At 44.4% G+C, this 267,642-nt stretch overlaps 1 protein-coding gene across 1 annotated transcript; it reads right to left on the bottom strand.

Moving 5' to 3' along the window:
• Nucleotides 1-68,405: 68,405 nt before the first annotated feature.
• KPNA1 (karyopherin subunit alpha 1) lies at nt 68,406-250,335 on the bottom strand. Its single transcript, XM_069202718.1, has 14 exons — nt 250,161-250,335; nt 210,380-210,516; nt 204,074-204,178; nt 197,014-197,113; nt 164,222-164,316; nt 160,998-161,129; nt 138,023-138,111; nt 116,989-117,088; nt 116,451-116,614; nt 111,763-111,841; nt 97,598-97,723; nt 87,142-87,269; nt 86,869-87,047; nt 68,406-76,499 (listed from the first exon to the last, which is right to left on the bottom strand). The coding sequence occupies exons 2-14, from the start codon at nt 210,506-210,508 to the stop codon at nt 76,312-76,314; spliced, it is 1,614 nt and encodes a 537-aa protein (XP_069058819.1). The 5' UTR covers nt 210,509-210,516; nt 250,161-250,335; the 3' UTR covers nt 68,406-76,311.
• Nucleotides 250,336-267,642: the final 17,307 nt, after the last annotated feature.

Here is a 267,642-nt window from a genome sequence, read left to right as displayed (position 1 = left end):
CAGGCATTTCCTGGGGGTGTGGGATGAGTTTGTGCTATATTGAGCAGACCTGTGGAGCTAGCCTGTTTCTGTTCCAGAAAAGTCTTTACACCAAAATTGTAAGGACCAGATGGACAAAATGCAGTACTTTTCCTCGCCTGTTCTCTTTCAGAATGGACTGCAACGCTGTCAGGTTGGGACTATTGCAGTATCACAACTCTCAGCCAATCCTGGCTACCATCCAACCGCACCTAGTATTTTGGACTTGTTCACCATTTTGGATGTTTGCCTACATATTGCATAAGCCAGCAGTCGCTGAGTGTCTCCCTTTTGACATGGAGGCTAGTCCCCACGCCATGTGTTGGTAATCTGACTGTGCACAGAGGAGTTCAGATTGCTTCACTTACTCCATCCATCACCTCTGGGTGGTTCTGTCAGGCAGACTTTGCTAGAAGGAAAGGTCTGCTGACATATTTGGACAGCCAAAGACTGGGAGCTCACCCCCGACTGAAAGAGCTCAGTAAAATCTGCTGTTTAATCCTTGCACCTCTAGTCCTCAGTTGACTGTTTGCATAAAAAGGTCTGAGCTTTTTCTAATAACTCTTCTGCTGATTCCCACTGCTGTCTGGTCTGAATGTTTAGAGCTCCAGTGTCCTGGGAGCTGTACATGGATTATGTACAGTTCGACTCTTGTGATAAAATGTCGGACTGGCCAAGCCCATGGGATGCTGATGTGATCACATGTGAAATCCATTTGGAAAAAGTTTGAAACCCTTGAGATGGTAATCATTCTACCAGGGCTTGCCAGAAAAGGGAACGTCCCAAAAACATTTTTATGTTCGGGAAAGGGGAGAAATACACGAACAATCAATAATACAACTTCCTGCTTAACATATCTAACTTTATATACGTAGAATTTAGTCCAGGGTGAAGTGAACCAATGAGATTCATTACTGTTTTTATTTCATTGCAACATAGTTACAATTTTAACAGCTTTTACAGTTTCATTCAGTGCATTTTGATATAAACCTTTTTCTAGAACAATTATTTAAAAAAAAAAAAAAATCATACAAAACATTCATAAATTAATACACACTACTAGGTGGTTAAACAATTTGTATTCCACCGAAAGGTACGTTGTCCGAATTCTGGACATACCCAGTTAGAGAAGCATCAATGGAAAGCAAAAAGAATAATAGTCTCCTTGGTTGAATGTGCAACGATTTTTTGATCTGGGATTTTTAAATAAATGTATATAGGGAATTCATAGGTGTGATATGAGTGAGTGGTAGTGGCTGATGTGTGGGGTGATTTTGTGCTACATTGTCTAGTATTGATTTTTATTGTTTTTTTCTAGAAAAAAGTTTAAATTATGTACTATATGAAAATTGTTAAAAGGTGTTAAAAAATAAAGTATGTTGCAATGAAGTGACGCAGTAATGAATCTCATTGGGTTGATTCACAGTGGATGAATTCTACATACAAAGGTAGGCGGGTTAAATGGTAAGTTGTATTATTGATTGTTCTACCGGTGACCTTACCCTACAGGCTGGAATCACCCACTTACGTGGGCATGACTGTGCCAGCCAGTGGTGTAGAACAGTCAGTTGGTACACCCTGCTGCGTAGAGTGAATGGTTTCTACTTATTTTGAAATGACACACAGTGCTGCTTGCTGGGGCACAAGTACCCGAGGAGGAGAGTGGATTGAGCGGCTAAGCCCCACACAATGGCACTAGACTGATGATGCGTGCATTTGTCACCTGTTGGCTGCGTTCCTCCCACGTGGTGTTTTCGCCATCAGGCATACTTTAAAAGCACAATAATGCAGCGGTGCATAGGGTTCTTCTATACTCCAGCAACAACTTGGGAATCTGAGCTATGCAGTATATACTGGATAAGAAAGCCTCACCCACACATTTGTGGCATGCTTCATCACAGACAACCTCATCCCACCCTGAGACGACGATGCTACCAGAATGGACTCGATCTCCGAACTAGGAAGTTCTTGACAAGAAATACTGGATCGTGGCAATATCTAGCTTATTATATAAAATATCTCAAGGGAAACCCAAAGAAAATACCTTTCACAAAATAAATAATTTAAAAAAAGAAAACGAGAAGTTTGATGAAATCTGGTATAATTGCTCGTTCGTCTTTACTGGTGCCAACATGTTTCAGCCAGTTTAAGTGCCAGTGAAGAGTCTGGGGTTTTGTTAGGGCAAGATGGACGGCTCTACCTAAAAATTCAGTCATGGGAAAAGGAATTTTCAACCTCCTCAAAAAGTACTAATCCACCTAAAAAAGTTATTTTAAATACATTTCATGCTACATAATGTTATCCAGTTATAAGGCATGCACCCTGAACTAGCGTCAACACAGGTTTTTGCAATATGTTTGTGAGACACTGTGAACTGCACAGCCAAAAACAGTGTGCGTGTGCTTGGCGTGAGAAAAGTGAATACGATTGCACACCACCACTACTACTTACCATAACACGAGGGTTGCTAAGGCGCCGTTGTCTGGGGCTGCCTTACTAGTGAGCACGACTTATCATTTGTTCCCTAGCTATTTTCAAACATCACACCGGTTTCGTGTGAGCCTAGTAACCTAGAAGTGTCATCCCATGTGGGGGGGAAAAAAAGGTTTTTAACATGCAATTTTTAAAATAACAAGGGAAACAAAATAATGTGATATGGCCAACCCGTGTCTTCTTTTACCGACTCTGCAAGAGCACTCCCGCAGCAGGATGTGTCGTTTTTATCGTTCAGGTAGCCTGGATATCAGAAAAAATGAGTTCCATTGGATTAAGGAGGAGTAAAATGAAACCTCGCACAATTACGAGATTGGGGCCCATAAACCCACAGTTTTTTTTTTGTTTTTTTTTTTTTAATTTAGTTAAAGAACAAAAACTGTCAGGGCACGAAATGATACTGCCCCCCCTGTGATAGCTTTAACAACAAGATAAGTCTCTGGTTCTCATTATCCATCTGCTGCGGCTGCAGTACATTGAACATTGAATGGTCGGGTAGGGAACGCCTCCCACCCCCGCATCCTAGCCCACCCATTGCATTTCTGCTCCGTACTGCAGTACACTGTTCCATTTCCGCAATTGCCGGCCCGCAGTGCTATGGAGCTTTACTGCTTTCCAGTACCACGCTGCATTTCTGCTTTGTACTGCACTATGATTTTTTCCTTTCCGCATTGCTATGTAGCTTCACTGCTTTACATTGTAATTCTGTTCTGTACTGAAGTGTGATTTTGCATCGCGGTGCTATTCAGTTCTACTGCTTAATAGTACCACGTTGCATTTCTGTAGTGCAGTACAATTTAGCATTTACACATTGCAGTACTAAGTACCACGTTGCATTTCTGTTCTGTACTGAAGTGTGGTTTTGCATTGCGGTGCTATTCAGTTTTACTGCTTTACTGTACCACGTTGCATTTCTGTAGTGCAGTACAATTTTGCATTTCCGCATTTCAGTACTATGTAGCTTTACTGCACCACGCTGCATTTCTGTTCTGTACTGAAGTGTGGTTTTGCATTGCGGTGCTATGTAGCTTTACTGCTTTACTGCTTTACTGCATCACGTTGCATTTCTGTTCTGTGCTGAAGTGTGGTTTGGCATCGCGGTGCTATTCAGTTTTACTGCTTTACTGTACCACGTTGCATTTCTGTAGTGCAGTACAATTTAGCATTTCTGCATTTCAGTACTATGTAGCTTTACTGCACCACGCTGCATTTCTGTTCTGTACTGAAGTGTGGTTTTGCATTGCGGTGCTATGTAGCTTTACTGCTTTACTGCATCACGTTGCATTTCTGTTCTGTGCTGAAGTGTGGTTTTGCATTGCGGTGCTATGTAGCTTTACTGCTTTACTGTACCACGTTGCATTTCTATTCAGCACTGCAGTATTATTTTGCATTTCCGCAGTGCAGTCCTGCAGTGTTAAGTGCTGTTTCTGCTCTGCAGTACCATGTTTTTGTGCTGCATTTCTTCTCTGTGCTGGAGAGGCATGCTGTTTATCTGCTCTGCATCTTCACCGGTGTGTGCTGCCATTCACAATTTCAAGCTGTTTGGTTGCTTTACTAGTTCCATCTCACTTTGTGGTTTGTCATGCACAGGAGCCTCTGTGCAAACATGATTTCGTCACATCTCATGTGCTGCATTTGATTAGTTTGTTCTGGGAAGTTCGCACAAGTTTCCTGTGTTTTGCTTTTATGGAGAGTTGATTTGAGACACTGAAAGTTGGTGTTTGGTAAAAGTGGAAGATTCATCAGTGAATTCTGAGCTGTCCAATTCTTTAATTATTATAGTTTAACATTTTTGTGCATAAATCATTTAAAAGATTTTCAAATGCAAGGTGTGGGGATAAATATACCACGTGCAGCTGAGCGGACCTGACACAGCATCGCAGGAAAACAGTTATCCTGTGAAATAGAAAAATTGAAAGTTTTGTCTGATTTGTCGTGGATTGTTTTGATGTTGGTCCGAAATGTGCTCTTCTTCGTGTTTGGCCAATTAAAAAACTGCCTTTGCGTGTTCAGAGTCTCACCCCAATGCTTATTTCATGGAGAGTTAGTTGGTCAAATACCTGTATTATGTTTCACCTGGGGACATTTCAACAAGCTTTCCACTTAGATAAATGATCCCTGGACTCCATACGCGATGCCTTCCTGAAACAGGAAGTGGGGAGTCGCGTGACAAATTTATATTTGGTGCAATGGAGAAAAATAACTTTTATTTGCCTAAAATAGTCCAATTTACATTTCTCATATCCTGTTAACACAGACGTGCTCCGCCCGTCCAGGTAAGAATCTGAGGTGCAAGTACTGCTCACCGCCGGGTACATTTCAGCCAGAGAGGACCATGTGCCAGGCTTACTTGCAAACTCTTTGTTTATTTTGTAGACTGCACTGTCTTTTTCCGATAAACCTTCCCCTATTTGTGATTACCGTGTTAGCATGGGTGTAATATACTTGCCTTCCCAAATACACGTCAGTGTAATCCTTTTGATGCTGTAGGGCGCCTTCTTTGCCTGCTGTATTGTGTAAAAGATTCCCCCCTCGTCTGCATCTGATATCTGTAGTTTCCTCACTGCCTTTTGTAATGATCACTGTGCCCTCTCTGTTGTGCAGTTTGGATAAACCCAGTCAAGGGACAGAAAGAGCTGCCTGTAATTTGTGTTTACGATTTCAAAGTGTTGCTTCTTGTGTGATTAAAATCACTTGTTAAAATGTTATGAACCGTTTTTAAAAACAGTTGGATTAGCTGTAATGGAGCGAAATAAAGCACGTTGTTTGATCAAGGTTTCCTGCGAAATGTCCATTCACTGGTGAAGTGACCGGTTGTGACATCACACAGCCTTTAGCCTACAAGGATAAAACATTTAGGGCCAGATGTATAAAAAAAAGTTTTGCACTCTCAAACGGTGCGAATCGGTAAATTCGGCCGTTTGCGAGTGCAAAACCGTGGTCTGCGATGCATGAAAGGCATTCGCAGACCACAAAAAAGAAATCGCTAAAATTGCGATTTCTTGCGTTGCCCCCCCCCCCCTGCTGAATCTACGGATTTTGCCGTGATTTAAAAAACATACAAAAAAAAGAAAGCAGTCTCCTGCATTTCTAAATTCTTTGGCCACTGGGTGGTCCAGGTCTCGGGGGCATTGTGGGCTAATAATAGGAGGGGGCGAGGGGGGCTTCCTCCTAGGGCTTTTGGTAGCCCTGTGGACAACCACCTCCCCAGACAGAGCTATGTAACTAAAGTATGTAGCGGGCCACCTCCTCCCCATGGCCATATATATATATGTAAAAAAAAAAAAAAAAAAAGGACCCTGACAGCCACCTCTCCGGGACTATAAAATGATTTACAGAGGGGGTCCATGCGGGGACCACCACCTCCACAGGTCAAAATAGAAAACACTGAGGGAGGGGGGCTGCACAAACCCCCCACCCCCCCCCCTTTGTTGAGCCATACATGGCCCTGGGGACACCCACCCCACGGTGCTGGCTCCTGCTACCTCCAGAGGTGCCTACCCTGTGCGGTTTTCCTCCCTGCAAACATGCAGGCAGTGAAAGAGATGAAAACATAGCTCCCACTCTGTCAACAGCTATTTGTAGCACCTCCCTGCGTGCGGGAGACAGGAACCTGTGTGACTGCGGGGGCCTTGAGGCTCCTCCAGCAGTCCCAATAACTTTAGACTAGCGTGGCCGGGCCCCAGGGGATTGGGGTCCCCAGGGCTGAAATTGGCCCACGCACGGGGGGTGGTATTCCCAGGGCAGTAGGGGTGTCTGTGTGGCCCCCTCCACCACAACCCCACCCCCTCCCTAGCACCCCCTCCCCAGACACCCCCTTTCCCCCCAGTCTCCAACATATTTTTTACATGTTGTCCTAGGGAGGAGGTGGTCCCTGGGGCCCCAAGGGGTGCTTGCGTCGCCCAACAATTTTTTAATTTTTTTATAAGGTAGCCCTGGGGGAGGTGGTACTCCCCTGGGCCCATGAGTGCGTATGCTGGCCCCCTAAATATATAGTAAATGTTGCCCCCTTTAAGCTCAAAACTCCTTTAGCTGTGCATGGTGTGCGGTTTGGAGCTTAGCGGCCAGGCCCTGCAGCCATCCCCCGCTATGCACGGCCTAAAGCAATGCACGACACAGGGTTCGTGTGGTTATAGGGGATTGGCCGCAGGGCCCGGCCTGTGGCCAACCCCTGCTACGCTCGCCATTGGATGGTTACAGGGGGTTGGCTGCAAACCAGGCCTTGCAGCTAACCCAGAGGGCAGTGCGTGGTGCAGGGTTGTTGTGGTTATAGGGGGTTGGCTGCAGGGCCTGGCCTGCAGCCAACCCCTGCCATGCACAGCCAAAGGCCATGCATGGCACAGGGTTTGGTGGTTACAGGGGGTTGGCCACAGGCCAGGCCATGCAGGCAACATCCACCGTAGACGGCCTAAGGCAGTGTGTGGTGCAGGGGTTGGAGTTGTTAAAGAGGGCTGGCTGCAGGGCCTGTCCACAGGTCAGACCTTGTGGCCAACCCCCGCTGCAGCGCGGGGTTGAGTGGGTATAGAGGGTTGGCTGCAGGGCCTGGCCCGGCAGAGGTTGGATAAACGCATAGTAATTAAAATTACTTTATGTTTTAAAAAAACAGAGAAATTTACTTAAAAAAAAAAAAAAAGGTTACAGGGACGTTATAGTTAGGTTCTGAATGTACTTGCACAAAACCACAGAAATTCAGCAGTTATGGTTATCTCAAGTAACTATAACTCGTGCCCTAAGGTAACTATAAATCACAACCTCGCCATGCTGCTAATTACCCCACATTACATTAGTAATGATATCTTTTATGACGACATTGATATCACCCCAACATGTGCATTAAAAGTATTGCTAAGAAAAATATACATGGCGGAGACTAGAGTTACAGTTACAATAGAGCGCTGGTTATACTTACTTGAGACAACCATAACTATGCCTGCTGAATTTCCATGGTTTTGTGCGAGTAAATTCGCATCCTAACTATAACTTCCCTGTAACCTTTGTTTTTTTTAAGTGAATATATGTGTATAAATATGTTCTATGGAATGTGTTACTGCAGATACACATGCTATGCATAGTCTGCCATCTAGTGTTGGGCTCGGAGTGTTACAAGTTTTTCTTAGAAGAAGTGTTTTTTTTTTTTTTTTTTTTTTGAGTCACGGGATCAAGTGACTCCTCCTTTTCGGCTCCATTGCGCCTGGGCATCGACTCCATGTTAGATTGTTTTCTTTCCGCCATCGGGTTCGGACGCGTTTCCTTTCACTCTGATAGTTCGAGTCAAAAAGCTTAAAAACTCTGTAATTCTCGTCGGTATTGTTTCGATCGCGTACCATCCTCTGTCAACACTTTGGTGCCGTTGGGTTAAACATCTCTACTCGCCCTTTGGGGCGCGTGCGCACAACTCGGGCTTGGTCGGACTGACCGCGTGGAAGCCTCATGGACCGGACCCCATTCCGCGTTTGTCCTCTGTGCCACGCAAAATTTCCCTACACAGACCCACATCTTGTCTGTAATCTCTGCCTTTCCCCGGACCATCAGGAAGAAAATTGCGAGGCCTGCAGATCCTTCCGTTCCAAGAAAACGCTCCGAGACAGAAGAGCCCGGAGACTCGCGATGGCATCCGAGAGCACCGAACGTCTCGATGTCTCAGAGGAGGAGATCCTGCAGACAGCTGTCTCCGTTCGAGGGTCCAACTCCAAGCAGGAGTCTGAGGAGGACAGACTGGTCACGGAAGGACAGCACGTGAGTATGCCTGCCCCTGCCCAAGCCAAGCCCAAACATAAGGCCTTGGGAACGCCACTACCGGAAGGCCATGGCTCAACCCGTAAAAAGACCTTCGGTGACCAACCCACAACTTCGGCACCGAAAAAAGGCCACGCCACCCAAGCCATCGGACTCGAGCCAAGTCCACCAAGCATCGATCCTTCGAGCCGAAACCTCAAAAATTGTTTTCGGAGCCGAGGCCATCATCCACCCCAAGTCTTTCGATACCGAAAAAAAACAGCTTCGGAGACAAAAAGGCCAATTTATACGGAGGAACATGGACTTTCACAAGCACTCAAAGAAAGCCATAAGCTGAGGAACACTCGCAAATGGAGGCAATAGATTAAAGGCAAGCCAGGATTCACATCCATAAAGACACTGGCAGAATTATAACAGCACCTCTAAAGCATAAGAGGAAATTAGCCTTTTAAGAAGAATTGGACACTGCTCAGCCACCAAGTAAAGTGCCAAAAACCAAAGAGAAACCTCCACCTCCTCAATGTTCTCCTCCTCGTTCTCCTCCTCACTCTCCTCATTTGCTTATCTCTCCCCCTACTAGTCTCACACCTGTGCAATCACCAGCACATTCAATTGATTCACAGCAGGACAATGTGGCTCCATGGGATTCCATTCCAGATAACAACCCAGACTGCTATCCCTCTAAGCCATCACCACCAGAGGATAGTACAGGCTACACTCATGTCATAGCTAGGGTGGCATCCTAATACAATGTTGCCATGCACACTGAGCCGTTAGAGGATGACTTCCTTTTTAATACACTCCCCTCTACATATGCAACTTATCAGTCGCTTCCCATGCTCCCCGGCATGTTAAAGCATGCTGACCAAATATTCAAGGAGCCAGTTAAGACTAGAATAATTACTCCTAGGGTGGAGAAAAAATATAAGCCACCTCCCTCTGATCCTGCCTTTATCACACAACAATTGCCTCTGGACTCTGTAGTGTTAAGCGCAGCCAGAAAAAGAGCAAACTCTCAGTCATCAGGGGATGCACCCCCACCAGACAAGGTAAGTAGAAAGTTTGATGCTGCGGGCAAAAGGGTGGCATCTCAGGCAGCCAACCAGTGGAGGAAAGCCAACTCTCAGGCATTGTTGGATAGATACGATAGGGCCAACTGGGATGAGATGAAGGACATAATACAACATCTCCCCAAGGAACAACAGAAAAGGGCATAACAAATAGTTGAGGAAGGGCAAGCTATCACCAACAATCAGATCAGATCAGGTCAGCCCTAGACTATGCAGATACAGCAGCTAGAACAATCAACACTGCTGTGACCATAAGAAGACACGCATGGTGTAGGTCTTCAGGATTTAAGCCTGAAATACAACCAGCTGTCCACGATATGCCGTTTAACCAAAATCAGCTTTTTGGCCCAGAGGTGGACACGGCTATTGAAAAAATGAAAAAGGATTCGGACACAGCTAAAGCCATGGGTGCTCTGTATACTGCACAATACAGGGGATCCTTTCATAAGCCCCAGTGCAGAGGTGGATTTAGAACCCAAACACCTGAGGCATCCACTTCACAAACAAAGTCGGCCTACCAACCTCAATATCAAAGAGGTGGTTTCAGAAGCACTTTCAGAGGCCAGTACCCCAGAGGCAGGGGAAAATATCAGACAGCAAAACAAGACTCACAACAAGCAAAGCAGTGACTTGATCCATCCCTTCCCAATTCACACCTCACTTTTGGGGGAAGACTGCAAAGGTTCCACAACAATTGGCTACCCATTACCACAGACAGCTGGGTATTATCAATTATCCGCAATGGCTGTGCATAGAATTGGCACAAAATCCACACAACATATCACCCTGTTGCAAGAGGAAGTAAAATCTCTATTACTCAAACAAGCAATAGAGCCACTGCCACAAAATCAACTAGGAACAGGAGTTTACTCACTGTATTTCCTCATTCCCAAAAAGGACGGAACATTAAGGCCAATATTAGATCTCAGAACCCTCAATCATTACATCCTGTCAGAACACTTTCACATGGGAACACTACAGGATGTTGTCCCACTACTTCAACAGCACGATTTCATGGCAACATTAAACGTTAAAGATGTGTATTTTCACATACCCATCCATCCAGCGCACAGGAAATATCTCAGGTTTGTGATTCAAGACAAGCATTATCAGTTCAAAGTGTTACCCTTCGGAATAACAACAGCTCCCAGAGTATTCACAAAATGCCTGGCGGTAGTTGCAGCCTACCTAAGAAGGCAACTTATTCATGTCTTCCCATATCTGGACGATTGGCTAATAAAATCCAACAGTCATACACAGTATTAAAACCATACGCATTATATAATACAAACCCTACACAACCTAGGATTCTCCATAATCTACCAAAAATCACACTTACAACCTGCGCAAATTCAACAGTATTTAGGGGCAACACTAAATACGCAAACAGCGCTTGCAAGCCCAAGTCCACAAAGAATACAAGCATTTCGCAATATAGTGCCACAAATACAGCCAGCCCAACAGCACTCTGTCAAATTCGTCATGAAACTATTGGGCATGATGGCATCCTGTATCGCCATTGTCCCACATGCAAGACTAAACATGCGGCCTTTACACCAGTGCCTTGCACAGCAATGGTCACAGGCGCAGGGTCAACTTCACGATCTAGTGTTGATGGACTGCCAAACATGCATGTTCCTAAACAAAGGGCGGCCATTTCAAGACCCCGGGCCTCAGACCATACTTACAACAGATGCATCAATGATTGGCTGGGGGGGAGGGGGAGGTGCATACCTCAACAATCACAACATTCAAGGACAATGGGATGCCAAACACAAACAGTTACACATAAATCACTTAGAGTTGCTAGCTGTATTCCTAGCACTCAAAGCTTTTTAGCCTCTTCTCACTCACAGGAATATCCTTATCAAAACAGACAACATGACAACAATGTATGACCTAAACAAACAAGGAGGGACCCATTCATCTAAACTCTCCCTCATAGGCCAAACAAATTGGCAATGGGCAATCCACAACAAAATTCACCTGGTAGCACAATACATTCCAGGGATACACAACCAATTGGCAGATGTTCTCAGCAGAGATCATCAACAAACACATGAATGGGAGATTCACCCTCAAATGCTTCAACTATACTTTCAACAATGGGGAACACCAGACTTAGATCTGTTTGCCCCCAGCGAAAACGCAAAATGCCAAAACTTTGCATCCAGGTACCTACATCCCCCTATCCAAGGGCAATGCTTTATGGATGAACTGGTCAGGGATATTTGCTTACGCTTTTCCCCCCTCTCCCGCTCATTCCATTTCTAGTCAACAAACTGCATCAAAACAAGCTGAAACTGATACTCATATCGCCAGCGTGGGCACGTCAACCCTGGTACACAACACTATTCGACCTGTCGGTAGTACCACATATCAAACTCTCAAACAGACCAGATCTGTTAACACAAAACAAACAACAGATCAGGCATCCAAATCCCAACATACTCAAACTAGCGATTTGGCTTCTGAAGTCATAGAATTTGGGTATCTACAACTACCAACTGAATGTATGGAAGTAATTAAACAAGCAAGAAAACCCACTACCAGGCAATGCTAAGCCAACAAATGGAAAAGATTTGTGTATTACTGTCAATCTAAACAAATTACCCCTCTTTCAGCATCAATACAAGACATTGTATGTTATTTGCTTCATTTGAAAAAGCAAACTTAGCTTCTTCATCCATAAAAATACATCTCACTGCAATCTCCGCATACTTGCAAAATACACAACACAGCTCTTTATGTAGAGTTCCTGTTATCAAAACCTTCATGGAAGGGTTAAAACGCATCATCCCACCTAGAACGCCTCCAGTGCCTTCGTGGAATTTAAACATAGTGCTCACACGACTTATGGGCCCACCATTTGAACCTATGCATTCATGTCAGATTCAATACCTAACATGGAAAGTTGCCTTCCCAGTCGCAATGACTTCATTGAGAAGAGTCAGTGAAATCCAAGCTTTCACAATTCAAGAACCGTTCATACAAGTACACAAACATAAAGTCGTACTTTGAACTAACCCTAAATTTCTCCCAAAGGTTGTATCACCCTTTCATATCAATCAAACAGTGGACCTACCAGTCTTCTTCCCACAGCCAGATTCTGTGGCAGAAAGAGCCCTGCATACATTATATATTAAAAGAGTCTTGGGGCCAGATGTAGTAAGCATTTTTGCCCATTCTGTGTCTATGGGAAAATGTGTTCGTACATATGGCCCGCAATGTATTACATAGATGGAACAAAATCATTTACAAAAACAAAACGGTTATTTGTAGCGTTCCACAAACCACATACTGGTAACCCCATTTCAAAACAAGGTTTAGCAAGATGGATAGTAAAATGCATCCAAACATGTTATCTAAAAGCTAAAAGGCAGCTCTTAAGTTACACCTAAAGCACATTCCACAAGGAAAAAGGGGCTACAATGGCTTTCTTAGGAAATATACCAATGGCTGAAATTTGTAAAGCAGCTACTTGGTCAACACCACATACATTTACCAAACATTACTGTGTAGATGTGTTAGCAGCGCAGCAAGCCCAATAGGCCAGACTGTACTAAGAACATTATTTCAAACAACTTCATCTCCTACAGGCTAACCACCGCTTTTATGGGAGGAAAAACTGCTTTGTAGTCTATGCATAGTATCTGCAGCTACACATGCCATTGAACGGAAAATGTCACTTACCCAGTGTACATCTGTTCCTGGCATGTTCTGCTGCAGATTCACATGCCCCTCCCATCTCCCCGGGAGCCTGTAGCCATTTAAGTTCAACATTCACTTGTACATATGTATGTATGTGTGTGTGTGTGTGTGTGTGTGTATGTATGTATGTATGTATGTATATATATATATATATATATATATATATATAATATGTTCGATGGCATGTGTAGCTGCAGATACACATGCTGTGCACATCCTGCCATCTGGTGTTGGGCTCGGAGTGTTACAAGTTGTTTTTCTTCGAAGAAGTCTTTTTTCGAGTCACGAGACCGAGGGACTCCTCCCATTTCGACTCCATTGCGCATGGGCGTCGACTCCATGTTAGATTGTTTTTTTTCCGCCATCGGGTTCGGACGTGTTCCTTTTCGCTCCGTGTTTCGGGTCGGAAAGTTAGTTAGAATCTCGGAAAAATCGTCGGTATTGTTTGCGTTCGGTATCGGGTTAGTTACAACAGATCGACACCGAATTAAGAAGAGCTCCGGTGGCCCTTTGGGTTTTTTTTCCATCCCCGTCGGGGCCTGGTCGGCCCAGCCACGTGTCTCTTCAAGGCTGATGGAACGGACCCCATTCCGCTTCTGTCCAAAATGCCATAACAAGTATCCATATACAGATCAACATCTGGTCTGTAACTTGTGTTTGTCACCAGAACACAAGGAGGATACTTGTGAGGCCTGTCGAGCGTTTCGGTCCAGGAAGACACTCAGGGACCGAAGAGCAAGAAGACTGCAAATGGCGTCGGCGCCGACAGGACAAGAGCGTTTCGAGGAGGAGGAAGAAACATTCTCCACCCAGGAGTCGGACTCTGAGGAGATCGATCCCGAGGAAACGCCTAAAACCGTGAGTAAGACGTCGAAACCCAGAACTCACGAGAAAAGCGCTAAAGCCCAGGGGACGCCACCGCCAACAGGCCATGGCTTAACCCAAAAAGTAGGTGACCGTTCATCAGCACCGAAAAAGGGCGAGCTGGTGTCTAAGTCATCCGACTCCGGCCGAGATACCGGCACACAGCAATCTCGGGCCCGAGATAGTGGCTCAGAGAAGATTCGGCACCGAGACAGCGGCACCGAAACGGGTCGGCACCGAGAGAGCACGACGCCGAAAGTAAAAAAGGTTTCGTCTGAGCCGAAAAAAGCAGCCGAAAAGGTTTCGGTACCGAAATATCCGGCCTCGGAACCGAAAACAAGTTCCTACACTGAGGAACAAGGACTGTCCACACAAATGAAAACACATAGATTTGGACAGGAATTACAGGCAATAGAGCCAGATCACACACAAAGACGGCTCTTTATTCAAAAAGATACAGGGAAGATCACCACTCTTCCTCCAGTCAAAATAAAACGCAAGCTTGCCTTCCAAGACAAGGACAAACAGCCACACGCAAAGGTGGCTAAACAAGTAACACCGCCACCATCCCCACATCACTCTCCGCAACCATCACCGGTAGCCACTCCACCAATGATGCAATCCCCAACTCATACAGGAATGAGTGAAGATGACCCTGACGCATGGGACCTTTATGACGCACCAGTGTCACATAGTCCGGAATGCTATCCAGCTAAACCATCGCCACCAGAGGATAGTACAGGCTACGCACAGGTGGTGTCAAGAGCAGCGGCATTTCATAATGTCAGCCTTCATTCAGAGCCCATTGAAGACGACTTTCTTTTTAATACACTGTCGTCCACACACAGCCAATATCAGAGTCTTCCTATGCTACCCGGAATGCTAAAACACTCCAAACAAGTTTTTGAGGAGCCTGTTAAAGGGAGAGCCATTACTCCAAGAGTAGATAAAAAATATAAACCGCCACCAACAGACCCAGTGTACATTACACAACAGCTAACACCAGACTCTGTTGTAGTGGGAGCAGCGCGCAAAAGAGCCAACTCTCATACTTCAGGAGATGCACCACCTCCAAATAAAGAAAGTCGAAAATTCGATGCTGCAGGCAAAAGGGTGGCGGCACAGGCAGCAAACCAGTGGCGTATTGCAAATTCACAAGCTTTGCTACCCAGATATGATAGGGCCCATTGGGATGAGATGCAACACCTTATTGAACATTTACCCAAGGAGTTCCAAAAAAGAGCGCAGCAAGTAGTAGAAGAAGGACAGGGTATCTCCAATAATCAGATATGGTCAGCAATGGATGCTGCAGACACAGCTGCTAGAACTGTCAACACAGCAGTAACAATAAGGAGACATGCATGGCTGCGTACATCAGGATTTAAACCAGAGATACAGCAAGCTGTGCTGAATATGCCATTCAACGGACAGCAGTTGTTTGGGCCGGAGGTGGACACTGCGATCGAAAAACTTAAGAAAGACACTGACACGGCCAAAGCCATGGGCGCACTCTACTCCCCACAGAGCGGAGGCACATTTCGAAAGACACAATTTCGAGGGGGGTTTAGAGGGCAAACCACAGAAGCCACAACCTCACAAACAAAGCCCACTTACCAGAGCCAGTATCAGTGGGGAGGTTTTCGGGGACAATATAGAGGGGGACTATTTCAAAGGAATAGAGGAAAGTTCCAAAGTCCCAAAACTCCTCCAAACAAGCAGTGACTTCAAGGTCACAAATCCCCAACACATAACACCTGTGGGGGGGAGACTAACCAAGTTTTACAAACATTGGGAGGAAATAACAACAGACACTTGGGTCTTAGCAATTATCCAGCATGGTTATTGCATAGAATTTCTCAAATTCCCTCCAAACATCCCACCGAAAACACACAATATGTCAAAACAACATATAGATCTTCTAGGACTAGAAGTTCAGGCATTGCTACAAAAAGAAGCAATAGAGTTAGTACCAAAACAACAAATAAACACAGGAGTTTACTCCCTGTACTTTCTGATACCCAAAAAAGACAAGAGTCTGACACCTATACTAGATCTCAGAACATTAAATACCTACATCAAATCAGATCACTTTCACATGGTTACATTACAAGACGTAATCCCACTGCTCAAACAACAAGACTACATGACAACACTAGACCTAAAGGATGCATATTTCCATATACCAATACATCCTTCACACAGAAAGTACCTAAGGTTTGTATTCCAAGGGATACATTACCAATTCAAAGTGTTGCCATTCGGAATAACAACTGCACCAAGAGTTTTTACAAAATGCTTAGCAGTAGTAGCTGCACATATCAGAAGGCAGCAAATACATGTGTTCCCGTACCTAGACGATTGGTTAATCAAAACCAACACGCTAAGACGGTGTTCACAACACACAAAATATGTCATAGAAATCCTCCACAAACTAGGTTTCTCAATCAACTACACAAAGTCACACCTTCTGCTGTGTCAAACACAGCAATACTTAGGAGCAACAATCAACACAGCAAAAGGGATTGCCACTCCAAGTCCACAAAGAGGTCACACATTTCACAATGTGATACAGATCATGTATCCAAATCAAAAGATACAAGTCAAACTGGTGATGAAACTACTAGGCATGATGTCTTCATGCATAGCCATTGTCCCAAACGCAAGGTTGCACATGCGGCCCTTACAACAGTGCCTAGCATCACAATGGTCACAAGCACAGGGTCAGCTTCTAGATCTGGTGTTGATAGACCGCCAAACATACATCTCGCTTCAATGGTGGAACAGTATAAATTTAAACCAAGGGCGGCCTTTCCAAGACCCAGTGCCACAATACGTAATAACAACAGATGCTTCCATGATAGGGCGGGGAGCACACCTCAATCAACACAGCATCCAAGGACAATGGGACATACAGCAAAAACAGTTTCACATAAATCACTTAGAACTGTTAGCGGTATTTCTAGCGCTCAAAGCATTTCAACCCATAATAAGCCACAAACACATTCTTGTCAAAACAGACAACATGACAACAATGTATTACCTAAACAAACAGGGAGGCACACACTCGACACAGTTGTGTCTCCTAACACAGAAAATATGGCATTGGGCGATTCACAACCACATTCGCCTAATAGCACAATTTATTCCAGGAATTCAGAACCAGTTAGCAGACAATCTCTCTCGGGATCACCAACAGATCCACGAATGGGAGATTCACCCCCAAATACTAAACACTTACTTCCAAATGTGGGGAACACCACAAATAGATCTATTTGCAACAAAGGAAAACTCAAAATGCCAAAACTTCGCATCCAGGTACCCACAGGATCAGTCTCAGGGCAATGCGTTATGGATGAGCTGGTCAAGGATATTTGCTTACGCTTTTCCCCCTCTCCCACTCCTTCCATATCTAGTAAACAAATTGAGTCAAAACAAACTCAAACTCATACTAATAGCACCAACATGGGCAAGACAACCTTGGTACACAACACTACTAGACCTCTCAGTAGTACCTCATGTCAAACTACCAAACAGACCAGATCTGTTAACACAACACAATCAACAGATCAGACGTCCAAATCCAGCATCGCTGAATCTAGCAATTTGGCTCCTGAAATCCTAGAATTCGGACACTTAGACCTCACACAAGAATGTATGGAGGTCATAAGACAAGCTAGGAAACCTACCACTAGACACTGCTATGCAAATAAGTGGAAAAGATTTGTTTATTACTGCCATAATAATCAAATTCAACCCTTACACGCATCTGCCAAAGATATAGTAGGATACTTACTACAATTGCAAAAGTCAAAGCTAGCTTTCTCTTCAATAAAGATACATCTGACCGCAATTTCAGCCTACCTGCAAATTACGCAATCAACTTCATTATTTAGGATACCAGTCCTAAAGCATTTATGGAAGGCCTAAAGAGAATTATACCACCACCAGTTCCTTCATGGAACCTCAACATTGTCTTAACACGACTCATGGGTCCACCTTTTGAGCCCATGCACTCTTGTGAAATGCAATACTTAACATGGAAAGTGGCATTTTTGATTGCCATCACATCTCTAAGAAGAGTGAGTGAAATTCAAGCATTTACCATACAAGAACCATTTATTCAAATACGCAAGCATAAAGTAGTTCTACGGACAAATCCAAAAATTTTACCAAAAGTGATCTCACCATTCCACTTGAATCAAACGGTAGAATTACCAGTGTTCTTCCCACAGCCAGATTCTGTAGCTGAAAGAGCACTGCATACATTAGACATCAAAAGAGCACTAATGTACTACATTGACAGAACAAAACTAATTTGAAAAACAAAACAACTATTTATTGCTTTCCAAAAACCTCATACAGGGAATCCAATTTCTAAACAAGGCATTGCTAGATGGATAGTTAAGTGTATTCAAACCTGCTATCTTAAAGCAAAGAGAGAGCTGCCTATTACACCAAAGGCACACTCAACCAGAAAAAAAGGTGCCACCATGGCCTTTCTAGGAAATATTCCAATGAACGAAATATGTAAGGCAGCAACATGGTCTACTCCTCATACATTTACCAAACACTACTGTGTAGATGTGTTAACGGCACAACAAGCCACAGTAGGTCAAGCTGTACTACGAACATTATTTCAAACAATTTCAACTCCTACAGGCTGAACCACCGCTTTTGGGGAGATGACTGCTTACTAGTCTATGCACAGCATGTGTATCTGCAGCTACACATGCCATCGAACGGGAAATGTCACTTACCCAGTGTACATCTGTTCGTGGCATTAGTCGCTGCAGATTCACATGCGCCCACCCGCCTCCCCGGGAGCCTGTAGCCGTTTAGAAGTTGATCTTGAAGATTTGTAAATTTGTAAATATATTACTTTAAACTTCATTATGTACATACGTATTCACTCCATTGCATGGGCACTATTACTAGCATACACAACTCCTACCTCACCCTCTGCGGGGAAAACAATCTAACATGGAGTCGACGCCCATGCGCAATGGAGTCGAAATGGGAGGAGTCCCTCGGTCTTGTGACTCGAAAAAAGTCTTCTTCGAAGAAAAACAACTTGTAACACTCCGAGCCCAACACCAGATGGCGGGATGTGCACAGCATGTGAATCTGCAGCGACTAATGCCACGAACAGATGTACACTGGGTAAGTGACATTTTCCATATATTCCATTTGATTGGACATATCTTTTCTTTATACTCTATCACTCCTACCTTACCCTCTGCGGGAAAACAATCTAACATGGAGTTGATGCCCATGTGCAATGGAGCCAAAAAGAAAGAGTCACTCGATCCTGTGACTCAAAAAAAAAAAAACGTATTCGAATGAAAACAACTTTTAACACTCCGAGCCCAACAGTAGATGGCAGACTATGCATAGCATGTGAATCTTCAGCGGAACATACCACGAACAGATGTATACTGGGTAAGTGACATTATATATATATATATATATATCATTTTTTTGTTTTTGTTGATGCTGTGCAGTCCAAACAAAGCTAGAAGAAAGAGCAGAGTCCTTTACAAAGAGTGCAAAGATGTAATTCCAACAGTACTAAAACTTGCAGTAGGTTTCGACATGTTTACATACACATAATGAATTAAGTGCTGGGTGTAACCATGATTTCCTGAGCGTTGTACAAGTTTTACAGGCAAGTGCTTAAGTCAGGGTTACAACCTATTTATACATATCAACTACCCAAACTTTTAGGCATCCAGTTAAAAAATGCAACTACCAAGTCAACTTAAATTTTCCTGAAAGATGACCAAAGAGTACAGATAACATTATGGAAGTTTGCATCAAAAAACATAGAAACTGCATATTCACGATGGATTCCTGACTAGCCAATCAGCGTGATGGAGATGTACCAACTAGTGAAAGAATCCTTAGGATGTTTAGATGTAAAAAAAGTATGTGGTATTTTACCCTGAAGTGCTGGGGTAAAGCCTGCCACGCTTCCAAGGCTGTCAGGAGGCATCATTCTGAGAAGGGGGGAGACCACGGACTTTGTGCGCAACTAGGCATTTTGGGAATCGTGCCATTCAAGTGACCTAGGGGAAAGAATCTAGAGGAAGAAAGCTACATAGAACTGCTTGTTTGTTGATGTTGGCCAAAATCTTAGAAAACAATTACTCGATGCAGACTCGTGGCCAGCCTGTTGAGGAGACTGAACTCAGTGACGTAAACCTTAGAATGCGTTGATCCTGTCATGCTGTCCTGGCAGTAGGCATCTTGAGACCCCAGGATAGTGAACTTGTCTTTCAGATAGTCAGGGGTCTCTGATGCGCTGCAGATGATGCATCTGGTTTTGAAGATGTTGAGGACCAGTAAGGTGGAGTCTCTAGAGTTCTATGATGTAGTCCAATTTTTTTTTTCCATACCCTTGATGAGGTGTCCTTCCCCATGTATGGTGCTCTTGAAGGGAGGGGGGCGGTGTAGAGTCTTGGAGGTTGTGTAAAAGGCATACTGGCCAGGAATGATACCTGATACCATACCGAAAGACAGGTACCCCAAGCCACCATGTCCATTTCAGTTGCTTTCAAAATGTCCCTAATGGCAGTGCACCCAGGTTATCAAAAGTGGGGATCAACAAGACATTGAGAACCCGTATATGTATGGTACCCCGATTGCCTGTCTTGGTTGATTGATTTGGGCACCAATTTGTCACTTCTTCCAAGTAAGTCCCACGATGGTATCATTGCTTCCCCAAATTAAACTCTGAAAAGTTGTTCAAGTTAGGGGGTTACAAGTTATTGGTCGGAACACAGTTCTGTTTCTGGCTGAGGGTTCGTTGTGGGGCTGAAAGGGGTTCAAAGATCTGGGTGCGTGAACGCCAAATGTAGGAAAGGAATACCTCAATTTCCTACATTTGTACCAACACTTAAAACTGATTGTGTTGGAAAAAAAATAAGCGACAGCTTGCATGGGTGCACAACGAGACTACAGAGGGCACATGTCTGACCCACCTAACTGTTTTTTGTAAATCTGTGTCGCAGGAGTGCGCACACCCAATAGTGGTGATTTCGGAAGTGTCTATTTGTTCTAAAATGAGAAAATACAGTTTGACTTGTCCATCGTATCCACTACCTATTTAATGATGAATATGTGTAGTGTTTATAGGTACTTTTTTTTTGTCCTCTGTCATGTTCATCACAACATGTTATCACTTATTACATTTTGTATCTGTGTACAGGTTTTGTGTATTTAAATGTTTCACTGTTGTCCATGCTGATTGTTAAAATAAGATTACTTTTGGAGCGATGCGATATATATATATATATATATATATATGAGTCCCATACCCATTCACTTTCCTGAACAGACTTTTCCAAATGTTATTTAGTGGAGCTGTGTCACCCAAAGGCTACCAGAGAGTTGGAAAGAAGTTGTGCATTTCTAAGCACAAGAGAAGGTTGCATTCGAAGCATTAGGCCTGTCCCCGCTGTAGATTGTGGGGCTGCTCTCAACCCAAATCTCGGTCCTGCTCAAAATCATCAGGTAAGTCAAAGACCGTCACAAGAGCAAGAAAACCAAGTGGGGTTTGACCCGCTTCTCATCACTCATAGTCGCACGAGAAGCTCTGCAGCAGACACTCCCAAGGGCCTGACTCCCTTGGTGTCCTCTAACCAATTTTGAAGCGGGTCCTGGCGCTCCTCTGAATTTCTGGAGCCACCAGTTGCACTTGCCCGCAACTCCCTCCCGATTTTACCAAATGACCCATCCCAGCCTGGTCTGGACTTTACTGCAGTCTCGTGGTCAATGGAAGTCTTGCCCAAGCTGGTGTCATTGTAGGTTCTAACGGGGCCCAGGCTGGATCTGATGTTGGCCAACCACAGGCCTATGTTGCAGTAAGTGATCACTAAGGCGCAACCAACCAGACTAGGATGTGATCTCCAGCCTCTTCCATGATGCCAGTATTATCAGAGACTGGAGGCCCTATTCAGCTCTAATTCTGATGCAGTCCAGAGGCTCCATAATGCTCCCCACAATGACAACTTGCTTCCCCTCATTACACGGAGGCAGGACTCTGTCGGGACCAACACAATGCCTGTGGGTTGGATACCACTCCTAAAACTGAGCTGGAATCCCCACCTGGGACTCCCATGGAGGAAAGGGCTTCTCTTACAGTGATAATGTGCAGAGCAACACATGTCCTTCGCTTAAAAATCTCCTTTGTGGAGACAAATTCTAATCTGTTGACCGAAATCCAGAAATATCAAACTATGCAGAATGCCACAGCCTATTTCATTTTTACATTATTACAGCGTGACTGTTCACCAACCCTTGAACCTCTTCATTGAATTCCTGTTTGTAACCGCCTTTTCTAGGCCTTATGTCTTACAAGGAGAACTTTTTTTATAATTTAGGTCCCATTTACCTCAGAAAAAAGATATTCCACTATAAACCCGTCCACAGCATTCCATTAGTTGTCTTTGTTGTCACTCTTGTTTGCAATCTTTCGATTGCTTGGCTCCTGTAGGGTTCCCTTCCACTGTACCCTATACCACCCCACTTCTCTCCACGCCACTCCTTTGTAGGCCACTGTGCTATACATTACTCAACTTTATGCCTCTCCACTCTACATGTGCCACTTTGCTCTATGCCGCTATACTCCACACCACTCTTTTCTGCTATACTCTCCGCCCCTCATGTCACTTTATTCACCCCCTCTCTCTACACCATTCAACTCAGTCTCACTCTACACCACTCTACTATATGCCACTCCACTTTATCCCACTCCACGTCAATCAAGTCTATGCCACTCTACTGCACACACCACCCTACACGCCACTCTGCTTTATTCCATGACACACTGCGCCCCTCTACTTCATGCTCCTCTATTTCACCCCACTCTACTCAATGTCACTTTATGCCCTTCTACTCCACCCTACTCTACTCCACTCCTCACAAGGCCACTGTACGCCACACCACTTCACACTGCTCAATACCACTCTGCTCCCCACCCCTTCACGCCACGCTACTCCACCCGCCACGCTCCTCCACCCTCACTCTCCTCCACCCTCACTCTATTGTATGCCCCTCCTCTCTGCCATTCCCACTTTACGCCACCCCATTCTTTCACTCTTTTCCATGCTATATCACTCTTCCCCACACCATCCTACTCCTGTCTGCTACTATCGAATATATACCCTTTGTTTTATATTTAGGCTTATATATTAGATGATTAAAAAACAAACCAAGAATAAAGCATCCCTGCTTAACTTGAATGAACACTTTGACCAGAATTTTTTTTTTTTTGTGTGCAAGGCAGCTGGTGCTCCTTATTGCCTGTTTCAGACTCAGTAACATCATTAAAGCAGCAGAGCGTCACTGCAGTTGAAAATAGTTCCCTCTACCATGCACAGCATCTCAGCTGTAGTTACAGATTGACTGTATCACCCAAATAAGCTTGTTTTGTTCTCATTCTGTTTCGCTGTCCTGTCCCATAATGGCCTCCTCCATCTAGGGGCAATCAAGTCTCAAGAACACCTTCTTTAGCATGGAAAAGGAGCAGGAGCTTAACGAATGCTCATCTCTAGGTCCAGGTATCTACACGCAAGGACATCCTCACTAGGGCCTTGGCAACCAATGCTGAAAGAACGGCTTTGGCCTGAAACATCAGGATCATAGCCTGAATGTCCACACTCACTGTGGGACATGTCCAGAATGGCTCCAATAAAAGGGACTTCTGTGTGGGATTTGGACTTGTGGATTGAGATCCCTTCGCCACATCCCAGTTGAACTGCAGTGGTACTGTAATACAGGTGGCCTGAGAGTAGCTAAAGCAAGGATGCCTTCAACAGCCAGTGAACGAGGATCTCCTGCGAAGACTGGCTTCAACCACTGATATGAACTCCATGAATACCTGGTATCTGATATAAGGTTAATTGAAAGTTTGTTGATCCCACTACAGAAAGGTAGATGTTTTTTGTGAGACTGGTGTGCCAGTATATGGAACACACATCCTGTAAGTCCAGGAACATCGTCCAGGACTTTAGGCACAAGGCCAGCAGAACCCGCAAGACTGTCAAAGAAATGAGTTTGACATACTGTGGATTGGCGCGTGGGCTCTCATTATCCTAAATGAGACTACTGGATTTCTAGGTAGCAGGATCGATCACGGTGTGGGGGACTGAGTCGGACCCACGTGTAAGGAACTCTGTCACCCTGAATTCGGTTTTTGCTCCGGCTAACTAGCAGTGCCTCATTTCTCCCAAGGGGAAGAGATGATTGGGCATCCGAGCACATGACATCTTTGGAACTTCTCAGGGAAGTCGTGGTCACTCCGATCCAAACCAACTCGCTCATTTACAGTATGATCTCATATACAAATGACAAAGGCAGTATAAGTTTTATATAATGTTTTAATAAAACGACTGCATTTTAGATAAGGCGTGAGCCACAATAACCAGAACCATACAACACAGTAGGATTGAAATAGTCACCAGGAGAGTAAAACATAAGAACAAAGCTATCATGGTGTCTAATAGTTTCTACTCTCCCTCTGCTTGGTCTATTTCGAGCACAGCATGTTAAGCTTCTAACTTGCCTTTCTGAATCCCTGGGGAGACATCAGCCCTCATACCTGAGCAAAGGCCTGTGATCTTGGTTCAGCATCTGCAACAAGGCAGTCAGCGTCTAGTTGTGGTTCCCTGGTCGGAATCTCCCTCTCTCGTGTATTGGGACAAGGAAGTGATTTTATAACCAACATGTCAGCGTGATCACAAAATGTCCCTACGCAGGAATGCCAAAGACTAAACTCCTACCACGTCTATCGGCAATGTACCAGACTGTATCCTTGACTGAAGCACAGAGTGAACAGGAATGTGTTATGGAGAACTCCAGTGCTGAAGTAGGCTAAACAGTGTGATATGAATAAAAAACAAGACCGTAGAACTGGCTATTTGAAAAATAACAGTACGAAGCCTAATAAAAAGCATTTAGAGCAAAGTGCACAGAGGCTCTAAGCTGCCAGCAAATGAATAAAATACATCCAGGGCAAAGTGCACAAAGTCCTAAAGCCTGAAGCTAATGCGCAAAGGATACGTAAAACTAACCACACTACAGTATCTGTGACAAGCTCATGTCCCTCTTGGGAACCAGGGGATCACAGAAGTAACATCAAGACCCCAGTTTGCTTTGGACAGTAATTTGAACACACCCTTGGTGGATATGATCCGCCTCTCTCTGCAGAGCGCCAGTGATCTGCTGACACTGGCACTGGCACTGGTGGCAGAGGAGGAGGAGCATTGCCAACCTGGGCACAGGAAGTCCTGAAGTTTATTCCTCCACTGTCACATATGTCCCCCAAGGATGAACTAAAGGCCACGCTGGGAGAGTCCTTCCGCAGCCGCCGTTGTTGTTTTGTATAACCTGTCTCTCTGCTAAAGAGAACAGTGAACTGCTTCTAAGATGGTGAGTTTCGATGTATGGAGCCCCCGTAGCCCCCTTTGTCTTTCCTGCCTTGTCCCTTGTTTAAGGATGAACTTCACTTGGATAAAATTGATAGAAGGTGAAACAGTAGCATTTTTGGCATCTACTTAGACGAATCCTGGTTTGCTAGCTTAGTCAGTGACCATGAGGACACTTCAACGTACGGGGGCTGGTTCAACAACTGAGCCAGGGCAATCTACTTCTCAGCAGAAGCTAAAGCGCAGAGGGAGCCCCGCAAAGCCAGTCAGTCCCCCAGTCAGCCGTGGCTTGCAGCAGGGGATGGAGTTGGGAGTCAGAACTACTTGAAGCGGAGCAGAAGGGAGCAAGCAGAAACTCCGCAGGGGGCGAGATAAAGCACAATGATGAGAATGGGAGTGGAGGGCTTGGAATCTCAGATGCTCAAAGTCAGTCATTATTGATGCCGAGACAGGGAGGGAAAGCGCTCCCATTGCGAGGGACGGCCTTGCTATGACTGTTCCATTAGGACAGTACCCCTTATTTTCTAAACCACCTAGGGGCTCTACACAGACTGAGGACCTAACTTTCTCCATAGATGGAGAGAACTTCAACAGTAGTCTATCTATTTCACTTCTCAAAAAGATGCCCTCTGCAAGCATGACACCGGTGGTTGTACCTCAGAGTATGGAGGCAATTGATGAAAGCACGAAGCCCTCACCACAGTCAGGATCCGCCCCCAAAAGATAACTTAACTTTGGGTAATGCCTGTAACAAACTTGAGCAGGCCACCAGGAAGATGTTTGAGGTTATCTCAGCTGAAATTAAAGACTTGAAAGCTATGCAGGCACAGGAAATTGCAGCTCTCCATAATTGCTTGACAAAAATCGAGGAAGTGATGGGCCAGGTTCCCAGCAGGCTAAAGGATGCAGAAGTTGGAGGACAAGGTTCAGACTATGCAACGGGAAGTCACCCAGCTGAGAAGGAGTGAACACCTACGAGAGGATAAGTTACAGGATTTAGAAAACTGTGATAGGCGCTCTAATGTCAGGATCATTTGGGTGCCAGAAGGGGTTGAACGACAAAAGATGCCTAATTGGGTGGACATTCAACTGTAAAAAGCTAATCTTGAGTTAACAGGTGATCTGACAATAACTCGGGGGCATCGTTGCCTGCTCAACACCTTCCAAATTCTAAATATCCGGGTACAATAGTGGTAAATTTTGCCGACTTTCGAGTTAAACATCATGTTCTATCTTGTGCTATAGAGAAAAGAACATTGTCCACCCCAGAGGTACCCCAGTTTAAGATTTCTCTCATATGTCAGAAATGGCCGTACGCAGACGCAGAGATTTCTTCCAAATGATTGATCTGTTTAGGACTACGTCCTCACGAGCATCAATCTTTCAGTAGTCCAAACAAGTTCTGGTGAAGGGCCAGTTCCACCTTTTTATAGATACTGGAGAGGCACAGGCCCTTTTGCAGAACCTATTTAGTTAGGCCACCCCTTTAGTTTACTATCTTAGGCTGGCACTGAGATTTGTGATGTGGTACAAGACTGGCAGATGTATATATACAATCTATGGGTTCATGCTGCTGTGGCAGAAGGGTATAAACTGAGGTGCCACTGATGTAACTCGATATGTGCTCTAGGGGTTTGTTGGAATGGGGTTCCCAGGGAACTCTTGGGGTGTCAGAGTGCAGTGGGGTGCAGTGCCCTAAATGGGGGGGGTGTGGGAGGAGGTGCGGGTCAATACACTCTTCCCCAGGGGTGTGTGGGAAGGGATGGATGGTGGTGGGTTTGCATTGGGAAAAATGGGAGCGTTCAATACAGCCCGAGTTAAGACCACTGGATTTGAACAGGAAGCGATTTCAGATAACGACAGATGGAGTCAGACAAGTCAGACGCATATGCAACCATGGTTGAAATAGATATCTATATATCAGTGTCAAGAGGTGGAAAGTGGTTTGGCCCTGTACGGATGCAAGCAGGGCTTGTATCATTCCACCTGTGGTGGGAAAGTGGTGGGGTGTTCAGGAACATCCCACCAGTCTGCACTTTAAGGAACATTAGGTTAGCACAACACACTTTAGGGAGGGGGTGTTTCTGCTGCTATTGCACTGCACTTTAAGGAACAATATGTTAGTTCAGCACAATGCACTTTGTCAGATGCCTAATGAGTTTCTGCAACACATTAAGAGTGAGTAAGGATGCCTCTCTACACAGTTTGCACATTCAGTAGTTTTAAATTGCAAAGATAAGGAACTGTGTTGTTTGGGGGTGGCAGGTGTTCCTGCAGATATTTATTCTCAACTTTTTTTTTATCAAGGCATTTGCACTTTGTCGAGCAGGTTTAATATCTCCCCTATACTGCTATTCAACGGATGGTGGGGTATGGTGGAGAGGTTACATTTAAGAAATGCATTAGAAATAGTTTCTCCACAATAATTAGTAAGCATTAATGTGGCCTATCTTGCAAGGAAAATTGGAAATGTATCATGACAATCCATAAGGCGGGGCGTCGTATTATTACATTTAACGCTAACTGTTTAAACCATAAGCATAAATCCCAGGCGATTGAAGATTGGATAAAGTGTAACTCACTTGATCTAGTCCTTATACAGGAGACACACATTCAAGATAAAAAGGTACCAAAATATAAAATATTTGAGCGCTGGGCATCAATGCGTATCATCAGCGAATGTCTCTTAGAGGGGGGTGGCAATTTATGTGAATTCGTTTTTTTCCATTTCAAGTGGTCTTTTCTCAAATAGACATAGACGGGCAATGGGCTCTTATTAGTGGGTTGGTCAATAATTGTAGATTGACCGTAGTCATGATTTATGCCCCATTCCTGATGATCCTGCACCAGTCCTTGAACTTACTCAGGCATTATTAACTATTCCTGGATTTGTAATCATCGGGGGGATTTACATTTTCTACTAAACCCAGCCTTAGACTCTACTGATTTGTGGCACAAGAAGCACGCGCCAAAACGCGAGTAGTCTTGTGTCCCGGGTAAATATAACTCTGCTGCTAGACTAGATTATTTTTTGTCCTCGCATGAGTTGAAATTAAGTAACTGTATCCAGACTTAGAGTAGTTTTCCCTACCACTCCTTGGTGGAGATGGATATCCTTGGGATAAAGGTTGAGAGGCCGACTCTGAGATGGCATTTGATAACGTTAACCTAAAAAATGAAGAACGGTGCAAGGAAATAAACAGCGAGATAACTAGCTATTTTGCACCGAATGCGGGCTCCACTAGTGTTGATTTGTCTGGGAAGCATGAAGGCAACAATATGCAATCAAATAACTTCACAGAGTTTCAGGCAATACTAATAAAGCAGCACTTACACAGGCAAAAGCGAACATGCACGATTATTATTATATGCATGGCTATGTAGCAAACGCCGCCTATCTTCAAAAGGTGTACAAGGAGAGCGAGTGCGCCGGTAAATTGTTAGCCTGGCAGACGCGTGAGCATCAGATGCAGAATACGGTTACCTCCCTATTTAATAATGAAACTAAAACTAGGTTGGCCGAGCCTGCCCAGATTTACAAGTTTCTTAGGCACTACAAAGTACATTATGGTGTGCGACAACGGGTCGACATGGATCGACTCAAGAGTTTTCTATCTCAGCTTTCTCTTCCAAAGCTAGGAGTAAGCCTAGCACAGGCCCTGCTATCCACAGTTACCCTTGAGGAGATAGAGTTGGTGAGGTCATTGCCCAGTGGGAAAGCCCTCGGGCCGGAATGCGCTTTACAAATACACTACACATATATATATATATATACATACCTGTGGTGGGGACTGCCAGCAGAGGTTTTTTTTGTTTCTTTTTTTTTTTTTTTTTTTTTTAAAGAATTTCACACCAGCCTTACATCGAACTGGTGTGACCCACCAATCATATATTGGATGGGGGAAAAGGTCCCAACTTCATTCTGCGGTCGTGATAGATAAAGAAGACGTTAACTCCGACAGACCTATTAGTCTGCTAAATGCGGATTATAAAATTATTGAATTTTTGAAAAAGTGTTGGCTAACCCGATGGGTAAAACGCTAGGCTCTATTATTCATCCAGACCAGTGCAGTTTTATTCCAGGGAGGCAACTCTTTTCTAACATGAATTTCTTAATTGAAGCTCTGGATTATTTTTCACAAAACTAGATTTCCACCCAGGTTTTTTTTTATTGGATTCGGAAAAGGCATTTGCCCTTGTGTTCTGGGTCAGCCTTTTTGCCATTCTACGTGAGTTTGGGTTCCCTGAGAGGCTGATTGAGCATATCACACGTGTGTGTATGAGCTAGAGCTCAGATTGTCATTAATTCTCCCAATATAGGGATCTGTGCAATTGCTGGGGGCACGCGGCAAGGATACCCTTTGTCGCCTATTCTTTTTGAGCTATCTATAGAGCCTTTGACCATAGAAATATACACTGATAAAATGATCAGACCCCCTTTAAGTGGTATGACCCCTATTAAATTGTATGTAAATGACATAGCATTGTTGTTAAACCCAGAAATAGCAAATTTGAACCAGGAAATATTCCAAGACTTTTGAGAGGTGGGTGGGTATAAAATAAATAAGTTGAAACCAGAAATGTTATTAAGTAATTGCGCACCAGACATTTTATCGATAGAATTCCATCCCTTAGTGAATCACCGTCCTAAAAGATATATAGAGATATATGCTACAGAAAATGTGGATAATCTATGTGCACTGAACTGCTCCCCTCTGATTCACAAGATTAAGGCACTTTTTTCTACGTGGATTGATCTACTACTTTCAATATTGGGTTGGGTTGCTTTGATTAGAATGTCAGTGCTGCGGTTATGTATTTTCTCATTTTCAGGAGCACATGCGCTGTTCAGATGAAGTTTTTTTTAAGGAATTAGAGGGTATGCTTTTGACCTTTATATGGGCAAATAAGACACCTAGGCCCATATTTCTACTTTTTTAGCACCACATTTGCGTCAGTTTTTGATGCAAAAGCGGCGCAAACTCACAAAATTCAATTATATTTTGTAAGTTTTCGCCGCTTTTTCATTGAAAAATGACTCAAATGCAGCGCTAAAAAAGTATAAATATGGGCCCTAGACTGGCTATAGTATACAGGCTTTATAGTACTGTAAAAGAAGGTGGTCTTGCCTTGCCTGATTTGAAATTATATTATTTTGCTAATTTTGCACATGCTCATATGGAGTTTTCAAAGAAACTCGTAGTAGGGTGAGTGCAGACATTTTTTTTTTTTTTTAAATTAATCTGATTTTTCAAATGTATAATATTGTCAACTTTCTGGGCCTTACAAGATCTCCAAAAAAGTTGGATAAAAGACCTTAGGGTGGCTTCTTAAACGTAAAGATCAACTGTGTAAAGATTACAATATTCAGGTCATTATTGGTACAACCTGCCTGGCTGATATTTGGGTCAGGAATCGTCCTGTATTAGATAAGAACATCTTGGCCAGGTGGGATTCCAGTGGGTACAGTAAGGGTCTAGATTTTTTAAACTCAGCAAGCTGGAAACCTTGTGCAGAAATAGAGCACTCAATTCGACATTTTAAAATACTGATGCAAGGTTCTTTTAGTCATATAAGACAGTTTGTAAACAATTTAGACATAAACAAAATTTAGGACAGCGTAGAGTTGGCTGAAGTCTGAAAAGAAAGCACTACTTGCAGATCTATCAGTTCTTGGGTTGGTATTCTTAGGCATCAGAAGGTCAATACATTTTACGTAAAGGTCTGTAATAGGTGGCAGTCCAAGTAAGGTCTCGTAGTTACAGAAAAGACATGGAATAAGATAAAGATGCTTAATTTGACATTAATAAAAGGGGCTCATTTTCGTAGAATGCAGTTTCACGCAAAGTGGTTACTTTATAGAACTCTGGTATTTCTGCACGGAATCAATCCCCAAAACCCTGATAGATGCTTTAGGTGCTTAGCGGAGAACACAGCCAATTGGACTCATATTGTCTGGGGATGTCTTCGAATAACCTCTCTGGGCAGAAATGCAGATGCACTGCTCATGCACTTTAGGGTTAGATCATGATATAGATATTTACACTGTGGTCCTTCGGTACTCACCAGATATTAATATTCCACCTTTGTTGAAAAAAGAATTGTTCAGTATTGTCACTTTTGTATTGTTTCAAGAGTCCAGCCTTCTCAGCAGCAACAATCTCCAAGTTAGTTTATTCTACTGTTCCTTTCACAGGAACAGTTGACCTAAGGGCCAACAGAATCTGCAGCTGGTCAGGTATCTCCCCCATACTCTACTGGCCCTTGAGAGCTACTTTAATTTACCCTCCCTACACCTTGAACTTGCAGTCGGGGATGGGTTTCCTTTTATCCAGCCCAGTGGGAGTCCCTCACCACAAATCATCAAGTGCTCCTGTTGATCTTCAAGTGTTACACATTCCCTGTTTGGTCACTCCTCCAGAACCTCTGACAACTGCCAGGAAGTGTCCCACAGCCCACACCTCCATCTTGGAGGCAGAAGACTTGGCCTTGTTATGTTAAGGGCCAAAGAAGTGGAGTACAGGGGTGTGAGATTTTATTCCCCCTTCTTCCTGCACCTAAAAAATATGTATATATATATTTTTGGGCACTTAGTAGACAGATTTTAAAGTGTCTTCATGTTGACATTCATAATATTTGCTTATCTTGGTAGGTTCAAATGCAGAACTTCCTGTCTGATCTCATATTGTAACTGAGTGAGTGAATGTTTGTTTTATGCTCCAGTAGTGATACCCATGTTCACGTGAACATTTGGTTTGCTCTTGTAATGTATTAATCAAGCATTCTGCACATGAGGCTTATGAACATCCTTGTCTGCCAGGACAAGTTCAAGATGCCGTCACCGAGTCAGGTCCTTATGGCCTTGTAAGCACAAGACTGGATGGTGTCCCTAAATTTCCCGTGCACCTTTTTTCACATTCAAATCATTCCAGCACACAGGTTCTACCTCCACCTCACACTGCAGTCTCAACATTACCATTTGGTACGCATCTTTAACCTGCTGCTTTGCCTGTGGTTCTCCGTTAACCAGAGAAAGTTGACTTGGATCACCTTCAGTGGTGCAATCCTGGATACTACTTGAATGAAAGCTTTTCCTCCACCTCAGAGGATGTAAGGCCATAGAAATATGATTCAGGTGTTTCAGACTCCAGTGTGAGTCCTGTTTCTGGAGGTCCCCTGCTCTTTGGGCTTGATGGCCTAATATAGCCTACTGGTGCCACATGTCCACTAAATGATTAGTTCCCACCGGTGGTACCTCTGACAACACTGGCTCCAGGATCAGTAAAAGCCCTGTACTTGAGTGATCAGCTTAAGCTCAGTCCTTGCAGCTCTCGATTAGTGAATGTGCTCATCGCCTCACAATTGGTCGCCCCTTTTATTCTCCAAAATTGAAGGTGCCATTGTTATGGAGCTGCCTAGATAGGTGCTGATCCGGTGAAGGTGATGATGCTAAGCTTTTGGACCCAGACAGCACAATGCCACGGGTGCTTACAAGTAATTTTATTTACTCAGTCCTGGTATTCCTTGATGGAATGGATGGATTACTCTCCCCTCTAGCAGAACCAATTCCTTAGCTGAAGCAAAAGAAGTTCCTCCAAGATAGTCCCCATTACCGAGGAGCCACCATAAAAGGGAGGAACCGGTAACATACCTCGCAAAAGAAACATGGAACCCATAGACAAACTGGAAATAATCAACCTTCACCCCAGGGGTGGCGAGGGAGTGGGACTTAGGACTGCATCAAGGAAGACCAGTACTTAGAGTAATGAAGATTACCGGTAAGTAACTGGGGCATTACCTCCTCCGCTATCTTCCTGGATGCAGTCCTTCTGGTTTAGGCAGTACCCAAATACCCATTGATTATTTACATACATAACACCAAAAAACAAAGCACTGCAGAGATGCAAAACAAACTTTGTTTATTACATCATGCTCTTGACCAGTAGGATCATACAACATTAGGACAAGCTTCTACCACTGCTAAAAGAACATGATCCCCAAAGGAGGAGGAGGAGAAATTCCCACCCAGCTGCAAATGACAGTGGGAAAGAAAAGTGTGATGGGACATCCAAGTGCAAGCAGCACACACATCCATCAAGGAGGATCTCCCTAAAGGTAGCCCAAAAGGTAGAAACCCCGCTAGCAGAGTGACTTTGCACCTGAGGAGGAGCGAAAGAACCTGAAATCTGATATGCTCTCATGACTTAATACACCTAGATATACAGGGGTGGGGGGGTCTTTATTAGGAGGCCAAAAGTGACAAAGAGAGTCCATTTTCTAAAAGGAAGAATCATGTTCCAAATAAACAGAACCCTGCAAAGATCAAGCGAATGCAAAGCCACCTCTTCAGCAGAAGATCGGCTAGGAAAGAAAACTGGAAAAACAGTGTCCTACAACCAGTGAAACTGCAAAAGAATCTTGGGTACAAAATCAAGGCCTGATCGAAGCACAACCTTATCTGGGGAAAAAGCTGATATATGGGAAACAGTCAATCCCCAATATATCCCACCTGTCTGCCTGAACACCCAGCCAGAAGGAATACCACTTTCTCCGTCAGGAATTTAAAAGGAACAGAACCAAGTGGCTCAAAAGGATGACAAGTCAAAGTCTGGAGCACCAAAGGTAAATCTCAGGGGGAAACTGGAGAAGGGGAAACAGGCCCCTGAAGAAAGAAACTCTAAAGGAGACGGGACGTCAAAGGAGCAAAGTCAGAGAGATCGTTGCCCCAGAAATCACGAATAGCAGCCCATTGGGCTCTTATGGTAGAAACAGCCACCCCCAAAGGAAAACCATCTGTAAAAAATCAGAAATTCTCATTGGAGCACAAGGAACTGGATCAAACCCCTAGATTGACAGCACTTATCAAAGTAACCCCAGTGGTGATCACAAGACTTGGTAATTGAGGGCTTACAAGAACTGTATGGATTTCGCCACAGCCACAAAAAAAAGCCCTGTGCCAATGGTCACCTGTTGTTCAGCAGCCAAACCCCCAGATTGAAGCGCCTTAGGGAGTCTAGTGACAGAATCTTCTGATTAAAGGGAGAAGGATGAAGAGGGAACACACAGACAACTAAACGAGAAAGCAGAACCACGGACTTCATGACAACCTATGAACTACCAGAAGAATTTGAGCATGGTTGGCCATCATCTTTTGTAATACCCTGGGTATCAAGGAAAGGGGAGGAGAAACAATACAGGAGCCTCTGGCCAGGGGAATCGACAAAGCATCTGTTGCCCAGGCTCTCGGAGAGGGAACTAAGGGGCAGAAGTGGAGAAGCAGGGCATTTCTCTCTGTTATGAACTGGTCCAGCCACAGGATCCCAAATCTTTGTGATATGTCTTGAAACACCAGGGAGTGAGGCACAGAGAGACTGAAGAAGGAAACTTTAGACTGAGTTGGTTGGCAGGCCCCTTCCCCTTCTCTGGAAGATAAAAGATAAACTGCCATCAGATAGAAAAGATTCTGCTCAGACCACAATCCAATCTCACAGGAAAGGAAAAAGATTGAGGGAATCACCCCCTCACCCTCTTGATTACATAAGTAAGATCTTTCTACACAATTAGGGGGTAAGCCCCTATAACCCTTTGAAGCCTGGGTTTCTATCATAAACTAAAACATAAAGAAAGGTCTAGTGTTATACATTTGCCATTACAGACGTTAGAATACAATAACCTATCACTTGTTATTGAACATACAAAGCACAATTAATGACTTTTTACTTTCTAGACTGTATTCCTTTGGGAAAAAACATAATTAATCTCTCAGGACATTCATAATTATGCACAATGAAACACATACCTACGTTTTCAATTGACACATATCTACATTTTCAATTTTCTGTATGTACCCAACAAATTAGTATAGTTCAATTCAGACATACATATACAAAGACCAACAGAAAAGCATAAAGAGAATGCAATTATTTTGATAAATACAAGCAATTATAATTTCTGGGAAGGTACAATCCCTGCAATACATTTGTGAAAGAAAGAGGTTCTTGTTAAATTGCTTTAGAGAACCAAAAAGTCCAATCTCCAAGTCGAATGCCACAGACGAAAGGAAAAATATTGAAAGGTCTGCTCTTAAGAGACAATTATACCAGAAATGTCTCTCCACAGCTCAAGAAGAAGCCTATGCTGTAGTCATGATTTCTACTGTTCCAAATGTCTTTATGTGGCATCCTCCTGAGATGTAAAACAAAAGTTGACACGTGTCGGTCTTGTAATTCCAGACCCTTCAGGACTATGTGGAAAGGGCATGTCCCAAACAAATTGTCTCTGTCAACTATGCAGTCAAAATGTGTGTAAACAAGTGGTACATGGAAAAGTCCCTGCTACAGTCCTGAGAAACCCCGCCGCCTAAGGAAAAGTTACAGCTGGTCTGGGGCCGCCTTCACCAAGAAAGGTTGCCGGGTCTCACCGCAACCTTACTTGGTGAAGGCAACCCCAGACCTTACTTGGGGAAGGCAACCCTAGACCAGCTGTAACTGGTCCAGTGAGGTATCAAACTGGGGTGAATAATATACACCAAGATCAAATATGCAAGTTCCAAGCAGATATATGTACACCTTATGGTTCATCCAGAATGGTTGTATTTCTCCAGCTCAGCTCAAGATCAGAGCCCAGGCCTTTTGTCACCCTAGTGAGAGACATTAATTTAATTGTTCTCCAACAGAAGCTACAATAGTCTCCCCCCCTCAAAAAGAGCAGTAAACACTGCTTCTGTCAGCTACTGAGGAGGAAGGGGAGCACAAGAAAATCTGCATCTGTTAAATAGCTGCCACAATGTAACAGGGTTGAGCAGCCCACACGTCTGCAGCAAATACAGGATGGGGCTCCTCTTTGAAGTTTTGGTGGGGAAGGCCTGGCAGTGATGTCAGCAAGGGGGTGGAGCTGAGGCCCCCAGAGGAGATGTGAGCAGTGGCTCCTGGATGATGCCATTTTGATTTGTCCCAGCATGCTATGCAGGATGGTTGAGACAGGGGTGGAGAGGTGATGTGGCACCTTAGAATTGCCCCGGGGTGCCTGGCTTTTAAAACCTTCCATCCCCAATTACAATCTCTTGCACAAGGACAGAGTGGGCCTTTTGTTGGAGATGGACATTGGGACTGGATGGCAGCAGCCACGGGTCTGAGCAGTAGGGGCAGCCCAATCCATGATTGCCTGGATTATACCATGCAATGGCTGAATGTGGCCTCCACCTACCAGGTGGCCCAAACAAAAAACACTTTGCTTTGCCCTATTTGGCAGTCTGATGCCTTGATAGTGAGGGCTGCCTTTTCCAGGTCCTCAAGTACATTCCCAAGGTGGACCGGGTGATCTTCCCAGGTGGGGCTGAAGTCAGCTACATCATCTAGATATGCTGCACATAAGCTTTCCAGGCCTTGGAGAACTTTGTTCGCCAGCCTTTGGAATGTTGCAGGGGCATTCTTCAAACCAAAGGGAATCACTGTGAAGTGATAATGTCCACTAGGTGTGAAGAATGCTGTTTTTGGCTTGGCATCCTCAGACAACTTGATCTGCCAATATCCTGCAGTCAAGTCAAATGTGCTTAGATACTTAGCATACCCCAGAATATCTATTAGCTCCTCTGTCCTAGGGATTGAATGAGCATTAGTCCTGGTAACTGAATTGAGGCCTCTATAGTCAACACAGAACCATTTCTCTTTTTTTTCCTTCTTCCCCATTTTGAGAGTGATGTTTAAGTACTAGGACTACATGACTAGCCCAGGGGCTGTCTGAAGGCTCAATGACTCCTAAGTGAAGCATCTTTTGCACTTCTGCTTTGATGCATTCTCCGACATGATCAGGCTGTCTATATATTTTACTTTTCACAGGCAGACTGTCACCTGTGTCAATGGTGTGTTCATGCCATGTAGTTTGACCAGGGGATTTTTTACAGTCATCCTTCCGCTGGTCAGATAGGCAGTCAACGAGGACTACTCCCTTTAGTGAGCCATCAGCTGGGTTGTAGGAGAAGAGGTCAGGGAGAGGGTCACTCTCTTACTCCTGACCTTCATCAGTGGCCATAACTAGAGTCATATCAGCCCTGTCATAGTAAGGCTTTAGGCGATTCACATGAAGCACCCTGTGGGGGCTTCTGGGAGTGCCTAGGTCAACCAGGTAGGTGACCTCACCTTTTCTCTCCACAATTGTGTGGGGACCACTTCACGTATCTTGTAATGCCCTGGGAGCTACAGGCTCCAGGACCCACACTTTCTTTCCTGGCTGGTAAACAGTCAGTACAGCCTTCTGGTCATGCCACTGCTTCTGCAGTTCTTGGGTGGCCTGAACACTTTAAGATGCTATCTTCACGAGTTCAGTCATTCTGGACCTAAGGCCTACTATATAATCTACTATATCATGTTTGGGAGGCTTGAGAGGTTGCCACCAGCCTTCCTTCACCAGGGCATGTGGACCCCTAATAGGATGTCCAAACAATAGCTCAAAGGGGCTGTGGCTCACTCCTTTTTGAGGAACCTCCCTGTACGTGAAGAGGAGGCAAAGCAATAGGACATCCCATCTCCTTCTGAGAGTTCCATAAAAATGCCTTTGTTGAATCTCTCAACTAACCCATTTGTTTGTGGGTGATAAGGGGTGGTGAATTTGTATGTTACACCACAGTCCTTTCACATGGCTTTAAGGTATGCTGACATGAAGTCTGTATCTCTGTCTGATACCACCTCCTTAGGAAAACATACCATGGAAAAGATTCCCAGGAGGGCCTTGGCCACTGCAGGGGCTGTAGTGGTCCTAGGAGGAATTGCTCCTGGGTACCTGGTGGCATGGCCACCACCACCGTATAAACCTTTTCCCAAAGGCTGTTGGAGGGTCCAGGGATACCAAAAACACTGGTAGTGGAAATAAGGGGGCCTTAGGAGTGCCACCTGTCTTTCCACTGGCTTGACAGATGACACAGGAGCGACCAAACTCCTTGGAGTCTTCAGACATGTGGGGCCAGCGAAAGTGAGGGACAAGTCTGTCCCAAGTTTTGCTTTGCCCCAAATGGCCTGCTAGGGGAAAGCCATGGGCTAAAGTCAACAAGAATTCCCTATACTTCTGAGGAATGACAGACCTCCTGGTGGCACCAGGTTTGGGGTCCCTTGCCTCAGAATAAAGGAGGCTGTTGTCCTAGTAAACTCTATGGGTACCACTGACCTCTCCTGCTTCCTGAGCAGCAGCTTGCTGCCTCAGACTTTCTAGAGTGGGGCAGGTCTTCTGCTCTAGACTAATTTCTTCCCTGGTGGGTCCTCTTGCACCTAAGAGCTCAGATGTGTCAGCCTTAAGCTCCTCTGGTGTAAGTTCCACCCAAGGAGAGGGTTCTTCTTCCTCATGAGTGGGATCCTCATTGGAAGTCTGAGCAGGGGGCAACTTTTTACCATGCCTGCCTCTCTTTTTAGGAGCTTCCTGGCCATTGTTTCAGGTTCCGGTGCGCCCTTTGCTTTTTAGCCTGTGCCCTGGTTAAAGCAAAGATATGCCCAGGGATGCCCATCATGGCTGCATGGGCCTCCAACTGAAGTGTCCAGATCATTACCCAACAGACACTCTTCTGGTAGATCAGTGGACACCACAACTTTCTTTGGGCCAGTAACCCTCCCCACCCCCAGCTAAAGTCAACAACTGCCATGGGGTGGCATTAAGTTAAGTGTTGTTATGAGCATCAGTCACTTGGTACGTGTGACCAAGTAGGTTTCATTCAGGCGACACCAGTTTCTCAGTCATTGTGACACTGGCACCTGTGTCCCTGTAGGCCTTAGCTTCAACACCATTTATAAGGGGACGCTACCTGTACTTACCCATATTAAGGGGACAAGCAGCTAGGATGGCAAGGTCAATGCCACCTTCAGAGACCAGAACTGCCTCAGTGGTCTCTCTGACTAGCCCAGAACCCACTGCAGATACCAGGGTGAGCCCAGCTACACTCTTGGTCTGACTTCTACTACCTTTGCTATTACTCCTGCTAGGGGCACTAGGGGTAGAAGTGGAAGTAGCAGGTTTGGTGCTCTTCTTAGGACAGGTGCTGTCACCTGCCCTATGGCCTTTCTGTTTACAGATATAGCACCTGAGTTTCTTGTGGGAAGGAGACTCAGACCCACCCCCAGAAGAGTTGTGTGGGCCTGACAAAGACTCTTTTTCTTTAGATTTGTCCCCACCCTTGTCCTGATTACTGACAGAATCCTTCTTGTGATCACCCCCTGAGGGAGCTTTCTCACCCACCCTGGTGCAAACCCATTTGTCTGCCTTATTTCCCAATTCTTGGGGAGAGGTCAGATCTGAGTCCACCAGGTACTGATGCAGCTGATCAGAAATGTAAATGCAATTATTAAGAATGTGTTCTCTCAAAATAAGGTTATACAAGCCTTGGTAATCAACTATTTTGCTGCCAGGCAACCAGCCTTCCAGGGCCTTGACAGGGCTGTCCACAAAATCTACCCAATCCAGGGAAGACTCCTTTTTAGCCTTCCTGAATTTGATTCTGTATTGTAATGTGGTTAGCCCAAACCCATCCTAGAGTGCATTCTTTAAGACCTGACAGTCATGTGCATCTTCCTCCCTGACAGTGAGGAGTTTGTCTCTGCTTTTGTCAGATACGGAGAGCCAAAAGATTGCTGCCCACTGTCTTTGAGGGACCCTCTATACTTTAGAGGCCCTCTTCAAGGCAGTGAACCACTTGTGTATGGCATCTCCCACTGTGTAAGGTGGGACTATTTTACTCAGGTCCCTAGTCATAGGAGTCCTCCCTGACCATGGTGTCCCTAAAGTTGTTTCTGCCACCATGGGGAGATAGCCCCAAATTCTGTCTTTCCCTTTCCACTGCCAGGGCCTTCCTTTCTAGAGCTAACTGTTGCTGCTGCAGCCTCAGTTTGGCCTGCTCTAACTTCAGTCTGTGGGATTCCCTATCTAGGGACTCTTCACTGATCCCTCCTCCTCCCCCACTTTGTACCAACCACCTAGGATTAAAAGTGGGCCTAACTGAATGACTCTCCTTTTCACTAGTTACAGTGCTCCTAACAGGGCTAAGGTGTTCCCCCAGTTTCTTCCTCACCCCCCTAAGTGAAGCCTAAGTCTACCCTATCTAAGACTGGAGGGTCAGTCTCTACTTCATCCTCCTCCTTGCTGCCTGAGTTCTCCTGGGCAGCCTGGAGTAATAATCCCAGAAGTAGGCTCTTGTTGGGATTTCTCTCAGTCTTCAGCTTCCTGGAAGCACACATCTCCCTCAACTCCTGAATAGTACTGCTCTCATACTGAGAGTCTGGGGCCTGAGATGGGTTTTCCACTGAAGACATTCTCCCTAGACTAGTGTGGGTGCAGCTACCTACTCTAAGTAACTAGACGTCCTAAGAGTTGGGAGAAAGGGCTATGCCAGAACTCCAACTTACCCAAACTAGGAGGCTAGTGGTCCTAATCACGAAGTTAAGTGTACCAATAAGACTAGTAGTGGGCTGTCCTGTGGAAAAGCTACTAGTGACAGAGTGGTAAGGCAATTGCAAGTGTCTTATCCCACCGATGCACCACCAATGTAGGAAGCTGGCCTGGTGTGTGGTGGACACCTATGGTGTTGGCACCTTATACCAGCTCCAGGCAACCCCAATTAGTGAATGAATACAGTGTCTTGGAAGTAAGGGCTCTCTAGAGGTTGCTGTGGATGAGCAGCCAAGATTTATCTAGGAGGAGGGTAAAGCACTTGCAATATCACAACAGTAACCTATCACACCTGAAAGGAACCACACAGTGTTACAAAAATAAAGGTACTTTATTGCAGTAGCACTGAACTAGATTACTTACAGGCAGTCACCCAACAGGAGATATATATATATATATATATATATATATATATATATATATATATATATACACACACACACACACACACACACACACACACACACACACACACACACACACACACACACACACACACACACACACACACACACACACACACACACACACACACACACACACACACACACACACACACACACACACACACACACACACACACACACACACACACACACACACACACACACACACACACACACACACACACACACACACCCCCACACCCCCCCCCCCCCCCCCCCCCCCCCCAACAGTAATAGTTTGGAATTAGCATAAAAAACAACAAGCATTGGCAAGAAATTGTAGAAAATAGCTAGGGCCTTAAGAGGAGGGGCAAACCATATACTAAAATAGAGGAATGTAAATGAAGCCCTCCACCCAAGGATATGGAGTAGGTATAGGGAAGCTGTTTGAATGCGGGACCCCAAGAGGAGAATACCTAAGTGACCCGAACCCCGGCCCCCCACCCCCCCAAGCGACCAGAGGGCACAGCTAAGTGCCTGGTCTTCCCAGGGACTATCAAGAGCACTTAGAAAAGGAACTTTGCAAGAACAGGACCAGACCAGAGGAACCCAAAGGTGGAGTCTAGAAGAAGAGGCCCTGTAAAAGAAGCAGACAGAGTCCAGTCAATGGTGGAGTGTCCAGGCGCACCAGGAGCCACTACCCACCCTTCTGTGGATGAAGACTTGGTTCAACAAGGGGAAGAAGAAGATCAGCTGTGGAGCCCAGGACCTACAGAGAAGTTCTTGAAGCCATGCAGATGATGTCCCATGTTGGTCACCGAGTTGCAGTTGGTCAGTGGTCAGGAGGACCACCAACAAGCCTTGGCAAATGCAATTTGGAGCAAAAGAAGAGTGTCAAGGCTGACGAGGACCAAGGGGACCCGACCCTTAAAGGGGAGTCCGGGCTGACCATCAGCAGTCGGGAGAGCCAGCAGAAGCAGTCACAGCCCCACAGGCAACCCACTGGCAGCAGGCAGAGTAAGTTGCAGTGAGGCCCAATCAGCACACCTTGAGAAGAGTCCCACGTCGCTGGAGCAGTAGAGGAGAGACTGTCTATGCAAGGATGAAGTGCTGGATGCCAGGCCTGCTTGGAGCCTGAAGATCCCTTGGAGGAGGCGACAACAAGCCTTGGCTGCTGCAAGAGTCAGGGTGCACAGGGGTACTGTCCTGCAAGAAGAGGCAAGGGCTCAGCGTCTCCCATTGTGGAGAGAGGGCAGAGAGGACGACTCTGGACCACCACCTGTTTTGCAGGATCCACGCAGTTCCAAAGGAGGGCAGATCCCAGCAGCCGGACATTGTTGCTGTAAGTGCCTGCAGAAGCAGGGGAGTGACTCCTTCGCTCAAAGGGAGATTCCTTCTTGCTTCTTGGTGCAGCTGAAATCTTGCTGACCCCAGACGATGCACAGCATGGAAATTTTGCAGTTGCTGGAAGGAGCAGGGGAAACAATGTTGCAAGGCAACGTTGTCTTGGGAGTTGCAGTCTTGTTGGTTCCTGAAGTGTCCAGTTGCAGTTCCGGTGACCAGGAGCAGAAGAGGTCGATGCAGAAGAGTCCTGGTGGAGTCTTGCATGCCGAATCTGGTGACCCACCCGCAAAGAAGTCCCGAAATAGCACTAACAAGGGGCTTGGTCATTTTGCAAGGTAACCACCTATCAGAGGGGGTAAATGACATCAACTGCCTGACCTGGCTACTTAGATGTTCCCAGGGCCCTCTTCACAACTTGTTTTCAAGATGGCAGAACCAAGTGGCAACCTGGAGGAGCTCTGGGCATCACCCCTGGGGTGGTGATGGACAGGTAGTGGTCACTCCCCTTTCCTTTGTCCAGTTTCACGGCATAGCAGGGACTGGGGGTCCCTGGACTGGTGCAAACTGGTTTATGCAAGGAAGGCACCAAATGTGCCCTTCAGAGCAAACCTGTGGCTGGGGAGGCTATCCTTTTTCCAAGGGAGAGGGTGTTGCCTCCCTCTTCATCAGGAAATCCTTTGTTCTACCTTCCCCTGCCTGAGCTGGTCAAGCAGCAGGGCAGAAGCCTGTCTGAGGTGTGACAGCAGCGTGGGCCTGTCTGTAAACCCTGAAAGACTAGTAGGAGCAATATGGAGGGGGGTCCTCTAAGGACCTCTAAGGAATCATGCCACCAATACTGGCATTAGTATTAGGGTATGATTCCGACATGTTTGACACCAAACATGCCCAGGTTTGGCATTACCATTATATAGCTGGACTGCAGGTAGGGACCTGTGGCTAGTACATGGGTAAAATATGTTCCCCACACTTACGAAATCCAGGGCATTGGAACTGGAGTTAGTAGGGGCACCTCTGCTCATGCAGGGGTGTCCTCACACACAGGAACCTGCACCCTGCCCTTGGGTTGAAAGGGCCTACCATAGGAGTGACTTAGTGACCTGTAGCAAAAGGATGCTTGCACCTTTTCATGCAGACTGCAATGCAGGCCTGCAGACACATTTTGCATGGGCTCCCATGGGTGGCAAATACATGCTGCAGCCCATGGGGAACCCATGGTGCCCCAATGTCCTGGGTACCATATACTAGGGACTTACATGGAGATACATGTATTCCAAATATGGGGTGTGTAAAGTCAGTAACAACCACATTTAGGGGAGACACTGGGGTCCTGGTTAGCAGGATCCCAGTGAACAGTCAAAAACACTGACAGCAGGTAAAAATTAGGGGTAACCATGCCAAAAAGAGGGTACTTTCCTACAACGGTCACTTATGAAGGCACCACCCAGGAGCGTTTAAGTCAGTACTTTTTCACAAACTTCCATGCCAGAAGCGCAGAGCCATGGAAAGAACCAACAGTTTTGTCTGTGTGGAAAACTAGGGCCCTGAAAATGACAATCCTTAACCCTACTAAATGAGTGCAGAATGGGGAAGCATGGTTGGTGGGTGTAAGGAAGCTGCAGCTAGATAGAGTCTCCACCAGATAGTGCTTCACCGAAGGTAAGTAACTTGTTCATCTGATAGAGACTTCTAGCTGCAGAATTCCTTACCTTTAGAATAGATACCCAACCTATAACCTCCTGGCAGTAGGATGCGGCCAAATTCACTTCAAACTAAAAAGTCCTGCAGGACCGAACAGGCAAAATGTCTGTCTCTGCAGTCCTGATTGTCTGGGCAGTAGTGTTTAGCAAACGTGTCCAGTGACGCCCAGTTTGCAGCCTGACAGATATCCAAGAATGGTACATCTCGTGCTAACGCTGTGCTAGAAGCCTTGCTCCTGATGGAATTGGCCCTCAAGCCCATAGGAGACTGCTTGTTGGCCAGAGGGTAGCAGATTTTTATGCAGAGAACAATTCAGCGCAAAATAGTTAGTTTTTGCACTGCCCGACCTTTCTTTGCTCTCACATACCCTCACAAAGAGTTGCTCATCCACTCGGAAATCTTGTGCGGTCAAGGTAGAACGACAACACTCTTTAAGGGACCAGTCGATGGAGTCGCTCCTCTTCTTTAGAGGGATGCTAGAGAGCAAAGAAGGTGGGCAGGGTGATGTTCTGACCCAGGTGAAATGGGATTATCACCTTAGTGAGAAAAGAGGCACGAGTACGAATCACTACTTTGTCCAAAAACATGGTGAGATACGGAGGTTTAGATGAGAGCCTGCATTTCACTTACCCTCCTGGCAGATATTGTTGCCACGAGGAAGGCTGTCTTGATGGTGAGCAGCCAGAGGGGACAATTGTGCAAAGGCTCAAAAGTAGCACACATGAAAAAAGGGAGAACCAGATTTAAGTCCCACTGAGGCATGATAAAGGGCATAGGAGGAAACATATGTAGAAGCCCTTTAAGGAATATATTTACAATAGGAGATTTGAGTAAAGAAGGCTGATCGGGCAGCCGGAGAAAAGCCAATAAGGCAGAAAGATATCCCTTGAGTGTGCCCAATCCAGAGCCCGGATGGGCAAGGAACAAAATAAAGAAAAGGCTATCAGAGAGAGTAGCAGAAAGAGGATCAATAGATCTTTCTGTACAATAATATACAAAGCGTTTCCAACAGCAGGCGTATACCGTCTTGGTGGAGAGACGCCTGGTTACAAGAATAACTATACAGACTTCGGGAGGAAGGTCGAAGGCTGTCAACTGCTGCTGCTCAATCTCCACACATGACGGTGCAGAATTGACAGGTTCGGGTGGAAAATGTTCCCCTGATGCTGCAACAGAAGATCTTCCCAAAGAGGCAGCCTGATTGAGGATCGATGCTCATTTTCAGAAGCTCAGGGTACTAGACTATGCCCTGTCCGGAGCCACCAGTATTACTTGGGCCCGTCGTACCTAATCTTCTTGAGAGCTCTGGGCAAAAGTGGTATGGGCAGAAAGGCGTACAGGAGGCCTGAGCTCCACTCACAATGAAAAGCATCGCTGAGTGAGTTCCGCCTGAAAACTCCAACACACAATACAGCTGACACTGAGTGTTCTCTTTGGAGGCGAACAGATCTAGCCAAAGGCTCTTTTCACTGCTGAAAGAGTCCTTGTGCCACTTCCGGATGGAGATGCCACTTGTCCATGAACACCTGCACTATCTTTCCTTCTAGCTGGATCGGCCGGAGTTCCAGTAAGTTGATATGGAGTCCAGATTCCACCTGAGACCTCTGATCTTCATCTCTCCAGGATGGCCACCTCATCCCAGAAGTGATGCATCTGTCACTACTGTGAAATCTGGTGAGGAAAGGGACAGAAGTGGTCCCACTGCAGACCCCTCATATGCCATCTAGCATGTTTTACTAACAGGATGCAGGAGGCCATGAGGCCCAGCAGCCTCGGAGTCTGTCCCACTGAAATTCAGGATAGAGGCCGAAACATCAGAATCATAACCTGAATATCCTGGACTTGCAACTCAGGAGGGCACGCTCGAAATTGCAGTGTGTCCAGAACAGCTCTGTAGAAAGGGAGTGTCTAAGAGGGAGTCAGGTGTGACTTTGGCACGTTTACAATGAACCCCAGCGAATGCAGGAGGTTCACCGTACTCTGGAGATGGGAGACAACAGCCTGGGGTGAGCCTGCCTTCAACAGCCAGTTGTCGAGGTAGAGGGGAAACTAAAACCCCTGACCTGCGCAGATAAGCTGTGACAACCACCATTACTTTGGTGAACACCCAAGGGGCACTGGTAAGGCCGAAGGGGAGCAGGGTAAAGTGAAAGTGCTCGTGGCCTACCCTGAACCGCAGGTAACGCCTGTGGGCAAGCAGGATAGGGATACGGAAGTACACATCCTGCAGGTCCAACGCTACCTTCCAGTCTCCTTGGTCTAAGGCAGGCAAGATCTGAGCTACAGTGAGCATTTTGAATTTCTCCTTTTTGAGGATGAGATTGATATACCATAAATGCAGAATGGGGCGAAGACCCTTGTTCTTTTTGGGTATCAGAAAGTTACAGGAGTAACAGCCACTCCCTACTTTTGACATTGGGACCCTTTCTATGGCTCCCTTGGCCAAGAGAGCCACAAATTCCTTGCGGGCCAAAGCCAAGTGATCCTGCATCAGCAGTTCTTTTGAGGGAGGCGCTGGGAGAGGGAAAGACTGGAAGGGGAGGGAATAGCCCTTCTGTACGATCTGCAAGACCCATTTGTCCAATGTTATGGAACGCCAGTGAGAGGATGACATTCAATCCTCCCTCCAACTGGACGTACATGTTCTTGCAGAATCACACTAGGAGGGTTTGGACACTGTAGAGGCAGGGGGCTGGGTGGCGGACAACTTCTGGCCAGGTCCTGGGGGGTCTGAAAGCACCAAGGCCGCGTCCGCACACAGGTTGTGGGCCTGGGTGCTGGACGGTGGCTAACTTGTGAGTGCTGTGGCACTGTGCCCTTCCCGTAGCCACAGAAGGGACGAAAGGCAGACAGTGGACGAGGAGCCACTGAGAGGCAGAGGGACTTGGCCATGAACTGATAGTCCGTAAAGCGCTCCAGCGCAGTCTGCCTTTTTGCCAATTAAGCAGGACCCATTGAAGGGCATGTGCATAAGGTTTGCCTGGACATCCCCCGAAAAGCCAGATGTACGCAGCCAAGTGTGGTTTTGAAGGACCACTGTTGATGACATTTCCCTAACTAGCAAGTCAGTCGTGTCCAAACCACACCTTATGGTAAACTTTGCTGCATCTCCCCGTCCTTAACTGCTTGAGAGAGAATGGCCTGTCCATCTTCCAGGAACTGAGGCAGCACCTGTGCCACCATATCCCACAAAGTGTGGGAAAAACGGCCCAATAAGTGTGGCAGAGCCCTGCTGGGCAAGGGAAAAATAAAGAGAAGGATATGAAAGAGAGTAGCAGAAAGAGGATCAATAGATCTTTCTGTAGAATAATATACAAAGCGTTTCCAACAGCAGATGTATACCTTCTTGGTGGAGGGACGCCTGGCTGGCAGAATAACTTGACAGCATTCGACCTTCCTCCCCAAGTCTGTAAACTGCAGCTGCTCAATCTCCACGCATGAAGGCGCAGAGTTGACAGGTTCAAGTGGAAAACCTTTCCCTGTTGTTGCAACAGAAGATCTTCCCAAAGAGGCAGCCTGATTGGAGGATCGATCCTCATTTTCAGAAGCTCGGGATACCCGACTTTCTATGCCCGGTCCGGAACCACCAGTATTACCTGTGCCCGGTTGTTCCTGATCTTATTGAGAACTCTGGACAGAAGTGGTATGGGCGGATAGGAGAACAGGAGGCCTGAGCTCCACTTGCAATGGAAAGCATCGCTCAGCGAGTGCTGCCTTGAAAACTCCAACCTGCAATACTGCTGACGTGTGTTCTCTTCTGAGGCGAACAGATCTAACTAAGGCTCTTTTCACTGCTGAAAGAGTACTTGTGCTACCTCCGCGTGGAGACACCACTTGTGATCTGCTAGGCATCGACGGCTGAGTTTGTGTGCCCTGGCGTGCATGAGGTGTTTACCGACCTCAATGCCAGGCTGATGGAAGAAAGCATTTTCCTCCCAAGCTGGTCCAGCCTCTTGGACTCCCTATGCGGAGGTGCGGAAGGGAAGGCGCCCTGGGAAGTGGACGGTGGACTACCAAGCTCTCCGGAGTGGGGTATTGGGTGAGGAAACTAGGTTTGCATGAAGCCAGTCGATGGCCGGTGGCCAAATGTCCTATTTACAGGAGCCCGTGTGCTGGGTTTGGACCACGTCCCCATAAGAACATCAGTGAGGGCTTCATTAAAGGGCAACCTCAGTTCTGATGTGTAAGCCGCCGGCTGTAGCACCTCTGTCAGGATGTTAGTCCTCACCTGCACTGAGGGCAGTTTGAGCTCAAGGACCTCCACTCCCTATGCACTGCCATTGCATATGATGCATCCTCCTCTGTAGCCACAGAAGGAGGGGAGAGTAAGTCAGTATCTGGAGAGGTGTCTAATCCATTTGCCTCTCCTAGTTCCTCATACAAGTCCAAAGGTTCAATAGGGGTTTCTAGAGGGTACAAAGACCCCTCCCGTTCCTCACCAGTGCCTGGCTGATCGAGCAAATCCTCAGACAATGGATCTGGCACATGTGGGTGCCATCGGCGTCGTATGACGCCGTTCCGACTCCTGATCATCGTTGATGAGAATGGTTCTTGCACCACTGGTGGCACTGGGACCGTCGACATCGGGAGAGGCACCAGACAAGGTCTACTGTGTTAAGCTGCCGCCGTTTCGGATTCAGTTCCACAAGATCCCATCGAAGTTAAGGACAAAGCCGCTGGTGCAGAGCCTCGTGGGGCCAGCCATTCAAATACGAAACACATGGCCTCGTAAATTGAGCGGGGGTCGCTCTGGCTTCTGATAAGAGAGGAAGGCAGGGAATTGACCCTGGCAACGATTCTGCGGAACCATGCCTGGAAGGTCGACGTTCCCGAGTTGCCTAGTCAGCCAACAGGCAAGGCAAAGTCTGCTTGGACTTCTTCTTCTTGTGCCTCCTCCCCAAGTGCCCAGAGGACCTCGAGTGGGATAAAGAGGATTTGGGGCTCCTGGAGTGGTCCCGAGACCTTCTCCTCGACCAGGACCATCACATCTGAGGAGTTGTGCCCGCCAATGTCCACTGCCGGGCCGCCATTATCTTTAGGGACCTCTCCCTCAAAGCTTTCAGAGCCATGGCCCGGAGGTCTGAGCATGACTGAGTCGTGGTGGTGCTCGAGACACCAAAGGCATACCTGATGTGGAACAGTCACAGACATGGCACAGTGGCAGACGCCACACGGCTTAAATCCCATCTTCCTCGAAGGCATCCTTCGTACAGACCAAAAACACTTGACAAAAAGTTTTTAAAAAAAGACCTGTCAAAAAAGACAGTAGGGTAGCTCTATTCCAGATCATCGCTTAACTGGCGCAGAAGGAAAAGAACTGACACACGCGCACCTCGGTGGTGCCTTTAAAGGTGAGAGTGACATCACAGGCTGCGCCAACGATGCCACGCGGATCCAAACAACAGCACGTGCTGGGTTATTGCTCAGCAAAAGTTCTGGATTCCAAGCTGAAGCCTGGAAATTCAAAAGGTAAGGAATCTGCAGATAGAAGTCGCTATAAGATAAATGTACTTTTCCTTTTCCAAAGAAAAAGCACAGACAGAACAATCATTTATTAACGGGTTATTGTTCCGCACCAGTGAAAGGTGATAAGCCCTGAGAGAGCCAAGCACTACAATGAGGTGTTTTGTTCCCAGTGAGGAGGTAATTGTGGGACCATTAATTGTGGATGGCCACATTACTAATGTCTTGTTTGCTTAGAAGGAGAGAAGGATAATCATTCAGAGGATTTTTTTGGACCTCAGAGAGGCCTAGGAAGAAGAAGAAAGGAAATCTTTATCAAAGAAGGATGAAATCATCTCTAAAAAGAAAATTAAAAATGGGAGATCTTATTGCTCCATTAAAGAGAGGTGGCCTTAGCGCACCAATGGATTGTGGTTTAATTAGCAGCACAAAAGAGAAAGGTGAACTTCACGGCACAAAAAGAGGACAATTGTATCCTCTGGGTGGCGACACATTTAACCCAAATGCAATCAGAGACATTTGCAGCTCCGGGGAGTGGCCTATGGAGAATGTGGCAAAATCTATAAAGAAATGTCAATAAAACAATTTTACAGAGAGGCTTGGCATTAATTGAGAGAAGTATGGTCTAGACGAGAGGGATCATCAACCTTTCATATAATAAGGGCTACTTTTGTTAAATGAAAATCATCTCGAGCTGCTATTAAAAGTGTTGTAATAGTGACCAAATCAGACAAGATTACCTTAGTGGACATCCAATACAAGATTACTAGCAGTGATCACCTCTGCATCAGGAGGGCTGCCAGCAGTAATTTAAAAACAGGCTTTGCAAATTTGGAACACCTTTACATGGGTAATGCATAACAGTCATAGCTGTAATTTCAAGGTAATAATATGGGGGATTAGGTTCCCCTTCACCACATGTTTTATCATTGAAATAGGAGCTTTAATATGTTTTGGGAATTCAACCATTTTCCTCCAAACATCAGCTTATGAGTTCTGAAAATACAATCATTTACTCTGAAATACACCTTTTTATTTTTGATATCCCAATAATAATTCAACCAAGCAAAAGCTGATCACTTAGCAGGCTGGCCTGCACACAAAAGAGCTACTTACAAGTAGCTGGAGAGCTACCAGTAGCTCACGAGTTACTCGTTGGAGATGCCTGCTTATAGATGATGTCTGCAATACACCTGATTTAGACCCATAATTGATGACTTTCCTCTTTAAGGTGGAAAAAGACCCTCGCATGGGCACAGTACAGTCAATAAAGCACTTCTGGGATAAATTACTGGAAATTCTAGGACAGTGGTTCCCAACCTGTGGTCCCGGGACCCCTGGGGATCCGCAAAGCCTCTTCAGGGGGTCCGCGACCGCTTAGAAAATTAAATAATATTACCAGATTAGGTCCCCACCTTTCAATAATGACTCAGTGGTGGGGCCTTGGACTCCAAAAAAGATTCAGTGGGGGTCCCCGGGCTCCAGTAACAATAAAGTGGGGTCCACAGAAGTCAAAAGGTTGGGAACCACTGTTCTAGGACCTTCAACACACATAGTTCATATGGCTGAAGAAGCCCGTATAAACATAGAAGAAGATTTGTTAGGGGGTTGAAGCCAGTGTGCAATCTGTATGCTTTGTAATGCCCACCCTGGCTTGGCAGAATAAAGAAGAAAAGCTATCCTTATGACAATAAATCCAAAGTCAGCGGATATGGCCAATAAGGGAGCATCAGATGACCCAAATGGCCGTCCTTTTGGAGAAGGTCTTGTTAACCTTCGGGCAGATGTCTCCACTTTTACTGCCCTTAGTAAGGCAGAGGCTAATATGGGGTGTGTGTTTGGCAGAATGGCCACCAGGAGGTTCTCATTATTACTCCCAAACCTAGAGGTAATGGAAGAATCTTCCAATCCTCAATGGGTTCCTTTCCACAAAGAGGGAGAACAGGACGATCCTGTAGTAATAGACCCCAAGCCCAAAATGCAGGGAATCAAGGCGAATACGAACATTTCTATTGGCTTTTGCCAAAGAAAGACGGGTGGAAAACTACAGTATTTTACTCACAATTGGACAAACATGACAAGGTATCAATGGATCTTGGTAACCGTAAGAGGTTTCAAAACAGATTTTTTGTGAATTGCGTGTCTTTAATGAAATCTACATTCTCTTTTCATGCTAATTAGGAATTCATCATTTTCTGATGGGTTTTAACTGATGTATAACACTTGGCTAAGGATAACTTAGTTTGGAAGAGTGATAGACACCTTTGAGTTTCCACACTCCCCCCAGTAAGGTCAGTTTCCTTTTGGAGCATTTAGGGTGAACACACACACAGCAGCTTCTCATTGCCTTAGATTGTGAGAGGATGATTTGATAAGTTGATCTGTTGGAACTCAGTATTCAGCCTCCTCTTCCAGGTAGAGCAGATCTGTTTTGGCAAAAGGATGGTTGGCGCCTCCCCTCCAAACATTGAACACTTCCTAGGTGTGGATATTAAGCACTGGCAATTAGAGACTGGCAGTTTCCCACTCGAGTAAAATGTAATTCTGCCTGCCCAAACACCGGCCACCACGTCGGTCAATGCTGGGTGGTGGATCATGCTGTCAGGTTGCAGGCTTATATACTTCTGAAGTACATTTGTCATATAATCTGTGCTGTCCCGTGCTAAGCAGGATTTGGGGCCATATGTACCAAAGTATTTTCCCATTGACACAGAATGGGTAAAACCCATTGATACACCTGGCCCTTGGTGACTTCTGCTGTGGTAGGGTACTTGGCTGCATTGTCTGGGTTGTGTCTTCCTCACCAGCTTTCTTTATTCAAATCAAGTCACCTCCACTGCTCATTTCTTGAAAGGGTTCATATTTGTTTGCACACATACCAGTGGCCCTTAAAGGTTGCCCTGATTGCCCTCATGGCATCGCTGTTTAAACTGAAACACAGTTCTATTCAGCTTTAAACCCACAAAGTCTTTCTGGTGGCAATTACATTGACACATGATCAGAGTTTTTGGCCTTGTTGGTCCCACTGTCATTTACAGTAGTCTGCTTGGACAAGCTGCATACTTGCTCTGCTTGTCTGCCAAAGGTGGTGTCAACCTTTTACATGCTGTCCTTCCTCTTCTTCTAAAAGTATCCAACTTTTTACTTTCTGTTATATATTCCGCAGTCATTAAGCTCTTGTGGTTTGTGTTTGTAGAACTGGGATGGGGCAAAACCTGTCACCAGCTGGCCACAAAGTACCGATACAGACCCGTGTCATTACCTGCACAGGCCAACCCACGAATGGAGTCATATGGGACTATCATGCAGCACTGAGGAGCAGTTGCTAAAGAACATTTTTGAGGTACAGTAAAGTGCCTGGGAACATTCAGATAGTAACCATCAACAATATTGCCACCTAAAGTACTGTCAAGCTAACTTTCTTTGAAAACTAGAACACACCGGGCTAAAGCAGTAGTTGTAGCGTTTGCTTTAGTGAAATAAGCACAAAGGCCATCTAGAAGATGTTTTTGAGTCAGAGCGCAATACAGTTTGATGAAGGGGTAAATACATTGGGAAACAGGCTGGTACTGGACTGGCTTTCCTACCTTTGCAACAGCATCCTCAACAAAAAGCTGACCATCCAGCTGGTCCTCCTCAGTCCTACCAGTGTAGAAGCTAAGAGCACATTACGGATCAATCCGGTGAAGCCTCAGCTCCTTTTTAGACAGATAGGGCCAGATGTACCAAAGGTTTTCCCATAGACACAGAATGGGTCAAATCCTTTGGTACATCTGGCCCATAATGCACAAAAGAATGTGGAAAGTGCGACGGGAAGGTCAGGTGACACCACTTTCAGGAGAAAGGATTCACAGGTCCTAGCAAATTTGTCAGGAAAAAATGGAGCAGACAGAGGCTGATCTGATTGTGTCAGAGAGCTACAGGCCCTATGTTCGTATTTGGTGACGATTAGAAAAAAACCTTGGCCTTAAAGTAAAACTGTGAAGAGGCACAAATCAAGAACGCTAAAACCAAACTGAGGTCCCACTGCGGCAAGCAGAAGGAAACCAGGCCTAGCCATTCAGATCCCAGCCTCTGCACCCTACACAACATAATGTGAATCTGTGCAAATCACTTAATCTTAGTCTCTAAACATGTGAAATACAGTGTATGAAATGTATTTGTTGAACCTCACTTGATGCGTACGATATTGTAGATGGTCTTCCAACCCTTCACATAATGTACAATGTTTTGTTGCTTCCTAGCTAGGTTTGCGATATATAAATAGTGATACATATGTACATCCTTTCAGAAAACACTCACAATAGGTGATTTGAATAATGAGGGCTCATCAAGCAACATAAAAGGGGGCAAACGTTGATAAGCAACTCGTAACAATGCTCAAAGGAAATCTTTTTCAGACCAAATTTGACACAAACAAAAGAATCAGACTTCTGACCAAGAACCCAGAATAAGATGCCCTCCTAATCGGAGAAAGCATCTGTGAGATATATAACTGCTCAGTTATCCTGCTGGTGAGAGAGGAGGTTGTTTTATATTTGAGTATTAATGTCAGTCACCTAGAATTTAAATTAGGAGCCTTTTTTGAGTTTGGGCACCTTCTAGTTTTGGAGGCAGTACTGACGTTGTCCGTTTTCAACAGATTAGTTAACGCTAAGGTAATTGGAAGGCAGTTTATGGGTGTCATGTGGGAAAGGATGTGGCATAACAGCCTGAGCTACCAACTTCAGAGCCGATGGGCACCAGGTTCGACTCTTGGTGTCTGCTCAACATCCTATGATTCTAAGCAAATCACCTATTGGAGGATGGATTCCTTCGTCACAATGGTGACGGATATCCCGTCTGACGAAATCTAAATCCCATAATGATCTAAATCAGGCCCTTACTCTCCCTGTGGCTGCTATTCAGCGCCTGGAGACCCTCACGGATGATTTGCCACGCTTTACAAATCCTGGATTTATTCAAGCGGGCACATTTAATGCCTACAGAGAAGCTAGGAGGGTGTCCGCTATTAAAATATTAAATTCACTTAGAATTAATTTTATGATGATTTTTTAAGCAATAGCGATAAATCTGTCACTTATTGAGATACAATTGTGTTATGTTAGGATATCAAAAATGTATTCTTTCTTTTCTAGAGCCGAATTCTGAAATTATATCCATCATACTAATATGCTATAGGGCTACTGTGTCCTTTTTTACTTCTAAGGAAGATAATTTGACAGTAGCTATCTACCATGATATAATTGTTTTTAGTGTACTTTTGTATTTTTATTTTTTTTAATTTTACGGGAAAACCTCTGTATTGACAGTACGGTTGTTCATTTGGTTTGACTCAAATCTGTTCATGCCCTCACCCTGTGAGTAATACAGACAAATTGTAAATGAATTTCTGTTGGATTGTTTGTTGATCACACAATTGAATTAGTCATTAGGACATTTTAATTGGAATTCTGCTTTTTTTCCTTTTCTACCTTGTCATGCATGATTACGAATAAGACACTTATCTATCACACTTCGTATTGCTTACACGTGACAATCTGATAGAGACATCGAACACACAGATATCTTCGAATTCTCGCCCAGGCACCAGACTGGGCCTGTAAACCTTATTCTCTCGGTACGTCTGTGTGTTGGAGGAGGGTGTAGCCCGCCTCCATAATGACATCGTCCACTGGATGTGACATCGACAGAGTCCATATAATCCTCCCACTGACATCAGTTCCTTCTTTTCCATGCTTCCAACATAGATCCGGAGCGGTTAGCAGGCCATTTTTTGGCCTATTTCAAAATTCTTGTCAAGGAATAAGTGTGATTTTTCATTTATGTCTTTGGGATTTAGGCCCTGCGGTAGACTGTCAGTCACAGATCCACATACTATTTGTATGTAGAGCCTCGGGGAGCACAGTGCCATGGAATGTGCCTCCTACCGCCATCTTCAGCCAAAGGCGTTAAGAGAACATTGTATGTAAATGTTGGCAGAGCACTTGGCAGAGGCCCGCGTAGTTGTCGTTCTCCGTCATGGTCCCAGAAACAGGACCGATCCAGGAGCCGTTCCCACAAGGGTCCCTCAACTTCAGTGTTGAGGAAGAAGACCGCGAAACACAAAACGGCTCCCAGCCTTTGGTTGTGGAGTCATCAGAGTTCACCCCGCACCTTCCAGAATTTTCCAGGCCCGGGGAGACTATGGCCCAGATGAAGAATTATAATTCTCTTCTTGCTTTCTTTGGGCCCCCACCTCCCTCTGGTGCACTTTCCAGCTCCCAAGAGGGGAGAGGTGTCTTTACTGAATCCACGCTGGCGGGTTCTCCTTCAGCATCAGGTGGGCCCCCTGGATCAGACAACAGATCCGTGCTGGTGCACAGCCCTTTGGGGGGTTCCCACCTGCGGCACCAGAGTGTGATCAGCCACCGTCACCTGGGACATCGGTGGTGCCGAAAGGCACCAAACACGTCACCCTCTACAATGCTGATACGGAGCCAATGGTGCCGGCAAGCTCAGACACCTTCCCTCCTCTTCCTATACAACCCCTTGCTGTTTTTCGTGCTGGGGACCAGCACTTTGAAGGTGAAGATCTGGGGTTTAGAAACCCCAAGAAGCCACTCTTCAACCTACTCAGGAGGATAACTGGCTGACGGAGGTAAGTGAGGCTTGAGTCCTCACCAGCTTCTGACCTTTCCCCACCCAGTATTGCTACATAGGCGAGCTCCTCTTTTTCGGAGGTTTTGAGGGGGGTGGCTGTGGTACTAGGGTGGCAGCTCCCCTTAGTGGAGGTAACTTCAAACCCATTGATAAATGTGCTCCACCAGGGCCAAAGAGAAGTAGAGAGCCTCTGCATTCTATAGTGAAACGTATGTCCTTTTGTTAGTGACCTGGGCTTCACCTGTTACAGGTGCCCTGTGGAACGATCCATAGCTCACAGACAGCAGCCTAACCCCAGGGACACAGTCTATCTCATCCGACATCCAACTCCAAAAAGTTTTGGGGTGCAGGTCGCTACAGCTTCCTCTGAACCCAACAACCTACCTAATGTACCACCAGACAGGGAATCCAGGTGGCTGGAAAATTGCAGGATAAATATTTTCTCCTCCACCAGCTCTACTTTGTGGTCTGTAAATTGCTCTGGGTCATTTTTCTCATGCATTATGGGATTCAGTGGCACAAATGCTGCCTTCACTTCCAGAAGAGACCCAAAGCGCACTAGTACAGATAATTAAAAATGGGCAAGAAGCAGCTAAATATGTGATTAAATGTGGTATGGATACCACAAACTCAGTGGGTCAAGCTATGGCTCAGTCAGTAGCGCTGCGCGGCCATGCCTGAATATGCCAATCTGGTTTTTCATATGTTGTACAGACCACACTGGAGAACATGCTCTTTGATGGCACCACCTGTTTAGCATTAATGTTGATTCGGCATTACAGCGTTACCGTTAAGCTTCCTTACTTCTTACTTTTTCAAGTAGTAAAGGGGATGCATTTTATATTTTATGCCTGATTCCTTCTATTGAACTAAAGCCAGAATGGAGTTCTATAATTTCTGTAGAGTGTTACCTTTCACTTTCCAGTGGCACCCAGTGTGGTGTTTCTCCCTTGTGCAAGTATAACGTTCGACTTAAAGCCTATCAATGACAGCTTTTCCTTTAAAAAGCTGGGAACATTTTCAGAAGAGACCCATGTATAATGGAGGGAGTAGATGCGTTTGTTGTGTGATGTAATATCTCCTCTTGCTGTGTACCTTACTTCCTTCAGAAGATGGCCACATACATTAGTGTATATAATGAAGGAGGTAGGCATCCTTGGCTTATACCTTCCCGTGATTTTAATGTTTCCTGTAGGAATATTATTTCCTATGATCAGCAATTGTTCCTCTTCTATAGGTTGAGACTCCTTTTGTTGATCCAGCCTTTACTACGCTGTTTATAGTTTGCGTACTATCGCTTGTGGGCTTTTGTCCCTAGAGGACTATTTGTTGTACGTTTCATTCTGTACTTCAGCTAGATCCTCTTATGGGTGACATTACACAAGGTTGGGTTTTGATGCTGAATAACTTTTAAGGCCTTCAGTGTGTTGACCTGCTGTTTTCTTACAAGTTCATGATTTCCAGCACTGGCTGCACCTACGAGGGTGAAACACTTTTATATTTTTCTCTGCTGATGAAGGGATTGACCCAGAAACACGTGTCCAGAGATAATTTTATAACCTAAGGCCTGGAATAATGAAACTGCTTAAAGAATTCACTGGGAGTTGCTGGCTTTGCTTTTTCTTCCCGTTTATATAACCTGTTGGGAGTGCACTTTCACATGAGGACAACTGTTTTTGATGATTAACCGGCCTGTCCAGCCGGGAAAGCAGCACCACTGCACATCAAAGCAGGTCTGTGTGACTAAAAATGGATTGTCACATAAGAGCAATCAGGTTGGGATATTCACAGCAAATCTGCCAATTTTACTTTGGATTCGCCAACACAGGTTTTGCACTTTGTCTCATTATTTCGTTTGGCTCCAGCAACCCACTTGGGGCAGAATGAAAAAAAAACCTGCAGGACTACCACAACCAGCATGCTCTGTTACTCACTTGAGAGGCCCACTGGGGCAGATTGGTATTTAAAGAGACTAATCAGGTGCCTGTAATTAGACGAGCTGAAGCCATGCCAGTCTTTTCACTAAGAAAGAAATGCCTGGAACACTTCCAGCACTGGCTGCACCTACGAGGGTGAAACACTTTTATATTTTTCTCTGCTGATGAAGAGATTGACACATAAACTTGTGTCCATATATGATTTTATAACCTAAGGCCTGGAATAATGAAACTGCTTAAACAATTCACTGTGAGTTGCTGGCTTTGCTTTTTCTTCCCCTTTACATAACCTCTTGGGAGTGCACTTTCACATGAGGACAACTTAGTTTTTGATAAGTTCATGATTTAATCATCCTGACTGTAGGTCTCTCAGTCACTTGACATTGTTTTAAAGACTTTGGCAGCTTCTACTTTACTAGGTTGTGTTGTGTTGTGTCTTCCACACTTTCAATTCTAGTATCTTAGTAATATCTTGGTGATTACTATATTTGATCCTTATATATCTATGGTATCGTCGCAGTCATGACTTCTGGATATAGCCAATATATAATCATTATATTGTTTTGGGTCTTTGCTTAGACGATTGAATTTCCTTCCATGAGTGTTAATCATTATAGAGGATTTCAGGTGTCAGTGTATTCGGACAAGAGTTGGTTTTAAACAAATAGCTGCTGTTAATTTCCTCATATTTCTATCGGAGCATGGTACTATGCTCCTCCATAAGAGATGGGGTTACTGAATCCCACCTTTTCTCTGTTTTTGCACAGAGTATTTGACTATGGTCTCCTAAAGGCCTGCCGAACATGGTTCTGATCCCACTATGTAAGCAGGGAGTTTTCATGTTCATATTGTGGGTTCTTCTCCATCACAGTTTTGTACTACTACCATGAATAATGCTATTCCCATGCTTTTCAATGTCTTTATTTGCTGTGATTTTTGTTCCACAGTTCTTATGGTGAAGCGTATATTACTTTTTATGACTTTCCACACCAGAAATATGGAGCCATGAAGAACACTGACCACTGGTGCGTCAGAACTACGGCCCTGAAAGACAAAGTCCCTGTCCCTAGAAATCAGTTCGCAGAAGGTCAATAAGGAGTCTGTAACAAGAATGTCTCTACCAGATAAGGTTACCAAAGGTCAGTTACTTGTTCATCTGATGGAGACTTATAGTTGCAGATTCCTTAACTTTTGAGCAATACTATCTGTGGAGGTGGGTCTGCGGACCCAGATCATACCAGGAAGTTCTGCAATACCGAACTGGTCTTAGTGTCCAGGCAGTAGTATTTGGTGAACATGTGCAAGGATACCCACGTTGCTGCCTGACAGACATCCAGGACTAGAACTCGAAATGCTAACACAGTGGTTGCAGCTGTCAATCTGGTAAAGTGAGCGCACAAGCCCTCCAGGTGTTGCTTTTTAGCCAAGGCACAGCACATTTTAACACAGAAAACAGCCCATCTAGACAAGGTTCCCTTCTGCACTGCCTGACCTTTATTTGCACCCACATACTCAAGGAGTTGGTCATCTACCCGGAACTCTTTGGTACGAACAAGGTAGAACGCCAATGCTCTTTTTGGGTCCAGTCGGTGGAGTCTCTCCTCTTCTAAAGAAAGACGAGGGAGTGTGTAAAAAGCAGGCAAGGTGATGGATTGGCCTACATGGAAGGCCGCAACCACCTTCAGAAGAAAGGTGGCCCAAGTGCAAAGCACCACTTGATAAGGTAGCACGGATTGGATGACAAAGACTGCAGCTCGCTCACCCTACGAGCAGAGGCAATGGCCAAAAGGAAGACTGTCTTGAGTGTCAAAAACCTAAGAGGACAATTATGAAGTGACTCAAAAGGAGCACAGATAAGGAATGTTCAAACCAAATTTAAATCCCATTGGTGCATGATAACTGGTGAAGGAGGAAAGGTGAGTAAGACCCTTAAGAAACCTATCTGAGATTTAAACAAAGAGGGTTGATTTGGTAGTCTAGAGAAGGGATCTAGGCAAATAACCTTTCAGGGTGGCCAAGCAGAGCCCTGCTGGGCCAAAGAATGTATCAACAAGAGGACCGCAGAACGAGGGGCAGGAAGAGGGTCCACAGACTTGTCTGTGCATCATGCTACAAATTTGTTCCAACAACAGGTGTATACCGTTCTGGTGGATGGATGCCTGGTTGCCTAGATGATGTTACAGACTTCAGGCAGAAGGTCAAAAGCTGTAAACTGCTGATGCTGCTCAATCTCCATACAAGAAGGCTGAAACTGGACAGGTTCAGGTGAAGAACCTTCCCCTGCTGCTGCGCCAGAAGATCCTCCCGAAGGGGCATCTGATCAGATGATTGATGGTCATGCTCAAAAGCTTGGGATACAAGACTTCGCGCCGAGCCCGGAGTCACTTAGGCCCAGTCAGTCATGATCTTCTTGAGAACTCTGTGTGGAAGTCAGTATCAATGGAAGTGGTATGGGCGGAAGTGATATGGGCAGAAAGGCTCATAGGAGGCCAGAGCTCCGATCTCACCCCAACCCATAAGAATAAGGGTCTGAATCCGACCTAGGGAGCAAGGCCCCCACCGAAGTTAGAACTGTTGTCATGCCACACCAGTCTTGGTCCGTGTTTGAGAATGGGATCGACGCAGACCGTGGGCACAGGTGGCGTCAGAAGCGTTCATATCAGAACCAGCATTGGGAAAGGTCAAGGTGGCACGACCAACACTGGTTCGGATCAGGAAACTGAACCCTGGATGCCCTCCTGTGCAGAGGCCAAAGCTGCTGGAGTGGAACCCCTGCGGGGGGGGGGCCCTGCTAACCCCACAGGGCCCAAAGTCACTCCAGTGAGGTCAGACTGTCCAAAGATGAGGCACATGGCCTCTTTAGAACTCGTGTAGTTGGGCAGGGGTGGCTCCCAAGAACTTGGGGAGGTGCCAAGCCAACCCAGAAGAATGCTCCAAGGCCAGAGGCCTAGAGGGACAATGCTCCTTTTCCTGCATCATGTCCGCCGACCGACCGACGGGGGAGAAGACGAAGAACGCTTATTCTTCGACTTCTTATGCTTACCCAAATTTAGCATGGACTTACGCTGGGATGACGAAGAATGGGGGCTCCGTCAGTCTCTGAACCTTTCTCTCGACCGAGACTGACAGAGTTGAGCGCTGGGCCGCAAGTAGCTTTAGGGACTGCTTCCTCAAAGCTTTTGGATTCATGGTCCGGCTCTCGGAGCACGATGTCAGGTTGTGATCGCACTCCAAACACCAAAGACACACAAGATGCAGATCAGTCACAGACATCATTCGATGACAGGAGTTGCATGGCTTGAAGCCGGTCTTCCGTGACGACATCCTGACACACCAGAGTGTCAAAAAAGGCTTAGACAAAAGTCGAAAAGTCTAGTCAAAAAATGACTGTATGGGGTAGCTCTTCTTTGGATCTGCGCGAAGGCTGGTGCGGAAAGAAAAGAAAGTAACTGATGTCACCTCGCCGGGGTGGTGCCTTTATAGGTCCCGCAATGTCATTAAAGCTCACATGACAGACTACGGACCCATAGCCAACCAAAACCACTTGACCGCACGCAGGGCGACTGCTCAAGAAAAATCTCCAGATACAGACCGATACTTGGGAGAATTCAAAGGGTAAGGAATCTGCAACTAGAAGTCTCTAGCAGATTGTCGGTGTTAAAGGTCTTCCTGCTTTTGTGTGGTAGTTAGCAATGCATAGGGGCAATAGCCTTCTAGGGGAGGAGTCATACCATACCCTGACACTCAAAAGACTACTTCAGAGAAGACCAGGTTGCAAATATCCAACCTGGAGTATGTGGAGCATGTGCATTTACAGCCATACGTGATCCAAACATGCAAATGTTTCTTTATAATTTTGGGGAAAAGTAACATTCTGTTAAACTTTAATACAGGAGCAAGAGTCCTCTTTACATAAAATAAGTCTTTCAAAAGGGTCATATGTAGGAAGCTGGCTCTTTATGTAGTGGACCAAAAGAGGTGCACTGTGCAAAGAGTCCAGGCAAACCCTAAAGGTATCGCAGACGCACAAATGACACCAAACTCTCTCTCTTGTGGTAGTGTGGTCAAGCAGTTAGACATATCAGAGTGTAGTGCCAAATATGTAAGGCACACAAACATACAGTGAGACACACTCAAAGAAATCAAACACCAATTTATTTAAAAAAAAAACACATACTTTTATATAAATTTGGAAACCAAGATCACCAGAATCAAGTGAGTATTTTTCAAGATATTAATTTTTACAGTTTTTAAGAGTGGACACTGCAATTTCAGCGCGTAATGTTTTTCTATGGGTGAAATACATGTACTGCATTCAAACACTTCACAGCAATTTGCAGGACTGTTCTCCAGGACTTAAGGTGAGTACAGAGGCACGGTCCAAGGCCACACCAACCGGTCACCTCAGAACGTTCTGAGGCATCTAGGTGCAGAGGTGTGTTACGGCATCGGACGTCCTATTCACTTTAATGGGTTGGGAAATTGCTGCAAGCTGGGACTGGAAGGGCTCGACCCTGAAGGTCCATGGGCATGTGGGGACACTGTTGATCCACTTCTCCCCAGGCTGTGGGGCTCAAGGGCAGTGGCATCTTTTGGCATTGGGTCCACTGCTAGTTACTCATGGTTGGAAGGGGTCTGCAGAAACAGGCTGCAGATGCTGTTGAGAAGTCTACAGTGGGCTTCATCCATGGAGGTCCACGGGACCACACTGGCACTGCTGGCCCACTGCAGCTCAGACTAGGGGTCTTGAATGCAGTGGTGATGTCAGACGTCAGGTTTTTGGTGGTCTTGATCCTCATAGTTCTGTCTTTGGTTGCCTGCAGGTTTCTTGGAGGCTGCAGCGTCAGGACAGTTGATCCTCGAGGGTGAGGTGCACCAGGCAAGCTAGCAGGGTTGGTGTCAAGTCAGTCGTGATCCTCAGTTCTCGAGTCAGCAGTCCTCTTTGTCCACTCCTTATGTGTTCAGCGAAGATCTGTTTTCCTGGTACCATGGAGTCTCCTAAGTAATCTATTTAGAGGATGTTAAGGGGAATGAAGGGTAGTAGCCAATGGGATCCTTACTCTTGGGGTCACTACACCTTTGGGGAGTGGGCATCAACCTGTCCCATAATTCCCAATTCCAGCACACACAAGATGGTGGAATTTCTAAGGCTGTGTTCATTTCAGGCTGGTCCCACTAGGGATGTGTCCAGTCTGGAAATGCAACAAGCCTCCTACAGAACTAATTTTACCACCTGCCCAGGTGCCAGATGGGTCCGGGAGAGGTGGGAAGCGAGGGGTGGGTGGGTGGGTAGGGATGTCGGAGGTGGTATTTTCCTCTGAGGAAGGCCAGATCTGCATACCAAAGACAGTGGGCTTCTTTTAAGATTCCCGACTTGGAATGCAGTCCACCTTGTGAGGGATGTGCAACACCCCTGTCAGAGCAGGCTTTGTTTCTGACCTACAGAAAGCAAAGGCTCTCACTCTTGGGGGGTGGGGGGGTGTCAGAATCTCATCTGTTGGTGACACGGCTAGCTAGAACTAGCCAGTGAGCCCATCAGCAGTTGGTAGGTTTTTAGAGAGCACTTCTAAGGTGCCCTCTGGGTGCACGTGTTAACCCCTTCTTTGCCGTGGACGTAATGGTTACGTCCAACGGCATAGTGCTCATGTGCCAAGGACGTAACCATTACGCCCTCGGCACTGAACTCAGGGGGCGTGCTAGCGCTCCCTCTGTGGGCTTCCCTCCCACCGCCCCCAAGCCCTTCCCCCACCCCACCCCCATGACGTCAGCATGCAATCGCACGCTGACATCATTACAGGGTGCTGGTCACACTGAAAGCCATTTGCTTCCAGTGTGATCAAGGAGAAAGAGGTGAGTTTCTCCTCGGGTGGGTGGGGGGTTTCAAACAAAGAGGCACCGGGGGAAAGGAAAGGGTTTTCCTTTCCCCCGGTGTAAAGAAAGGGTTTTCCTTTCCCTCGGTGTCTCTTTGAACATTCCTGCTGCCCGATCACATTGCGATCGGGCAGCAGGAATGCCCACTAGACGCCAGGGATGTTTTTGTTTATATCTAATGTTTTTTGTGTTGGGGAGCGGCCCCTTGGGCAAGGGTTGGTCCCATTTGGGGGCCATGTTTGCTGTGGCCATTTCTGCCCCATTGGGGCCAGATGGGCCTATTTGTTTTAGGCCCATCTGTGAAGCCACTTAGACACCAGGGATAGTGTGTGTGTGTGTTTGTGGATGGGGAGGCGGCCCCTTGGGCAAGAGCACGTGTACCAAGGACATTTCTGCCCCCCTTGGGGACAGATCGGCCTATTATTTTTAGGCTGATTTTCCCCTAAGGGGGGCAGAAACCACTAGAACGCCAGGGATTTTTTTTTATATGCTTATTTACGTGGGGGGGAGGGGGTGATGCGTCCGCTTGGGCAAATGGGCCTAATTTGTTTTTAGGCCCATTGCCCCCAAAGGGGTGGGGGAGAAGCCACTTAGGCACCAGGGATAGTGTGTTTTTTTTTTTTTTTGGGGGGGTGGCCCCTTGAGCAAGGGTCACTCCCCATGTGGCACACTACTGAAGGTATTTGATGTGTTTTTGGAAGAGATTGTTGAGCAGACTAATTTGTATACGGAGCAGTATTTGAGGAACAAAGCTGCTAGACTTAGGCCACACTCTAGAGCTACCCAGTGGATTCCCACAAATTTGGAGGAGATGAAAAGGTTTTTGGGTTTGGCTCTTTTGATGGGGTTGATAAGGAAGCCGTCACTGGCTTCTTATTGGTCTACTAGTCCCTTGATGGCAACAGCTATTTTTCCTGCAACCTTGAGCCATAATCGGTATTTGCTTCTTCTTAGGATGCTGCATTTTGTTGACAATGCGTTAGCGTTGCTTCGAGATCACCCGGATTCTGACCGTCTTTTTGAGATTAGGCCTGTCCTTGATCATTTTCTAGATCGGTTTTCAGAAGTCTATGTCTCAGTCTCCCAAGTAAAATTATACTTCACTTGCAAGGTTTTGTGTTTCCTGTCGTGGGAGCTAGGCCTACCCATGCAAGTGAGTTACCGTTTTTATCAGAAGACTTGGGGTAACACAGAATAGAAGAACAAGTGTTATCGTCCCTTGTCTTTCGCAACATTTTTTCCTTCCAAATGTAAGGCAGTGTGTAACAAAGACGTCTATTTGAGCAATGCCCTGTGATTCACATGCTAGTATGGGCACCCCGGAATTCAGAGATGTGCAAATAACCACTGCTTCTCAACACCTTAACTTACGGCCATTTTGTAAATACAAAGATTTTTCACTTGTTATATTTCAGCAAACGAATTGCTGTATACCCGGTATAGAATGAAAACCTATTGCAAGGTGCAGCTCATTTATTGGCTCCGAGTACCTAGGGTTCTTGATGAACCCACAAGCCCTACATATCCCCGCAACCCGAAGAGTCCAGCTGATGTAACGGTCTATTGCTTTAAAAAAAAAATAGGACATCGCAGGAAAAAGTTACAGAGTAAGATGTGGAGAAAAATTGCAATTTCAATATTCTTTTATTTCAGCTGTTATTTTCTGTAGGAAACACTTGTAGGAAGGGCACAAGAAGTGGCTGCTTATGTTGCTGAAATATGGGGGTTCTCTAACAGTAAAAGAGAAACTGTGGGTGAAAACAATTTTGCCAGGGCCCTAATTGCGTGCCCTCGCAGTACACCCTTGATCCCAATGTTTCTGGACTTAGGGTTTAATCGTGTAGCTGATTTGATAGCGTTAAGACCCTTGGTTTATTGGTTAAGGATTTGGGCTGTTCCAGAACTCAAAATACATAGGGTCTCCCTTCCTGACTAAAGAGACCGAATGTGGCTACTATCCCTTGGATTAGACATGTATGTAATTGGTTTTGCACTTTGGGTCTGGAAAGTTTTTGGGAGGACCCACACAAGTCGGAAAAATCCCATAAAACTATCTTGAAAACAGCATATTGGTCCCATGTAAGGAACAATTCCATCTGTTGCAAAACACACGGTCGATTAACTAATCTATTTATTGATTTTAAGTTGTACCCACAGTATGAACCATATTTAGATATAATACCTGATTAATTAGGAAAAGGTCTGTACGCCCGTTTCCATTTTGGGAGCTTACCGCTGATGTCCTTAACAAGTAGCTGGGGATCAACTTCTATCTCTGATTTATGTCCAGCATGACATGGTAGCCCACAAACTGTTGAACATGTTATGTGTTTTTGCCCTTTCTATTCCTCACCTCGGGCAAAATGGATTCGTAGAATCTGTTGAGAAAGGGGCTTGAAGCAATGCTGTCCAGGACAAGGGTTTTAAAAAGTGACAGTTCTAATGACTTAATTCTTGCAGTTAGTAAATGTTTAGTGGCAGCTTGGCATATACGTAATCGTTTTTAAATATCTTTTATGATGTAATATTAGTTGGATAAGCACTTAGATTTGAGAAGTTCAAGATTGTACGTATTTATTAGCTTTATCTTTTATATTTGTATAGGTTTTTTAAAATTTTAAACCTTGAATGCAAACTGTTTTGTGATGCTTTGATGGTTAATTTGACCGGATAAAGCTTGTCGTGATGATGATGACTTGTAGGATCTACACAAATGACCCCTTGCTAAATTCTGAATTTTGTCTACTTTTCAGAAATGTTTAGCTTTCTGGGATCCAGCACTGGTTTCTCACCCATTTCGGTCACTAACTGGAAGGAGGCTGCAAGCACAAAAAAAATAGTAAAAATAGGGTATATCCCAGTAAAATGTCAAAATTGTGTTGAAAAATGGGTTTTCTAATTCAAGTATGCCTGTTCCTGAAAGCTGGGAAGATGGTGATTTTACCACCGCAAACCCTTTGTTGATGCCATTTTCAGGGAAAAAAACACGAGCCTTCTTCTGCAGCCCTTTTCTCCCAGTTTTTTTTTTTTTTTTACAAAAACGAATTTTTTGCTGTATTTTGGCTAATTTCTTGGTCTCCTTCAGGGGAACCCACAAAGTCTGGGTACCTCTAGGATCCCTAGGATGTTTGGGGGGGAAAGAGTTAAACAAACAACAAAAAACGCAAATTTGGCGTGGGTAGCTTATGTGAACGAAAAGTTATGAGGGCCTAAGCACGAACTACCCCAAATAGCCAAAAAAAGGCTCCGCACAGGAGGGGAAAAGGCCTGGCAGCGAAGGGGTAAATACATAACTGGAATCAGTGAGGGTTTATCAATGAGATGTTTGATACCAAACATCCCAATTTTCAGTGAAGCCATCAAGTAGCTGAGGAACTCGTATTGACCAGTGTCCTGCACATGTATTTAAGATGGCCTCCCTGTTCACTCACGATATCTAAGACTCGACAAAGACATAAAAGGGGCATATCTGCTCTTGGAGACCTGTTCACACATGTAATATAAAAAAATGGACCCTGCCTTAGGGCTGTAAGTCCTGCTGAAGGGGTGACTTACAAATGTTACAGGCAATGTAAAGTGCCTAGCCACTTGGGAATCAAGTGACCAGGTGTCTTGTTTTGAAGAAGGAACACTGGCACTGGGGACCTGGTTAGCAGGAACCCAGTGCACTTCAAAGTTACATACAAAAATATAATTGGCCAAAATTGGCGGTGGTGGGCACTGCAACCAAAACCCAGCTTCCAACATCAGAAAAATGATGAAGCCCCACTGATGAAGCATTATAATAATTTGTAAAAGGTTTATCATGAACATTGTTTATAGTGTTAAAAAAAAAAAAAGTGGGCTAGCCTAACCCATTATTTAAATCTAAAAGTAGCTCAAAACATTATTTTATAACCGGCTCCCACAAGCCTAGGTACAAGATCCCTCATTAGCACATACCCATAGAGGCAGATGAACTATCCCCACATACACCGACTGACCAGATTTGCAGAGCTCATGCTTATCTGAAGCACAAGCTAATGCTGCAATGGATGTTCAACCCTCCTTAGTAATTAGCAATGTGATTGAAGTATATTCCTTGTTAGATACCATGGGTTCGGAGCTCTGTGGAAGGCCAAAGGAAAAGAAGCTGCGCCTAAACCACAGGAACTAAGAGGCAAAGGTTTTAGTGGTGCATAGCATAGTCAAATCAGGGGGAAAACATTGGTGAAAAAGAACAGTACAACATAGCAACAAGCAGGAGAGTACATTAGAAGTCACCCTTTTCCATCTCCATCTGCCCCAAAATTCACACATAGAATAAGACCATAGACTACACCATTTTGTTCTAGGTTTAATTTACTCACTTGGGTATTTGCAATCAAATCCCTTAGGGAAATATTTGTGGGGACCAGGGTTCAAGACATTTTTCCAGTAATTGTGAAAAGAAATGACTTATGTGCTTTGTTCTAAGGATATTCTTACATACCACTCAATGTGTGTGGAACATAATTTTAAGAACATACATAACTGCCAATCATGGTTAACTGTATAATAAAAAACGAAACAATAGTTTTTGCTACTAATCAGTGCGAATGTCACATTCCAAAGTGACAGTACGAAGTGTGGTGTAAAGGCAACACTGGGATTGGTTTCTTTTTTAAATTAATAAGCTTCTTTACCAAACTCAAATAACTGAAGTCCTTCTAGCTTAAGCGCAGAAAAAGAAGCCACCCATAAACATAAAACAAGAACCACCACAGGAGAAAGTAACAGTGACTAAAGCGGGCTTTTTGAAGATCTTTTCAAAAAGAAGCTGTAACACTTTAATGTTAAAATAGCTGTGGGCTGTATAATGACACAATCAACATACAAAAGCATAAAAAAACAGAGTGTTTATGTTGCTGAAAAACGTATTGTCGTCATTAGACATGATTAAACGCTAACTACAGTAATATTAGACCTATAGTAGAGTGAATTCTCATAGGCAGAAAATTGTGACTTTTGGAAGGTAAGGTGTGTAAATGCTTGCTCATGATAAACATTTTTAAGTGGTGAAAAGGGGCATGAAGAAGGCTGCAGGAAAGGTTTAACAAAACCAGTCAACAGTGATTTTAAATAAACAGTTGGATTTGGAAGGATACTAAAGCTGTTCAGAACAGTGCCTGTAAATTAAGAATTTCGAGTGATGCTAGTGCCTAACATTTCAACCTGCCGGCCATAACACAAGCTGTATATTGTGTGGATGGCTAATTAGCAGGACATTTTATAGGTGGTTTTCATTCTACAGTTGTAGAAACATGGATGCATACTGGAGGTAGACAATGTGCAAACATTGTATTGCAAAGTTGGATCTAAAAGGATAACTTTAAAACTAAAAGTCCATCTATAAAAGATGCACCTCATAACCTATGTACATAGTATCTAACGCTTTTCTATTACTCTTTCAAAACCTAGATTTGCTGGATGTTCTTGCAGAAATATTCTGACAAACTGCCCCCGTTTTAAGGTTCACAATGTAAGGAGAAACAAGCAGCCAGTAACCCAATATAGTCATGAACAATCTTCAAAAAGGTAACAGAAGCAGATTTTTGTCAGTATCAGACAGACTGTCATGTTTGCTTTTAAAGAAAGCAATGACTTGTTATTAGGAACTGGGGAAACCATATTAAAGGAAAAAATATTCTTGAGCCTTTCGTACAGCATTGCTATTTGTTAGATACTGTTCACTCACAATATACCAGTCTTGATAGCTCAGCTCCAGGCCAGCACTTGGGTCACACGCTTTTGCAGTTCCCAGCTTACACATAATAATCACACCTTGGTAAAAGTAAAATACTATTTTCTACAGGTGCACTCCAAACAAGATGACATCAGGTCTCAGATTTGCTTTGCGATTTTATGTCACCAAATGTTGCCAAAGGAGCATCCGGCTATTATTTTCACCTTGAATGTGAAAACATCAAAAAGTCAGACTTTTTGCCTCACTCCTGAGAGGCACATTTGGTGATGTTATTACAAGCAGCTGTAAGAAAATGTGTAGGATACAGATAGTCTCTGGCAGTTAATGCAAATGCTATGCATTTATAAGCAAGTTAACAAAAAATCTGTTGGAGAAGATAACATTAGCCAAAATATTCTTGATTCATCCCCAAAAATGTTTGCCAACTCCCTAGAATATGAAAATAAATTAGATCAGCTGTACCGTAACACCCAGCATTTGCATTTTTCTACATAATAGGCTGCACCTTTTAAAACCACAAACTGGCACAACACTGACATACTAATGTTGATCAACCTAAACCCCGCTGTACATTTGACACGTTTTCACGCTGAACAAAACTGCCACCATGCCGAACAAGTGATGATATGATCTTTAAAAGTAAACAACTGTGCATGTGTGCAAAATAATATTTTTACACCTTTATTGCAATTTTTTGTTCTACCTTGTAACTTTGCAAGAACTGCCATAGTGAAGGTTATGTCAAGTGCAATAATTGCTTGGCATGCTTTCACTGTTGACCAAGTAACAATTCTCCATCCCGTAACCATTAGCAATAGTGGAACTACTCAATGGAAATGTGTATGCAGCATAATAATAAAACTGGGAAAGAGTTTCCTAGAATTTTAGCTGAAAACTAAGAGGCCGTGATTACTTAAGGGACACTAAATTACTGAAGTTGCCAAGCACCAGAACCTGAATGAACACAACAAAAGGAAAAATGTGTAAAGACAGTGGTGACAAAAACACCATTTACCTTTTTATGATTGCAGCAATAATGCTGAGGCAATACAATGGGGACATCGTAGGTCTGCAACAGGACAAACACTGCAAACCATTTTAAATGAGAAGGCAGAGACAAGGGTTTACTAAGGTAAACTGAAAATGGAGGAATCAAGAGAGACCAGTAATAGGCAGTAAATGTTGGTGAAGGTAATTAACAAGAACAGGTGTTGTGGGAGAATGAGGATATTCTGAAGGGAAATAGGTTGTGAAATTATGGTCAAAACCTTAGTAATTAGGTTTTTTTTTTTTAAAAACAAGTAGAACAATCTATGACATTAAATAGGAAGGTCGTTGTAACAATTGAAAACATACACCCAAGCTGAAGTACTGTAAGACCGTTATTAATGTTCTTTCTTTAGGGTTTAAAGCTATTCCAGATGCCTCTTACTGGAAGTCGTTGAGCGCTACCCAAATGAAGCTTGAACACTCAACACCATCTTGATTTTCCAGCAGAATTTTTCAAAGTAGAAAGTTCAACTTCCTTTTCTAAGGATGTCATTTCTAAAAACAATTTCTGATCTGGAGAAAATGTGTCTATCTGCAAGAAAGTTGGCCCCAGTCCTACCACATGAGTGTCAACTCAAGCTTAGCCATGTTTTCTCTAATACATAAGTGGTCATGGCCATTTTCACATCAATACGAAACATAAGAGTTGGAAAGTTTCACAGAACAGATCAAATGGGTACATAATTTTAATAAAATAAACACTATGTGGCCATCATCTAAACACAGAAATAAATTTGAAATTATGAGTGTGTGCTGCTAAGCACACTAAAATTCTTTCTTGGTTTGAGATCAACTACATAATCATGGTAGTACTGTACCAAACAGTATAAGCATTTCCTTGCATCTCTTAACTTATCACCAGATGAAATTGAAATAAGGCAGAGTGTGCCACAAATGGTTAGTCCCTCCCTTGATCACTTTGAAAACAGCCTTGCCTTCCCAACAAGGTAACACGAGATGCTGGCTAAAAAAGGAGGACCAAAAACAAACACCAGAAAAAAACATAGGAAGGGAGCCCTTCAAAAAGACAAATGAATAAGCTAAAGGTATTTCCACAATGCCTTACCCACAATCAAAATAGTGTATTAAGACCAAGGTCAAAGTAGACCTGATCCTCTCAAATCCAACATAGGCATGCCATATCTGGTGTTTGGCCCTACTGTGGCTTACATCATGCAACCAAAACAGAGTAAAAGAGCTATTCCAAATGGAAAGGAAAATGTCTAGCCTCATGTTTGGCAGTCTGGCTCCTAAAGACCAGAGAATATAAAGGGCACATTGTATACTAAGAAGCTCAAAAACCCATACCAAGATAATATTTTCATCTTAAAGAAAGTGTTTTTTCCAGCACCTGTTTAAGTTTTTCCTCCTTAAACAGACCAACATCAATAAAGGCAAAACTAAGCAAAAAAAAAAGCCAACGAATTTGACTTTATTGAGGGTATTGGCCTACCTTCTTAGTTTTAAACTTCATTAATAGACACATGGAAAAAGTATTTTCAGTGTCCTTTCTCTATAGATCCCCTCTTAAGAGATTATAAAATGCTTGGTACCCCATGTAGAAGCATCTACCCCTTTTCAAGGTAGCAAAGAAAACTGACATTTGAAAAACAATGCCACAAAAGCTTACTCAACAAGATGGGACTAGAGACTGTGCAAGATTACGAGCTCCAACTGATCAATGATAGTAGATGATCCTTCCGTACCACAATGGGTTGTAATCCATTTTTTCATCTTTCAGACCTCAAAATAGATGCAACAGCCCGATTAAATCCTACTGGTGGATACACCTGATTTTCTCCACTGAACAATTGAATGAGTTTTTTTTTTTTAATAAAAGGAGCATAACATTGATCCTACAAAAGTGATAACTTTGGAAGTAACATTTTCAAATACAACCAAATACTGTACCACAGTGTGATAACTTAACATTTGACAGACAGGACTTTCTTCAATTCAGGTCACCACTCCTCACACTGGATTGCTGCAAGAGAGGGGGGAACTAAATAAGCTGAGCATGCATGCTTGTAGAGATTAACTGTTTGGGATCGATAACCCATGGGATTAATTTCCCATTTAGTGTAGTAAGAAAAACGGTTTGTCAAGGGGAGTGAGGATTTTACTTTTTGCTGGGTTTAAAAAAAAATGTTAGAAATCCCTCTGCATATTAACTGGTAGCTAAAAAATGAATGCCTGTGTGACAGAGCATCCCTTCAGGCTGGACTTAGCGCGCTGCCTTCAGAAAAATATATAAGGTGCAAAGGACAAGCTTAAACGGTGAGCTTCCATCATGGGACATGTCTGGTACCTATTGTACACTTCAGAGGAAAAGCAGTTGCTCTAAAAAGGCCAGACTTTTGTTTGTATGGTATTTTAGATGCAGTTTCTGCAACAGGTGTAGTGAAATTAACGTAGGCCTGGCAAGATTAGTCACAAGAAAACATGTATTTTGTGTTTTAGATTCTGCCAGTAAACAGTCAAAGAGTTTGACAGTTTTATATTATTCACCTACAAAATCAGCCATTGTAGAGGAACCATTCTGCCCCTACTGCTACAATCAATGGGTTTCTCTAGCTAGAGAGTGAGGTTTGTTGGCTGGACCTCAGAGTGGAACCTGGTGAGATATCCCCAGATAAATAAAGGTTAAGCACCAAGAATCTAGGATTTGTCTTGAAATGTCTTCCATGTAAAGTTCTCATTCTCAAGGTCTTTCAGTGTGAAATCCAAATCTATAAGGTAAGGGAATTCTCCAAAACTCACAAACCATGGTCAAGTAAATATTAACAATTGATGATATGCTTCTTTTAGGCATTTAAATGTAGCAGCAAACAGAGCAGTATTTGTGTTTTCCAAGCAGACATTAAAGGTAAAGCATACTTTGGAAAAAACACAGATAAAATGCAATATACACGGATGGGGTCAAAACAATCAATCCCAAACTAAATGATGTAGACAATAAAAACAACATTCTCCAAATCACAGGAAAAATTGCGTCGCCTGAAAATCCCACGCCATGAAAAGGACTAAACTAAAGGTAGAAATGAATATTGTAACAGCGCATGAAAAATACATGTGTGGAGCTTGAGTACTAGTAGTCTCCAAGAGAACACAGAACAGGATATAATGAAGTCCAATGGGAGCTTGGATTTTTATTTGTAGACCGCAAGGTGTCAAAAGCGGAGATCTACCGAGGGAAGCCAAGAACACCAAACGACTCTACGGTATCCAATGTTGGGTAAGGCATGAAATATATGCAGCATTCGAAAACTGTGGCACCAATTTGGGAAGCATAAGATCCAGATAAGAGCAATGAGTTAACAGGTTTCCCACGGTAAGATAATGCATCTTGGGATGGTCAGCGATACGTTGCATGAAAAGCATAGGATAGCAAGGACTTTAGAGAAAGGAAGCAATAGGCATGGGTGTTCACAAGCATTTTGAAAAGACAGGACACTAAATATTAGGAGAAAGGTGATAAAGGATCAGAAGGAAATGCAAAAGAATCAGAGTGACTCAGGAAAAGGACGTATGATCGTAGGGCTATACTTAAGAGAAACTGCCAAGTCTTGGAAAGTATCACAGTGGGGTGGGAGGAGTTGTAACAGTAATCTAGAACAGTAAACAAGTGGAGTTCAGAAACACCTGGAAAAGTTTTTTTTTTAGAATCTTGTTTTGAAAACGACGATATCAATCAACCAATATTGCCTGTTACTGGTGCAGTATTCCCACATGGCAAGAAATTTTGCACACTTACAAAAAAAATTCGCAATGAATTTACACTTTATACTCTGAACAGTGTGGAGGCACGCATGGAAGACAGCAAAAAGTGCATTCATAAGACAAATTCTTCACCAGCTAGTTCAAGCAGTCAGGTATATTTTGTAACCTGTTATGCCACCGTTCTGTAGCACAAATCGAACAAAATGGAAGATTAATTGAGAAAGTCAGAGGGTGCAGTATTGCTACTATCAAACCATTTTACTGTCCTTATAGCAAACTAACAAAAACTGAAAAGAGCAAATGGTTAGATGTCAAACACCCAATGTGATCTCCCAGGGTAATTACCTCACTGCTCTGAAGTAATTTCAAGTGGGTTGTTTTACATTAAAACAATAAATTAGCATTTTCGTGGCTGAAACTATTGGATGAGGAATTTGAAGCAGTGCTTATAAATGATTTCTTTTTCAGGCTTAAGAGAAACATGGCAAAAAAAAGAACAGAGCAGCTTGAAGTTTCGGCACTCAATTTACAGTTGTTTGTCCTTGCATCAATATAGAAGCCATGTCAACATTGAGAGCTTACATTAAAAATAATGTAATAATTTACAAACCATAAATCTACCAAGGATGCATTCAAAATAAAATAGGTGTTCTGGGGATGTCTATGATACGGGAGTGGGTATGGAGGCAAGGACTCTGCAGGACCAAAATCTGGGCCACAAAGACTGAATGGTGCAGACTGCAGAATGTTTGTCACATTTTTGAGGGCATGGGAGTACTTTCCTCGCTTGGATTACAACAGAAATCAAAAAGTCTGTTTTGGAAGGAAATGTGGGCAGGTGTCCTAGGTTTGAAGCGGAGCAGCTCAGAGTCGAGTGACTTGGGTGTGGGCAGGAGGCCATAGATGATAATTCTGATTAAACTTCTCAAAGAGGCAGCCTACAGTCCAGTGTGAGAGCTTTGATTTTCTTCTTTGTAATGATGGAAGGATTCAGGTCAAATGTTTATAAAACCAGAAAGCATTTCCATTGAAGGCTTTTGGGTGCATGACAGTAGTTAGCTTATCTTTTTTCCTTTTCAATCGGCTAACATGTATGTGTGCCAGTCACACAGGCCTGCACATCCAGCAAGAAATGAACATGTCCGAGGCGCTCTCTCGCTCTCTCATCCTCGGTGGAGGTTTAAATAAAACAAGTCTGATTGAAGTCAGTAGAAGCAGTTCTATAGGTCATCAAGTACAGTGAAAAAATGCACGCAACTGAGTCTGTGTTAACTTTACCAACAAGCTTTTGTTGCGTTGAAGGAGAACGTCCGTCTCGTACTGAGAGTCAGTGTTTGTGTGTTCATGTCTTTACCTTGTGTCTTTCATTCATAGTCAAAGTGACGGTGCCACTTTTTCACCTCCGGAAGAAGAGGGATTCCGCGTATCAATGTCCACATGTGTAGAGTCCAGTCTGATGCAACACGTAGATATGCAGATGCATACGCTGAAGTGCACCAAGGGCAATTCTCGTTTTAATACCCCCAAAATCAGGTCCAGGTGTTGAGTTCTTCCTCCGCTGTGAGGTGCTAAACATTCCTGTCAGGTGTGTGCCTGAGAGAGTAAGAGACTGCGCGCACGGCAAGCGAATGAGCGCAAACATTTTTATGAAAGACATTGAAAGATTTTCTGCCTAGCAGCTCTGAGCTCCGCCAAGGGACAGACTGGGAGTGGTGAACCCTCTTGCTTGCTAGATTAGAGCTGGAATCCTTCCATTGGAGCCTCTCGCTGCTGGAAGATATACTGCTGCTGGCTCAGGTCGACCAGTGGTGCGATACTGCTGTCCTCGTCCTCAGCTCCAAAGTAGTGCTCAATCAGATCGAATGCCTTCTGGTAGATCTCCTGGTTTTCGTGGCTCTGTAGGAACTCAATTTTATCAAGACCTACAAAGCAGAAGAATAAAGGACTGTTTAATCTCTCCCACAAGGGATCATAGGAGCAGAGAGGAAAACAGAAGACAGCTCGTAAAAAACAGCAAAGAGAAGCTCTCCTATAAATATCGAACCTACTCTTAGTCTAATAGTTAATCAGCTCAACTTCACATCCTAACAAAAGTCAAGGGATGTATGTGCATGCTGGAAACGAGATAAAGCAAATAAAGAATAAACAAAACAATAAGAGAAACTTATTTACTAGTTTCCTCAAACATGCTATTGTCACTATCCCTTTTGAGAAAGGTATCCTTTCCATAAGTAAGATCCATCATTCAAATCTATCTGGAGAATTGTTTGAAACTATTCTTTTACTATAGCATTACCACTTTTATAAGTAAAATGAGAATCAGTTGTTAGCTAGAACATACAAAACTACAAATACACTTACAACACACTTTAACGCAGACATGTAAATTACATTGACAATGCAAACCATTATGCAACTGAAATTTACTTCAAATAAATTAACACTGAAATTAGTTGTATATGTCTAATTTTAAGTTTAGGAAATCGGAGCTCTACAAGCTGAGTGCTTCACTTTTTTTTCTTTTCTTTTTAATTTAAATTTTGGAATAGTGTTGGATGTTTTTATAATGCTCTATCAGGGATTTCTCATGTGCAATATTGCTTAGAAGCAGCAGAGTGACGCATGCTTAGCTCACCCAGAGGTTAATTTTTAAACAATGCAAGATAAACTACAGGCAATGAGGTGATTTCAGGGAAATAAAATGCTTGTAACAGAGTACCCTGTGAAGGCCGTCCTATTAAGACTGCTCCATCTTTAATTTTGATAATAGCCAATTCTGGCTGTCAACTAGTGGACAAGATGACATTCAGCAGTGAAATGCTTACGCACACATTTACTAAGGACCATCTTTGTAGGTCTCGCCTTGGCAGCGCTTGCGCAGTCTCTTTGAGAAATGTATTTAGATTATGGGCTTTAAGTTCTGCCCATCTTTGTAATTGGGTTGTTTTGTCTTTCCTAAATGCTTGCTTTCTATTGGTGCAAATGCTTACTACTCCCTCCTTGTGCACTTTTGTACCCTCCCACCAGGACTGACCCTGTCACATGTGGGCTTACTCTTTTTTTTTTCTTTTTCAAATTTAGGTTCCTCTGTGCGCACTTAAAAAAAAAAAAAAAAAAAAAAATCTTTTTAGTTAGCCTCAGCTCGTGTATCAGCATGGCGTCCACTTCACGAACGCCATGCTTCATATTTCCGATGGCATTTGCAGTGTTGAATGCCTTTGTTTGTTTGCACTCATGGCAGTATGTGGTTACTTACTCTTCATCGTTTTCGGATGTCTTGCTGTTTTTCTTTGCAAAGCCTGGGGGTTCTTTTTTTTTTATTGACATTTTTTTGAACTTTTATGGAGTGCGAACACGACACAAAGGTATTGAAGCACTTTTTTTTTTGTTGCAGTTTTATATAGCGCAAACTCTACACAAAGGAATTATTTACTTCTTTTTTGCCGTTTTATGTAGCACGTACTTGACACGAACGTACTGGAGCGCTTCACATGACCACCGGTTACATTACACAAGGACAAGTCTATTTTTGGTAGGAAGGGAAGATTAAGACCCTCTTTACGACCTTGGCCTCAGCCTCAGGGAGGTGACTCAGAAGTAGGCTCGGAGGATGGAGGTCTACAACGACGATGCTCCCGTGTCGCATCGTCCGAGCGACTGGGTGAAGTCGAAAAACATTTGTTCTTCTTCGACTTCTTCCTGTGACCTGAACGTCCCGTGAACTTGGAGTGGGGTGAGGACGAGTGGTGATAGGTCCGCTAGCGGTTTCGTGGCCTTCCTCTCGAACGGGAGCACTGCGGAGTCTAGCACCAGGCCACCATGAGCTTTAGGAGCAGTCTCTCAAAGATTTCGGGTTATGGGCTGGCACTCTGAGCATGACTTCGGGTCATTGTCATGCTTCAGGCACCACAAGCACGTGAGGTGCGGATCCCATCACCGACATCATGCGGTGACAGGAGTCACACAGCTTGAACCCCGTCTTCCAAGATGACACCTCAAAGCACCAGGTCAAAAACCTTTTGACAAAAAGTCAAAAATTCAGTCAAAAAGCACCTGAGGTTAGCTCTTCTCCGGATCTGTGCATAGGCTGGCGTGGAAAGAAAAGAACTGACATCTGTGGGTTGTGGACCATATACGACTGCAATGTCATCACAACGCCAATGACGGATGTGGAGTCGACTGAAGCCACCTGACGGCACACAAGGGTACTGCTCAAAGAAAAATCTCCAGGTACACTCTGACGTCTGGGGCAAATTCTAAGGTAAAGAATCTGCAACTAGAAGTCTCTATCAGATACATGTATTACCGAAATTATTCATTTTGATCAGCTGATCCCTCCTAACAAACTTAGGTATCTGACTTAAGGGGTCCACAAATAAACTCCATGAACCAGACTCAAAAACAAGCAGTTTACGTCTGGCTGTTTAAAACTATGCCAAGCAACCTAAATGATTTTAGGAATTTCTCTAATAACCTGAAACTGAAGTCTCTTCTGCTACTTCTGTTCTTCAATAGAATATTAAATAGAACAGATCACTTTAGGGAACCATATTGATCATTGCCCAATTAACACTATTATCACTAATGGCAAAAGTATAGAAAATCTTTTCCGCCAAATATAGCACTACAGGCGTAGGCTATTTCTGTTACTGTATTGGCAAGAGCAAAAGGAATCCAATCAGACTGCTCATCAGAATGTAACAGAGGTAGAGGCTGACAGAACACAATGGCATTATGTACTATCCAACTAGGTTGCATCGTTGCAGGACCTTGATCCACAAACAGATCACAGAGAGTATGTAATATTTCTGTAGACTAATTCATATAAGGGTAGTAAAGGTTATTAAGCAGCCATTCTAGATGTTGAACTATCTTCAGGGATAGCAAAAAAACAAAACTTCTTTTGGTTGCAGCCAAGCCTAAAACAAACTGACTGCTGCTCTTTAGCATTCCCTTAACCTGGCTGACACTTCAATGCAACTTTAAATATATTATGTGGAGTTATGCTGGAAACATTTATTGCTAGGGTCACTGCAAGAAAGATAGTATTAAATAGAGGGTCATAAGTGGCAATGTGTGTGCATACATTTTATCATTACTAAAACAACCAACACCAACCCTCCTCATTCACCATATAAAAACGTATTGGAGAAACCAGCGTATCTTATGTGGTATTCAGAACCATCCCACCAGTCTCAACAACTCAACACCCCTGCCTCCCCCAACCCAACCACTCCTCTGCGCCATTCAGCAGGTCAACCATTCCTTCTTGTACATGGCCAACTTTAAGCACTTACAGAGCTATGCCCCAGTCTGCAGCCATCTACCCTGAGTCGAGAGACAATGAGGAGACAGTTGCACCCTCTGGAAGGGTAGCTCAATGCAGGTTGTGTCAGGCCTGAACAAGTTGTGCCCCTTCGTGAGCCTTAAACTCTGTCTCGATGCTCAACCTACACCATTCAACAGTTTTCTCAAACAGCTCCAAAGCACAGGTAATCTAGTGCCAGCGTGAGCACATGTTCTTCACTGGTAGTACTGTTTGCTCCACCACTACACTTCAAACATAAGCAGAAGCTACATTACCATTCTAAAGATCCGTAAGTAAATACACCGAGGGACAACATTTTCACTATGGACCCAAGACACCAGCCAAAGTTATTTAATACAGATGAAAAAAACAAAATAGCAGCACAATACATGAGCTCTTAAAGGAGCAGCAGGCGAGATTGGCCTGCATTCCAGTGTCGGGACCCTGCATCGTTTTTTATGTACTAGTACAATAAAGGAGTAAGTGTACAACATTGATGCAGGAACTGCGATTACCTAATTTTTTACTCCAATTACCCAACAAGGCTGCCCTGCTGTAACCCACAGATTGGAGCCTGTAGACTGTATAATGCATGTGAAACAGGCCCTGGTCAGCCTTCTTGGAAGACAGTAGTAGAGAAATGAAAATGTCACTTACCCAGTGTACATCTGTTCGTGGCATCAGTCGCAGTAGATTCGCATGTTCTGCAATAGCTCGCCATCTGGTGTTGGGCCGGAGTGTTACAAGTTGTTTTTCTTCGAAGAAGTATTTCGAGTCACGGGACCGAGTGACTCCTCCTTTTGTCTCCATTGCGCATGGGCGTCGACTCCATCCTCGATTGTTTTTCCCCGCAGAGGGTGAGGTAGGAGTTGAATTGTAGTAATAGTGCCCATGCAATGGAGTGACTAAGTATGCACCTATTTAAGGTTGAGATGATACATATATAAATAATTGAAGGCAACTTCCAAACTGCTACAGGCTCCCGGGGAGGCGGGTGGGCACATGCGAATCTACTGCGACTGATGCCACGAACAGATGTACACTGGGTAAGTGACATTTTCAGTTCGATGGCATCTGTCGCTGTAGATACGCATGTTCTGCATAGACTAGTAAGCAGTTGTTTCCCCAAAAGCGGTGGATCAGCCTGTAGGAGTGGAAGTAGTGTGAAATAATGTTCTTAATACGGCTTGACCTACTGTGGCTTGTTGTGCGGATAACACGTCTACACAGTAGTGCTTGGTGAATGTGTGAGGCGTAGACCATGTGGCTGCCTTACATATCTCTTGCATTGGGATGTTTCCTAGAAAGGCCATGGTAGCACCTTTCTTTCTGGTTGAGTGTGCCCTTGGTGTAATGGGCAGCTGTCGTTTAGCTTTAAGGTAGCAGATTTGGATGCATTTAACTATCCATCTGGCTATACCTTGTTTTGATATTGGGTTTCCTGCATGAGGTTTTTGAAATGCAATAAATAGTTGTTTAGTCTTTCTGATGTTTTTTGTTCTGTCAATGTAATACATCAATGCTCTTTTGACATCTAATGTATGTAGTGCCCTTTCAGCTACTGTATCTGGCTGTGGAAAAAACACTGGAAGTTCCACTGTTTGATTTAGATGGAACGGTGAAATAACCTTTGGCAAAAATTTAGGATTGGTCCTTAGGACGAGTTTATTTTTGTGTAGTTGTATAAAAGGTTCCTGTATTGTAAACGCCTGAATCTCGCTTACTCTTCTTAGGGAAGTAATGGCGATGAGAAATGCCACCTTCCAGGTTAGGAACTGTATGTCGCAGGAGTGCATGGGTTCAAAAGGTGGACCCATAAGTCTAGTTAGGACAACATTTAGGTTCCATGAAGGAACAGGTGGTGTTCTTGGTGGTATAATTCTCCTAAGGCCCTCCATGAATGCTTTAATGACTGGTATTTTATATAGGGAAGTTGAATAGGTAGCCTGCAGGTATGCAGATATTGCTGCAAGGTGTATTTTAATGGAAGAGAAAGCTAGGTTAGATTTTTGTAAGTGAAGCAAGTAACCCACTACATGTTCTGGAGTTGTGTGTAATGGTTGTATTTGATTAATATGGCAGTAGCAAACAAACCTCTTCCATTTACTTGCATAGCAGTGCCTGGTGGATGGCCTTCTAGCTTGTTTTATGACTTCCATACATTCTTGGGTAAGTTGTAAGTGCCCGAATTCTAGGATTTCAGGAGCCAGATTGCTAGATTCAGCGATGCTGGATCTGGGTGTCTGATCTTTTGGTTGTGCTGTGTCAACAGATCTGGCCTGTTGGGCAATTTGATGCAGGGTACCACTGATAGGTCTAGCAGCGTTGTGTACCAGGGTTGCCTTGCCCAAGTTGGTGCTATCAATATGAGTTTGAGTTTGCTTTGACTGAGTTTGTTTACCAGGTAAGGAAGGAGAGGGAGAGGAGGAAAAGCGTAAGCAAATATCCCTGACCAGTTCATCCATAGGGCATTGCCTTGGGATTGTTCGTGTGGGTATCTGGATGCGAAGTTTTGGCATTTTGCGTTCTCCCTTGTCGCAAACAAGTCTATCTGAGGTGTTCCCCAGAGTTTGAAATAAGTGTTCAGAATTTGGGGGTGAATCTCCCATTCGTGGACCTGTTGGTGATCTCGAGAGAGATTGTCTGCGAGTTGATTTTGGATCCCTGGTATAAATTGTGCTATTAGGCGAATTTGGTTGTGAATTGCCCAACGCCAAATCTTTTGTGCTAGCAGGCTTAACTGCGTGGAGTGCGTCCCCCCCTGCTTGTTTAGATAATACATTGTTGTCATGTTGTCTGTTTTGACGAGAATGTATTTGTGAACTATTATTGGTTGGAAAGCTTTTAGTGCTTGAAAAACTGCTAGAAGTTCTAGGTGATTGATATGCAGTTTTGATTGATGTACGATCCATTGTCCTTGTATGCTGTGTTGATCGAGGTGTGCTCCCCACCCTGTCATGGAAGCATCTGTTGTTATTACGTATTGTGGCACTGGGTCCTGGAAAGGCCGCCCTTTGTTTAAATTTATGTTGTTCCACCACAGAAGCGAGAGGTAAGTTTGGCGGTCTATTAACACCAGATCTAGAAGGTGACCCTGTGCTTGAGACCACTGTGATGCTAGGCATTGTTGTAAGGGCCTCATGTGCAGTCTTGCGTTTGGGACAATGGCTATGCATTAAGACATCATGCCTAGGAGTTGTAATACCATCTTTGCTTGTATCTTTTGTGTTGGATACATGCGTTGTATGATGGTGTTGAAATTTAGAATTCTTTGTGGACTTGGAGTGGCTACTCCCTTTGATGTGTCTATTATGGCTCCTAGGTATTGTTGTACCTTGCGCGGCAGAATGTTGGATTTTGTAAAGTCGACGGTGAACCCGAGTTTGAAGAGGGTTTGTATGATCTGATTTGTGTGATTTGAGCACTCTATGAACGAATGGGCCTTGATTAGCCAGTCGTCCAAATATGGGAACACATGTATTTGCTGCCTTCTTATGTGTGCAGCGACTACCGCTAGGCATTTGGTAAAGACTCTTGGTGCGGTTGTTAATCCGAAAGGCAGTACCTTGAATTGGTAATGTATTCCTTTGAATACAAACCTTAGGTATTTCCTGTGCGATGGGTGTATTGGTATATGGAAATAAGCGTCCTTGAGGTCTAAAGTTGCCATGTAGTCGTGTAGTTTTAGCAATGGCAATACTTCTTGTAGTGTGACCATGTGGAAGTGGTCCGATTTGATGAAAGTGTTCACTACTCTGAGGTCTAGGATTGGTCTCAGCGTTTTGTCCTTCTTTGGTATCAGAAAGTACAGTGAGTAAACTCCTGTGTTTATTTGTGTGTTTGGCACTAATTCGATTGCATTCTTTTGCAATAGTGCCTGCACTTCTATCTCCAGGAGATTGGAGTGGTGTGTTGTTAAATTTTGTGCTTTTGGTGGTATGTTTGGAGGGAATTGTAGAAATTCTATGCAATAACCATGCTGGATAATTGCTAGAACCCAAGTGTCTGTAGTGATTTCCTCCCACGCTTTGTAATAATGACCTATTCTTCCCCCCACTGGTGTTGTGTGGAGGGGGTGAGTGACATGTGAGTCACTGTTTAGTAGTAGGGGTTTTGGGGCTTTGAAATCTTCCTCTATTTCTAGGGAATTGCCCTCCTCTATATTGTCCCCGAAAACCTCCTCTATACTGTCCCTGGTAACTGGACGGTGTTGCTTGTGAGGTGCTGGCTTGTGTGCTCTGACCCCGAAACCCCCCTCGAAAGGGCGTTTTACGGAATGTGCTGTAATTCCCTCTGCTCTGCGGGGAGTAGAGTGCGCCCATGGCTTTGGCAGTGTCCGTATCTTTTTTGAGTTTCTCAATCGCTGTGTCCACTTCTGGACCGAACAGTTCTTTTTCATTAAAAGGCATATTGAGAACTGCTTGTTGAATCTCTGGTTTAAATCCAGACGTTCGGAGCCATGCATGCCTTCTGATAGTTACGGATGTATTAATTGTCCGTGCAGCTGTATCTGCAGCGTCCATGGAGGAGCGGATCTGGTTGTTGGAAATGGCCTGTCCCTCCTCAACCACTTGTTTTGCCCTATTTTGTAAGTCCTTGGGCAGATGTTCAATGAGATGTTGCATCTCGTCCCAGTGGGCTCTGTCATAGCGCGCAAGTAGTGCCTGGGAGTTCGCGATGCGCCACTGGTTTGCAGCCTGTGCTGCGACTCTTTTACCAGCTGCATCGAACTTGCGGCTTTCTTTATCTGGGGGTGGTGCATCTCCAGATGTGTGAGAGTTGGCCCTTTTCCTAGCTGCTCCTACAACGACAGAGTCTGGTGGCAGCTGTGTAGTGATGAAAACCGGGTCTGTAGGAGGCGCCTTATACTTTTTTTCCACCCTTGGTGTGATTGACCTGCTTTTGACCGGCTCCTTAAAGATGTCTTTTGCGTGCCGGAGCATACCAGGGAGCATAGGCAGGCTTTGGTACGAACTGTGGGTGGAGGAGAGTGTGTTGAATAAAAAATCATCCTCGACCTGTTCTGAGTGGAGGCTTACGTTGTGAAATTGTGCTGCTCTAGCCACCACTTGAGAATACGCGGTGCTGTCCTCTGGTGGAGATGGCTTCGTAGGGTATGCCTCCGGACTATTATCTGACACTGGGGCGTCGTATAGGTCCCATGCGTCCTGATCTTGGTCACCCTGGCTCATGGTGGTGTGAGCTGGGGAGAGTGATGGAGTTTGTGCTGGTGAGACGTGAATCACGGGCGGAGGAGAGGGTGGTGGGGTAACTCTTTTCACCACTTTTGGTTGTGGTGTTTGTTCAGTCTGGAACTCCAACCTTCTCTTTCTCCTAATAGGGGGAAGGGTGCTTATCTTTCCTGTCCCCTGCTGTATGAAGATACGCTTTTGCGTATGGTCCACATCAGTTGCTTGTAGCTCTTCCTCAAACCTATGCTTTCGCATTTGGGAGGTTAGCGAGTGCTCTTCTGTATAAGAGCCTGAAGCTGGGTCGCTTGCAGTTTGTTTCGGCATCGAAACCCTGTCTGCGTGTTTTTTCGGCTCCGAGGTGACTTTTTTCTTTTTCGGGGCCGAAACCTCTCGGCGTCGATCTGCGTCGGTGCCGCTGTCTCGGCGTCGAGCCGTGTCCACACCGGCATCTCGGTGTCGAGGCTTGTCTCCAGCACTTTCTCGGTCCCGAGAAAGCTGCGTGCCGGTGTCTCGACCGGAGTCGGACGATCTCGGCACTGTTTGGGCCTTTTTCGGTGCCGACGGTCGGTCACCGAATTTATGGGTGGAGCCATGGCCGGATGGCAGTGGCGTCCCCTGGGCCTTGTAAATGTGTCTCTGTGTGGTTTTCGACGTCTTACTCACGGTTTGTGTATCGTCGAATCCTTCGGAGTCTGAGTCTTGGATCGAGAAGGTACCTTCCTCTTCCTGTTCCTCGAACTCCTGTCGGGCTGTCGGTGCGGACGCCATCTGAAGTCTTCTGGCTCGACGGTCTCGGAGTGTTTTTCGGGACCGGAACGCACGACAGGCCTCGCAGGTGTCTTCGCTGTGCTCAGGTGACAGGCACAGGTTGCAGACCAAGTGTTGGTCTGTGTAGGGGTATTTATTGTGGCATTTGGGGCAGAAACGGAACGGGGTCCGTTCCATCGGCGTTCTTCAGCACGCGGTCGGGCCGACCAGGCCCCGACGGGGGATCGAAAAACTACCCTGAAGGGCACCGGAGCTCTTCGATCTTCGATGCGGTGTGGAATCCAAGTACGCCGATCCCGAACGCAACAATACCGACGAAAATCTTCCGAAATTAGCCAATCTTCCGTTCCGAAACTCGGAGCGACAGGAACACGTCCGAACCCGATGGCGGAAAAAAAACAATCGAGGATGGAGTCGACGCCCATGCGCAATGGAGACAAAAGGAGGAGTCACTCGGTCCCGTGACTCGAAATACTTCTTCGAAGAAAAACAACTTGTAACACTCCGGCCCAACACCAGATGGCGAGCTATTGCAGAACATGCGTATCTACAGCGACAGATGCCATCGAACATAAATAAACTAAACTAATGTGCTCTCCTCCATGGGCATCTCCCAGCACATTGTGTTCTTATGCAATCAAGTGCCATTGAAGCCACAGACAGGGTCTAAAGGATTACAAGTACCACATTATATAGGACCAAATGCCATTTACCTCCAAAGTGTATTTTTACTCCACTAGATTACATACAAAAATTTCATTGCTTGCATTTCCTTCACCGTTTCTGTAACTGTTACAAGGTTATTTTTCTCCTTCAGTAACCCATTATTTATTACTGTTACATGAAAAAAAGCATGTGTACCCCTGGTGTCATTAGCTAAAACGTGTGAGTGTGACCGGCAACCATTAAAAGTTAAGTAGCAACTTTCTCTCTCGCCTCCACAAAGCCAACACCACAGTTGGATTTAACGCTAGAGCTTCCATCGTAAATTCTCACCAAAGGAGCATTTAGCCATACTCTTACCATAAGCTTCCTCGATGAGTGCACAGTATGGATTGATCCCTGTGCCATTCCGTTTTGTTTCTTGCTCTCCTAGCCTCAGGATGTTCTCCAAGCCATTCAATGCAACCTGCACGATCTTCGAATCCATCACAGTGAGGAGATCACACAAAGGTTTTATACAACCTAGTTCTACTAGATACCTAAAAACAGAATTACAAGTTAATAGCAGTAAATCAAGTGAAGAGCCTAGCTTTTCCCCCTTTTTGTTTTTAACACACGCCAACACCCACTTACTTTATTTGCTCTGCAGACCCTCCTGAAGTAGCATTTGTGATGGCCCACGCTGCTTCCTTCCTAGTCCTGAATTCTGCAGTCTGTAGAATGCTTATGAGTGCAGGAAAAATGTTGGCATCTATCACAGTCTGCAAGAAAATAAGTCTTTACGTGACACATGTATTCATATTTACGGAGCATATTTTGAACCAGAGAAAAAGTTCAGATTCCTCCCAATCATGCTACTTTTGCTACAGCTTTAGAAGATTCTGTCCTACTCTTCTAGATAACTACCTTGCCTCCTCTGCCCTTAACAAAAAAAATAATAAAAAAATAATAATAATCGGAAGCATTAACTCAACAACTGCAAATTAAGGCCAAAATCATGAGACTGCAAATGGAAAGCAAGAATTTCTGATCTCCAGCAATCCCCATCAGTAATCAAAAAATTACTTTCTGATCATCTTAATTTTCTCTGGGAATATTCACTGAACTAAGTGAATTGAGGTAAATTACATGGTATTCAACCATGCGGTGATATAGATAACCCTCCACAGAGATCCTGCAGTCAGATTTCCGTTGCAGTTAATTCTTCATCGCACCCACTTCCCATCCCATGGATTATTTACCAAGAGCACTTGCCAACAACTGGTACAATGCTTACGTCCAGTACTGGTCCTTAAGTACCAGCAGAGGTGGCACCAGGCATGTCAGCCTGCTTCATTCGGGATCTCTGACATGAGATCCAGTAGAGTCAGGGAAAACGAAGGAGGTACTTCAGAAGCTGTGGGTTTTGGTGCAGATTGTCTCTTCACTAGTATCAGACGTGATTTGCTACCTCCCATAGTGATTAAGATTGCTAGGAACCATCAGGAGGGAAACCACTGGAAGCTTCATGCAAGCTGTAACCTTGCACAGAAACCCAGAACATGCCATTTTGCAGAGGCAACTAAAAAGAAAGCAACCCTGCTCAGCAAGGCCTACAACACTGTTCCCACAACAGTATGCAAATTTGGACAAGAAAATTAGAAGAACAAATGGTCAACAACTCCCACTTAAATTACGTCCGGGCTAGACTAATTTCAGATTTGGATCCCATTTAAAAAAAAAAAAAAAAAGAAAAACGTTCTGTGCCTGTTAACTTACTCACTGGTGCACCAAGTCCAAGCATTCTGCCAACATGGTCATCTGGAACAAAAACTTACTTACCTTTGGTAATGCTTTATCTGGTAGAGACTGGATCTGGAATTTTGTTGTGAGCAGTGGAGGAAGCTGGCTTGGTGTGTGGTGAGCAGCTATAGTGTTATCACCTAATACCAGGTCCAGGTATCCCCTATTAGTGAGGTGTAGACTGTGTCTAGGAAGCCAGAGCTCTCTAGAGTTAGCTGTGGATGAGCTGCCAAGGCTTACCTAGGCGACATGCAAAGCTTACGCAATACCACTACAGTCACACAGAACTTACACATGTGAAAGAACCACAGTGTTACAAAAATAAAGGTACTTCATTATGGTAACACAAATACTAAAATACTGTATAGGTAATACTCCACTAGGAGGTGAGTAAACACATTATTATATACACATTAGAAGTCAGTGATTAGCATAGAAAGCAATAGCAAATAGTAAAACAATAGAAAATAGTGAAGGCCCTAGGGGAAGACCAAATCATATACTAAGTAAGTGGAATGTGAAAGTCAGTCCCCCACCAAAGGAAGTTGAATAAGTAGAGGGGAGCTGGAGGAACTAGGAACCCCAAACGGTAAGTACCATGGTGCCCCCCCCCCCAACCCCCCACCAGCAACCAGGGGAGAGGAGGTATGTACCTGGGTTTTCCCCAGACCCACAGGAGAACTTTGGAAAAGGACTGTGCAAGACCCAGACAAGACTGGAAGAAACCAAAGTTGTATCCTGACAGAAGAGGACCTGCAAAAGAAGAGGATCAAGCCCAGTCCGAGTTGGTGTCCGGCTGTGGCAGGAGCCACTACCCTCCCTTATGTGGATGCAGGACCAGGTCGATGGTGGATGAAGAAAGTCAGCAGTGCAGCACTGGAGCAGAAGAGGATTTCCAGAAGTGATGCAAGTGATGTCCCACATTGGCAGGTGTGATGCCATCAGTCAGTGGTGCTGGAAAACCACTAACAAGCCTTGGCAAATGCAACGGTCGGTGAAGGTGGTTTTGCAGGGCTGAAGAGGACCAGCAAGGTCCAAGGGACTTGATCCAAGGAGGAGAGCCTGAGCTGATCCCCAGCAGCTGGGAGAGTCACAAGAAGAGGAGGCAGCTCCCACAGGCGCTTCAGGGACAGCAGGCACAGGAGTCGCAGTTAGGCCCACTCAGCACACCTGGAGAGGAGTCCCACGTTGCTCTAGCAGCAGGAAGGAGACTGTGCATTGCAGGGAAGAGTGATGGAGGCAGGGGCTACACAGACCTAAAGATCCCTTGGAGGAGGAACAAACAAGCCTTGGTAGCTGCAAGAGTCGTGGTGCCCTGCAAGGAGAGGCAAGGACTTAGCGTCTCCCAAGTTGGACAGCTGGTAGAGAGGACCAAGTGGACCACTCCAGGCTACCACCTGTGATGCAGGATCCACACAGTTCGGGAGGAGAGCAGATCCACACAGCCGGTCATCATTGCAGTTGGTGCCTGTGGATGCAGGGGAGTGATTCCTTCACTCCAAGGGAGATTCCTTCTTGCGCAGGATCACCTAGCAGGGTGCCCACCTATCAGGAGGTGGCTGTGACGTCACCTGCCTGACCTGGCCAAAAAGAAACTCCCAGGAGCCTCTGCCCACCCTGGATCCAAGATGGCAGAATCAAGTGGCCACCTGGAGTAGCTCTGGGCACCACCAATGGGCTGGTGATGGACAGGGGAGTGGTCACTTTTCATTGTCCAGTTTTGCACTAGAGCAGGGACCGGGGGCCCCTGGACTGGTGCAAACCGGTTTATGCAAGGAGGGCACCAAATGTGCCCTTCAAAGCAAACCAGTGGCTTGGGGAGGCTATCGCTCCCTAGCTGTGTAACACCTATTTCCAAAGGGAGAGGGTGTTGCCTCTCTCTCCCAAAGGAAATCCTTTGTTCTGCCTTCCTCTGCTTGAGCTGGTCAAGCAGCAGGAGGGCAGAACAAAGGAAATCCTTTGTTCTGCCTTCCTCTGCTTGAGCTGGACAAGCAGGAGGAGGGCAGAAACCTGTCTGGGGGGTGGCAGCAGCGCGGGCTGCCCAGAAAATCCCAGAAGACTGGTAGGAGCAATGCTGGGGTTTCTTTAAGTAGCCCCCAGAGTGCCTGGAATCATATAACCAATATTGGCAACTGTATTGAGGAATGATTCAGACATGTTTGATTCCAAACATGCCCAGGTTCAAAGTTACCATTATGTAGCTGGACACAGGTGTGCTCAGTACACGGGTAAAATGGCTTCCCCACACTTACGAAGTCCAGTGAAATGGAGTTGGAGTTCGTAGGGGGTACCTCTGCTCATGCAGGGGTGCCCTCACACAAGTACTTGCACCCCGCCCAATGGGCTAGGAGGATCTGCTATAGGGTGACTTACAGTGACCTGGTGCAGTAACCTATAGTGAAAGGGTGCATGCACCTTTTCACACATGCTGCAATGGCAGGGCTGCAGACACATTTTGCATGGGCTCCCATGGGTGGCACAATACATGCTGCAGCCCCTGAGGAACCCCTGTTGGCCCAATGCGCAGGGTACCCAAGTACCATATACTAGGCACTTACATGGGAGCACCAGTATGCCAACTGTGGGGTGTGCAGAGTCCTAAGCAACCAAATTTAGAGGGAAAGAGCACAGCCACTGGGGTCCTGGTTAGCAGGATCCTAATGAACGCAGTCAAAATACACAGACAGCAGGCAAAAAGTGGGAGTAACCATCCCAAAAAGAGGGTACTTTCCTACAAGCAGTACCCCTGCGTGCCCTTAGGTGGCATCGTTTGGCTCTCAAAACTGATGTGTGCGGTTCCTATACAGGTACCAACCCAGCGTGCTGACATGAGATTCTTTTACCAAGTTTCCAAGCTAAGATTGCGGAACTACGACGAACATTGACCACTGGTGTGGAAACCCAAGGCCATGAAAGGCGAACAGCCCTGTCCCAAGAAATCTGTTCACAGAGCTGGGAGGATGAGTGGATCGGTAAGGAATTTGCAGCTAGACAGTCTGTACCAGATAAGGCATTACCGAAGGTAGGTAACTTGCTCATCCGATAGAGACCTCTAGCTGCAGATTCCTTACCTTAGAAGAAATATCCAAGCAAAACCTCCCCCTCAGGTGGGTCAGCGCCAAATTTCACACTAGAAAGTCCTACATGACCAAACAGGCAAAATGCCAATGCTGATGCTGATGGACCTGACCATCCAGGCAGTAGTGTTTTATAAAAGTGTGGTGAGACCCATGACGCTGCCTGGCAGATGTCCAGGACCGGAACTTCACGTGTTAACGCAGTAGTTGCAGGCTTAACTCTGGTGGAATGAGCATGCAAACCCTCAAGGGGTCGCTTCTTAGCCAAAGCGTAGCAGATCTTAATGCCAAGTACGATCCATCAGGAGATGGTCAGTTTCTGCACAGCCTTTCCCTTCTTCGCTCCAACATATCCCATGAAGAGTCGTCCACCCAGAACTCTTTTGTGCAGTCAATGTAGAACAACAATGCTCTTTTCAGGTCCAGTCAGTGAAATCGCTCCTCCTCTTTGGAGGGATGTGGTGGAGCGTAAAAAGTAGGCAGAGTGATTGATTGTTCAATTGGACGGCTGAAGCACTCCTCAGGTAATCAATAGGTATAGTGTGGTTTCTCTGTTTAATTGTGTGCACTAGGGTATCCCCCTCTGATCGTGGGTGTAGCTATTATATGAAGTTGCGCTTCTCGCATCAGGGAAAGCATCCCTCAGTTGCACAACTTAAATCGTCAATATGGGATGTAATCAAATTATTTATTTTTTTACAAGAAATGATTCCCAAATTACTCTTCATAATTCAATAATCATTATGATCTTTTTATTAAATCTTTCAGACGGCAATGAAATTGACAGTATCTCTTAAGTGTACAGGTCAGTTTTACATTTTCATGCTTTATATATCCTGGCACCAGCACAAGTAAAGTCTAGACAGGCAGGACGGCAATGTGGAAGTCCAACGTCACCATCCAGTCCCCCTGGTCCAGGGCAGACAGGACTTGAGCGAGCATGATCATTTTGAACTTGAGTCTTTCTTGGGAACCAGAAAGTTGTGGGAATAGCAAACCCGATCTATTTCTGGCATTGGCACCTCTCTATGGCTCCATTTGCCAAGACAGCAATTTATCTGCAGAGCCAGGCCTCGAATGGAGACACTCCCTCATCTTGTTGGCTGAGTCAAAGACCTCTTAGACTTCTTGTTCTTTTTCTTGTAGGACTTATCCAAAGACCTGGATGGCTTTGAGTGCGACAAAGAGCTTGGGCTTTGCGACCAATCCCAGGACCTTCTACTCAACGGGGATGAAGAAAGTCGCAGTTTGAGTGGCAAGAAGCTGGAGAGACAGCTCCCTTGCAGCCTTGAGGTGCATGGTGTGGCAAGCCGAGCAGGTCTGTGCGTTGTGGTCACGGTTCAGGCACCCAAAGCAAACAAGATGCGAGTCCATCACAGACATCTGTTGATGACAGGCGCAGCAGGGCTTGAAGCCGACCTTCCAAGTTGACATTCATGCCACACCACGAGAGGGATTTACAAAAAAAATCTTTGACAAAAGGTGGAAAAAACAGTCAGCCAAAAAAAAAATGACTGGGGCAGCCCTCTCCTGATCTGCGATGAATGGCGCAGAAAGAAAAGACCCAACCTCAACTCACTGGCTGGTACCTACATAGGAACCGCACATGATGCCACTCTGAGCTGAACGACGCCACCTACTAGTGCACAGGTGTACTGCTCATGAAAAAAGTACAGATCCAGTCTGATGCCTGGGGATAACTGTAAGATAAGGAATCTGTAGCTAGAGGTCCATCAGAAAACTAGCTTCATTGGAACATCACCCCTCAATAGAGCAGGTCTGGCAAACAGATAAACTTAATATGTAATGATGGCAATCCGTTGAATTTTGCGCATCCTGTACAGAAAATGTAGGCATCTTGCTCACTTCCCTTCAGTAAGGCCTCTGACCGAGATTGTCATGCACTTATGGTTGGTGCAGCACTTTTTTTTTTTTTCCATTAATGTACTTTATCTTCGTCAGTCCCAACAAGGGACCCTGTACATCCCCCAACTTTTATTGTAATAGAAATGCTAGTCCAGTGTTCAGACTTCCTCTTACTCAGGGACAGCCCATTTAGTATGTTACAGTAAATAGGCTGAGCATTTTTGTGGGTTTCTAGATAGTGTTTAGCACCTCTTCATGTGCCTTGCAAAACTAGCTTGCTCCCTCGTCAAATCAGTCCAAGAAGGTTTTGCAATCACATACCCTACCACATGCATATATAAGAATGGCAAGAAGCACTGCAACGAAATCAAATACACCCAGGGGTGGGTAATTTTCTAAAAATTTGCTAAGGGATGGTATGCTTCAGAAGTCTGTTTGTCCTGTATTAGGTTCCACTGGTCTCATTTGGTGCATTGCAGTTAAGCAACGATATTACAGCAGCATTCTTAGAGTTATGTCAAGGTTTGCAATCTGACATTTCTGATTACACAGGACTTCGAACACACCAGACTTCTATTTACGTCAAATGTTTAATGTAGGAAAGTAGCATCTTTCTGACATAGTTATCACCACTTTTTGCCTGGTGTCAGTGTGTTTAGACTGTAGTGCACTGGGATCCTGCTAATCAGGACCCCCAGTGTGAGCTCTCCCCTCAAAATTTGGATAATGGTAAACTTCTGCACCCCAATATTGGCATACTGGCGCACCCATGTAATTACCTAGAACCCAAGGGTACTGGTACACCAGGAGTCTCCCATGGGATGCAGCATGTATTGTGCCATCCATGGGAGCCCATACAAACTGTGTCTGCAGGTCTGCCATTGCAGCCTGTGTAAAATGGTACATGCACCCTTTCACCACTGATTTAAGGCTTACCTTATTTTGCGGTAACTGCGCTTATGCACTGTAAGTCACCCCTCTGGTAGGCCCTTCAGCCCAAGGGCAGTGTGCATGCCCTTAAGTGTGAGGGTACTCCTGCATGATCAGGGTACCCCTTCAAATCCCAGACTCCATTCCCTTGACTTTGCAAGTGTGGGGAAGCCACCTTAAGGTATGTAGTTGGCTGGTCAACACAAGTGGTCCCACTACGTAACAACTTCATTGAACCTAGGCATATTTGGTATCAAACATGTCAATCATGCAACTACACCGATTCCAGTGCTAGTTGCATGATCCCCCTGCACTCTGGGGGTTCTTTAGAGGATTCCCCCAGTTCTGCATGTGTAGCCTTACAGGGTCTAGGCTGCCAGCCCACGCTGCTGCCGACCCCAGACACTGTTCTGCCCTCCTGCTGAAGAGCATATCTCACGCAGAGGAAGGCAGAACAAAGGATTTTCTGCAAGGGAGAGGTGTGACTACCTCTCACTTTTAAATGAGTGTCTCTGGACTGGGGTGGCCTCTGAGCACCACCAGACTGCTTTGAAGGGCACATGTGGTGCCCTCTTTGCATGATACGGTTTGCACCAGTTCAGGAAACCCCAGTTCCCGCTCTGGCGTGAAACCACACAAAGGTCAGGGGAGTGACCAGCCCCTGTCCAGCTTCACCCCTATGGAGGAGCACAGAGCTCTGCCAGGAGGCCACTTGACTCTGCCATCTTGAAAATAAGATGTGCTGAGGCCCCCGGGAGCATCTGACTGGTTAGGCTAGGCAGATGATGTCCCTGACCTCCTCTGATAGGTGTGGTTACTTCAGAGAGTGACCAACCCCCTTTTAGGGTTACTTAAGGGCTCCCTCGAGGGTGGGTCTTCAGATTCTTTGAGCAAGACTCTACATGGAACCCTCTGCAAGACAACTTCTAGTCCCGGCTACTGAAACCGCTGCTGGACTTCATTTGGAACTGAAACAAGACTGTATCCAGTTGGGAGGGCTCCTACTGCAACATGGTTTAACCAGCTCCTGCAAGACTTCTGCAACCTCCGTGGCTGTGCATCCTCCAGGGTCACAAGGACTCTGTCTGCATCTAAGAAGCAAGAAGAAATCTCCCTTGGAGTGAAGGAGTCACTCCCCTCTATCCACAGGCATCTCAAAACAACGACCACCAGCTGGTGGATCCTGCTGTCCCACAAACAATGTAAAGGCTCTGCTCACAGGAGGTAGTTCTGTGCACCGCGACTGTTGCTCTTGCCAAGGCTTGTTGACTGTTCCTCAAGGAGGCCTTCAGGCCTCAAGAAGCCCCAGCACTCTGCAACTCAAAGATCAACCTCCCCCTGCAGCTCCTGAAACGTGGGGACTCCTGTTTTGTTGTGCTGCTGACACCTCCCTGAGCCTGCTGCCAGTGGGTCACTTGTGGGGGTTCTTCCGACTCCGGCTGGCTTTCCTCACTGCTGCAGGCCTGCCCTGACTTTTCCAAGGGTAAAGTCACTAGGACCATGTTACAAAATAACATTAGACAGGCCTGGGGTGAGCTGCTGATGGTTTGGGAGGGGAAACCAGCATCGGAACTGGTTCCTAGGCAAGTGGCAGCTGAGCTGGAATGAACTGGCATGAACCCTGGCGCCAGTGGGGAAGTAATGGGCAAGAGAATGGGTCTCAAAGGCTCAGTTGAACTGGGCTGTGAATGGCTTCGCAATCTGGAGCATGATCTTTGTTTCAACCATAACCTCTTCTCTGCAAATGTATTAAGCACACTGGCATTTGTAAATCCATGTATAACCCATCATCAGTACAGCGAGAGAAGAACAGGTTGTCTGACTGTTCATCACTGGTGTAGTGGGGAACATTTAGTATACCCTGAACTGCATCAGAGTCCGATCCAAATAAGGTATCTAGGCTCTAGTGGTACACGTACAGAAGAAGAGTGTGAGGGTTAGTCTGGTTGTATAATTACTGGCTCTGCTTCTGTCTGCTTGTAAAGCGATACAGGCCTGGCATGGGACGAAAATGGTTCAGGTCTGGAGACAAGTTGTTGCCAGTTGACTCAGCATCAGTGGTGGCACAGAAAGGGCAGGGGTCGGTATTGGCCCAGGGAAAAACCTACATGCAGAAGTCCAATTGGAGACCCCTGAGACTTAGTGAAGCCTGAAGCTGCAGCAAAGGTAACAGAGCATCTGAAGGCCCCGTCAGGACCAGTTGGTGGACTAGATCAGAGTCAGAAGCTGCTTGTGCGGTATCATTTGATTGCTACTCACACCTTCCAGCTTGACTGATTTAGAGTGGTGGAATGGGGTCCAATCAAGCTCTGCTTTGTTGCACGTATGCCATGTTTTTGACTTACTGAAAGACTTTGAGCAAGACCAGTTTCTTGCAGGAGATCGTGACGTCTGATTACTCACTCATGGATAACCTTTGGGTGTTAGAGGGCACATTTACTGTGGCACTTCAGATTGTGACCGGAGCCCAAGCACCAGACACATCGGTTGAGTTGTGATTGACATCTGTATCCTGCAGTATTGTTCTCAGCATAGCCTGAATCCTGTCTTTGGGAAAACATCTTCCCTGACACACTGTAGGAGAAACCGGACAAAGGAATTGAGGTCAGCCTAATGGGGCCGGGGGCGGGAGGGGAAATAGGGCAGGGTCACCTGCCACTCTCAGGACGTTAGAGAGTCACTGCGGAGCCACACAGTATGCAGGGGCTTTACTGAAGAGTTCTCCAGATCCAATCTGGCGATATTCTTAATGTGAGGAACCTGCAAGTTGGATGTACCCCATCATAAAGATCCAGTTTATGTCAGTTACCAGTCAAAATACAAATACAATCCAAGAACAACCACCAAAAACTCCCAATGAACATGGAACAGCAGCATTGCTGTGCTTAAGCATGACAGGAGAAAGAGACTAACATTGTTCCAATCTAGAGGGTTGTATGTGAAAACATCATAAGCAAACATTGACATGAATCAGAAGGGCCACAGCTGTCATACTATATAAGCTTATCCAGCAGTGACAGAGGATCCACAGTCAACACTTGTAACATCAGAGCAAAATGTAGGGTTCACCCAGAAACAGAAGCCCAATCCCTGTAGGTACAATTTTGCAACCTGGTAAGAGTAAATGGAGTTCACCCAAGAGCATCAGACAGCTAAACCAAGAGAGGAACATTTAACATCTATGCACTATTTCCTTTTCTGGGAGATGGCAGACTTTTCAGACAAATACATTCAACTCATTTTTAATCTACTGCGCATGAATGTCAAACAAGATTTCATAGTGGAGAATTGGGGAATCGACAGTGTATACTATATGTACTTATATAAACTTGCTTTCATTTAAAAAAAAAAATTAACAAAAAACGCATTCACCAAATTTAAACGAGCGAAAGTTTGAGTTAATTATGTTAAAAAATAGAACAGGTGTAGCGTACCTGAATTTGAGCCCGATTTCCAGCTGTAATATTGGATATTGTCCAGCATGCCTCCTTCTTGATGGATTCCTTAGGACTGCTAAGCAATTGCAGCAAACTCTGGAGGGCTGAGCAATTCAACACTACCTGAAAAATGTAAGTTGCACATAGATACTTAACAAAAGAAGACTGATCAGTACCAAGTCTCAGCATAACTCTGCCAAATGTCCCACACCATTAGGTCAATAAAGGAATGAAAGCTCAATCTAAAAATACAATACAAGAAACATACTGTAATTCATTTTTAAATGAGTAATACTTCTTGAGTCCTCAAGAAGCATTTTTCATGCACTTTCAAGCAGAAGTTTTATATACATTGTATGGAGAAGTTGAATGATCACATGATAGGACAGGAAGAATTGTATTGCCTTGCCATTTTCTACTCTGTTCCCCACTTTAAGATGACTTACTCTGAGCTACATATTCCCTTCCTAAAATGTTTGGTTCTCCATTTGAGCCTATACACAAAGCTACTTTTGTCCTGTAAGTTGCTTTTCATTGTAGGTATTATCCAAGCACTAGTCTCTAGAGCCAGATACGTTTTCCTTACAAGTAAAGCTGTGTTTAAAACCCAAAAGAGTTTATTTTGAAAGTAATTTTAAATTCTAAAGGCAATCAGGCTAATGTCCTTCCTTCATCCAGCTTTGTTGCTTCTTTAAACATTTTGATCACCTTTGGAACCTTACCCAAGTGACCTCCTCACACATTCTTACTTCTGGGTAACTTCACCTTGACGAAATCACCCACTCTAAAGTTGACATCCCTGACCCCTTTCCGAATGTCATAAGTCCTCTTTCTTCTCACAAGCTTCCAGTTCTTTTAGCCTATTTTTTTCCCATCTTCTCCTCTATAGTGGTAAGATGATTACCATATAGTCTCACCCAGGGAGGATATAACTTGGTATTGAGTTTTTATTTGTGAAACATTTCAAACTGAGTCAGCCCTGTGGCAGAATGTGGGATACATCTATACTCCATAACCCTCAACATCAAATCCAAACACTAGTCCTGATCTGGAGACCTAGAAATTTGTACAGACTCTTTCAAAGAGCGATTACATTTTTCGATCATTCCATTCGTCTCAGGGTGACACAAGAACACCTTTTGTGTGAAATCCCTCTTTCCTTTAAAAACAATTGCATTTCCGAAGAGATGGACTGAACCCCATTATTTATCAGTAAATATGTATGGGCACCTTTTAGAGCAAACACTTAATCATGAAATTTGCACACAGAACAAGTGGAGATAGCACACATTACTTTCACAACTGGCCATATTGACAGCATATCCATTAATGCAAACACATACCTTCCACTCCCACCGTTGTTATCAAAGGGACCAAAGATATCCAACGTAATCTCTTCCCATGCCTCACTGGGTAATTCCCCCAGGTCACGGGGGTTGTTCTGAACATCTGACTCTTATCACTGCATCTACATTCCGCACAATCTCTCACTAAGCACTCTGCCTGTAGGTCGTTACCGGTCACAAATATACCTCTCCAAGGTGTTCTTTGGTCTTATATATTCCATGGTGATCTTCATGTGCGATATCAAGTAACTGACTCCTTAATCCTGAAGCAACAGCCAGCCTGGACTCCCTCATGACTAAATTCTTAGCCCGATATTTCATTTTTACCCTTTCGTATCCATTCATCTGGCCTTTTGGCCACTCCATGTTCTTCTGTTAACATATTACATACATTATTCAATAGTTCATTGTTTAGAATGTCCTCTAACCTCTCACCACACACCCGCCTGAGACCACGCAAACTTTGCACTCTATCATTCCACCAAGTCTCCTCAAGATCTTCCTCACAATCGATTTCCCTCACTAGTCTAGATAAGCAGTCCGCAGTGTTATTCTCAACTCCAAGTATGAACTCTACCTGGATATCGAAGTCTTGCAAAGCTACCAGCCATTTGGTGATGCGGGAAGATATGCAATCCAAGACATTTCTAGCAAATACATTTTGCAATGGTTTGTGATCAGTTTTTACCTCAAACCTTGTTCCCCACAGTTGTCGTCTAAGTTTCTTCACCGCCCAAAAACATGCCAGAGCTTCTCTTTCTATGGCGGAATAATGAAGCTCTGCCCCTCCGAGCACTCTAGACCAGAACGCAATGGTCACTATTTCAGATTTTTGCTCTTGTTTAAGAACTGCCCCCAAACCTTTCCTGCTGGCATCCGTTAGAATAGAACAAGGTAATCCAGGCACAAAACTCTTCAAATGCTGTGGTTGACTCACAGTTGTTAACATCAAACTCCTTTTGACATTCTTCTGATCAGTCAAATTGGACACTTAAAAAATAAAATTAAAAAGCCCTATAATAACACAGGTACGTCTTGCAAAATTGTCCACAAACCTACTGTAGAAATCAGCCATACCTAGAAAAGCTTGGACATCCTTTTTTAAAAAAAAATTATTTTTAGGTGGGGGTAATTCAGAAATAGTTTTGATCAGTTCTAGTTTAGGCTTCACTCCATCGCCAGATACCACAAGTCCTAAATATGTGATTTCTGGGAGACCAAATTTGCATTTATTCAACTTCAGAGTGATACCCAGTCATTAAAAATACGTAACACCTTTTAGATTTTTGCCACATGCAACTCTAATGTCTCACTAAAAATAAGGACATCATCATGGAAAAACTTAACTCCTGTTGTTCTCCCAAGCATGCCATCCATAAGTCTTTGAAAAATGACGTGGCGGAACAGAGCCCAAAAGGCATTCTGCTGAACCTGAATACTCCAAATGGAGTTATGAAGGCAGTAAATCCTAGCATAAACATTTTTGGTGGTAGGTAGCCCTTAACTCCAAGGTCGGGAAGAATAGCGCCTTACCAAGAATTCTCCTCTGTAATATTAGGGAGAGGAAACTTATCCTCTACCACTTGGTTATTAAGTTGTTTCAAATCTATATATAACGTGATGTCCCCAGAGCTCTTGGTTGGTACAAATATGGGAGATTTCCACTCAGGCTTCTACAGCCTTCTTGACCCCATCCGAACACATGATCAAGTTTACGTTTAACTGTTTCTTGTAAATGTACTGGAACTTTCCTCACCTTGCATGCAACTGGCACAGCATCCTTTTTAAGATGAATACAACGTACATATCTCCTTTGCCACTTTTTCCAGAGGATACCTCAGGGAACTCTTTCCAGAAATCTAATTGAGTTCTCAGAATCCATCCCTCCGACATTCACTTTTCTGACCTGCACTTGAGGTGTAGCATTGGGATTTAGGAAAATGTCTAACATTTTTTGGTGTGACCAACTTAAAAATGTGTCTCCTTTAACGGGTACAGATACTTTACCCTGTATACCGTTCCCCTGAAATGTAATTTCAGCACAAAAATATCCAATGAGCCCAATGGGTTTCCCACCATAACTATAGGGAGAAACGTAAGGACTCTCTAAGGTGACCTTTCCTTGAAAATGATTGACAAAATCAGAATATGAGACTAGCAATATTTTAGCTCCTGAATCCATCATCATTTTGATTTTCACCCTATTAACATTAACAAAATCTGAAGGGTGTAGGAAGCTGGTCTGGCGTGTGGTGGACACCTATTGCATTTGCACCTTATACCAGGTCCAAGCAACTGCTATCGGTTGGTGAGACAGTGTCTATGAAGCCAGGGCTCTCTAGTGGTAGCTGTGGTGACAAGACTTATCTTAGGTCTAGGCAAACCATATACTAAAATAGTGGAATGCAAAGTGAGGTCCCCACTAAAGGATGTGAAGCAGTTAGAAGGGAGCTAACAGAACTCTGGACCCCAAGAGGTGAGTAACTAGGTGACCCCCCCAGTGACCAGGAGAGCAGAGGTAAGTTACCTTGTCTTTCCAAAGGCTAATAAGGGGACTTGGTAAAGGAAGGTTGCAAGACCAGGACCAGTCCAGGGGAACCCAATGGTGGGTTCCCGAAGAGGGCCTGAAAAAGAAGGGGACAGAGTCCACTCCATACAGGAGTGTCGAACCAGGCAGGAGCCACTACCTAACCTTCTGTGGATGAAGAACCAGGTCAAAGAGCAAAGATGAAGATCAGCTGTGGAGCCCAGGAGCTGCAGAGAAGTCCAGATTATGTCCCATGTCGGTCGCCGGCTCACAGTTGGTCAGTGGTCAGGAAGACCACCGTCAAGCCTTGGCAAATGCAAATCTGGGCAGAAGAGGATTTGCAGAGAAGAAGAGGACCAGCAAGGTCCAGGGGACTCGACCCTTGGAGGGTAGTCCGGGCTGACCCTCAGCAGTTGGAAGAGCCAGCAGAAGTGGTCGCAGCCCCCACAGGCAACCCACCAGCAGCAGGCACAGTAAATTGCTGTGAGGCCCAGCCAACACACTCTGAGAGGAGTCCCATGTCACTGGAGCAGCAGAGGAGAGACTGTCCTTACAAGGATGAAGTGCTGGGGCTACCTGGAGCCTGAAAATCCCTTGGAGCAGGAGTCAACAAGCCCGATTGCTGCAAGAGTCGCAGTGCATGGGGTACTCTCCTGCAAGTATAGGCAAGGGCTCACTGTCTCACAAGTTGGATAGCAGGTAGAGAGAGCCCAGAGGACCACTCAAAAAACAGCACCTGTGCTGGAGTCTCTTCCTTGAGCCAGATGGCAGAAGATCCCAGCAGCCGGTCGTCGTTGCCTTTGGAGCCTGCAGATGCAGGGGAGTGACTCCTTCAGTTCAAGGGGGATTCCTTCTTGCTTCTTTGGCGCAGCTGAAGTCTTGCCAACCCCAGAGGATGCACAGCCGTGGAAATGTTGCAATTGGTGGAAGGAGCTGGGGAAACAATGTTGCAATGCAAGGTAGTCTTGGGAGTTGCAGGCTTGTTTGGCTCCTGTGCAGTCCAGCAGCTAGGAGCAGAAGAGGTCGTTGCAGAGGAGTCCTGGTGGAGTCTTGCATGTCGAATCCAGAGACCCACCCGAAAGGCAGTCCCTAAATAGTCCTACCAGGGGGACTGGTCACTCTGTAGGGTGTCCACCTATCAGAGGGTCACTGGCATCGGTCACCTGTCCTGACCAACCAAATGCTCCCTGGGGTCTCTGCACATCTTGTTTTCAAGATGGCAGAATCAACTGGCCACCTGGAGGAGCTCTGGGCACCACCCTTGGGGTGGTCACTCCAATTTCCTTTGTGTGCTTTCGCACCAGAGCAGGGACTGGGGATCCCTGGACTGGTGAAAAACATATTATGCAAGGAGGGAACTAAATGTGCCCTTCAAAGCAAGCCAGTGGAGTGGGGAGGCTACCCCTCCCCAGCCATGTAACACCTATTTCCAAGGGAGAGGGTGTTTTCTTCCTCCATCTCCCACAGGAAATCCTCTGTTCTGCCTTCCCCTGCTTGGGCTGGTCAGGCAGCAGGAGGGCAAAAACCTGTCTGAGGTGCTGCAGCAGCACAGGCTGCCCACAAACCCTGAAAGAGTGGTAGAAGCAATACTGGAGGGTACTAAAAGGAGCCCCCAGAGTGCATGGAATCATGCCACCAATACTGGCATCAATATTGGGGTATGATGCTGACACATTTGATACCAAACATCTCTAGGTTTGGAGTTAACATTGTGTAGCTGGACCACAGGTAGTGTGACCTGTGGCCAGTACACAGGTAAAATGGTTTCACCATACTTGCGAATTCCATTTCATGGACTTGGAGTTCGTAGGGGCACCTTTGCTCATGCTGGGGTGCCCTCACACACAGGTACCTGCACCCTACCACCTGGGCTAGGAGGGCCCACCATAGGGATGACTTCCAGTGACCAGCAGTGAGAAGGTGCATGCACCTTTTCAAACAGGCTGCAATGGCAGGCCTGCAGACAGTTTGCATGGGCTCTAATGGGGGGGGAACCCCTGAAGCCCATGGGGGACCCCTGGTGTACCAATGGCCTGGGCACGTAAGTACCATATACCAGGGACTTACAAGGGTACACCAGTATATAAATTGTGGGATGTAAAGGGTACCAAAGCAACCAAATTTAGAGGAGAGAGCACAATCAATGGGGTCCTGGTTAGCAGAATCACAGTAAAGACAGTCTAAACACACTGACAGGCAAAAATCAGGGGGTGAGGGTAACCATGCCAAAAATAGTGACTTTCCTACACTTGCGACGACGGGCTCTTCAATTACTCAAGGTTTTCTCAGATCTAAAAGACTGGCAAGCCTCACAGTCCTCCTCATTATGTTCCGGAGGCAAACAGAGGTTGCAGACCTTGTGCTGTTCGGTCCGCAGGAACTTCGTGTGGCACTTAGGACACAAGCATAAGGGAGTCCGTTCCATTATGGAACGGAGAAAATGGCAAACTGAAGGGCCTCAGTCGGAGAATGTTGATCCGACAGGTAGTTTCTTCGATCCTGGGACGCTAAAGATAGAAAATAAGCGTTCAAAAGACAATACTGACAATCTGGGTGATACCCTGAATGGGAGAGTCCAAAAAACAGTTTTGTTCTAGAGCTCGGCAAAAACACAACCAGACCAGATGGTGGAAAAAAACAACCTAACAATAGAGCCAATGCCCATGCGCATTACCAGTGGGAGGATACCTTGTGACTCAAAAGACTTTTTGAAGACAAACAACTTGTAAACTTCCGGACCCAACACAATATGGCTCAAGTATGCACAGCATGTGTATCTACCGCCACACATGTCAAACTGTATTCAATGTCAGAAGCCATGATGAACAACTATGCAGCAGCTCAAAAGGGGTGCACAGGAAAAGTGAGAAACAGGTTTAAGCCCCTCTGAGGCATTACAAAGGGTGCTGGCGGAAACAAGTGTTGCAAGCCTTTAAAAAATCTCATCACAACAGGCCACATAAAGAAGGGTGAGCCAGCAACCTCAAAAAATCTGGAAGAGCAGACCAATAGCCTTTAACAAAGCCAAAACTGCAAGCTCTGACTGGGACAGAAATTAAATAAAAAAAACTTCAAACAACTTAACTTGTAGTGGGTCAATTTGTCGGGTTCAGCACCACGCCACAAGCTTGCACCAGTAAATGGCATACACCTATTTTGTAGAGGGATGCCTCGCTGCCAAGATAACATCAATGACTTCAAGACAAAGGTCAAAGGAGGTGAACTGCCTTCGTTCAGTCTCCAAGCATGAAGGTGCAAATTATGCAGGCCCGAGTGCAGCATCCAGCCCTGCAACAGGAGATCCTCCCAAAGCGCTAGCTTGACCTGAGGACAGAAGTTCATATCCAAGAGTTCTGGATCTCATTCTTCCGGCCCTATCCGGGGTCTCTAGGATGTTATGACTATTTGTATAGTGCACTAATCAGCCCTGAGGGTTTGCAAGCACTTTCGCAGGTGGGTGGGCGGCTGCCTCTCAGGAGAGATTTTAAAAGCCATGCCTTCAGCTTATTGCCAAACTTAAGAAGCAATAAGGAGGCTCTGATGAGAAGTGTGAGTTGTTCAATATTCTGGTGGAGGTGTATGGGAAAGCACAACCCCTGACAGTTTTTTATCTGGGGTACATGTGCTAGTGACAGTCTGGCAGAGCGGAGATGTCTGGGAGGTTGGTGGAAGTGTATGCTGCTGTTGAGGTAGACAGGCCTATGTAGTGCAATACTTTGTCCATGGGTGGGAGGAGTTTAAACTGGGTGCATCGGTGTATGGGGCGCAACAGAAGTACTTCGATGTGTGGGGTGATGTGGGTGCGGTGAGGTAGGTTAAGGATGAGTCTTGCGGCACAGTTTTAAATGGTTAGGAGTCAATAAACAGCTCCTGAAGATGATCCAATGTAGAGTGTGATGCCTTAGTTAAACCTGCTGGTCATCAGGGCCTGCCTTGGCTCTGGTCATTCCTAATTTTCTTGAGGACTCTGGGTAGGAGAGGCAGCAGCAGGCAAAGAACACAGGGTCACAAGCTTCACTCTAGTCTAGACTGAAGGAGTCTTCGAGAAAGTGAGACGCCTTGATACTCCAACAAGCAAAAAAGTGCAGACATTGAACATTCTAGGTGGTGCTGAAAAGAGCCAAGGTTCTCCCCACTGTTGGATGACTCCCTGTTCCACTGCCATTCGTGATCCATTAAGCATCAGTGGCTAAGTTCATCCATCATGGCGCTCAGAGATCCTATCTGGTTGTTCATCACAAGAAAAATACCCTGATGGTCCAGCCACTTCCAGAGGCATAGAGCCTCCTGGCACAGGCCACACGACCCCACTCACTGTTCTTTGGGGTGCCTCATCAAACCACAAATACTGCATGGACTTGCAGTGCTGTGCAATTTCAATATATCATTATGCTTTTTCGGTTTCATTGATGATACAACGGTCTAAGCTTCAGGAGCTATGGCAGATCTCTTAATGTTTGTGTGTCTTGTTTGTTTATCTTAGATATTACACTGCCAACAAAAGTGATACAAACACACTGAGTACCTCTCTTTATTAAGAATATGAATACATGATTGTGAATGAGGGTTGCTGCACTAGGGATCTCTAACCTGATGAAGGCAGTAAGAACAGCTAAAATGAACAAGTTCCTTACCTTCAGTAAAGACCTTTCTGGCAGAGACTATCTAGCTGCTTATTACGGACCTTTTGAATATTCCCCAGGCGTCAGACTGGAGTTGTAAACTTTAGAGCAATACCTCTGTGTGTCAGTAGGTGTCGCAGTGGGGCTCCCACTGATGCCGTTCCTCTCAGGAAATGTGGGGTCTATGTAGGAGCCACTCCAGCACCCTGACATCAGCTGCTTTTGAGGCCGTCCATATTCTAAGATGCAGAGCCCTAACAGCTAATTGACTTTGACCAGTGTGCCGATTCCTAAACCTGGGATGCTAATAAAGTGTTCAGCTCAAATCACTGAACAGGGAGGATTGGTGAGGGATCTGCAGATAGCATCTCTACAAGAAGGGGTGTCAGTGATGTAATTAACTAGCTTTTTCTAACAGACTTCTAACCACAGATTTCTCACTTTTTGAATAGATACGAGAGAAGTACCTATTAGGAGATACGTTTGTGAACTGGCTCAAATCATGCAGTCCTGTAGGACAGAGCAGATGAAACCTCCTTCACAGTGAACCTGGCTGTCCAGGCAGTAGTGCTTTATGAATGTATAGAGCAATGCTAACATAGCAGACTGGCAGATATCCAGGATAGGAACTCCACCTGCCAACATAGTAGTAGCAGCTTTGTCCATGGTGGAATGAACTTGCAGCCTTTCTTGGAGGCTGCTTTTTGGCGACTGAGTTGGAGACCATGATGCAGAGTACGATCCAACGGGAGACGGTACTCCTCTGCATGGTTTTGCCTTTGTCGCTTTAGCGAACCCCACAAAGAGATAATCGTCCATATGGTTTTCTTTGTTTTGGCACCCAAATGGATAACTGAAAGCTGCGACTGTGCGGGGGGGGGGGACTGGGGGGCAGGCAAGACAGGGAGATATAGGGGGTGACAAAACAAACATCAAGGATTGCCCCTGACCTGTGAACGGAGAAGAACTCACAAAGTGCATCATCACATCGTTGGGACCAGATCAGGAGCAACAGGATCAACCCCCACTATCCCAATGGGGAGTGCTGAATTTATTGTGCCTATGGAAGCACAGGAGCACCGCCTATCGCTGCTGGAGCCATCCGTGCACAGAGTCTGCATCTGTCCAGTGCTGCTGAGCACCCCACATGCAGCCCGACTCAACCAGGCAGGACCTGAGTATTGCAAGTGCAAATGCCTGCACTTGGGTCACCCGCTTAATGCTTCCTCAGTGCTTGATGGGTAAGACATGTTACAGGCTAACCAGGCCTGAGGGGACTCCCTGTTCAAGGTGCTGTGGTGCCAAACACACTTTTGACTACTTTCTAAGAGGCGGACAGGAGTCTTAAGTAAAGCCTACTAGTGAGCATTTCCTGGATGAGACTACCAGTGAATGGGGAATAACCCTGACCACATTATGAGGAGTGGATGGGTGTAAGGAAATGCCTCCTTGGCATGGTTACCCCCTGACTTTTTGCCTTTGCTGATGCTATGTTTTGAATTGAAAGTGTGCTGAGGCCTGCTAACCAGGCCCCAGCACCAGTGTTCTTTCCCTAACCTGTACTTTTGATTCCACAATTGGCACACCTGGCATCCAGATAAGTCCCTTGTAACTGGTACCTCTGGTACCAAGGGCCCTGATGCCAGGGAAGGTCTCTAAGGGATGCAGCATGTATTATGCCACCCTGGAGACCCCTCACTCAGCACAGACACACTGCTTACCAGCATGTGTGTGCTAGTGAGAACAAAATGAGTAAGTCGACATGGCACTCCCCTCAGGGTGCCATGCCAGCCTCTCACTGCCTATGCAGTATAGGTAAGACACCCCTCTAGCAGGCCTTACAGCCCTAAGGCAGGGTGCACTATACCATAGGTGAGGGTACCAGTGCATGAGCACTGTGCCCCTACAGTGTCTAAGCAAAACCTTAGACATTGTAAGTGCAGGGTAGCCATAAGAGTATATGGTCTGGGAGTCTGTTTTACACGAACTCCACAGCACCATAATGGCTACACTGAAAACTGGGAAGTTTGGTATCAAACTTCTCAGCACAATAAATGCACACTGATGCCAGTGTACATTTTATTGTAAAATACACCACAGAGGGCACCTTAGAGGTGCCCCCTGAAACTTAACCGACTATCTGTGTAGGCTGACTGGTTCCAGCAGCCTGCCACACTAGAGACATGTTGCTGGCCCCATGGGGAGAGTGCCTTTGTCACTCTGAGGCCAGTAACAAAGCCTGCACTTGGTGGAGATGCTAACACCTCCCCCAGGCAGGAGCTGTAACACCTGGCGGTGAGCCTCAAAGGCTCACCCCTTTGTCACAGCACAGCAGGGCACTCCAGCTTAGTGGAGTTGCCCGCCCCCTCCGGCCACGGCCCCCACTTTTGGCGGCAAGGCCGGAGAAAATAATGAGAATAACAAGGAGGAGTCACTGGCCAGTCAGGACAGCCCCTAAGGTGTCCTGAGCTGAGGTGACTCTAACTTTGAGAAATCCTCCATCTTGCAGATGGAGGATTCCCCCAATAGGATTAGGGATGTGACCCCCTCCCCTTGGGAGGAGGCACAAAGAGGGTGTACTCACCCTCAGGGCTAGTAGCCATTGGCTACTAACCCCCCAGACCTAAACACGCCCTTAAATTTAGTATTTAAGGGCTCTCCCTGAACCTAGAAATTAGATTCCTGCAACTACAAGAAGAAGGACTGCCGAGCTGACAAACCCCTGCAGAGGAAGACCAGAAGACACCAACTGCCTTGGCCCCAGACTTACCGGCCTGTCTCCTGCCTTCCAAAGAACCTGCTCCAGCGACGCTTTCCAAGGGACCAGCGACCTCTGAATCCTCTGAGGACTGCCCTGCTTCGAAAAAGACAAGAAACTCCCGAGGACAGCGGCACTGCTCCAAAAGAACTGCAACTTTGTTACAAGGAGCAGATTTAAAGACCCCTGCAACTCCCCGTAAGAAGTGTGAGACTTGCAACACTGCACCCGGCGACCCCGACTCGACTGGTGGAGAACAACCAACTCAGGGAGGACCCTCCGGCGACTCTACGACTGTGAGTAACCAAAGTTGTCCCCCCTGAGCCCCCACAGCGACGCCTGCAGAGGGAATCCCCAGGCTCCCCCTGACCGCGACTGTCTGAACTCCATTTCCCGACGGCTGGAAAAGACCCTGCACCCGCAGCCCCCAGCCCCTAAAGAAACGGAACTTCTGTGCAGGAGTGACCCCCAGGAGGCCCTCTCCCTTGCCCAGGTGGTGGCTACCCCGAGGAGCCCCCCCCTTGCCTGCATCGCTGAAGAGACCCCTTGGTCTCCCATTGAAAACTGAAGGAAACCCGACGCTTGTTTGCACACTGCACCCGGCCGCCCCCGCGCTGCTGAGGGTGTACTTTCTGTGCTATCTTGTGTCCCCCCCGGTGCCCTACAAAACCCCCCTGGTCTGCCCTCCGAAGACGCGGGTACTTACCTGTTGGCAGACTGGAACCGGGGCACCCCCTTCTCTCCATTATAGCCTATGTGTTTTGGGCACCTCTTTGACCTTTGCACCTGACCGGCCCTGAGCTGCTGGTGTGATAACTTTGGGGTTGCTCTGAACCCCCAACGGTGGGCTACCTTGGACCAAAAACTGAAACCTGTAAGTGCCTTACTTACCTGTTGAAACTAACAATAACTTACCTCCCCCAGGAACTGTGAAAATTGCACTGTGTCCACTTTTAAAACAGCTTATTGTGTTTTATGTGAAAAGTATACATGCTAAAGTAATGATTCAAAGTTCCTAGAGTACTTACCTGCAATACCTTTCAAAAGAGCTATTACATGAAAAATTTGAACCTGTGGTTCTTAAAATAAACTAAGAAAATATATTTTTCTATAACAAAACCTATTGGCTGGATTTGTTTCTGAGTGTGTGTACCTCATTTATTGTCTATGTGTATGTACAACAAATGCTTAACACTACTCCTTAGATAAGCCTACTGCTCGACCACACTACCACAAAAATAGAGCATTAGTATTATCTCTTTTTACCACTATTTTACCTCTAAGGGGAACCCTTGGACTCTGTGCATGCTATTCCTTACTTTGAAATAGCACATACAGAGCCAACTTCCTACAATGGGGCTAAGATTTGCCAGTGAAACACTATAGCCCCGACCTCAAGAAGTTGTGTTTTTGCTTATGAGTGTCATAACACTCCTGTGAACAAATAGAGGTAGGAAAAAATACTTTAAAATGAAAATAAGTACTTTTAATATAAAAATAAGTATTTGATTGAACACTACTGTGTGCTCAGAGTTATAAGTTGTGTTCACTAACCTGTGTCTAAACTTCCCCTCCTCAGAGGGAGCCCTTCATTGCTCGCCCACAGTACCACAGAGTAGAATAAGGAATGGGTACTTGGCCCTGTTTGGTAACCATAGTAGGCCGGGTCATGGGGCATCAGGAACAAAAGGCCTCAACCACCAAAGTTGGACTCAGTAACTCCAGCATGAATGAACTGGTGGTGGTAGTACAGAAGATGTTTGACAGCAAAGCAGTTTGGGGGTTCTGGGGGGTGAGGAGAGTTATTTCTTTTGCCAGGTAATATGCTCTTGAATGTTGTAAATGAGACATGACAAAATCTTCCTTTACTTAAGATTCATGGTCCAGGATGCCAAAAGTAGCATAAATGTGCAAGCTATTGTTACATGTTAACGTTAAAAACTGCTTGGACACCATGGCATCCTTTGATGTCAAAAGCCTTTTTTTTAGTGCTGTCTGGAAGGTGAAATGGCTCTCAACAGTTAAAAGGTAGTATGCTTCCTTTTGTTGAAAAGTAATGATCGTGCTACTCAGCTAAAGACTTTCTGGATCTCCCTCTTGAGAACCTCAGTATCACCAGTGACTGATTTGCCACGGCACGGGTCAACTCCTTGCTCACCAGACCTCTCAGGCACAGATTCCCAAAACCCTCTGTCCTCTTTCTGCCTATGCAGGCCTACTTTCACTTTGCCTTCCAGGGTTGTGGAAGAAAGCTGTAGACACTGGGGCCTTTGTCTGTACAATGGGTCTAGTAGGCACACAATGCAACAATAGTTTGGTTCCTTCTCTAATTTCTTCCTGAAAGAGGCAGGACACAAAAAGTTTAGACATTCTGAAAAAAAACAGAAAATATTTGCAAAATGACGACATACTGAAAAAAACACACAAATATTGATGTTTGGAAAAAGAGAAGCAGCCTAAAAAGGAGCACTCCCTACATAAGGAATTTGTTAACAGTTAAAAATAGATGTGGAGCAACTGCTAACAGGGCATAATGAGAGAAAAGTGGGCCCCCATTCTTTAAAACAATTTCCGTTTAACCTCCATCACCTCTATTCTATAGTTTGCCCTTTCTTTATCTGACATTTCATTTAAAATGAGGGTTATGAACATTTTTATTGCCACTCTGAATAATACACTGACATTTTAAAATATACTTAACCCTTTTTTCTTAAGAAGAAAAAACTTAGCCAACACAACCCGTTGATATACTGCTAAACATAGATATTTATTTTAAAACAGATTTTTCTACAGAAGAGAGTTTAGCATAGTTTTATTTAAAAATTGTTCTAGTACTGGTGGGGGCTATACAAGTCAAATTTAGTTTATGCTGAGCATAACCAATAGAGGTCAACAAAAGCATTTCTTACCTGGGTTTGTACGTCATCTCCGGTTACAATATTCCCTACAGCCCGCAAGGCAGGAGAAACCACTTTGTAATCGCTGTGCCTACAGGAAAAATAATTATAGTAATTATGTTAATATTTTTATGTAATTAAACAAAATTGCATTTGACCATAGGATTAGATTCAGGGTACAGACAACTGCTGGTCAACAATGGCAGAAATTTGAAAACGTGGCTGATTAACAGTGGTTCAAATGTGTGTGAATGCTTTTAAGTTGTGAAATACTAGAACTATATTTTGCAGTCTGTATGAGAACTAAAAGAGAAAAAGTAAATTTCTTACACATTTTCAATGTGCTAGAGATACTTGGGAACAATCCTAAATGTATCCAAGCATCAAGATATCTTAGTGTTGGATGAGGATTCAGAATTTCAAGATACACTTACAAATGAGAATTTTGGATGTTTCCTGGGTTCGGGCAAGGTCCTTTTCATATACCCTACAGGAAAGTATTCTGTGTACCTGACAGATTACTTACGGCTGATAAATGTCAACATTATAGGAATAACCCAGGACGCAGGAGAATTGCAAAGTTAACGTTCGGTGCAGTATGAAATGTTACTGGTTTAAGTAAAACTTCAGCTTCTAAAAAGCCAGTGGCGTCCCAGGAATTCTAGATTATAATATGTCAATGTTATTATCTTGTTTGCAATATTTTCAATGTTACAAAAGAAGCCAAACTGACATGTTGGTGATTAAAAACATGTTTATTAATGTAGCAACCTAATCATTCACTAACCTCTCAATCTGTGATTTGGGTTATACTACTAACAAAACTTTGCATAGTTAAGAAATCAAAATAATTTAAACACAAGTTCAAACCACCTAACTCTGAACTTGAACCCTTAGTGTGGCATAGCATAGGGGTGTTTGTACCAGGCTAGGGTGTGACTTAGACATTTGCTAAATGACAGTTGGAGTTAGCTTCAGTAACCAGAAAAAAATATTAGCTTTGGAAAAGTTGATGAAAGTGAAGTGAAAGAAAAACAATAAGAGTGATGCGAGACAAAAAAGGGGGGGGTTGAGGGGGAGAAGAAGAGGGGTGGCAAACGGGAGGGACGAAAACACAGAATTCCTTGGCGTCATCGGGAGGAAACTCACTGGGGAATAACATGACAAATGGAACATAAAACTTACTTGGAAAAATAATGTAGCAAGGTATTTCAGCAGCTACTGTAGGCAATATATAAAACAAATGGATGACCTTGTTTATGAGGGTGGGTTCATTAAATGCAGACCTGTAGTGATGGAAGCTTTTGAAATTCTCCTGGAACACATTTCTGTTCCTGTAGGAAAGTACCCTCTTTTTGGCAGGGTTACCCCCACTTTTTGCTTGTAAGTGGGTTTTGACTGTGTTCACTGGGATACTGCTAACCAGGACCCCAGTGACTGTGCTCTCTCCCTCTAAATTTGGTTGTTCCTGACTTAGTACACCCCACAATTGGCATACTGGTGTCCCCATATACGTCCCATGGGTTCCCCATGGGCTGCAGCATGTATTATGCCAGCCATGGGAGCCCATGCAAAATGCGTCTGCAGGCCTGCCATTGCAGCCTGCGTGAAAAGGTGCATAAACCATTTCACTAAAAGGTCCCTTCACCCAGTCAACACTATGGCAGGCCCTCCTAGCCTAGAGGGCAGGGTGCAAATACCTGTGTGTGAGGGCACCCCTGCACGATCAGAGGTGCCCCTGCGAAAACCAGCTCCATTTTTTTGGACTTCGTAAATGCGGGGAAGCCATTTTACCTATGTACTGGACACAGGTCACTACCTGTGTCCAGCTACATAATGGTAACTTCAAACCTGGGCATGTTTGGTATTAAGCATGGCAGAATCATACACCAATACATACCCCCAATACTGTTGCCAGTATTGGTTGTATGATTCCATGCACTCCGGGGGCTCCTTAGAGGACCCCCAGTTTTGCTCCTACCAGTCCTCTAGGGTTTTCGGGGCAGCCAGATGGTAGGGCTTGAGGGCACCCCTGCATGAGCAGAGGTGCCTCTACGAACTCCAGCACCATTACCCTGGACTTCGTTAATGCTGGGAAGCCGTTTGTTTCTATGTACTGGACACAGGTGTCCAACTACTCTGTGGTAACTCCGAACATGGGCATGTTTGGTATCAAACATGTCAGAATTGTACTCCAATACTGTTACCAGTATTGGTGATATGATTCCATGCACTCTGGAGGCTTTCTATGGCAGCCTGTGCTGCTGCGACCCCTCAGACCGCTTTCTGCCCTCCTGCTGCTTGACTAGCTAACGCAGAGGAAGGCAGAACAAATAATTTCCCTTGGGCGAGGGAGGCAACACCCTCTCCCTTTAGAAATAGGTGTTGCATGGCTTGGGAAGGGTAGCCTCTTCAAGCCACCGGTATGCTTTGAAGTGTACATCTGGTGCCCTCCTTGTATAAACCGGTTTGCACCAGTCCAGGGACCCCCGGTTCCTGCTCTGGTACGAAACTGGACAACGGAAAGGAGAGTGACCACTCCCCTGTCTATCACCACTCCAGGGTTGGTGTCCAGAGCTCCATGTGGCCACTTGATTCTGCCATCTTGAAACTAAGGTGGGCGGAGGCCCCTGAGAGCATCTGAGTGGCCAGGTCAGGCAGGTGACGTCATAGAGCCTCCTGTTAGGTGGTCACCCTGCTAGGAGACCAATCCCCCTTCCTGGGCTATTTAGGGTCTCCCCTCTTGGGTGGGTCCTCAGACTCGATGTGCCAGATTGTAGCAGGACTCCTCTGCATCATTTACTTCATTTTCTGGCCACCGGGACTGCAACTGGACCCTCCAGGAACCGACAATCTGTAACTCCAGCGACGACTTAGCCTTGCAGTTGCTGGAAGGAGCCGGAGAAACAATGTTGCAACATTATTCTGGCTGTGCATCCTCTCAGGGCGACGAGTCTTCAGCCTGCACAAGAAGAAATCTCCCTTAGAGTGAAGGAGTCATTCCCCTGCATCTGCAGGAACCAACTTCAACGACGACTGGCGGAATGGATCCTCTCCTCCGGAACTGCGTTTATCCTGCATCACAGGTGGTGGCCTGGAGTGGTTCCCTTTGTCTTCTTTACCAGCTGTCCAACTTGGGCGATGGTAAGCCCTTGCCTCTCCTTGCAAGGCAGTACCCAAGTGCACTGTGACTCTTGCAGCTACCAAGGCTTGTTGGCTCTTCTTCCAAGGCATCTTCAGGCTCTGTGTAGCCCCGGCCTTCAGCAATCTTTCCTGCAAGCACAGTCTCCTGCCTGCTGCTCCAGCGACGTGGGACTCCACTCCAGGTGTGCTGATTGGGCCTCACTGCGACTCCTGTGCCTGCTGCCTGTGAGTTGCCTATGGGGGCTGCATCCTCGACTTCTGACTCTCTTCGCTGCTAGGGGTCACCTGGGACTCCCCTCTGTTGGTTGAGTCCCCCTGACCGTGCTGGTACCCAGCACCTCTTGGCATTGCCAAGGCTTGTTGGTGGTTTTTCCAGACCACTGACAACTGCAACTCTTCTTCAGCCATGCACCACTCCTGGAACTCTTCTCCTGTGCTTGAGCTGCATATCAGACTCATGGTCTTCACCGTCGACCTGGTCCTGCATCTCCAGAAGGGAGGGGAGTGGCTCCTGACCCAACCGGGCACTCCAACTCGAACTGGACTTGGTCCCCTTCATTTGCAGGTCCTCTTCTGTCAGGATCCGCCTTTGGTTTCTTCCAGTCTTGCTGCTTTGGTCTTGCACAGTTCTTTTCCAAAGTTCACCTGTGGGTTTGGGGGAAAAACAGGTACTTACCTCTCCTGGTCGCTGGGGAGCACCCTGGTACTTACCTTTTGGGGTTCCTAGTTCCTCCCAGCTCCCCTCTACAGATTCCACTTCCTTGCGTGGGGGACTGACTTTTGCATTCCATTTGCTTAGTATATGGTTTGGTCTCCCCCTGGGGGCTCCATTATTTTCTGTCGTTTCACTATTTTCTATTGCTTTCTATGCCAATTCCTGACTTCTAATGTGTGTATTTAATAGTGTGGTTACTCACTTCCTAGTAGAGTATTGCCTATACAGTATTTTAGTATTTGTATTACCATAAAGTACCTTTATTTTTTAAACACAGTGTGGTTCTTTCATGTGTGTGTAAGAACTGTGTGACTACAGTGGTACTGCATAAGCTTTGCAGGTCTCCTAGATAAGTCTTGGCTGCTCATCCACAACTACCTCTAGAGAGCCTTGGCTTCCTAGACACTGCCTACACCTCCCTAACAGGGGGATACCTGGATCCGTTATAAGGTGAAAATACCATAGGTGCTCACCACACACCAAGTCAGCTTCCTACAGTGTCAACCAGTGTGAAACAAGTGATAAGGATTGCTCAGAGCTGATTACCAACTAATGAGGTTGACAAAACACAGAACTGTAAAATTAGTGGTGTTGTCTATAAACATTGATTTGTGGAATAAACAGCTGTTTATGAATGTTTGAGTAGTCTTGTCAATTGCCAGAATGCATGTATATTATGGTATTCACAGATACTTTTGAAGTAAGGTTGATAGTGTAAGCATTAGAACTTCATGAAAACTTTTTTAATGCGAGAACTTCTCATAAAATGTAAAGTCATTCAATTCTCAACAGCATTTAAAACCAACACTTAAGTCAGAATAACTGTAAAACTTCAACTTACATCAAAAGTTCCACCAGTCTCCTGCACACTCCTGCGTCAATCACTGCCTGGATTTTGTCATTTGGTCCATCGGACAAGTAAGATAGTGCCCAGCAGGCATCTGCCAGCACATCAGTGTCATTCACAAAGAGGAGCCAAGACAGCACAGTAAGAGAGGGCGAGACCTGGAAGAGAAAAACCATTGGCATAGGAAATACAAATAAAAAACCTGAAGGACTTCAAGTTGAATAGATTCTCTTCTGTTATCTACTTACCATCTAAGGTTTTCTCTATAACTAACCGGCTACCTTAAAACCTTTCACAGTGATCTGCACTCCTTGTACATAGATTAATCGGAGAATCTCACATACATGTAATTAAGTATTCTATCAAAGAGATCACTGCATTCCTTGTTCATTCACACTGGCTAATGACAGCCATGCTAAGATACATAAACAATTTCTTCCTCCATTCAAGGGTAACTATCAAGACCATTAAACCGCTTTACATACATTCCTATTTTGTTCACAATCAGAAAAACACTGCATTTATGCATTACCTTTGGGAACTCAGGAGGAGGGTTCTTCCCTCTGCAAAGGTTCGATAGAGCCCACACTGCATTTCTGGTCATTGTGAGGCGATTCTGCTTTGAAAGCAACCTAACAGCAAAAACAATGCATTCATGAAGGAAGATATAACAGGTGAGAATAACAAATTTACATCTAATAAGGTTTACCATGTTACTTCAATATATTAATACCAATACAAGTATTTGTGGGGAAAATAAGAAGGGTGGTTTGCTTGCAGGGGGGAAGGGGCCAAGCAAGGGATTATTCTTGGGGAACGTAAGGAGGATTGTCTGCTGGGGGAAAAGGGGCTAAACAAGGGGGCAAATATTGTTCAGGTATTGGATATAAACTCTGTCGATGTGCAGACCTCTACAGTTATGTCAATCATGCAGATGCAGGAGGAAGTTAAACTACACGACCTCCAAGTTTTTAAAAACATGCAGCTCAGAAATGTGCTAAGCTCCTGAATTGAGTGTGGATGCAAATACAGTGGCGCGATTGCAGCTAAAATACAGATTAATGGTGGTCGGATGACCAAAAAGGCTAAATCTTACATCTTTCATGACCCTTCGGGTTAACATGTAGCATAGTACAACACACTGTTAGGAACAAAGGCATTAAGATATAGGGAGTAATTAACATAACTTCTGGAAGGAAACATTAAAGTTTCCCTGTGAAGTGTTTCTGATCAATTCAACTAAACATCCTAAGTAGAATACACTGTACAAGTGCGTAGATTAAGACATTTGGCAAAGCAATTAGTGATGCCTATTTATGGGGATGTGGAATGAAAGATATACTTTCAAATCCTTGGGACTTCGAGATTAAAGATATCCTGGGGTCAGGACTGTAGTGGTGCAGAAGACTTTAGGTTTCTCATGAGGCAGCAAGTCACACTACTATTGGAGATACTACAACATACTACATCCTGTGACCTCGACAACCACCACCCAATCACTCACCTACCATACATTGGTAAGATCTTTGAAAAGGATGTATATGTTCAACTCCACTCCCATCAATGCTAACCATCTCCTGTGCGATTACAAGTCTAGTTTCAGATCATGCTGCAATGTGGAGAAAGCCATCTTACACATTATAGACAACGCCTTCTTAACAAATGAAGATGACCCCCTGTGTGCTATCGCTGGACTGCTTAGCTGCCTTTGATGCAGTCAATCATCCCACCCTAATACATACCCATGGGTCATGTCTATGAGAACCACATTTTTCAGAAAGCTGCAGTAGCAACTTTACCCCAAGTACAAACAGCTTTAGGTGTGTTAAGCATTGGTTTGTTTGCTTACTGGAGGCATGGTAAGATTCAAGAAACTATCCAATTGGAGATGGATTGTTTTGCCTTGGCTAACCCAGTGCTGAGATGCAACAATGGGTGCGGCACCCAAAGCACTGCTCAAAAGACAATAGCTGGTGCTGTTAAATGTCCCCATGCAGAAAACCAAGGCTGCGTAATCCAGATTCCACCTCAGGGGCTTTAATCCACTGACAGAAGCTCTCTGCCCCTTGATGGCACTCTTGCAGGCTCCTGCCTTCTCTCCCTTGTTGATAGTTTCTCAGTATTCTCTTCCTTCTTTCCCATTTGTGTGCTTAGTACTTTCTTGCCTTCGGGGAGTATCTGATAAGGAAAAGTAAGTGCCAGCGAACCCCACTGGCCACAAAAATGAGTGCCAGTGGGCCCACCAGTATCCACTGGCACTGGGCTAACCCAATTCTAACAGAACTATCTTTAACAAATAAACGTTCAGACTGCTCAACATAGTTAATTTTGTCCAAACAGAACTTCAACCCTCTCTTCACAAAAGGAGTATGAATTGCTCTTTCCACTAGGGACGATGGATTTGGAAAGAAAATTAACAAGGAAATTGTCTGAGTGACATTGAAATCTGACACCACCTTAAACAGAAATCTTGGATGGGGGCATGGCTACGTTGGTGGCCACATCAGACGTGCTCTTGTGAGCCCATTCTTGGGACTGCAAAGTATCCCTTTCCAACAGCGCGATCCGGACTGGAGTCACCCCGTATTGTGACTTTTGTGGCACTGCCGGCACTTGAGATTGAGGGCTCCCAAAGCCACCGCTTTGGGGAGACTGACCGTGTTATGACATTTGGAGTCCTGGCCATGTTGCCCGATGTCTTGGATTTGCATAGCAGGGCTAGGGCAACTGCCAATGGGACAGAAGGAGTGCGCGAGCGGTGGCGACACAATGCAGTGAGGCCCGTGGTGCACCAGGATGGCATTTGTGCACTAGAGTGGCCTGGCCAGGTGCCAAAGCGACTTGCACGCAGAAAGAGGCCTTTGCCTGCAGCGACTTCTGAATCAGGAGGGTATTGCCAGTCTGAAGCCCACTGGGCAGTCGAGTGACTTGGAGGCCTGGGATGGAGGGCTAAAGGAGCGCTGCTGTCCTGAAAGCGCTTACCCGGTCCCACAATGAATTGCCTGGGGTTTGAGCTGTGGCCCTGAGAGAGCTGCTGTGGCCCAGACATAACTGTGTCCTGGGATGGCCCCAGGGTGCCACATGGATTGACCACGGTGGTCTATCTCTGATCCCTGGTATTGGGACGACAGTAGAGGAAGACCATAGCTGCTTGCCTCCCTCCCACCCCCCGAATACCATGTTGAAGTGTGCATGGGGGCTACTGACTTGAAGGGGAACGGCCCAGAGACTATTGGAGACTTGCTGAGGGTGCACAGCTCTGCTAATTACAGACACCTCTTGTATATCAGTGATCCAGTCTCCTTCTTCCCCCTCGACTGCTGCCTGCACTGAGCCCCACACTCTGGGGTGGCATTAGCACTGATGGCTCAGCACAAAAATGAAGTCCCAGGAGCCCAACGTACCTATCGGGCAGGCAGCACCCAGTGCCCTTACTACGGAATCTGCCAGGTGAATCAGGATTCATTTGCGGGGTGAATTGAGACTTCTGAAGGCCTTGAACACCAGGGAGGACACGGTGATAGCCCAAACAAACCAAAAGTCTGAACCCAGGCCCAAATAGCATCACAAATCCCCCCCCGATCCACTCAATCATAATCTGGGAGCACTGATTTATCTGGAAGCCACCCTCTGCAGCCACTCAGTCTAATTTGAGAAGGTGCTGCATGCTATCCTAGACACTGAAGCCTTGTTGGAAACTAAAATAGACACCATTTCATTGGACATAAACCTGCTCTCCGCGGACCATTGAAAGCGGACGGAGCAGGTGGACAATGCAGAGCCTTCAGTGACTTCCATACAGCCCATGCTGCTCGACCTCCAAACCCAGTTGCAGGACATGAAGGCAGAAGTGATCTCTCTTCACAGATGAGAGAGAGACAAAGAGCTTTTCATGACGCAACAACATATATGTTTTCTTGGCTTTCTCAAATGATTTAAAGGTCCAAACATGGAACTCTTTTTGGAAGTTCGGTTGATGAATACAGTACTGGCATTTAAAGTGCTGAAATTCTCTTCAGTTGAGAGGGCACATTGAATACCAGGTAGACAACCGCCACCGGGCGCTCGTCCGAGACCAGTTATTGCCTGTCTCCTGAAATATAGAGACAGATGCCTGATATTGCAGTAATTCAAAACAAAAGGCCTCTGGAGGTTTGAGGTAGATATGAAAATTAGTTACTTACCTGTAACTGCAGTTCTCCAGTATTGGTATCTTTCATAGATTCACATGCTTGAATCATCCCCGTCGTCGAGGTGGGAGCCTCACGGTAAATTTAAATACATAAAGCAGTAAGTCAGTAAGTGTAAAACAAGTAGGCCCCAGTAGACCTCAGAGTATTTTACAGTCTATCCACTTTGTTTTGTGAAAAGACCCAAACTTCAGTATTAACCAATCAGGATTCAGCCCCTCCCAAACACTCCCAACAGAGGCTGAATTCCCTCAGATTTTCTAGTAGGAGTGTGAAGTTTAATATCTGTATAATAGGGGAGGAGGGTGGGTCGCATGTGAATCTATGAAAGATACCAATACTGGAGAACTGCAGTTACAGGTAAGTAACTAATTTTCTTCTCCAGTATTGGATCTTTCATAGATTCACATGCTTGAATCAAAATAACGAGCAGTAATGTCTTCTTAATTAGTGAATTACATTGACTGTAATTTTATCATAATTCTTTAAGTGATGTGACTCACATTAGTTCAGCTTTATACATCCACGTATATATCTATATATCTATATATCTATATATATATCTATATCTATATATATATATATATCTATATATCTATAGATATCTCAATAGAAGAGCAATAGAAAAGCTGTGTGGCTGAAAGTTTTGACAATCTATTTTGTTATCGTTTTGAGGTCTACAACATGTTAACACAATATAACAAAGGAAATAATTTGAAGCACATTATTAGAGTAAACCACACTGTGATATAAAATTAGATATTAACCAGACTGAGAACCAATATCGAACATACCTTGAGTGTGGTGGTGGGATGTGTAAGAGGCTCACCTTAACGAAATAGATGCCTCAGCACTGCCTGTCGAACTGCTGTATTGACGTTATTAGTTTCCTCGAGACAGTAGTGTCTTGTAAATGTATGCTGGCTGGACCATGTGGCTGCTCTACAGATGCTATGTAGCGGCACCCCTGCAAAGAGTTCAGCTGAAGTGGCTACCGATCTTGTAGAGTTGGCTCTCACCTTGGTGTGGAGCGGTTTACCTGCTTTTGCATGGCAGAATTGAATTGCCAGGCCAATCCATCTTGCTATAGTCTGTTCGGACACCGCATGCCCCTTTCTTGTTCCGCCAAATGCGACAAATAATTGATCAGACTGGCAGATGGTTTGCGTTTTCTGTAGATAAAACTTTAAACATCTTTTAATATCAAGGGAATGTAATGTCCTTTCGGCTACTGTTTGCAGATTTGGCAAAAAGGTTTTTAAGATGACTGGTTCATTCAAGTGAAACGTTGAGGGAACTTTTGGGATGAATTTAGGATTTGTTCGCAGGATCACACCTGAGTTTGTGAATTGGAGGAAAGGCTGTTGGACAGTGAAAGCCTGAATGTCGCAGACTCTTTTGGCTGAAGTAAGAGCTAGCAGTAACGCTGTTTTCCATGAGATGAATTTTTGATCAGCTTTGTGGATCGGCTCAAAAGGAGCTTTCATGAGCTGCATTAATACAACATTCAGGGACCATAACGGCGGAGGTTTTCTAACTGGCGGGAAAACCCGAAAAAAAGGCCTTTCATGAATTGCTTGACAATTCTTGTGGAACATAATGACTCTGTGTGGTGATCTTCGGTACCTGGAGATTGCTGCCAGATGTACTCGAATGGAGGAATATGAAAGTCCTGACTATGCCAAGAGCAAGAGATATGGAAGTACCTGTTCTGGAGGAGCGGACAAAGGATGTATATCTTTTGCTGCACACCATATACAAAAATGTTTCCATTTAAGTCTATAGGTTTTGTTGGTAGTGTCAGCTCTGGCTTTTGCCAAGATGTCTTTACACTCCGGGGAAATGTTGAGATTCAAGTATTCATTGTATTCAGGAGCCAAGCCGACAAATGAAGAGATGACGGGTCTGGGTGTCTGACTTGTCCCTGGTGCATCGTTAAGAGTCGGACTCTGTCTGAGTTGCATATGTGGCCGTTCGGAGAGCATGAGGAGCTCCGTGTACTAGACTTGTCTGGGCCATCTGGGAGCTATGAACAGGAGGCGACACCCCTCCGTCTTTAGTTTGTTGATGACTCTCCGAATGAGCGGGATCGGAGGAAAAGCGTAGGCATAAACTCCGGACCATCTCATCGAAAACACATTCCCCCACGAACCTTTCTGGGGAAGCCAACTTGCGTAGAACTGGCACTTCTTGTTCTCGAGAGTGGCAAATAGGTCTAGGTTCGGTTTGCCCCATAATAGAAAAAGGCTGTTGAGAGTTTTTTGGTCTAGCTCCCACTCGTGATAAGGAATCACTGTCCTGCTCAGGGTGTCTGCTAGAACGTTGGTTTGCCCTGGCACAAGCCCAGATTTGCTGTGCTAGCTGCGAGAGTTGTAGGGATCTCGTGCCTCCTTGCTTGTTTAGATAAAACATGCTGGTTGTGTTGTCTGTCCTGATTAAGACGCTTGAATTTTGTATCTTTGGCAAGAAAGCTTTTAGAGCTAAGTGTATTGCCTTGAGTTCTAGGTAACTGATGTGGAGCTGAACCTCTTTCGCATTCCAGGTTCCGCTGATTTGCAGGTCCTGGCAGTGTGCACCCCCATCCTTCGAGAGGCATCGTTGTTACTATGTAACTGGGTGTTTGATGAAGAAATGACAGTTCGTTTGACAAATTGGTTAGAGTCGCCCACCACCTCGTGGTGTTTTTCATTAGAGGCGTTATGTGAATCTTGTCTTCGAAGGAACCGTTGATCTGGGTCCATTGTATGTCCAATTGCTCTAGCAGGGGTCGCATATGGAGCCTGCAATTTGGGACTAGCGGAATGCAAGATGAGATCATCCCTAGCAATGATTTGTAGATGCGGACTGAAACAAACTTTTTTCTGGAGAGCCTGCCTGCCAAGGAGGTTAACTTTTGTTTCCTCTCGTGAGATGGGTACGCTTTGGTGCGGACTGTGTCTAGTATTGCTCCCAAGAAGATTAATACCTGTTTGGGGTGGAGCTGAGATTTCTGGTAGTTGACTACAAACCCCAGGCTGTGTAACAATTGAAGGCAATAGGAGATATGACTTATTACTTGCGACTTTGAGGGTGCCTTTATAAGCCAGTCGTCCAGGTAAGGAAAGACCTGGATACCTGACTGGCGGAGATGTGCTGCTACCGGAGCCAACATTTTTGTGAAGATTCTGGGGGCAGATTTGAGACCGAATGGGAGAACTCAGAATTGGAGGTGCAAACCCCCCACTCTGAACCTTAGGAATTTGCGGTGGTTTCGATATATGGGGATATGAAAATAAGCATCCTGGAGGTCTAGGAATGCAATCAGATCTCCAGCATTTAAAAGACGCAGGACATCTGGAAGTGCTACCATCCTGAACAACTGTTTCTTTAGAAACTTGTTGTCCAGGAGGGGGCCCTAGTCTCCTGAGGGTTTCTTTACGAGGAAAAAGCAGGAGTAGAATCCTCTGTTCTTTTGAGAGAGAGGGACTGGTTCTACCGCCCCTTTTCTCAGCATCACTCTTACTTCCTTGAGGAGTTGGTTCATCCTCGAGGGTGGTGGGCCCTATGGAGGAACAAATGGTGGTGTTTGTGTGAATTCCAGAGTATGACCTCTGGCCACTACATCGAATACCCATCTGTCCGATGTTATAGCCTCCCATTGGGGGAAATAGGAAGTGATGCGACCTCCGACCCTCGATATTGGTGGGTGGGGAAGTGCTGAGATGACCAGCGGGTCATTGTTTTCTTCCCGTATCTCTTCCTCTGGCAGCTCCTCTTCCTCTAGCTGGATGTTTGTAAGCTGCGGCCGGTGGTAACCTATAATGCTGCTGTTGCTGATGTACTTGTGTCGTGATCCTGTGGAGGAAGACTGATATTGAGATCTGTATTGTTGGTATCCACCTCGAAAGGAGTAATTTCCTCTTCCCCTTGCTCCACGAAAAGGTTGTTTTTTTATATTGAAGGGTACCTAGAGATTTTGCCGTATCCGTATCAGTTTTGATAGCCTACAACATGTCGACATGCTTCCCAAACAAACTTTCTCCATCAAAAGGCATGTCGAGAACACGACTCTGGACTTCCGGTCTAAATGAAGTAGCCTTAAGCCATCCTTGCCTGCGCAGGACTGCCGCGCCAGCTAATTGTCTGAAGCCAGTTAGAGAAATGTCTATTGCGCTGTCTATAATCTCTGCGGAAACCCTTTCTCCCTCCTGCAACACCTTTTTTGCTTCCACCTTGACGTCTTCTGGCAGTAGATCCAAAAAGGCAGACATGTCTGCCCACATTTGGCGATCATACCTTCCCAAGATGGCAAGGGAGTTAGCCGCATTAACTGTGACCGCTGCAACAGAGGAGAATTTTTTGCTGATGTGGTCTAATCTCCTTCCTTCTTTGTCTGGGGGAGATGCTATAGGTGTGGAGGGGTTTCTGGAACGTCGCTGCGCCGCCTGTGATATGACAGAATCAGGTTTTGGCTGTGAGACTAGACAGGCCGGAGAATCATCTGGGGTCTTGTACTTTTTCTCCAGTCTTGGCATTTGTGAAGGCACTGTTGCAGGATTTTTCATTGCCTTCAAACCCTCCTGCCATAAGAAATCTACTATGGGTATAGCTCTGTCCGATCTCTTTGATGGCTCTTTGAAGTCGTACAAAAAACATTCGGTTTCATGAGAGACAATTGAAAGGCCAAAAAGTTTTGCCGCTCTCTCTATTAAATTATGAAAGCCTCCTATGTCCTCTGGAGGATAATCTACTGGACCTGCTGGCGGTGGAGATGGTGTGGGGACGAGATAATCATCCCATTCACTAGCGGCCGAATCTCTTAGCTCACCCTCTTCCCTTTCGTCGTCTGACGAGGGATGAGCTTCTTGAGTTTGGCTAGTTACCGGTATGCTAGCCTGTGGTATTTCCGGAAGATTAGTAGTCTGGGTTTGCCGAGGTGTCTGGTAGCTTTCAGGTCTAGGTGGCGTGGTCTGAGTTGATGGTGGAAACCTTTTATAGTAGTCATTCAACATATATTGTAGGTCTGCTACTAGTGTGCTAGGCATGGAGAGGGGCGATTGTTGTTCTGCCTGTGGGTAGGATGTTGAGGCATAACTAGGCTGGTAATGCTGTTCCACCTCATCATCAAAATCTTGGCATTTGACATGGAGTTGGGACGGGCTACTAGCTGCCCCAAACATTCCGTCGTTTTGAGAGTATGCATCATCGTCATCATCTAAAAGATGTTGTGGTGGGTATGGCAACACTTTACTTGGTGAGGTATGCATTGGCAGAATATTAGACGCTTTATCCCCCATGGTAATAAGTGAAAGGGGTAAAAACCTGGTGGAGTCGTCCTGATGATATGAGGAATGGTGCGGTGAAGTATCCAGGTAGGTCGATGGTTTATACACTGTTAGTGCTGTGGACGATATGATCATCAACGGTTCTCTCGTCAACGGTTCCGTCACTGACGGCGTCTTTGTTGACGGGCCCTTAGTCGACGGGCCCTTCATGGACGAATCCTTAGTCGATGGTTCCTTCGTCGACCGTTGTTTCGCCGACGTATCCTCTATCCTCTGTAGGTGCAGTCGTCGGCAGTGCCTTTTTAAACCTCATTGAGAGGTGCTTCATAGATGGGAGTGCCCTGGTCGATTGGTGAACCCAGGAGGCCTCCGCCATCGACGATGTGGTTGCCGACGAAGCCTTAAAACATTTTGCCGTAATTATCGTCGTCGACGATCACGGCGACGACGTCATAATCATCGGTGAGACCGCTGTTGTGAACGTCGACGACGGGGTGGTCGTCGACGGTTGTTTTTTCCCCGAAGAGGCTTTTCTGGCTCTTTTTGGGGTGACAGAGACAGGGATGCCTTTTTTGAGGTGCTTTTCCGATGCAAAGGCGTAGTAGGCTCTGAATGAACCATTTTTTGGCAAATGTTTTAGTGTCTCTGAGTGGGAAACATCCTTTTTTGTCTCATTAGAGACTTTTTTTTGCCTTTTTGGGCACCTTCCTTGGTGGCTCATCAGACCCTCTACTTCTCTCACCTGTTCTTTTCTGAGGGCGAGAAGTCTGGGATGACGCTTCGCTGTCATCTGAGGAAGGATGTTCTATGGCTTTCTGTTTTTGCAGCCATAAGAGAAGTCTACCCTCACGGTCCTTGAGGGTTTTTTGACTAAAGGTGCGACAGACTTTGCAGTCTCTCACCTTGTTGTCTGGATGGAGGCAGTAGATACATTTCTTGTGGGGGTCATCAACATGCAGTCTCTTCTTCCCACAATTGTCACAGTCTCTGAACAGACCCTTCTTTGCCTTTTCAGACATGGTAAAGCTGTAGAGCTAGTTTCCTGAGAGAAACAATCTTCAGTCAGAAATAAGGAAAAAACTGAGCAGAGCTCAGGGAGACTCCCTTCACACGACGTGCGGTAGAAAATCTGAGGGAATTCAGCCTCTGTTGGGAGTGTTTGGGAGGGGCTGAATCCTGATTGTTTTGTGAAAAGACCCAAACTTCAGTATCAACCAAAGTGGATAGACTGTAAAATACTCTATGAGGCCTACTGGGGCCTACTTGTTTTACACTTACTGACTTACTGCTTTATGTATTTAAACTTACCGTGAGGCTCCCACCTTGACGACGGGGATGATTCAAGCATGCGAACCTATGAAAGATCCAATACTCGAGAACGTGACTGCCTAGCCGGAATTCACCTTAAAAAGGTGCAGCAACTGCATACCTCCTACCATGTGGTTAAAAATGCTTTCGAGAACTGAACCGGAAATATGCCATGCTCTACCCTGCAAAATTTAAGGTAATTGATGGCAAATCCAGTAATTTTTTCCCATCCTCTAAAAATGGGTGGGCATGGCTCATGCCTAAAGCCTGGTGAGTACCACTGCTAATGACCGGATGGCTGGTGAATGGATGACATCTCCGACCCCGGCATAGGAGGCACAGAGGCAATGTGAACTGCCCTTCTCATGAGCAGGTCACCAGGGAGCAAGCACAGGCAGTAGCGGAGGCACTTTATCATAGCAAGAACCCTTTCGAGTTTCTAAGGCAAGAACGGAAATTGAACACTGGCTCAGACACAGGAGACTCGGGGGCACATCAGAGGGGACAGCCCAAGGACCGAACACCCAGACTGGCAAAGGATCTCCTTTGAGGGCCTGGAGGTATTTGTTCCTATGGGTCTGCGGAGGGAGCTTGCTGCATGCCAAATTGCCCATGAACTCGTAGATGTATGGGCCGGATGCCTTGGAGAACTCTGGCTTTTGATGTACCATGCTCCAGATAGTTTCTGAACAGAAGGGGAGAGGGAGCACACGGCCTCTCATCCCAGCACAGTTCACTCCATTGCATTCTTGTAAATGCAATACGCTTATTTCAAAGTTGCTGTAGTGTTTTTTTTTTTTTTTTTAACCAAAGTTAGTGCAGGTAGTGCTGTTATCTCTAGATGCACGTTTCTGGGTTTAGCCCTTCATCTGTAGAGAGCAGAGAAAAGTCATCTGGGGTTTCTGAAATGCTGCCCAAGTCTTCACAGGTCACAGTACCACTCCACAGGCACACATGTGCATCCCAGAAGATCTTGTCAGCTCATTAGCTCAAGGGAGCCTTTTAAACACAAGGGGGGGAGGGAGCATAAAGTGTCTCATCCCAGCAGAGTTCATCCCACTGCATTATTGTAAATGCAGTATGCCTACTTCAAAGTTGCTGTAGTTTTTCACCAAAGTTGGTGCAGGCAGTGCTGTTCTCTAGACACGAGTTTCTGGTTTTAGCCCTTCATCAGTAGAGAATAGATAGCCATCTGGGGTTGCTGAAATGCTGCCAAAGTCTTCACAGGTCACAGTCCCACTCCAGGTGGTGATAAGGGGTGTTAAGAAGTATATATTAGCAACATGGGCATGAAGAACAATACTCACCCACCCTAAATGATATCTGGACCCTCACTGATTCCTTCCCTGTACCACTGGACAGATTGATTGGTGAGGGGTGGAGCCAACCCTACCCTGGTTTCTGTGTTGTAACCAACCCTGCTAACACTTGGGACCCACATACTGGGCCTGAGGAAAAGTGGAACTTCTTGCGAGATACAGAAGACACTGAAATACAGATCTCAACCTAGGGCAGATCGTTTCTCCACTCCTGTTACTGGATTCTATCCCCCCCCCACCCAATAATCGCCTTCCCACCTCTTTCCCCCAAAATCACCACCCCACCCCCTCTGCTCCTTTGAGGCACATACAGGGAATTGGTGAGGGGCAGTCTATGGGACATCATTGGCTGCTGTGGCCTACACTTCTGTATACTTTTTAATGCCCTTTTTAAGTACGACTGTTTTGGACCCTTCAAATAGCTCATTGGTTGAGGAATGTGAAACTAGGAACCTTTGTTGACGCCACTGTTTATGTTGTTTTTAATTTACTTTGAATGCCTATTGAGGGACAACAAATTGTACAGATGTCATAATGATATCACGATCACCCACAAAATTAGCCTTTGTTATGTTGTGCATTAAACCAATTAAAATAAAAATAAAAAAGTAAAGTAGAAAACTCAGATTAGTGCTTATGACTACATTGTTCTTATGGACAGTGTAGAGCTGCCGAGTGCCTAAAGCCTAAATCTCACTGAAACTATAAGTTGAAGGTGTAGGTTACTAGAAAAGCGGCCTTTTAAGTCAGGTGCTGTAGAAAAAAATTATATAATTATATAATATATTATATTATATTCATTATTTTAATTGTTAAGGGCATGTGTGTAGAGAGGAAGATATTAAGTTTGCCTAATAGGGAAAAAAACTCTAATAGTCTGTAAGAATTTTCATTGCTAGTATCCTGAGGAGAGAGGTTTTGAAGGTGCTTTCCTATGGGCACTAACTGCCAGAAGGTGGACCTTAATTCCTGAAAAATGCAAACCAGATATTGCTAAATGAAGCTACTGAAGTACCATTCCTTGACACCTGGAAGGATAAGATTTGTTTTGAATGCACCAGATGTAGATCTCTTCCAACTGAAAGGGTGTGTTTTGGAGGAAAGGCACTTTGCCTTTTGAGTCTGAATTGTAAGAGTTCGGGAGCCAGACAATTAAGTTAAAAGGATGGAAGGCTGGGATGTAGGATCTGGACTCCAAACCTGTGAAGTAGATATAGCCTGCCTGTCAGCATCCTTGTGTGGTCATTCCGACAGGTGCAGGAGAACTGTAAACCACTAGATGCATGGCTACCCCAGACCTATGGGATTTTTCTGGCCTTGCAATGGGACACTATCACTACTGTCAGGATCAGAGGAAGTGTAAAGTCACCTCCCTGATGTGTATCAAAGGGTATTCCTGTTCACCCCTGGGCCATAGTACCTGGAGGTGAAGTCTGGACATTTCTCGATTCTCGAGTCTGAACAGGTCAAACTGAAAAAAGCTCCTGTTATGAATGATGCTGTGCAGAACTTCACTGTTAACTTGTGTGTGGTTTTCATGAAACAATCTGCTCAGCAAGCCTGTCTGCATTCCAAAAAACTAGGAACCAAGTTCCAAGTCAGTAATGAGCCATTTCTAGATCTCTTGCGCTTCAACAGTGAGAGGTCTTGAATGCATCCCCGCTTGTTTGTAAAGACTGTCTTGAAGAATGGAGGGAAGGACTTTAGCTGTTCTCAATTCTTTCAGACTGATATGGTAAGATCTCTCCTTTACTAACCAAGTTCCCTGAGCCTGAAGAGCACGGCATCCCAGAATAGAAGTGTCCATGAGAACTGTGTCTGGTTTTCCTGATGAAAAGGAATGCCATTCAACAGACTGAGATTGGCCCTATGAAGTGAATGACTGGATCAGATTGCAGACTGGGAACAGTGTTTTTTCTTAGCTGCACGTCAGCAAGCCAAGAAGCCTAAAGCACCAAGGATATTTAATAGTTCCAGAAGATCTTTCTCAGGTCCCAAGGTGTTCTGAACTGGGTGCTTGGAGATCCCACATTTATGCCTGGCATGAGCTAGTGGGTGGGAATGGCTCCTGGGCATGCCCTAACCAATGTGATAAAAGTTCCTGGGGCCCACTCTACCTACACTTTAGGCATTTGCAAGAGGGCGAAAGCCTTCGGCCACACTGAACTTACTCTGGGGGGGGGAGAAAGAGTGTACTAGGATCATAGTGTCCTCCCACATCTAACACTAAAATCCAGTTTGACACTCTCACTGTACAACCCCCCCCCCCCCCCCCCCCAATAAACTCAGACAGACGTCTGGAAGAAGGATAAGTTACTTACCTGTAAATCCTAGTTCTCTTCCAGGGGTATCCTCATCAGTCAAACATTGAATATTCCCACCCTCGTGCGGGGACCCCGGAGCATACATAAAATACACACATATAAAGTATGAAATATGCACGAAAAATAAATATATATAGCATTTTTAGTAGACAAATTTTCATACTAAACTCATATATACGTGTGTAAAACAGCAATGCAGACTATAATCATAAACAAGCTAAAATGCTTTATTTCTATGGAGTTTTTTTTTTTTTTTAAAACAGTCCTTATAAAAAATACAATAAGAGAAAAAACACTTTCCAAAGCCCCATAACTGGGCTTAGGGAAAGAAGCAGTAGCAACATCAGAGAAAAAAAAAAGAAAAAACAACATTGAAAACAATGGAGCATTCTTAGCCAATAGGTTGCATGCAGGTTAACACAGGAGAACCATAAAAATTCTGGCACCGTGCCTTTAAGACACTGAGCATCTCCAGTATCCCACCATGCCTCAGGGGTGAAGGAGAGGTGACAGTTGGTTCACAGTTAGGTCAGTACTTTTTTACGGTGACAAGTTGTGCAGCAGATTTGAAAGATAGTGTGTCCTGCACTTCTAGGAGACTTGCGTCCGGGGAGGAGGGTGGGTTGTTTATGACTTTGATGAGGATACCCCTGGAAGAGAACTAGGATTTACAAGTAAGTAACTTATCCTTCTCTTCCAGGGGATCCTCATCAATAGTCATAAACAATGAATAGATTAGCAAGCCCATCCCTTAACTCTGCGGACTGTCTAATAGAAGTGCAGGAATAGATTATGTAACATGCAAACAAATTTCTCAGAGATGCTTGCCCAACTTCGGCGTCTGCTCTGGCATCTGGGTCCAAACAGTAATGCCTAGTAAATGTATGTACAGACTTCCATGTAGCAGCCTTATAAATTTCAGAGATTGGAACATTATTAAGGAGGGCAGCCGTAGCCGCCTTTCCTCTTGTCGAATGCGCCTTAGGCCTAGAAAGTAGTTGTTTATTAGCCAATCGATATGCAGTAACAATACATGAAACTATCCATCTAGATATGGTTCGTTTTGAGGCTGCCTCGCCTGTTCTCAAATGACCATAATTTACAAATAAGTGGTTAGATTGTCTAATTAGTTTGGTTTTGTCCAAGTAAAATTTCAGCACTCTTTTCAAATCTAGGTAGTGCAAAGCTTTCTCCGCCGGAGTATCCGGATTGGGGAAAAAAGTTGGTAGTGAAATAGTCTGATTGATGTGAAACTCTGACACCACCTTTGGTAAGAATGATGGAGGAGTTCGGAGAACCACTCTATTCTCGCGGAAGACTGTGTATGCTTCTTTGGAGGACAAAGCCTGAATTTCACTAACCCTCCTCGCGGAAGTAACAGCTACCAGGAAAGCCGTCTTCCACGTAAGGTGTTGCAAAGAGGCTGTGTGTAGGTTCGAAAGGAGGGTCCATAAGTTTGGATAGTACTACGTTCAGCTCCCATGGAGGGGAGGGTTTCCGAATGGGAGGAAAAACTTTTTTCAAACCTAAGAAATCCTTGACTATTGGTCTTGTAAAAAAGGATTCCTGAGAAGGTGACTTACGATAGGCTGTAATGGCAGATAAATGTACCTTAATAGATAACACTTGCAGACCCGATTTTGCCAAATGGAGTAGGTAAGACAGTATGACCTCCTCCTGAGCCAGTATAGGATTCTGACCTTGCTGACGACACCATATGTAGAACCTCTTCCACTTGAACGCGTAAGAACGCTGCGTGGAAGGCCGTCTGGACTCCTTTAAGATGTTCATGCACTCCTGCGAGAGCCCTAGGTGCCCATACTGCAGGAATTCAGGAGCCATGCCGTCAAGCTCAGAGAGGGAAGGTTGGGGTGAAGTATCCTGCCTCCCAGCCTGCAAAGGAGATCCGGTCTGCACGGCAGCCTCCTGTGAGGCTGGTCCGATAGGTTGAGGAGATCTGTGTACCAGAACTGACGAGGCCATTGCGGAGCTATGAGAATCATTCTGGTGCTGGATCTGTAGAGTTTGTTGATCACCGCAGGTATGAGGGGGATCGGTGGGAAGGCGTAGAGAAATATCCCTGACCAGTCGATCAACAGGGCATTCCCTCGAGATCCCGGACTGTAGAACCTGGACGCGAAGTCTGGGCATTTCCTGTTTACCTCGCCTGCGAAGAGATCCAATTGAGGCCGACCCCATTGAGCGAAGAGGTCTTAGACGACCTCGTCGTGAAGGACCCAATCGTGGGCGTCCGAGATTTCTGGTCAGGAAGTCCGCCTCCACATTTTGTTGCCCTGGTAGCTGAACTGCTATAAGCGACATTCCTCTCGCTAAGAGCCAATGCCAGATGGCCTGAGACTCCCGAGATAGGGGCAGGGATCTCGTTCCTCCTTGTCTGTTCAGATAATACATTGTTGTCGTATTGTCTGTTTGCACTAGAAGAGATTTCCCCTGAATCGATGGAGCAAAAGACTTGAGAGCCAGATGGACTGCTCTGAGCTCCAGCAGGTTGATGTGGTACTCTCTTTCGTTGTCGGACCACAGGCCCGGAGCTTGAAGGAAACCCAGATGAGCTCCCCATCCCTGAAGCAACGCATCCGTTACCAGAGTGTCGGTCGGGATTAACTGGTGACACGGAGCTCCTACTGACAGGTGAGGTCTGTGCATCCACCATTGCAACGATTGTCGTGCTCCTATCGGAAGTCGCATTCTGTCCTCCCAGCGGCCTGTGATCTGGTTCCAGTTGTTTTCCAGCGCCTCTTGAAGAGGCCTCATATTTAGCCTGGCATTAGGGACAATGAAAATGCACGAGGCCATGGAGCCCAGTAGAGATGTCACCTGACGGGCCGTAGGTGCGTCGGACTTCAGAAGGTCTTGACACTTTCTCTTTATTGATAGCAGTCGTTCCTCCGAAGGATACACTCTTTCGAGCTCTGTATCCAGTTTTGCTCCCATGTAGTGGAGATTTTGCGTTGGAATCAGGGTGGACTTTTGGTAGTTGACCTGTAGACCTAGAGACCTGAAAACACTGAGCACAATGTCCCGATGGCTTCTTGTCTGCTCCGGAGAGGAGGCTTTCAGTAGCCAGTCATCTAGGTATGGGTAAATGAAGATTTTCTGCTTCCTTAGATGTGCCGCTACCGCTGCTACGCATTTTGAGAAAACGCGAGGGGCAGATTTCAGGCCGAATGGAAGCACCTTGAACTGATAGTGTTGGGAGGCTATCCAGAAGCGTAGGAATTTCCGATGTTTGGGAATGATCGGGATATGAAAGTACGCGTCTTGCAGGTCTATGGAGCACATCCAGTCTCCTCGATGTAGCTGAGGGAAAATCTGGTGGAGAGCCAGCATCCTGAACTTTTGCTTTTTTATGTACTTGTTCAGTAGTCGTAAGTCCAGAATCGGTCTGAAAACTCCTTCTCGACCTTTTTTTGCTACCAGAAAATAGCGGGAGTATACTCCCTTCCCTCTGTGCGCGACTGGGACTTTTTCTATTGCCTTTTTCCGTAAAAGGGCGTGAGCCTCTTTGCGTAATAGGCTCATGTGAGCCGGATTGCATTTGGTTGGTGGCAAGTGAGGAGGTGGTTGGCGGAAAAGAAGAGTACCCATTGTCCACAATGTTGAGCACCCATTTGTCTTTTGTTATTGCACGCCACTCGTGAATGAACTCTGTGATACTTCCCTCCACCGGAGTGGTGCACGGTGCTAAGGGAAGCGAGTCCTCAGTGCTTTGCCGGAGCTTTGGGTGTGGACTGCTGTGGTCTGCTTGACCCTCGGTCTCTCGTGGTCGTATGAGATTGGAAAAGTGGGCACCCTTGTCTCTGTTGTGGCCTCTGGGACCAATGAGGGGTTTAAACGCTCTGCTGAAAAGAGCGCCTGTCGTAAGGTCTATACCTTCGCCTGAAGTCCTTTTTTCTCTCTAGGCCCACTGCTCTCATGGTGTCCACTTCTGTCTTCATAAGCGCCATCTCCTCATCTGAATGGGTTCCAAAAAGAGAGTTTCCGTTGAACGGAAGGTTTAGGATACGCTGCTGCGCTTCCTGCTTCAATCCGGTTAGTCTCAGCCAGGAAGACCTTCTTGCACAAACCCCATGCGCGTAACCATGTGCAGCTAAGTCTGCCCCATCTGCTGCTGCACTGATGACCTGATTGGAGACCAAACACCCCTCCTGAAGGATCTCCTGAAAATCCTGCCTGTCCTCCCTAGGCAATTTTTCTGCAAACCTGTTCAGTGAGTCCCAGAGTGAACGGTCATATCTGCCTAGGAGTGCAGAAGCGCTGGAGACCATCATGGAAGCCGCCGTGCCACACATCTTCCTCCCCAGAGAGTCCAGGTGTCTACTCTCTTTATCCGGTGGAACTGTGGAGGATGATGCCACTGAGAGCATCTTCCGGGCTGCGGCCAATATGACCGAGTCCGGCGGTGGATCAGTCCTGAGAAACAAAGGATCTTCCTCAGGTGCCTTATATTTCTTCAAGATCCTAGCAGGAGCTGATTGGAAGGTGGCTGGTGCTAAAAAGGTGTCCATGGTTGGGTGTAAAAGACCAGGCACTAGCGGTAGCAATTTCTTCGAAACCAGTCTATGTTGCAGGGTTTCAAAGATCACAGATGAGGAGGTCGAAGGTTCCGAGACCTCTATATTTAGTTTTTGTGCTCCCCTGAGAAGCACCTCATTAAAGGTTGTAATATCGTCCACCGGGGAAACTCTAGCTGGTGGAGAATCCGTTAAGGTCGGGGAGTACTCTCTTACCGAGGACCCGGACGATGACCAAGAAAGAGACCTTCTGCGATGGCATGACCGTGATCTAGATAGTCTCTGGGATCGTGACCTGCTCCGAAATGCTGTAGCAGCGCGTCGAGGCCTCGTGGCTGACTGGTGAGATGCAGAACGAGCCCGTCCTGCCCGCGCTGTTGGCGATGGTGTTCTCGGGAGAGAGGCCGAAGGTGAGTACACCCTCGAGTACTGAGAGTCTGGGGAGGCAGTCGTTCTATTAAGGCTCTCCAACCACCTTGGCGACAAGTTGATGGGCGAGGCATGCCCAGACGATGCAGCTCTCGACCGCCCAGATGAACCACTCCTTATGGAGACCACCGGAGATGTTGGAGTGGTCTTATCCGCCAGCGGAAGCTGACGCTCTTCTCCTTGCAAGACAGGCAAAACCTGTGTCGACGTTGACAGCTGCAACGACGTCAAAGGGAGTGACGTGGGTTGCTCTGGTCTCAACGTTGAGTGCCTCGACGGTGACCAGCGATCTCTTGACCGCGACCTGCTAGACGTCATGTGCCTCGCCGCCGAGAGAAGTGCCGTCGACGGCGGATGTCTTCGCTCTCACCGTTGAGGTGATTTCAACATCGTTTTCCTTGTCGTCGAGGGGTGCGAGGCCTTTGACGGCGAATGGACACGCCGGTGCTGGCTCGACGTCGATCGGTGGGTAACCGTCGACGGAGATCTGCCCCTGTGTTGGCCATGTTCCTTCGACGTCGTATCCTTCGACGTCGGTCGGGTCGCCGGCGATCTATGGCGGTGTGAAGGTGGCATCGATGATGTTGACGGGGAACAAACAGGTACCTTCCTACCTGCTGACGTCGATCTAGCTTGTCTCTCCTGAGAATGGCTTGTTGGCTGCCTGGGAAGTGAAGAGGACGATGTCTTCTGCCTCTCATGAAGACCATGAAGTCTGATCTTCTCCCTGTCCTTCAGAGTCCTTTTTGACATGTTCTTGCAGTGTCTGCAAGTGTCAGGGCAGTGACTGTGAGGCAAGCACACAATACAGAGAGTGTGTGGATCTGACTGGGCCTTCTTCCCACAGGAAGGGCACTTCACAAAAAGAGAAGGCATTTTTCAGTCAGGAAAAAGTTTCTTGACTCAGACAAAGGTGTTAAATGTCGAGTGAAAGCAGAAAAAAACGCTGTTTTGAAGTATTATCCTGAGAAAAACTCAGAAAAACTGAGAGCTCAATGCTCCAGGATCCTCTCAGAAGAAGCCGGAAAAAAGAACTGACCTAACTGTGAACCAACTGTCACCTCTCCTTCACCCCTGAGGCATGGTGGGAACTGGAGGTGCTCAGGGTCTTAAAGGCATGGTGCCAGAATTGTTATGGTTCTCCTGTATTAACCTGCATGCAGCCTATTGGCTAAGAATGCTCCATTGTTTTCAATGTAGTTTTTTCTCTGATGTTGCTACTGCTTCTTTCCCTAGGCCCAGTTATGGGGCTTTGGAAAGTGTTTTTTTCTCTTATTGTAATTTTGAAAAGGACTGTTTTAAAAAAAAAAAAAAAAAAAAAAACTCCATAGAAATAAAGCATTTTAGCCTGTTTATGATTATAGTCTGCATTGCTGTTTTACACACGTATATATGAGTTTAGTATGAAAATTTGTCTACTAAAAATGCTATATATATATTTCTTTTTTTCGTGCATATTTCATACTTTATATGTGTGTATTTTATGTATGCTCCGGGGTCCCCGCACGAGGGCGGGAATATTCAATGTTTATGACTATTGATGAGGATCCCCTGGAAGAGAACGCAGGGTTTTCCAGCAACCAGACAGTGAATACACAAGAACTGTTTTGGCATCTAGTTTGTGCCCCAAAAGTTTTATGTAAAACCCCAGCAGACCTCTTGAGCATAATGTAATACTATAGGGGGGGGGGTGGGGCGAGGTGATGTTAGGCTGGAACAAAGGAAGGGCCCTGCCCAGAGGCAGCTAACAATTGCCTGTGACAGGGAGGTCTCTGAAGGAGACCCAAACCACTGGAATAAAAAAAACATTAAAAACACAATAACATACAAAATACAATCACGCACAACACACAATAACACGATATAGAACATAAATGAGGAAAACATAGTAACAGGAATGTCTCACAATACTATAAACTTGCTCCGCCTGGTATGAGCATAACCACAGCAACCTTAATGAACAGAACATCTTGATTGAAGTGCAGTTGCAGATGTATATTACAATTCACATTGTACTTGAACTGTTGGCAGACTGGAGATTAAGTAAAGCTCAGAAAGTAAACAAAAAGTGAAACTACCTCAAAACAGATGAGCAGAGGTTCCACCTATTTATTTTCTTCTACTGATGCATGCTGGGTCTACTATTTTTTCCCCAACAGAACATACTACTAAAAATAAAAACAATGTTTTGACTTACTGTAATAAAGGTGGTAGGATGTTGCAGTCTAATACGTAGTCTCTGCACGCAGTGCTGTCTCCAGCAATGTTACCAAGGGCCCAGACCGCCTGAAAAATGAAAGCGCATTAGCACGATAAATCAACCACATGCTTGTTTTGCAACAGGAAAAAGTTAGACGCAATCTCTAGCATCAGACTATACATCTAGCCATTCAAAAACCTGTTCCATAATGTGTAATTATTTCAAAAGGCACAATGAGGGAAAATATATAGTACTGAACTTAATAACACGTCTCATGTAGAAGGACGCATCATTGCCTATTTAAATTCACTAAGACAAGGAGCAACAACAAAATTTAGAAAATAACACTATTTAAGACTCACAGAAAGTGCTTAAAGCCATCAGGGCCAACTTAGACAGCATAACACTGTAGTAGTTTTTGACTAGCTCTTTCAGTTTCAAATAGACTGTAATGTTAAACAGGATACAGATATGCCAAAACAACTGCATGGCACATTAAATTTGATGGGCACATTCTGCAAAAGTCGCTAAAGTTATCTAGGCCCTGACAGTTGTATGGATGCCTTCTGGGTACTCATTTGATCGCTTTCTATCTAATCACAGAGATCGTGCTGGTTTAGTCAGGAAGTTTTAAAACACAGCTAAACGCTTTAGAGCGAAGATACTGTTGAAGGTGCATGCCTGTGGTTCTCTTATAGACTAAGGATTCATGAAAATACACTTAGTCGAAAGATGTTTTTAGGGTTGAGCGCACAAACACTCTAGCCTGCTGAAAACTCTCTCTGGGCTTTTAACCACACCCACTGCATGCCCTTGCCTTTTAAAAGTCGCTTGGGCATGCATACGTCATGCCTTTGCTGGTGTTTAGCCCTCCTCGAGCGCACCGGCCAATTAGTGAAAACATACGAGGCTCCATGTTTTCAGGTTGGTTTCTGGACTACTTTTCTTTCTATTTCCTACGCAGCGTGATCTCGCTGCACATTTGCAGATACGTTTGACTGCAAGCAAACTTCTTTCATTTTGTGTGCTCCCTCACGCTCATGGCGTGGTGCTTTAAATCGGCTCGCTTATATAAAACTGTATTACTTTTTATTTTGTGTGGCAATAAAAGTCTGGTTAGAACTTTACCACGTTAACAGCTTTAAGTCGAGCAAATGCGAGAACCACTGCATTGCAAATGGTTGTTCCTTGGTTCATCTATGCACCATCAACCACATATTCAACCATTTTACACAATTCTATTTGGATAGCAACCACAAAAATAGCATTTCACCAGCATAAGACAGGGAACTATTAGCTGCTTTATTCTTCTACAACAAAGCAAAATAAGCCTATCGCCCAAATGCAACCTAGCTGAGTTTATGCTGGCCATCTACAAAGAAATCGTGCCAGACAAGTTATTATGGATGTAGACTAATGTCTTCAAGCACTGAAGATTCACAATCGAGGGGCATTGCCCTTTCTTTAGTGAGAGAGCACCCATGTTATAGAACATGCAGTATGTATCACTGTCAAAATGTTTTAAAAAATACTCAAGGTTACATTGCAAGAACTGATCAAGATTAGTCAAAATTCACAGTCACTTTTAAACCTTTGAAATTGGACCATGCAAAAGATTTCCCCCATGCTCAAACCATCCCTGCCCATTTGACATTGAGTTCTCCATTTACTTATTTTCCATTTCCCACCACTACTGAATCAGCTAGGCATTAGATCAGTTCACATATAACAATTAAAAAGTACAATGCAACAATGTTTGGTTTGTAAAAGGGAATGGTATAGTACAACAGCTGAACTATTGAGATGGTAAGAGGACGGTTGCAACACTTATGAGAAAGTAGGACATACGCTTGACTACAGCTGTGTGGTTGTTGTGAAGGACAACAATTAAGGACCAAGATTAACAGACTCACCAATGAGGTAAATTTTTCTTACAGGCATTTTGTCTCACTCATTCCAAATTAGTTGGTAAACCGACTGACAACTACAAAATGGTGTAGAGAAGAGCGGACTTTAAGCAAATATGTTGCAGAGAGATTCCTGGCCAGAAGAGTAAGATAGCTACCTTCGTTAACACATTGTAATGGATACTCAAACCACAGATGCCTCAACTTGTGAATATCCCGAGGCACAAGACTGGATCCAGCAACTCAAAAAGCAGAGCTCCAGCACGATGATAGATGGTGGCACACATTCATCAAAATCCGCTTCGAGTGGGGTATGGAGAAGGGTCTGCCGCTAGTCTAACTGCAGAACAGCAGCCACCACTGCAGATCTTTTGCAGTCTCCTCTGAAACCTGGATGGAATCCAGCAGGTTCCCGTGTTATGAGCCCATTGAGACTTCAGATCTCACTCCAGAGCTCGCATCCGGTTTGATTGTCCAGCAAGATACAGGAAGGTAGTAGGCCAAAAAGCCTCACAGTCATCCTCATGGTGACCCAGCACAAAGGCTGTTCTATTGAAATCCTGCCCAAATGTCCTGGACTCACTGGTTCACAAGAAAGGCATGAAAGCATACCGTATACAGGAGTATTCAGATGAAGGAAGCCTCTGCAAAGGAGTCAGGTGTGACCTCAGCAGCTTGATGGTCAACCCCAGCACTGTTAGGAAGGTAGCAGTAATCTGGAGGTGATCCGCAACAGATTGTGGCAAGCCCACCTTCAGCAGAAAGGCGTCCAGGAGGCAGAGGACTGGTACACCCGACCTACGAAGATGGGCAGGAACCACAGACATCAGCTTTGTGAACAATGAAGGGTCATTAGCAAGGGGGGAAAAGGAGTACAGCAAGCTGAAAGTGCTTCTGGCCCCCTTTGAACCTGAGGTAGTGCCTGTAGGCCGGCAGAACAGGTATGTGAAAATGTATATGAAAATGAGTAACTTACCTGTAACTTCAGTTATCCAGTATTGGTATCTTTCATAGATTCACATGCTTGAATCATTTCATGCCGAAGACATGAGAGTCCCAGGGTTCCTTAACACAGCAGTATACATCACTGTAGGAAAGTTACTCTTTTTGGCATGGTTACTCCCACTTTTTGCCTATTGATCAGCATGCTTAGAGTGTTTTCACTGGGATCCTGCTAACTAGGACCAGTGATTGTGCTCTCTCCTCTAGGTACCCTTCACACCCCACAATTGGCATACTGGTATATCCCTGTAAATCCCTAGTATATGGTACTTATGTACTCAAGGAATTGGTACACCAGGGGTACCCCATGGGCTGCAGCATGTATAATGCCACCCTTGGGAGCCCATGCAAACTGTCTGCACACCTGCCGTTGCAGCCTGAATGAAAAGGTGCATGCACCCTTTCACTACTGGTCCCACCAGCTCACTGTAAGTCACCCCTATGGTAGGCACAGAGCACGGTGCAGGTTCCTGTGAGTAAGGGCGCCCCTGCATGAGTAGAGGTGCTCCTATGAACTCAAGTTCCAATGCACTGGAAGTGCGGGAAGCCATTTTACCAGTGTAATGGCCACAGGTTGTGGTCAGCTACATAATGGTAACTCCGAACCTAGGCATGTTTGGAATCAAACCGGTCAGAATCATACCCCAATACTAATGCCAGTATTGGTGGCATGATTCCATGCACTCCTGGGGCTCCTTAGAGGACCACCCAGTATTGCTCCTACCAGTCTTCCAGGGTTTTGGGAGCAACCCACACTGCTGCAGCCCCTCAGATAGGTTTTTGCCCTCCTGCTGCTTGACCAGCTCAAGCAGAGGAAGGCAGAACAAAGGATTTCCTGTAGGAGAGGGGATGCAACACCCTCTCCCTTGGAAATAGGCATTACAAGGCTGGGGAGGGATAGCCTCCTCATGCCACGAGCTTGCTTTGAAGGGCACATTTGGTGCCCTCCTTGCATAATCTGGTTTGCACCAGTCCAGGGGCCACCGGTCCCTCTTCTGGCGCAAAACTAAACAAAAGGAAAGGGGAGTGTTAATTCCTAATACTCCGCCAGGTGGCCACTTGATTATGGCAGTTTGGAAAAAAGATGTGCAGAGGCCCCAGGGAGCATCTTGTTGGTCAGGACAGGTGACTGACATCAGTGACACCCTCCGATAGGTGGTCACCCTGCAGAGTGACCAGGCCCACTGGTAGGGCTATTAGAGACTGCCTTGCGGGTGGGTCTTCAGATTCAGCATGCAAGACTCCACCAGGATTCCTCTATATTGACCTCTTCTGCTCCTGGCCACCAGAAGCACTGCAGGCCTTCACAGGAACCAAACAAGCCTGCAACTCCTGAGATGACCTCGCCTTGCAACATTGCTTTCCCAGCTCCTTCCAGCAATTGCAACATTTCCTTGGCTGTGCATCCTCTGGGGTCAGCAAGACTTCAGCTGCACCAAAGAAACTATAAGGAGTCTTCCTTGCAGTGATGGAGTCACTCCCCTGCATCCGGCAGGCACCTAAGGCAACAACACCCAGCTGCTGAGATCTGCAGGAACTGCGTGGATCCTCCAACACTTGTGGTGGTTCTGAGTGGTCCTCTCTGCCTTCTGACAGACTTGAGAGGCAGTGAGCCCTTGCCACTCGTTGCAGAACAGAAATCCTGTGCACCGCGACTCTTGCAAGCAATCAAGGTTTGTTGACTCCTGCTCCGAAAGATCTCCAGGCTCCAAGTAGCCCCCAGACTCCAGCACTAAATCCTTGCATGGACAGTCTCTCCTCTGCTGCTCCAGCAACGTGGGACTCCTCTCCAGGTGTGCAAACTGCACCTCACTGCAGCTTACTGTGCCTGCTGCCAGTGGGGTTGCCTCTGGGGGTTACGACTGCTTCTGCTGGCTCTCTTGACTACTGAGGCTCAGCCTGGACTCCCCTCCCAGGGTAGAGTCCCCTGGACCTTGCTGGTCCTCCTCTTCTTTGCAAATCCTTTTCTGCCTAGATTTTTTGGTGGTCCTCCTGACCACTTGACCAGACTACAACTCCAGCGACCAGCATGGTACATCAGCTGCGTGACTCCAAGGGCCTCCCTGCAGTTCCTGGCCCCCACAGCGGATCTTCATCTTCCACCGTCAACCCAGATCTTCAGCCATAGAAGGCTAGGTAGTGGCTCCTGCCCCACGTGGACTGGACTCTCTCCCCTTCTTTTGCAGGCACTCTTCTTCCAGAATCCGTTGGGTTTTACTGGACTGGTCCTGTTCTTGCAATGTTCTGTTTCCAAGTCCCCTTGTTAGTTTCTGGGAAGACCAGGTAACTTGCCTCTGCTCTCCTGGTGGCCGGGGGTCATCTAGGTACCCACTTTTGGAGATTTCAAGTTCTCTCAGCTCCCTCCTGACAATCCCACATCCTTGGGTGGGAGACCAAACATCGCATTCTACTATTTTAGTATAGGCCCCCCCCCCCCCCCGAATAGGGCCTGAGCTATTTTCTGCTTTTCTTGCCAATGCTTGTAGTTTTTCTATGCTAATTCCTAATACTTAGCATCAGTCAATCAATCAGTTTTTATAAAGCGCAACTACTCACCTGTGATGGTCTCAAAGTGCTGCACCATGTATATATATAGGGTGTGCTTACCTCCAGTCAGGGGACTGCCTATAAGTAATCTAGTTCAGTGTTACTGTAATAAAGTACCTTTATTTTTGCAACACTGTGGTTCCTTTCATGTGAGATAAGTTACTGTGTGACTACTGTGGTATTGTACGTGCTTTACACTCCTCCTAGATAAGTATTGGCTGCTCGCCACAGCTACCACTAGAGATCCCTGGCTTACCAGACACTGTCTCACTAACAGGGTTGTCTGGACCTGGTATAAGGTGCAAACACCATAGGTGTCCGCCACACACCAGGCCAGCTTTCTACAATCATCACTGGCCCTAATGGCAATGAACAGTGTCTGTAACAACATATCCATGTTCTTTTCTAAAAGGGACCATACTTGAACCCTGAGCAATCAGGCTACAGCACCCTTCAGAACACTCCCCAGAGAGACTGTTTCAACTCAGAATTTCGAGCAGAAGGGCAAGACTGGTATAAGAGGTTTAAGGGGGGCTTCTTAGAGGGGGAGGGTGGGTTGCATGTGAATCTACGAAAGATACCAATTCTGGATAACGGAAGTTACAGGTAACTCATTTTCTTATCCAGCATTGGATCTTCCATAGATTCACATGCTTGAACCAAAATAGTTTCCAGCACTGTGTTAAGAAACAATAGAATATTTGAGGATGGTGGGCAATAAAAGCAATGCATCATAGAAAAAACGGTGTTGTATATTCATCATAAAATGAAAATAGAATAACAGTTATAACAACAATATTCTGCAATAAATATGACAGAAACAATGTTGTAATTAAATGTTCCTCTAAAATAGAGGCTCACCTCACTGGAACAAATGTCGTAACATCGCTTGACCTGCGGCTGCATCCTCTCGAAGCATCAACTGAACGGCAGTAGTGCTGCGAAAATGTATTGGCATTTTTCCGTATTGCAGCACAGCAGATCTTCTCCAAAGGCACACCCGCAAAAAGAGCAGCTGAGGTGGACACTGCTGTAGTTGAATGTGCCCTGGCTTTGGTTCTAAGCAGTTTCCCCCCACTTTGAATGACAAAATTGGATTGTCATGGAAATCCATCTTGCAATTGTGGCTTTGGTGACTGCAGACCCTTGAAGTGTCTGAATATATGATATGAATAGCTGATTGGACTTGTGTATGTTCTTTGTTCGATACAAATAGAATTTAAGGCATCTCTTAACATCCAGATTATGATGAACTTGCTCCTCTGGGTCGGCTGGATTTGGGAACAAAGTGCACAGAATGACTGTTTCATTCAGGCGGAATAGAGTTGGAACTTTTGGAATAAACTGAGAATTTTTTCTTAATAATACACAGTCATCAGTGTAATGTAAGACAGTCTCTTGAGTAGCGAAGGCTTGTATCTCATCAACTCTTCTTGTAGAGGTGAGTGCTAATAATAATGCTACCTTCCAGGTGAGAAAGTCTGCCTTATGAATTGGTTCAAATGGTAGTTTCATCAACTGTGAAAGAACTATGTTGAAATGCCATTCTGGTGGTGGGGCTCTTACTGGAGGAAAAGCCCTGAACAAACCCTTAATAAAACTGTTTGATGATTCTCTCCGAGCAAAGGGATCGAGAGTTAAATGATCTTGTGCATCTTGAAATAGCTGCAAGATGGACCTTGATGGAAGTATGTACTAGTCCAGATTTGCTAGAGGTAGGAGATCAAATAGCATCTGTTCAGGCGATGCTTTTATAGGATGTAAGGTAGTTTGTTGTCCCCATATACAGAACCTTTTCCATTTTAGTCTGTTTTGTTGGTGGAGTCAGCTCTTGCTTTAATCAGTAATTGTTTGCAGTGCTGAGGAATATCTAGGTCCTTGTGTTCATTGAATTCAGGAGCCATGCCCACAAGTGGAGAGATGTTGGGTTTGGATGGAAAACCTGGCCCTTGTCCCTGGTCAATAATATTGGAATCTGAGTTAGGCAAATGGGTTTGCACTCCAGTGTTGCCTGGATCACCTGGGGACAATCACGAGACAATGCTCCTTTTTCATCTTCCCTAGAAGTGTTGGTGTGAGAGTGAAGGGGGAAAAGCACAAGCATAAATCCTTAAACATCTAGTCTAAAGGGCATTCCCCCATGACCCTGGGGACGGGTATCGACCTGCATGAAACTAGCATTTGGTGTCGATGTTCATCACAAAGAGGCCCAACGCTGGCCTGCCTCAGCGCGCAAATATCTTGTCTGCATATGATTGAGCTCCCACTCGTGACGGTTCTGTTGTCCTGCTGAGTGTCTGCTAGAGTGCTGTTGACTCCTGATATATGCTCCGCCATTACTGATATATTGTGAACCGTGAGCCAATTCCAGAGATCCTGAGCCTTCAGGGAGAGTGATAGGGATTGTGTTCCTCCTCGTTTAATGCATACTGGTTGTGTTGTCCATATGGACCAGCACTCAAGTGCCTTGTATCCTTGGAAGGAAGGCTAGAAGAGTAGGAAAGATGGCCATCAATTCCAGACTGTTTATGTGCAATGTTCTTGCTGTGGTGACCACTGCCCCTAAATTTGTCAATCTTGTAGATGACCGCCCCAGCCCTTGAGGAAGGTGTCTTATCACAAACTCAGGTACATGAGGAAGAAATGTGATGCCTTGAGATAAATGAGAAGCCTGGGTCCACCTCTCTAGGGCTTTGTTCATGTTCAGAGTAGTGGTTATCAGATAGTCGAATGATCCTTCTTTCTGTATCCACTGCTTCTGCAGTTCTTCCGTAAGTGGTCTCATTTTGAGTCTCGCAAGAGGCACTAGATTTATGGCAGACAACATCATGCCTAGCATGGACTTGTACATAGGTACTGAAACACTTTTTTCTCGCAAGCTTGAGCCCCAGCAGTCATAACTTGTGTTGCCTGTCCTGGGATAAAAACTTTGTTGTGCATGGTGTCCAGAAGAGCCCCTAGAAACAGTATGTTCCGTTTCGAGATGATATCTGATTTCTGTGAGTTAATCGTTAGCCCTGATTTGAGGAATAGGTCAAGACAAGCTTGCTTTGACTTTCTTGCCTATTTTGCTGTTGGGCCTTTGAGTAGCCCGTCGTCCAAGTAGGGAAATACTTGATGACCCTGGTTCCTGAACACTGTAGCTACTGGTGCAAGGCATTTTGTAAATATGCGAGGTGCCGATTTTAGTCCAAAATAGGGAACCTTGAGTTGGTAATGAGTAACAGCCACTGTGAAGCGAAGGTATTTTCTGTGTTTGGGCTGGACGAGGATACGGAAGTATGCATCTCCTAGTTCAAGATGGGTCATAAAATTTCTACAGTTGAGGAGGTTCAAGATTTCGGAAAGAGTGACTATCCAAAATGACTTTGTATAGAAATGTATTCAGTCTTCTCAAATCCAGTATGGGCCTTATTTTGCCTGATTTCTTTTTCATGAGGAAGAATCTGGAATAGAAGCCTATACCTCTTTGAGGAAAGGGTACGCTCTCAATTGCTCCTTTTGCCAGCATGACGAGGGCTTCTTTTATTAAGAAGTGAGGATTTCGGGGGAGGGGTCCCCTAGGGGGGTAATTTGGTGGTGTTTCTGTAAATTCCAGTGTATCACCATACTCTATTAGTTCTAAGACCCACCTATCAGCTGTTATTTGTTTCCACTGATGTAAATGTTTGGAAATCTTTGCACCCACTGGATGGAGAAATGTTGCCGATACCCTAAGGAGGTCACGGTTTGCGACCTGTCACTCTAGACTCGGAGGGCTGTTTCTTGCAGTGTCCCTGTTTAGTGTAGGCAATTGTAGTAATTTGTCAGTATTGCTGTTGGTAGGGTAGTCTATATTGTGACTTAAAAGGTTGATATTGTAGTCTTTGGTAAGCACCTCTGTAGGATGAAAATGCTATTCCCTGGATTTCCCAAAAGGGAGATTTTTTTTTTTTTTTAATTTTAAATACTGGAGAGTGCCCAAGGATCTTGCTGTGTCCGTTTTGATGGCTAAAAGGGCATCATAGATGTGTTTGCCAAACAATGTCTCTCCGTCATAAGTCACATCAAGGACCTTAGACTGTACCTCCGGTCTCAATGATGTTGACTTGCCAAGTACTGCTGCTTCAGCTAACTGGCAAAAGCCTGTTGTCACTGTATCCAGAGCACAATCAATCACCTCAGAGGATTTGCGCCCACCTTCCTGCAGTATTTTAATTAATTTAGGCTTTTTATCTTCTGGGATGAGAACTACAAGATTACTGATGTTCGACCACAACCGCCAGTTACAGCGGCCCAAGATAACTAGAGCATTCTCAGCTCGCACCGCAGCGTCAGACATGATAGAAAATCTTTTGCTCACATTATCTAATTGTCTTCTAATTGTTTTAGAACGTCTGAGCCGCCTGCGATATAACCAAGTCAGGTTTGGGATGATCCATTAAGCATGCCAGCGAATCATTAGGCGGAACTGGTACCAGTGTCGTCGGTTTTTCATACTTTTTATCCCCTCGTCCCAGATGTAGTTTATCATGGGGATGGCCTGACAGACTTCCTTGCTTGCTCCTTGAAATCAAAGGAAGCAGTAAGCTTGTTTGACTGACATCGGGAGGTGGAATCTGCTGGCTGCTCTATCCAATAGTTTATGGAATCCACCTATGTCCTCTGGCAGTGAATCTGACGGATATGGAGGCGAAGGCGTGGGAATAAGATAATCATCCCACTCACTTTGCGGCTAAATAGTCTCCTGGATTTCTCCTTCTTTCTCCTCTTCTGAGGAAGGTTCCCTCGGTGGTGGTGCCACGGTGGATAGTGGTGTAACTCTAGGAGATGCCAGGGAGGTACAGGTAGAGGTGTAGATGGTGCAACAGGCGGAGATAGTGTATATGATGCCATGTCTGGAAACGTTATTTTGTAGTCTTGCAACATTGTCTGCAGATCTTACCATATAAGAAAAACACTAACTTGTTATCGTGGGTTGAGCACAATTCAAGTGTCCAGGTCCGAGTAAAGAAGTTAGTTGCCATTGTTATTTATTCAAGTGTTGACTGAAAAAGACATTTCTGTGGCAGCTGTCAAGTTATGGAACTCTCTGGCAGAGAAACTTAGGTGTATTTCACTCCTCTTTCCATTTCGAAAGCAACATAAGACTTGGCTGTTTTTACTGTAGTTTTCTGATTTGCATTTGCCTCTTTTACCTGTTTAGCGCTGGAATACGAATGGTCTGAATACGCTTTATAAGGAAAATGTCACTTACCCAGTGTACATCTGTTCGTGGCATTAGTCGCTGCAGATTCACATGCTGTGCACAGTCCGCCGTCTGGTGTTGGGCTCGGAGTGTTACAAGTTGTTTTTCTTCGAAGAAGTGTTTTGGAGTCACGAGACCGAGGGACTCCTCCCACTTCGGTTCCATTGCGCATGGGCGTCGACTCCATCTTAGATTGTTTTCCCCGCAGAGGGTGAGGTAGGAGTTGTGTATGCTAGTAATAGTGCCCATGCAATGGAATGAATACGTATGTACAAGATGAAGGTTAAAGTAATATATTTACAAATGTACAAATGTTGAAGATCTACTTCTAAACGGCTACAGGCTCCCGGGGAGGCGGGTGGGCGCATGTGAATCTGCAGCGACTAATGCCACGAACAGATGTACACTGGGTAAGTGACATTTTCCGTTCGGTGGCATGTGTAGCTGCAGATACACATGCTGTGCATAGACTAGTAAGCAGTTACCTCCCCAAAAGCGGTGGTTCAGCCTGTAGGAGTTGAAGTAGTTTGAAATAAAGTTCTTAGTACAGCTTGACCTACTGTGGCTTGTTGTGCAGATAACACATCTACACAGTAGTGCTTAGTAAATGTATGAGGCGTAGACCATGTTGCTGCCTTACATATTTCGTTCATTGGAATATTTCCTAGAAAGGCCATAGTAGCACCTTTCTTTCTGGTTGAGTGTGCCTTTGGTGTAATAGGCAGCTCTCTCTTTGCTTTAAGATAGCAGGTTTGAATGCACCTAACTATCCATCTAGCAATGCCTTGTTTTGAAATAGGATTTCCTGTATGAGGTTTTTGAAAGGCAATAAATAGTTGTTTTGTCTTTCTAATTAGTTTTGTTCTGTCAATGTAGTACATTAGTGCTCTTTTGATGTCTAATGTGTGTAGTGCTCTTTCAGCTACGGAATCTGGCTGTGGGAAGAACACTGGTAATTCTACTGTTTGATTTAAGTGGAATGGTGAGACAACCTTTGGTAAGAATTTTGGATTTGTTCTTAAAACTATCTTATTTTTATGTATTTGAATAAATGGTTCTTGTATAGTAAATGCTTGAATTTCACTCACTCTTCTTAGAGATGTGATGGCAATGAGAAATGCAACTTTCCACGTTAAGTATTGCATTTCACAAGAATGCATGGGCTCGAAAGGTGGACCCATGAGTCTTGTTAAGACAATGTTGAGGTTCCATGAAGGAACAGGTGGTGTCCTTGGTGGTATAATTCTCTTTAGGCCTTCCATAAACGCTTTAATGACTGGTATTCTGAATAGTGAAGTTGAGTGAGTAATCTGCAGGTAAGCAGATATTGCGGTGAGATGTATCTTTGTGGAAGAAAAAGCTAGATTAGATTTTTGCAAATGTAGTAAATATCCTACTACATCCTTTGGAGATGCGTGTAATGGTTGAATTTGATTGTTATGGCAGTAACAAACAAATCTTTTCCATTTATTTGCATAGCAGTGTCTAGTGGAAGGTCTTCTAGCTTGTTTTATGACCTCCATACATTCCTGTGTGAGGTTTAAGTGTCCGAATTCTAGGATTTCAGGAGCCAAATTGCTAGATTCAGCGATGCTGGGTTTGGATGCCTGATCTGTTGTTTGTGTTGTGTTAACAGATCTGGTCTGTTGGGTAGCTTGACATGAGGTACTAGTGACAGGTCTAGCAGTGTTGTGTACCAAGGTTGTCTTGCCCATGTTGGTGCTATTAGTATGAGTTTGAGTTTGTTTTGACTCAATCTGTTTACTAGATATGAAAGGAGAGGGAGAGGGGGAAAAGCGTACGCAAATATCCCTGACCAATTCATCCATAGAGCATTGCCTTGGGATTGGTGGTGTGGGTACCTGGATGCGAAGTTTTGGCATTTTGAGTTTTCTTTTGTTGCAAATAGGTCTATTTGAGGTGTTCCCCAAATTTGAAAGTAAGTGTTCAGTATTTGGGGGTGAATTTCCCATTCGTGGATTTGTTGGTGATCCCGAGAGAGATTGTCTGCTAGCTGGTTTTGGATCCCTGGAATAAATTGTGCTATTAGGCGAATGTGGTTGTGAATCGCCCAATGCCATATTTTTTGTGTTAGGAGACACAACTGTGTTGAGTGTGTCCCCCCCTGTTTGTTTAAATAATACATTGTGGTCATGTTGTCTGTTTTGACAAGAATGTATTTGTGGGTTATCATGGGCTGAAATGCTTTCAGCGCTAGAAATACTGCTAACAGTTCTAGGTGATTTATGTGAAACTGCCTTTGATGTATGTCCCATTGTCCTTGGATGCTGTGTTGATTGAGGTGTGCTCCCCACCCTGTCATGGAAACATCTGTTGTTATTACGTATTGTGGCACTGGGTCTTGGAAAGGCCGCCCTTTGTTTAAATTTGTACTGTTCCACCATAGAAGCAAAATGTATGTTTGGCGGTCTATCAACACCAGATCTAGAAGTTGACCCTGTGCATGTGACCATTGTGATGCTAGGCACTGTTGTAAGGGCCGCATGTGTAACCTTGAGTTTGGGACAATGGCTATGCATGAAGACATCATGCCTAGGAGTTTTAATACCATTTTTGCTTGTATCTTTTGTGTTGGATACATGGCCCTTGTGAAATGTTTGAACCCTTTGTGGAATTGGAGTGGCTATCCCTTCTGTTGTGTTGATTGTCGCTCCTAAGTATTGCTGTGTTTGGCACGGCAAAAGGTGTGACTTTGCATAGTTGATGGAGAAACCCAGCTTGTGAAGGGTCTGTATGACATACTTTGTGTGATATGAACACTTTGTTAGCGTGTTGGTTTTGATTAACCAGTCGTCTAAGTAAGGGAACACATGTATTTGCTGCCTTCTGATATGTGCAGCCACTACTGCTAGGCATTTTGTAAAGACTCTTGGCGCAGTTGTTATTCCGAATGGCAACACTTTGAATTGGTAATGTATTCCTTTGAATACGAACCTTAGGTATTTCCTGTGTGAAGGATGTATCGGTATATGGAAATACGCATCTTTTAGGTCTAATGTTGTCATGTAGTCTTGCTGTTTGAGCAGTGGGATTACGTCTTGTAATGTGACCATGTGAAAGTGGCCTGATTTGATGTAGGTATTTAGTGTTCTGAGGTCTAGTATTGGTCTCAGAGTTTTGTCCTTTTTTGGTATTAGAAAGTGCAGTGAGTACACTCCTGTGTTTTTCTGTAGACTTGGTACTAATTCTATTGCGTCCTTTTGCAGTAATGCTTGAACTTCTAGTCCTAGAAGATCTATATGCTGTTTTGACATATTGTGTGTTTTCGGTGGGACGTTTGGAGGGAATTTGAGAAATTCTATGCAATAACCATGTTGGATAATTGCTAAGACCCAAGTGTCTGTTGTTATTTCCTCCCAAGATTTGTAGAACTGGCTTAGTCTTCCCCCCACTGGTGTTGTGTGAAGGGGTTGTGTGACTTGTGAGTCACTGTTTATTTTGAGGGGTTTTGGGACCTTGAAATTTTCCCCGATTTCTTGGGAATTGGCCTCCTCTGTATTGTCCCCGAAAACCTCCCTTTTGATATTGTCCCTGGTAGGTAGGTGGTCTTGTCTGTGAGGTGTTGGTTTCTATGGGTTGACCTCGAAACCCTCCCCTAAAAGGTGTCTTCCGAAATGTGCCTCTGCTCTGCGGGGAGTACAGTGCGCCCATGGCTTTGGCTGTATCGGTGTCCTTTTTTAGTTTTTCCAATGGCAGTGTCCACCTCCGGCCCAAACAATTGCTGTTCATTAAACGGCATATTGAGCACAGCCTGTTGTATGTCAGGTTTGAACCCAGATGTGCGCAGCCATGCGTGCCTCCTTATTGTGACTGCAGTGTTTATTGTCTTTGCAGCTGTATCCGCTGCATCCATGGAAGACCGTATCTGATTGTTCGAGATACTTTGTCCCTCTTCCACCACCTGTTGCGCTCGTTTTTGGAACTCTTTGGGTAGATGTTCGATGAAATGTTGCATTTCATCCCAATGAGCCCTGTCGTATCTCGCCAAGAGTGCTTGCGAGTTGGCGATACGCCACTGATTTGCTGCTTGTGCCGCAACCCTTTTTCCCCGCTGCATCAAATTTGCGGCTCTCCTTGTCCGGAGGTGGTGCGTCGCCTGATGTATGTGAGTTGGCTCTCTTACGAGCTGCCCCCACAACTACTGAGTCCGGTGTCAGTTGAGTTGTAATAAATATAGGGTCTGTGGGTGGTGCCTTATATTTTTTCTCCACCCTTGGAGTTATGGCTCTGCCTTTAACTGGCTCCTGAAATATTTGTTTCGAGTGCCTTAGCATTCCTGGGAGCATGGGAAGGCTTTGATAATGGCTATGGGTGGAGGACAGGGTGTTAAAGAGGAAGTCATCCTCAATAGGTTCCGAATGTAGTGATACATTGTGGAATTCGGCTGCCCTAGCGACCACCTGTGCATATGATGTACTGTCCTCAGGTGGTGACGGTTTAGTTGGGTACGACTCTGGGCTATTGTCCGATACTGGAGCATTGTAGAGGTCCCATGCATCTGGATCATCCTGGCTCATTGTGGTATGAGCTGGTGAGTGTGTTAATGGTGGAGTTTGCGCCGGTGATGCATGAGTTGATGGTGGTGGAGAAGGTGGTGGAGTTACTTTCCTTACCACTTTTGCTTGTGGTTGCTTGTCTCCTTGTTGGAAGGCAAGTTTCCTTTTCATTTTGATTGGGGGAAGAGTGCTGATTTTCCCTGTATCTTTTTGAATAAAGAGCCGCCTTTGCGTGTGATCTGACTCTATTGTTTGTAATTCCTCTTCAAATCTGTGTTTTTTCATTTGAGAGGACAGTCTTGTTCCTCTGAGTAGGAACTAATTTTCGGTTCGGATGCCGGATGTTTCGGCACAAAACCGTTTCTATTGATTTTTTCGGCTCCGACAAGATCTTTTTTCTTTTCTGCGTCGTGCCCTCTCGGTGCCGACCAACTTCGGTGCCGCTGTCTCGGTGCCGAATCTTTTCTGCGCCACTCTCTCGGGCCCGAGATTGCTGCGTGCCTGTATCTCGACCAGAGTCGGATGACTTCGACACCAGCTCGCCCTTTTTCGGTGCCGATGGACGGTCACCTACTTTTCGGGTTGAGCCATGGCCTGTTGGCGGTGGCGTCCCCTGGGCTTTGTCAGTCTTTTCGTGAGCTTTTTGTTTCGACGTCTTACTCACGGTTGACGTTTCTTCGGTGTCGAATTCTTCGGAATCCGACTCGTGGATGGAGAAAGTTTCTTCTTCTTCCTCCTCGAACCGTTGTCCTGTCGGCGTGGACGCCATCTGCAATCTCCTGGCTCTTCGGTCTCTGAGCGTTTTCCTCGACCGAAACGCGCGACAGGCTTCGCACGTATCCTCCTTGTGCTCGGGGGACAGGCACAAGTTACAGACCAAATGTTGATCCGTATAAGGATATTTATTGTGGCATTTAGGACAGAATCGGAACGGGGTCCGTTCCATCAGTCTTGAAGTTGCACGCGGTCGGGCCGACCAGGCCCCGACGGGGGATCGAAATTACCCCGAAGGGCTACCGGAGCTCTTCAAGATTCGGTGTCGATTTGTTCTAACTAACCCGATACCGAACGAAACAATACCGACAAATTTTTCCGAGATTCTGACTAACTTTCCGACCCGAAACACGGAGCGAAAAGGAACACGTCCGAACCCGATGGCGGAAAAAAAACAATCTAAGATGGAGTCGACGCCCATGCGCAACGGAACCGAAGTGAGAGGAGTCCCTCGGTCTCGTGACTCCAAAACACTTCTTCGAAGAAAAACAACTTGTAACACTCCGAGCCCAACACCAGACGGCGGACTGTGCACAGCATGTGTATCTGCAGCTACACATGCCACTGAACATAACAAAATACAAATACAAATTCATTGAGAAAGCTGGACGGCTGAATATACAAGGGGTCTAAAATGTGTGTTTTGTTTTTTTATGTGGACTCTCGCTGTTGGTCCCAGTGTAAGGCATTAGAGCAACAACAGAAATGCATGAAGACACAAAGCCTCTAAAACCACGAATGCCAACATCAAGATCCTGATTTAAAGTGTAATGTCTTCTTCTGCACATCCAGTCTATCTGAAAGAGAATAAGTAATTCCAGTAAAAGTGTAGAGTTAAGCCCCTATAAAGTAGTACTTTTCCCCCAGGCGTCATACTGAATCCGGAGATTTTTCTTCGAGCAATACCCTTGCATGTCTTGTTAGGTTGCGTCAGTAGACTCCACAGGCGGCGGCGCCATGATTACATCAGGAGTGGTACATAGACACCACCTCAGCGCAGTGACGTCAGTTTCTTTTCATGACTTTCCACGCCAAAGCGCAGAGCCACGAAGAGCACTGAAATTGGTGCACCAGAGCTAAGGCTCCGAATGGGGAAGCTCTGTCCCTAGAAATCAGTTCGTAACCAGGGAGGATGGGAGGGTTGGTAAGGAATCTGCAACTAAAATATGTCTCTACCAGATGGATCGCTACTGAAGGTAAGTAACTTGTACATCTGATAGAGACTTCTAGTTGCAGATTCCTTATCTTAGAATAGATACCCAAGCAATGCCATCCTTGGAGGTGGGCTGCTAACCAAGATCATGCTATGAAGTCCTGCAGGACCGAACAACCAAAGTAGCCATCCCTACAGACCTGACTGTCCAGGCTGTAATGTTTAGTAAACGTGTGCAGGGATGCCCATGTTGCTGCCTGGCAGATATCCAGGACAGGGATCCCATGTTCTGACGCTGTGGAAGCAGCAGTTGCTCTGGTGAAATGAGCCCACAAGCCCTCAGGGGGTTGCTTCTTTGCGTAAGCGTAGCACATCTTGATGCAAAGAAGGAACCACCGCGAGATGGTACATTTTTGCACCGGTTTCCCTTTCTTTGCACTCACATATCCAACAAAGAGTTGATCGTCCACCCGGAAATCTTTAGTACGATTGAGATAGAACGCCAACACTCTTTCTGGATCCACGCAGAGGAGTCTCTCCTCCTCATGAGAAGGATGTGGGGGTGCGTAAGAAGTAGGCAAAGTGATGGACTGGCCTACATGAAAAAGTGTAACGACTGTGGGAAGAAATGGAGCCTTAGTGTGTAACACCATTTTGTCAGGGTGCACAGACAAAAATGGGGGCTTAGAAGATGGAGCCTGAAAGCTCACTCACTTTGCGAGCAGAAGTGATGGCAACAAGAAAAACAGTTTTGAAAGTAAGGAGCCGTAAGTGTCAATTGTGAATCGGCTCAAAGGGAGGACCCATTAAGTAGGTAAGGATAAGATTGAGGTCCCACCGAGGCATGATAAACAGAGTGGAAGGAAACAAATAGGTGAGACCCTTAAGGAATCTACTAACGATATGAGATTTAAAGAGTGAAGGCTCATCAAGCAACCTAAGAAAGGCTGAGATAGCCTGTAAATAGCCTTTAAGGGTGCCCAAAGCAGAGCCCTGCTGGGCCAAAGAAAGAATAAACAAAAGAACCTCAGAAAGAGGAGCAGAGAGGAGATCAACAGATTTGTTGGGACACCATACCACAAATTTATGCCAACGGCCAGCATATACCGTTTTGGTGGAGGGACGCCTGGCTGCCAAGACAACATCACAGACTTCGGGTGGAAGGTCAAAAGCCATCATCTGCCACCGCTCAAACTCCACGCATGAAGGCGGAGACGAGTGGAGAATCGCTCCCTGTTGCTGCGACAGAATATCCTCCCAAAGGGGCAGTCTGAGTGGAGTAGCAGTGGCCATGCTCAGTAGCTGTGTTGTCCGTGAGCACTTGCACCACTTTCCCCTTTAGAGACAGACGAAATGCTTTCAATGCAAGCCTGATTGCCCGGAGCTCCAAAAGATTGATATGGAGTACAAACTCCACCGGAATCCAAAGGCCTCTGATCTCCACCCCTCCCATGTGGTCACCCCATCCTAGAAGTGACGCGTTCGTCACTATGGATAGATCTGGTTGGGGAACATGTTTATGTATAAAAAATATATACTTTGTCACTTTGTTTCCAGAACCAATAGGATCTTTGCTGCAGGTAAGTACCGTTTCAAGAACATAACTTTTGAGTATCATAAGTACTTTGTTCAGAATTCACAGATAAAACAGGTTTCAGGTAAGTAATACTTTTCAATTTCAAAAGTACACAGTGCAATTTTCATAGAAAACAATGCAGTTCTGGGGGAGGAAAAGTATCAACATAGTTCGCAGGTAAGTACTCGACTTACGATCCCAGTCTTGCGGGGGGGGTCAGGGAGTCCACAGGGCAGGGTTAAAGGGGACACCGAGTGTGCACCACCAGCTTACTGGGTCGAAGAATGGACTTAAGACACTGTAGGGGCATACTGCTGATGCAGCTATGCCCTCACATCTGTGGTATAGTGCACCCAGCATTAGGGCTGTAACGCCTGACTTTCCTATGTCACAGGCAGTGGTTTGCGGGCATGGCACCCAAAGAGGGAAGCCATGTCGACTTTACCTTTTTCTCCCCACCTACACACATAATCTGCAATGCCAGTGTGCAAGTGTTCGGTGAGGCTCCTTTTTACATGTAGAATGAGCTCTTTGAACTGTAGATAGCACCCGCTTAACATTTTGGAAGCAAGCTTGAATGCATTTTACTATCTACCTTGCAATTCCTTCTTTATATATTCGTGACCACTTTTGAGGGTATGAAAAAGCTACGAAAAGTTGAATTTTGCAGAAAGGTTGTGTCCTCTTGATGTAGTACGTAACTGCTCTTTTAACATTCAGGGTGTGTAGAGCTCTGTCTGGTTTGGATAAGAAGACGGAGATCTCAATTGTCTGGTTTGCATGAAAAGAAGAAACTACTGTAGGGAGAAATTTGGGGTTTGTTCTCAGTACTAGCTTATCTGGACGGAACTGAAAAAAAAGTTCCTCTAAGGTGAGCGCTTGAAGTTCACTTATCCATTTGAGAGATATTATAGTCACTAAGAAAGCTACCTTTCATGTGAGGAACTGTAGATCACATGAATGTAGTGTTCAAAGAGAGGACCCCTAAGCCTCCTGAGAACTATATTAAGATTCCCTCCTATGGTGCTGGAGGGAGGGAGGAATGAGTCTTTTCAGTGCATTCTTAAAGGCTTTAATAACTGGAATTTTAAACAAAGACATGAGTTGTCTTTAGCATGTGCGCAGCAAGTGCTGATAAGTGCAACCTAAAGAAGGTGTTTGCAAGGCCTGCTTGTTGCAAAAGGAGTAGGTAGAAAATTAGGTCTTTTACCGTAGGGAAAAGTGGTTGGATCTGTTGTGCTAAACCGTAATGGACAAATCTTTTCCATTCCATCAACTGCATAACCTGCTTGTGTAGTAGGCCTGCAAGCTTGTTTTAGAATGGTCATACATTTTTGGGGAAGACTGAAGTACTCGAATTCTAGAACTTCAGAAACCAATTTGCTAGACTAAGTCGGTTGGGGTGTGTGACCATTCCCTGCTCCAGAGTAAAGAGATGTGGCCAGAGAGGCAGTTTCTTGTGTGGCTAACGGACATCTGTATTAAGGTTGTGAACCATGCTCGTCGAGCCCATCTTGGGGTGATTAGGATTGGTGTGAGGGGTGTTTGTGTGAGCTTCGACACCACGTACGGAATGAGTGGGAGAGGAGCAAAAGCATAAACAAATATCCCTGATCACCTTAACATAGGGCACAGCCTTTGAATTGGGGATAAGGGAAACTGTAGACGAAGGATTGGCATTTCACGTTCTGGTGTGAGGCAAAGAGGTCTAGCTTCGGGGTTCCCCACCCTGGCTGGGTGCTCCCAGGCAGACTGGGAGCCTCTCCAACCATGTTTGGCAAGCCGGAGCCAGCCGGCCAAACATACATGCGCAGAAAGGGGTGTGCACTCCCCTCACTGCACGTCACCCCATGGCCCGACCCTTTCACAAGGAAGGGACAATAAACATTTTCCCTTCCTTGTCAAAGGTTTGCAGCTTTCCCCTTGTGGCGATGAGAAGGTGGAGAGGAAGTGGGAGTTGTGGAGGAAACTAGATCCAGCTGGTTCCGCTAGCCTTATGCATTTTACGTGGGAGCTTTTGTGATTGAGTCCCCATAATTTCCTGCTCAAAAGTCTTTTTTCACTTTGGCAGTGGCTCTGTAGGTGGGAGAGGTGGTTTGGTAATCACCCTTCCTGTGTCTGGGTTTATTTCGAGGATCTTTTCTTGGCATCAAGCTTTTCTTGTAATTGTGTCACAATAAGCGGAATTGTGGGTTCCTTTGGTTCAGCAGCAGTCTTTGATGTTTGTGGCACCGACACAGACTTAGTATGGAGAGAAGTTTTTGGGGCCAAGGGTATTTTCGGTTCCAAAGGCGCCATGGGTTTTTCTGTTATTGGTTTTATCTTTGCAGGACTTTCTGGTGTCAATGTTTGTGTGCTCGATGCCAGCTCTGAAACTTGGCACCTGTCAGTGACTGTCTTATCAGTACCTTTCGAGGGCTGTTTTGGCAGAAGGACGACCTTTGCATTATGCTAAATATGTCCATGGCCTGTGAGGACATAGGCTTCTGCCTCCGCCTCAGCATAGCGGCTTTGTGGCTGATCTCAGTATTTATCAGGTGCACCTTTGGCTCAGTGTCCTTGCATTGTGCTGTGGGCCCAGCGCTGCTTTCGTCAACAAAGTGTTTTCTACAAATGGAAGGCCAAGCAGGACTGACACGATGTTTCATTGTGTGCTGGAGACAGACAAAGGTTACAGACCAGATGGTGATCTCGCCTGGAATATTTTACATGGCACCTGGGGCAGAAGCTGGAGGGAGTCTTTTCCAGCACTCCGCACAAGTTGAGTGGAAAAAAGATGGCGGTGAAAAATCTGGAGGCTGTGTCAAAAACCCAGGCCCAGGCACGCAGAAAGATGACCACTGAAAACCAGTAGCTAGCTGGTTTTGGATAACACCTGAAGGGTAATGAATGGTCACTGGAAAAAAGGTCACTGTAGAACATGTCGAATCTTAAATCCCACAGCCCAGTCAAAACCAGATGGCAGAGAAAAACAAACAAAGGAGCTGATGACTATGCGCAATACGGACTAAAAGAGGGAGTCACTATACCTCGCGACTTTAAAGACTTCTACAAAGAACAGGTTGCAAATGTCCAAGCCAAACACTAGATGACAGGAGTATGCTAAGCATATGTATCTACAGCCAACACCTGCTACGAATAGGGATTTTACATTAAAGCTGTATGTCAAAGCAAAGTTAGTGACTATTTCAATGTAAAATGTGCCGTCTGCAAATGACAATGCACTACCAAACAATGCTTTAGTTTCATTCAAAAATCACCTCGTGTCCACTGAAGGAACGTGGGGTGTGAGCGGTTGTCGTTCTAGAAGTGGTTCATGGTTCTAAAAAGTTTGGGAACCACTGACCCAGCTCAAATAGAAGTATGCTATTTTGAACCACCACAGGGGGGAGGAAAAACAATCTCAGGACACTGAATACAAATGCCTTCTATAGGAAATCGCAGTCTCCTGTGGTTCAACAACTTATTTCATCTAGAAAGCAAACTGGATCCCTATATCATAATAAATTCTCTGCCCAATTTATTGTCTAACCGTAACATACAAGTCCTCAAGCCCTGTAAGGAAAGTGCTCATTAATTTTGCCTCCCTTAAAATGATGGATAAAAGGAACAGAGGACAGAATGATTGGACTATAAAAATTAAAGTTAAACTGTTGTTCACTGTTTTGAGCTCTGACCAGGTCTTTAAATTATTCAGTTAATTCTGTGTATGAAAACATTAGCTTGAGAACTTTGCACCTGTGTAGTTCATCAGGGTGCACATACCTAGTATTCATGTGTCTTCTTTAGTTATGAGAAACATAGAACATCACTACATCACTCTAAGTTGGTTAGTCAGGAGACATGGTTAGAATCAAGGGGTGATTAACAAAAAGTCTTCACAAAGGACACTTCTGGGGTGCTTGAAAGAACATGCAGCATTTGATTTGTAACTGATTTATCACCATATGCAATTCATGATCGTTCAAAGAGCTCAATTCAGCAATTAACTCACCTTTCCAGGTTGGATTTGCCCTTATTTCCAAACACTAATATTTATTCTGCATTAAGGCACTACACATGTACTTTTAAGCAGTTTCCCTGCATGTAATAAAGAGCCTAGCATCATATTACCTTTTTCCCTTGAAGAGAAATTTCAACATTCTAATCTACTGCAAAATTCTCAGGTGGAAGTGAAAATAAAACTTCTGTTTCCAGCAATCAATCTACAGTTTTTCAGAACAACAGACGGAGTACTGTAAACACATTTTTCATTCAGCACTGCTATACCTGTTCTTGGACATCTTCAAACTCGGAGCTGAGCAGCTCGATGAAAACTGGTACAGCCCCTGCTTGAATAACGATGCGAGTCTGGAGAGAATTTCCAGATGCAATGTTTGTCAGTACCCAGGCCGATTCGAACTGAAACACAAATGAATGGGGTATTCACAACAGAGTTCAAAACTTGAAAATATGGTCAAAATTAGATAAAAGCAACAGGCGCATACAATAGCGGTCGCTAACTAAAGTGCTGTGGGATGGAGAATCAAAATCGTTCTGTAGTACTGTTGCATTAGAAAAGAAAATACTACTCGTCTATAACAGGCTGTCTGGGATTCTGGAGAAAAACATTTAAGGAACTGGTTCTACTGAAACTGTCCCAGAAACCAGAATTGCTAGTTTTCGTTTTCACTTGAATGCCATTACTCAATTTTGAGTTAGGTCTTGTGAATGCTTTTTGCGGAAAAGAAATACAAAAACGTGATGCCTAGAATTACTCAATCTTCGCACCTTGTAATAACCAATCTTCTTTTGGTCTTCCATGCAACTCAGAAGAGAACTAGCCATGTGCAAATAAGCTGCGATCCTGCACCATTCTGAACAGTGCAGCCCTGACCGAAGTTCAGGAAGAAAAATAATAATCTAAATTTAAAAAATCTCTTGAGATTACTGCAACCTGAAACCCTCTTCTGGCCACCACGACAGTCAAGGAAGTGAAGAACTACTGTGTAGGATGACAACAGCGGAATGCAAATTAGTTTATTTGGCAGGATGGTCACAATGGCAGTAATCTGTGTACTGTAGGCACCATAGGGATCCCACACAGGAACGTATAGGTTAGAAAGTGCAGTAGCTATAAGCATGACTGAGATATGTCTGATACTTATTTAAATGTCTAACACTCATGCACTGAACGTACAGACCTGACCACCAGACCACCTTTTTACACATAACTTACACTGTTCAACACAATAAGGAACTAACAGATTAGAACGGACAGGTGACTACAAACTAGAAGTGAGATGTAACAGGAATAACACACACAATGGAAAGACTAGTACATTTTCAGTACACGTCAGCATTACCACTGAGATGAAAAAAAAAAAAAAAACACAGAAGAAAATGGACGGTCTGGGACAATTTGTATAGATTTGTAAATAAAGCCATGCTTCAGTTAAGGAAGCTCGGTTTTTAGGTTATTTCTGAAGGCAAAACGGTGTCACAAAAAGAAGATACACAAAGGCCACCCATGGCAACATAGGCCCTGCTACATCTCACCTCCAATGGGTCCCCTCCCGGAAATGAGGGGGCAGGGTGAGGCAGAGAAAGGGGTATATCATCTTCTGCTGTCTCCAGACAGATGCGCCCTGGGTGCCTTTCTGGTCTACAGAAGAACCAAAAAGTCAAGAGCCGGGTATGCGAGGACAGGAAACACTAGAGTGCAGGCCATGTGGGCTCATTAAAGAAAGATAACTATATGTCCCGTCTCTTTAGGTGCATGTTCCATGCTGTGTAACAGAAGATATATGGAGCTCTGTCAAGGAGCTCTATACAGCACAGGACAAATTACAGAATGCCAGGGGCAGCGAAGTTTCTGGGCATGTAGTTAAAGTTTCATAAAGAGAGGAAAAGGAAGGTTCTTAAAACACTGCTCAAAAGAAAGTGGGAGAATCTCACTCACTGAGTATTTTTGACAATGAATGCAGGTTAGTTAAGTATTGCAAAAGATATGCATCCTCTATATCCCTGTGGAATTGCTGCTCGAGCATAGAGCAAATTTAGACCAATCTTGCCAGGAATGGTTCCATTTGAATTCATTTTCGGGCTCTGTGTAAATCTGTATAGTAATTCTTGAAATATGTTCTCCTCTTAGTCAATATTTAGCTCTCTTTCCTCTCCCAAAGTCATATTAGATTTGGCGGTTCACCCGAGTTTTATCTATCTTGTTTTTTCTCCCAGTATGATCTGTCAGAGGAACAACGTAATGATTGTAACAAAGGGAGTGATTCAAGAAAAAAGCACCTCCCCCCTTTTTTGCTCAGGCCTTTAGCGCTGGCGCAGGCCTTTGTTGGTCAGTATAGCCCACCTACGAAGGGCTCTAAGGCTACGGTAGTGTTGGGCACAGTGAATCGCACATCTATCAGTGAGGAAAAAGACAATATCCAAAGAAACCAAGTTTACCAGAGGGATCTCTTGGCAATATGAAACAATAACTTTTACTGTTGGCCATTTCAGAGGAACTTATGTCATGAACCTCTGTGTAACAAAAGGCTTCATTTAGTTATGTACCTGTGACTGAATGACCCAGCCCAGGAGCCTGCAGAGCACGAGGTCATCCATTATATCACCAGCCCTATTTTATTACAATTAAAAAAAAACATTTTACTTCTACTTTAATAGAGGAAAAAAAAAGTGGAGATCTTGCGGGTCTAATGAACTTATTAACTTGCTCAAACCCTTGGTGGAGACGCCAAAATAAAGTGACAAGCAGGGCTGGATAGAGCACTAATAAAATAGGCATACATTTAAAAAAAAAAAATCCAGCCTCTCTCTCTCTCTGTATATGAATGACAGATCTGACCAAATTGCTTTTATGGATTTTGAAAAAAAAAAAAAAATGTCAAGGGGCTTCCTGGGACTTTAAGACTGCCACCGACAGTCATTACACTAATGTCCATAGCGGCTGCAGAATTAGGTTTCTCTACACGGACTAATAAGAATGTATGTTGGACATGAAACTATGATGGAAGAAGCACTAAGGTTTGCGCGAAGCGTGCACACTAGAGACACATGTATGCTTAGGGGCAGTAGAATTATGGTATAGCTGGAACAAGTAATTGAGTATTTGTTGCACGGTCACCTTAAAACTGGACCCATGCCTCCCCCTCTAATTCAGTATTCAAGTGTTCTTTGAGCAAGGCAACCAATCGATGTAAGGGATACCCTTTTCCCCTCAATAACCTATTACTAAACACAAAGATTGGGCACAACCAGGGAAAAGCAGCTGTGGGACTGCCTCTCAACCTGTAGAAGCTGCAGCCATTCTAACGCGAGAGGACTGAACGCTGACAGATCTCTGATTATCCGGTTTGACAGATTAGACTGAGCAAGCTCGCAAAATAATTTAACAAAAGATGTTAGTTCATTATTAAAATTTAAAGTAAGAACTTATCGAATGAACAAGAATAGTCATCGTTTACGTAAAACATGCTGAAAATGCAAAAGCTGAGCACCTGTAATGTACAGTTTTCTTTCCTCTTGAGAAATTCCACAAATCTGGCCACCACACCAGGAGTACCGATGACTTCATCAATAGGAGGATTCGGTTCTGTAGAAAATAAATGTTAATCAGTAAAGATCTATGTACAAACATCTTGGTTTGCAAGGAGCCGCAATAGAACATGCTGCAAAGTAGGGCCCCAAATAGCTGTCTTGCTGTACAATTGGCAACAACTCTTTTATCTTTAGTTACCTGTGCATGAATATGTATACTCCAGATCTTCTCCAAGAGGATGAAATAAGGGGACTGACCGAACAGACAGAAGAAAAGATGGAGCATGCCGTATCCCAACACATCTGACATACAAGAAGGCACCTTAAACAGGCTTGTGTGACGTGAAACAGCTGTACTGACCCTTTGAAAACACTAGTCTTTGGAGCTTAGTGAGACAGACTGATCCTTGGAAGGAAGCGCATATCTTGGAGTTGTGGTATGCCCCAGGACTAGTCCAGAAAGTAAGGAGAAAGGCCAGCAAGTGAATCTTTGAAAGATATGCTTCAGTTGGGATGCCAATACCTCGCTTCCTGCTATTAGGAAGGTTTTGATCTACGTAGTTAGCATTACTTTTTTTATTGCCTTCAACTGGAACTTAAAAAAAAAAAAAAACTCTTCATAGGGGTCCTGCCGTTTTGCTCCATAGTGCAGAGGGAAGGGTGAGTGGAGAAGAATGGTTTAATACTGCTATCTTAGAATAGGCACATGCCACCGATACATTGTGAACATTTTAATGACTATTTCCTATTGCAACAAGTGAGCAGATACATTTGAATTCTACTATCCTGCAATTTTAACGCAAAATGGTGTTTGTGATTACGGATATTTCCTTTATAGGTTAGCTGTCCCCAGCTGCACACACATGTTGTTGCAGCCTCTCAGAGCAGCACCTGTTGCAGACAGATGCACCCTGAAATCTGGATTAGTAACCACTTGCATAGAAAATAGGTGATTTAACAGTGTAGTGCCTATGAGGTAGGATGCACAGTGGACTGGGATTAGTGATCTAAGGAGAACATCAGAACACCTAACTGTAGTTATGTCAGAGTGCTTAGTCAGAGCCAATTTTGGGTGGCAATTTATGGGAGGTAGAAAAGTAGAAAATGCTGTTGCGGGGACAACATGCTATATGTAACAACAGCCAGAGTCTGGTCCTAGCATGAGAACGAGCTCCTAAATAATGTTACTTTGCTGGTTACGGAAGAGGATACCAGGTGATTTCAGCTAACAGACAGCAACCAGAAGGGAGAAATCTTTGAAAAATGTATAGACTAAACTCACTCCTTCAATTCGACAGTCAAATCAAGATCTAAACAAATAAATGCTAATAAAGAAGAAAGGACGCATTAACAGACAGAAAAAAAAAAAAAAAAAAAAAAACTCATGACCGTGCAGCGATTCAGAAGTCCTACTTAAACTAGTAACACAATTCCAAGATTGAAGAATACTGTCCGAGGCTACACTAATCAACTGGAAAGATGAATCAGTTATAATTGCTCATCTAGTGAGCATATTAGGGCATGGAGTACTCGCAGGAGAAGCAACCAAAAAATGGCACTTACTTGTAATTTTCAATTATAGGAATCTGTATTCAATTCATGAACAAATAACATGTCCACCTACGTATTTGTCCCTGGAGCACTTCCATCTAATCTAAAACATATTTTCTTTTTTTTTTAAAATACCCCAAATAAACTTAATTATTTCAAAACGAAGGAGGCTATTGACATTAATTATTCCTTCTTTTAAAAAAGACAAAGGAGGGCGACAAATAGGCAGCAGACCATTTTTTAATTGAAAAGCTGCACTGTGCATTAAAGCCCTGGACAGGTGAGCCTCAGAACATCTTGCAGCTGAGTAATTTTATAGGTTTATTTTGTGTTCTCAAGTTTGCTATCCTAGTTTCTATGCAACAGACATGTTGCTCATGAACGCAAAGAATCACTATTACAGAACTGACATAACAAGGACATAACTGTCATTCTCAGTCACCATAACTCCTGTTGGAAATGGCCTTTGTTGCATGGCTATCCCCAAACTCCCCCCCTCCTATTTGTTTTATCTGTTTTTGGTGGTTTATTGTCTCTGTGCACTTTACCACTGCAGATCAGTGCTAAAGTGCAAGTGCTCCCTGTGTAAATTGTATTAGTGATTAGTTTATCCATTATTGGCATATCCGATTTACTAGTAAGTCCCTAGTAAAGGGCACTGTGCGCGCTCTGGGCCAGCAAATCAAATGCTACTAGTGGGGCCGCAGCACTGATTGTGCCACCCACATGAGTAGCCCTGAAACATGTCTCAGACCTGGCAGTTCACAACTGCATACACAACCTGGCAAGTGCACCCACTGGCCAGGCCTCACCCTTCCCATTTTTAACATGTAAAGCAAGGTAGGCCCAACGTAGTCCCATGGGCAGGGTATGGTGTATTATAAAGGTAGGACATGTACTGTTCTGTTTTACATGCCAGGATATTGAAATTCTACCAAATTCGGTTTTCACTATTGCAAGGCCTATCCCTCCCATAGGTTAACATGGGGATTGCCTTTAAATACCTTAAGTGCAAGTTCCCATTGGGAGCAAATAGAGATCTGGAGTTTGGGGTCTCTGAACTCACAATTTTAAAGTATATCTTCTAGTGAAGTTGGTTTTTATATGGTCAGTTTGAAAATGCCACTTTTAGAAAGTGGTCATTTTCCTGCTTAACCATTCTGTGCCTCTGCTTGGCTGCTGAATATACGTCTGGGTCAGACTGACTGGCTGGTTGTGAATTCACACTAGACAGTGACACAAAGGGAGCTGAGGTGTGTCCTGCATATCCTGATGAGTCTTCCTGAGTGTAGGAAAGTAGCCTCTTCACAGCATGGTTACCCCCCACGTTTTGCCTGTCAGTGTGTTTATGCTCACTAGGATCTTGCTAACCAGGACCCCAGTGACTAGGCTCTCTCCCTTTAAACTTGATTACTTGAACCACATACACCCCACATTAGGCATACTGGTGCCCCATGTAAGTCCCTAGTATATGGTACCTAGAGCATTGGGGTACCAGGGGATTCCCCCATGGGCTGCAGCATGTATTATGCCACCCATGGGGAGCCCACGCAAAGTGTATCTGCAGGCCCGCCACTGCAGCCTGCGTGAAAAGGTGCATGCACATTTTTCACTACAGGTCACTGCACAGGCCACTGTAAGTCACCCCTATGGTAGGCCCTCCTAGCCCAGAGGGCAGGGTGTACGTACCTGTGTGTGAGGGCACCGCTGCACTAGCAGAGGTGCCTCCACAAATTCAAGCTCCATTTCCCTGGATTTAGTGAGTGCAGGGACGCCATTTTATACGTGTATTGGACATAGATCACTACCTATATGTCCAGCTACACAATGTTAACTTCAAACCTAGGCATGTTTGGTATCAAACATGTTGGAATCATACCCCAATACTGTTGCCAGTATTGGAAGTATGATTCCATGCACTCTGGGGGCTCCTTAGAGGACCTCCAGCATTGCTCCTACCAGCCTTCTGGGGTTTTCTGGGCAGCTGCTGTCACCCCTCAGACAGGTTTCTGCCCTCCTGCTACTTGAACAGCTCAAGCCCAGAAAGGCAGAACTTCCTTTGGAGGGGCGGGGGGGGGAGAACACCCTCTCCCTTTGGAAATAGGTGTTTACATGGCTTGGGAGGGGTAGCCTCCCCAAGCGACTGGTATGCTTTGAAGGGCACATTTGTTGGCATCTGTGCATAAACCAGTCTTCACCAGTTCAGGGACCCCCAGTAATGAAGTGACCACTACCCTGTCCATCACCACCCCAGGGGTAGTGCCCAGAGCTCTGTCCCTGGGTTCTACTATCTTGAATCCAAGGTGGGCAGGAACCTCAGAGCATGTGAGCAGCCAGGTCAGACAGATGACATCAGTGCCCCCTCCTGATAGGTGGTCACCAAGCTAGATGACCAATTCTTCTTTCAGGACTATTTGGGGTCTCTCTCTTGGGTGGGTCCTCAGATACGGCTTGCAAAATTCCAGCAGGACTCCTGGACTGGACCTTCCAAAAACGGACAATCTGCATCCAAGATGAAAACCCTGTCTGCAACATTGTTTCCACGGCTCCTTCTAGCTTCTGCAACATTTCCCCAGCTGTGCATCCTCTGAAGACAGTAAGTCTTCAGCCTGGATGTGAAGAAAAAAGGAATCTCCCTTGGAGTGAAGGAGTCACACTCCAACTGCAACAACTGGCATGTGTGGATCTCCTCTCATCCTGAGCTATGCAGATCCTGCATCAAGGGTGGTGGTCTGGAGTAGTCCTCTTGGTCCTCTGCCAGCTGTCCAACTTTGGTAGAGGTAAGCCCTTGCCTTACCACAAAGGGCAGTACTCCTGTGCACTGAGACTCTTGCAGCTACCAAGGCTTGTTGGCATCTCCCCCAAGGGATCTTCAGACGCTGTATAGACCCAGACACCAGCACTCCTTCCTGCGACGCACAGCCTTCCGCGTGCTTCTCCTACGACGTGGGACCTTTCTGCAGTCTTGCTGCGTGGGCTCCTCTGTGACATGCTCTGAGGTTCCTGCCCACCTTGTCTTGTAATGCTTTACAGCTTGTGAATGACAAAATTGTATAGTTGATTCAGTCCATCTGGCGATGGCCTGTTTGGTTACTGGAAGACCCTATCTGATACCACCATATGCTAGAAACAGTTGATCTCCTTTTCATATCTGATTGGTCCTGTGTAAGTAAAACTTCAGGAATCGTTTGAAGGTCGTAAGTGTAGTCATGTCCGGTCTGGATGTCTGACCTGGTGTCGTCTTGAGCTGGACTTGGGGTAGTTCAGAGAGGACCTCCAAAAACCAGAATGGTCTGGGACACTTGGGGCTATGAGGAGAAGTTGGCAAGGATCTATCTTCAATTTGTTGAGCACCCTCGGGATCAATGGGATTGGGGGAATGGGCATTTCTTGTTCTCTTTTGTAGCAAATAGGTCTAAGTTAGGTTTGCCCCTCTGGTGGAAGAGTCCGTCCAGAACTTGTTGGTCTAGCTTCCACTCATGATACAGAATGCTGGTCCTTATTAGCGGGTCTGCTAGGAGGTTGGACACTGCGCCCGACGAGATAAAGCTGGTGAGCGTGTTCCTCCTTGTTTGTTGAGATAAAATATACTGGTGGTATTGTCTGTACATATGAGGACCAATGATTGTGCTATCTTGGGGAAAACGCCTTCAGTGCCAACGTGATGGCTTTGAGCTCTAGTTGATTGATAAGACGTTTTATCTTGCCTCGGCTCCAACCTGCCACTGATTTGCAAATCCTAGAGGTGGGCACCCCACACTTCAAGGGAAACATCTGTTCTTATGATAAAGTTGGGAATTTGTTGCAGATAAAAGAGCCCTCTGGACCGGACTGAAGCTTGTGTGCACCAAGATATGGCTGTTTTCAGTACTGATGTTACCTAAATGTTATCTAAATGAGGTCATTGAAGGAACCTTGCGCCTGGAGCCAATTCTTTGTCCAGTTTTAACTGAAGTGGATGCACGTATAGTCGTCAATTAAGGACGGAAGGGATGCAGGAAGAAATCATTCCCATGAACAATTTGTAGATCCGAAAAGAAAGACTTTTTGGTAGATAGTCTGAGCCAAGAGCCCCCAAGAACATTAACCTTGTGTAAGTCGGAAGTGAGATTTCTGACAGTGGACAATGAGACCAAGTTTGGTGGCCAATGAGACACAGATGCACGTGGCTGTTGCTGCTTGCTGATGCGTAAAAGCTTTTTATGAGCCAATCGTCCGTGTATGGAAAGACTTGGAGCCCTTGAGGAAGGTGGTTCCTAAGAACTGACATCACCGCGCAGGGGCGGCCAATCAGAGCGCCCCGAGGGCCGAGGATCCTCGCAGTCGAGCAGGTGCGCGAGAGCGCTGTGTGTACGGTACCGGCTCCTCCCTGGCCCGGGAAGGGCGTCTCTTCCCTGCGCGTGCAGCAGGTGCAGAGAGCGACGCGTACGGCACGGCACCAGCTGCGGTGAAAACAGTGGCAGTGACGGTGCGGGCACGAAGTCTGGGCACCTCGCCGGTGAGGCTCCTCCGCCGCCGTTTCCAGGGTGCAGCGTACCATACGGAGCGACACCACGCACCCGGAAGCGCAACCGGTGCTTGGTGCTGTGTGATCCGCGGCCGTTCCGTGTCTGTTGTTCGGAAGCTGTGAGTGGGGGCTTGGCCAGCCGTGACAGAAGGCCCCGTGGCCAGGAAGCTTTCAGCTTTTTAAGCGCCAGCAGCGATGCTTATGAGTGCGGCGCCAGAGGAAGTGGAGCCGAGGGAGTAACCGCATATGTGCTCTGTGCCTCAGCCTTCGCAGCGACGAGCTGCCAAGTATCTTTTATTTCTGTGAGTTATCCATCTGTTGGCTCTATCGCACTGAAGATCCTTAAGTGTCTGGTGTCTAAATCGGCTGCCTCGTGATAGCCAGTCTGGAACTGCATAAGAATTTACCACATTTTAAGAGGAGAGATTACCACGTCTGCCAAAGGCGCAGTCTGGTTGAAACTACAGCCTATCAGCTTGTCGTTCTTACTCATTTGGAACTGTCTCCATCCTCATCTTTGGTTACCTAAAACCCCAAGTCTCCTTTCACGCCTCTCCTTTTTGTAAGCAACGGAACTGGAAACGTCTTGGTTGGTCACTTACGTCACGAGGCCAAGTCAGAGATTACAGTGAATTTACCTACGCCCGCATCGTGCTGCATACCTGTGTGCCCCTGTGGTCCTCGGGGCTGCAGTTCCTTCTGCTGGCCTCCACGTCTCCCCCCCGCCGTCGCCTGACATCGCGACCGCTGTGTGGGGGGAGCGTTTGACGGGACAGGACGGGACTACATTACCCAGGTCCCCTTGTACCCCGGAAGCGGAGCCAACGCATCTTGCGCCCGAAGGCGCTATTAAACTGATCCTGCCCCTGGCTGAGCGGGACCACGCCGGGCTAAGCCCGGGCAAAGGGCGGGCCGTTGCGTGGCCGTTAGGGGGCCGGAAGGGGTCGGATTGGGCCAATTCGCTAAACTGTTAATTGCTTCTATTTAATCTGATAACGCTTTAGTAAGCTGTATACTTGGGCTCCATTTAATTGAGTTATCGTGTCTTCTGGGTCATATACACTTGTTGTTCTGTGTTATTGCTGATATATGTAGGTGCCCTATACTTTGTTACGATATAAAAGCTCTGTGTAGGGCAGGGCTATAAAATTAGACAGTCCATCGAGTATTTTATCAATACTAGTAGTGGTTGTTATATTCTTGAGGGTGGTGTAGAATGGCTAAAAATATTTCCACCCTGGATAATTACTTGGTTAAAATGGTGAGCAAGATAAACATTGATAGAAGGAAATCCTTAGGGAAGGAGTCCACCTCAGAAAATTTTTCTTCTGTAGACGATGGTAGCGGTTCTAGTATGGTGGATCCCCTTAATATTGAAGCTTTCCCTTTGGAAAACTCAGCCATTTTACCCTTAGTTTTAGAACCACCAATTCAAGACCCATTGGAGCCCCCGAGTGAGTCTGCATTGTCTCACTCTCCTCCTAAGAGAGCTGTTAGAAAATGCAGAAAAACGCAAATTAAGCGGGGGAACATACATCTTAAACCAACGATAGAATATGGTCATAGAAGTAATGTAGCTAATAATGAGATTACAATCAATAAGGATGATGTGAATTGTGATCTCTTGGGTCACATCGCTAAGCTATTTGAGGAAAAACTAGACCATATGACTAAACCTCTTATGGAAAAAATTGAATTGTTATCTACGGAGGTATCTAGGCTGGGTGGTCTTTTAGATAAGATGTGTAAGGAACAGACTATGAAACAGTCTGAGCTACCCGTCCAATTCGGTAACTCTGCACAATTGGTTGTAGCACAGAAGTCATGTTTACCAGAATCTAGGGAGCCACCATGTATGGTGGATAGTACCTCTCATATGAAAGCAGCTGCATCTAATATTGCGAGGTACACTACTCCCGTGAACAGACCAAATCATATTAATCTTCCACCTGATTGTGAACCATATGTCATAGTCCTTTCGAATGTTCCTCCCTTAGACCCAACAGCAATGAATTTCCGTGAGGAATCACATGATTCTCTCAAACGGAAATCAGTTGCTTGGTTAAACAAAAACTGTGGTTTCCCCCCACATCTATCCGATCATATACTGTCTACTAGACGGGTACCATGGATCGGAAACGCGAGGAAAAAATGTAAGGGGGATTGTGTTATTGTTAATTTTAGGCACCCTCAACATGTTGCGACTGTTCTTCTTAGAGCAGCTTCTTTGAATGTAGAGGAGTCTGATGTGGGTGTGCACCCTCTGGGTTATTTTTATAGACATTTAGCCAGTACATCAGAATTTTCTAAAAAAACACAGACTCTTGACTAATAGAAGAAACACAAATTTTTATACTCCAATTGAAAATAGATTTTCGGTACTGAGTACTTTGGTTGAAAACGATTGACTCCCACGAGTAGGGGAATTTACCACAGAAATGTTAGTATATACACAGACGTGGGAACAAAAACAGAGTATAGAATATTTAGAACCGAAACTTATAGTACCTTCGAGCCCCAGAAATTCATGGACAGTTAAATTGGTAAACAGCGTTAAATCCCCTTATTCTATTTTGAGTGAGGTAATCAGTTTGGGCGTACCTGATAAGTGCCTCACAGTGACTATGGAGGGTAATGACGTTAGTAAAGACTATAATCAAGACAAAGAGTTAAATCCTTTAGTTGAACTAGAGGATGTTACAGAAAAAGACAATTTACCTATAGTATTAGATTCACCCTGTGTAAAAGGGAAAACAAATATTAGACTGATATCTTGGAATATAGCTGGCTTAGCCAGGAACCTTGAGGATGTGGTATGGTGTTCCTATATTGAGAATTACGATATCATATTCCTACAGGAAACTTGGATGGTAGAAACCCCCCATAGGTGGGGGTATAAAACATACTGTTCTTATGCTATTCCATCAACTAGAGGTAGAGCCTCAGGGGGACTGGTTATCTGGGTTAAAGTGACTCTAGAAATAGTTGTCACCCAGTTATCCATCCCCTCTCCGGACCTACTAGGCCTTAAAATTGATACAAGAGGGAAAGAAACTATACATTTAATAAATATATATAATAGACCGTCCCCATCTAAAAAGGAATCAGAGGTGGTAGAACTCTTGGATTCCTTTTTAGATTCACTAGGAGATAATGTAAAGGTGTTGGTGGGGATTTTAACTGTAAATATGAGCCTGTCTTGGGGTTGGAAAAATTACTTGATGAACAAGATGCTGCTAATGATATCTTGCCCTTAGAATCTGCAAGTTCAGCTAAAAGCACAAAAGCCGCCTTACAGATTTTACAGTTGACTGTGGCACATGATCTAAGGGCTTGTAATGGTCGATTCCGATCAGACAGACCAGCAGCTCCAACCTATTTTAAGGGAAATTCCAGGTCACATATAGATTTTGTAATGGCTACCCGGAATATATGGGACCAAATAACCGATTTCAAGATAGACCATAGGACGGAGAGTGATCATTTCCCTCTCCAACTATGGCTAGACTCTCAATCATTTATTATTAGATCCGATGAAGAGACCCTATTAAATACCACGGTCGCGGAGCTAGAGGTAACCAATAACAGGCGTGCTCTAAGATGGCCATATATCTTGGGAACAGAAAAGACGCTGATAAATATTTACAATGTATTTACTGAAACGGTAGGAGACTTACAGTCAGCATTAGTGGGAACACAAGGTGTTCTTGATTTACATCTTAAGCTGGTAGATGCACTAACTCCACTATTGAGTAAAATCTATAAAAAAGATGGTAATAGGATAAGGAACCATCTTGAGACAGCGAACCCATGGTATAATAAAGACTGTCGAATAGCAAAATCAAGACTGATCCAGGCAGTAAAATCCGGGAATTGTTTGGATTTAAAAAGCGGTAGACTAGCCTACAAAAACACTATGGCCCAAGCTAAAAAAGCATGGGATGAAAGTTTTTGGGAGGACCTCTTGAATGCATCTAAGTTACGGGATCAGAGCATGTTCTGGAATTTAATCGCTAAGGGAAATAAGCAGGGTAGATCAACAAAGGATATTTTCCTAGATGAAAATACTTGGTGGGATCACTTCACTAAGCTCTATGCTAACAAAAAGGAGAGGTTGCCCTTCGGGGACTACGAGACAAACTTAGAAATGAGTATTGCTCCATTAACTTTTAGTTTAGAAGAAACTAATAAGGCTTTATTAGCTGTGAAAATGGGCAAAGCCCCAGGCCCTGATAAAATTCCCGGCGATCTACTAAAACATGATGTGGATGTGTGGGGGCCTTATATAAATTACCTGAGTAATTCCATTGCGGCAGGCACACCGATCCCCGATTCATGGAAAGGGGCAGAAATCATAACAATTTTTAAAAAAGGTGATCGCTATGATCAAAGTAATTACCGCCCAATAAGTTTAATAGACCTTTTTCAAAAGATATATACCAGACACATTTTAAATAGGCTTTTAGATTGGATTGAAGAGACTAAAATATTAACCAAATATCAGGCTGGTTTTAGAATAAAAATCAGTACGGTTGACCAGGTGTTTAGGTTTATGTGCATCTGTTGGAAGTATATAGACATAAGGAAGGGTAGTCTCTATGTGGCATTCGTGGATCTAAGGGCCGCCTTTGATCTTGTTCCGCGCAATTTGTTGTGGATTACATTAAGGAACATGGCGGTCCCTGGGGAACTACTTAAAGAACTTATCAAGCTTCACACAGGGAACTATGCAAAAATTAGATGGGGAAAAGAAGGTGAAACCACAAGGGCCATACCTGTAGACCGTGGTGTGCGCCAAGGTTGCGTGTTAGCACCTACACTCTTCTCATTATATGTTAATGATATTCCGAGCTATTTAAGGAATTGTGTACATGACTCCCCGAAGCTAGGTGGTGAGCCGGTTACGGCATTACTATTTGCTGATGATACCATCCTTATTTCTCAAACTCCGGGAGGTTTGCAAAATTTGGTTGATTCTTTCCAGAAGTATTGTGTGGGGAAGGGGCTAGAAATAAATCCTACCAAAACTAAGTATATGTCCATAAACCCCAAGAAATCCCTCAGGAATAATCTGTCCTTGGAGAATCAAAAACTGGAACAGGTAGGGAGTTTTAATTATTTGGGGTTAATGCTGGATAGTAACCTGTCCTGGAAAGGACAGATGGATAAAAGCATCTTATCCCTTAAGCAAAACTCAATGCCTATTTTAAAAGTACACGAAGCTAGTTATTCTAAAGCAATCTCACCGGCACTTGAAGTATATAAAGCGAAGGCCCAATCGGCCGCCCTTTATGGTGCTGAACTCTGGGGCTACTATTGCAACAACAACTTTGGAAAAACTGAAAACCACTTTGTACGAAGGCTACTTAAAATACCGACAAGAACTCCTCTAGTCCCTGTTTTCCTTGATATTAATCTTAAAAGAGCAGACTATCAAGCATTATTAAGACCACTGCTGTATTGGGTCAGGTTATGGGTAACCCCGGAGTTGAGTGATTACAAGAGTGGATTGACTGAATTAACTCAGATAGATGGTCATATGAATACCCCTTGGTTAAAATACGTATCTAAGTGGTATGAGAGATTAGGTTTATCACACCTATGGGAAGTTCCTCAGAATATGACAACATGTACCAGGAAATATGTAAAGGACACTTTTTGGTCTTATGTCAACAGAGAGCTACTGCATAGTTCATCGATTGGTATTCTGACTTTGAATTTTTTGAACATAAAAGATACACCTAAATTCGAACAATTTTTGGATGAGGTCGGTCCTCCACTGGCAAAAACACTATATCTACAGTTTAGGTATGGGGTCTTACAGATTAATGCTTACACATGCAATTGGGGAGGGGTAAAAGGTTGTGAATTGTGCACTCTCTGTACTTTAGGGGCTAAAGAAGATGTTGTTCATCTACTCTTCTTTTGCCCAGTATACAAGAAACCAAGGGATTGTTGGATCAAACCCGTTGGTAAATATGTGGGGGTTAGATCCTACAAAGAAGCAGAGCGCATATTTCAGTCTAATACTTCACAATTAGTGGTGTTTGGCACGAGTAGATTTTTATTTAATGTGTACCTTATAAGAAAACGACTTGGTCACAAACTGTAATATTTTGTTAGGTGGCCCTCTCTTCCCCTTCCTTGTAAAGGTATATGATGCACTGTTTCTTCGATCCAAGTTAATTAATTTTTTAGTTCTGGCTTTTAATTAATTTATAAATTGTTATTTATATTTTTATACGCGGTACTGCTTAATCATGGAGACATCCATATACTTCTTGCCAACTGTATGTATTGTATCTTATATTTAATTGTGGAATGTATATATGTATGTTGTATTTATCTCTTGTCCTGACTTTTATGGCAATATTTGCCTGAATAAAGTTTAACAAACGAACGAACGAAAGACTTGGATTCCTTGTTGTCTGTGATAAGCTGCTACTGAGGTTAGCATATTGGTAAAAAATCTAGGGGGTGATTTTAGCCTGAATGGTAGGACCTTGAATTGTAGATGGGTACCGGCTACCTGGAAGCGGATGAATTTGCAGTGTTTTGGATGTATAGGGGCATGGAAAAAAGTGTCTCGGAGGTCCAGTGTCGTCATATGATCTTCTGTGCTAGGGAGGATAATATACCCTGAAGTGTCCCTATGCGAAAAGATTGTTTCTTTTTAAATTAATTCAACATTCCAGGGTCAAGAATGGTCTGCTAATCTCCCAAGGGTTTTTTGATTAGAAAGAAACAGTAGTAGAATCCCAGTCATTTTGAAAGCTTCAGAATGACTTCTATTGCTTCTGTTTTTTTTACATGCTGGATATCTTTGAGGATTTGTATTAAGTAGGTGGGGGTACTAATAGTGGGGTGTTTGGTTTTTTTTGGAGAAACTCCAGGGTGTGTCCTCTGGAGATCACACTGAGAACCCACTTGTCTGAAGTTAGTGTGGACAACTGATAAAAATGGTTTGGCATATGAGGAGGGGTGGTACTTAAATGTGGTCATTGTTTTCTGTTTGCAACTCTGCCACGGATAGACTATTTTCCTCTGGTGGAGTGCTTACATGCAGCCGCTGGTCTATATTGCTGCTGTTGTTGTGTATATTGTGGGCGGAAGTCTGTCTGGCCCGACTGATACTGTTGTCTGTAGGGCTGGCAACCGCCTCTAAAGAAATAAGCCCCTCTGCCTCTAGCTCCTCGAAAGGGCTGCTTTCCATACTAGAGTGTCCCAAGGTATTTTGCTGTATACGTGTCAGCCTTGATGGATTGTACGGCATCATCTATGCATGCCCAGTATCTTACCCTGAATCTCTGGGTGGAAGGAAGTGGATTTTAACTATCATTGTCTGCGCATAATCACCGCACCCGCAAGCTACCTGAACCCAGTAGTCAATACATTGATGCGCAATCATCTCTGCAAATATCCATATCCCCTCCTGGAGAATCTTTCGAGCTTCCAGCATGGCATCAAATCCATGAAAGTGGACATATCTGACCATATTTTGTGGTCGTAATGGCCCAAAATGGCCAGATTGTTTGTAGCTCTTACTGCTGTGGCTACCTTGGTGGAAAATCTTTTGCACATATTGTCGAGCCAACACCCACCCCTGTGAGGAGGAGAGGAACTTGGTGTGGAGGGGTTCTTAGAGCGACATTGCACTGCTTGTGATACGTACCACAGAGCCTGGTTTTGATTGCCCAAAGAGACAAGTTAGAGAGTGAGCTGGAGCTTTGTATTTTTTATCTAATTGTGTGATTATTGCCGACACCGTAGTCTGGGCCTTCATGGCTTTAGGAAACTGCCAAACAAAATCTATAATTAGGACAGCTCTCATCGAATTCTTGGCAGGCTCTTTAAAATTATAGAAAACTGTCTGTTTCCTTGGTAAGTAGTGAAAGCTCAGATCACTTGGCTGTTCTCTACATTAAATTATGGAAGCCGCCAATGTCCTCTGGCGAAGAATCTACTGACGCCGCCACTGGTGGAGATGGAGTGGGTATGACGTCCCACTCGTTAGGTTCTGACGTCTAGTGTCTTGTATTTCTCAGTCTTCTCCATCAGTAGACTGAGCATAGTCAGCAGGGGGTGAGCTTAATTGTCGGCTAACTCTGGTAGAGGGGCAGCAGGTGTTTGAATCACTGTCAACAGCAAAAGTAGGGGTTTGAAACAACCGGTGGTGGTGTGTGTGGCATATGAGTCGCAGGAGCGGACAATGGAAATCTGCAATAATAGACTTGGAGAATGCTTTGTAAATTTGTTACCAGCAACATAGGCAATGAAATAGATAGCTCCTATTGGTCTTGCAATGAATATTCATGATAAGGTTCTGAGTGCTCCCTCACAGAGTAACAGTCCTCCTGATACGGTTTGTCATCATCCAAGTATCAGTATCCTTAATGTGATTATCGTAGTCAGTGACAAGGAGATTATCATAGGAGATGCTGCTGTAGGAAAGGTCGGTATGGCAGTCGTCGTCATTACTATTGATGCTGTCATCAACAAGTGCGCGGTCAACGGTGTCGTCATCGCCAAGGGTACATCTGTGGAGCCTAATGGGTTTTTCTTAGCTTTTGTTGTCGACGTTACAGGCTGTGGGGCATGTTTAGGAACTGCTTCTTTCAGGGAAGCAATAATAGCATCAGAGCAAACTTTTTCCAAGGCAATTTTTTGTTTCTTGGAGGACGAATGAAGGTCCTCGTTCCTCTTTTCGTGCTCAATAGTGGTATCTGTTGATTCTTTTTTTTTTTTTAAATGACCTTTGCAGGTGATTCTGTGATTTGTCCCATGTAGGCCTTTTTAGGGAATACAAAGCCTGATCACTATCCTCCTCAGATAAGGGACACTCTTGGTCTTTACCTTCTGTAGATAAAAGTCTGCCTTCCCTGTCCCTCAGTCTCTTCTGAGAAAAGGTGCAACAAATTTCAGAGTCTCTCACCTTATGCTCTGGATGGTGGCAATATATGCACGGTTTATGTGGGTCATCCAAACGGAGCCTCTTCTTCCCACAGGTGTCACATGCTCTGAAAAGTCCTTCCGTGGTGAGTTGGGACATAGTGTCCAGTCAGAATCCGCAGGCAGGAGAAGAAAAGATGTTTGAGAATAAATTCCTTTTAAGAATGCTGAAAGAAACAAGTAATTTGAGCAGAGCTCAAGGAGACTCCCTTAAAACGACGTGCAGTAGAAAATCTGAGGAAATCAGCCTCTGTTGGGAGTATTCTAGAGGGTGCTGTAGCCTGAGGTTTGGTCCTTTAAAAAAAATAATAAAATAAAAAACATAGGCTATAAAACCTATGGTTTAATGCCAGTCTATCTATTGTAATACTGCATATTGCTTTATTATAAGTACCGTGGGACTCCCACCCGACAACAGGGAATAATTCAAGCATGTGAAATTATGAAAGATCCAATACTGGAGAATCTCAAACTTCTGATGTCGAGTAAAAGGACTTTTCTGATGGAGAAAAAAGGATTACAGATGATTATTGGAGCAATTGTTTGGTTGGTGTGAAATTCAAAAACAACTTTAGAAGAAAAGCAGGGTGGGTCCATAAAACCACTGTTATATAAAACAGTGTGTAAAGTTCTATTTCAGCACTGGTTGAAAGCCACTAACACTGTTGAACCTCACTAATCCTCTTGCCTGGCCAACATAATAGCCCTAAAATAAGGCTACCTTTCAAGTGAGATGCTGCAATGAGAAATTGTGTTAAGTAATGTTATCTTTGTTTGCAACATGGACACGGATTAAAGTCAGCCAGGGGTCACCTGCAGGGGAAAAGAAGATGAGAATAACCAAGTTTCTAATTTTTTTCTCAAACTTCTGCAGGGACTTTTGAGAAAACACTTGTTCAGGCAGTAAGCTTGATCAAGCAGTGGGGGCAAGACAAGGAAAAGGACAGACACTCAGATGTAAAGTAGTAGGCAGTAGCCTAAAAAGAGTGATGATTTCTGGAAAGTTTGTGAAATGAAGAATTCATGCTAAGGTAGAAGGGGCCTAGGTTGTGAAGAGAAGTTTCAGGGTCACAAGCTTGTGAATGAGAGGCCAATGAAGGGTTCACAGGTAGTTGAAGAATTAAGAAGAGGAAACTACACCACTAAGCTACCAGCCACTTTCTCGAACACCTAAAGCCTCTTGAGGTGGCGGGCTGGGATACATATGTATGGTGTATTTCCATAGTCCAGCCTGCTAGAGTTGAGGGCTTGAATGGCAGTTTTTTTCTGGGAACACACAAAAGGCGATGGGGGCAGTTCAGCCCGAACTGCCAAGTAAGGTCCTGCCTGAAATAAAATACACGCAACCTAGGACTAGCTTCGCCCTGATATGGGCTCATCAGCCAGGTATAGCTTGGTTCCAGTGGCACAGTGAGCAGGGGACCCATGTCAGGCATACTCATGCCACTTAGGGTATAACAAGAAACACACAAAAGGTGAAAGGACGAATGCTTGTCTTTTGACTACCCACTGACAATCGCTTGGGGTAGTATCCCAACCCACCATTCTTTTTCTCACCATGCCAGCTCAGTTTGGACCCAGCCATATGCAAATCCGTCTTGACCTTGATCCTTATGGGAACAGTCCAGCCCGAACTGCCAAACTAGGTCCTCCCTGAACTGGAAAACAAGGAGTCCAGGACCAGTTCGGCCCGAATTATGGGCTTATCAGCCGGGTACAACTTGGTTCCAGTGACAAAGTGAACACGGGACCCACGTCACGGCATACCCTTGCCACTTAGTGTGGTACATGAAACACAAAAGGTGATGGGACAAATGCTTTCAATTTGTCTAACCACTGGCAATCGCTCTGGGAACATCCCAACCCATCACCTTTTGTGGGTAAGGCAAGGAACAACTAAATGCTCTTTACAGGCTATCTCATCATGATTATTTTAAAGACACCAAGTAACCTATCTCTCCAATCTGAAAGTTTAAGTTTTTTCTGGTAGATTGTTTCACTTCTTTAGAATATTCATACGGTTTTATTTGAAGGATGCCATGTTGTGGGTGATATATTTCACCATGCATCCTAGCCAACAAGCTTTGACTATCCTGCAGCTTCTTGTGAGGTCACTTGGACATGTGAAGTGGTTCAGGAAACAGCCACTGCACCTCTAAGGCAATTAGTATCACTGTTGAGACAGTGTTTCATCTTCATTAAAACTGGCAGGATCAGTGGAAAGTCGGAAAGAAATTTGTTGGGCCAACCCATCAAAATTACATCAATCATAGATACTGATTCCCATGCTCTGCAGTGAAGTTTGAGAATGTTGTGTCGCAAACAGATTTTTTGGAACACTGAAGACCAGGAAAATATTTTGGCGAGAACCAATTTGTGGTTTTCTATATATGTGCTCAGATGGTGTTCCTGCGTTTTAGTTAACGTAAGAGACGCACAACCTGAAGAGATTTATTTTCAAGATGCCACTGCCAAAAACACTTGGACTTCTCATGATGGAATTCTTGATGGTGCTGCTTGGTTTGTTGAGATAGACAACATAACCACAATGCACTATCTGAAACAGGACTTGTTGAAAATGGGAGGTAAAAGATGGACATGGACTGCCTTCAATTCCAAAACATCAGATAGGAGTTATTTTTCCCAACACAGCTCCAACAGTGTCAAATGCTGTACATGTTCTCTCAAGCCACCCAGGAATCATCTGTGACCAGTTGTGAACGAAGTTCTTGCGGCGAAGGAATCCCTTTCAGAAATAATCGGTCTTGCACCACCACCTGAGACTGTTGGACCCCAGAGAGTTAATCTTAACTTGTCCTGCCAGTTGCTCTCCCACTGAGACCACTGATTTTTCTAAGCATTGCTGCATAGGTTTCATGTGAAATTCTTCACTGGATACACGGAAAATGCAATAGGCCACAGAAAAGACAAAATCTAATTAGCCATAGGGAAAAGAGCTCCCTAAATTTGATGACTTTAGTGAAAAATGATAAATACTTTACTCCGAAGGGGACACGTCTCCATGTGCTGTGTTCTTTTTTGGTTGTTTTTCCATTTATTGTGCCCTACCAGTCTACAATATAATTCTCTGTACAAAGAGGAATGAAGTGGAGCCACAATAGGTTTCTGGGCTTGAGGAGCCTGAATTACTTGAGGGCTTTCAAGCGTCCTGAGTTGCTCCCATGGGTTGCTATTGCGTGGCTTTGGCCACTTCGTCCGATGCACACAAAACCTCAGACTGTGCCTTTTCCAAGTTTGCCTTTGCCGCATTGATGTCAAGCATGTATCGGAGAAAAGCTCCCTTTGCTAGCAGCTGTAGCTCTGAGACTGCACTGATTGTAACAGTCGCTGCCCACAACGTATGTTGAAGCAACCCCTTAATCACTGAACTTGGTAATGATGCCAGGGGGCAGGAACTGAAGGGTTAGGGCAAAAACAGGGAGGAAACCAAAAGCTTTGGTCAGGGTGGGTACATCCACTTGCTTCATACTTGTATTATTAAAGAAAACTTCAAGGAGCAGAAGGTAAAGCTCATGGGCTGTGGGTCCCCTGGAGACATCTCTGCACTTGCCAGGCCTGGCAGATGGTGGCATGGAGCCAGAAAAGATGGACAATGACCTCCATGCTCTATGTTTAATGTCACTCATCGAAAGTCTGCATTTGTACAGGGGTCAACTTTGGTGGTTGATGCCAAAACCTACCAGACATAAAAACATAGTAGTGTTCAAGTCCAGAAATGCCCTTTCTGCAGTGTAAGCCTTTATCAAAAAGTCATCAAGGTAGGGGTAGATTTTGTGAAGTTTGAGTTGCTACCACAGACATGCACTCTGTCTGAAAAGGTTTAAATTAGACTGAAAGGTAGAACTGTCTGCTTGTAATGGGAACTGCCTACTGTGAGCCTCAGGAATTACCAGTGCTTCCTTGCCACTGGGACGTGAATGTAAGATTTTTTTTTTTTAAGTCCACAGCGCACACTTAGTCATCCCCCATGAGCTGAGCCAACATTCTGAAATTCTGTCTCCTGGGTGTGTGTGTGTGTTGGGGGGTGTTAGTCATGAAGCAAAAGTACCCAAGCCTGTATAAAGCATTGGAATGAGGTGAGGAACATGACATTCACCCAGAGGAATCGGCAAGTGCAGCTATGAAGTGGCTTAAAAATAGAGCACGTCAGGAAGATCAAGGCCAAATTATTGTCCTTGTGATGCACAATAGTTTCGAAAATTAAGCTCAACATCTTATTTGAATGAGGAGGGCTGATCATGCACACAAAAAGGCCAACAAATAGGCTTATCAGAAAAAAAACGAGAAAAAAAACGCAGTAAATCAGAATGACATCCACTATCTCAACAAGGCGGTAACCTCTTAAAAGTGTTTAATCTGCAAAAACAGCAGGTGTAGATTGTGAAGGTTCAGATCAAACTCCCTGCTCTGTTGGGACAATAGTTCTTTCCCCAAGGAGGAGCAAAAAAAGCAGGGCACATGACCAGGGCAAAGTGTTCAGAGTGGGCCAGGGGTTCAGAGCGCCAGTGCATTCAAGGTCAATATGGAGCCACTGGAATGCTATATGCTCAGTCCTGCTACAGCAACAAACAAGTAGAGTGGGCTAAATATAACATCTTATTCAGAAAAACTGTTTCAAGAATCCTGTGAAACTAAGATTATTAACAACTTCTTCAAACTTAACCAAGCACAGTCTGTACTAGTTGTACAGTACACTAACTATACCATGCTTTTAAATAAAACTGCAATTGGTCTTTAGAAATCACACTGTGCAAAATGACTACTATGGAAATAATACACAAAGAAAACAAAGACTAAGGATTATTGGACACAAGGTGTCAAAATGGACACCAACATTTAAATGGAGATAAATTAGAAAGGGAGTCTTAACTCCAAATAGTCTCACTCAATGGGCAGGCTGCAGCCTAAATTCGGACAATTTAAGCTTGAGAAAGGATCTTGCTTGTCCTTAAATACTGCCAATTTTATGGATAAGATCTGCTAAAAACTGATGCCCACTCTGAGACACGGTTCAGTTACCTTCCCGGTAATTTAGCTCAGTGGGCCAGCCTAGCACACTATTTAAAGTTTAGACTGCTATTTGGCCTGCTGGGCTCTACAGACTGGCTAAAGTTAGAGTAGAGTGGTCCTTCAAAGCAGGAACAATCATTTGAGATAAAATATATCAATCCATATTTTATAAGAGGGATAACTACTTTACACCCAGATTTTACCTGGGCATTGGAAAAGCCGATTTCTTGCAAAGAAATGAAAATGTCACTTACCCAGTGTACATCTGTTCGTGGCATTAGTCGCTGCAGATTCACATGTTTGGCACAGTCCGCTGCCTGGTGTTGGGCTCGGAGTATTACAAGTTGTTTTTCTTCGAAGTCTTTTTTGGTCACGGGACCGAAGGACTCCTCCCTCTTCGGCTCCATTGCGCATGGGCGTCGACTCCATCTTAGATTGTTTTCCCCGCAGAGGGTGAGGATGGAGTTGTTTGCTATAAATAGTGCCCATGCAATGGAGTGAATATGTATGTACGTTAAGAGTTTATAATAATTATTTACAAATGTACAGATGTTTAAGATTTATGATCTACTTCTAAACGGCTACAGGCTTCCCGGGGAGGTGGGAGGGTACATGTGAATCTGCAGCGACTAATGCCACGAACAGATGTACACTGGGTAAGTGACATTTTCAGTTCGATGGCATATGTTGCTGCAGATACACATGTTTGGCATAGACTATAAAGCAGTTACCTCCCCTAAAAGCGGTGGTTTAGCCTGTAGGAGTTGAAGTAGTTTGGAATAATGTTCTTAGTACAGCTTGGCCCACTGTAGCTTGTTGTGCATTTAGTACGTCTACACAGTAGTGTTTAGTAAACGTATGAGGCGTAGACCAGGTTGCAGCCTTACATATTTCGCTCATAGGAATGTTTCCTAGAAAGGCCATTGTAGCACCTTTCTTTCTGGTTGAGTGTGCCTTTGGTGTAATAGGCAATTCCCTTTTGGCTTTAAGATAGCATGTTTGAATACATCTGACTATCCATCTAGCAATGCCTTGTTTAGAGATTGGATTTCCTATGTGTGGTTTTTGAAAAGCTATGAACAGTTGTTTTGTTTTCCTGATTAGCTTTGTTCTGTCAATGTAGTACATTAGTGCTCTTTTGATGTCTAATGTATGTAGTGCCCTTTCAGCCACGGAATTTGGTTGTGGGAAGAACACTGGCAATTCTACTGTTTGATTTAAATGGAATGGTGAGATAACATTTGGCAGAAATTTTGGATTTGTTCTTAGAACTATTTTATTGTTGTGTATTTGAATAAATGGTTCTTGTATGGTAAATGCCTGTATTTCACTTACTCTTCTGAGGGATGTGATTGCAATGAGAAATGCGACTTTCCAGGTTAGATATTGCATTTCACAGGAATGCATGGGTTCGAAAGGTGGACCCATGAGTCTTGTTAAGACGATGTTAAGATTCCATGAAGGAACTGGTGGTGTTCTTGGTGGTATAATTCTTTTTAGCCCTTCCATGAATGCTTTAATAACTGGTATTCTAAATAGAGACGATGAATGAGTAGTTTGTAGGTAAGCAGATATTGCTGCGAGGTGTATTTTTATAGATGAAAAAGCGAGATTTGCTTTTTGCAAATGTAGTAAGTATCCTACTATGTCTTTTGTAGAGGCATGTAATGGTTGTATTTGATTGGCATGGCAGTAGTAAACAAATCTTTTCCACTTAGATGCATAGCAGTGTCTAGTGGAAGGTTTTCTAGCTTGTTTTATGACCTCCATGCATTCTTGTGTGAGGTCTAAGTGTCCGAATTCTAGGATTTGAGGAGCCAAATTGCCAGATTCAATGATGCTGGGTTTGGATGCCTGATCTGTTGTTTGTGTTGTGTTAACAGATCTGGTCTGTTGGGTAGTTTGACATGCGGTACTAGTGAAAGGTCTAGTAGAGTTGTATACCAAGGTTGTCTTGCCCATGTGGGTGCTATTAGTATGAGTTTGAGTTGGTTTTGACTCAACTTGTTTACTAGATATGGAAGGAGAGGGAGAGGGGGAAAAGCGTACGCAAATATCCCTGACCAACTCATCCATAGAGCATTGCCTTGTGATTCGCGGTGTGGGTACCTGGATGCGAAGTTTTGGCATTTTGAGTTTTCTTTTGTTGCGAACAAATCTATCTGGGGTGTTCCCCAAATTTGAAAGTACTTGTTCAGAACTTGGGGGTGAATTTCCCATTCGTGGACTTGTTGGTGGTCTCGCGAAAGGTTGTCTGCTGGTTGGTTTTGTATTCCTGGAATAAATTGTGCTATTAGGCGAATGTTGTTGTGAATCGCCCACTGCCAAATTTTTTGTGTTAGGAGGCACAATTGTGTTGAGTGTGTTCCTCCTTGTTTGTTTAAATAATACATTGTTGTCATGTTGTCTGTTTTGACAAGAATGTATTTGTATGTTATTATGGGTTGGAAGGCTTTCAACGCTAGAAATACTGCTAACAGTTCTAGGTAATTGATATGAAATTTTGTTTGGTGTATATCCCATTGTCCTTGAATGCTGTGGTGATTGAGGTGTGCTCCCCACCCTGTCATGGAAGCATCTGTTGTTATAACGTATTGAGGCACTGGGTCCTGAAATGTCCGCCCTTTGTTTAAATTTTTGCTGTTCCACCATAGAAGCGAGAGGTATGTTTGGCGGTCTACCAACACCAGATCTTGAAGTTGACCCTGTGCCTGTGACCATTGTGATGCTAGACACTGTTGTAAGGGTCGCATGTGTAGTCTTGCGTTTGGGACAATGGCTATGCATGATGACATCATGCCTAGAAGTTTTAGCACAAATTTTGCTTATATCTTTTGGTTTGGAAACATAGCACTTATTACCTTGTGGAATGCCTGCACTCTTTGTGGACTTGGAGTGGCAATTCCTTTTGATGTGTTGATGGTTGCTCCTAGATATTGTTGTGTCCGACACGGTTCTAGGTGTGATTTTGTATAGTTGATGGAAAACCCCAGTTTGTGAAGGGTTTGTATGACACATGTGGTGTCGTTTGCGCATTTTTTTACTGTGTTGGTCTTGATTAGCCAATCGTCTAGGTAAGGGAACACATGTATCTGTTGTCTCCTGATGTGTGCTGCTACTACTGCTAGACATTTTGTGAACACTCTTGGTGCAGTTGTTATTCCGAATGGCAACACTTTGAATTGGTAATGTATTCCTTTGAATACGAACCGTAGGTACTTTCTGTGAGAAGGGTGTATTGGTATATGAAAGTACGCATCCTTTAGGTCTAATGTGGTCATGTAATCTTGCTGTTTGAGCAGTGGAATGATGTCTTGTAGTGTGACCATGTGAAAATGGTCCGATATGATGTAGGTATTTAGTGTCCTGAGATCTAATATTGGTCTTAATGTTTTGTCTTTTTTTGGAATTAGAAAGTACAGGGAGTAAACTCCTGTGTTTTTTTGTTGTACTGGTACTAACTCTATTGCATCCTTTTCCAGTAGTGCTTGAACTTCTAGTCCTAAAAGTTCTAAATGTTGTGGTGACATTTTGCGTGTTTTGGGAGGGATGTTTGGTGGGAATTTGTGGAATTCTATGCAATAGCCATGTTGGATTATTGCTAATACCCAATTGTCTGTTGTAATCTGTTGCCAAGATTGGTAGAATTGGCTTAGTCTTCCCCCCACTGGTGTTGAGTGAAGGGGTTGCGTGACTTGAAAGTCACTGTTTAGGTGGAGGTGTTTTTGGAGTCTGGAATCTTCCCCTACTCCTTGGGAATTGACCCCACCTATATCCCCTGAAACCTCCCCTTTGGAAGGAACCCTGATATGGTGTGGTTCTTGTTTGTTGGCTGGTGGTGTCTGTGGGTTGGCCACGAAACCCCCCTCTAAATGGAGTTTTTCTAAAAGAGCCTCTGCTCTGCGGGGAGTAGAGTGCGCCCATGGCCTTGGCCGTGTCTGTGTCCTTTTTAAGTTTTTCAATGGCTGTGTCCACTTCAGGGCCAAAAAGTTGTTTTTCGTTGAAGGGCATATTAAGGACAGCCTGCTGGATTTCAGGTTTGAAGCCTGAAGTGCGGAGCCAAGCGTGTCTCCTTATGGTGACAGCAGTGTGGACTGTTCTCGCTGCAGTATCGGCTGCGTCCAGTGAAGAGCGGATTTGATTGTTTGAGATCGTTTGTCCCTCTTCAACTATTTGCTGCGCCCTTTTTTGGTATTCTTGGGGAAGATGGTCTACGAGAAGTTGCATCTCATCCCAGTGAGCGCGGTCATATCTGGCCAGCAGCGCTTGAGAATTTGCGATGCGCCACTGGTTGGCTGCCTGTGATGCTACTCTTTTTCCTGCCGCATCAAATTTTCTGCTTTCTTTGTCCGGAGGTGGGGCGTCGCCAGATGTCTGCGAATTTGCTCTTTTGCGAGCTGCCCCTACTACTACGGAGTCAGGTGGTAACTGCGAAGTAATAAACACTGGATCTGTGGGTGGTGGTTTGTATTTTTTATCCACCCTTGGGGTGATGGCTCTTGATTTTACGGGCTCTTCAAAAATGTGTTTTGCGTGCCGTAACATCCCCGGTAGCATTGGGAGACATTGATATTGGCTATGTGTAGCCGAGAGGGTGTTAAATAAAAAATCATCCTCTATAGGATTTGAATGCAGTTGGACATTGTGGAATTCTGCAGCCCTAGCCACCAGTTGTGAGTATGAGGTACTGTCCTCTGGCGGTGATGGCTTTGTGGGGTATGAATCTGGATCATTGTCCGGCACTGGGGTGTCGTATAGGTCCCAAGCGTCTTGATCCTGATTATCTTGACTTATGGTAGTTTGCGCTGGTGAGTGCATTTGTGGCGGTGTTTGTGCCGGCGATGCCTGTTGTAGTGGAGAGGGCGGAGGCGTGACTTTTTTAACCACTTTGGCTTGTGGTTGTGCGTCATCCTTGAGGAGACTCATCCTTCTTTTCCTCATTATTGGGGGAAGGGTTGATATCTTCCCTGTGTCTTGCTGGATGTACAGTCTCTTTTGTGTGTAGTCTGATTCTACACTTTGGAGCTCTTGTCCAAATCTGTGCATCTGGCCACTTATTCCTTGTTCCTCTGAGTAGGATGAAGGTGTGGTATTTTTCGGCGCCGAGAGAGAATCTTTTTTCGGTTTCGGCACCGACAGAATTTTTGTTCCTTTCGGCATGGATTCTCGGTGCCGATGTTTTTCGGTGCCGGTATCTTGTTTTTGTCTCTCGGAGCCGCTTTCTCGGCTCCGAGGTTGCTCCATGGCGGTCCCTCGACCGGAGTCGGGTGTCTTCGCTATGGGCGTGCCCTTTTTCGGCGCCTTCGACGGGTCGCCTGTTTTATGGGTCGAGCCATGGCCTGTTGGCAGTGGCGTCCCCTGGGCTTTCAGTTTGTCGATGGTTTTACTTTTCGACGTCTTACTCACAGTTTGTTGCTGTTGTTCGACGTCGGAGTCTCCGGATTCTGATTCCGGAACCGAGAATGTTTCCTCTTCGTCGTCGAAACGTTGTTTTGTCGGCGTGGACGCCATTTGTAGACGCCTGGCTCTTCGGTCCCGGAGTGTTTTTCTGGACCGGAAGGCTCGACAGGCCTCACAGGTATCCTCCTTGTGCTCGGGGGACAAGCACAAGTTACAGACCAAGTGCTGATCTGTATAAGGATACTTACTGTGACATTTTGGGCAGAAACGGAACGGGGTCCGTTCCATCGGCTTCGATGTCGCACGCGGTCGGGCCGACCAGGCCCCGATGGGGGAATCGAAGCTACCCCAAAGTCTTCCGATGATCGGTGTCGATGTACCTAACTATCCCGATACCGAACGGAACAATACCGACGCTTTCTTCCGAGATTCTGACTAACTTTCCGAACCGAAACACGGAGCGAAAAGGAATACGTCCGAACCCGACAGCGGAAAAAAACAATCTAAGATGGAGTCGACGCCCATGCGCAATGGAGCCGAAGAGGGAGGAGTCCTTCGGTCCCGTGACCAAAAAAGACTTCTTCGAAGAAAAACAACTTGTAATACTCCGAGCCCAACACCAGGCAGCGGACTGTGCCAAACATGTGTATCTGCAGCAACATATGCCATCGAACATGCCTTTACATTGGAAGAGCAAAAAAAAACTCAAGACACAGGGATTGTTCTGTCAGGGTCAGCTACAACCTTTTGTGCACGAGCCATCTGCTTTGGTATTAACGCACATGCATATCTGAATAATATTTCCTGTTATCATTAAGCTTTAGTTTTGCCCAAACCGCAGGTTTGAAGACAGACAGCGCCTGTAGATTCTAGTTATAGTGGGAAACCTCAAAGAGTACACTAAGCCTTTGCCCAACATTATCTAATGAAGGAAGAAGACTCCTCTGACCATTATTTAGAAGACGAGGTTCAAGCCGCGTAGAGACCTAAATCTGAGCATCCAAAATTGATTGGTCACTTCATAAAATTAAAGGGTCATGAATACTTTTTTTTTATTTTTTTTAAAAAACATGCTGTAATTATGTGTTTCTTTTATTTTGGATTTAAGATGGACTCATTTCTGTTTGCCTAATAATCAATGTTCCATTCTGTAGAAAGGCTTAAGCAAGTCTTTACTGTGGTTAATAAAACAACTGTATAAAAGGGGTTTTGACTTTGGACACGCCTTGATGCTGAATGACCTTTTCACATAGTGCACAATCATATACCGCCCTTCTTGTTGCAGACAACCGTATGGCATTTAAGGATGCCATGCTCAAACTGTTCCCAACAAATGGAAGCCCCTGTCTGGGTTGGCAGTGAGACTGATCTTTTGATGGAGAACCCCACATTAAATATCAACAAAATTCTCAATAGGGTATTAAACTGTCTGAGGTATGCCTCTCTTAAACATACATGCATTGATTACGGGAACACGTTTATCTCTTGCCTGCAAAGATGGGCAACAAAAAGGCATGACAATAGTGATGATTCGAGGGCCCGATGTGAGGCTAAAGGGAAGGACTGGAAATTTTTAGTGAAATAAACCTACCACAAAATACTGGCATTTCCTTTGGGACAGCAGGAACAAACACAGGAAAATACTTCTGCACACCATCCAAGCCTCGTGGTCTAAAGCCAACAAGCCTTAAGCAAGGGAAAACATTCTGAATTTCTCCTTTCAAGGGTAAGAGTTCACAACCATGATGTCAATAAGGAAGTACCTAAACAAATGACTGACATCAATGACGGACTACAAAGAGTTCATTGTGAAGAAACAAATAACAGACTATATTCCACAATTCTCTATTTAATCATATCAACGGTTGTACATCTACTAACCTTAAAAACGGAGTACTAAGAACACAATGAGTTGTTCTTCTGTATACACAAAACGGAGTAAAGTGTTCTGCCCAGTGGAATCGGGAGTATCCATGAATAAACTAAAGGACTAGATATCATTAATGGACTGTATTTGTGATGAATTTTAGATTTACGCTATTATTACCTATGAGATTACATTAAGAATCATGTGTTTGATTCATTTTTGATTGTTACTGAGTGCATCATAATTGTTTCTTTCGCAAGGACAGGCATTTTGTAACGCTAAATAAAGGCATGAGTTTAAAAAAGGGGGAAGGGGAGCAAGCTAACCACCTTATCACACTCCTTAGTAGGATGGAACAAGGCACCCAAGCAGCAATAGAATCACAGCCAAAAACGGCTCAACTATAGCAAATCTTTTGCTTTGTGGAGGCGGGCTGCCACAGTCTTGCTCAAAACAGGTGTGCGCTTTTGCTATGGTATGACAGATATTGAACAGATTATAGCAAAATAAGGATATGACTCCACAGACAGAGCGCTACTGGACTGAGAACAAAGACACTGCCATAAAACAAAGGCAGTACACACGTGATGGAAACTGGTGAGGCCTTCAACAAAGGTGTAAAAGCAAGTCCTGGTCTTGAGTGGACCGCTCGCTATGCTGCATCCAGAAGGCACACCAGTGTTAGGTGGGGAGCCATGGTGAAAATTTGCAACATGAGCTCTTTGAACCTGCAGGTAATAAGTATGCAGAGAATTCATGGCACATTTTCCATCATCGGGAACTGTAAACTTCGTACTTGTATAGCGCACTACTCACCCGTTAGGGTCTCAAGGCGCTGTACGCATACCGCTGTGGAACCCCTCCTGGCTTTTCCCTGTTTTTATTATTATTTTTTTTTTTTTTTATATATATATTTTTTTTTATTTAATGCGTTTTTATATAGCGCGGACTTTACCCGAAGGTGTCAGAGCGCTTCACAATAGGCAAAGTAAAGATACAAGAGAAGAATTACAAGTGAGCCTGTTACAAAAACAAACGTTACATTACATGAGGCAATAGTGATAATTGTGCACGTATCAAGAGCAAAAAAAATAAACGAGGTAGCAAACGATACGTTATGAAAGGAAAAAGTGACGTGTGCAGGTTACAAGAGCAAATAAAGTACGAGTAGAGGTAAAAAAATTGCAATAAATGGTAGACACTCAAAACACTAAAACAATCGTTACGTTACATGAGGCAGTGGTGGCCGTTGTGCATGTATCAAAAGCAAACAAGAAATAAGAGGTAGCAAATGATACGTTGTAAAAGGAAAGGTGCCGTGTGCATGTTACAAAAGAGTACAAAATACAGGTAGAGGTATAATACTGCACTAAATGGCAGACACTCAAAACACAAAAACACCCTGGGAAGGCACTTCTATAGGCATGGAGAACAGAATTTCCTATAATGCAAGGACTTCCTTCAGAAAACAGAGGGCTTGAATTAACTTTGGAAGTGTCTTTGAAGGAGGAGAGCTTTGAGGTCAGTTTTGAAGGCCTGGGAAGAGGTGGTGGTCCGAAGCGGAGGCGGAAGTGAGTTCCAGATTCTTACCGCGTTGCCTGAAAAGGATTGGGCCATCGATCTTTCCTTCTTGAAAATGGGAGGTTCAAGCAAAAACTTTTCTGCATTACGTGATGGTCTAGAGCCCCCAGAGAGTTTCAGCTTATTCACCAGGTAGCGAGGGGAGGAGGAGTGCAAGGATTTGTGGGTGATACATGCAGTTTTGTAGATAGATCTTGCCTCTATGGGAAGCCAACGGAGGGTGGATAAAATGGGTGTGATGTGGTCGTTTCTTTTGGCCCCCATATATGAAACGATATATTGCCACTTCTGGGCAACCTCCAAGGTGAAGCCAGGCATCCCAGCGCTGTTGGGGCCGTTGTGGAGATTAAGCAAGCTATTGCCCAGAGTAACAGAGTGGGACTCATGAATTAGATTAGGCACCGATGCGAGAATGATCAGGTCCGAGGAAATTGAGCCCACGACCAGCTGAGGCAGGAATTGAACCCTGGTCCCGGGCCAGATTTCTGCATCAGGGTCTGCCGCTCTAACCATTGAGCCACACTTCTCCACTAGGGCTCAGGTGAATGATGCTGGGGTCAGAGTACATGGATGTTGATCTAACCAAAGGTCTTGAATAACTGGAAACCAAGGGGTTCAGTTTAGAGTGTTTTTTTTTTTCTTTGAAGCCTTGTCCTTAAACTTCAACTTACATGAGGAGGGTACACTAACAGTAACAGCCCTGTTTCATGTGCTCCACTGAAAGTACAGCTTGGCCTCATACTCATCCATCCTCACACAATGGGTCATCTATCAAAAGAACTTGGAGTTGTTACTTGGCCCCTAGTCAGATGATGTGCAGCTCCGTGACCAACATCTGCTCGCAACACATAACAATTTAAAGAATATAGACTGCTGTGGTGACATGCTTGCTACACTGCCAGATTATTATTATTTTTTTTAAGAAATAATTGTTTTAAGCCAAACGATATCAGAAGAGTGGATCTTCAGTTTAGCCAAGGACACGGAAAAATAAAACTGTTGGTGCGCAAGGTGCTCTGTCGCATCAAAGTATCACCCCCTACGCGCAATCATCAGTTTCATGCATCTTTCTTCTTCTGTGCCCTCAGAGAGGAGAACAAACTGTTGGAGACTGAGGGTGGATTCCTAACTTGGGACCTTTTTAGATCTCTGGTTCACAACCTGTGGTCCAGGGACCCCAGGGGTCCGCAAAGCCTCCTCAGGGGATCCGTGACAGTTTAGAAAATGAAATAATATTAACACATTAATAAAGTGCATATGAATGCAGTGGCTAAATGTACAATTGAACATTTTAAAAAAATACCGTAAGTTAAAAATTAAATTACTATTCTGAGATTGATTTGTGGGAGCAGTGCAAGTCCATCAAACAAAGTATAGTATGGACGATGTGTGGCTTCAACTGAATGTAGAAAATCTCCTACCTTCCTATTAAAATTATCATTTTTTTTAAATATATATTTGTTTGCCACTTAAATAAAGTGTGTTATCATTTGTGAATGTGTTTGATGAATGCTTGTTTCTGTATTTTTGCATATTGCTTTGCAGTTCAAATCATCAACAGTGTTTAGACTGAAGTCCTCGGCTTCCAGTAAGGACTCAGTGGAGGTCCCCGAATTCCAAGAATGATACAGTTGGGGTCCCCAGGAGTCAAAAGGTTGAGAACCACTGTTTTAGATGGTAAAACGGCATCACTGCAAAATAAGAAGGTGTCGGGGCAGTGAGGAATCTGCAGTTACAGTATCCACTAGAAAGAGAATTATAGAAGGTAGGCAAGCTAGTTGTTTTGATGGATAATTCTCACAGCTAATTCCTCAACTTTATAATAGATACAAAAGAAGGACCACACAAAAGTTGAGGGTTTGGGAGTAGCATCAGATCAAAACGCCCTGAAGAATCAGAGCAGGGAAAGTGACTTTCCTGCTCGGCCATCTGGCAAGGCAGTAGTGTTTTGTGAAGTTCTACTCCAAAGCCCAAATCTTAGCCAGGCAGGTTACCACTCTCCCCACAGACATTATAGCAGCCACGGCCCTGATGGAATAAGCACAAAGGCCTTCAGGGCTGTTTCAAGGCCACTGCGTAGCAAATCCTAAAACAAATGACTTTTCACCTCGACAGGGTCCTGTTCTGCACCGAATTCCTATACTTTGCCTCAAGAAACCTACAAAGAGCTGATGGTTGCTGTAAAAACTCAGGGCCCTGTCAGGGTACTAACAATGAATTTCTCCTCTTTTGAGATTGGTTGCAGGGCAGAAAATACAGAAGTGTAACTGAATGGCCAACATGGTGGCAGTCATGACCTTTGGTTGGAAGGCCACCTAAAGCCCTTGTACTAGTTTGTCAAAAAAGAATGTGGTGAAAGGCAGATGTGCAGAAATCATCTGCAGTTCACTCAAGTGCTGAGCCAACATAATGGCAACAAGGCAGAGTATCTTACATGAAAAATATCAAGCCTATGATCAGATCCCTTTATGTTATAACAAATGGTTGTTGAGAAACGTGAGTCAACCCTTTTGTAAAACTCATTCCCTGTCCAAAAGCAGTTGGTCAGGTAAACATAAGAAGAGCTAAAAACCTTTCACTTGCCTATCACGCAGCCTTATTAGCCTAATTAAAGAAACAAAAAAAGTCTAGCTTTCAAGGAGTCAGTGTTTTGGAAGTCCAACACCATGACACAAATGTGTCCCAGAGCCCAGTATAAATCTACTTTGTGGAAGGGCATCTGGCAACGAGTATAACACAACCCACATCGGTTGCTAAATTAAACACATTTATGTGCTGCTTCTCACTGTGCATCTTGGAGGTATAACTTTTAGACACTGAGATGCAGGACCCTACCCTGTTGCCAAGACAGATCGTCCCAAGTGGGCTCTTGATAGGAGGATACCACACTTTCATTGCTCAGTCCAGGAATAAAAGGACTTGGGCCTGGACTATGTTGACCATCCTCAGAACCCAAGGCAGGAGAGGTAAAGGTGGGTAAGCACACACAAGTCTGGTAGCAGTGCAGGCCATAGGCACAGAATAGAAATCTGGCTGTATAACTACTGGCTGTAGTTTCAAATTGTAATGTAGGCCTGGATCAGGATGGGCCAGATCAGCAAAGGATCAATGATTAGCACCAGTGGAGTCTGTGCCAGCGTAAAAAGGAAATTGCTTGGACCTTAGCACACAGGACCACAGTCCTTTTTTGTGCTCAGTAACTCCTAATTTTCCTGACCTGCATGTGGAAGGATGAAGGCACACCTAGTGCAAGACTAATGATCAAGCCACACAGACATTTAATAATGGGTACATTACCAACACCTGCTTTCTGCATTCTTACACTTTTTTAATCTTCTCTTTTTTGGTGGGTACATCGTTGCCTAGCACACTGCAAAGTGTTGAGTCGTCAGAAAAAATAGGGTTGTACCAGAGAATCAAAGGACACAGAAAGAAAGTAACTTAAGACAGCACGTAAGGATAATGCTCCAATTCTTCAAGTCTTGGGCAGTGTGGAGTCACCACGAAGCTTCAACTACTGGCACACAGGTGCATTGCTGAAGAATTCTCTGAATTTAATGTGGCACCTTGGGATATTCTAAAGGTGAGGACTCTGATGTTTGAGGAATTCATCAGAAATAAAGTTCTAGAGCACAATATCTAATTTATGAAAGAGTGATAATAACACTTTTAAACCACAATGGTTTATCTTTCTTTGTTCGTCATTAATATAACAAATCAAATCAGAGACGAAAGCATACCAATTAAAGCTGTTTTACCAGACCACCTCAGCACACACCATAACAATAATTGTGAATTATAAGAAAGTCAGCAAGGTCAATTACTTCATGCTTCCTCAGAAGCATTAACATCCACTCAATACTCACCTTTAGATAAGAGTTTTCGAAATTTCTGTGTGGCTGACAATTGCTGCTCTGGGTTGTTTGAGAAAATCATTTCAATCATATCAGCAGTAATGGTGCCAATCTGCAGAATGAACGGAAATATGAGGTTAAACAGTGATGTGAATCGACAGTCAATTTTAATTTACCTATATAGGCTGAAGGTTATTTAAAAAAAAAAAGTAAAATCTGCCTTTACAATGAATGCTCAACAACATACCAAGCATCTCCACATCATGCCGACGGACAAGTGTGCCATCGGTAAGTGAACTCTGGACACATAGCATAAAAATACAGTCTTATATGCAATTATCATTAATAACAGGCTTAACTATAGCCTGTTTAGAACACTGAATTAAAACTGTTCACTAACTAGACTAGTCTCTGTGCCTAGGATACAAAGGGCCTCAAACATATTATGGCTGGCTCTTGGGGAGGAACCAGAGGGACATCTCCATCCTTGCAGGATGAATTAGTTTACTAGGCAAAAACTGGAAATAGTTATTGCAGGCAAGAACACCAGACCCTCAGCCACATACAGAAAGACCAAAAAGGCAGTTGATTAGAAGCACTAATTCACATGGGATCTTGCACACAGGAGGAATTTGCAAGCAGGGCCACAAACAACGGCAATCAGATGAACCCGCAGAACTATAAAAAGATTAATAAATATGTCAGACACTAGTTTTTAAAGACTTGGTTGAACTTTTTATGAAAATATCTTACCAGCTGGTAATGTTGTAGGCCAATCTCCAGTCTTCTTAGTAGGTTTATTTAACAATCTAACAGTAATCAACTTGGACATTATGTCCATATTTTATGTCTAGTGTAGCAGTCCATCTGTATGAGCAGACTCCCTTATTGGCTTTGCACACTACTCCTGATTATCCTACTCCGTTGGCATCACTTAGCCTCTAAAATCAGGTAGCTGTCACTCATCTTCCTTATTTTTAACTCCATCAATCGAGCAACATGTGTTGCACACAACTATGTATATGCCTGCCTAGCACCTAAACACAGACTTGTCAACATATAACCTCGTTAGTAAATGACTGGAGTATTACACGGAATTACCCAGTACCTCTGGTCATACTCTTCAGAATTACCGGTGGTCTCTGCTCAGGATCTGCTCTAGAGATTTCCAACATATGACTGCTGATGCAGCAAGGCATATATTATTATGCTTTGTCACAGTTGTATTGAGTGCCAGGTTGTATGCTACTGGATGTTAAATTAAGATTGCTGACAGTGTTTGTTGGATTTAATAGAATGTTTCAGTCAGTCTCTAAATTAAAACTTTAAGGGGAAGTGAGAATAGAGTTGAGTTGAGAACTCGCAGGCAACATGCATCAATAGTTTACACAACAACTCTCCGCCCTCCCCATAGTCTCAAAAGTGCCAAGTTATGTAAAGTCACAAACGCCATGAACCTATCCATTCCTGAAAATGTGCCTATCGTTTAGAGTTGGGACTGCTTCACAGCTCAAGTTGCAAACAGAAGGTGGAAATTAAAGAGTGGAGTGGCCTTACCCTTATATAATCACTGGCTTTAAAACCAACTTCACTCAGCCATGTAAGGCATAGTCTCCGCATTCGGTACATGTCCTAGAAACAGTTTTATATGGGTCAATTGGAGACTCCTAAAGAGTACGGATTTTACAGAAGAGTTTGAAGGTGGGCAGCTTTCAGACTGGAGGGAAAGCAGACGGGAAGTTGATGAAGAGCCAGGAGATCAAAAACATCAGCTGCTTGAAATGGTGGAACACCAATGAGAGTATTATACAGAGGGACAGCAGCTAAGTGTAATAAAAAAAATTCTGGACGAATAAAATAATATACTGTGGAAGCAACTGAATATCAGAACTATAAATCCAGAGTTTCACAATTTTGCCGGCAGGAATGAGGGCGGTACAGTGCTATCAATATCACTTTAGAGATAATACTCTGTTACAGTGATGTCAGACATGTCATGAGTGATGTAATATGTGAGGTCATAAGCAGTGAATGGCGAGGGAATAATTAATTTCTTCAGTTAAGTATAACTCGTGGATTTAATTGCTTTAAGATGAAAATGTAATGTTTTAACTGACATTTTCACTTATCACCTCAATTTAACCTTACTTTTTTTTTTTTTTAAGTGATTTTTTATTTCATAAAATCTTACTTTATATTACCATACATCACTATGCCTAAACCATCCATGCAAGGAGTTCAGCCGTGTGCAGTTTGGGGGTAGTCCACCAGTGAATTTCAGTAAATATGCAGATGCCCCACTGTGCAGTGTCTGGCCATGCACAGCATGGGGGTAAGCCACAGGCCCTGGCCAGCAGGCGGGCCCTATGGACAACCACCCTGGGGCCAATCCCCTGCCAGTAGTAAATGCAGCGCACAGTCTCTTGCCACACGGAGAGGCCCTGCATCCAACCCTTGCAAGCAGCCACATCCTGGGGTCCTCCAAGACCCCACTGCTAGCCAACCCCCATGGTCCTGCAGCGTCCCAAAGATCTGCCTTACTTTTTTTTCGTGGTAGTACAATGAAATGGCAGAGGCCATACTGAGTGCTGTGGTAGTACCATTGTACCACCGCACACTCCCCAAAACATAATTTAAATTGACCTGGGCAGTCCCTCCGGAACTCACACTCACAGGGGCCAGGGGTTCAGGGTACCCATACGTACCCTGCACCAATAGCCCATCTTTTCATTTGTTTTTCATTAGAAGGGGGAACACACAAAGATCAAAGTTCATACTATTACCAAACTATAGTAAGAAATCACTGCATACGGCTTCACAGACTTCATAATAAGAGTCACTTTGGAGGTAATGTATTAAGTTCATACTAACTTGTCCTGTCTAGTGACATTATCTTTACTTACACCCATATTAATCACATTTTCAGATCTGCCAACAGTCACAGGTTAGGTACTCCCTTTATTGAGAAAGGGGATGAAGATCAAGAGCCACTGGAGAAGTTAACTCGTGTGTCTTGGCCACTCCTCATTCAATAATGGTAGCATATTGCATTTGTCAACCATGTATGCGTGGTCAGGGATGGAATTTATGGTTGTAGTTCAGATAGCCCACAGGAAACATTTTTTAGTGTAAACTGTAGGAAGCTGGCCAGGTGTGTGGTGAACACCTATGGTGTTATGACCTTATACCAGGTCCAGTTATCCCCTATTAGTGAAGCGTATGCAGTGTCTAGGAAGCCAGGGCTCTCTAGAGGTAGCTGTGGGTGAGCAGCCAAGACTTATTTAGGACATATACAAAGTTTATGCAATACCACTATAGTCACAGCACTTAAACACATGAAAGAACCACACAGTGTTACAAAAATAAAAGGGTACTTAATTAGGGTAAGACATACTACAATACTAAAATGGCAGTCCCCCATCTAGAGGTAAGTAAACACTATTATATACACCTTTGCAATCATTAAAGAGCATAGAAAGCAATAGGCATTGGTAAGAGCACTGGCACACAGTGAGGGCACTAGGGGAGGGCCAAACCATTTACTTAAAAAAAAAAAGTGGACTGTGAAAGGCAGTCCCCCACCCAAAGAAGTGGAATCGGCAGAAGGGAACTGGAGGAACTAGGAACTCGAAGAAGTGACCACCAGAAGTACAACAGTAGGTACCTGGTTTTCCTCAAAACCAACACGAGGATTTTGGAAAAGGATTATGCAAGACCCAACCAAGACTGATGAGCCCAAAAGTGGATCCTGACTGAAGAGAACCTGCAAAGGAAGAGGGCCAAGTCCATTTCACGATGGAGTGTATGGTTGTGGCAGGAGCCACTACCCCACCCTTCTGTGGATGCAGGAGCAGGTCGACTGTGGACGAAAAAGGTCTGCAGGACGAAGAGGAGTCCCAGGAGGGATGCAAGTGATGTCCTACATCAGTGGTCAAGATGCAGTCGATCAGTGGTGCTGGAATATGACCAACAAGCCTTGGCAAATGCAAGAGACTGAGAAGAAGGTTGCAATGCTGAAGAGGACCAGCAAGGTCCAGAGGACTCGACCCAAGGAGAAGAGTCTGGGGTGACCCTCAGCATCTTGGAGTCAGAAGAAGAGGAGGCACCCCACACACAGGCAACCCACTGGCAGCGGGCACAGGAGTCGCAGTGATGCCTACTCAACACACCTTACGAAGAGTCCAACGTCGCTGGAGCAGCAGGCAGGAGACTGTGCTTTGCAGGGAGGAGTGCTGGGAGGCAGGGCTACAAGGAGCCTGAAGATTCCTTGGAGGAGGAGCAAACAAGCCTTGGTAGCTGCAAGAGTCGCAGTGTACAGGGGTACTGTCCTGCAAAGAGGGGCAAGGGCTTACCATCTCCTAAGGTGGCTAGCTGGTAGAGAGGACCAAGGGGACCACTCCCGACCACCACCTGTGATGGTAGGATCCATGCAGTTCCAGAGGAGAGCAGATCCACGCAGCTGGTCATCATTGCAGTTGGTGCCTGCAGATGCAGGGGAGTGACTCCTTCACACCAAGGGAGATTCCTTATTACTTCTGGTGCAGGCTGAAGACCAGCCACCCTCAGAGGCTGCACAGCCGGGAAGTGTTGAGGTTGCTGAAAGGAGCAGGAGAACCAACGTTGCAGTTCCTGGAGGGTCCAGTTGCAGTCCCGGTGGCCAGAAGATGAACTAAACGATGCAGAGGAGGCCTGCTGGAATCTTGCATATTGAACCTGAGGACCCACCCAAGAGGGAGACCCTAAATAGCCCGGAAAAGGGGATTGGTCACCTAGCAGGGTGACCACCTATCAGGAGGGCGCTGTGACATCACCCACCTGACATGACCACTCAGATGCTCCCGGGGCCTCTGCCCACCTTGGATTAAAGATGGCAGAATCCAGTGGTCACCTGGAGCAGCTCTGGGGCACCACCCCTAGAGTTGTGATGGACAGGGGAGTGGTCACTCAGGGGCCAGTTTATGAAAGGAGAATGTGCCCTTAAAGCATACCGGTGGCTTGGGGAGGCTACCTCTCCCAAGCCACGTAACACATATTTCCAAGTGAGAGGGTGTCACCTCCCTCTCCCACAGGAAATCCTTTGTTCTGCTTTTCTCTGTCTGACTTGGTCAAGCAGCAGGAGGGCAGAAACTTGTCTGAGGGGTGGCAGCAGCGCGGGCTGCCTGGAAAGCCCTAGAAGACTGAAAGGAACACTGATTGAGGTCCTCTAAGGAGCCCCCAGAGTGCATGAAATCATACAACCAATACTGGCAACAGGATTGGGGTATGATTCTGACATGTTTGATACTAAACATGCCCAGGTGTGGAGTTACCATTATGTAGATGGACATAGGTAGTGGACCTGTATCCAATACACAGGTTAAATGGCTTCTCCGCACTTACGAAGTCCAGTGCAATGGAGCTGGAGTTCGTAGGGGCACTTCTGCTCATGCAGGGGGGCCCTCACACACAGGTAGCTGCGTCCTGCTCTCAGGGCTAGGAGGGACTACCATAGGGGTGACTTAGTGAGCTGGTGCATTGACCTGTAGTGAAAGGGTACATGCACCTTTTCACGCAGGCTCCAATGGCAGCCCAGCAGACATTTTGTATGGGCCTCCAGGGTTGGCACAATGCATGCTGCAGCCCATGGGAATCCCTGGTGCCCCAATGCCCTGGGTACCTGTGTACCATATAGAGGGACATGTATGGGGGCACCAGTATGCCAACTGTGTGGTGTGCAACGTCTTAAGCAACCAAATTTAGAGGAAGAAAGCACTATCACTGGGGTCCTGGTTAGCAGGATCCCAGTGAAAAGTCAAACTATACTGACTGCAGGCAAAAAGTGGGGGTAAACATGGCAAAAAGAGGGTACCTTTCTACAAGAACTATGGCTCTAATTCAAAAATTGATGAGAATGTGTGGGAAAAGGTATAGTGGTCTGCCAGACTGGTCAAGGAGGAGGAAAATAATTACTTTGGGGGTGGGGCAAATCCCAAAAGCTGCATTTTCCATTTTGCTCACTCACAGAGCAAAAACCATTTAGTCAATTTACATGAAACGGAGTGTTGGTCCAATTGAATGCTTTTGATCGGGTTTCTGGAAATTGAACAGTTTGAATATCGTGGCAGATGACTTTACAAGCCATTTATTTTAACTGTAGAACATTGTCACTTGCAAGCCCATTTAATCTTAACATTTAACCGCTAGTAATAGTTTAATTTTAAAGCAGAAAAGAATTTGGGTCACCTTATTTGTGTATGCCTTAAAGCGGTATTCCCTTCAATATCAGATTGAAATCCAGTTTGTACCAGTGTCAGTTTTGGATGAGAAAACGACATTGAAAGTTAATATAAACCTTAGTTTTAATAACCAATTTTTCTATATTAATTGTATGACAGCATTAGTCCAAAATACATAAGGACCGGAAATGAATTGAAAAGGAGTAAGCAATGGAAGGCTGCAAAACGAAATTCTGGCAACTAGGAACAAGCACTGGCAAAGCCAATAGGTCTCGCCTATGTGAGAGCTCTTAGCTTTGCCAAAATCTTTTAGCCACGTTGTACAGCAGTGTGGCGGCTGTTCAGCAAGGCTAAAAGTTAGAGTAGAGTGGAAGCGCCAGAGTAGAGGGGCACATATTGGCACTGAGTGGAGGGCCTGCCCTGGCAGTCCGGGCTGGACTGTTCCAACTGGAGTAGGACTGAGGTTGATTTGCATAGGGCTGTGTCCAAACCAAGGTGGCGTTGTGTTAAAAAAAAAAAAAAAAAAAAAAGTATTGAAATGCAGCCCTGAGCTAGCGATTAATTCAAGCACTGTATTCACCACTTTGTTTTTGATGGTTTCAAATATTAAGCACTTCAAATAGTCTACTGTTGGCATTCAATGTTATTCATTAAAAACAAACGGAAATACATCATAAAACAGGTTTTAAACTAGTGTTTTTTTTTTTTTTTTTTTTCCACAGAGCAGGGCAACTTTACCAGTATCAGAAACTTGCCAGTGACCATGCTTTCATAGGATTAGAAAAAATCATCTAGGGTTAGCAACACTTTCAGATTAGGAACAACCGCAGCAATACTTAACATAACGATGTACTTACTGCAGCCAGATCCATGTTATTGATTTGAGCTTCATGAAATCCTCCATCCGACATGCCTTCTTCCTCAGTTTCCTCTGCGACCGCAACATTTCTTCGTTTGAAGAGCTGAAAACATAATATCCCACATATTGAGATTTAACTAAATTAACTAATCTACTGACCATAATAAAAAAACAGCTCAAACTGTGGCTTTTAGGTGACAATTATTTTTCGACAGAAAATTCTGAACAAAACTTGTAATAACTGTAGTGATTTGGCATATTCAAAGCTGCATGCCTAAGGGAGCTTCAAGTTAAAGATGGAAGAGAGTAACTTCGGTAAGAGTTAAATGTCATTAGTGATAGCCATTTGAGATGATCAAAGCACAGTAGTGTGAACCTGAAGATTCTCCCATAAATTCAAAACATTATGGTGAGAATATTCGTATGTCAATCTATAATGTGAGGACTGTCTGGATCGCCAGGCACCGGACACTGTAGATGAGCCATGGTAAGAAAGTAATTAGAATGGTCTTTTCCTCTGTAAAGAGTTGTATGTGTGCCGTCAAGAGAAGATCGAGGTGGCCCGAAAACTAGAATTGATTAGGTCAAGCCACCAGAATGACCGAATCCGAGATGTTCTGTGATTTTCCGGAGGATTCTCAGAAACAGAAGGGTCAGAGTAAATACACACAATGTTCACTACACCAAAATAGGACCTGGGTCACCTGAACCTCCTGAAAGTAAACAGCCATTAGCTGGAAATCAGGCAGGCTTCAAGTCTGAGTAAATGTTCTATTCCCCGATATGTTGAGTAAAAAGACAACCCAATATTGGACATGGATCATACTGCCAACAACTCTTGCAATATAAGAGGTCAGCAGCAACACGGCTGTGGTGATGGCCTTATCCTGAACAAGAAAGTCATGTAGTGATTCTGTCTTTTTGGACTATTAATACTCAGGACTTCACAACTGGAAAGAAATCTGCTGTGGACCGCTTTCTGTTTCAAGGTGTTTACAACGAGGGGCCCATGAGATAGACTCCTCAATATACTAGAACAATGATTCTACCACAGTGAGACCCTAAAAAAAAAGATAAGACTGCAACTGATTTGGAGCTAAGGAGCACACCACCAGAAGGGTTGGGGGCATGGATTACCATTTCAGTGTTAGTACCAGCGATGTGCGGACACATGAGAGTTAGACTGCCTTTCCTACAGGAAGTTTTTCATACAAAAGAAAAACTGTTTGCACTTGGTGGTTCAGAAGAATTACTGAAGACATCATTTGTTGAGAAATATGTAGGAAAGACTGTTTTCACAGGAAGAGTGACAAAAATTAAGGCAGTTAAGAAAAATGCTATAAAAAAGTGGTCAAGTGAAATTTGGTCAGGACAGAGTTTAAAGCTGCATTTTCAGTCATTCTTCTGTACCAATCAGTGAGGCATCTTTTTGCTTGTTTTTTTCTAGCTAATGAGTTATGTCCCCATTGGCGGATTTAGGACAATGGGGAGTTGGGCTTAACTCATCGTGGCTGATTTCTCCAATGAGACATTTACCCCACCCCCCCCCCGCCCCCCCTCCCCCCGAGTTTGGCTTTTGCTGACTGCGCCATCCTGAAGCAGTGTATAGTAGTGAGATTGCTTCCTGCTCTAGAACCAGTTTGAGTAAAACATGGAATGGCACCACTCCAGTTTGTTGATCTTGTTACAGTAATTGGAAAACACTGAATCCTGTTCTACTCTATTTATACACTAGTAATACTTGCCAAGTAGTTTTTGGGAAACCTTGTAGTAAATCCTTAGCCATCCTGGAGAGCTAGAGCGTCCTGTTACTTCATGCTCCAGGTCACTGCAACTTAGAAAAGGAGACTGCTCTGCCTAGAGTGTGCATCACAACTTTGGTCTCCTGTTTGTTGCTTGCTCCAATAGATTTCAAACGAGTCCTGCGATCAAGTACTTTTTTTCTTCTGGAAAGTTACAGTTCATATTGATCTGCCTCAAAATCTCTTTATCCCTTTCTCCCCTCCCCTCCCCTCCTCCCACCCCAGTCAGAAGTTTTTGTTAATCTGCTACTAGTTCTACTTCTCAGCAGTTAACTTTCTGGTTCTAAATGTGGACAATGGGGTGTTTGTAAAATGTTTCCAATTTATGCTATTCATTTATTCTGACCGGCTAAGTTCTTGCATTTTTTTAATTTGAAATTTTTGATAAAAGTAAATACATTTATAAAACCAATATTCCACAACTAATGACGTTTCAGCACAGAAATAAAATTCCTCAATCAAGTAGGCAAAGCTGCTGTAGGAAGTGTTGACCGCATACTTCACTGGCAAATGTAATTCTGGATAGGAACGTCACTTGCTCACAGATTTTTCCAACATTAAAGACATTTTCTTATAGTTCTGAATCAATGCTTGAAATAGCTCATGGAAAAATGTATTTTCATTACAAACTAAGACTGCGAAATTGTAGGCAGTCTCCCAAAGCTAAGTTCAGGGTCATGGAAGATCAGAAATGGGGAATACCTCTGGACAACATGGTCTCTCCATGAAAGCACTAAGGGACAACTGACGAACACACAAGATGAAAAAAGGACTTTTCACTGAACAAAATATTCAACTGTATTCGAAGGGTTAGGGCCTAGCAGAGTAAGGACTTTATGGCGCTCCGATAAAGAAATACTTCAGAAAGGTAGCACTGGTAATGCAGGTTTCAGACTGGAAATCAGTTACTTTCTGTGTCCCCTTACGGGACGTGTGCGTGTACTAATTGTACTGAGCAAAACCAGTTGCCAATCTGAGAAGGATATGAGCCAGTATCTTACACTTCTGCAAGGGAGTTATTGGTTGAGATAGGGAATCTCTAGACTGGGTGAAAGTTGCCCAACCTCTGTCTTCACACATATCGGCCTCCAACCCTCTTTCAAAGGGTTGACGACTCCAGTACTCCTAAAAGAGAAGCTTGTCTACCTCCAGCAGTGGTTATTTGATGCAGACAGGTTAAGAGTAGGACCGCACAAAAGCAGCAGGCAGAACACAGCTTTCACACTACTGATCGCATCAATAAACTGCGTGAAATATTTCCCTGCATGAGAGCAAGTAAGCCTTTTAGGACTAAGGACCAAAGAATATGGAATACAGCGAAGTCAATGATACAGCGTAGCCACAATGATGCCTGTGGTACACGCTTGATCTTTCCCCTAAAAATAACAAAAGCCTCATTACACTGCTGACTAGGAGTGCAAAAACTCCAGTGTCCCCAGCCTATGAACAGATACTCAGTATTCTTGATGTTGGGGGTGGGGGGGAGGGGGAGGGGGAGAAAGGGGACGTGGGGTTAAGTAGAAATGTGAACATTCTGGCAATAGTCTGGGAGCAAGGAATAATAAAAGGTCAAACATATGACACAATTCTAGCCCATCAAGACACTGATGTTCGTATGGGTCACAGATCATCAAGCTCAGTGCCACAAAACACATTTTGCCACCATGTCTCTGTGGAAGATGAAGTTATGATTCAAGGATGCTGCACTCACCCACAACAGCCTGAGCTAGAGGGTGTGGAGTTCACAGCCTCTTAGTGCTGTTGTTCAGATACCCAAGAAAGCTGGGTTTGGTGCGTCGATCACAGCTTAGCCTGCTAAAGGACAAGGGATTCTCTAATGAGTGCTAGCTGTAACAAGAGAGACAAGCTAAACCAGTGTTTTGGTACCTCTTTTGTCCTTCCCCCCCCCCCATCATGGGGTCTTGTATAGTGGTAGATAGAGACCAGGTTACTATCAAGTGGCTGGCACACCTTGATTGGGTTTAGGTCCTAGTATATTAGCAACAGTGTTAAGGTCAGTGTCTTTGCCAGTTTCTATGCCCCACAGGTTGGATCTCTTACGAGGCATGGTTTAAGTGTTGCATGACAAATAGCCTCACCATCCTCCCCTACTATCCGGTTGGACGATCTGGGAGAGTGCAGCTGGACTGCCATTGACACAGCTCCAACTATTGTATGAGGAAAACTTTAATAAATTTATACAGACTGTTTCTAGAACCAGCATTAGGAGGCAACAAAACTCAGAAATTAAGAATGGCAAAAAAAGACAAAGATCAGAACAAAAGTCTTTAGGAACGTAGCTTTACCTTCATCATGGAATACTCTAATATTCCTCACATTAGAATAGAGTAGCAAGTTCATAAATCAGGAAAATAGAAAAAAATACAATCATGTGTACACTTTGCAGAGAAAAGGTTGAACCACACTATAGAGAAAGGGCAAGCAGAGCCACTGGTCTTGCTTAAGGCTTCAGATGGAGCAGCTTGAAAGTTACTTCAATCTGTTGATATTAAGTTTCCTCAATCTGATGCTCACCTTGCAGATGTGATCATTGAGACTAAGGGTATCTGTGCCAAAGAGGTTCCTTGCCTTTGCAGAATGTTGTCCCTCAGGTAATCTCTTTCCAAAAGACTTAGTACTGCCTCTCACTTCTAGAGAATGCAGTAGAGGGGGTTTGATAGTAAGATGTAGGTCTGAATATTGGCTACATCTAACCTAGGAACAGGAAGAGTTTTGAGTGAGAGCAGTGTGTAAACAAACAGCGGTTTTAGATGTTTCTTCCATGTAAACTAAGATGTTAAATACAGATGTAGCAATTGTTGGACAACTGCCAGCTGATGCTCAGGAAACTGCACCCCCAAAGGAAGTTCCTCTACATTTAACAGAGCCTATGAACCCAGCAGGTGACCAGCCACGTTATCAACATTGGATGCCTGCATTTCAATAATCACCATCAGCTACGGTGGGCATCATTTTTTTGAGAGAACGTCCCAAGGTATCATACATAGTTTTCCTGAAATACAACCGCTTGCTCACTGCCCACAAACAGAAGAAGTTGCAGAGGGAGTGTTCTTATTGCTCTGATGGAAGCTGAAATAAGTAGAAACCTTTTTATGTGGTCTCCCAAAAGGTCTTAAACCAGAAGAGAAAAACGTGCTCTTGCTACAGGATTCAGTTGCAGGGACTTGGAAAGTTGAGATGACAGTACTTGTGAGACATGTTAGTGTCTCTACCTGCAAAACCAGCGAAAGGCAACTATTTCAACAGGGCAACCTACTCAAATTTTATACTTTCAATGCTACATCTGATGTAAACCAGTTCAATCTACCTTAGTTGCCCTAATACCTTTTTTTATTTTATTTTTTATTAAAAACAGGACAAATTACTTGATGAAATGCAATGACGAATCTGGAAGGGGAAAGGTTCGGTAAAGTACAGAAAAACACCCCCTCAGATTTGGGGGAAGGGGTTTAGGCAAGGCCCACAGAAGATTGTGTCAGACATTAAATATTCTGTGATGCCATATGAAGGCAAGGACAGATTGTCAGGATTATAAATCTGAGCCAGATCCATTATAACTGTCAAATGTACTAACTATATATTTAGTTATAAATGTAGTTTCATGAATTAAATCTCTTCATCATCCACCTGTCCAAAACCCACCCCCTGCAAAACAAATGAGTATAAGGATATATGCATGACCGTGCTCAACGATTACATTTAAATCACAGAACTTCTTAGAAATCTCAATGAAAACTTAGAAAGCCGATCTAAAAATGTAAAGGGACTGCTGGGAGTATACTTTCAGATTTTGCCTCAAAGAATACAAAATAAACATTCCTGGATGTTCACCTATACTATCGGGGAAATATTTAAATTGACTGCCAATACATGGACAATACCATACAGAGGAACCATAGAAGCTGAATAAAAGGCAGAAAGCTCACACCTAAAATGTATGTATCATATGAATGAATCTTGTCAGTAACAATGTACACCGCTACCAAGTGCCACAAGATGCAGACTAACATCAATGAGTCTGCTGGATTTATTATGGCAAACTGGAGCAGTACAGTCCAATGATATAGAATCTCCTAAAGTTCCACAAGAATGGAAGCACCTTCAAAAATAGTAGCACATAGATGGATAAAGTGAGCACTCTGGTTTTCACCTGAAAGAGGTAACAATCTTAAGGGAAGGGATACTGAGGGTGAAGTGGAAGCCTGCTAACTACACACACATTCAAATATTTCAGAGCCTTTTTAAGTTCAAACTAAACCCAGAAGCTAAAAATGATGATAAAATACCACTATATCGTGGTTTTAAAATAAACTGTGCATTACAGGATGAGTGGCAGATGGAAGCCAGAGTGCTCCACTACTGCTCTCATGAAGAAATCAAGAGACGCATAGGATTTGCAAGTAAAGAGGTTACATCCTTTCAAAGAAAACTATAATTTGTTTTTGGTGCATTAAAAAAAACGTAACTATTTCAACATATACCTGATCTTCACGTTTCTGCTTCCGCAACTGAAGACCCTCTTCTTCACGCCGCCGCCTCATCTCATCAGTATTCAAAGACTTGTTCTTATAACTCTTCAGACGGACGTTCTCTTTTCCTGCGCTAGTCATTTTGATTTCTAAAGACAAAAAGTACAAGAAAATGCCAACAATTACCTTATATAGACCAACGCGAATCAACCCTACACTAGGGCATACTTCTAGCACAGCTACTTAAAGCCTTTTTCAGTCACAAATATTCCACTTAGCATTCACAAAAGCACACTTCTTTTTTTTTTCACCCACACACAAGCTGCTTTAGGCACCAACATGTTTCTGCTGAAGTCTGAACTAGTTAGATTTTTTTTTTCAATCTACCTAAAGCAAAGTGGTTGTCACTTACACATGTTGTGGCCTGACAAAATTAAGTGTTAGAAAGTCATTCTACAACACTAGAGTTCAGAGTAGCTCATGGATCACACCAACATTTGTAAACAATAGAGGGTGTGTGTTGTCCAGCACTGTAAGGAGTGCTGATCAAGATATTCAAGATAACCTATCCAAAGTCTATACTAAAGTAAACCCAGTGAAGTGCAACCAATATTTAGAGTCCTACAGGGTGAATTCAATGTAACAAGCTTGAAAACATTGTTATTTATAGAAGCCACATCAAATCTGTTTCTCATGAGAATGGGTTCTGAAGAGGTGGATGGGCTTGTATTGATCCACTGCCTCCTCAGGCTTTCCAGAAAACAAAAGAAAGAGGTGCAATAGCAGACATTGTAGTTAGTCTCCTTCGTATATCAAGAGACCCTCATAGGGAGATGCTAAGGGGGGCAGGATGGGAAACACAGGTTCTATCAGCACGCAAACAGCCATATTGGTAGCCTCCCACAAGGTAGTGCAGATCAACGGTTCCAGCAATTTACCTAATGCAAGGAATCCAGGGCAAACCCACAGTATACCAGAGCTTTATCTTTGTGCTGACAGTGGCTGCTGGCACAGTGCAGGACACCGGACCTCTATGAAAGAGGAGAGCACAGAGGGGAAAAGTGGTGGATGGAAGGCCCATAAGGATATGGAAGATGGCAGCAAAATAGACACGTTGTGTAATAGTTGGGGGTGATGGGAAGGTAGCAATACAATAGTATATATTGTTTTGTAACCAATATTGTAAATGATGGCAGCAGGCAGTGCGCTCACTTTTTGGTTGCACTGTTATTATAGTTTCTTCCAGCCTTTCCTTTAATATGCTTCAAGTGTACCAATTTACCAACACGTCTGCATATCACAACATTTTCTGGTACAAAGAATCAAACAGCTAATCAAACACTATGGTTTTGCATTACTGAACAGCTCCACGATTCCATTTTCACCTCTGCAAGTCCAACAAAGGTATTCGCTTATGCTTTCACTTGGCATCCACTCATCCTTACCAAACACATTCAACTCTAGATTACCATGGCAATCTTCTCAATCCTTTTGTTGTAACCTTAATCACATATTCTACATATCCTGCATAATTATTTTTAGTATTTGTTTTGTAAATTAAAATGTAGTTTCCAGTGTTTGCCCAAATTCAGAAAAACAAGGTTATAACTATTTATACATTTATGATTGTGTATTGAAGAACATTTTTTCAATGCATACAATATACTCAAAAATAACATTTTTAATTTTAACAGCCATATACAACAATAACTGTAGCACAGCATAAACAGAAGAAAAATGTTATTTATCTGTAAGCATCTGCTTGTGACATGTAGTGCTGTGCATTCTGCTACCATCCAGGGTGGGGCATGGACACGTACAACTTGTTTTTCTTCAAAGAAGTCTTCGAGTTAGTGACTCCACCTATTAGTGCTAATGAGTACGGGCATCAGCTCCATTATTAGATTGCTTTTTTCTGCAGTCGGGCTCAGGCGTGTTTCACTGAGCTCCGGGTTGACGCCTCAGGTTCATATAGTCTACATCCATCTGTACTGTACAAGTGTTGTGTTCTCCTTGTTTAAGTTTATCACGCTCCTGACACCCAATTTGATGACTGAGATTACGTCAACACCCAACTCTGGACGTTTTTCCTGGCAGTTCAACTCACAATAACACCCTTTCCGTAATGGAAAGGACTCCATTAAGAAACTTAAATTTGTTAAGACTGGGGCCTAGCCTTGTAACACATTTAAGAGTTCAAGCAGCTTTAAAGCAGACATAGATCACATCTAAGGGAGAAACCAAAATTATTTCTGGAAGAAGCAGGTCTGTTATAGTTAAGGTTATCCAGTTTTGGGGACTATAGGGAATTTTGTATGTTAGTAAAATCAGGGCTGCTCTGGGCTTTCCACTGCTTTGGTAATCGAGGTCGCTATCAATGGGAACTGGTGGCCCAACAATTATCACCCTTACAGTAGGCAATTAACACCTTCCTGCATCCGGATAAGGTATCACAATAAAGCTGATATAGACTTCCTTTCAATTGAAGGCTGATAAGTCTGATCAACAGTGCTGTCAAAGTATATAGAAAAAATGTTTGTGGTAGCTTATGCATGCATTTCGGAGTTTAATTTGATAACTCCTGAGCCAGGTGTTGCCAGAAGGGCCACTCAACTAAAAGGCACTCTGGGGCAGTGGTTCAAAAACTTTTTGGAACCAGCATCCAAAGTTTAAGAATGAAAAACTTATCACCCGCCTCGTTTTATTGGAATGGGTAGTTGTGCACTATCATTTACAGACAGCACATTTTCACTGAAATGGTCACTACATTTGTGAAGCCATACAGCTTTAGTGATCAATTTATAATGCACACAAATGATAGTGTACAGAAATTGGATTTCAGTGAATAGTTATTATTTATGAACCACAGCGTAAAGTGCCTTGATTAATTTTGATCGTTTTCAAATCTTTGCTTCCACTAAATTTCAGAATGAAAAAAATGTGCCTCTTTTTTAAATGTTGAATAGGTGCAGTTCATCTATAGGTATTACATTTTGTTATGTTACCAAAAAAAAAAAAAAAAAAGTACATCCTTTACTTTCACCACCTGTACTCCAGCAAGTGTCACATATTTCACTTACTTTTCTTTTCCTGACCGCAAGCTAGAGGAGTTTCTCAACAACAATCACCATGTTAAAAGGCAGCAATTTGTCCGAAGACATTTTACCTCTATCATCAAGCACAGTAAAATGTGACAAGATAAATACAAAATTTAGAGGCATCTTTATTTAATGCTTGGACTTTCCCAACCCACAAAAAAAATCGTTTCATGACCCACAGCTTAGGAAATCCTGCTCCATGGTGTGGAATGCATATCACCCATTAGACAGGACATATTGTTTTGGGGTCCAGGACAACACGTCCTGGTGTTTTTATCCTTTGGACAAGTAGACTCAAGCCACTACAGTACAAACTGTTCGGCTGCCAAGTTTAAAGTGCTGAAATACAGCTGTGGAAAAGAGACCCGTTTGCTGCTATGGCATGCAGTTGAAAGTGTAAAATGTTCTAAATGATATTTATGGATCACTAATATAACATGTTTACTGTCTGGGCGAGCAATCTGAGGAAATACATTGAGCTGTAAGCTCTGCTTACACTGCTCAACTGTTCTATTATACAAACATATGCATGTTTTCAAAATCAACCAATTTTGTGGTTATTTACAATGTTCCCAGAATGCTCTTTAATACATGCAGTAGAATGAAAACAAGACTGATTGTATTTTGAAAGTAAACTAAATATTTGTAATGTGAAAAAAAACAGACGGATGTTGCAAGTAGTTTTGCTAAACTATTGCGTACTTTCCTTACAAAATAGAAAGTTTAATATTTAATATTTTCAACATGGTTAAACAGACAAAGTATTGTTCGAATACTAAAGTGCAATTTGTAAGTACAACATTTAATAACATTATTCAGAGGCATCATTTAATAGAACATGTTTAACGCTTGTGAATATCTAAACTAATAGAGGGATTCAATTTAAAAACACTATGTGCTGCATATGGATAATCTACGAGAGGTTCTGTTCTTCACAAAAATTGCATACAACATGACCTTGCATGGGTGCAGCACCAAGACTTTAAAAATTCACGTTTATAGAACCAGGCCTGGAGATGTAAAACAATTCCATGCGCCATACAAACTTGTGAATTCTATTTTCGCAGGTGCAATTATTCAGGCATATTGGCTCAGGCAATTATCACCCTTACATTAGGTTATTACCTGACCACCGTCCTGCATCCTAGTAAGGTTCCACAATGAAGCTAATATACAACAAGCATTTGCAATGCAATGGGTCTCGCGTTTGCATGAGTTAAAGCTATTAGCATTGTAAACTCCTAACCGGACTTTATTGGCCACATAAATTGAAATTGAAAAGTAATACAGTTTCACATAACTAACCGGAGTTCTCTTGCCATATAAACTGAAAACTAAAAGTTTCTCATAAGCGAGCCGATGTCCGCCATCAGCGCAAAGCAGACACACAGAGGGAAATAAAGGTTCGCTCGCAGTGAAACCTACCGGCTAAAGTGCACCTATCCATGTAACCAGCAAAAGTGCAATTACCTATGTAGCATGATCGATGTCATGCAAAACGCTTGACTACTGCCCACTGAGATCACGCTACGAAATAAAGAGAAAAAGTAGTACAGAAACCGGATGGAAAACACTGAGCCTTGTATGTTTTCAGTAGTTGGTCAGTGCGCTCGAGGAGGGCTAAACACTGGAAAAGCCTTGACGTATGCATGCCTTTCACTAATGAAAGCAAGTGGATTTTAAAAGGCAAGCCCACAAACCAATGAGCGACTGTCGTGACATGGGTGTGGTTAGAACCTCAAAGAGAGATTACAACATAGGACGGAGCACTTTGCGCTCACCCCTAACAAGGGTAACCTTAGACTTCCTTTCAACTGAAGGCTGATAAGTCTGATCAACAGTGCTGTCAAAGTAAAGTACATAGAAAAAATGTTTTGTGGTAACTTATGCATGGATTTCCGAGTTTAATTTGGTATCGTCTGAGCAAGGTGCTGCCATAAGGGCCACTCAACTACAGGCACTCTAGGGCAGTGGTTCCCAAACATTTTAGAACCAGTATCCAAATTTTTAGAATGACAAACCTATGCCTAAAAAAAACATTTCACTTTATTAAACATTTAAATACCACCACCAAGAAACTCCTTTCTCTACATTCCCCATTTTTTTTTGTTTGAGGGTCCACACCAAAGAAATCCACTTCAGAATTATCAGAACTACAGTGAACAAGCAGTGCAACCACCACTTAAGCTGACAATCACAGTTGCACTGCCTGTCTCCACACTAGTTCAGATCCTTGGAGACCGAATTCCTGGCTGGCACGTAATCACTTCATTCAGCACTTTAAAACACAAGTAAAAAAAAAAAAAAACAACACCAAGACTGAGCCAAGGATTCTCCAGTACCCATATCATTCAATTCCTTGATTAAAATATATATATATATATATATATATATATATATATTTATTTATTTATTTTTTTAAACAAAGAGCGGTCTTATTCTGCCACATGAATTGGAATTTGAGATTAATTCCACGTTATGAAATCTTCCTAAGATTGGTTCTGATGTCTCCATCAAAAAATTTTCAACTTGCTAAATGACAACCTGATGTACATCAACAGTCGTGAATCATTTGACTCTCAAAGGCAAATTGTGTCCCACAACAATTTCATCCTGATTATCAATTACATGGTTGAAACATTGTTTATAAAATAACATATTTCGATTTGCTGATGGTTATATGTGGCAACCTTATCAAAATTAGATGTGTGCTACCTGTAGCTAAAATAATGATCCTATTTGTTCTTATGTATACACACTGGAACTCCTTTCTAGTAGTTTATTATTGCATGATCATGAAGCACTTTTCCTGCCCCTCCCCGAAACTACTGTGCAAAATAAACAGTTGATCTATAGACTGGTTGCTGGTCATTATTGATATGTCTATACAGCAAACTCTGCAGACCACATCATTGTGCTGTTTGAATTGTGTCTACTTAAATTTGCCACCATGAGTATACTTAAAATCTTTGAGAACCATTCTTGCATATATCTATGATGATTACCAAGCTTCCTGTCAATATACTGGGTTGTCCTTGTTGTTTAATAGTTTGGTGATCAAACCTTTCTAGTAAAGGAGGCAACATTGCATTAATAAACAGTGTTTAGTATAGGGGAGAGGAACACTGGCAACTGTACTGTATCAGACAGGATGTTATAAACCCACACAGAACATAAATGTATGACAAGCAGATTTGAAAATCTGTTGTGGGATTGAAAAGAAGGGCATTTTACACCTTCTTGCTTTTACCTTCTACTGGAGGTTTACAAAGATCCTCTACACCCTCTAGTCATATCCATGGTAGCTTCAAATGCGAGCCTTTTAAAGAACACTAGCACAGTCATGGTGGAAATTATATATATATATATATATATATATATATATATATATATATATATATATATACATACATACATACACACCTGGCTTCACCAGGGTATCAACAATGCTTAAAGAAAAGATATGCTACAATGCAGGCCCACCAGCCTCAAGTGGATCAGCAATGCCACACAAAGGTAAGTTCCATATCAATGCAAGGTACAGGCACATGGTCCTGATAAACATCAGTGCTGCTCATGCATTACAGCAATGGTCAGCACTCTGGTTTCAAGGGCAACGTGCAGGTCAAGGTGGTTATATGTAGCTTCAATGTAACTGTATCTTTAATAATAATGTAACTGTTCAGTTATGTTTGATGCTGGCCCTAACCTTTTTAGTTACGTCCTGCCCTTTCAGTACACCATTAATACAGAGCAACCACTTTAAAGTGTAACCGTCACTCCCAGTTTGCGTCTGGTGTTCTATTTTAAGACAATCTCTCTCTTGAGCAACATAAAGCACTGGGATGCAGGGGTTGGGCACATAATCCATTATCTCCGTTTAGACTAGGCTGTCTTGTTCCTGCTATATGGTAATTTTTTAGGTCGAGCACACAAGCGCTTTGACCTGTTTTAAGTAGTATGGGCTTTTAACCATGCCCCTCTCACACCCATCATTTTCACTCACTTGTGGGCTTGCCTTTCACGTTTGTCCAGTCTTGCAGCTTTTTTTGTCACGCCTTACAGACTGCCCGTTACATGGATTATTGCACAACTGCCAATATACTTCGTTCAGCATGATCTAACTTTTTTTTCCCCTCTATCCCCTTCGTGCTGCATGGCGGCCATGCACTCACAGCGTGAACAGGCACAACAGCATGAGCCTGATTGACAGTTTTGGAGCGCTGGTCACAATGTTCAGTTACCTAATCAAAGTAATTTCTTGTGGCTCTCCCCTTAAAACACTTAAAATTGGTAAATGCTTTACAGTAAAACAGAAATCCTCAAAGCGAAAGGGGCTCTCCGAGCACAGCGGGAGAGCCAATACTACAATATTCACTGCACTCAGGAAACTTGCCCGATAATGCTTTGCAGGGTATTACTTTTAAAAAACATTTTGCTCCTAACTCAGTCTGTGGTAGTCCTAGGGCAATGGGACCATCACGAAAACGTTCACAACAATGTGCTCTTTCTGTATACATCATTTTGCGTTCCCACACTACGTTAGTGGGGACCCCAAAATAATAACCCCTACCACCATTCAGTGTCTGTTTAAGCTCTCTCAAGGCTGGAACTAGTTTGTGTTTTGAGGGCCTTTTTTGTAATATCATTGCTATAGGCCTACTATCCTTGAAAATATGTAATACACTACGCCCGCTAGAGGCCAAATATATGGTTACACTGCATTATTTATTGACATTTTTATTATGTGTGGCTATGCCTTCTAGGGGCTAACTATATAGTTACATGACCATGTTTCTCACAAATGCTATTTTTGCCTATAATTCAGCCTGTGGTGGTCCCAGGACAATGGGACCACCTTCAAAACACTGTCTTCATCATCGCTAGGTCCCCACACTAATACTCAATGGTGGGAGGGGTTGTCTTTTAAGTCTTTTTATGGCTAGAATTTATTTCTCCTCTGTGGCTGACTTGTGAAATTTGGGGGGGGGGGGAGAACTGTGTTAGCCTGCCAGCAACTTTGATGGTGGGGTGGTGATTTAAATCGGGATGCTAAATAGCAACATTTTAATTTTTTGCTGCAGATAGAGGAAGAAGGTAGATGGAAGTGCTTTAGTTATATGCAGGGCACTGGAATCATATGGCAGAAAAAGACGAAATTATGAGGCAAGGTTGACCAATTTATGTGGCAAGAAAAGTGCAGTACAATGCCAATAGCTCTAACTCAAGCATATGTGAGATCTATTGCATTGCAAATGCTTGTTGCGGTTTGGATCTGCACAGTATAGTAGGTGGAATGCTCACAAGAGTTGTAAACGTCTAACATCTCACAAATACTTTAAGCTGTAACGAAAGGGCTTAAAAGGGTAACTGAGGAGCTGATCTCCTACAGAAAAGGCAGTGGAGGCAACAAAAAGCACCTTATAAGCCTCAAACAAGCAGCAGAGCTACTCTCAGGTTGAGGTTTTTTCCTCCCAGCATGGAGGGCTGAACCACTGGTTAAGATCGTCCTTGGCTTGCGCTTTCTATAGAATCTATTTGTGTTGTCTGATAGTCATGTCCAGGAACTGCATCTTTTTGTAGTTAATAAATATGTTTGGTAAATGGTCTTGGCTTCAAAGTGGTCAATTGGATCAAAGTCTGTTTTCAGTGTAGCTACAGTGCATCCAGCATATTTGTAACCTTTACACAGTCTTACAATTGACCTAGAAAGTTGGTTCAGAAGGAAGCTAAAGTCAGTGTTCTGGACCAACAGCATGTTGGTTAAACAAAACCCAACATGAATTTGACGAGTGTCCAAATAACAGAGCCTGTAAATGCTGTGATCCACCCACATTAAAGTTATACTATAACTTTTCTGAACTTAAGGACTTTTGTGTTTCTCGCTTGATTTTTATGGTCTGACTTCAAAATTCCAGCAGTGAACCAAAGACTTGCTAGTCCCTTGTCCTACAAATGTGTAGCTTTAGCCATCTTTAGTGTGACAATTGTTTGTCACCACTGTCTACACTTTGCCCCTTTGCTTAAGAGAGCTTCCGTGTTTGGGTAGATGGTGTCTTTCCTTTCCTCTCTTTCTTCAAATTATCAGTTAGCTGTTTTGAAAATTGAATTCTTCTTTTTTTTTTTTTTTTTTAAATGCAGCAGTACTGGTAATTTCTGTTGATGCTGAGGGTTTTTGACACTATCGTTTCTACTGTGCTGGGCTATAAGTTTTTAGAAAACCAGTTCAGACTTGCATTTTGGCATTAAAATATAGGAGTATTGTTCTGTTCAAACACCTCCTCACCCTCTGTTTACTTTCTGTTGACATTTCAAGAGCGTCCTTGTTTAGATCTTCAGTATGTGGATACGTTTGTTTTGTGACCAGTGGTTTAAAACAATGCACCATGTTGGCTGCTCATTACTAGACCTTTTCAAACTTTTGTTTCTTATTGCGGTCGAGCATGCAAGTGCTCTGGCCTCTGTTGTAATCACTGTGGGCTTTTAAACACGCCCATGTCATGCCCATCAGTTTGGTTGGTTTGTGGGCATGCCTTTTAAAATTTGGTTGATTTCATTAGTGAAAGGCATGACTACGTCATGCCTTTTCCAGTGTTTAGCCCTCCTCGAGGCCACCGATATACTACTGAAAACATATGAGGCTCCTTGTTTTCTGCATGGCTTCTGGACTACTCTCTTTCCTACACTGGGCAGTAGTCGAGCGCTTTGCAGGACATTGATCCTGTTACATAGATAACTGCACTTTTGCCGGTTACCTGGATAATTGCAATTTTGCCGATACATTTGACTGCAAACAAACTTCTGTTTCCTTTTGCGTGTCTCCTTCACCCTTATGGTGGTAGTCGGCTCGCTTATGTGAAACTGTTTTACTTTTCATTTTCAGTTTATGTGGCAAGAAGAGTCCAGTTAGATGTTTACAACGCTAATAGCTCTACCTCGAGCAATCGCGAGACCTATTACATTGCAAATGCTTGGTTTTTAGTATGGAACAGCAGTCTCCAGGGTTGCAGTCCGTACTCAAAACATGTGCATTCTCTAACTCCCTGCCTTAAAGCAGCTGCTGACTATTACTAATAAGTCTTTCAGTTTATTACCTGCATCTGGTAGAAACTCTTACTCCAAAGGAAGTATGCAAAGCTGCTCGGGACCTTTCATTCACAACAATTTTCTAATGAAGTGATGATGCAGTAAAGAGATTAAATGCATATAAAAAAACAAATGAGATGAACATTAAAAACATGAGAAAGGGGGTGTGGTTCAAACAAGGTGACCAAGTTCCAAGGCGAAAGTCACAAGTACACCTGCTGCTAGACTGTTCGGTTCTTTCGTGGATGGTAGGGAGAATGTAACAGTTTGGGCAATGAAATTAGATGCAAATCTGAACATTTGATAGTACAGGCAAAAAAAAAAAATCCATAACTGGTTAGCAAGTTCATGTGGAAAGATTCTTGAGGTGGTTCGTTTTTAATTGATAGGCATCATTTACTGAAGGCTGTCCCTGATCCTATGCAAGCTGAAAACATTTCAGTGATTATTCCTAGGCACAATTATTGGTCTTTTATGCACTGTTCTTTAATCTAGTCTTATAGATATGTGTTTTTAGGTCAAGTGTGCAAGCACTTTGACCTGTTGTAAGCATTGTGGGCTTTTAACAACGCCTACCTCACGCCCACCACTTTTACTAATTTGTGGGCTTGCCCTTCAAAACTCCCTGTATGTCAATGGAAGATGCATTACAATTATCCGGTCTTGGGGCAGTTTTGTTACCACCTTGCAGACTGACCCCGTTACATGGATAATGGCACGACTGCAGATATACTTCAGCATGGTTGAATTTTTTTTTTTTGTCGCTCCTCTTCATGCTCCATGGCAGCTGAGACTCTCAAACCGCAAACTCCATTAGTGGTATTATAGTGCTGGTCACATTGTTCACACTGTTAATCAAAGTACTTTCTTTGGCTCTCCCCGTCACGCTCAATAGCTTTCCCAAAAACACTTAATTGATAAATGCTTTATTTATAAAAATAAATAAATAAATAAAAAAAAAAAAAAAAATCCACAACGCGGCTCTCCTGGCACAGCGGGATAGTAGATACTGCAATATTCACTGCACTCAGGAAAAGTCACCCCCCATAATGCTTTGCAAGCATTCTTTTTCCCAAATGTTTTTGCCCACATCTCAGCCAGTGGTGGTCTTAGGACAATGGGACCACCGCTAAAACGTTCAGCATGACACACTCTTTCTGTTTAGGTAATTTCTAGGTCCCCACAGTAGGTTAGTGGGAACCCAAAAATAATAACCCCTGCCACCATGCAGTCCTTTTTTAAGCTCTCTTATGGCTGAGAATTTTTGTTTTACAACTTAGAATTTGTGTTCTAAGGACCTTAGTATTGCAGGAAGTCTCCTAGGCCTGAAAATGAGTAAGGCACTATACCCTTTAGGGGCTAAATATATGGTTGCGCACATTATTTTGTGGCATTCTATTTTCATGTGGTTCTGCCCGCTAGGGGGCTAAGCATATGGTTACATGACCATGTTTCTTACAAAAGATATTTTTATTGTGGTGTCCTCTAGGGGTTGTTCTGAGCATTATTGGCAGCACTCGGTCACCCATAATGCTTTGCAGGGCATTATTTTACAAAACATATTTGCTCATGACTCAGCCTGTGGTAGTCCTAGGACAATGGGATCACCTTCAAAACGCTCACCATAACCTGCTCTAGGTAATCATCTCTGGGCCCCCACACTAGGTTAGTGGGGACCCCAAATTAATAACCCCTCCATCCATTCAGTGTCTTTTTAACCTTTTTACAGCTGAGAGTAGTTTGTGTTTTAAGAGTCTTGTTTGTAATATCATTGCAGTAGGCCTGTTAGCCCTGAAAGTGTGTAATGCACTACACCCTCTAGGGGCTAAGTGTATGGTTACAGTGCAATACATTCAGTCATTTAGTTTTCCTACTCTATGGTAACTTGACCATGTTTCTTACAAATGCTATTTTCATTATAGTATCCTCTAGGGGCTGATCTGAGCATTATAGTCTAATGCCAAATGTTTATTTCTGAAAAAGGTTTTTATTGGGTTTATAATATAAATTGCATGTTTTATTAATGTCTCCTTTTGCAAATATGACCATTATTTTGGCCAACTTAACTTCCTTACTACACTAGGATTGTTTGAACACTCTTGATATGTTTGGGTGACCCTTCTATTTTATTTATTTCATTACACCTCTGTGGTGACTTGCTGTGGAAATTGTGTTAGCCAGCCAGCAACTCTGATGGAGTGGTGAAAGTGGTATTCTACTGGAATTAGCATGGCACTTTTAAATGAGGATGCAAAATGGCAACATTTTCATTTTTGGCTCCAGATAGAGGAAGAAGGTAAATGGAAGTGCTTTAGTTATATGCAGGGCCACTGGAATTATGTGGCAGGAAGAGACCAAAGTATGAGGCAAGGTTGACCAATTTATTTGGCAAGAAAAGTCCAGTTATGAATTTACAACGTCAATAGCTCTAACTCAAGCAAATGCGAGACCCACTACATTACAAATGCTTGTTTGTTCAGGTGGTGTTTTGTTCAAGGCACATGCTAATCGTCTGGAACTTGCTAGATCCTGGACTAGTGTACCAAAAAGCACTTTGTCACTGTACATGGAGCCAAAAATCGAACAAGTGCACTTCACAAACTCTAACAGAAGGGGGAAGCATAATTTGGGCAGCGGGGTCTCATAGAAGGTAAAAACACTGCAGAATGAACACTAAAATGTACAATGAAGTCTACAACCATTGTTTTCTACATATTTTCATGGGGTTGTCAGGCCAGAATGACCCCCACCTCTCTTGTACCCAGTCTCTTTTATTCACAAAATAATATCAGAGACTATAGGTCATGTCATAACACACTACACCAATTTACCTGGGAAAGATCATAGGCAAGCTAATGAACTGCCACTCAGCAGTTCACAATAAAAGCATGATTACTTCCGGTGGATGACTACCATCCACTGAGTCTAGAATGATAACATAAAGAGCAAACAGCAAAACAGAAAGCATCAAGGACATACAACCACATAACTAAACATAATTTAGGACTTACTTTTTGCCATTGCTGAAGGGAGTACAATCTGCATCATTTGAGATGGAGAGAGAAGTGTGCAGGCATTGGCTTCCGGTTTTAATGCCTCCAGTGAGTCAATGAATGGCCCAGTGCTCTACTCACAGATAGCAGCATCAAGGTTCACCATTATGCCGACAATACACAGCTCTACTTGAAAGCCTCTTTTACTTCAGACATCCAGCGCCTCAAACACTACCTGCACATCATGCAGACTTGGACACCCAACACCTACCTGAAGCTAAACCCAACCATGACAGACTTCCTGTTACCTGCCCAGAGAAACACACAAAAACAGTACAAACTTGGTTCAAAACCAATGAACATTGGTTGCTCCAAACCCCAACTTTCACTGAAAGCCAAGTCACTCGCATTCACCCTGGACACCAACCTCGCTCTAAGGAAACACACTGCCTAAAAGCAATGAAAATCTGCTACCACGTCTCCCATCTCAAGGATGTCAAACTCTTCCAGAAAGTGACTTCATAACTGCTGTTCAAGCCCTAATATTCTTGAAAGTGGATGTATTAATGCCCTGCTCCAAGGTCTCCCAGTCACCACTTACAAGCATCCTATATGCAGGTGCACATCTCATCCAGAGTCTTAAATAAGATCACATCACTTTAATCCTGATGGAACCTTACTGGCTCCCCTTGCCAGACCACATCATTTTCAAAACCATCTGCATCATTTATGAAGCCATTACAACCATCATCCCTGCTAATTTTGTGGGCAATCTCACCATCTCTTGTGGTTATCAGCACATCCTTAGCCAAGATAACATTAGACTGCGAAGTGCAACAAAAGAAGAAAAACAAGGTAGCAAGCCTTTTCCATCAACACCTCAGTATCAAATTAAGACTACCTCAACGCTGCTCCAATTTAGGAAAGAGTTGGAGACACCTCTTTACTTGTTTAAATTAATCTCTATAAATAATTTGCTATGTATTGATATTGTTAGAGGTGTGTGTTTCCACTCTGCACCAAAAATGTAAAAAAAAATATAAAAAAAACTCAACTCTTCCGCAATCTTTCCATTTGGCTTTGCAATCGTTCCGAGGTGGAACCATAAGCTAAAAGGTAATAAAAGGTTTTAAAGTTTGGTAATAACTTATCTTTGATCACTCAACATATTCTACAAGATGTTTAATCTGGAGTTGCACCTTCCCAATCAGCAATGATTATATGGTTGAAAGCAATTATTTTTTCCACATAAGGATTTTTTTAATGGTTTACTCTATTGGGGATCAAAGTGGCAGGTGCAGGGGCTGTCAGTTTGTCTAGAAACAAGTTAAGATGCAAGTTATCCAGCACAATAGCTATATTTAATGTTAGTCTTACATTAAAAGTCTAAACCAAGAGATGGGCTCATACACATTTGTAGGAAACAGTCTTTAGGGAAGCCAATTGTTGCTTATTAACAAGATGCACAAATCACGTTTCTAAGGAGTGGAAATTGGGAGATCAGGGAGGGATTCCACTGACTCATCTTTTGCCTCTGACTTATCCAATATTCTTCCTAGAAGCTCCATGAGAACTTATCAAGTAGTCTGCAACACTAGGGGAATAATCGCCCATATACTGCACAAACTAATGCTGAAGCTCGTGTCAAAAAGAAGTTGATGGACAAATTGAGAGGGTGGCTGCCAGTGCAACGTAAATACATGAGTAAAGAGTTAGTTATGAAGACGCCACTGAACAGCAAATCCTAATGGTTGAGGAGTTTGTGGTGAACAAGACACTAGAAGATAAGGAAAAGAAAGACATTAAAACCATCAAGGATTCCCTTGACAAGATATGCATCAGAAAAAATTAAAGATGGCATCCAGGATGTGGGAGGATACGATTCAACCTCAGCTGCATTCTGGCCCAAACACTGAGGTGGATGGGCGATAGAGACTGCTCAATTAGAGGCTTACCTATAATACCACTACGGTAAACGTGCTGGGGATTCCCAACCTAAACGTAGGAATATCATGCCAATTTATGAAATATACAAAGTCAAAGAATACATTAATCCTATTATTGTACTCCTACTCTCAGTGAAACAATTTACTTTTTCATGGCCTAAGTCAATCAATCCTGTGGACATTTAACCCTGCATCTCATTTCACCTATTAATGATTAAGGTTAGACTTTTTTTTTACATGAGAGCACCATTCTGGGGACAGTCTACTAACTCTCTTATTAAATATTTTTTAACAGCAGTTAACAGTGCAGCACAACACCCAAAACTACTACAATTAAATCTAAGCACAGAGTGCAAAAACGAAGCTGGAGATAATCCCTTAAAAAGAGCAGGATGACAGAGGACAAACTGTATGCTCGTCAGCAAGTCAAGCATTTAAAATCTCTGCACCCAACAAGATGTGTTATCACACAATCACAGTGCCTCAGCTCCAATAACCAGCATCCCAATACACTGATCACACAAACAAAACAATTTACTGTAAAACTATTGTACTTCTGCTTAAAGCAATGGCAAGGCACTAGCACAGTAATGTCAAATGCTATCATCTGTGGCTATTCAACGGAAAAAAATATTTAAGGCATGTGGACCAATACTTCAAAAACACAGCTTTAATGTAGCTGAAACAGACTTACTGGTAGCTTTGTTTTAGTAATTAACAGAATCTTAGAAGAGTGGATTCAGATACAATAAGGTTTTCTTCACGGCAACTCCACTTCTAATCAAAGGATCTACATTTATTTACCGGGGGGTTGGGAGTTAGTATTGACATTAGTTGGCAGTATTACCACCCACTTCTCAAAGCATGCATGCATGCATCATATATATCCACACAAGCATGTGTGCCTTTTTTTTTTTTTTTCAAACAAAGGAACTATTACAGTAATGATTCTGACCAATAGTAGAGGGAGCAGAAGGTACAAGGAATAAGATAAACCATGCATTAGGAAGAACATGCCATAAAATTAACTTGATACTACTCCTACAGCCTGTCTCTGCATGGTGAATCTATGGCAGGGTACCACAAACCTAATCAAACCAGTTTATTAAGCTCTATACTAGCACCTGCTTCTCAAAGCATGCATGCATCATGCCTATCCACACAACAAGCACACTGTGAACCCTTATTTATAAAGTAACTATTGCAGTAATGATTCTGACCAATAGCGGAGGGGGCAGAAGGTGCTGGAAATAAAAGAAAGTACTGATTGGGAAGACCATGGCATACAATTGACTTAATACTACCCCTACAGCCCACCACCAAGTCTTCCTTAGTGAGCCATCTGATGCATTGCAGGCATAGTATAGTGTATATTTCAGGCATAGATATTTTGTTCAGTTGTAGTTTTACCATGGTAGCAAGAATACACCTCCCTGTATTGTCTCTCTGTGTGGGTGATCTGTAGTCTAGTGTACACTTTAAGATAAAAGGTGTAGCTATCTTATTAGGGGTGTGCTTGAACCCAATAATCTGTATTGGAGAGTATATTCTGATCTTTCAATAGAAGATGAATGCCCTGTAGTATGACATCTGCCTGTCGCAGCTTCAGATTTTGCCAGAGTCTTCGCCTTTTAATGGGTGAATTAGGCTCATATTGATTCAACAGTATGTTAAGCATGGATCATAATCTTTGTTTTGTCACTTGTCTTTGATTTTATAATTCACCATCAGGTATGTACAGAGTATGTACTCTCTGGCCAGCATCAAACATACAATTGTTTTCATCCCAATATCTTTCCAGGTTATAGAAGACACCTCAATTGTCTCTTCCTCTGACCCTGTTCAGATGTTTGATACTCAGTCAGCGGGTAGATTCTGGCATAAGGCAAGCTGGACCTGCATTCTTCACTTGCAGGGCTACCAAAGAGGAATGGGATGGTTTCCTTAGTATCGCAATGCAATATCTGCTTCTTACACCTTGTGAGTCAGTTATGCCAGTCATGCTATCTCTCTATTAACTAACATTTCTATGGTGCCAAAGGCCCAATGAAGACAATACCAACCGGGCATTTCTGAATTAAGTTTGCTGTGATGTCTGGGGGGGGTGGATTGGACAAGAGAGCACTGACTTGCTGAACTGTTCAAAATCTACTCCTGTCATGTCCTACTTTGCTCTGGTTGGGGGGCTGTTCGTGTTTTGCAACGTCAGGTTCTGAAGGTAGTCGTCTTTCTTCTACATATCCAAGATCCCTTTGGCTTCTGAGGCAGTTTTGGCAATCATATCTTTGCCCTTCTACCTGAACACAATGTCCTCTGAAAATATGCATTTGTAGCAGATTTGCTTGTTATTGGAAACCACCACACTGGTTGATACTGCATCAGTATGGCTAATGTGTTTGATGCCAGGTCCTGGAAGAGTGTGACCCGACTGCCTCCTATTGTATGACTTGCTGAAATTGCGACATCTACAGAATATCTTCATTCAGGCAATATGATGTAATCTCAACTACAATGTGTTTTGAGCATTCTCTCTATTCCACTCTGGAAGTCATCTTTTCAGAGGACCTTTCAAAAGAGGTTGCAGATATAGGACTCAACAAATATTAATAAATATTAGATTAATAAAATATTATCTTGAAGAGCGCTCAGCTGCCCCCTTCCCCACCCAAGGGGTTCCCACTGCTGAACAGAGGTAGAATAGATGGAAGCCAACATATTTAGAACATCCAGGTCTTTAAGTTCTAGTGGAACCTGGTCAGAGGCACAGCTTCGCAAACATTCCAGTAGGGCATTCCATACCTTCTTACAGATTGTTTCAAATCTTGGCATGGTCTTCTCCTGGACCAGTTTCCCAGGTCTTAACATTTCCGAACTGTTGGACTTTAGTTACTAGGGACACCATGTCTGACTACTTAGGCGATGGCTGAGCGAGACCACCATTTGTTCCACCGTTTCTATTCTTCTGCCAAGGTTTTACATACCTCTTAGTCTCAAGGATAGCAGGCCCTATTTCTGCTCAAAGCAGAGAATAAAGATTTGTTATAGTGTTTTTCCCTTTTTGTTTAAGGCGAGCTAAGCAGGCCAGTAGGTTAAAGATGTATCGGAAAGCGCTTTTGCTGCTTTCTGCTGAGGCTGTTTGGCTGGTAGACTGGTAAATGCAGAGGGTTTGCTCGTTTTTTTTTTTAACCTTCTAAGTCCAAATATACATGCTACGTCACAGGTGGGTTACTGACTACAGTGGGGTTCTTATGTAGCCTCCAGCTATCCAAAGTGCATAATAGCCTCTCTGGAAATTAACAAATACTCCCCTCCTAGCATTCGTGAAGTACTTCTGGAGACTCTCCCTTTTGTCACCAGCTCATGTGTACTGTTAAAACTTCCTCATAGTCTTGGTCATCCTGGTCAGAGTTGCCTTTCAATATTTTGTTTTTTTGTTAAACACTTCAAACTTTTTGGTCTGATGCACATAGAAATTGGATAACAGGTTCACAAAAGACATCCAGGTAATACGTGACAAGGAACTGATACAACCAAGAATCAGTTTCAGAATCCAAGAAAAGCAGACTATTTTGGTGAAGACAAAGAAATACCAATAAAAATATGCATTCCAAGGGGCACAATTTCTAAGAAGAGATCAGAGCCTGGAGCAGAGCTAGAGTACACTGTTTTCTAAAATTAGATAAACTTTCACCTTCTTTCTCCGTTCAATACATCACACGCGGATCCTAGAACCAACACAACAAAGATCAATTCTTTCTAGGAAATAATGAACGTTTCCTCAATCTTTCCTTTTGAATGCAGCTAATCATGTTACAACCAACACGACAAGAACTAGAAAGCACAAAGGCAATACACAACACTAGGCCGGGAATAGGGTGTGGACATTACAAAGCAACCCAAAAGCTAGGGACGAGAACAAATGACAAAGCACTCTTTTATTGGATTAATAAATGAGAAAAATGAGCTTGCAACAGATTCTGAATTCAGCACTAGTTGGGAGAAGGGCACTCAAAAATGTAAAACATTCTCCACAAACATAGGGTAGTCTTTTGAACCTGTGTCCTTGTAAAGACATATCCACCACTGTCAGTGCTGCTACACACAACAGCTGAAAGAAGTTAAAAAAAATTTTTTTTTTTTAAAAACACACTTTAAAAAGTTTCACAGAACCAGAATCTCGAACCGGGATACTTAGGAGAGTGAAATTTAGATACTGCTCATCTTCCAAACACAAAAATGGTTTGTCTGCAGAATCAGGCCATGAAGTTCTTCCATAAAGGAAGCATCTGCCTCTGGAAACAAAAATACAGAAAAGAAAGGTTGGTCCTCTGTTGAAAAAAAAAAAGGAAAGAAAGAAAAAAAAAGTGCCAAGTAATAAAGATGAGTCACGCTGAACCTCTATTAATATTAATTCACTTCAGACTTAGTGTCTGTATGGTCCTTGAGTTTCATTAAAAAATATTTACTTTGACCAAAGTATGTTTGAGAACTGTATCATTTGCTGCTTATCCAGTAGTGCTGTATTGTCATTATGTCCCAATTGTTATTTTCCCATGAGGCAGAATGGATCCAAACTTTAAAAGTAATTTATGTGACAGTGACGTGCCAGATATCTGCAAATGAGTACCAATGTTTGCATATTATTGAGCTCATATGATCTTTCTATAAATAAGGAGCAAGTGTTAGTCACAGAAACATAAATTTACAAGTAATGTAAAGTAATAAAATGAGCCACTAGTATATTTCTGAGCTAAGGACAAACATTTAAGAAACTTTCTTGGCACAGTTTGTTCCACTCAACATGATTTAAGCTTTCCTTGTCAAATAATGTGGGCATACATACTTAGTAGCAGTAAGTGTGGTTTCCAATCCTATGCCTCAAAAGTTCTGGAAACGCAATAGGACATTTCCCACCCCAGATCCCAAGTAGTTACATTTGTGACATTTTCTATGAATTGTGAGAGATGAGACTACTCAAATGTTCGCAACACTCTATTAAATAGTCAATACATCAATCTGAAGAGTTGATATTCAGGGGTGTGTGGAGCTTGTTGCATAATGGAGTGGTCACATCCTGCACAGGTTCTATTCCTAGGAAGCAGCTTATAAGCAGAGGGCACATGCCCACATAAAGGAGAGACAGCAAGGAGAACTAAAGATATAGGGGGTCATTCTGACTTTGACGGGCGGCGGAGGCTGCCCGCCAAAGTCCCGCCGGCAGAATACCGCTGCGCGGTCAAAAGACCGCTGCGGTAATTCTGAGTTTCCCGCTGGGCTGGCGGGCGACCGCCAGAAGGCCGCCCGCCAGCCAGCCCAGCGGGAAACCCCCTTCCATGAGGATGCCGGCTCCGAATGGAGCCGGCGGAGTGGAAGGGGTGCAGTTGCACCTGTCGCGATTTTCAGTGTCTGCTTAGCAGACACTGAAAATCTTGGTGGGGCCCCCAGGGGCCCCACGACACCCGTTACCGCCAGCCAGGTTCTGGCAGTCAAAACCGCCAGAACCAGGCTGGCGGTGAGGGGGTCGGAATCCCCATGGCGGCGCTGCTTGCAGCGCCGCCATGGAGGATTCCCTTGGGCAGCGGGAAACCGGCGGGACACCGCCGGTTTCCCGTATCTGACCGCGGCTGTACCGCCGCGGTCAGAATGCCCATGGGAGCACCGCCAGCCTGTTGGCGGTGCTCCCGCGGTCGTTGGCCCTGGCGGTCCATGACCGCCAGGGTCAGAATGACCCCCATAGTGTATACTAATCAATCAAAACTCACCACCTGCAGGACACAGCAATACGAATTCCTAGTCTCCTTTGGAGCACATACAAAAATGTATAATGGAGGGCACCATTATGGCCAGGCTTTTCAGCGGCTTACAGGCCTCAGCAACAGCCACAAAACAAATGACTATCAGGGTAAAAAGGCAACAGTGAGTTAGAGAGACCAACACGGAACTTAAGCTTGTGGTCTCTGACTCTCACCATTCAAGCAGAGTTGGAGTTACTGAAGTGTCAGGAAGCAAACAAGCAGTCCTGAAGAAGCCATTAGAAAGATTGGAATGGTAAACAGGAGTAATATGTTTCTGTGACACCAGGCATGGATGGGGCCAACCATTAAGGAAGATTTCAGAAACGGGAACCCACTGTAGGGTCACGTTGCATCCTGCAAAACTTACATCATCAGTAGGGATGAAACATTAATCTGTACTCAAACGGGGGGAAAACCCAAAAAAAAAAAAACTTTCTAGGTGTAGTAATGCTATATTCCGGAGTATTCTGTAGGAGAAATCCTGTAGACGAACAGATGCGTGATGAGGTAAATGCCCTGTAAGAATGAGGATGGTATAGGACATCGTCTGGATTTTACATATTTATGTTCAAGGAACTAAAGTTGATCTTGTTTGAAGGCATCATAATCTGAACTTCACTTTTGCTAATCTTACCATCCCATGACTACTGTAATTAAATCTTGTAGAATAAGGTGGACATTCTCATTAAGATTAGGAAAACTCATTTACACTGTCAGAGGTAGATTTCTCATAAGCTTACAATCACAGTTCCCACATGTTGACAGACTTGAGAGTTACTGCACATAGTCATTTCAACCCCCACTTCGTTACCTGCACTTTGTAACAGGTGGAAGGGGCTGTTGAGATAAGTACTTAACACTCATGCTATGTATGCAGACCTCTGCACTCCTCCCCTTCCCAAGCTCCAAAGGCCAACATCAAAGGGTAATGGTGGCATGGGGAAGGCTACCAGAATCTATCACACCAAACCCCTTCTACCTTCCAAGTCAGTTCTTAGGAAGACAATGGCTTTGATGTAAAAGATGATGTGACAGGTAGTATTAACATTCTGATATTATGAAAACAAGAACATATGATGGCTGCCCCAAGCACTTCTCGGTCAAGCTGCTACCGCTCAATCATTCCAATTTCAAAAGGTAGAGGAGGAGGGAGAATCTCCTCTCCCCCTTCTTGAAATTACAGGTATCCAAGGATACACACAACTGCTCTACAGCCAGTCACACAAATATTTCAGTATTTAGGGAGAGATTCAGTGAGATGTTATTCAGGCATTCTGTAATGCATACATGTGTTAAATAACACTTTACATGGAAGAATAGTACAGCTTTATTATGAAGCCCCCGCACCCCACAAAAACAAAAAACAAAAAACAACAGATGGTGAAGTGATAAGAGCAGGCAAGTAAATGAAATCGGACTAGCTTCATTGTTTCAGAAACTGTTGCATATTTGATTTGGGGACACCAAAACGATGGTGGCGTTTTAGGGCAACATTCTGATATTTGCAGATTTTGCTGAGAAACACAATGCTATTTTGATTTGTGTGTTGTTGCTTCTTCGGCAAAAAGGTAGGACTCCTAAATTTGATAAGAACAAATAGTTAGCAAAATAAGTTGTCTATCTAGGTCACAAGATTAAAGGTAAATTATTTTTTGGCAGAAGAAAATGTATTCAAGGAAAGTTAGGATAAAGTAAAAATCAATCAATAAGCATCAACTTGGATCTTAACAAGGTCTTTGAGTGTTATTGTTGTTGTTCTTTAATGGCTGCTGATATGTTAAGATGTTTCTCAAACAGAAATTGGCATTATTAAAAGTAACTGTTTTCCTATGGAACAACCAGCTTTGCTACAGTGAAAATATATTTTGGGGCTTTTTCATTGTACGGATATATTTAACATTAAATTCCTACAAATACTACTTTTAAATACCATGCATCCTACCTTGTGGGCAATAAGACATGCATAAGGGTGCATTAGAAATATTTAAAAAGATACTTTTGACCTCTTAAAGGGCCATTTTGACGGATCAAATATGCAGTTTAAAAAACTGCAACAGCCAGGCTACAAATGATAGGCCTCTAGTCATGTTTGCGCTGTTACGAAGGACACAATGGGTGCTGCGGTACACTAGTGACTTAACTTATAGACCCAAAGTATTCTTTGTACCATATACTAGGGAATTACAAGTAAGCAAAATAGGCCAATCAGGGGTATAAAAAACTTTCACTATGTTTAAAGGGGAAGGACAGGCCCTTTAGCACGGATTAGCAGGAGTAATGTATGTGCACGTGGTTGAACACCCATCAAAAATATAGGACCCAGAAAAAGGAGAAAATCTGTGGTGATCCTGTATAAAGGCCAAATTTCACAAACATGTGACAATTACAATCAGTGTCTGATGACTGAGGCAATATGTTACAGTGCAGGAGCTTATTGGGGGCAAACCATTATCAACGCATATGGGGCTAATGTAGAGGACTGGTTTCATTCAGGAGGTGTGGAATAGGGACCGCGGTGTCCTCTCAGAGAATAATTTGGGGTGGGTACTTAAACCTTGTGCTTAATGATACAGGAGACATCACCTATCCAGTCCATTGCTGCTCTTTAGACAGAAATAATGTTACACATAATATGGTGGAAGCGTGGCACAACAGAAACCCAGATGCCCTTGAAGGTACATTTGTATCCTCAATGCAAAACACCTGGTTTATTCTTCCAAGACTTACATTCCTGGACTGCATCAGTTTGCTACCCTTTAAAAGAGCTCAGCAATTGTTAACTTGAGATCCAGATTCCTGGGTGAACCCCATCAGCTTTGTGTTCAAGGATGAGCTAAAGAGATTCAAGAGTATTTTTCTATAAATAGGGACTTGTGGATAGTTATAATATGCACAGGGAATCATTTAAAATGGGTGTTAGGGGCATTAGCATACCTAAACAAAATGTGATACTAAAAAAATAAAATGGGATATTAAAAAAACACTCAAAGTCCATACGACTGGACTGCAGAAATGCATTGGAGTATTGTAAACCAAACACATGTAAGCCCTAAATGCGATCATTTTGGCAGAGATTCAAATCAAGCTCACAGAAAATATGAAGGGAACAGAAAGGGGGATGAAATATTTATGAAGGGCTGCCCCTGCACGAGTATTTGGAGGAGAGCGACATGGAAAACCCTTGGCTAATTTAGACAAATACCCATGGGGTACTAACGACATAATGTAGATAAGAGTAGAAGGGCACTCCTTGGTACACAAGTCAGGAACAAATAGTAGAAGCATTCACAAGATTTTACACTCACCTATATTACTCAAAGATTAGCAGTGGGATGTTTAGATCAGTGAATATTTGGAGAACACTGTACCCCACTTACTGGAGCTCTCTGAGAAAGTGCAGTTGGTGTGTATTCTCCCCTCTCTGTGAGAGAAGCTATTCTAATCATATTTCCAAAGCTTGATAAACAGAATGGCTAACATGAATCGTATCATCTGCTACATAAATCAGCACTCCCCATGGTCCCAAAGATGGTGGTGCCCGACCAGTCTGTATTGGGCAGGTGCACAACACACAGTCTGTTAAACATATTTTCACTATTACATCAACTGAACCCTAACATGAACATGGCAGCCACCTTCCTGGACACTGCCACAGCATTTCAACTGCTTGAGTGGGAGTATCTACTCATCATATTGGAAAACATGTACGTGTTGAGGTAGTTTCGGGGTGGGCTCAGGTTGCTGCAAGCCAGCAAACAGCATGAATCTACATGAAACGTCAGAGGTCTCCCCAATTACTATTTCCAGAGGCACAAGGCAGGGATGCCCATTATCCCCTATCATCTTTGCTTTAGATATCAAACTGTTTGCATGTAAACTGCAGTAGCGTCATCATTTAGGCAGAGGTCTTCACCTCAGGGTGCACAGGCTCCTCGTCTATATTGTGCTATTAGTTAGAGAGCCAAGGAGCAATTAAACACATTGGTCTGGGAGATCAGTATATTTATCTACCAGACTTGAAAAAAACTGCAAAAATCGCCAATATTCCCCCTCACAAGTTACATCCCTAAATGTCAGTTAGGATACCCATTACAATAATGTAGAGACTCTTAAATCCTCAGATGTTTGGATTAACCCAGACGTGCATGCTATAACTCATATATAGAAGATTAAATTGAATTATGCTAACGCTCACTTGGAGGGCTTAACGCTTTGAAGAAAAGGATCATTGTACCAAAATGACTGTACCTGCACCTTACTATTTCTCTGGCCTTGTCCCAACAATCCTTTTTAAACAATTCGGTCCGTTGGGGTTCTTAATAAAGATGGTGGGCCTACAAAAAAAAAAAAAAAAAAAAACAGGCACACACACCTGAATCAGTTGGGAAACCCGGACCCTCCCATATGACAAGTGGAAATCATGGCACCATATGTCAAATAACATTATTGGTGCACAAAGGCACATTTCTGGTATTATCGACCTCTATATATGCTGCAAGTGGCAACTGAATAGAGTAACATGAACCACATTTCCTCAAAATAACTATATGCTAGCAACCTAGAGACATACATTACACTTCTGAAATAGCGGCGTGCACGGCTAAGGCCCAGTGCAAACTCTGTCTAAGAGCAAAGCTGGACTACATGCTTTGCACAAAATCTGGGGGAGGGGGAGAAGGAGAAGGAGAAGGAGAAGGAGAAGGAGAAGGACTCAATACCAGTTTAGAATAAAGAAAACCTACTAGCACGCTCTTACAATCTGATTTGATTGTAAAGTTGTTTTACTTACGCTTGATTTGTCATTCACTGATAACTGATAAGTCTTAAGTGTGTGATATTAGTATCCTACCAAGAACTCGCAAACAGGTTTTTGAACTGTTGCTTTATTTAGTGAAATATATAAAGCAATTGTATACCACCATTCTGAACGTCTAGAATACCAAGTTAGACCTATAAGCCCCAAGACCATTATGTTGTTATCGAACAAGAAAAGATCAGTCAAAATAAATTACACACAGAGACTAAACTAAGACTGAGCTCATGCCCAGCGATACCTCACAAGTTGGAAGTGTCAGTGAGTTGGCCATCGTACCCACACTTAACAGTTGCCACTAAGCCAGTGTGGAAGATTATAAATGCCAAGGGCAGCCTCTTTCACTAGGTGATCTCAAGTTGCCCCAGTTTATACAATGTACTCATAAGCAGATGTAAAATATAAAAGGATAAGGTGTAAAACATAGGACGCCTTTTACAATGTTGTATTTGGTTGCAATTACATACAAGTTTAAACAGTGACCTGTGGGGGCTAACCATTTCTTGAAAATTCTAAATGAACACTTCAAAGTACCAATGCCTCATTTCCCCTTCAGGTATCCTACAGTGTCTACCTCATTTGCCCATGACCAATCGCAAAATATAATTTTACTCAACCGTTTTTCAGTTAACTCCATCAGCAACGTTAGCCTATAGTAAACAGGATTGTTCTTTGGCCCAAAGCTGCTGCCTTAGCCCAATAACTTTAAATGAGGTGTTAAGGGCAGGTGTGTATGCATGTACTACCCAGTAATACAGGTCTCTGGAAACAATGTGGCACTATAAGCAGAGGACATAATACAACTGTCTACACGTAGGTTGTGTGGATTTTATTATAATGGCAAAAAGGAAAATATTTGTGTTCAAGCTGCTCAAACCAGAGATCCTCCTAGTAAAATGGACAACCACAGAACACAGACCAATTATATTATTTGTTGAGAACAAAGTTGGGTGAATGCACAATGGAAGACTAGAACAATATGACACCGGTTTATGGGGATATCAGCTCCTAATAATATCGGTTGGGGGTTGTAAGTAAATGCATCCTTGGCATGGTTACCCCCTGACTTTTTGCCTTTGCTGATGCCAAGTTATGATTTGAAAGTGTGCTTGGACCCTGCTAACCTGGCCCCAGCACCAGTATTCTTTCCCTAAACTGCACCTTTGTCTCCACAATTGGCACAACCCTGGCACCCAGGTAAGTCCCTTGTAACTGGTACCCCTGGTACCAAGGGCCCTGATGCCAGAGAAGGTCTCTAAGGGCTGCAGTATGTCTTATGCCACCCTGGGGACCCCTCACTCAGCACATACACAATTCTTGCCAGATTGTGTGTGCTGGTGGGGAGACAAATGACTAAGTCGACATGGCACTCCCCTCAGAGTGCCATGCCAACCTCACACTGCCTCTGGCATAGGTAAGTCACCCCTCTAGCAGGCCTTACAGCCCCAAGGCAGGGTGCCCTATACCACAGGTGAGGGCATATGTGCATGAGCACTATGCCCCTACAGTGTCCAAGCCAAACCTTAGACATTGTAAGTGCAGGGTAGCCATAAGAGTATATGGTCTGGGAGTCTGTCAAACACAAACTCCAAAGCACCATTATGGCTACACTGAAAAGTTTGGTATCAAACTTCTCAGCACAATCAATGCACACTGATGCCAGTGTACATTTTATTGTGAAATACACCCTAGAGGGCATCTTAGAGATGCCCCTGAAAACATACTCTACTTCCAGTGTGGGCTGACTACTTTTTGCCAGCCTGCCACACACCAGACATGTTGCTGGCCACATGGGGAGAGTGCCTTTGTCACTCTGTGGCCAGGAACAAAGTCTGTACTGGGTGGAGGTGCTTCTCACCTCCCCCTGCAGGAACTATAACACCTGGCGGTGAGCCTCAAAGGCTCACCCCCTTTGTTACAGCGCCACAGGGCATCCCAGCTAGTGGAGATGCCCACCCCTCCAGCCACTGCCCCCACTTTTGGCGGCAAGGCTGGAGGAGATAATGAGGAAAACAAGGAGGAGTCACTCCCCAGTCTGGACAGCCCCTAAGGTGTCCTGAGCTGAGGTGACTCTTGCTTTTAGAAATCCTCCATCTTGTAGAAGGAGGATTCCCCCAATAGAATTGGGGATGTGCCCCCCTCCCCACAGGGGGGAGGCACAAAGAGGGTGTAGCCACCCTCAAGGACAGTAGCCATTGGCTACTGCCCTCCCAGACCTAAACACACCCCTAAATTCAGTATTTAGGGGCTCCCAAAACCGAGGAAGATCGGTTCCTGCAACCTAAAGAAGAAGGACTGCTGACCTGAAACCCTGCAGTGAAGACGGAGACGACAACGGATGTGGCTCCAGCCCCACCGGCCTGTCTCCCTACTTCAAAACAAACTGCACCAGCGACACATCCAACAGGGACCAGCGACCTCTGAAGCCTCAGAGGACTGCCCTGCATCCTGACCAAGAAGCTCCAGAGAACAGCGGCCCTGTTTGAGAAATTGCAACAAAGAAGCAACTTTAAAGATCCCACGTTTCCCGCCAGAAGCGTGAGACTTTCCACTCTGCACCCGACACCCCCGGCTCGGCCTGCGGAAAACTAACACTACAGGGAGGACTCCCCGGCGACTGCGAGCCCGTGAGTAGCCAGAGTTGACCCCCCTGAACCCCCACAGCGACGCCTGCAGAGGAAATCCAGGGCTCCCCGTGACTGCCTGTAACAAGGAACCCGACGTCTGGACCCAGCACTGCACCCGCAGCCCCCAGGACCTGAAGGAACCGAACTCCAGTGCAGGAGTGACCCCCAGGCGACCCTCTGCCTAGCCCAGGTGGTGGCTACCCCGAGGAGCCCCCCCCCCCGTGCCTGCCTGCGTCGTTGGAGACCCCCCGGTCTCCCCATTGATTCCTATCTGAAACCAGACGCCTGTTTGCACTCTGCACCCGGCCGCCCCTGTGCCGCTGAGGGTGCACTTTCTGTACCTGCTTGTGTCCCTCCCCCCGGTGCCCTACAAAACCACCCTGGTCTGCCCTCCGAGAAAGCAGGTACTTACCTGCTGGCAGACTGGAACAGGGACACCCCTGTTTCCATTGAAGCCTATGTGTTTTGGGCACCTCTTTGAACTCTGCACCTGACCGGCCCTGAGCTGCTGGTGTGGTAACTTTGGGGTTGCCTTGAACCCCTAATGGTGGGCTACCTTGGACCCAACTTTTAACCTTGTAAGTGTTCTACTTACCTGTGAACTTAACATTTACTTACCTCCCCCAGGAACTGTTGACTTTTGCACAGTGTCCACTTTTAAAATAGCTTATTGCCATTTTTGCCAAAAATGTATATGCTATTGTGATTATTCAAAGTTCCTAAGTGAAATACCTTTCATTTGAAGTTTTATTTGTAAATCTTGAACCTGTGGTTCTTAAAATAAACTAAGAAAATATATTTTTCTATATAAAAACCTATTGGCCTGGAGTAAGTCTGTGAGTGTGTGTTCCTCATTTGTTGCCTATGTGTGTGTACAACAAATGCTTAACACTACCCTCTGATAAGCCTACTGCTCGACCATACTACCACAAAATAGAGCATTAGAATTATCTCTTTTTGCCACTATCTTACCTCTAAGGGGAACCCTTGGACTCTGTGCACACTATTTCTTACTTTGAAATAGTATATACAGAACCAACTTCCTACAGGGGTGAATTCTCATTTTAGATGGTACATGTTCTAAATATAATAGCAATAAAAAAATAAGTTACACACTTTAAACAACACACAGTGGTATGCGAGGAGCAGAGCACCAAAGTTGTTACCAGGCTTAAAAGCTCCATAGCTCAAGCTTGCAACACCTACCAAATAACCAGTTATCACCAGCAGTCGTTGCCCATCTCTAGAACAGTGGCCATTCTCTGGGCAGACCTACAGCCTTCCAGCCAAATTATATTGTATTCACCAGTGAAGAAGTTACCACATCTAGGCCAACTGTGCTCGTTTCACTTCTGTTCATTATCAATAATTATGTCGAGGACCAAATTATGCGACCAGTGTTAATGTTGGAACAGGAGTTTGCACCCCTGTCCTAAGTGCCTTACTTCTTGTGAAATTCCTATGGTGGTTTACTTTTGGACCTACCATCGTGGTGAGGTAGTGTGAGCAGAAGGTACTAGGCCTGTCCCTAATGTGTGGAACAGAATCTGACCTGTTACCTCAACCTGAGTGCCATGAACACGGTCATAAAAAAAAAGCAGACCACTGTCTGCTCCAATGGGTGCATCACGTAAAGCTTTGGTGGCCTTTTATTATTGAAATGTGGCCAGTCCATTTTTCTCTGTCAGCGAGTGTGGCCTACTGACAGCTCGTGTGAAGTACCACTGTTAAGTGAAGATCTAGAACCTTATGCTGACATTTCATACACATGTTGAGAGCATGTGGTGCGGGTGTGATAGCAGGAATGTGTGATTATTTTGGACACCCTTAGTTTAGCACAAGATGGAGGATGGGGCCAGCTTCCCCACCCAACAAAAATGAATTGCATGCACTCCTGTGGCTGGAGACACTGAAGTGAGGTGGGGATGAAGCCAGAACAGCATTTAGAAATAATATTAAAATTTTGTTAGCAACGAGCTGCTGATTACGTCTTTCTGAGCACTAGCAATTAGTGGATGGAAGGGGTGAGGGCGGGACTGCAGTTTCGGTTGTTCAGCGTGAGGAACTTACAAAGCCAGGCCTGTCCTTTTGTCTATCCCACAGTTACTGCTTCAAGAAGGATGATTACAGCAGAGTTCAGAGTTAGCATGCTTCACTGTCCACTTGTATTGGGTACTCCTGCTTGGAACCAGCCCATCCACCTATTGTGAGAACCAATGCGTCACACAAGGGCAGTGTCTGGAGAGCAGCCAGAGAATGGCACTTGAAAGAGAACCACCCCAAACCGTTTTTTGAAGCTGAAGACGGTGGATCAACATCCCCAGTCTGGAAGAAGTGTGAAAAGTGAGCACAAATCAGCCCTTTTTTCTAGTCCCAAGTTCTAACTGGCCAAGGTAGAGACTGCTCTGAAGAGCATTTCAAGTACAGAGCACTGATATCTGCTGAACCGCTAGTCTCTCAAAAGGTAAACGGCATCAACTGAAGTCTGCAGGAGCTGCTGAGGGTCTGTTTGTTGCCTAGAAGCCTACCTGTCTGCAGAAAGAGGGAGGGAATGTGCATGGTCCTACAGGATGTGCATTTGACAACAAGAGGCCTAGCATGCTCCCAGAGAGATACACACAGAGAAAGCAGACAGCATTAGAGTGTGAAGCCAAGAACTACCCATGACGTGAGTGGGTCTTCCACACATTTCGCACAGTTCCGGCTGAGAAAAGTCACACACTTTACCAAATCAAGAGTGGCAGTGTCTGCTGAGAGCCATGCACTAGTGTTACTGACGCCAGAAAAAAAAAAAGAAAACTCATTGCTGCTAACTGGAGCCAAGTCGGCCTGCGAGACTCCAACCACCAAGCAAGACGTAACTTGATGGCCCAGGCCCATGGTAATATAATCATTGATATACGCTGATGCAGAGGAGAGAACTTCAACGATTGAAGGGATGGATGGGACGTGCCTCTCATATTACCCAATTTGTGAGACAATCACACAGGTACCATGAGGCTTCAGTGATTACCAAGAACACACCCAAGGATACAACCCTGCTTTTGTTAATCTGGAAAGCGTATTTCCTTTCCCCCTGTGCCTGTTTTCAATGGATTTCTGCCTGCGATCGTGGAGCAGGAATCCATCATTAGGCACCAGGGATGTTCTTTTCAGTTTGTTTGGGGAGCGATCCCTTGGGCAAGGGTCACTCCCCTGGGGGCATACGTATATCTGTGTTTCAGGCCCCCCTGAGGGCAGAAACCCACTAGACACCAGGGATTCGGATTTCAATAATATTTTTGGGCAGAGATCCCTTAGGCCTAGGTCAATTTTTTTTTTTTCGGTTTTGGCCCCCTGGAGTAGATCAGCCATGTTTTCAGCCTACTTTTTTTTAGGACCAACTGCTCCCAAGACACCGGAGAAGTGTGTTTTTTTTTTTTGTTTTTTTTTTCCTTTGTGTGTTTTTTTGTGTGCTGGGGGTGCACCCCCTTTGGTAAGGGTCACAGAACTGTTGGCCATTTGGGAGAGGGGGGGGGGAGGAGGGGGAGAAGAGATTAATTTGTGGTGAGTGGGCAGCCCCTTTGACAAGGGTCGCCCCCCCCAAAGGAGACAACCGTAGGCCATTTCTGCACCCCTTGGAGGCAGATCGGCCTATTTTTTTAGGGGGGCAGAATCCACTTGGGCACCAGGGATCTTGTGTGTGTTTTGTGTGTGTGTGGGGGGGGGGGGGAGGCGGCCCCTTTGTCAAGGGTCGCCCCCCCAAAAGGGGGCACATTACTGATGGGCATAGACATTTTTTTTTAGGCCCGGGGCAAAAGCCACCAAGACGCCAGGGATTTTTTTTTTTTGTTCCCCTATGTTTTTGTGCTGGGGGCACAGAACTGTTCCCAATTTCTGCACAGATTGGACTTTTTTTTTTTTTTTTTTTTAGGCCTATCTGCCCCCATGGGGGGCAGAATCCACTTAGGCACCAGGGAGAGAGAGAAAGAGAGAGAGAAAAAGAGAGAGAAAAAGAGAGAGAGAGAGAGAGAGAGAAAGAGAGAGAGAGAGAAAGAGAGAGAGAGAGAAAGAGAGAGAGAGAGAAAGAGAGAGAGAGAGAAAGAGAGAGAGAGAGAAAGAGAGAGAGAGAAAGAGAGAGAGAGAAAGAGAGAGAGAGAGAAAGAGAGAGAGAGAGAAAAGAAGAGAGAGAGAGAGAGAGAGAAAGAGAGAGAGAGAAAGAGAGAGAGAGAGAAAGAGAGAGAGAGAAAGAGAGAGAGAGAAAGAGAGAGAGAGAAAGAGAGAGAGAGAAAGAGAGAAAAAGAAAAACAAAGAAAGAAATAGAAAAACAAAGAAAGAAAGAAAAACAGAAAGAAAGAAAAAGAGAGAAAGAGAGAAAAAGAAAGAAAAAAAAAAAGAGAGTGTGTGTGTAGGGCGGGGGCACATTACTGATTTTTTTTGTTTTTTTGTTCTGAAAGCCACTTAGGAACCAGGGAAAATTTGTAAATTCTTGGTGGCAGGGAGTTTATCAACTGGCGAAGTATTTGTGATTATAACAGTTTATTTCTTCTTTTTGTGCTAGTTCAAAGCTTTTGCTTCCTTTGCTGTGGATCCTTGCGGTTTTGGCAGTAGTTGCATGTTTTAGGTAAGTAAAAACAATTTACTCCAAAGGAGTATTGTTGACATGCGTGAATGACATGTTTGTAGGTGGTATACTAAATGCAGGATTGGGTGTGAAATTGTCCTTAGATTTGTGCACAATTATATTTGTGTTGTCTTATGTCTAATTTGCTTTTCTTTTTAGTGGGATATCATTTGTGATTGCTGTGTCTATGCAGAGTACAGTTGCTGGTGAGTCTAGCTTGTTCATACAAGTGACTGGTATAGTTTTTTAGTACATAACTCTTTGTGATAAAGCCACTTTGTTTATTACTTGTTTTAGAAAGTGCTGGTTGTTGTTGGCAATCCATTTGTTGTAAGAAAGGATCATGGCTAGCCTAGCGGTTGCTCAGCACGTTGTTGACATGCTCTTTAAGTCGTCTTCTGACCATGTGTATGAGGCTGACTCTGCATGTGAGGCAGAGGATGAAGTGAGAGATTCTGGCAGTGAGTTTTCTGTCAGAGAGGAATCTTCAGATGAGGAGGCCACTCTGAGTGCAGAAGAAGGGCCTGTTTTTAGAGGACACTGATGTGCAATAGTGCCGCGGGCTAGAGCTGAAAGGTTTCCCTTTGGAAGGGCTGACTCCTGGGTTGCCCCAAACATGGAGCAGCCACAGTTGCCTGCCTTTACTGGTCACCCTGATTGTGACAGTCTTTTGAAGGTTAGGCCTGTCCTTGATCATTTTGTAGAACCAGGAAAAGAGATAAGTGTGGACGAGTCTTTGGTTTGTTTTTTTTAAACAGTACATTCCCGATATGGAATTAAACTGTATATGCTGTCAGAAAGTAGTACAGGACACGTGTATAATTGCCAGGACTACACTGGTAGGGAGTCCTGTATTGATCCCCCTGGTTGTCCGCCCACTTTTGGAGTTAGCGAGAAAATTGTGTGGGAACTTGTTAGATGACTGCTTAATGAAGGTCACCATTTGTACGTAGATAATTTCTACACTGGAGTGTTCAGAATGGACACTGTTGCTTGTGGCACAAGCCGTTCTAACCGGAAAGGCTATCCAAGGGAGCTTGTCTGTAGAAACTTGAGAGGGGACAGTGCAGTGTAGTGCCTTGCGGAATGATGAGCTGCTAGCTCTGAAGACAGGAGGGACGTGTACATGCTAAGTACCATCCACAATGAAAGTACTTCCCCTGTGACTGTTTGGGGGTCGGGTTGTCGAAGTGCGCAAACCTGCTTGCATTTCGGACTACAATAAGCACATGGGTGGTATTGACAGAGCAGATCAGAGGTTGGAACCTTACACTGCTTTTTGTAAGTCTTACGTGTGGTATAAAAAGTTGGCCATACATTTATTTAATTTGGCAACTTTTAATGCTTTTATGGTGTTCAAGGATTGTTCACCCGAGTAAAGGATGAAATTTGTTAAATTTCAGGAGTCAGTGATAGAGAGCCTTATTGTGGTGGAACAGCAAGAGTTCCTAGAGTAGTAGTGGTGGAGGATGTGGCTAGATTGAAAGATCGCCACTTTCCTGATCACATTCCTCCCACTCCCAAAAAAGACTTGCCCACTAAGAAATGTAGAGTCTGTGCTCGAAGAGGTACCCGCACTGAGAGCCGGGTGGACTGCCCCGATTGCCCTTCAGAGCCTGGGCTGTGTGTGGCTGGCTGTTTCAGGAGTTACCACACCAAAAAAAAAATTCTGGGAAATACTGTGAGCGTAAACTGCCTATTTTATATTTTCAGGTGTTCAGTTCCACATTTCTGTCATGTTTTCAGTTAGAACTTTTGTGTTTGCAGTTTTGTACTTATTTTATAATTAGGTAGTGGTTTCTTTGTTGTTTAAAAACAAAAGAAAGTGATGGCGGTGGAGTGGCGCTTGGCTGGCGGTGCCAGTCAAGCGTCAGTCCACACACTCCCAACAGCTAGTGTGATTGCTGTATAAGGCATGTGGGCATATGTAAGTGATGGGCCCATGAGTTGCACGTCTGTCTATGCGAGTGTTGTAATGTGCTGGGCCCGTGGCTGGTGCCGTGAATGGTCTTGTGCATGTCATGTATGAAAGGTGTGTGAATGGACTGTAAAGCGGTTGGTGCCTTGTCATGCCTTTACAACTCACGAGTTGTGAGTCATTAGTTCAGTTTTTTGGCCTTTCAGTTATTAACAGTGCATTTAATTTTTGCGAAATCTCTTGTTAATAAAATTTGATCTACTGAACCATCATTCATCCTCATGCCAAAACCAACCAGTATGTGTGGTAAAAATGACAAAACCTGCTTGCTGTAACCAGGCGTCGCAGCACACACGTGACACGCTAGGTATCTCAGCAGGTGGGACCCCGATGATGAAGCATATCACCAACTTAGTTGGTGGGTGAATCGTCTTTTTAACATAACCAAAGTGTGTTTCTTTCCACAGTTTTAGTGTTTGGAACATCACTGAAGTACGTGGACACATCAAAATGATCTATTATACAAAAACCTGTTTTGGGGGGGGGGGGGGGGGCGGGGAAGAGGCACCTTTGTTTTTGGTCCTGGGTGTGGCCTTCATCTAGGGAAACCTACCAAACCCAGACATTCTTTAGAACTAGACACCCCAAGGAGTCCAGGGTGGTGTGGCTTGCGTAGATCCCCCAACATTTTCTTACCCAGACTCCTCTGCAAACCTCAAAATTTGCTTTAAAAAAAAAAAGAATTTCCTCATTTTTCTTTGTAGGATCACCGCTCCGGCACAAATTCCCTACTCCCCAGCGTTCCCCTCAGAGTCACAAGTAAAAGGATACCTCACTTGTGTGGGTCCCCAAAGCAGAGTCAGCCTAAAGATGTATAAAAGAAAAATATGTGCTTATCAACTCGCTGTGCTATCCCCTCAACCTCTACAGGTTTTTGCCCTTTTTATGTTCCAGGCACCTGGGCCACCCACACAAGTGAGGTATCATTTTTATCGGGAGACTTGGGGAAAACACTGGGTGGAAGGACATTTGTTGCTCATCTCAGATTCCAGAACTTTCCTTCACCGAAATGTGAGGAAAACGTGTTTTTTGGCCATATGTTGAGGTTTGCAAAGGATTCTGGGTAACAGAACCTGGTGAGAGCCCCACAAGTCACCCCATCTTGGATTCCCCTAGTCTAGTTTTAAAAAATGCACAGGTTTGGAAGGTTTAATCAGGTGCCGGCTGAGCTAGAGGCCAAAATCCACAGCTAGGCACTTTCCCAAAAACACGTCATATTTCAATGTGAAAATGTGATGTGTCCACGTTGCGTTTCCTGTCGCAGGCATTGGTACCTCACTTGCGTGGGTAGGCCTATTTTTATCGGGAGACTTGGGGGAACACAGAATAGCAGAACAGGTGGTATTGCCCCTTGTCTTTCTCTGCATTTTTTCCTTCCAAATGTAAGACAGTGTGTAAAAAAAAAAAAAAAAAAGTCTATTTGAAAAATGCCCTTTAATTCACATGCTAATATGGGGACCCCGGAATTCAGAGATGTGCAAATAACTGCTTCTCAACACCTTATCTTGTGCCCATTTTGGAAATACAAAGGTTTCCTTGATACCTATTTTTCAGTCTTCATATTTCACAAAATGAATTGCTGTATACACAGTGTAGAATGAAAACCCACTTCAAGGTGCTGCTCATTTATTGGCTCTGGGTACCTACGGTTCTTGAACCTACAAGGCCTATATATCCCCGCAACCAGAAGAGTCCAGCAGACGTATTGTTATATTGCTTTCAAAAATCTGACACGCAGGAAAAAGTTACAGAGTAAAACATAAAAAATAGCTGTTTTTTTTCACCTCAATTTATTTCAGCTGATATTTTCTGTGGGAAACACTTGTAGGATCTACATAAATACTCCTTGCTGAATTCAGAATTTTGTCTACTTTTCAGAAATGTTTAGCTTTCTGGGATCCACCATTGGTTTCACGCCCATTTCTGTCACTAAGTAAAAGGAGGCTGAAAGTACAAAAAAAAAAAAAAAAAAAAAAAGTAAAAACGGGGTATGTCCCAGTAAAATGCCAAAATTGTGTTGAAAAATGGGTTTTTCCCATTTGTCTGCCTGTTCTTTAAAGCTGGGAAGCTGGTGATTTTAGCACTGCAAACCCTTTGTTGATGTCATTTTCAGGGGGAAAAACCACAAGCCGCCTTCTGCAGACCTTTTTTTTATTTTTTATTTTTAAACAACATTTTTGCTGTAATTTGGCTAATGTCTTGGTCTCCTTAAGGGGAACCCACAAACTCTGGGTACCTCTAGAATCCCTAGGATGTTGGGGAAAAAAGTACGCAAATTTGGCGTGGGTAGCTCATGTGGAGAAAAAGTTATGAGGGCCTAAGCGCAAACTACTCCAAATAGCCAAAAAGGTCAGGTACCTGAGGGGCAAAAGGCCTGGCAGCGAAGGGGTTAAAGTACTTGTTTTACAAAATGACAAGCAGTGGGCTGGACACTAACGTATTGTGTCTGTTGGTAAGCTGCTGTGTTTTGATCCCTTGCACTCAAAATCTTTCCGTGAAGCCTGTGACTTCTCACCCTCACTACTTTAAGTCAAGAGTAACACAGGGCACCAGTGGTGTTAAACGACATTAATCACAACGGTTTGGAACAAGTAGACCTTGTGCTCCCCGAGGCCCCTTGGATATGGTTTGACAGCTACAATAAATGCGACCCTTTCATGGATGGAAACCCAGGGAGTATTGCCTTTTTTCTTCCATTTGAGCAAGCTTAAATGATCTGCATAAAACTGACAAAGTGTACTCTCTCAGCCAATGTCAAAGTGGTACTATCACGCAAAAACCATAATTTCAAAATACACAAATATGGCTTGGTGGATACTGCGCCACAGCAGCTTACCCCAACCTGCACTACTCACATTTTCTCCAATCTGTAGTGTATTCTGTAGACCTAACAAAAACGTATTAGCTCAAAAAGATCAAAAATAGTTTAAAAAAAAGTTTGCACAGACTACAACTTAGTGTGACAGCAACAATTTACTAGTCACCTTTCCACAGCTTTATTTCTCCAAGGAGGCACTTAAGAGTGGCATTGTATAAACATCAACCATGGACAGGGTTAAGGCCTTTAGTCTGCAGTATTAAGCTAAAAAAAGAGCAAATGTAATTAGGGCAAACTGGGACACAGGAACCGATCCACGGAATGAAATGTTTAGTTACATTACTTTTTCATTACGGGAGGCAGACAGGTAGTGTTAAGAAAATATAATTCACGTTAATGTGTTTCGGTGAGAATTTTTTTTAATTAATTACTGGCGAGTAAGACTTTGATTACGATCTGCTAAATGAGGATGTTTTCTTAATTAAGAAATCTATTTTTAGATCTGGCCAAAAAAAACAAATAGAGCCGTCCCCCACCCTCATGTTTTCCAAATAATAAAAACACATACGAGATACACACAAATTAGGTTCCAGCCAATCCTCTTCATTCACTGGTCACTACAAGTGTCATTTTTGATTCACTTGTGGTCCGACTCAAACAGTATGTGACAACGCGATACACAGTATGTGTACCCAATAGCTTTTTACACTGCAATTGACAGCAATTTGATGTGTGCATCCACCTAAAAAGTGTCCACTTTAGTTTGAGGAGTGGAAGGTCATCCACCGTTTTTATTTCGGTTCACGTTTTCGAGATAAGAAGTTATTATGGCGACCGTTCCACCTTTTATTACTTTTACACGTCTAACGCCAATTGCTTGCGTTCCCAAAAACATTGTAGGCTTACGAAAGAAAAGGCTTACTTATTTGTTTTGTCAAAGCTTGTTCAGCAAGCGCGTGATAGCAGAATAGGCCGCTGAATCTCTTCCAGCCTGTAAACCACACAAGCAACTCAAACTTCCGAGGACAAACAAGAAAGCTCAGACAGTTACATGGTGCTTAGATTACCCACTCCGGGAATACATTGCCCTCTCGACTGATTGTATACTCCCAAAAATGAGAACTGATGTCTGGAAACAGATTACAACCAAGCTTTAGTTCTGAGCAGTTTTATCCAGGTGGGCGATAGTGTGCAACAGGCACTCTCAAACATCCGCCCCTTCATCTTGGATGGCTGGTGCTGTCATGGCTAGGCCTCACCTCATATATCCCCTAACTTACTAGCCAAGCGGTACAGTCTTGGCTAACAGCCCCAGGTAAGTCCCCCCTACGTGCCCCCGTCGGTCTGACCTCGCTGATGCTTAAAGGGTTCCACGTATGAGACAGGCTAGTGGGAACACTGACTGGGTAGTACTCCGTGCTTTAAATGGAAATGTAGAAGCGCAGGTAAACCTCTTCGCTCCTGAAAAATGCTGGTACTATCCCATTATTGCAGCAGTGCTGAGAAGTGCAGGTACTCTCCCCTTCACATTGAAAAAGTGCAGGTTCTCAGTATCGGACGGCACCTGCGCATCTAAAGCACTGGTTATACAATCAGAGCTCGTGCCCCAGGCATCCAGAGCGGGTGGCACTGGCCTGGGTGGACCTGCGTGCTGTCTCCCCCACTGACTGGTACTACCCGGCCTGAAGCTTTGCTCCTCACCCCTCCAATACACCCTAATAACGACGCGCCTGGAACCCCTGCCCCAGCCACTGTCCAGGCTGTGCACCTGACTGGCACTGGGCCCCGCGGCCCCCTCCGGGGTTTGCCAACTGACAAACACACAGATGTGGCACAGGCGGCTCTGCCAACACCACTCCCCCCGGGTCCGCATGGCTGGGTAGACCCCCGTGCTGTCCAGGGCGCCGCCGCGGGGGGAGGCCGGACCTAGGGGGCGCGTGCCCCTGCCTCCTGGCGGGCGCAGAGCTCGCGTGACCTCCCTCCCCGGTGGTTCCTTGGCAGGGCACGGCGCTGACGCAGCTCCCGCCGCCAGTTACCTCTGCCGGGGGTCTCGGTAGAAGCGTCCCTCTCGCTTCAGCGGTAAGCAGGTCTCGCGGGGTGTGTGGCCCAAGCCGGATCAGCCTAGACTGGAGTTAGGCAGGCCGCGCAGTGGTAACCGGTGTCTTTCGTGCGCACGTACCAGGGCTAGGCGAGCTCGCTTTGACAGACCTCGCCTGGTACCCCTGCAAGCATATGGGAGATGTAGTTTCTTTGTGTACCGCAACGCATTCTAGCGAGACGCCTAAAGACTATCTTTCCCAGAAATCCGAGCAGTCATTTCTGAGCAAGTCTGAGCCTTAGAGTTATCATAAAAGGATCTCGGGAAACGGAGTCTGTGATTCCGCTCGTCTGTCTCATACGAGCGTGTCTTAATAACGCCAGAACTCGCTCTCCCATCATGCTTTAGAGTTAAAGAAACTGGACGTCAAACACGCATGTAGGTGTTCCCCTTCATCCCGGAATAGAGAATGACGTCACTTGCGTAGGAAGGGATTTCTGACAGTCGCCGTAGGCATGGAAATAGAAAGGGGGATTAGGGAGGCCAACATTAAAAAAATACTCCCGCCTGCCTCATGTCATCTCAGGGAAACGTTTATTATAATTTAATTTAAAACTCTCGGGATAATATCTTTCCTAGCTTTGCGACGACATTTTAGGTTCTATTAAGGAAAAGGAAGTGGAGGATTATGCTTCTAAATCTTTACTATGCATAAATAGCAGACAATAAAAAATAGTAAAAACAGTAAAGGAACTATAAACCATGAAGCATTGAACCACGCTGAAGTGATGCCGCACTCGAGACAGGTAGAAGGATATACACTTTATTAGGTAAGAAATACAAGTAAACAGGCCCGTTGCAGGGAGAAGCTCAGGCTCAACTGACACAAGGAGGCTACACCTACTAGAACATGGAATCTCCTTAGGTCAGCATCATAGAACATTCTAATAAGGAATAAGAACATGAGGGCATTCTAATAAGGAATAAGAACAACACACTACACATCCCCCCTCTTACCCAATTAACAAAAAAAACGAATAAAAGGTAAATAAGAACAAGGAACATGGAACTACCCATGCGAATTGGAAGAAAAAGTAATAAGTCCTAACACATAATCTTTTAACCACCTAGGTGGTGTCACTTTCCTTTTTCCTTCCTGCACCTGAACAGATTCACACGAATCATCACTTCCAGAGTCACCCTGCTGCACCTGATCGGATACACTCAAACCTCCATTACTGAAGTCGCCTCCAGAGCCACACACCGCATTCTCCTCTTCATTCAAAACACGACCCTCCATACTTGACGCATTGTGAATCATATCCCCCTCCTGGAACCATTCCGTCCTTTCCTTCTCATACCTCTTATCATTATTGAGATCTTTACTACAATCAGGTTCTTGTCCATCTCTAAGTAGCACTATACGCTTAAGATTCCATACTCTCCCATCACTAAGTTTGACGGCATTGTGCAAAACTTCCATAACCCGTTTGGGATTGAAATATTGGCTCTCACCCTTCCTTACCTTATAAGGTTTTTTAACCCTAACCCAATCTCCTATGTTAACTACCACTGACTTGACATGGTGGAGCTTGTCATAATAAGACTTCGACTTCTCTAGTGACCTGTCCAAATTGTCCCTTACCTCCTCCATAAGCCAGTGTTGGATACCTGTTTCTACCAACCAGGCAGGGTTATGTTTGCTCCTCGAACTTCTTCCCCTCATAATGAGGAAAGGGCTAAGTCCTGTTGTAGGATTTTCAGTTATCCTATACGCCCACAATGTCTTGAAGATAGCAATGTGCCAATCCTCACCACCATCCATAGCACATTGAATGACACCTTTGATAACTCTATTGAATCTTTCTACTGCGCCATTGCCACTGGGATTGTATAAAGAAGTGGATTTGTGCTCAACCCCCACTCTCCCAAAATACATCTTAGCTGCATCCGACATAAATTGTACACCATTGTCACTCAGTAACTTAGAAGGAATGCCTTCAGAAAGGAAAACCTTATCCAAAAACTCCAATACACTGATAGTATCTGCCCTTTCCAATATACCAATTTCAGGCCACTTCGAAAACAAATCAATAATAATTACTACATATTCTTGAGAATTACCCACCGGCCTTAAGAGAACTACAGCGACATATTCCCAAGGTCGCTTGGGTAAGAATGTCTGCAGCATAGGTGGTCTTAGTGTACATAAAATCTTGTCAGCAGAAGAACGCACATGGCAAGTTCTGTCAAATTTTTCCACAGATTTGTCCACCCCAGGCTACCAAAACAGCTCCTTCACAACCGATTTAGTTCTAACAACGCCAAAATGGCCTTCATGACACAACACTAAAATTGCTTCTCTCATCCCGGATGGAGGAATAATTCTATCACCCCTCCAAACAACATTTCCCACAACAGAAAGTTTGTTCCTAACTTCCCAAAAGCTTTTGCATTGTTCAGACAACTGATCCTTCTTAGGCCACCCTTCTAAAACATATTTCAAGATAGACTGTAAATTGGTGTTGTAGGAAAGTACCATCTTGCCTGGCATGTTACCCCCATAATTCACTGTATATATGTTGTTTTAGTTGTATGTGTCACTGGGACCCTGCCAGCCAGGGCCCCAGTGCTCATAAGTGTGCCCTGGATGTGTTACCTGTGTTATTACTAACTGTCTCACTGAGGCTCTGCTATCCAGAACCTCAGTGGTTATGCTCTCTCATTTCTTTCCAAATTGTCACTAACAGGCTAGTGACCAATTTCACCAATTTACATTGGCATACTGGAACACCCTTATAATTCCCTAGTATATGGTACCGAGGTATCCAGGGTATTGGGGTTCCAGGAGATCCCTATGGGCTGCAGCATTTCTTTTGCCACCCATAGGGAGCTCTGACAATTCTTACACAGGCCTGCCATTGCAGCCTGAGTGAAATAACGTCCACATTATTTCACAGCCATTTACCACTGCACTTAAGTAACTTATAAGTCACCTATTTGTCTAACCTTTACCTGGTAAAGGTTGGATGCTAAGTTACTTAGTGTGTGGGCACCCTGGCACTAGCCAAGGTTCCCCCACATTGTTCAGGGCAAATTCCCCGGACTTTGTGAGTGCGGGGACACATTACACGCGTGCACCATACATATGTCACGACATATGTATAGCGTCACATAATAACTCCGAACATGGCCATGTAACATGTCTAAGATCATGGAATTGTCACCCCAATCCCATTCTGGCATTGGGGAGACAATTCCATGATCCCCCGAATCTCTAGCACAGACCCTGGTACTGCCAAAACTACCTTTCCCGGGGTTTCACTGCAGCTGCTGCCAACCCCTCAGACAGGTTTCTGCCCTCCTGGGGTCCAGCCAGGCTTGGCCCAGGAAGGCCGAACAAAGGACTTCCTCAGAGAGAGGGTGTTACACCCTCTCCCTTTGGAAAAAGGTGTCAGGGCTGGGGAGGAGTAGCCTCCCCCAGCCTCTGGAAATGCTGTGATGGGCACAGATGGTGCCCATCTCTGCATAAGCCAGTCTACACCGGTTCAGGGATCCCCCAGCCCTGCTCTGGCGTGAAACTGGACAAAGGAAAGGGGAGTGACCACTCCCCTGACCTGCACCTCCCCTGGGAGGTGCCCAGAGCTCCTCCAGTGTGCTCCAGACCTCTGCCATCTTGGAAACAGAGGTGCTGCTGGCACACTGGACTGCTCTGAGTGGCCAGTGCCAGCAGGTGACGTCAGAGACTCATTCTGATAGGCTCCTTCAGGTGTTGCTAGCCTATCCTCTCTCCTAGGTAGCCAAACCTCCTTTTCTGGCTATTTAGGGTCTCTGCTTTTGGGAATTCCTTAGATAACGAATGCAAGAGCTCATCAGAGTTCCTCTGCATCTCTCTCTTCACCTTCTGCTAAGGAATCGACCTCTGACTGCTCTGGAAGCCTGCAAAACTGCAACAAAGTAGCCAAGACGACTACTGCGACCTTGTAACGCTGATCCGGCCGCCTTCTCGACTGTTTTCCTGGTGGTGCAAGCTGTGGGGGTAGTCTGCCTCCTCTCTGCACTAGAAGCTCCGAAGAAATCTCCTGTGGGTTGACGGAATCTTCCCCCTGCAACCGCAGGCACCAAAAGACTGCATCACCGGTCCTCTGGGTCTCCTCTCAGCAAGACGAGCGAGGTCCCTTGAACTCAGCAACTCTGTCCAAGTGACTCCCACAGTCCAGTGACTCTTCAGTCCAAGTTTGGTGGAGGTAAGTCCTTGCCGCCCCACGCTAGACTGCATTGCTGGGTACCGCGTGATTTGCAGCTGCTCCGGCTCCTGTGCATTCTTCCAGGATTTCCTTTGTGCACAGCCAAGCCTGGGTCCCTGACACTCTAACCTGCAGTGCACGACCTCCTGAGTTGTCCTCCAGCGTCGTGGGACCTTCCTTTGTGACTTCGGGTGAGCTCCGGTTCACTCTTCTTTGTAGTGCCTGTTCCGGCACTTCTGCGGGTGCTGCTTGCTTCTGAGTGGGCTTTTTGTCTTGCTGGACGCCCCCTCTGTCTCCTCACGCAATTGGCGACATCCTGGTCCCTCCTGGGCCACAGCAGCATCCAAAAATCTTAACCGCGACCCTTGCAGCTAGCAAGGCTTGTTTGCGGTCTTTCTGCACGGAAACACCTCTGCAAGCTTCTTCACGACATGGGACATCCATCCTCCAAAGGGGAAGTTTCTAGCCCCTGTTGTTCTTGCAGAATCCACAGCTTCTACCATCCGGTGGCAGCTTCTTTGCACCAACAGCTGGCATTTCCTGGGCATCTACCCACTCCCGACTTGATCGTGACTCTTGAACTTGGTCCCCTTGTTCCACAGGTACTCTCGTCTGGAAATCCATTGTTGTTGCATTTCTGGTGTTCGTCTTCCTGGCAGAATTCCCCTATCACGACTTCTGTCCTCTCTGGGGAACTTAGGTGTACTTTGCACCCACTTTTCAGGGTCTTGGGGTGGGCTATTTTTCTAACCCTCACTGTTTTCTTACAGTCCCAGCGACCCTCTACAAGGTCACATAGGTTTGGGGTCCATTCGTGGTTCGCATTACACTTCTAGAGTATATGGTTTGTGTTGCCCCTATCCCTATGTGCCCCCATTGCAATCTATTGTGACAATGCATTGCTTGCACTGTTTTCTATTGCTATTACTGCATATTTTGGTATTGTGTACATATATCTTGTGTATATTTGCTATCCTCATACTGAGGGTACTCACTGAGATACTTTGGCATATATTTCATAAAAATAAAGTACCTTTATTTTTAGTATATCTGTGTATTGTGTTTTCTTATGATATTGTGCACATGATACCAGTGGTATAGTAGGAGCTTCACTTGTCTCCTAGTTCAGCCTAAGCTGCACTGCTAAGCTACCTTTTCTATCAGCCTAAGCTGCTAGACACCCCTCTACACTAATAAGGGATACCTGGACCTGGTGCAAGGTATAAGTACCCCTTGGTACCCACTACAAACCAGGCCAGCCTCCTACAGGTGTCTTCCTCCATTTTTTTCCACCAACAATCTTTGCTAAGTGCGGGGTTACCAGAATCCTGTACCATAGCAACACTCCACTCACACCACGGATCATCAACACACACCTCCAGCAGATTAGGTAATCTAGATAGACAATCCGCCATTACATTATTCTTACCAGGGACATACACAATATGATAAGTGTAATCCTTTAAGCACATGGATAGCCTTGAAATTCTTGCCGAAGCTTGTACGCTACCCTCACATGTAAGTGATTTAATCAAGGGTTTGTGGTCGCACCTAATAGTGACGACCTTGCCCCACACAAATGCTCTGAAGTGCTCCAGAGCCCAAGCACAAGCTAAAGCTTCTTTCTCAATAACTGAGTATTTCTCCTCAGATGGAGACAAAGACCTGGAAGCGAATAGTATAATTCTCTCATTTCCATTCTTATCCTTTTGAGACAAAACAGCCCCAAGACCTTTGTTACTTGAATCCATGGTAACAAAGGTATCTAACTTGGGATCAAAACTTCCTAAACATGCTACTTTGCTCAAGTCTTTTTTTACGTTCTCAAATTCTTGATTACATGTTTCACTCCATGAAAATGAAGAATTTTTTTTAAGTAAAGATCTTAAGTTGTGCACCTTGCTGGCAAAATTCGAGGTAAATTTGGCACAAAACTCTGCCATGCCCAAAAATGACCTTACCTTTTCCTTAGTCATTGGAGGTGATGCACCCACAATAGCATTCACCAAAGATGCCTTTGGTTTAACACCATCACCACTTATCTCATGTCCCAAATACTCCACACTTTTTTTTGCAAATTTACACTTACTTAGTTCCACCGTTAACCCTTCATCCCCCAACACCTCCAACACATGTTCTAACCGCTCATCATACACACTTTTATCATTTCCAAAAATCAGTATATCGTCCTGGAAGCACATAACCCCCTTGGTTTTTCCAAACAGTTTGTGCATTAAACGTTGAAAAAATGCTGCAGCGGATGCAAGGCCGAAAGGCAACCTCTTGTATTGAAAGCACCAAAAAGGTATGATGAAGGCCGTTAGATTTTTAGAATCCTCAGATAAGGGAATCTGATGATAAGCAGACGATAGGTCAATAGTGGAAAACCAGCATGCTCCCTCCAGACTAGAAACCATTTCCGTAATCTTAGGTAGGGGAAACCGATCAATCAGAATATTGTTATTCAAGTATCTTAAATCTACACATAAACGGATTTTCCCATTGCTGCGTCGAGCTATAACTACAGGCGAAATCCATTCTGAACTTTTGATTGGTTCTATCACATCCATTGATACCAATTTGTCTTGTTCTTTTGAAACTTCTTCTCTAATCATGATCAGCACAGTTCTGACTTTATTAATTTTGGGTATAGCTTCCTTCTTTAATATAATTCTGTGCTCAAACCCAGTCAGTTTCCCAAAGCTTTACTCAAAATTCTTGGAAATTTTGTTTCTATATTGGACGCCAAGGAATGATCATCAACCAGCATCAATACTTTTTCCTTGCTATTTGGGTCCAGGATCATCTGCAACTGTCCTTGATCCTTCCAACCCAGAACAGATGGCCCTTTTTTAGCCACATATAGTTTCCCTCTGGCGTTCCTGTTTTTAAATGTAAATACTAGCCATCTAAATCCCAACAGATACATTTTTTCTCTGGTGTAACTTTCTGGCTGAATTTCCGGTGGAGCCAGTTGTTTGCCAATTTTATTCCCAAAGGATTTGTTCCATACATCCTCATTCACAATTGTGAAAGGAGAGCCTGAGTCCGCATACATTGTAATGGGTACTCCTCCAATTTTCATGTCACAAATGGGTTTTCCTTGGGTGTTTACCTCCGTTATGTTAAGAATGAAATTCTTATCCTCATCAGATCTTCTGGACTCTATTGTTTTCTCTTCCATATCACATTTAACAATGTTTTCACCTTTATATGTACACTTAACTGTTTTCTTTTTGTTTTTACAAACTTTTGCGAAATGGTCCACAATCCCGCATTTGTTGCATCTTAATTTTAAGGCAGGGCACAATTTGGAATATGCTAAGTGGTCCTTGATACCGCACCTGTAGCATCTTCTTTCATTTTCTCCACTTTGTAAAACCTTCCCAACTTTTCGATTTGTCACCTTATAAATGCCATCCTCATTTTTTTCAGTAGATTTAAGTTCTGAAAAACACCTTTCGGAAATTTCAGCCTTCCGTACTATGGCCAAAATTTCATCCAATGGAGCGTCGCCATTTATCCATAGCCTTTCCTGAATAGATTGATTATTACAATGCATGACAACTTGGTCTCTAATAAGTTCATCATGAATTGCCCCAAATTTGTAGTCGAGAGCCAGTTTCTTTAAGTCTGCAATATAGTCATCCACTAGCTCATCTTTCTCTTGTTTCCTCTGGAAAAATTTATATCGGACAATTCCAAAACATACTTTTGGTGCAAAGTATTTATCGAGGTCTAGCATTGCGGCATTAAATGTGCAAATATCACCACATACAAGGTTTTTGGACATCTTATTGTAAGTTTTTAAACCCATAGGACCTAAGGAATGTAACAAAATCCTTTTTTACTGTTCGGAAGACATCTTGGGCCAGATGTAGCAAAGTTTTGCGAGTCGCAAATGGCCCGAATCGCAATTTGCGACTGTGCAAAATCGGAAATGGGATGCAAAAACCCCATTTCCGACTCGCAAAAAGCGTTGCGAGCCATTAGCGACTCGCAAAATGTGCGACCCCATTTTGCGACCCGCAAATAGCAAGTCGCAATTTGCGAGTCGCAAACCATATGCAATTGCAACTCGCAATTTGCGACTAGTCGCAAAAAGCCCATTTTGCACTTCCAATTTACCACTAACTCAGAGCAGGTGGTAACCATAACCAAAGTATAAAAGGAGACCCAGAAGGCATCTGGGTTACTCAAGATGGCGGAGATATACCTGATAGCAGTGAGGAGGAGAGTCCACGCAGCCCAGCAGAGAAGGAGGAGGAGCCACAGACAGGAGAAGATTTATAGGACAAGGCAGACTCTTTTTCAGCAAACCGAGGAAGAGATATAATAAAAATACTGCCTTAGCAGTGCAGCCATACTAGAATTGATTGATTTACTAAAACCACAGCTAGAACACCAGACTCTGCGCGGCTGCGCCATCCCTACGCATGTGCAAGTGCTATGCTCACTGCACCTCTTGGCCTCAGGGAGCTATCAGGGGGTCATTGCTGTGGCAGGTGGGGTATCGCAAAGTGCAGTGTCAATGTTCCTCAGGGCATTCCTAGATGCCATACTCCCACACATGTCTCACTTCATATACCTACCCAGGAATGAGGCAGAAATTAACAGCACCAAGCTGGACTTTTACCGGATTGCCAACTTTCCCCATGTCATAGGATGTGTAGATGGGACACATATTCAAATATGCCCCCCTGCAAACCTGGAACATCTTTTCCGCAACAGAAAGTGTACCCACTCACTCAATATTCAGGTTGTTTGTGACGCCCATTATGTCATCACTGACATTGTAGCTAAGTTTCCAGGCAGTACCCATGATTCCTACATTTTTAGGCACAGTGGGATACACCAACGGCTGGAACGTGGGGAGTTTGGAGACGGATACCTCCTAGGTAGAGCTGCATACACCTCGTAGACATACAGACAGGTCACTGTGCACACCAACCAGGACATTCTAACAGTGTAATGTTTGTGCCCAACAGGTGACAGTGCATATGCTCTACGGCCATGGATTATGACTCCGTTCTTAACACCCAGCAATGAATGTGAGAGGCGATACAACAATGCACATAAGAGGACCAGGAACCTTATCGAACGCACCTTTGGATTACTGAAAGCAAGATTGAGATGCCTCCACCGCAGTGGAGGTGCCCTCCAGTATACCCCCATTACAGCATTCAAAATTGTGGGCGCATGCGCCATCCTCCACAACATAGCCACCCGACGTGGGCTACCTCTCACCCCTGCAGACCCAGATCCTGAGGATGAAGAGCAAGAGTGTAGGAGGCTGGACTGGTTTGTAGTGAGTACCAAGGGGTACTTGCACCTTGCACCAGGCCCAGTTATCCCTTATTAGTGTATAGGGTGTCTAGCAGCTTAGGCTGATAGATAATGGTAGCTTAGCAGAGCAGCTTAGGCTGAACTAGGAGACGTGTGAAGCTACTACAGTACCACTAGTGCCACTTGCACAATATCATAAGAAAACACAATACACAGATATACTAAAAATAAAGGTACTTTATTTTTATGACAATATGCCAAAGTATCTCAGTGAGTACCCTCAGTATGAGGATAGCAATTATACACAAGTTATATGTACACAATACCAAAAATATGCAGTATAGTCTTAGAAAACAGTGCAAACAATGTATAGTTACAATAGGATGCAATGGGGACACATAGGGATAGGGGCAACACAAACCATATACTCCAAAAGTGGAATGTGAATCACGAATGGACCCCAAACCTATGTGACCTTGTAGAGGGTCGCTGGGACTATTAGAAAATAGTGAGAGTTAGAAAATTAGCCCTCCCCAAGACCCTGAAAAGTGAGTGCAAAGTGCACTAAAGTTCCCCAAAAGACAAAGAGTCGTGATAGAGGAATAATGCAGGAAAGACACCAACCAACAATGCAACAACTGTGGATTTCCAATCTAGGGTACCTGTGGAACAAGGGGACCAAGTCCAAAAGTCACAAGCAAGTCGGAGATGGGCAAATGCCCAGGAAATGCCAGCTGCGGGTGCAAAGAAGCTTCTACTGGACAGAAGAAGCTGCGGTTTCTGCAGGAACGAAAAGGGGTAGAGACTTCCCCTTTGGTGGACGGATCCCTCTCGCCGTGGAGAGTCGTGCAGAAGTGTTTTCCTGCCGAAAGAACGCCAACAAGCCTTGCTAGCTGCAAATCGTGCGGTTAGCGTTTTCGGACGCTGCTGAGGCCCAGGACGGACCAGGTGGTCGCAAATTGGACCAGGAGAGAGAGGGGACGTCGAGCAAGACAAGGAGCCCTCTCTGAAGCAGGTAGCACCCGGAGAAGTGCCAGAAACAGGCACTACAAGGATGCGTGAAACGGTGCTCGCCGAAGTTGCACAAAGGAGTCCCACGTCGCCGGAGACCAACTTAGAAAGTCGTGCAATGCAGGTTAGAGTGCCGTGGACCCAGGCTTGGCTGTGCACAAAGGATTTCCGCCGGAAGTGCACAGGGGCCGGAGTAGCTGCAAAAGTCGCAGTTCCCAGCAATGCAGCCCAGCAAGGTGAGGCAAGGACTTACCTCCACCAAACTTGGACTGAAGAGTCACTGGACTGTGGGGGTCACTTGGACAGAGTTGCTGGATTCGAGGGACCTCGCTCGTCGTGCTGAGAGGAGACCCAAGGGACCGGTAATGCAGCTTTTTGGTGCCTGCGGTTTGCAGGGGGAAGATTCCGTCGACCCACGGGAGATTTCTTCGGAGGGGGCAATTCCATGATCTTAGACATGTTACATGGCCATAATCGGAGTTACCATTGTGAAGCTACATATAGGTAGTGACCTATATGTAGTGCACGCGTGTAATGGTGTCCCCGCACTCACAAAGTTCGGGGAATTGGCCCTGAACACTGTGGGGGCACTTTGGCTAGTGCCAGGGTGCCCTCACACTAAGTAACTTTGCACCTAACCTTTACCAGGTAAAGGTTAGATATATAGGTGACTTATAAGTTACTTAAGTGCAGTGAAAAATGGCTGTGAAATAATGTGTGCATTATTTCACTCAGGCTGCAGTGGCAGGCCTGTGTAAGAATTGTTAGAGCTCCCTATGGGTGGCAAAAGAATTGCTGCAGCCCATAGGGATCTCCTGGAACCCCAATACCCTGGGTACCTCAGTACCATATACTAGGGAATTATAAGGGTGTTCCAGTAAGCCAATGTAAATTGGTAAAATTGGTCACTAGCCTGTTAGTGACAATTTGAAAGAAATGAGAGAGCATAACCACTGAGGTTCTGGTTAGCAGAGCCTCAGTGAGACAGTTAGGCACCACACAGGGAACACATACATATAGGCCACAAACTTATGAGCACTGGGGTCCTGACTAGCAGGGTCCCAGTGACACATAACAAACATACTGAAAACATAGGGTTTTCACTATGAGCACTGGGCCCTGGCTAGCAGGATCCCAGTGAGACAGTGAAAACACCCTGACATACACTCACAAACAGGCCAAAAGTGGGGGTAACAAGGCTAGAAAGAGGCTACTTTCTCACAAAGAGCAACCACATCACCATCATGGGGATCGAAGTATAGCTAATCAAGGCAGACTGAGACGGGAACACATCGCAAACCAATACTTTGGAAGGTAGGTGTCAACTCCAACCATACTCACCTATTGACCAAAAACTCCATTTGTTAAGTGGAACAAAAAAACTATTTAATTTGTGCAGAAATACAACTATTTACAAATAATAACTGTTCATGGTCATCTAAATGCAAACCATGATTGAGGCACATTGATGTCATGTGCCACATCATCAGGGACAGGGTTATGTCTATGTCCTACGGCGGCCCCTGCCAGCCTGGCTGGTCCCTGGTGGTTCTGCAGTGCTCTGCCTGGTACTCCCACTCCGGAGCACCCTAGTGTCACTGGCAGAGACACTGCTCACTGTAGAGCCCTCCTCGCTGTCCTGGGGTGTGTCCCCTGTGCCCCTGGACAGATGCCGTGCCTCCATTAAGTCAATCACGTGTGTGATACGGCCCAGGCCCCTAGCCACATCTCCAGCAAAATGGCCCATTTCGACTTGGAGGCCTACTGTCCTTCTCGACAGGCCAGTGGTGTTCACAGCCAGTCTGCCAATTGATGTGGCCATCCTGTCAAGCCTCTGTAGGAGCTGACGGTCCCTGCGCCGCCCACCCTCGCCCTGTGCCAGTAGTCTTGCCACCAGATCCCTCATGGACAGGGCTAGGTCCCCAGTGTTTGTGGCAATAACGTCAATTCTGAAATTTAGATGCTGCATGCTGGCCTCGTTATTTCTGACAAATCGGTGCAGCACCCCACTAATCTGCCCTAATATATTGTTTTGCAGGTGCTGACCACGCAGCAGCTGTGCCTCACTGCTGGTGGTAGGTTGACGGCCGGACGCAGCCTGCAGCCCTGATCTCCTGTACCTGCGTCGCCTGCGCAGCGGTGGCTGCCCTGTGTGCTCAACTGTGCCACTCCTGCCTGCTGCTGGCGCAGCCTCCTGGAACACAGTTGCAGCAGGAGTGGACATAACAGGGATGGTGTTGGTCGTGCAGGTGGGAGTGGTGGCGGCTCCTGTGCTGTCCTCATGGGGCTGGCTGCTGTGGGTTGTGGTGGTGTCTTGTGGGAGACCTATGGGACATGGGGAACACACTGTCAGTGTCTACTATCTGTTGCACACTTCCTAATAAACATTTGCCTATGAACTGCCTACTTGACTACATTTCCCAGAATGCATCATTCTGGTGTTTGCAACCCTAAAATGGCGCTATCTTGGTTGAGCATGCCCCTGTGTACATGGTGGGTGGGAGTATGGCATTGATAGGGGTACAGGCATATCACATGGTACTCACCGGTTGATGTAGTGGGCTCAGAGGTGTCCAGATCTCCAAATCCTGACACTGCCTCCTGCTCCAGGGTCTCCTCCACCCTTTCTTCCAGGGGTGTGGGTCGTGGTACTGATGATGGTCCCCATCCTGTGCCTCTCATCTCCCGGAGCCTTTCAGCCACCCTCTCCTTGGTCCGGGAGCAGAGGTCATACCACCGTTTTTTAATCTCTTCCACATCCCTGTGGCTCACCCCCAGGGAGTTGATTTTCTCTTGGATCTCCTGCCAGAGTTGTCTTTTGGTGGCTTTTGGCACATTGAGGGCTGCCTTTCCAAATAGTTCATCATAGTGCTGTCAGCATTCGTCTGTCAGCACCTCCAGCTTCTTCTCTGAGAATTTTAGTTTTCTTTTTCTAGGAGTTTCTTCCATTGTAGCTGCTGTTCCTCCTGTGTGCAGTTCAGCAGTTTAAAATGGGTGTGGTCCTCCCTCCTCCCAGGTGTATTAGTTAACTTCCTGGCTGTGATGTCATCATCATGTGCCAGGAAGTGTTTCCAGAGTGTTCTGGAGTGGTTTCTGGAGTGTTCTGCAGCACCTGCAATCAATTTACATGGTACTCGCAATTTGCGACACCCACTTGCAAATTGCGAGTTCCTTTTTTGCGCGGTCGCAAAAAGCGACCTCGCAAACAGCGGACTCGCTCTCTGCGTTGCGACTCCGGGTGCGAGTCGCAATTTGTACACTGACATTGTTCCTGCATTTCTATTAGCGACACACAATTTGCGAGTCGCACTTACTCGCAAATTGCGAGTTGCTAATTTTTTCGTACCTACATCTGGCCCCTTGTTATCTACATCAATAGCGCCCAGATAATTACAAAAATAGTCCTTCCACTCCAACCACTTGATGGGTGGTGAGTTACCCATGGCCCAGAATACTTGTGAAGGAACAATGGTAAAATTTGCCTGCGCCATGTTACAGGCAAAAATCAAATAACCAAATAAATTTACTTGAGATTTCCTCAAAATACTCCCCTTTCCCGGACCTGTTCTGAATATAATAAGTAAAAGTAAGTAAAATAAAGATTTACCGTGTTTATCTTTTTAATATAGAGTCCAGAACACAGAGTGTAGAATACTGTGTAATTTCAAATAAACGCTCGTGCTATTTGGTAGTACACGCATCACAGTCGGGGTTTGATTGAGTCTCTGTCGCTTTGAGGCAAAAGGGTCTCCGTTTCCTGGGAGATGCTAGCGGAAGTAACGTCCTTCAACAAGAAGACGCATCGGCGTACTCCGTTGTCAAGGAGACACTCACGGCAATTCTGGAATTGAGTGCGCAGGTGCTCTTCCACGTGTGCTGTCACTGCATCTCAGTTTCCAGGGAAACGCCTTGACGTAACTGGCGTCGGTTCTCTTGGAGATGCTTTAAGACGCTCAAGGCACCGCTCCTTCAAAAGACGTGTCGCGCTCACCGCAATTCCAAAGTTCACGTGCACAGCAACGGTCAGAGGTTGCACGCGCGATAGAACCCCCCAAAAAAAAGGTATAAGTCTTTTCTTTACTGACCACGAGGATGGAAATATCCCTCGACGGTCAGCGTTCAGGATCAGCGCTTCACAGCATTCAGGATCAGCGTCTCACCGTAAGGATGGAAATATCCCTCGACGGTCGGCTCAGGATCAGCGCCGGAAGTTCGTCTGTAACCACTCTCGTCGCCAGATTGAAGTGATGCCGCACTCGAGACAGGTAGAAGGATATACACTTTATTAGGTAAGACATACAAGTAAACAGGTCCGTTGCAGGGAGAAGCTCAGACTCAACTGACACAAGGAGGCTACACGTACTAGAACGTGGAATCTCCTTAGGTCAGCATAAGAGAACATTCTAATAAGGAATAAGAACATGAGGGCATTCTGATAAGGAATAGGAACAACACACTACACACGCCTCTATCATAACCCACCAACAGTAGTCCAGTAAAGCATACAAAATAGGCACCATCTTGACTTCCTCTTTCTTTGCAAAGGTAGTCCATTGTACCAGTGCTCGAAACAAAAAAGGGAAATCCAACAGGGACTCCCAGGCAACTTCCAGTCCAGCCAAATCCAACCGAAACTCTGGCTTTCCACTCACTTGACAAAAGACTCAGAAGGATTCACGTCTGCTTAGAATCCGTTCCTGAAAAGAAAGAAATAATGAATCCTATCTCAGCCCTTACAGTCGGATCAAGGGAGGGCAATATACAACATGATAATCAGTACTATGTCAGCATCAAGAAATTCCAACAGTTTACCTGTCCTAGTAGGTGGGATAATCCTCACCTCCGTGTCCTTAATAGAATCTTTTAAGTTTAATAAGCTTTATTATGTAATATAAAAAAAATCCAACAAAATTCCATCAACACAGGAAATAGTAACAGTACAAAGCTAATAAGCAATATAGGGAGAAAAGCTATTTACAGTTTTTATAATTAAAGGGAGAAGGAAGGACATAAAAGGGGAAGGTGAATGCAATTTAACATGTTAAGATGAGGTAGGTAGATATAATAATATATAAGCATAATGAGAAAAACTAGAACCATGTTACTGAGAAAAGAACAGAGATAAATAAACATATTACGGTGCTTTAAAATTCTCAGACCTAATAGATTGATCACATTGTTTAATGTTAATATTGAGAAAGTTCATTAATGTGGACCAATACAAATCCCTATTCACCAGAGGTCTACAAACAGAGGCAAAAATAGTATCTAAACGATGATAATGGCAAACATTATTCCACTAAGCTGCAAAGGATATGCTAGAGGAGGATTTCCAGTTAATTATAACTTGTTGAAAAGCTAAGACAACATAAGATCAAATAATCCTTTGTCATGGGCATGTAATTCAATTAGATCTGAAAGGCCACCTAAAAAAATTGAGATAATTGACATGGGGCATTTTATTCTAAAAAAAACTGAGAGTTGGGCCTAAACGTTTTGCCAAAAAATGGCAGTAGGGGGACATAAAAAAAAGGATATGAAACAAATCACCTTTCAAGTAATGACATGACCAACAGGCATGACTAGCGGTGATAACAAGTTTGGCTAGGGATGTTGTTGTATGATATAGACTATGATAAAGAAAAAACGTAGATTGCGTGGTAGAGGCCGATCTTGAAATTTTAAAGATTCTGGACCATATTATGTTCCAGAAAAGAATAGTCCAATCATAACCCAAATCAGCTTCCCAAGAAAGTTCTACTTTGGCTTTAGGACGAAAAGGATCAGTTGATCGAAAATATTTATATATAAAAGATGCTTTAGGGTTAAGAGATAACAAATGTAAAAGTGAATCTTGGGGAGAAGGGGAAAGAGCTATGGACTCTAATGGGAGCGAACACAAAATGTCTAAAACTGTCTTCATAAGGATTGAAAATGTGTGTAAAAATGATAGAGAAAAGTAAAAAATCACTTGGAATTGAAGAAAGGAAGAAGGATTGAGGCCATCAAAAAGATCTTGAACCCAGATAATTCCCCTAGTTCTCCAAGATTTCTAATATCAGGGTCTATTATTAATAGTTATGAGTTTATTATATCAAAGTGGAGATTGCAAAAAAGCGACTCTAGATGAGATTTTTCTTTGATAATAAGGACTCAATAAACAACATGTATATTTAAAAAAGCGGTGAGGAAATTATGTTATTTTTTTAAGAAAACGTCATAATTTTTTTACTAGAGAAATGTGCAAAGAATGCTAGTTCAATGTCAAGCCACAATTGAGTAAACAGAGAGGGAGCTGAAAAAACCCATTAGGTAACTTGTTTCAAACAAAAAGCGTTATGATAAGTCCAAAAATCTGGAAAGTTCACCCCTCCATTATCCTTAGCTTTTTTAAGAGGTAAAAGAGAAATTCAAGATTTTTTCTTATTCCAGAGGAATTTCAAGAAAAGTGAGTGAATTGTTTTAAAGTAGATATCTGGTATATGAACTGGAGTCATAGATAAAATATATAAAACAATGGTAATAATCATCATTTTAATGGAATCCATATGACCCCACCACGATAAATAAAGAGGATTCCAGGAGGACAATAGTTTGTCAATTCTATTGATACAATCCTTCATATTTATTTTAACAGATTCTATAACGGAGTTAGTAAACCAAATGCCCAAATATTTAATTTTAGAATTATTCCAATGAAAACCAGTGAAGTCAAAGGAGTGCTTAGTAGAACATTTTGTAAGGGGCATCATTTCTGTCTTCTCTGAATTAATTTTATAACCAGAGACTGATGAAAAACTTGAACGTTCTTTAAATAAATCAGGTATAGAAATATCAGGATTAGAAAGGAAATGAAAAATATCATTTGCATAAGTAGATAGTTTTAAGTGTTCATCACCATACTGAAAACCTGATATAGATGCGTTTTCACTGATA

Source organism: Pleurodeles waltl, chromosome 8 (genome assembly GCF_031143425.1).
Source record: "Pleurodeles waltl isolate 20211129_DDA chromosome 8, aPleWal1.hap1.20221129, whole genome shotgun sequence".
In the NCBI taxonomy this organism is placed as follows: Eukaryota; Metazoa; Chordata; class Amphibia; order Caudata; family Salamandridae; genus Pleurodeles; species Pleurodeles waltl.
This window is presented reverse-complemented; position numbering and strand designations above follow the sequence as displayed.

Excerpts from the sequence above, each read along its gene's own strand:
- KPNA1 (XM_069202718.1), bottom strand. The coding sequence starts at position 210,508 with ATGACTAGCGCAGGAAAAGAGAACGTCCGTCTGAAGAGTTATAAGAAC. Across the intron at positions 197,114-204,073 it reads ATAACATGGATCTGGCTGCA|ATTGGCACCATTACTGCTGA; the intron begins GTAAGTACATCG and ends TTCATTCTGCAG. Across the intron at positions 164,317-197,013 it reads TCGAAAACTCTTATCTAAAG|AACCGAATCCTCCTATTGAT; the intron begins GTGAGTATTGAG and ends TATTTTCTACAG.